The 285,363-nt window shown below is 41.3% G+C and overlaps 17 protein-coding genes and 3 long non-coding RNA genes across 34 annotated transcripts in view; 10 read left to right on the forward strand and 10 right to left on the reverse strand.

Moving 5' to 3' along the window:
* Window positions 1-2,031: 2,031 nt before the first annotated feature.
* Window positions 2,032-14,274, reverse strand: LOC115370403 (von Willebrand factor A domain-containing protein 5A-like). Its single transcript, XM_030067417.1, has 21 exons — window positions 14,228-14,274; window positions 13,921-13,968; window positions 13,595-13,797; window positions 13,235-13,457; window positions 11,870-12,036; window positions 11,650-11,764; window positions 11,264-11,439; window positions 11,071-11,159; window positions 10,843-10,987; window positions 10,499-10,578; window positions 10,287-10,401; window positions 10,012-10,170; window positions 9,654-9,757; window positions 8,414-8,622; window positions 8,242-8,295; window positions 7,250-7,303; window positions 6,057-6,086; window positions 5,172-5,246; window positions 4,526-4,695; window positions 2,549-2,672; window positions 2,032-2,421 (listed from the first exon to the last, which is right to left on the reverse strand). Exons 2-21 carry the CDS (start codon window positions 13,961-13,963, stop codon window positions 2,342-2,344), a joined length of 2,415 nt encoding a protein of 804 aa, XP_029923277.1. The 5' UTR covers window positions 13,964-13,968; window positions 14,228-14,274; the 3' UTR covers window positions 2,032-2,341.
* A 2,240-nt stretch (window positions 14,275-16,514) lies between these two features.
* On the reverse strand, window positions 16,515-34,478 carry LOC115370398 (von Willebrand factor A domain-containing protein 5A-like). The gene is made up of 20 exons (XM_030067404.1): window positions 34,315-34,478; window positions 33,557-33,585; window positions 33,274-33,321; window positions 32,948-33,150; window positions 32,595-32,817; window positions 31,216-31,382; window positions 30,996-31,110; window positions 30,610-30,785; window positions 30,418-30,506; window positions 30,190-30,334; window positions 29,846-29,925; window positions 29,635-29,749; window positions 29,360-29,518; window positions 28,988-29,091; window positions 25,317-25,525; window positions 25,158-25,208; window positions 24,785-24,838; window positions 20,614-20,792; window positions 17,049-17,172; window positions 16,515-16,922 (listed from the first exon to the last, which is right to left on the reverse strand). Exons 1-20 carry the CDS (start codon window positions 34,434-34,436, stop codon window positions 16,843-16,845), a joined length of 2,472 nt encoding a protein of 823 aa, XP_029923264.1. The 5' UTR covers window positions 34,437-34,478; the 3' UTR covers window positions 16,515-16,842.
* Window positions 34,479-44,876: 10,398 nt separating this feature from the next.
* On the forward strand, window positions 44,877-55,757 carry vwa7 (von Willebrand factor A domain containing 7). Its single transcript, XM_030066824.1, has 17 exons — window positions 44,877-44,929; window positions 46,252-46,531; window positions 46,759-46,992; window positions 47,560-47,656; window positions 48,057-48,191; window positions 48,764-48,959; window positions 49,060-49,229; window positions 50,235-50,347; window positions 50,540-50,656; window positions 50,856-51,062; window positions 51,286-51,418; window positions 51,939-52,091; window positions 52,633-52,725; window positions 52,874-53,157; window positions 53,712-53,848; window positions 54,264-54,423; window positions 54,552-55,757. The coding sequence occupies exons 2-17, from the start codon at window positions 46,289-46,291 to the stop codon at window positions 55,128-55,130; spliced, it is 3,051 nt and encodes a 1,016-aa protein (XP_029922684.1). The 5' UTR covers window positions 44,877-44,929; window positions 46,252-46,288; the 3' UTR covers window positions 55,131-55,757.
* Window positions 55,758-56,188: 431 nt separating this feature from the next.
* LOC115370524 (sodium- and chloride-dependent GABA transporter 2-like) lies at window positions 56,189-73,461 on the forward strand. The gene is made up of 14 exons (XM_030067549.1): window positions 56,189-56,336; window positions 56,431-56,565; window positions 61,036-61,176; window positions 61,802-61,889; window positions 69,407-69,539; window positions 69,630-69,764; window positions 69,845-69,948; window positions 70,132-70,256; window positions 71,071-71,183; window positions 71,275-71,412; window positions 72,111-72,213; window positions 72,320-72,420; window positions 72,645-72,815; window positions 73,357-73,461. Exons 1-14 carry the CDS (start codon window positions 56,189-56,191, stop codon window positions 73,459-73,461), a joined length of 1,740 nt encoding a protein of 579 aa, XP_029923409.1.
* Window positions 73,462-76,033: 2,572 nt separating this feature from the next.
* On the reverse strand, window positions 76,034-84,381 carry LOC115370035 (CLOCK-interacting pacemaker). Of its 3 annotated transcripts, XM_030066826.1 has the most exons (5): window positions 84,335-84,381; window positions 83,628-83,732; window positions 80,512-80,685; window positions 80,164-80,381; window positions 76,034-78,764 (listed from the first exon to the last, which is right to left on the reverse strand). In XM_030066826.1, the coding sequence occupies exons 3-5, from the start codon at window positions 80,681-80,683 to the stop codon at window positions 77,700-77,702; spliced, it is 1,455 nt and encodes a 484-aa protein (XP_029922686.1). In that variant the 5' UTR covers window positions 80,684-80,685; window positions 83,628-83,732; window positions 84,335-84,381; the 3' UTR covers window positions 76,034-77,699. The 3 variants fall into 3 exon arrangements, with proteins under 3 accessions (XP_029922686.1, XP_029922685.1, XP_029922687.1); XM_030066825.1 differs by lacking the exons at window positions 83,628-83,732; window positions 84,335-84,381 and adding an exon at window positions 83,146-83,454; XM_030066827.1 differs by lacking the exons at window positions 83,628-83,732; window positions 84,335-84,381 and adding an exon at window positions 82,187-82,202.
* Window positions 84,382-85,229: 848 nt separating this feature from the next.
* ccnp (cyclin P) lies at window positions 85,230-92,806 on the reverse strand. Of its 7 annotated transcripts, none has more exons than XM_030066748.1 (10): window positions 92,629-92,806; window positions 91,339-91,457; window positions 90,705-90,830; window positions 90,400-90,496; window positions 89,671-89,876; window positions 87,855-87,953; window positions 87,433-87,588; window positions 86,513-86,671; window positions 86,162-86,340; window positions 85,230-85,839 (listed from the first exon to the last, which is right to left on the reverse strand). In XM_030066748.1, exons 1-10 carry the CDS (start codon window positions 92,777-92,779, stop codon window positions 85,662-85,664), a joined length of 1,470 nt encoding a protein of 489 aa, XP_029922608.1. In that variant the 5' UTR covers window positions 92,780-92,806; the 3' UTR covers window positions 85,230-85,661. The 7 variants fall into 7 exon arrangements, with proteins under 7 accessions (XP_029922608.1, XP_029922609.1, XP_029922610.1 ...); XM_030066749.1 differs by having other exon boundaries at window positions 91,339-91,445; window positions 92,629-92,805; XM_030066750.1 differs by having other exon boundaries at window positions 89,671-89,843; window positions 92,629-92,804.
* A 940-nt stretch (window positions 92,807-93,746) lies between these two features.
* LOC115369986 (uncharacterized) lies at window positions 93,747-95,000 on the forward strand. Its single transcript, XR_003929212.1, has 3 exons — window positions 93,747-93,802; window positions 93,896-94,013; window positions 94,299-95,000. It is a non-coding gene; the product is annotated as an uncharacterized LOC115369986 (long non-coding RNA).
* Window positions 95,001-98,375: 3,375 nt separating this feature from the next.
* Window positions 98,376-111,595, reverse strand: akt2 (v-akt murine thymoma viral oncogene homolog 2). Its single transcript, XM_030066756.1, has 14 exons — window positions 111,123-111,595; window positions 108,053-108,229; window positions 107,730-107,861; window positions 105,963-106,074; window positions 103,760-103,913; window positions 102,386-102,517; window positions 102,194-102,259; window positions 102,018-102,086; window positions 101,667-101,789; window positions 101,366-101,494; window positions 100,073-100,287; window positions 99,397-99,484; window positions 98,696-98,798; window positions 98,376-98,561 (listed from the first exon to the last, which is right to left on the reverse strand). Exons 2-14 carry the CDS (start codon window positions 108,096-108,098, stop codon window positions 98,482-98,484), a joined length of 1,449 nt encoding a protein of 482 aa, XP_029922616.1. The 5' UTR covers window positions 108,099-108,229; window positions 111,123-111,595; the 3' UTR covers window positions 98,376-98,481.
* Window positions 111,596-112,030: 435 nt separating this feature from the next.
* On the reverse strand, window positions 112,031-119,282 carry dhx40 (DEAH (Asp-Glu-Ala-His) box polypeptide 40). The gene is made up of 17 exons (XM_030067853.1): window positions 118,827-119,282; window positions 118,439-118,584; window positions 118,224-118,343; window positions 117,007-117,243; window positions 116,700-116,766; window positions 116,486-116,617; window positions 116,248-116,347; window positions 116,024-116,110; window positions 115,417-115,599; window positions 115,011-115,091; window positions 114,755-114,912; window positions 114,247-114,361; window positions 113,933-114,041; window positions 113,530-113,624; window positions 113,319-113,388; window positions 112,734-112,962; window positions 112,031-112,498 (listed from the first exon to the last, which is right to left on the reverse strand). The coding sequence occupies exons 1-17, from the start codon at window positions 118,996-118,998 to the stop codon at window positions 112,377-112,379; spliced, it is 2,223 nt and encodes a 740-aa protein (XP_029923713.1). The 5' UTR covers window positions 118,999-119,282; the 3' UTR covers window positions 112,031-112,376.
* A 6,732-nt stretch (window positions 119,283-126,014) lies between these two features.
* LOC115369603 (uncharacterized) lies at window positions 126,015-128,993 on the forward strand. Its single transcript, XR_003929182.1, has 3 exons — window positions 126,015-126,092; window positions 128,526-128,708; window positions 128,816-128,993. It is a non-coding gene; the product is annotated as an uncharacterized LOC115369603 (long non-coding RNA).
* LOC115369600 (zona pellucida sperm-binding protein 4-like) lies at window positions 126,309-130,614 on the reverse strand. 3 transcript variants are annotated; one of them, XM_030066227.1, is made up of 10 exons: window positions 130,406-130,614; window positions 130,206-130,327; window positions 130,011-130,070; window positions 129,703-129,920; window positions 129,511-129,599; window positions 129,277-129,410; window positions 128,808-128,997; window positions 128,523-128,661; window positions 126,899-126,962; window positions 126,309-126,753 (listed from the first exon to the last, which is right to left on the reverse strand). In XM_030066227.1, the coding sequence occupies exons 4-10, from the start codon at window positions 129,814-129,816 to the stop codon at window positions 126,653-126,655; spliced, it is 831 nt and encodes a 276-aa protein (XP_029922087.1). In that variant the 5' UTR covers window positions 129,817-129,920; window positions 130,011-130,070; window positions 130,206-130,327; window positions 130,406-130,614; the 3' UTR covers window positions 126,309-126,652. The 3 variants fall into 3 exon arrangements, with proteins under 3 accessions (XP_029922087.1, XP_029922085.1, XP_029922086.1); XM_030066225.1 differs by having other exon boundaries at window positions 130,011-130,113; XM_030066226.1 differs by lacking the exon at window positions 130,206-130,327.
* A 976-nt stretch (window positions 130,615-131,590) lies between these two features.
* On the reverse strand, window positions 131,591-137,401 carry LOC115369602 (uncharacterized). Its single transcript, XM_030066228.1, has 11 exons — window positions 137,397-137,401; window positions 134,325-134,666; window positions 134,013-134,117; window positions 133,809-133,859; window positions 133,399-133,458; window positions 133,017-133,043; window positions 132,718-132,861; window positions 132,423-132,470; window positions 132,260-132,319; window positions 132,128-132,157; window positions 131,591-132,054 (listed from the first exon to the last, which is right to left on the reverse strand). Exons 2-11 carry the CDS (start codon window positions 134,602-134,604, stop codon window positions 131,996-131,998), a joined length of 864 nt encoding a protein of 287 aa, XP_029922088.1. The 5' UTR covers window positions 134,605-134,666; window positions 137,397-137,401; the 3' UTR covers window positions 131,591-131,995.
* An 8,404-nt stretch (window positions 137,402-145,805) lies between these two features.
* On the forward strand, window positions 145,806-155,981 carry LOC115370525 (P2X purinoceptor 5-like). Its single transcript, XM_030067551.1, has 12 exons — window positions 145,806-145,921; window positions 147,185-147,335; window positions 148,945-149,016; window positions 151,964-152,039; window positions 152,397-152,493; window positions 153,044-153,124; window positions 153,240-153,381; window positions 153,779-153,906; window positions 154,136-154,229; window positions 154,773-154,838; window positions 154,981-155,063; window positions 155,744-155,981. The coding sequence occupies exons 1-12, from the start codon at window positions 145,806-145,808 to the stop codon at window positions 155,790-155,792; spliced, it is 1,155 nt and encodes a 384-aa protein (XP_029923411.1). The 3' UTR covers window positions 155,793-155,981.
* Window positions 155,982-159,796: 3,815 nt separating this feature from the next.
* Window positions 159,797-161,302, forward strand: LOC115370396 (lymphocyte antigen 6D). The gene is made up of 3 exons (XM_030067402.1): window positions 159,797-159,880; window positions 160,842-160,946; window positions 161,082-161,302. The coding sequence occupies exons 1-3, from the start codon at window positions 159,829-159,831 to the stop codon at window positions 161,162-161,164; spliced, it is 240 nt and encodes a 79-aa protein (XP_029923262.1). The 5' UTR covers window positions 159,797-159,828; the 3' UTR covers window positions 161,165-161,302.
* Window positions 161,303-164,669: 3,367 nt separating this feature from the next.
* samsn1a (SAM domain, SH3 domain and nuclear localisation signals 1a) lies at window positions 164,670-186,097 on the forward strand. 2 transcript variants are annotated; one of them, XM_030067913.1, is made up of 16 exons: window positions 164,670-164,742; window positions 166,384-166,551; window positions 168,410-168,456; window positions 170,158-170,198; window positions 170,753-170,839; window positions 171,238-171,332; window positions 171,646-171,708; window positions 173,586-173,709; window positions 174,446-174,876; window positions 179,989-180,066; window positions 180,258-180,386; window positions 181,527-181,644; window positions 182,332-182,489; window positions 182,651-182,872; window positions 183,411-183,558; window positions 185,471-186,097. In XM_030067913.1, the coding sequence occupies exons 1-16, from the start codon at window positions 164,719-164,721 to the stop codon at window positions 185,626-185,628; spliced, it is 2,091 nt and encodes a 696-aa protein (XP_029923773.1). In that variant the 5' UTR covers window positions 164,670-164,718; the 3' UTR covers window positions 185,629-186,097. The 2 variants fall into 2 exon arrangements, with proteins under 2 accessions (XP_029923773.1, XP_029923775.1); XM_030067915.1 differs by having other exon boundaries at window positions 182,338-182,489.
* Window positions 186,098-187,608: 1,511 nt separating this feature from the next.
* Window positions 187,609-193,634, forward strand: hspa13 (heat shock protein 70 family, member 13). The gene is made up of 5 exons (XM_030067565.1): window positions 187,609-187,768; window positions 188,062-188,402; window positions 189,386-189,599; window positions 189,885-190,052; window positions 191,067-193,634. The coding sequence occupies exons 1-5, from the start codon at window positions 187,744-187,746 to the stop codon at window positions 191,648-191,650; spliced, it is 1,332 nt and encodes a 443-aa protein (XP_029923425.1). The 5' UTR covers window positions 187,609-187,743; the 3' UTR covers window positions 191,651-193,634.
* Window positions 193,635-194,094: 460 nt separating this feature from the next.
* On the reverse strand, window positions 194,095-265,952 carry gdpd5b (glycerophosphodiester phosphodiesterase domain containing 5b). Of its 2 annotated transcripts, XR_003929227.1 has the most exons (17): window positions 265,548-265,952; window positions 239,235-239,414; window positions 220,996-221,099; window positions 218,586-218,679; window positions 218,329-218,388; window positions 217,396-217,494; window positions 212,261-212,354; window positions 210,488-210,633; window positions 208,998-209,080; window positions 205,658-205,808; window positions 203,633-203,854; window positions 202,260-202,417; window positions 201,975-202,122; window positions 200,237-200,319; window positions 197,464-197,576; window positions 195,784-196,085; window positions 194,095-195,564 (listed from the first exon to the last, which is right to left on the reverse strand). XR_003929227.1 is itself a non-coding variant. In XM_030067112.1 (16 exons), the coding sequence occupies exons 2-16, from the start codon at window positions 239,349-239,351 to the stop codon at window positions 195,479-195,481; spliced, it is 1,758 nt and encodes a 585-aa protein (XP_029922972.1). In that variant the 5' UTR covers window positions 239,352-239,414; window positions 265,548-265,952; the 3' UTR covers window positions 194,095-195,478. The 2 variants fall into 2 exon arrangements, 1 of the variants encoding a protein (XP_029922972.1); XM_030067112.1 differs by lacking the exon at window positions 195,784-196,085.
* LOC115370203 (uncharacterized) lies at window positions 240,056-241,365 on the forward strand. The gene is made up of 3 exons (XR_003929228.1): window positions 240,056-240,087; window positions 240,443-240,630; window positions 241,011-241,365. It is a non-coding gene; the product is annotated as an uncharacterized LOC115370203 (long non-coding RNA).
* Window positions 265,953-274,728: 8,776 nt separating the features above from the next.
* serpinh1b (serpin peptidase inhibitor, clade H (heat shock protein 47), member 1b) lies at window positions 274,729-279,279 on the forward strand. 3 transcript variants are annotated; one of them, XM_030067751.1, is made up of 7 exons: window positions 274,729-274,825; window positions 276,372-276,523; window positions 276,766-276,958; window positions 277,194-277,464; window positions 277,594-277,692; window positions 277,883-278,115; window positions 278,383-279,279. In XM_030067751.1, exons 2-7 carry the CDS (start codon window positions 276,405-276,407, stop codon window positions 278,683-278,685), a joined length of 1,218 nt encoding a protein of 405 aa, XP_029923611.1. In that variant the 5' UTR covers window positions 274,729-274,825; window positions 276,372-276,404; the 3' UTR covers window positions 278,686-279,279. The 3 variants fall into 3 exon arrangements, with proteins under 3 accessions (XP_029923611.1, XP_029923610.1, XP_029923612.1); XM_030067750.1 differs by having other exon boundaries at window positions 274,788-274,824; window positions 276,383-276,523; XM_030067752.1 differs by lacking the exon at window positions 274,729-274,825 and adding an exon at window positions 275,561-275,579 and having other exon boundaries at window positions 276,383-276,523.
* Window positions 279,280-280,086: 807 nt separating this feature from the next.
* Window positions 280,087-285,363, reverse strand: part of gucy2f (guanylate cyclase 2F, retinal) — a 19,691-nt gene continuing 14,414 nt past the window's right edge. Inside the window, exons 17-19 of the mRNA XM_030066308.1 lie at window positions 283,745-283,839; window positions 283,315-283,400; window positions 280,087-282,420 (exon numbers count right to left, since the gene is read on the reverse strand). Of these exons, the coding sequence (XP_029922168.1) occupies window positions 282,336-282,420; window positions 283,315-283,400; window positions 283,745-283,839 (266 nt within the window). The 3' untranslated portion in view covers window positions 280,087-282,335. The remainder of the gene's footprint in view (window positions 282,421-283,314; window positions 283,401-283,744; window positions 283,840-285,363) is intronic.

Below are 285,363 nucleotides of genomic sequence, written 5' to 3' on the forward strand. Positions count from 1 at the left end.
AACAAACAAAGAAAAATAAAAATAAAAATAAAATAATGTCATCATACAATAGCTGTAATATGTTATTGCATATCAACATAACGTTTTGTGACCATGAAATCAGTATTACCAGACTAATTGTATTTTTATGTATTTCATCTAAATATTTACCACATGCACTTTTAAAACATATTAGACATGGTGAAAAATTGTAAGGATGGATTTTTTTTCCATTCAAAGATTTTATGAAATACTGTTAATTACATGATAATAACAGGGGTGAATAATCATGGAATTTCATTAGATAAAATTGTTATCTTATGACTACATTTACCATTCAATACCAAATCAACCATTTGTTGAAAATGTTTTTAAACAGTTAAATTATCACACCTATGAATTTATTTTAGTGTATTTATAATGGAACTAAAAACAAATGAGATCAAAAGGGATTTTTTTTATGGCAGGAGTACAAGTCAACCATTTGGTTGAGCATGTTTTTGGAAAATTATTTGACCATTACTAAACTTATTTATTATGAATAAAGATGTATGCTTCTGTTCAGTTAGATCTCTAAAACCATAATATTTTGAGAAAATATGCTTACCTGCAAAAATTTAGCTGAACAGTCCTCATCTCCGATGCAAATTTTCATTTGCTCACTCCCTAGGAGGCAGCAGACTTAAAAGGCCTGCTGCTTTCTGGCACTGTTCATCTAGTGGAGTTTTGCAGCATAGCATATTTCAACCGAGTGGTAGAGATGACTCAATCAGAGTGATTAAAGTTTAATACAGTTTTCATGCAGTGGATGAAAATGCGCTCTACCAAATGGTCGAGCAGGCAGTTAAAGGGTTAAAAATGACTGAGAAGTCGGCATAAGTATCAGCCCATGAAAAAATTATTTTTTTCCAGCAGATATTCTAATTACAACATGATTGAGCTAGCAAAGCAGTTTTGTGTTGCTATGTGTGGTATTTATTCAGTTTGGGGAAATCACGTTGTATAGATAACATGATAAGCCCAAGTTGGCCGGCTGACAAGGACTAGTTAACGTCAGATCTCATGTGTTTCCACTGAAACGGAGAGAATACCGGCAAAAAACTTTTATATTTTGAAAGCGAAATGCCCACAATGTGAATACATTTTTATTATACATGTTATTTTGTTGGCAATAGCTGTATAATCGCATTACTACATACATTATCACAATAATGCTTAATTCACACATTTGCTAAGTGTCCTGGACCAGCGACATGACGTGCCCCACATTTCAGCCAAAATGTGTTGCTTAAACTTTATGAAGACGTGAAGGCAGTGGCGGTTCTGCCTATGTTGCTGCCCTAAGCGAAATTACTGGCTTGCGCCCGGCCGGCTCGCCTGATGCCGGTCGGTGGCTTTTTTATTCAAACAAGATTTTGTCCATATAAAAAATAGCCTATTTTTCCAAAAAAGGGTCTTGAAAAAGAGGGGTCATCTTAAAAATCAGGGTCGTCTTTTATGCGGGTCAATATGGTAGTCTTTTTTTTTTTTTTTTTCCCAAGTAGATTGCGCCCTGGGCGGTTGCAAACATTGCCCATAGCAAAAACCGTCCCTGCACATCACAGTCTGTAACAAGCGCAGGTTGGTCATGGATCGAGCTAAGAACAACTCCCTTCTTTGAATATTTCTACAGATCTTTTACAAACTGCTGCGAAGCACACTTGTTGTTTTACATAATTTCCTTGATTTGAGGTGAACTGTGTTTAGATATCACTGTGGATGCCTCCCTTCTTTGACTATTTCCCTTGTGCTGTTTTTATATCCTGTTTTGTTTTGTGTTCTATCATGTGAAATTGTTGTTTATGTCAAACTAACTGTGCTGCCATCTTGACCAAGACTCCCTGGAAGAGGAGGTTGTGTATCACAGTGGGACCTTCCTGGCCAAATAAAGCAGAGATACGATTTTTAAAAAGTCATGTGGCACAACCACAGAACATGCAAACAGGAATGAAGACTAATTTACTCATCTGAATGCTTTTTTTCAAGCTTTATTTCTATTTTCACAATTAAAAACACTTTCAGGACTAACCAAATATGATTTAAGGCACAAGTACAGCTCTTTATGCTTTGTGTCATGACAAAGGCAATCAAATGGCAGTCCACTGACTGTAGTGCAAAGAGAATAATGAAGTCTTTTTTTTTTTTTCACAATACAGTGCAAAGCAGTTTGTCGCAGTGTAGATATGTGGCCACTTGTTGGATTCAATTGCTGCTGTGGAAAAATGCTCTGTTAATGAAGTAAATGTTGCAGGCTGGAATAGATGCACTTGTGTGTGCAAACCCCTTGTTAGCAGACTGAAGGAGAAGCCACAGGCGTAAAGTCTCACAGCCCCAGGGCATCTTTGTGCACCTTGACACCCAACAGTGCATTTCCAGCATCCACACACTCTGCCACACAGGGAGCTGAAAAAAAGACACAAACCATCACCAGAGGACACACACTGTATCTGTAAGAAGACTGAATGCTGGAAAACAACAGATTTTAATCAGCACTTAACAGCAGTAGCTCAGCATTAATTATCCTCACTACCTTTCTGAGCATGGAGCCATGACACAGCCTTCATAGCGAGAAGCTCCCACTCCTCCTGAGCCTCCATCTTGAAGCCATGGAGCCAGATCAGAGCCAGAATGGTGGCCCACACTTCCTGGGTCACCTAATTTCCTCAAATTCAGAAAAAGAGACAGAGAGGCGGACAGGTACAGGAACAGTTAAGAAATTTGGATGCATTCATTTACAGAACATGCATTTTCAGAGAAGCTTTGAATGAAGTTGATATCAGCAGCTACGTTTACATGGATCCTAATACTCCACTAATGATCAGAACAGTAGCCCAATCAGAATAACAATGCCTCATATAACTATTTCAATCAGAAGAGACTGGCCCACTAAAAAAAAATTCAGTCAGGTTGAGACGGCTGGTGGAAACCTATCAGTCGGGTTGAAGAAATATTGTTCATGTAACTGCACCTAGTGGGGTTGAATTGGAAGGCACAGGGGGAGCTCACTATCAGGACAACACAGAAATTTAGAGAGCTCAAACCAGGTAACAACAAAAGGCTGGCTGTAAATTGTATGGCGGAAAGAGACCCACAATGACAACTCTCACACTGCAAGGAGCAAGGTCCCAAGTGGCACTGTAGACTTTTTAGCCATAAACAGACCAAACCTGGCCACGTGTTCACTACCAGAAACTGTGGAATGAATGAGGAACTCCTCTTTTCTATTTCTGTTGGTGCCTTGTTTTGTCTATTTTGTTCTATATGTTGCACTTTTACATGAAGCACTTTGTTGAGTCTGTTTTTAGATACAGTTGTCCCTCGCTATAACACGGTTCACCTTTCGCGGCCTCGCAGTTTCATGGATTCCCCGTACCCAAGACCACAGCCATCACAAGAATGAATCATTACAGGCCGACTGTCCTGACGCCAGTAATCTTGAAATGCTTTGAGAGACTGGCAATGGCACACATCAAAAGCTGCACCCCCCCACCTATGACCAACTCCAGTTTGCCTACAGGGCCAAAAGATCCATGAACGATGCCATTGCACTTGCACTTCACACAGCTCTCACCCACCTGGAGAACCCAAACACCTACTTCAGGATGCTTTTTGTTGACTTCAGCTTGGAATTCAATTCCATCAGCCCATTTAAACCAGTCAACAAACTGCAAGGCCTGGGGATACACCCCTCTCCCTGTCTCTGGATCATGGACTTTTTGACACATAGACCCCAGCACGTTAGACTGGGTCATCACACCTCCTCCACTGTCACCCTCAGCACTGTTGTCCCCCAAGGCTGTGTCCTCAGTCCAATCCTATACTCTCTGTTTACCAGAGACTGCACCTCCACCCACAGCTCCAAGGAGGTCGAGTGGGTCACTAGATTTAAACTCAATGTTGTCCACATCTGATAACCTTACCTAGAGCCTAAATATCACAAGCCTGATCAAAAAAGCCCAGAAGCGTCTGTTATTCCTGAGGACACTGAAAAGAAAGAGACTCCCAAGGAGGTGCTCATCCAGTTCTACCACTGCACCATGGAAAGCATCCTCACTTATGGCTGAATAATCTGATATTCCATCTGTAGGGCTGCTGAAAGGAGAAGCCTGCAGAGGGAAGTTAAAACAGCCCACTGGATAGTCGGCTTCGCACTTGCACACCTGAGCGACATCACAACACAGCCGTCTCCACAAGCGGGCCTCCTGCACCCTCAGACACACATCACACCTTGCATACTACCTTCTTAGCAGACTGAGAACAATAAGAGAGGCAGAGGCAAATAAGAGGCAGACTGAAAGCAGTAAGAGCAAGAACAAAGAGAGTCCACAGTGCTTTTTTCAAGCGCTGTGGACATTCTCCTGAACTCTTATGATGTTTTAGGTTTTTTAATTGAAGCTATAGCAGTAGATTGTACCAAACTAAGATTCATTGTATTTCATTATACAATGACAATAATCTATTGATCTGTCTATCTATCTACTTTAATCATTTTTAATCAGGGACCCACCGATGGAGGCTTGGGCTTCTCCAGCTCCTCGCTGGTCTTTCCCAGCGCAGCAGCCAGAGCCGGCTCCAGCAGCCAGGAGCCAGAGGCCGTCTGGAGAGAGATCAGCTGCAGCAGGGGCTCTCTGGGTGGCTGCTGGGGCTCACAGGATAAAGTGTGTTCAGACTCATCGTCTGAGGAGAAAATCAAACAACAGTTACAGAAAGTAGCATCTATGTGTAATAACATTATTATGGTATGTCTCTGTAGTTTGAACTGTTTCCATTTCTACACATTTAGTACTGGTACATAAAGACATTGTGTATTACTTCAAAGGCCTTAGCATATTCACTTCACTATATAGAGGAAGTGTCTGACCATGGTCTAAATGGGATGAGATGAACACACCTTTCAAGGTCTGCTTGAGATAAAATTGAGATAACAAATAACTTTTAACTGCTTGCTTGGTAAATATACAAACTACATTTAACCGTTAGATGCATCTGAGATTGGAATACACACTTTTCCATGAGTGGGTAAAAAAATGACTCGTATTAGATTCAATGTATTTTTCAGTGATTTAAGTGGATTTTTTTCTTCCTTTTTGCTACTGTTTACTGTTTGCACTGTTTACATTGTAATTGTTACTAAGTCGTGTGTGTCTAATTACCCAAAGAGTAATCAGCTGAGTCAATGCACCTTCCAGAGGTTTTGCCTCCAATTCGGTTAAACAGAGAGCTGAAACCTGCAGGGAGATGAAAGATCACTAAGCAAGACAAGTAATTTCTGAGCTGATCATGTCTTATTTTAAGTGTAATGAGATATTTTGACTAGAAATAAGACATTTTTACTTGAAATAAGACAAATAATCTTGGTAAGATTTTGACTTTTTGCAGTGCAGGGGCTCAATGTGTCGTTTGTATGTCATTGGTATTTCTGTTGTTTTATTTGTTGTGGGAAAATGCTTATTTATTTGTTTATTTCAGTACTTTCATTTCAGTAGTTTATTTTCCTTTTCTTTTTGGAAATGGAGTTCCACTAATCAGGGCCCTGACTCTAACAGCTCACCCTGTAGTTGGCACAGCAGCATCTGTCGCCCCTTTTTCTGTTTTAGGCCATGGGCCATTTGGAGTAACTAACTTGTAGAGACATCTACAGCAAGTAAAAAGACTCCATTTAGTAGAGTATGAAGATGAAGATGAGGATGAAGGTACAGTGGCACAGACTTCTCCAAAATGACATGAACCCCCACATGAATGTTATAGTTGCTTGTTTCACATTGATAAAAACAATCTTCAGGCAGTAGAAATGGTGAATATATCACATCAAAAATATACAAAATAATATTTTAATTTAATGAAGGTAATAATACCAGTAAAGCTGAGTCTGGTTGTCTGAGTACTGTTAGATTAAGGGCTGATTCTTATCAGTATCTGTCCTCCACAGCTGAATGTGGGATATATGACAGCCTTCTCTTACGGCTGATTATATTTCTATAGCCAGCTGAAGTTTATGCAGTGTAATACAAAAACAAAATCGTGGAACAGATATCTACCTTTCTTCTTCTTCCTCTTGGCATTTCTATCTGAAATGAGTGAAAGAGGGATAAGGAAATGGCATCAGAATTTTTCATAATACAAAAATAGAGCCCTTAACCCTTTACCATCCCAGACCTTTCTTACACCAGTTTATTGAGGCGGCAGGGGATCCTCAGGGGAAAAAAAAGGTAAACAGTAGATGCCACTTAGAAGTGATATACTTTATCTGAAAGCTGGGAACGTGAAGATTGATCTGAGATGCAGCTCAGCACTCTGTGTCAAGTTATTCTAGTCATAAATCTGTAATAAACATTGAGTTGTTGTTAGGTGCCTATTTATTTTTTATGTATTCAAAGTGTATAAGGGGTAGAGCATTATGATGGGATAAGGTCATTCCCATCATCAATTATGTGTCCTCAGTTGTTGCAGCAATTTCTGTGTTCATACCATTTCTTTTACAGATGTGGTGCAAAATGTATCCATTTTTGACTACTCAAGAATGAACAGAAATGGTCAAAAAGTCCTCCAAACCATACCACATTGAGACACTAAGACCTTGAGGAACACCATAGCAAAATTCATGCTGTGATTTGTCATCAAAACCTTTTGACATTTGGAGATTTCTGTAAGAATTGGTGATTGGATGGCGAGCATTCTGTCCTGCAGTTTGCTCAAAATCTCCCCCTTATTGTCAATATACCTGAAAACCACATATCCTCTGAATGCCCCCGGTCTCCAGTTTGTGACTGTAAAGTTTCATGAAGCTGTGATTATCCTAGAGGTCACAATAGGTCATTTTTTACAGTAATATCAAGAGTCAAAAAAACATCTCACTACAATGAAATGTCTATGGGGGTTAACATCAGCACACATTAATAAAATTACGCTCACTGAATTGATCAATTTCATCATTTTTCACCATATTTTGGTGTATGAAATACAAATTTATTTTTTTGAAAAACCATCCATTTGATGAGGGGACTCATCGTCTATGCTCCCCTGTATCAATCTGTCTGTATCAACTTCATAATGTTTGTCCTCATTCTATGTATACTAATGTTCAGATTTGTTGGCAGCCTGATGAGTTCATACTACAACTATTATACAATTCATACCAATTGGAGAGTATTGCTTTTATTCAGTATGACTGTTCAGATATAGATGGAGATAGATGTGAGTATGTTCAAAACCCTTTCAACTTGTTACTTACCTGGCATCGGCATAGCACAGTTAGCAACAGAGCGTGGCGCCGGCATAGCACGGGCTTGACAACCAATCATTGAGATAAAAAGAAAGTGAGACATTACATGAAGACATTAGAAGGGATTTAATACAAAATACGCAAAACAACTTCGATGAACTAATAGATAATCCTCTGACATACTCTTTGTCCCTTTGCCACGTACTGGGTGTTGTTTTAGATGCCACAAAGAAGTAATGAACATCATCTGAAAGCTGGGAATGTGAAGCTTGATCTAAGATGCATCTCAGCACTCTGAGTCAAGTTATTCTCGTCATAAATCTGTAATAAACATTGAGTTGTTGTTTGGTGCCTATTTATTTTCTTTATGTATTTAAAATGTATAAGGGGTAGAACATTATGATAGGATAAGATAAGGTCATTCCCATCATCAATTATATGTCCTCAGTTGTTGTGGCAATTTTTGGGTTGATAACGTTTGTGTTACAGATTTGGTGCAAAATTTAACCATTTTTGACTACTCAAGAATGAACAGAAATGGTCAAAAAGTCCTCCAAACCATACCACATTGAGACACCAAGACCTTGAGGAACACCATAGAAAAGTTCATGCTGTGATTTGTTATCAAAACCTCTTGACATTTGGAGATTTCTGTAAGAATTGGTGATTGGATGGCGAGCATTCTGTTCTGCAGTTTGCTCAGAAACTCCCCTTTATTGTCAATATACCTGGAAAACCACATATCCTCTGAATGAAAATGATATTTTTTTTACAACCATCCATTTATCCCCTGAATCAATCTGTATCAACTTCATGTTTGTGTCCTAATTCGATGTATACTAATGTTCAGATTTGTTGGCAGCCTTGATGAGTTCATACTACAACTATTATACAATTCAAACAATATCTGAGGAGAGCATTGCTTTTGTTCAGTGTGACTGTTCAGATATAGATGAAGATACATGTGAGTATGTTCAAAACCCTTTCAACTTGTTACTTACCTGACATCGACATAGCAGAGCAAACCGACAGACTACAGGCTTGATAATACATCACTGAGATAAAAAGAAAGTGAGACATTACATGAAGCATTAGAAGGGAGTTAATATAAAATATACACAACAGCTTCTATGAACCAATACATAATCTTCTGACAAACTCTTTGCCACTTACTGGGTGTTGGGACATTTCTGCGCACCAGAGGCCCTTGGATAGCTTTCCCATCCCCTTTGTTGACGGCAATAAATGCAGTGAAGGCACTGCTCACTCCTGATTGGACACTGAGCTCAACCACCTTCTCCTTCACTCCTCCACTCGGCTCTCCGTCCTCCGTCTCCAGGGAGCGAATCAGAGTCCGAGCCCCCAGCCTGTGGATTGTCAATCTGCGCAAAGAAGAGACATGTAACCATCCCTTAATACGACATTTATTTGACCCAAGCAACCCAAAATAACCCAAAGGGCTCTAGTTTCATTCTGGCATGAACAGAGAAAAGACCATGACCACAATGAACATGACGTGCTAGAGCAGAAGCATGGCTTTGATTGTTTGGGCTAAATCTGATACTGACGGGACAGGAAACAGGTACATCACAGTGGAGAGTAGGGTGGTATGGACACAAACGTTATCACAAGATATACTTAATAATAATAGTGATGCTTAATTAATTGACAGTATTCTCCTTAGGAAAGAACCTACAGAAACCAAATGGCATTAATTATGGTTTATAATATACAATTCTTTATTATCAGATCGAATAGCTGACAAACATTTAACAGAACCAACATGGCTTTAGGCGTTATATATTCAGTGAGTTTTTTATCCAGTCCTGCTGGGGACTGCTCGCCGACATCATTTGCACCTAATGCTGGCCTGTGATCAGTCAGACTTCAGGTAGCCGAACCATTTCCAAATACATGAAGTGGTACGTCTTTTCTTTGGTGCAATTTCTTTAACTTGGGCGACAGTTTCCCCGGACTCGGTTTCGCTCCTGCAGCCGCTCATTTTTTGCTGAGTAATGTTTGGCTACTGCATACAGTTGGTCATCCTGACTTGTTGTGAGTCGAGGACGGCCCGGAAACATAAATCAGCCACTCACACCACATGTTGGTTTCTCTGCTGTACGATTGGCTGTTCATGTAGTAGGGGGAAACAGAACCGAAAATGAGCATATCGAAAATGGATCTCATAAGTATATAATCGATATCACGTTAAGATTTTATCCTGAAAGTTATCAAGATTATTTTATCGGCCAGCCCTAGCGGGAAGTGCACTAGAGCAGATGAGAGCAGCTGATTTTATTGGTCTTTGTTTCAGTCCACCCAAGAAAACATTGCCATTAACAATAATACAATGAAAATAGAGCCTATAATCTTATCCCACAAACCCTCTACCCAGTGCATTCAACTTGTTTACCCCGTGTCCTCTGTAGGTTTGAGACTGAAGTGGAGCTGGTTCTGAGAGGGATGATCTGCCAGCCTGTACTTCACGGTCACACAGCCGTCTGAGGCACCCGAACTCTGAGACAGAATCAGAGTCTTACTAATCATAACTAGCAATATAATGTCATACACAAATGATGAAAGTACCAGACATGACATGTTCAGTTTGATGGCATCAAAACACTGGAAGCGGATCTCAGAAATCCTTTTGGACTTACACGGTACAAACCACCTCTCTTCCTTTTTACTGTTGTTCACTTCACTTTAGACTCTATAGCGCCAAACCATTTGTGCAAAATAAGTATTCCTCTAGCAGATGGAAGTGCTCCTACCTCTCCAGTGAGCTGGGCATAAAGCAGTGACCTTTGACCCTGGAAAAGGGTTTTGATGGATGAAGAAAGGGGAGTGACAGACACTCCTTTCGGCAGATCCCACGTAACCGAGATGTCCACCACGGCTGGCTGCAGGGCAAATCTCAGAGACTGCATCACCTAGAAAGTAGAAAAGTTTGGGTTAGGGTCTTACTCTAACCTGACCATGTGTAACCAATTCATTCCTCCTAGAGTTACTGAATATACACACACTTTGACTTCTCTATTTGTCTTACTTTGGGCTGCATCCTGTCAGTTCCTGTGATGAACTGGGCGTGACCTCCTCCCTCCTTGGCTACCCCAGTGATGAGAGCAGAGCTGGCACCCTCTCCAATCCCAAAGGAGAAACACCTGACGTAAAACAGATTTGTTTTTAACACACACACAAGCATTAGAACATAATCAGAATATAATCTGTCTCACTGTATATGTATTTTTGTCAATCAACCTGTGAGAAGCTGCATTCTTCTTCACCAGATTTATAACTTCTTTGGTGTTCCCCACCTCTCCGTCAGTAAAGATAAAGAGCTGAGGAGGAAAAACAAAGACAAAAAAGTTCATACATCACCTTGAGTTACACAGCATCAACCCTGAAGGAAACATGCATGACTTCCTCAAAGGCTTCCACAAACTCTGAGAAGCATGTAAGTGTGTTTCCGTCACACAAGTGGATACACAGGAATAACAGCAAGGGTGTGGTAAGCACAAGTTTAAACAAACTGTTTAATATGTGTATGTGTGTGTGTGTGTGTGTGTGTGTGTGTGTGTGTGTGTGTGTGTGTATGAGTTTACTTGTCTGGGCTGACTGGGAATGCATGGCTGGCTGAAGATCTGTTTGAGGGGCTGCAGGATCTCTGTTCCTCCCATGTCGGCCGTCATTTGCTCAACCATCTTCAGAGCATCCTCCATGCTCTTTTGGCTGTACTCCACACTCTTTCTGTCATCAAAAACACACACACAACCATGCACAAGTGAACCAGAAACAGCAATATGCTTTAAAGACAGGCGAGAGTGACTTACGGGAAGATAGAGTCATATTCGGAACCAAAACTGTAGATGTTGAAATAGCAGCCCATTGGCAAGCTCTTCAGCAGGAGCAGCAGAGTGTCCTAGGAGGCAGAAAGAAAACACACTGAACATCGCTGAGAGAGAGAGAGGGAGAACAGGAATGATTCAACCAAGAAAAGAAAAGAAAAGAAAAGTGAGATTCTACCCTGGCGCTGCTGATGCGAGTCTGACCCTGATGGCTGCTGTCCATAGGACAATCCATACTTCCAGATCGATCCAAAAGGAACACAAACTCCCCACATGAAGTCATTTTAGACATCACAGCCTGGGGGAACTCGGGGTACAGGCTCAGCATCACTACTGGGTCACCCATCAGACTGCCTGCAAGGAAAGGGACTCACTACGTCAGTCAGTGATGTACCTGTTTCTAGAGCTTCTCCCTCAGCAGGCGTCCGACAGTAACCACAAATAAAGACTTTTACCTTCTACTGAAGTTTTTTTCTTTTAAATATCATTCAAAATATCAGTTTGAGGAGGAAGGCAAAGCCTCTTCTTCTTTGAAAAGTAAAGACTTTGCTAATCTCCACTCACCAGGCTTGGCAGAGGCCTGTCCTGCCTCCACCACAGCAGCGGGCTGGTGGGCATCTTTGTAATAAATCAGCAGCTCAACATCCCTGTCAAACTTGTGTCCTGCAGCCAGCTGGACCTGCAACACACAAAATATTCACTTCACTATGAACAATATTCGGAATGCCTTGTTCTTCAGTAATGTGGAGTGCATCACACGCAGACACAAGTGTCAGCACATTACCGAGGCCTGGGTTTGCTCTGTGTTGAGGTACTGGAGAGGGTCCAGGGAACAGTTGGACTCCACTTTACACACGGGGCGAGGAGAGGACACCCGGGCAGAGAAGGACAGACTGTAGGGCACAAGAGAAGCTGGCACAGAGGTCACCTGAGCGCTGCCACCTTCACTACCTGTGACAGACATCAGACAAGTGAAGAGTGTCTATATTAATGAGATATTACACACTAAAATCACTTTTTAGTAGATGAAAAATTGAGTTTGGCTGAATTGAAGTTGTGGATAATGCAGACAATGTGGTGATTATGATGTTTTATGCAACTGACTTTTTTTCTTGTCTTTGTGTGTGTAATCAAATTGTGAATTTTTATAGTGATATGTGAAAGTAAAATTCTGAAACTCTTTCACCTGTGAGTTAAAAAGGGTGTTTTTTGATGTTATATGGTTATATATATAGGTGATTTTCAAAACCTTCCACCAATGGGATTCCTTGGGACTTTTTTCCCTCACTCAGGACATACTAAGGATAGAAAATCAGTTGAGTTTGCTTCTCTTGCAATTTGACCTTGGTTGACCCCTAAAATTATTGGACTACTATGGCACTATTCCTCGGGGAGCAATACACGATTCATTGAGACAATGGCATCAAAACAAAAGTTCAGAACTTTCTCAGGGAGACTCCCTCATCCCAGGATTTCAACCCTACAGACTGGTGAAAAGTGAATGGAGGGAGCTTCCCCAGGCTGACAGAGTTCGCACAACAATACCTCGATTCCTGCAACATCAGTCCCTTCAGAGCAGGTGTTTTCAGCTGCTGTCACTGGGCTGTGTTCATGCCCCATCCCTGAGCATGCTGACGTGCTGACATGCTCAACCTCTTCAACAAGAACCAGCAGACTGGAGTTATTTTGTTTAAAGTGGTCAGCCACCACAGTAGCCCGTATGTGAGTCACTCTTGTTATTTATTTTATGAGGCTCTACTTAAAAAGGCATAACTGTGAAGTAACACTCGTACACTGTCTCTCATTAAGTCTTTCTCCGGGCTCTTACCTATCTGTGCTCCACTGATGCCAGCTTTTTAAGTTCCCTGTGAATGTGCCTAAGTTAGTTTCAACCAAACCAGAGTTGACCAAAACACTGTAACCAGCTGCTGTGGAACCGCTAACCCTGTGTGAACCATGTCTGGTTTAACCAACCCTGAGTTCAGAGTTAGGGTTAGAGTTTGTTATGCCTACTTTGTGCTACACCCCTCAGGACTCTACTAAGTGCCTTCTTGTTTTGGAATGAACCTCTTTGTATGGATGTGTGTGTGGTGTGCATGCAGCTGAGACTTGAAGGTTTAAGGTGAAAGGACTGGCTGGTCTTTCCTACCCTGAGGTTGGTAGCGAGGGTTGAGCACAGCAGGCAGACAGAATCTCAGTCCGTCATCAGCCTGCACAGCCAGCTCAGTGACGTACTCCAGCCTGATGGAGGCGCTCTCCTCTGGAGGCAGGCTGCCCACACTCAGAGAGAATATATCTGGGCTCTGCTCACTTTCCTCCAACAGGAAGGCCTGCTGACCGGAGCTCAATGCATCATCATACTCCTCACGAGCCTGGAGAAAAGACACATGATTGATCCATTTCCATTGTGGTAAGTAGTTGGACTGTGGCTTTTTCAAACATGGGTGTGAAACCTGTTTTTCAAACCACAGCATAAAGTCAGTGGAAAGAATGCAAAGTTCATGCTCACCTTTTGTTTTTCTTGCACCTCAGCCACAACCTGCGTCTGTCCTATCTTTGCACTGAAATGACAGACAGCAGCATCTGCAGGCATGGGGAAGACAAACACAGCCTCGAGCGGTTTGTCCTCCTTGTTCTCATAGTGCAGCGTGGAGACCACTGTCGCCACATGGTCCCTCACCTCCACCTCCACCTCGATGCCCTTCAGAGGAACTGACAGAGAAACAGGAGGAAAGAGAAACATGTCCAACACAAAGCCTTACTGAGCCACCTGCACCTGTCTTAATGTGGACAAAACTAGCCCTGAAGGATGAGAACCTCATGACAGTTGTGTACCTGGTTCCTTCTTGTCAGTGAGCAGACCACAGCAGTTCACCATCGTGTCTGTGCAACAGGTACAGAGGAAGTTAGAGATTTATCTGACTTAGTGATTTATTAATGAAATAAAACAAAACTTTGAACATTGCTCAGCAGTAAAGATAAAGTGACTTTCCATTGCTATATATGTATCCATCTATTTATCTATGGAAATAACAATAATAATAATTAAATAATTATAGTCAAAAAACCAAAGAGTAAAATACAGCACTTTTATTTGACTAGCACAGACACACTGTGCGTGGGTGAATCATACGGAAATTACCGTTTTTCTCAGGAATCGGAGGGAACTTCCTGCAGATGAATTAAAACCTTGAAGAAACATGAATTGTTCAACTTGTTTAACTCTTCAGCCGCATTTGATTTAAAAAAAAAAAAATGACTTTACACCGACAGACCGACTTGAAGAACAGATGATGATGTTTTTAACAGTAAAGCCAGCAGAGCTCACAAATAGAATAAGCCCACAGTGTTTGAAACATGAAGTCATTCTGAGTCAGTCTCTAATTTCTGTAATCGCCAGCAACATGAGAGCCTTAGGATGTCGTCATGTTTCTAATGTTTCTATCTTTATTTCTATTCTCTCTTTTTTGGCACAGACACATGTTAACTGGTTGCTGGAAAAGTGGCAAAATGCTGTTTGTCTTCCCTTAAGAGAAAACACGAGGCAATTCCTATCATAATGTTGCAATAACTAATGTCTGTGTTTGTCAACAGTAACTTCACAGTGACTTTTTTTCTTTCATTTTTACTGGATGGTAGCCCTGTCACTATTGTTTTCCAACGATATAGCCCGAACAACTACTATAGGATTACAGCCTTTTTTGTACAAAGGTAAAAATCCTAAAATCGAATCTGGATTTTTTAGTTTAATAAATTGGCCAATACGACATCTAGGATGATCCAGTTCATTTTCTAGCCTTTTCTCTCTATCGATCCTGCAGGTTATGAGTACGTGAATACACAATAATAATTAGAGGAAGAAAACATACGCAGAAGGAAAGTCTACCTGTACGCAGACCGCAGTGCGGCTTGTGTGTATCCAGCCTTGTTTCACTTTGCTTTGCTTCCTGTAAATGTTAAGTATGCGGAGCGGAGGCTGGCTGTGGGCGGAGCAGGGACGGCTCAGCGCCCACATGGGTACGCTCGGTTTGAGTCCGAGGAACACCGGCTGGGTGGAGCTTGCAATCCTCGACTGCTCGCTTATTAATAGATTATCCACGTATTTGTGCCGCTATACAGCAGGTGAAGGTCCATCATTTGCCTGTTCAACCACAAGGAGCTGATCCTGCTGTTGTTTTTTTTGGAGGAACAACCTGCGTGCGCACTGACAGGGTCATTTTCTTAACATTAACTGGAATTCATATCTAAGCAGAATAAATCATATCATCTTGGGAATAAATATATTGGGTGTGAGCCACATCTAAACCAGGAGTTTAGGGTTAGAAGTTTCTCAGCAAAGTTAAATATCAACCTGCTTATTAGACATAATCTCTGGGTGTCTGGAGAAGAGCTTATTGGCAGGGACTTCAATAACAGCCATATTTAAACTATGGCTGTTGTTTTTGCTATAGGCTTCAGACCTGAGGGGGAAAACAAAACAAAACAAACAAAAAAAACTTGGTATGGAGCCCTGACCCCTTTTCATTTTGAATGCCTTGGGTGACTAAAGAGGACAGAGTCTCTCAGACTGTGCTGAACATGGTACATACATTTTAACATGGTCCTGTTCCTGTAATTACCTCACAAATTATTTTACACAGGTGAGGAATGTTCACAGCTACTCCGCTAGGGGACGCTATACAGTTGCCCATAGATTCAAGGGAAACCACTGACAGGATACTTTGCTGAGTAAAGCTGGCACATTCAGAGCCATGTCAGCTCTCAAAGTGCCAGCATCACATTTTGTGTTAAACTGCTTTTTCAACGTTGAGAATGAAAGATGGCTTGTTAGTGAAAGGTGCAAGGCATGTTCTGCCTTTTGTGACTCTTTCTACATGTTTAGAGTCATTTTTCACAAGTCCCCTGCATTGCATTATGGCCATGTGATTTATATGCATGCAATTTTACTGACATTTCCTTATTTAAAAAAGTATATTCTGCATATCACACTACATTACAGTCTGTAACAAGCGCAGGTTGGTCATGGATCGAGCTAAGAACAACTCCCTTCTTTGAATATTTCTACAGATCTTGTACAAACCGCTGCGAAGCACACTTGTTGTTTTACATAATTTCCTTGATTTGAGGTGAACTGTGTTTAGATATCACTGGATGTCTCCCTTCTTTGACTATTTCCCTTGTGCTGTTTTTATATCCTGTTTTGTTTTGTGTTCTATCATGTGAAATTGTTGTTTATGTCAAACTAACTGTGCTGCCATCTTGACCAAGACTCCCTGGAAGAGGAGGTTGTGTATCACAGTGGGACCTTCCTGGCCAAATAAAGCAGAGATACGATTTTTAAAAAGTCATGTGGCACAACCACAGAACATGCAAACAGGAATGAAGACTAATTTACTCATCTGAATGCTTTTTTTCAAGCTTTATTTCTATTTTCACAATTAAAAACACTTTCAGGACTAACCAAATATAATTTAAGGCACAAGTACAGCTCTTTATGCTTTGCGTCATGACAAAGGCAATCAAATGGCAGTCCACTGACTGTAGTGCAAAGAGAATAATGAAGACTTCTTTTTTCACAATACAGTGCAAAGCAGTTTGTCACAGAGTAGATATGCGGCCACTTGTGGGATTCAATTGCTGCTGTGGAAAAGCTGAAATGCTCTGTTAATGAAGTAAATGTTGCAGCCTGGAATAGATGCACTTGTGTGTGCAAACCCCTTGTTAGCAGACTGAAGGAGAAGCCACAGGCGTAAAGTCTCACAGCCCCAGGGCATCTTTGTGCACCTTGACACCCAACAGTGCATTTCCAGCATCCACACACTCTGCCACACAGGGAGCTGAAAAAAGACACAAACCATCACCAGAGGACACATACTGAAACTGTAAGAAGACTGAATGCTGGAAAACAACAGATTTTAATCAGCACTTAACAGCAGCAGTTCAGCATTAATTATCCTCACTACCTTTCTGAGCATGGAGCCATGACACAGCCTTCATAGCAAGAAGCTCCCACTCATCCTGAGCCTCCATCTTGAAGCCATGGAGCCAGATCAGAGCCAGAATGGTGGCCCACACTTCCTGGGTCACCTAATTTCTCACAATTCAGAAAAAGAGACAGAGCGGCGGACAGGAACAAGAGGAGACACAGAGCAAAGAGAACAAGGAAGACAAAGCATGTTAAGGGAAAATGTTGCGGGCTGCTTTTGCTACATTTCACTCTCGCAAGGGTCCTGTGGGATTACTTGGATTATTTGTCTGATGTTTGAAGAGGTAGTGAGATTGCAGACTTCCAATTACAAGGTAAGCTTAAAAAAACATTTTCTGTCACTGCAGTGTTGAGTTAAGAAATGTGGATGCATTTATTTACAGAACATGCAGTTTCAGAGAAGCTTTGAATGAAGTTGATATCAGTAGCTGCGTTTACATGGATCCTAATATTCCACTAATGATCAGAACAGTAGCCCAATCAGAATAACAATGCCTCATATAACCATTTCAATCAGAAGAGACTGGCCCACTAAAGAAAATTTCAGTCAGCTTGAGACGGCTGGTGGAAACCTATCAGTCGGGTTGAAGAAATATTGTTCATGTAACCGCACCTGGTGGGGTTGAATTGGAAGGCACAGGGGGAGCTCACTATCAGGACAACACAGAAATTTAGAGAACTTTTATCCATAAATAGACCAAACCTGGCCACATGTTCACTACCAGAAACTGTGGAATAAATGAGGAACTCCTCTTTTCTATTTCTTTTGGTGCCTTGTTTTGTCTATTTTGTTCTATATGTTGCACTTTTACATGAAGCACTTTGTTGAGTCTGTTTTTAGATACAGTTGTCCCTCGCTATAATGCGGTTCACCTTTCACGGCTTCGCAGTTTCGTGGATTTTTTTTAGTGCAATTTTACATGCTTTTTTTTTTTTTTTTTTTACAGCGCATTGTGTTCTGCATCCTGATTGGCTAAGGGAGAGCTCGCGCATTGTGTTCTGCGTCCTGATTGGCTAAGGGAGAGCCTGCGCATTGTGTTCTGCATCCTGATTGGCTAAGGTACTGTAGACCGTCAATCAATCTCCTCCGTGCCGTGTCTCCTGTACAGTACAGAATGCGTTCATTCTATAAAACTGGACTTATTTTTCTTCGAAGGTTTGAACTTTGAGAATGTTTAAACAAGAGAGAAAAGTGAGAAAATGTTAATGCCTGTCTGAGAAAAGTGTATAAAGTGTGTAGTGAGGGGTTTTACAGCCTTAAAACATCTATAATAATTATAAAAAATAAAGCTGATTACTTCACGGATTTCGCCTATTGTGGGTTATTTTTAGAATGTAACTCCTGCGATAAACGAGGGACCACTGTATAGGTAGTTGATTTAATTTATTAATACTTTAGGCAACAGGACCTGATGGCATTCCAGGCTGTGCACTGAAAGCGTGTGCCTCCCAGCCGGCTGCGGTCCTCACGAGCATCTTTAACCTTTCACTCAAACAACACAGAGTCCCAACCTGTCTGAAAACCACCAGCATCATCCCCATACCCAAGACCACAGCCATCACAAGAACGAATCATTACAGGCCGACTGTCCTGATGCCAGTAATCTTGAAATGCTTTGAGAGACCGGCAATGGCACACATCAAAAGCTGCACCCCCCCACCTATGACCAACTCCAGTTTGCCTACAGGGCCAAAAGATCCATGAACGACGCCATTGCACTTGCACTTCACACAGCTCTCACCCACCTGGAGAACCCAACACCTACTTCAGGATCCTTTTTGTTGACTTCAGCTTGGCATTCAATTCCATCAGCCCATTTAAACCAGTCAACAAACTGCAAGGCCTGGGGATACACCCCTCTCCCTGTCTCTGGATCATGGACTTTTTGACACATAGGGCTCTAGTTTCGCAGACCTGGCGAGGCGGGGGGGGGTAGCGCAGATGCGCTTTGCCAACTGGGTGTGGCCAGGCGGATTTTCCAAGTTTGGCACGCCGTTCTCGGTGGCGCAAGTACTCCGCCGTCCCTCCTACTGGCGCAAGGGAGGAGAGAAGGCGTGGAGTGGGTTTGACACAGCCGATTCACATTTAACCAATCAAATGAGCCCCTGTCCTCGCCTTTAAAATGCGCTGCACGAAGACATAATGAAAGTTTACACAACTGACATGGAGGTCTATTGCCGCAGGCGGAGCGGAGACGGCGTGGAGACCGGCGTGGAGCGGAGACCGGCGAGCTGTGCGGACACGTCACCAAAACCTCACAGACAGGCTTCCGGAATGTCAGACACATGAACAATGCAATAAATACCGACAAAAAAACACTATTCAATGCTACGATCACAATCAGCACATACATATATCTCCATATCAACTGTCCCGTCACAGCTGATGTCAGATCAATGGAGACTGGCACCGTTTATGCTGATTGTGAGGTTTTGGTAATGTGCGCCAGGCAGCCAAACTGGCGAGCTTTTGGCGCACCTCGGCGAAGCCTTTTGGCACAAAACTGTCACTGCGCCAAGCTGAATCTGTCGGCACCTCCCCCCGCTGCGCCACCACTCCCATCTCGGCACACCTCGGTCTGCGGAACTTGCAAACTGTCCGCCTCTCCCGTTTCGCCGGTCGAAACTAGCTCTGCGCAGGGTTCGCTTCACTGCGCCACCCCGCGCTGCGCCGGGAAACTAGAGCCCATAGACCCCAGCACGTTAAACTGGGCCATCACACCTCCTCCACTGTCACCTCAGCACTGTTGTCCCCCAAGGCTGTGTCCTCAGTCCAATCCTTTACTCCCTGTTTACCAGAATCTGCATCTCCACCCACAGCTCCAACACTGTGGCTAAGTTTGTGGACGACACAACCATTGCTGGTCTAATGACCATCAGCAACGAAGCAGCATAAAGGGAGGAGGTTGAGACATGGTCTGCATGGTGCAAAGAAAAAGACATGAAGTTCAATGCTAACAAAACCATGAAAATAATTTTGGACTTCAGGAAAAAAACAAAAAGGGAAACCACATCCAGCTGTGCATCGATGGGGAGGAGGTCGAGAGGGTCACTAGCTTTAAACTCCAACGTGTCCACATTTGATGACCTGACCTGGAGCCTAAACACCACCAGCCTGATCAAAAATGCCCAGAAGTGTCTGTTTTTTTCCTGAGGACACTGAAAAGAAAGAGACTCCCAAGGAGGTGCTCATCCAGTTCTACCGCTGCACCATGGAAAGCATCCTCACTTATGGCTGAATAATCTGATATTCCATCTGTAGGGCTGCTGAAAGGAGAAGCCTGCAGAGGGAAGTTAAAACAGCCCACTGGATAGTCGGCTCATCACTTGCACACCTGAGCGACATCCACCACAGCTGTCTCCACAAACAGGCCTCCTGCATTTTATCCTGACTGATGTTTTTATGATGTTTTAGGTCTTTTTATTGCAGCTATAGCAGTAGATTGTACCAAACTAAGTTTCACTGTATTTCTTTATACAATGACAATAAACTATTGATCTGTCTATCCATCTACTTTAATCATTTTTAATCAGGGACCCACCGATGGAGGCTTGGGCTTCTCCAGCTCCTCGCTGGTCTTTCCCAGCACAGCAGCCAGAGCCGGCTCCAGCAGCCAGGAGCCAGAGGCCTTCTGGAGAGAGATCAGCTGCAGCAGGGGCTCTCTGGGTGGCTGCTGGGGCTCACAGGATAGGTCACAGGAAGTGTCATCACACTCATCGTCTGAGGAGAAAATCAAACAACAGTTACAGAGAGCAGCATCTATGTGTAATAACATTATTATGGTACGTCTCTGTAGTTTGAGCTGTTTCCATTTCTGCACATTTGGTACTGGTACATAAAGATATTGTATGTCACTTCAAAGGCCTTAGCATATTCACTTCACTGTTTAGAGGAAGTGTCTGACCACGGTCTAAACCGGATGAGATGAACACATGGATACCCTTCAAGGTCTGCTTGAGATAAAACAAAATAAATTAATAAATAACTTTTAATAATAACTGCCTTTTGGTAAATATACAAACTACATTTAACCCTTAAATGAATCTGAGATTGGAACACACTTTTCCATGGGTCAAAAAAAGAGGTTCAATGTATTTTTCAGGATTTTTGAGTTGATTATTTTCTTCCTTTTTGCTAAACTTTATTAAGTAAACATATTTGGTGTTCACAACAGTGATTTACAATTTAAAATATGGGTATTTCTGTGATACATCTTCATGTGTATTTAACTAGTAAATATAATGAGACTCTGTAAGAAGGATTATTACCACAAACAGTTAGAACAGCATAGAAATAATACACAGGGTATATGGAAAGTGCTTAATAGTATAATTAAAAAAGGTACAGGGAAATTAAATTATCCAAACTACATTATTAAAGATAATCAACCAATCATAACTGAAACAAAACAAACCGCACATGAATTTAACAATTATTTTGTCAAGGTTGGTTATAATTTAGCAAAAGAAATTGTGGACCCAGTGCTGAAAAATGATGTTGATGAAAATATTATTAACATAAATTCTAACACCATTTTTCTGAAGAGAATTACAGAGAAGGAACTAACTAATGTGGTAAACAATTTCAAGAATAAAAAATCCACCGACTGTAACGATATTGATATTAGTAAATTAGTAAATTAGTACATTAGTAAAAAATATTAGAGATCATATAGCTCGACCTCTGACCCACATCTGCAACCAGTCACTTCAAACAGGTATATTTCCAAACCAAATGAAAATAGCAAAAGTCATTCCAATACACAAAAATGGAGATAAACACCTCTTACCCAACTACAGACCAATTTCTCTTCTCCCTCAGTTTTCAAAAATCTTTGAAAAATTATTCATCCATAGATTTGATCATTTCATAGAAAAACAAAATTTATTAACTGAACATCAATATGGGTTCAGAACTAATCGATCAACCACACTGGCAGTAATGGATCTGGCAGAAAAAATAACAACAGTAATAGATAAGAAGGAATATACAGTAGGGCTATTTATAGATTTAAAAAAAGGCATTTGACACCACCGACCACAACCTACTCCTGAGAAAACTGGACAGATATGGGATCAGAGGGATAGCATACTCATGGATCAGAAGCTATCTCGACAATAGACAGCAATATGTACAATTAAATGATGAAAAGTCTGATTTACTGAGGGTTACATGTGGGGTTCCTCAAGGTTCTGTGCTGGGTTCAAAGTTATTTATTTTATAGATTAATGATATTTATAATGTGTCCAGGCTGTTACATTTTGTTTTGTTTGCTGATGACAAGAAGTCTAGATCTGGGGCACCTTCTGGATACAGTTGAGAAAGAACTTGCAACTTTGAAACGATGGTTTGATATAAATAAATTGTCATTAAATTTAAATAAAACCAAATACATAATATTTGGATATATCGAAAGAGAGAGTCTATGAAAATACATTTTTAGGAGTTATCATAGACCACAAACTAAGCTGGAAACCACATATAAATTATACTAAGTAAAATATCAAAATCTATTGCAATATTGAACAAAACAAAATACATTCTCAACAGAACTTCATTACATCTATTGTACCGCTCTCTCATAGACCCATACATTACTTACTGCGTGGAGGTCTGGGGACACACTTGCAAAACAGTCACAAATCCAATTTTTATATTACAAAAAAGAGCAATAAGAATAATAAACAGAGCTGCTTATCGGGAACATACAAACATACTATTCATAAATTCACAGGCCCTAAAATTCATTGACTTGGTTGACTTTAAAAGTGCACAAATCATGTATAAAGTGAATAATAAGATGCTTCCAGAAAGTATCCAGAAGATGTTCCAGATCAAGTGAACAAATATCAACTGAGAGGGATCTGCATGTTCAAAAAAACAAAGGCAAGGGCAAATGTAAAACAAAGATGTATAACAGTAAAAGGTGTAAATTTATGGAATAATTTAGAAATAGAAATGAAAGTATGTAATACACTAAATAGATTTAAAAAGCTATTTAAAAATATTATCAGTAAATATAAAACAAAATTATGAACACTAGTGTACTTATGGACTGCCTTGGGACCCTTTGTATAGATACACATATTTTGTTTTTGTGTCTTTCACTTACTTTATTTTATTATTTAAGTGAGCAGACGAAATATTAGTAATGTAAGAAGGATAGGCAAAATAAGCTAAGGCTTCTGCCTATACCTTTTCGGTCAGTGTTTATTTGTATATATTATATATTTGTTTTGGTTTTCCACTGAAATGAAATGAAATATTATTTATTGTTTCAATATTTGTGCATAAGTAATTGTCTATTCATGGGTGTATTTGATTTCTGCCGCTTGAAAATGACCGAAATAAAACATTCATTCAACTAGTGGAAAGCAGGTATATCTACCATCAAATCAAACTAGCAGCTCACCTGTTGTTGTTGTATTTATTGCTTTGTTTCTTATATATTTTTCACTGCTGGTTGCAAACCAAATTGGTCCTGGGGGATAATTAAGTTACCTTGAACCTTGAACCTTGAACCTACTCTGTGGGTTTCAAACTAATCATGTACTTAGGCTGCAGGTTAGTGGCCATGAAAAAATCTAAAACAAATAGTAGCCAAAGTATCAGCCTCTCTTTTCTTGCTCTACTTTGTCTACAAAACACCCACCTAAGTTTAATAATGTTAGCGAATTGTTGTGAATGATACTTTACAAATAAAATTATGACTATTGCTGTTACTAACTATTTAACTTAGCGACATGCTAGAAGCTAGAAAGGATGATTTGATGACTTAAAAAAAAAAAAAGATCAACCTGCGATAATACATGTGCAATATTATGCAAGTATTATCTATTTAATGTCATGTACTGAGTTTCATCAGTAAAAAAAAAAAAGATGTATATAATACTGATACGATATGATATAATATTATATAAAAATAATTGTGTAAAATAGTCTTGTTAAGTGGTTACACTACTGACATTTGAAGTGTGCACAACAATAAACAGGTATTATACTTTCATAACACAGATTCCGTAGGGGTAGTGCCACATGATCATATCATCTTCAGTGACATTTTATTTGTTTATTTCAATACTTTCATTTCAGTAGTTTATTTTCCTTTTCTTTTTGGAAATGGAGTTCCACTAATCAGGGCCCTGATGCTAACAGCTCACCCTGTAGTTGGCACAGGACCACCTGTCGCCACTTTTTCTGTTTTAGGCCATGGGCCATTTGGAGTAACTAACTTGTAACTTGTAACTTTTGACTACTCAAGAATGAACAGAAATGGTCAAAAAGCCCTCCAAACCATACCACATTGAGACACCAAGACCTTGAGGAACACCACAGGAAAATTTATGCTGTGATTTGTTATCAAAACCTCTTGACATTTGGAGATTTCTGTAAGAACTGGTGATTGGATGGCAGAAACTCCCCCTTATTTTCAATATACCTGGAAAACCAGATATCCTCTGAATGAAAATGATTTTTTTTTTTACAACCATCCATTTATCCCCTGTATCAGTCTGCATCAACTTCATCATGTTTGTGTCCTAATTCTCTGTATACTAATGTTCAGATTTGTTGGCAGCCTGACGAGTTCATACCACAACTATTATACAATTCATAACAACTGAGGAGAGTATTGCTTTTGTTCAGTGTGACTGTTCAGATATGGATGGAGATACATGTGAGTATGTTCAAAACCCTTTCAACTTGTTACTTACCTGACATCGACATAGCACGGAGATCAAGAGAGCATGGCGCCGACATGCAACAGTCTTGATTATACGTCATTGAGATAAAAAGAAAGTGAGACATGAGACATTAGAATGGGTTTAATACAAAATATATGAAACAACTCCAATGAACCAATACTGAATACTCTGACATACCATTTGACGCTTTGCCACTTATGTATCAACTTCATGATGTTTGTAATTTTCTCATTTTCTATGAACATAGAATAAGGCCAAACTACAACTGATATACAGTTCATACCAATATCTGAGGAGACATTGCTTTTGTTCAGTATTACTGTTCAGATATAGATGAAGATACATGTGAGTATGTTCAAAACCCTTTCAACTTGTTACTTACCTAACGATATAGCAGAGCAAGCCGACAGACTACAGGCTTGATAATACATCACTGAGATAAAAAGAAAGTGAGACATTACATGAAGCATTAGAAGGGAGTTAATATAAAATATACACAACAACTTCTACGAACCAATACATAATCCTCTGACATACTTACTGGGTGTTGGAACATTTCTGTGCACCAGAGGCCCTTGGATAGCTTTCCCATCCCCTTTGTTGACGGCAATAAATGCAGTGAAGGCACTGCTCACTCCTGATTGGACACTGAGCTCAACCACCTTCTCCTTCACTCCTCCACTCGGCTCTCCGTCCTCCGTCTCCAGGGAGCGAATCAGAGTCCGAGCCCCCAGCCTGTGGATTGTCAATCTGCCCAAAGAAGAGACATGTAATCTTCCCTTAATACTACATTTATCTGACCCAAACAACCCAAAATAACCCAAAGGGCTCTAGTTTCATTCTGGCATGAACAGAGAAAAGACCATGACCACAATGAAGATGATGTGCTAGAGCAGAAGCGTGGCCTTGATTGTTTGGGTTAAATCTGATACTGACGGGACAGGAAACAGGCACATCATAGCGGAGATTAGGGTGATATGGACACAAATGTTATCACAATATATACTTAATAATAATAGTGATGCTTAATTAATTTACAGTATTCCAAGAACCTACAGAAACCTACAGAAACCAAATGGCATTAATTATGGTTTATAATATACGATTCTTTATTATCAGATTGAATAGCTGACAAACATTCAACAGAACCAACATGCACACTAAAAACTGCTGGGTTAAAAAATAACCCAACTTTAACCCAACCCCTGGTTCAAAAAGGGTCCAACTACTTGCTGTGTTATTTTGACTCAAGAAACTGGGTTATGCATTTTGACCCATAATCTGGGTTAACCCTCCTGTTATGTTCACATTTTTGAACATCTTTTATGTTTGGAGTCAATTTGACCCCTGCAGTTTAAACTTCCACAAAATTATTATAACTAAAATTGTTATCAAAGTTTATGTGTCAAGTACTTTATGTTTCTTTATTGATTACCTAAATAGCCCTTTAAATAAAACATAACTCCGCCCCACCCCTACTTATACATCCAGTATTCCTATTAGGCGACAATGGAAAAATATGCAAATCACCATAAAATCTCACTGATTGATCTAAAATTGGAAAGAAATATTAATTTTTGGTCAATTTCATCTTTACCCGGTAGTGCCCATTACATTAGGAACACTCATTAAATATGAAGCAAAAAAAATGATGTTAATCATTTATTTAGAGACGTTAAACATTGGCTGGGGTCAAATTGACCCCAAACATAATAGGAGGGTTAAATAAATAACCCAATTTTTCTTTTGACATGACCCAGGATTGTAGTCAATATAACCCAACTTATAGGTCATATTCATTTAGCACTTCCACAGTTATATGATTTTACTGCACATTTCCACACAGTGTTACATACACTAACACACATAACACTATTCAATTCTGAACAGGTAATCACACGCAAGTGCAGTGTCAGTGGTGAATTCAATTTTATGTCCGCAGGTGGAGTCAAGCCCTGACTACAACCCAAGCCCGAAGACACACATCACTCACGGTTTTACACTGATAAATTATCAAGTTGTAAATTATTCAATAAATAGACATTAAATAGTATGTATAAAATGTGCAAATATGCAATGTGCAAATATTCTGTGCAAACCAATAATAAAGTGCAAATATTGCGACTAAAGTGCCAGTGCCATTATTAAAGTGCATAGTTAAGTTGTCTGTTTAAAGTGCATTTTCTACCAACCATGTTGTGCAATATTTACAAGCAAAGCTATCAGTCACTAGTAATGAAGTGCTCTTCGTTACACAAACTGTTCGTAAAGTATTCATTCAATCAATCAATAAGCAATCAATCAATCAAACCCAAGTCTCTGACCCAACAATGGGCTACTCTCAGAAAAAATAACCCATAAATATTACCCAACTCGAAAAACCCACAAATTGGGTCAAAATAAAATCTTTATAACCCAAGAAATGGTTATGGCTCTGGAAAAATAACCCAGAAATGTAACCTAACACAAGTAACGCAGGACTTGGGTTAAAGAAATAACCCAAGTGTTTTTAGAGTGTGGCTTTAGGCGTTATATATTCAGCAAGTTTTTTATCCAGTCCTGCTGGGGACTGGTCGCCGACATCGTTTGCACCTAATGCTGACCTGTAGGGGTGGGTAAAAATATCGATATGGCGATATATCGCGATACTTTGCCGCCCAATATGATATTGATTTTTCAACTCCAAATATCAATATTTTATTGGGATAATGATTCATGTTTAAGTGCTCTCAAGTCTCGCGCATTGGGCGTGAGACACGCATTTCAACACGTTCACACGCTCACATGCCAAACCTTGTATTTCTCACGCAGAGAAATTACCAGGATAACGCCCACCAAGTTGCGCTGCTATTTTTTTTTTTTTTTTTATAACAGTGGAACAGGTATAGAAAAAAAAAAACATTACAACAACTGCTCCGGCACCGTACGAGTCTAACAGGCAAAGAAACTTCCCAGCTACAGCAGCGCACTGACATAGATTGTGTAACAAAGCAAAGAGTTGCCACTCTGGTCTATTTTCACTGGCTAACAGCAGCACACTGGCTTAGCTTGTCTATTCAAAGAAGAAATATCACTTTGGCTCATTTTTCAATCTATGTTATCACAGGCATTCTACTGCTCATTCAATGGTAGTTGAATTGTTAGGTCTGTCAATGTAATTGTTAAATAAATAAATAAATAAAGTGTTACTTGTTACCTCAATTAATTTAAGGTAAGTTCTATTTCATTTAAAAACACACTCTTTTTTGGTAGTAAAATAAGAGTAAAAGGTAAAAAATAAGAATTTCAAAAAAATGAAAACGGAAAAAACAGAATTTGGAAAAAATAAAACAGATTTTATAGGGCCCTGCAGGTAGAGGAATCAAGTGAGTTCCGGGTAGAGTTCAGAAGGCCCTGCCACGCACCAGCTAATCAAATAAAGAGAATATTCCAATGATACATTGATTCACACGCTCGTCAATTGACAAATTGATGCTCTGATCAATATCATTTGATATACATATACAGAAACTCTATTTAAATCGCAATATCGTGATACGTATCGTATCGTGACCCAAGTATCGCGCTACGTATTGTATCGTGTTCTTGCCAATGCTCACCCCTACTGACCTGTGATCGGTCAGACTTCAGGTAGCCGAACCATTTCCAACTAACCGAAGTGGTATGTCTTTTCTTTGGTGAAATTTCTTTATCTTGGGCGACTCGGTCGCCCAAGATAACCGAGCCGATAACCGAGCGATAACCGAGCGAGACCGAGTCCGGTTTCCCCGGACTCGGTCTCGCTCCTGCAGCCGCTCATTTTTTGCTGAGTAATGTTTGGCTACTACATACGGTTGGCCATCCTGACTTGTTGTGAGTCGGGGACGGCCTGGAAACATAAATCAGCCACTCACAGCACATGTTGGTTTATCTGCTGTATGATTTGCTGTTCATGTAGTAGGGGGAAACAGATTTGAAAATGAGCATATCGAAAATGGATCTCATAAGTATATCATCGATATCACGTTAAGATTTTATCCTGAAAGTTATCAAGATTATTTTATTGGCCAGCCCTAGCGGGAAATACACTAGCGCGGATGAGAACAGTTGATTTTATTGGTCTTTGTTTCAGTCCACCCAAGAAAACATTGCCATTAACAATAACACAATGAAAATAGAGCCCATATAATCTTATCCCACAAACCCTCTACCCAGTGCATTCAACTTGTTTACCCCATGTCCTCTGTAGGCTTGAGACTGAAGTGGAGCTGGTTCAGAGAGGGATGATCTGCCAGCCTGTACTTCACGGTCACACAGCCGTCTGAGGCATCCGAACTCTGAGACAGAATCAGAGTCTTACTAATCATAACTAGCAATATAATGTCATACACAAATGATGAAAGTACCAGACATGACATGTTCAGTTTGATGGCATCAAAACACTGGAAGCGGATCTCAGAAATCCTTTTGGACTTCCACGGTACAAACCACCTCTCTTCCTTTTTACTGTTGTTCACTTCACTTTAGACTCGTTTGTGCAAAGATATGAATGCTGTAAAAATCAGACAAAATAAATATTCCTCTAGCAGATGGAGGTGCTCCTACCTCTCCAGTGAGCTGGGCATAAAGCAGTGACCTTTGACCCTCGAAAAGGGTTTTGATGGATGGAGAAAGGGGGGTGACAGACACTCCTTTAGGCAGATCCCACGTAACCGAGATGTCCACCACGGCTGGCTGCAGGGCAAATCTCAGAGACTGCATCACCTAGAAGGTAGAAAAGTTTGGGTTAGGGTCTTACTCTAACCTGACCATGTGTAACCAATTCATTCCTCCTAGAGTTACTGAATATACACACACTTTAACTTCTCTATTTGTCTTACTTTGGGCTGCATCCTGTCAGTTCCTGTGATGAACTGGGCGTGACCTCCTCCCTCCTTGGCCACCCCAGTGATGAGAGCAGAGCTGGCACCCTCTCCAATCCCAAAGGAAAAACACCTGACGTGAAGCAGATTTGTTAAAACACACACACAAGCATTAGAACATAATCAGAATATAATCTGTCTCACTGTATATGTGTTTGTGTCAATCAACCTGTGAGAAGCTGCATTCTTCTTCACCAGATTTATAACTTCTTTGGTGTTCTCCACCTCTCCATCAGTAAAGATAAAGAGCTGAGGAGAAAAAACAAAGACAACAAAGTTCATACATCACCTTGAGTGACACAGCATCAACCCTGAAGGAAACATGCATGACTTCCTCAAAGGCTTCCACAAACTCTGAGACGCATGTAAGTGTGTTTCCGTCACACAAGTGAATACACAGGAATGACAGCAAGGGTGTGGTAAGCACAAGTTTAAACAAACTGTGTAGTGTGTGTGTGTGTGTGTGTGTGTGTGTGTGTGTGTGTGTGTGTGTGTGTGTGTGTATGAGTTTACTTGTCTGGGCTGACTGGGAATGCATGGCTGGCTGAAGATCTGTTTGAGGGGCTGCAGGATCTCTGTTCCTCCCATGTCGGCCGTCATTTGCTCAACCATCTTCAGAGCATCCTCCATGCTCTTTTGGCTGTACTCCACACTCTTTCTGTCATCAAAAACACACACACAACCGTGCACAAGTGAACCAGAAACAGCAATATGCTTTAAAGACAGGCGAGAGTCACTCACGGGAAGATAGAGTCATATTCGGAACCAAAACTGTAGATGTTGAAATAGCAGCCCATTGGCAAGCTCTTCAGCAGGAGCAGCAGAGTGTCCTAGGAGGCAGAAAGAAAACACACTGAACATCGCTGTGAGAGAGGGAGGGAGAATAGGAATGATTCAACCAAGAAAGAAAAGAAAAGAAAAGTCAGATTCTACCCTGGCGCTGCTGATGCGAGTCTGACCCTGATGGCTGCTGTCCATAGGACAATCCATACTTCCAGATCGATCCAAAAGGAACACAAACTCCCCACATGAAGTCATTTTAGACATCACAGCCTGGGGGAACTCTGGGTACAGGCTCAGCATCACTACTGGGTCACCCATCAGACTGCCTGCAAGGAAAGGGACTCACTAAGTCAGTCGGTGGCGTACCTGTTTCTAGAGCTTCTCCCTCAGCGGGGGTCCGACAGTAACCACAAATAAAGACTTTTACCTTCTACTGAAGTATTTTTCTTTTAAATATCATTCAAAATATCAGTTTGAGGAAGAAGGCAAAGCCTCTTCTTCTTTGAAAAGTAAAGACTTTGCTAATCTCCACTCACCAGGCTTGGCAGAGGCCTGTCCTGCCTCCACCACAGCAGCGGGCTGGTGGGCATCTTTGTAATAAATCAGCAGCTCAACATCCCTGTCAAACTTGTGTCCTGCAGCCAGCTGGACCTGCAGCACACAAAATATTCACTTCACTATGAACAATATTCTGAATGCCTTGTTCTTCAGTAATGTGGAGTGCATCACACGCAGACACACGTGTCAGCACATTACCGAGGCCTGGGTTTGCTCTGTGTTGAGGTACTGGAGAGGGTCCAGGGAACAGTTGGACTCCACTTTACACACGGGTCGAGGAGAGGACACCCGGGCAGAGAAGGACAGACTGTAGGGCACAAGAGAAGCTGGCACAGAGGTCACCTGAGCGCTGCCACCTTCACTACCTGTGACAGACATCAGACAAGTGAAGAGTGTCTATATTAATGAGATATTACACACTAAAATCACTTTTTAGTGGATGAAAAATTGAGTTTGGCTGAATTGAAGTTGTGGATAATGCAGACAATGTGGTGATTATGATGTTTTATGCAATTGACTTTTTTTCTTGTCTTTGTGTGTGTAATCAAATTGTGAATTTTTATAGTGATATGTGAAAGTCAAATTCTGAAACTCTTTCACCTGTGTGTTAAAAAGGGTGTTTTTTGATGTTATATGGTTGTATATATATACAGGTGATTTTCAAAACCTTCCACCAATGGGATTCCTTGGGACTTTTTTTCCCTCACTCAGGACATACTAAAGATAGAAAATCAGTTGAGTTTGCTTCTCTTGCAATTTGACCTTGGTTGACCCCAACTTTGGCCTAAAATTACTGGACTACTATGGCACTATTCCTCGAGGAGCAATACACAATTCATTGAGACAATGGCATCAAAACAAAAGTTCAGAACTTTCTCAGGGAGACTCCCTCATCCCAGGATTTCAACCCTACAGACTGGTGAAAAGTGAATGGAGGGAGGTTCCCCAGGCTGACAGAGTTCGCACAACAATACCTCGATTCCTGCAACATCAGTCCCTTCAGAGCAGGTGTTTTCAGCTGCTGTCACTGGGCTGTGTTCATGCCTCATCCCTGAGCATGCTGACGTGCTGACATGCTCAACCTCCTCAACAAGAAACAGCAGGCTGGAGTTATTTTGTTTAAAGTGGTCAGCCACCACAGTAGCCCTATGTGAGTCACTCTTGTTATTTATTTTATGAGGCTCTACTTAAAAAGGCATAACTGTGAAGTAACACTCGTACACTGTCTCTCATTAAGTCTTTCTCCGGGCTCTTACCTATCTGTGCTCCACTGATGCCAGCTTTTTAAGTTCACTGTGAATGTGCCTAAGTTAGTTTCAACCAAATCAGAGTTGACCAAAACACTGTAACCAGCTGCTGTGGAACCGCTAACCCTGTGTGAACCATGTCTGGTTTAACCAACCCTGAGTTCAGAGTTAGGGTTAGAGTTTGTTATGCCTGCTTTCTGCTACACCCCTCAGGACTCTACTAAGTGCTTTCTTGTTTTGGAATGAACCTCTTTGTATGGATGTGTGTGTGGTGTGCATGCAGCTGAGACTTGAAGGTTTAGGGTGAAAGGACTGGCTGGTCTTTCCTACCCTGAGGTTGGTAGCGAGGGTTGAGCACAGCAGGCAGACAGAATCTCAGTCCGTCATCAGCCTGCACAGCCAGCTCAGTGACGTACTCCAGCCTGATGGAGGCGCTCTCCTCTGGAGGCAGGCTGCCCACACTCAGAGAGAATATATCTGGGCTCTGCTCACTTTCCTCCAACAGGAAGGCCTGCTGACCGGAGCTCAATGCATCATCATACTCCTCACGAGCCTGGAGAAAAGACACATGATTGATCCATTTCCATTGTGGTAAGGAGTTGGACTGTGGCTTTTTCAAGCATGGGTGTGAAACCTGTTTTTCAAACCAAAGTCAGTGGAAAGAATGCAAAGTTCATGCTCACCTTTTGTTTTTCTTGCACCTCAGCCACAACCTGTGTCTGTCCTATCTTTGCACTGAAATGACAGACAGCAGCATCTGCAGGCATGGGGAAGACAAACACAGCCTCGAGCGGTTTGTCCTCCTTGTTCTCATAGTGCAGCGTGGAGACCACTGTCGCCACATGGTCCCTCACCTCCACCTCCACCTCGATGCCCTTCAGAGGAACTGACAGAGAAACAGGAGGAAAGACAAACATGTCCAACACAAAGCCTTACTGAGCCAGCTGCACCTGTCATAATGTGGACAAAACTAGCCCTGAAGGATGAGAACCTCATGACAGTTGTGTACCTGGTTCCTTCTTGTCAGTGAGCAGACCACAGCAGTTCACCATCGTGTCTGTGCAACAGGTACAGAGGAAGTTAGAGATTTATCTTTATTAGTGAAATAAAAGAGATTCAGGGAAGTAAACTTTGAATGTTGCTCAGCAGTCAAGTAACTTTCCATCTCTATCTATCTATCTATCCATCAATCTATCTGTGGAAATATAGTCAAAAATCCAAAGAGTAAAATACAGCACTTTTATTTGACTAGCACAGACACACTGTGCGTGGGTGAATCATACGGAAATTACCGTTTTTCTCAGGAATCGGAGGGAACTTCCTGCAGATGAAGTAAAAACATGAAGAAACATGAAGTGTTCACCTTGTTTAACTCTTCAGCCGCATTTGATTGAAAAAAAAAAAGACTTTACAGCGACAGACCGACTTGAAGAACAGATGATGATGTTTTTAACAGTAAAGCCAGCAGAGCTCACAAACAGAATAAGCCCACAGTGTTTGAAACATGAAGTCATTCTGAGTCAGTCTCTAATTTCTGTAATCGCCAGCAACATGAGAGCCTTAGGATGTTGTCATGTTTTTAATGTTTCTATCTTTATTTCTATTCTCTCTTTTTTGGCACAGACACGTGTTAACTGGTTGCTGGAAAAGTGGCAAAATGCTGTTTGTCTTCCCTTAAGAGAAAACACGAGGCAATTCCTATCATAATGTTGCAATAACTAATGTCTGTTTGTCAACAGTAACTTCACAGTGACTTATTCTTAGCCTTTTTCTTTTTAATTTTTATTGGATGGTAGCCCTGTCACTACTGTATTCCAACGATGTAGCCCGAAAATCTATTGCAGGATAACAACCTTTTTTGTACAAAGGTAAAAATCCTAAAATCGAATCTGGATTTTTTAGTTTAATAAATTGGCCAATACGACATCTAGGATGGTCCAGTTCATTTTCTAGCCCTTTCTCTCTATCGATCCTTCAGGTTAAGAGTATCTACGCTAATACATAATAATAGTAATAACAGGAAGAAAACATACGCAGAAGGAAAGTCTACCTGTACGCAATGCGGCTTGTGTGTATCCAGCCTTGTTTCACTTTGCTTTGCTTCCTGTAAATGTTAAGTATGCGGAGCGGAGGCTGGCTGTGGGCGGAGCAGGGACGGCTCAACGCCCACATGGGTACGCTCGGTTTGAGTCCGAGGAACACCAGCTGGGTGGAGCTTGCAATCCTCTCCTGCTCGCTTATTCATAGATTATCCACATATTTGAGCCGCTATTGTATACAATTTTTAGATACAATTTTTAAAAAGTCATGTGGATGGAACAAAGTTCTTAGCCAAACTTCACACACACTGTATCTGTAAGAAGACTGAGCACTGGCAAACAACAGATTTTAATCAGCACTTAACAGCAGTAGATCAGCATTAATTATCGTCTCTACCTTTCTGAGCATGGAGCATGGTTCAATTAGAATGATCAGCTATTGTGTGTTGGCTTACTTCAGTTAAGAGATAATTATGGATATTTATGTTGAATATGTTAAGCTGCATGTATATTTATATATACACATATTTATTCATTCATTCTCTGTTTAGATAAACCAGCACTGATTGTTGTCAGCCTCGAATCTCCCATCAGAACACCTCAACCTAAGAACCAAGAATATAAATCACAGTTGGACTGGAGTCTTCTGGTGTCTCCTTGTGCCTCACTGCACAACCATAGTGTTTGTCAAAGTTCCTGGAGTCAGCCTACTCCTAATACAGCCTTAAAATCAAATATGCAGTGGTTAAATTACCACTGTTCACTCATCGCACCCCACTGTCAGAACCTTTTTTTCCCCCCAAGTATTATTTTTCAGCCCTTGTGTTCCTGCCACTCATCTTCAGCAAGAACAGTAGCCTACACAGCAGCTAGTACCTTGATTGGTCTCAAGCAAAGACACCAACCCAGTTTTAGAATCGATTTCAAGAATCGACTGATCGCTTTTTAGGTTCAGCAAGGTTCTCAGTGATAATGCAGACTTTTAAACCATGAACAGAACCGCAGATTGAAGACCAAACCACCAGAGCCCTCATATTTGTGGAATGACTGAGGCTAACTAGTGTAAATCATTATCATCTTCTAAATATTTTGATTTTCTTGTTTTCAAGCAGTGATATCTAAGTTTGTGTTACTCTTTGCATTCCTGTCTGTCCCTTCTATTTGTTGGTGCCTTGGTTTGTCTATTTTGCTCTATATGATGTACAATTCCCTGTATTTTTACATTAAGCATTTTGTGAAGTCTATTTAGATATGTAGTTGATTTAATTTATTAATACTTTAATCATTTTTAATCAGTGACCCACAGATGGAGGCTTGGGCTTCTCCAGCTCCTTGCTGGTCTTTCCCAGCACAGCAGCCAGAGCCGGCTCCAGCAGCCAGGAGCCAGAGGCTTTCTGGAGAGAGATCAGCTGCAGCAGGGGCTCTCTGGGTGGCTGCTGGGGCTCAGAGGGTGCAAGCTGCTTGAGCTGAGAGGGGTCCAAGCAGCGAGGGGGTGCAAGCTGCGGTGGGGAATAAGAATGAACTTCATAACAAGACAAAGCAAATCAAACAACAGTTAAAGACAGAAACATCTGTAATAATATTATTATGGTATGTCTTTGTAGTTTGAGATATTTCCATTTCTGCACATTTGGTTCTGATACACATAGACATTATATATTAAACCATTATTGTTGCCAGCAATTATGTGACACTGTTTCTCCAGGTCAAATGTTTCCCGCCTATAAAGGCTAAATTGGTTTAATTTTCATATTAGTTTTCATATTTATATTTCATATCTTTGCTATTGAGCTCTACTGTAAATATGTCTCTTTGTTTTTATTTATTTATTTTTATCTTTATATTTATAAGTCCGGCAACTGGTGGACTGCTCCAACATAATTTCATTGTTTTTGTCATGGTTTTGTGTTGTGTTTCATGTGGGATTCTGTCATGGTTTAGTGTTTCTTGTGTTTTGTTTGATTCTGTTTCATTTGTGCTTCTGTCATGGTTTTGTGTTTCTTGTGTTTTGGTTTGATTCTGTTTCCTGAGTTTCTTTTGCCTAGTTCCTTTCAGTGATTTCACCTGTGCCTTGTTTGCTCCTCCCTGTGCCACACCTGTCCTGTGTCTGTTAATCATCCCTGATTGTTCTGTTCCCTCCCAGTGTTTTACCTCAGCCTATCCTCTGTGTTCTCCTGTCTTGTGCTCCAGCCCCTTCCCCAGGTGTGTCCTGTTTGATCATTAGTTCTGTATTTAAGTCCTGTCTTGAGTTTTGTTCCTTGTTGGTTCATTGTTTAGTTTTGTGTCCTGTTGCGTTCTGCCTGGTTTCTTGCGTTCTTGTATATATTAAATTGTGTTTGCCATTGAGCAATTTTGCCTGCGGCTCCTGCTTTTGGGTCCTCCACCTTCCAGCCCTTTCGTGTCAGTTTTGTGCAATGACAATAAAGATTGTCTTATCTTATCTTAATTTGAGGAGAGTGGCAGCTACAGTATCTGACCAAAAAAATGGTATTTGAAACAGATAACCAACATACCAACCACAAGTCATGTGTGTCTGATTTCCAAAAGACAAACCTTCTGAATCCAAGCAAAGTGCAGTGGGTGTTGCCCTGCATCCTTATTTGTTTGCCAGTAACTACTGAAAATTTTCTGTACCCTTTTGTTGTAAAATTTTACCACCTTGTCACCCCCTGGTAGTGCATCAGGTCATTTTTCAATACAGTCCAGATTTTATTTTGAGTTATTAGATATTAGTTAGTTATAAGATATGAGAGAAATTAGAGTAATAATGCACAGCCATTTCACAAATGTCTATTTTGATACTCTCTATTCCCAATTAATACCAGATCAAGAGCAATTCAACCTGTAGCCAGTTGATGAAAACTTTCACATTTGCTCTTCTAAACTCATATGAAGAAAAACTTTTTTCCCTGGAAAAAACAGAACTGCATAAGTGATGAATTTTATGTATGTTATGTTTATGGAAGCATTATTAGGAGTATTATTTTGCAGGTTAGTACTTATAAGGAGTGCAATCCACCAAAGCAATGATTACTTCTCACCAAAGGCGTTGCCAAAACCAAGGAAAACATGGATCTGTGGATTATATCACTTTAAATTCAATCAAAGACACCATAGCCCAGAAGTGACCAATCTGAAGTTTAGATGTGTCTTAGAAAGTCACATCAAAGACCATGATTAAATATTCCAGATTAAGACCTAGTCCTGTTTTAATTTAATCCCTGCCTGGGAAACTGCCAATAATTTATATAATATGTGTGTACATGCATTTTTTTTTCCAACTAACCTGTGAGAAGCTGCATTCTTCCTAACAAGATTTAGAACTTCTTTGGTGTTCTCCACCTCTCCATCAGTAAAGATAAAGAGCTGCTGATAAAGAACATGCAGGACTTTCTCAAAGGCATCCACAAACTCTGAGAGGCATGTAAGTGTGTTTCCGTCACCCAAGTGGATACACTGGAATGACAGCAAGGGTGTGGTAAGCACATGGTTAAACAAACTGTAGTGTGTGTGTGTGTGTGTGTGTGTGTGTGTGTGTGTGTGTGTGTGTGTGTGTAAAACTGTAGATGTTGAAATAGCAGCCCATTGGCAAGCTCTTCAGCAGGAGTAGCAGAGTATCCTAGGAGGCAGAAAGAAAACACACTGAACATCGCTGAGAGAGAGGGAGAATAGGAATAATTCAACCAAGAAAAGAAAAAAGAAAAGAAAAGTGAGATTCTACCCTGGCGCTGCTGATGCAAGTCTGACCCTGATGGCTGCTGTCCATAGGACAATACATACTTCCAGATCGATCCAAAAGGAACACAAACTCCCCACATGAAGTCATTTTAGACATCACAGCCTGGGGGAACTCGGGGTACAGGCTCAGCATCACTACTGGGTCACCCATCAGACTGCCTGCAAGAACAGGGACTCACTAAGTCAGTCAGTGATGTACCTGTTTCTAGAGCTTCTCCCTCAGCGGGCGTCCGACAGTAACCACAAATAAAAACTTTTACCTTCTATTCAAGTACTTTTCTCTTAAATATCATTCAAAATATCAGTTTGGGGAAGAAGGCAAAGCCTCTTCTTCTTAGAAGAAGAGAAGCTGGCACAGAGGTCACCTGAGTGCTGCCACCTTCACTACCTGTGACAGACATCAGACAAGTGAAGAGTGTCTCTATTAATGAGATATTAGACTCTAAAATCACTTTTTAGTGGCTGAAAACCAGTGTTTGGCTGAGCTGAAGTTGCGAGTCATGCAGTCAACATATCATTATGAAGTTTTAGGAGGAAGAAAGAAAATAATTCATCCACTTAAAATAACCTGTCATGGCTCTGGCTATGACTCAAGTTTTTCTCTTGCGTTTCACTGTGTTCCCTTCCTCCCTTATGTTCTTCCCCACCTATTTGCCTCAGTGTGTCAGTCTGTGTGTGTGGCGTGTGCATGGCTCACTCTCTCCCAGCCTCCTGCCTCACCACCTCACCTGCCTTCAGTAGACTCATCAACTCTGCAGTATAATAACCACAGCACTCCCTCCACTCTTTGCCCGATTGTTCAGTCTGTTTCAGTGGTAGATATTCTCTTGACCACTCTCCTACCAGTACTTGAGTTATACTCTCAGTGAGATTTCTCCCAGTGTTTCTTTGTGCCTGTGGAACTTACTTTGTGTCTCCCTGTGCTCAGGATCCCTCAAGCCCTCCATGTCCCCTCACCTGCTCACACCACTCCTGCCTGCCTGCCTGCCTGCCTGTCTACCTGCATAGTCCTCTCTCTGGACAACCTTCCTCTCTGTTCTGCCAGTCTCCACCATTCATCATCCCATCAGACCTCAAGTCTTATTTCCCCTGCCACCATCATACCACAAACTGCAGTAAATCCTCCATCTTTACCTTTCAATCTGTCTGTGTCTGCATTTGGGTCCAGCCAAAAACCAAAGTGTAACATAACCCGCAACTGAAGTTGATTGACTTTTCATTTTGGGTTGAACTATTAAGCTCTTCACCATTGTGCTCACTGTCAAACTAATTGATGGCTTCATTGAGTTCACATAAACCATATCCGAAACTCCGTCAGAGATCTTGCTGGGAGTTTCTCTTGTGTGTAAGGTTTTCTTCTGTGCCTTTTTGCCAGTTACCTGCTGTGTGTCTGTTCAGACCCCATAGTGGCAGCCTCCTGTCATATCCAACTATCGCCTGTATATGTGTTATCCCCATTCATCTGTCCACACCCACCTGCCCTCCCAGCTGCAAAATTTTAGTGCCCCATGTGGCTTGGCACACTAAAATAGGGCCTTTTGTATGGATGTGTGTGTGGTGTGCATGAAGCTGAGACTTGAAGGTTTAGGGTGAAAGGACTGGCTGGTCTTTCCTACCCTGAGGTTGGTAGCGAGGGTTGAGCACAGCAGGCAGACAGAATCTCAGTCCGTCATCAGCCTGCACAGCCAGCTCAGTGACTTATTCCAGCCTGATGGAGGCGCTCTCCTCTGGAGGCAGGCTGCCCACACTCAGAGAGAATATATCTGGGCTCTGCTCACTTTCCTCCAACAGGAAGGCCTGCTGACCGGAGCTCAATGCATCATCATACTACTCACGAGCCTGGAGAAAAGACATGATTGATCCATTTCCATTGTGGTAAGGAGTTGCACTGTGGCTTTTTCAAACATGGGGGTGAAACCTGTTTTTCAAACCGCAGCATAAAGTCAGTGGAAAGAATGCAAAGTTCATGCTCACCTTTTGTTTTTCTTGCACCTCAGCCGCAACCTGTGTCTGTCCTATCTTTGCACTGAAATGACAGACAGCAGCATCTGCAGGCATGGGGAAGACAAACACAGCCTCGAGCGGTTTGTCCTCCTTGTTCTCATAGTGCAGCGTAGAGACCACTGTCGCCACATGGTCCCTCACCTCCACCTCCACCTCGATGCCCTTCAGAGGAACTGACAGAGAAACAGGAGGAAAGAGAAACATGTCCAACACAAAGGGCTCTAGTTTCCCGGCGCAGCGCGGGGTGGCGCAGTGAGGCGAACCCCGCGCAGAGCTAGTTTCGACCGGCGAAACGGCAGAGGCGGACAGTGTCCAAGTTTCGCAGGCGGAGGTTCGCCGAGATGGGAGTGGCGGCGCAGCGGGGGGAGGTGCCGACAGATTCAGCTTGGCGCAGTGACAGTTTCGTGCCAAAAGGCTTCGCCGAGGTGCGCCAAAAGCTCGCCATCTGAAACCACGTCTACTTTCAGCGCAAGGCGGAGCGGGGCTGGCGCAGTGGAAGTTTGGCTGACTGGCGCACATTACCAAAACCTCACAATCAGCACAAACGGTGCCAATCTCCTTTGATCTGACATCAGCTGTGATGGGACAGTTGATATGGAGATATATGTATGTGCTGATTGTGATCGTAGCATTGAATAGTGTTTTTTTTGTCGGTATTTATTGCATTGTTCATGCGTCTGACATTCCGGAAGCCTGCCTGTGAGGTTTTGGTGACGTGTCCGCACTGCTCGCCGGTCTCCGCTCCGCGCCTGTCTCCTGGGCTCCGCTCCGCCTGGCAATAGACCTCCTTGTCAGCTGTGTAAACTTTCATTGCGCCTTCACGCAGCGCATTTTAAAGGCAAGGCTCATTTGATTGGTTACATGTGAATCGGCTGTGTCAAACCCACTCCACGCCTTCTCTCCTCCCCTCCGCCGGTAGGAGGGACGGCGGAGTACTTGTGCCACCGAGAACGGCGTGCCAAACTTGGAAAATCCGCCTGGCCACACCCAGTTGGCGAAGCGCATCTGCGCTACGCCCCCGCCTCGCCTGGTCTGCGAAACTAGAGCCCAAAGCCTTACTGAGCCAGCTGCACCTGTCTTAATGTGGACAAAACTAGCCCTGAAGGATGAAACTCATAAACTTCATGACAGTTGTGTACGTGGTTCCTTCTTGTCAGTGAGCAGACCACAGCAGTTCACCATCCTGTCTGTGCAACAGGTACAGAGGAAGTTAGAGATTTATCTGACTTAGTGAAATAAAAGAGTAAACTTAAAACTATATATTGCTCAGCAGTAAAGATAAAGTGCCTTTCCATCTCTCTCTCTCTCTCTCTCTCTCTCTCTCTCTCTCTCTCTCTCTCTCTATCTATCTATTTGTCTTTCTGTCTATCTGTCTGTGGAAATATAATTACAGTCAAAAATCCAAAAATCCAAACATATACAAACATACAGCACCATAGTGCCGCTGTGACCTCTTTTCACTAGCACAAACACACTGTGCGTGGGTGTATCATAATAAAATTACCGTTTTTCCCAGCATTCAGAGGGAACTCCCTGCAGGTGAATTAAAAAAATGAACGAACATGAATTTTTCTCTCTTGTTTAACTCTTTATGACCATTTGATTACTTTACAGCAACAGACCGACTAAACAATCGACTTGAAGAACAAATGATAATGTTTTTTAACAGTAAAGTCAGCAGAGCTCACAAACACAATAAGCCCGCTGTGTTTGAAACATGAACCTCCTGGGGTGTTGTCCTTTTTTTTATTGTTGCAACCAGTGCCTGTGTTAGGCAATGGTAAGTTTACACTTATCTTTTTTTTTTTTTTTTTTTCTCCATTTTTCATTTTTATTGGGTGGCAGCCCTGTCACTGTTGTATTTCAACGATCTATCTTATCTTGTCTCTGAGCTATTATTACACGGTTACAGATTCGAGGTGAAATCCTATACTGCCATCTGCGTTCACCAGTTTAATAAACTGGCCAAAAGGACATCTAGGATTGGTCAGTTCATTTTCCAACTTTTCTCTCTATCGATCCTACAACCTAGGTGTACGCTAATAAATACTAATAAAAACAACAACAACAATAAAAACAACGCTAATAATAATAATAATAATAATAATAATAATAGATGAAATTTCTTCTTCTTCTTGTGTGTGTGTGTGTGTGTGTGTGTGTGTGTGTGTGTGTGTCCAACGCAGTTTCAGCTGCTTCCCCGTATTCATATATAGTAGGCTACATGTGGAGCGGCTGTCCGTGGGCGGTGCAGTGACAGCTCGCCGCTCGGTTTTCAGGCCGAGGTGCACCAGCCGGGTGGAGCTTGCACATGGAATTTGAGTCCCCAGATCTTTTAACCCCTCCACTGTTCGCTTTACAAATGCTTACCAACGTATTTGTGTATATTTGTAATACAGATTGCTGTATTACACGTCAATCCAGGACCATTTTGGGCTGGATAGTTGACCTGCTACAACGCTAAACTACACTAAACATATTAACGCGTTATGCGATATCCTGCCTGCATCTGATTGCTGACAATCATCTGGTTTTGTATGTGCATATTATTAAGTCAGGCTGTGTTCATGCATTTGGCCATGTTGTGGAGATTCCTTGCATCTACGTTTCTGCAAACCAACAAATGCGTTGAAATGTTAATGTTTCTGATCCAAAAACAGGCCTACGTCACATATCATCATGGATGTGGCGAAGCCTGTGTGCCACATGACTGTTAACATTTTCCAACACAGTCTGTACTTTATATTTTATAGTTTGTTTCATAGTTACCTCCAAATAAGTGGAGTTTCTGAATTTATGTCTAAACACAATAAATATTATAAGATAATATGACTATAATAATATGGTCATATGCATGCAATATTCAACTATAATGTAGACCTTAATGCAGTCATGTACATGAGCTAAGCCCTCTAAACAGCACATGATAGGCAAATGATAGATACACCACTGACTGTAACAGGGGTCAAACATGTGGAAGGATTGAGCCACTGCTATAAGCATCAGGTATGAATAGTGTTTGTTTACCTCAAACCACTGAGAAATGAAATGCTAAAGGATTTAAATTGCACAAATATAATTAGCCTCAGTAGTAACTTTAATCTAATACATGTGTAAGTATGTGTGTACCTACAGGTTAGTGTTGTATGCTGTTATCAGTATGGACACTATACGGCAAAGTGGGCTTTAGGATTCCTCCTCAGCAAGGTAGGTGCCTGCAGTGTTAACAGTGCACTGGCTTATGAGCTCAAATTAAATTCAGCACAAAGCCTCCCTTCCACAAACAGACTGAGTCTGACTCCAAATCAAGTCTTTATACAACACAAACCAGAATAATGAGTGACAATAATTAGTGAATGTTTACTTGACTCCAAGTTCTGTCATCTCATTATGAGTCACTTCTGAGGATTTCATACAAAACAAATTTTAAAAAATGATATGCAACCAGGCATATAATAAAGTAGGCCAAGAGATCTGCAGAGTAACACAAATCAACATGAAATAAGCCTCAGTGGAAACAGAGTGGGCTACCATTTTCAGTGACTTGTGTAAACAGGAAACATGTCGTGACCTAACCTGCAGGATGAGGTACGCAGGAGAAGCAGCACAGCTCTGCCAAAGACTTTGTCAGCCTAAATATGAATTTCCAGTGGCCAGCAGGACTCCCACTGAAGAAGCAGATGCATTGCAGCAGATCCAGGGTTAAATTGAACACTGTCAAATGATATACCCCCTCCGAACATACTTTGACTTTTCACATTTTTGTTTTTTCTCTCTCCCGCTCCCCCTCCATGAGTCACTTGGTCCTCTGGTCTAGTCACCCACAAATTCACGCTCACTTTCAGTCACCTGTACCAGCGCCTGACAGATTCCCTGTGGCTCGCTGAGGGTTTTGTTTCTCCTGCTGAGGAGCTGGAGGTGACACACATTGTAGACACAACTACTATGCAAAACAGCTTCTTTTGTCTCTGCCTCTGTGTCTGTCTCTTTTGCTCCTACACTGTGAAATAAAAACAAGATTTTGTCCTGACAACAGTATCATCTTTTAAGTCACAACTGTGGCTGACAAACATGCCAGGGTCAAAGCCCTGGGATAACAAAACCCCTTAAACCCATCTCCTCTGACAACCATCGAGCCAACAAACTGGAGTGCAGTGCTGAGCTTTGTGTTGTTTAGCAACTGACGTCCTTCTTCTTTACACTACCATTAGAAAGGGGGCAAACTAGGGGGAGAGGATAGGGTGGTAGTGTTTGCCATTGTGGAAAGCACCCAAAACGTTCTGGGTGTTGTTTTTTTTTTTTTTTTTTTTTTTTTTTTTTTTGGTCTTGTGAGAAAAGAGGGAAAGTGATGGATAAAGGGGCAGGGGGTTGGGGAGGGCCTAAGCTGAACACCATGGCTGGTAATATATGCGCTCCTATTGTGGCGGGTCAATGCACCATGCACTAATGGGGGGTAAGGAGGGGGCCTGTGGGGAAGCTATGACGGGATGTCTTCAGCCTCACGTATGGCCCCCTTGCTCGGACACACACCGAGGACCCCTCAGTGTCAAGCAGATACTTGTCCGAGCTCAGCAACGTGCTTCTTCCGTTAGTAACTTGTTTGTTTGTGTTTTCTTACTGAGGCGCAGGTCAGAGACACAAGGCCAAGGACAGACAGAAGACCCAATAATACTGTGATGCAGACAGGAATGGAGTGATACCAGCTACAGTCTGCCTTTTTTCTTACAGCTTGTGGTGAACGTGTGTGTGTGTTCATGCAAATGTAGCAAATGTATATGTGTGGATTTCCTCTGCAAACACCTGACTGAGACATCTCTGATATGTTCTGTGGTGTCTGAACACCACAAGTAAAGGGAAAGAGACAAAATAACAGGATGAACTGAGGTGAGAACAAGTTTTTTTTAATCATCATTAAAATGCTACTTTAACGCAGGGTAATGAGTAGACAGTGATTAAAACAATTCTTTTACACCATGCACTAAGTTTTGCAATGGGGACAGTTATTGTTTGATTTAATGTTAAGTGTTCACATGTGAAAGTTTGTTAATAGGCAAAGTATGCCTAAGACGTATGAGCAGTTGCTACAAGTGATGCACAGCACTCAAAGGTTTAAGTGCAATATTGTTCCTGCAAGTCATTCTTACAGAAAACTAAAAAAAAAAAAAAAAAAAGAATGTTACTACATTTATTAATCAATCTGCATGCATTTTGAGCGTCAGGGTTGGCACCACCACTGCAGAAGGAGGGAAGGGAGTGTTTGTGCAGTCTTCAGGACTTTGCCAATTAATTAAAACTGATTTACTGAATGAGGGATGACTCTCTTTGAGGCTGCAGGCTTTGTTTCAGCTTCTCCCTTGAAAAGGCAGAGACTATGAGAACAAAACCAAAGTATTGTATCTGCATAAAGATGACAAAGAACAATAGGAGCCTCTGTACAGACAAGGCTGAGAAAAATGCCAAAGGAGGAGGAGGGGTGGGGTGGAGGGGCGGGTGGAAGAGGAGGAAGTACACACTATTGATTGCAGCAAACTCATCAAATTAAAGCAAAACAAAACAAAACACTATACGGGACAACAGGGGTGAGGTCAATTCATTTTGGCCCACTGAGCGTGTGGGAAATGCATCCACCACAAAAATCATTGTGAATCAACTCAGTAAATCAGCTCATCTAAATTTGTTTTAATGTTTGAACTTTCAATGATTAGATATAACATTTCTAATAAACTGTGCATAAAACTGAAATATACCTTATTAGTATAACATCCAACCACACATCTCAGGTGATTCTCAGGTCTAGAAGTCATTCCTTCCGTTTCAGAAGAGAGACGAGCAGCCTTTCTTAATCTTAAATTAAATTCCGTGAGAACTCAGAGTTTTTCCTGTAAAAATAAAAATGACAGAAAATGTGTACTGTAGGCAAGCTCTTTTTGACTTACCGTTTTCCTACAACCCAGACAACTAGAAACTGAGATGTGTAAAGATTTGGTATATCATAATAGAGGGAAACATGAGTGAAAAAAAAAAAAAAATGTGTTGAAGTGTGGCCATGTGAGTCCAAGAAGTTGCTGAAAATGATGCAATGTTTCAAAGGGGCTCCTTAAACATTTAAGTTTAACATTAAATTGGATAGCAATAATAAAATTCTAAAAAAAAAAAACAAAAACAAAACAAAAAAAAACTTCAAAGACCTTTGCTTTGTCTGACAGGTTTAATGTTATCTGGCTACCCTATCACCAGGAAGTGATGTCATCGAGTGGAGTAAGAGTTTGGGACAGGAGTGGGATGTGGATGCACTGGTTCGCTGTTGCTTACCTACTCATGGCTGTGCCGTGCATGGGCTTCCTCCCCAACTTCTGGTCCCGAGTATTAACTCTGTCTTGGGGCTCACACACACATCAGCACATCACAGAGCAGGCCATTCTCAATGTCACCCTGGAGACTTTGATGGCCAGTAACAAACAGCAGCACAACCTCACACAGGAACAGGTGAGCCGGCGCTTGATGAATTTTCACATCTACAGATCGTGTAAATTTATGTAAAAAATCCTTGACTCATGTCACATTCTAAGGACAAATGAGTTGAACCATTACTAACATACTGATGTTGATGTGTTTTCAACAAAGAGTTTCCTTTTGTAATGCATAACCTAGCTGTGGTTTGAGCACAGAGCTGCTTGCCAGTTGCAGTAAAAATGAACCTGTGCTCCTCGCAGACCGGGCTGGGTCGTGGCTTCTGGCGAGCCGTGGGGGAAGTGGTCAAGTCCAATGCAGCCATGGACTTCTTGAGCTCTACCAGGTCTGACCCGGTCTACCACTTTGATTCAGAGCGTGTGGACAGCGCCATGGTGATGCTGAGGCAGTTCTGGGCCCAGACTCTGCTTTCAGTTCGAGCCAAAGAGTACCAAACTGCCCGCCAAAGCTTGGGCCAGCTGTTTCACTCTCTGCAGGTACACTGTAACTACGGCAAGTTTAGAAAGCTATGATTTATAATCTATGATACTTAATTGTGATGAAACACAGAACAAGGCAAGACATTAGTAAACTGAAATCATGAATGTGATCAGGATCATGAATTAGGAGAATCGTGAAAGAGCAAGACCCAAGGCTATCAGCGGCCAAAAAAAAAACAAAAAACAAAAAAAAAACAAAAAAAAAACTTTTCAGGTAAATTGCTAAGAAATGTCAAACTGGAGACAGGAGAGGTGAGGACTTCAGAGCAGTGTCTGAATTCCTCCAGGGGTGTGAGGAGTTTCCATGAGATCAAGACAATGAATTGAAAATGAATGTTGAAAATGAATTCTGACAACCAGCTGAACCCAATCTGGCCTTCTGTCATCAAAGATAATGCTAAAGCAAACAGGGAGAGTCAGTGAGGTTGACAGGAGCAGGGACTAACAACACATCAGCAATCAGCAGCTTTTGTATATTTTGACTGGTGTAAGGCTTTCCGATAAGAACATGATGAATCATTACACAACATAGGTCATTTTTTTGTCCCACATGTGCTGTGGCAGGACTTTTACAGCCACAGTAACTGGGTGGAGATGGGCCAGCATACCATCTACCTTCACCTGCTGCAGCCTGAAGAGCCAGCCCTCCCTGTGGCTAAAGGTCAGTCACACTCACACAGCTGCGATTTAACACTGCCAGTACCTCAAAAAAAGATTCAAGAATCATAAATGTGTTAAATGACTATTTCACATGCACCGATTTGCTTTAAATATCAAATATGTAACGCAAACTCACCACCAACCAAACCAACTTAAAGGTACAGATTTTAAATTTTACAAATAGATGCTTCTCCAAACTCCATGAATCACCTTATATAAGGTAGGCAAGACTTAAATAAGACAGGTTGGCTTTACTTAAATATTTAAGCATACCAGTTAATGCAAAGAAAACAGCCTCAGATTACCAGCTATCAAAACACAGTGCATGTACTGAAACAATAAATTTAATGAAAACATGAGGACATTTTCATATACTAACCCTTCTTCCTCTGTGGGCACAGATGACACTCCCACCTGTATGGAGTGTTTCAGCGCCACCTGTCGAGACAATCTCCTGCCGAGACTGGCCCACAGACAGCAGCACTCCCCGCTGCTCACCACCGGTTACTTCAGCACCGTGCCCTCCAAACCAGAGGGTGTGTCCCAGTAAAACCCTTATATGCAAATAAATAGAATTTTCTGTACGGAACAAAGATATGTTTATTGAAGCAAAATAGCAATTTTTTAATAAACAGGCACAAAAAAAAAAAAAAAAAACTAAACAGAGAAACCAGCAGAATAATCCCTACCACCCCCTCCAACAACCCTGGTATATGTTACAACATTAAGTCAATAGCCAAGAAGATGTGATGATGGAAGTAAGGCTAGAAGAGAGACCCATATTTTTTCATATGTTGCTGGTTTCCTCCTCACACTGCACAGGATCTTTTCAGGTGTACTATAGGATGTTAACACATTTAGCCATTGCCTCCATGAAGGAGGGAGTTCAGATTTCCAATTCTGTAGAATGCACTTTTTTGCAACTGTGCCCATGAGTAATATAGCAGCATTTAAAAAAAAAAAAAAAAAAATTATGGTTCACATTAAGTTCCTGTACATCTCCCAAAATTTGAGACCCAAAAAGAACATTTACATTTCAAACTGAAAATTGGATCTCTATCAGGCTTTGAGAAGGTCAACATAACGTTCTACACTATTTCCTTTTCAGGCAAATGTAGTCATGGGGGTATTCTGGACAGCAGCCGCCATAAGGGCGCCAAAGGGGGCATCAACAAGGACAGCACCTCGCCACTTTTCTCTCCTCACCATTACCTCCACGTGGAAGCTGCCAACCTGGCAACGGAGGCCACCCTGTCTGTCCTGAGAGACCTTCGAGACACCGTGGGCCACACAAGCTTCCTCAAGTGGGTCTCATCAGTTTTATACAGTTTGTGATGACCAGAGAACAAAAGGTGCAACATCATATGACTGCCAGCTGGTGAGTGCATACGTCTCCTTTGACAGGCTCTTCAGTGTGAAGCAGGCTCCCGCGCTGGTGTTTGTCATGGACACTACAGGTAGCATGTTTGAGGAGATCACTGCTGCTCGTCGCCGGGCCTTCTCCATCATCCAGAACCGTGCTGAGACCCCCGGGCAGCCTCGCACCTTCCTGCTCGTGCCCTTCCATGACCCAGGTGAGGCTGCGGCCATCTGTTACAGTTTCTGAAAACAAGAAATGATCAGGTCTTTGCTGCGGGGGCTTAACCCTCCTGTTACCTTCAAATTTACATAACATACAAGACATCTCACTACTACAGTTACGTCCTGTTAGTTTTTTGACAGTTAGAAATGGCATGTTATAGTTACTTAGTGTCATCCAAAAAAAACAAAAAATAATGTGTGTAAAACTTTGATATTTCTTATATGTTTTATACTGCTTAAAAAGCCAGGTTCAAACAAGCTGAACCCAAAGAAACACCGGTGTGCACAAAATGTCAACAGGACATTGAAAACATATCATCATGTTAATTTTATGTTTACTCACTTGTCCCCATTAAATTAGGAAAATTCATTAAATATGAAGAAAAAAATAGGATGATTAAATCACTTCTTAACACTCTTGCTTTTATGAAACAATCTGGTGTCTCTTACCTAATATTTCATGTCTCAGTTTAATATTTGTCGTTTTGCTTTTACAGTCCTTGTTTTGATTGTGGTGCTTTTTATTATAAATGTTGACTTCTGTTTTTGTAAAAATCTGTTGTCTCTTCCACTGAGCACTAGGTGTCATTGCAGCATTGCGTCAGTGCTTTAGCTCTCATGGTGCCCCGCAGCTTTATTTGCAGTCCAGTTTTAGACCAAGAATGAAATACTTTACAGCATATTTTAAAAATTCATAAACATCTATAAATATAATACATACAAATATGATAATATGTTATTTATTGTTTATTTGTCGTAATATGTTATTTATAGTTGTTGTTTGTTCTTGGGATTAAGCATTGTATGGTTAGACCTCTAAATTCCTAATGTTTTTATTAGATTAATACATTATGCCTTAGCAAATAAATAATGCTTCAAAGCTCCCATGCATTAAATCTAATGGCTGACAACATTTTAAGTGATCCACTGTAATTCTTGCTCAGAAGCCTGTCTGTATGTATGCTTGGCAAAGTGAACATTTCTAACCCATGCTGCAGACGTAGGACCAGTGTATGAGACAGATGACCCGGACCAGTTCATGTCCTACATGGAGGACCTGATGGCTCTGGGAGGAGGAGACGAGCCCGAGATGTGCCTCTCTGCCATCCAGGTGACTTCACTGAACCCAGTATATATACGTATATGTCCAGCTGTTTGACTATTACATCATGTAACACTGTTTTTGGGGCAGACAGGGCAAATTGCATCATTAACTTCTTCAGTGTTTGCATCAGTGTGTGAACATGTGAATTTATGCGTGCATGTGTAGGGTGTCCCTTGTTAACTTGCTGTGTGTTTTTAGCTGGCGCTCACGCACAGCCCACCGCTGTCAGAGATCTTTGTATTCACTGATGCTTCCCCCAAAGACGCCCACTTGTTCAGTGCAGTGAAGGCTCTCACACTGGAGAAACAATGCAAGGTGATTTTCAGTGTTGTTGAACTGGAGTAACCCCTTCAAAAGACCGTCTTGTCAAATATTTACTCAAGCGATTGTGAATAATCCATTCTTATTGCATGTTTGTTGATTTTTTTTTTTTTTTTTTTTTAAACTGTTGTGCATTACTGTGGACAGAAAATGTATGAACCATCAGCCCTGTCCTGGGTTTGTTTTCACACAGGTGACTTTTCTCCTAACTGAGGACCCCAGTCAGACAATGAAAAGTCGAGGGAAGAGGAGGAAAAGGCGCTCAGAGCCTCTGTCCCCTGACCGTTTTTCCCTGTACTCCTCCCTGTCCTCTGTGTCGGGGGGTCTGACAGTATTCACCACTAACTCTGACATCCACAGGGTCTCTACCATAGTGGAGGATAACACAGCTGCTAACAAGGTACTGCAGCAAGGTCCTTTGATGGAATTATCAACATTTGTATCACTAGTGTAGCTGCAATGACTTGGGCCATACGCAGAGGGAACAAATCAAGCAGCTGGGCTTGCCAGTGAGGCTATTATTGGGATGCTGCATTTGAGGTTGTTTACATGTCTCAAAAATTAAATTGCATGTGCATTTCAAGGACAGTGCAGATGAAAAAAAGTATTTCTTTCACACACAGGTGACCCTCCTCCATGTGGAGAGTGAGGATGATCTGATGTCATCTCATTCCTTCAGAGTTGACAGCTCGGTCAAGACCGTCACCCTCCACGTCACTGGCAACCTGATCGACTGCAGCCTCACTGATCCTTCAGGTACCTGAAGGGCCACATCCTGTAGCCCACCCACTTTGCACCTACCCACTGTTAGTTTTACAGAATTTTAAACATAATGTTCTGGTATGGAAAAAAGGTACATCAAAGTGATAATGAAAAGTGCATGCTTCTATATGCTGCAACCCAGGTTGTCCTAATTTTTTTTCTTCCTCTATTTTGTGAAAATCACAGCCAAATTAATTAGCCATATTAAACTGGTTGTTGAAATTCTGAATACACAAACTACTGACTTTCCACAATCTTACATTTCTCGCCCAATATTTTCCTTTAACTACACTAGATGGGCCCACAGCTACATTGATATGTGCCTCTAGCTTTGAAGGGACCTGGTACACACCTTATGGACTCACTATATGTGTGACAGTCCATAAAACGTCTTTATTATCATTTTACTCTCATTGTCTTGAGTCACCTTTGTCCAATATGTCTTTCAAAAGGATACTTTGTACACCTATTATGCTCAGTTAAGTCAAGTGTATCATCTGTCCCTCCTTCTCAGGCCGTAGCCAGTCTCTGCTGAGTGAGCACGGTCCTCTGGCAGAACTGGAGCACTTTAAAGGTCTGTACCGCATTAGCCTGCTCTCTCCGATACAGCCGGGCCAATGGGACCTCCAAGCCAGGACAGATGGCCACTTCACATTCAATATTATAGGTAAAAAAAAAAAAAAAAAAAAAGGTAGGATTATCTTAAATGAAAAAGAGGACAGCCCTATTTAAAGACCCTTTGTCCCCTAAAATAGCTGACCTTGACTATACAATAGTCAAGGTCAGCTATACTGTACAAGCTGCCACCAGCTGCCAGTCAACTATACTGTGCAAGTTTCTTACTAGAGAGGTGTTTTCACAGTCTGCTACTGAAGGTGGAGGTGTCTGTGCACACCCGTAAAATCTGAGATTCTGGGATTTTTGGACGGATGGATTATCAAATACAAAACAAGTTATGAGATGGTGTGCGGGAAGTTTGGGGGTGGATGGGGACCGTTTGCATATTCATAGATCTGTGCATACTTAATGAGTGCAAGGTGTAGAGTTATATCTAAGTAATTTTTTTCAATGTATAAATATGTAACATTGATGATAAGAGATGATTTTTAGGGTTTTAATCAATGGCAGAAGTAGGACTTGAAAGCAGCTCAGTGACATGAAGAAAGGTAATGAGGAGACGAAAACATTTATTTGCTCTGTGTCCACAGGTGACAGCAATGTGGACTTCCTGTATTACTTTGCCACTGTAGCCAATGAGACACACCCAGGTTTGGCCAGAGTGGATGGCAGTCCAATAGCAGGTGAGTGAAATAATGAATCAGATCACAGATACTATGCATTTCTGGTGACAGCCTTAGATTAAGAAATGGCATTGGTAGTGAAAAAGTGCCCTTGAATCTTTTCTTTTTCGACCAGTTTGTCCTTTACATTGTGTGTGTAATCTCCCAGGTATCCCTATCTTTCTGGTGCTGGCTGTTACGGGCCTAGCTCCCAATCAGGATGCCTCTTTCAGTCATGCGACACTGTTGGGAGCCAATGGGGAGAGCCTTCAGCAGGTGTGGCTCAACTCATCGTCTTCTTCATCTTCGTACTCTGGAGAGGAGCTGGTAGGTTGGGTGGAGTCCGTTCCCCGAGTTCCCTTCTGTATCCGCCTCTCAGGACGAGACAGCAGAGGAAACAAGCTGGAGAGGGTTTCCACGGAGATGATACAGCCCACTCACGTTCAGATACAGGTAACCAGGAGTGGAAAATGAAATGATATTAAACAGGGCACTAGAAACATTGCAGAGTACAACAGTGAAAGGGAAATATTTCACAAAAATGGTATTATGTCAGCTGCAGAAAATCGAAAGAAAGACTTTAACTTTCTGTCCTCCTCTCTCAGTTTATCAATGCTTTATTTATTTATCTAGTTTTTTTTATTGGTGAAAAACAATTCAAGAAGTGTTGTTAATTGGTGTAATCATAAGTGAAAAATACAGCGTACTGACAGCAATTTACCACTAATAAGGCCAAGCCACCATTAACTGGCTTCTGCCTTGAATTTTAGAATTCACATATCTCAGCTTCTGAAATGTCCCTACATGACCTCTCTTGAGCTCACTCTCTGTATAAATAACTGTTGGTGGGTTTTCTAAATCATGCAAGAAAGTGCCAGTAATTAATTTGATTTACAGCCTTGAACTGACAGCTTGTTGGCTTTCATACTGGCTCCCAAATCCGCCGGCCCTTCTGTGATAATCTTTCAATCTCTCTCGATCAGCCTGTTTGTGTCTCTGTGTTTTAGGTGCTGTCTGTCCCGCGCCTGGTTCCTGGTCACAGCGCCATGGTGCACTTTGATGTCCTGAACCACGGCCCGGCCCGACTCTTTAATCTGACGGCTGATGATGACTCCGGATATCTTCATCAGAGAGGACCTCACAGGTGAAGCTTTTAGTCAGGAGTTAAATTCAGCACGGAGCTATTTTGGGAACAGCAGATCACTCCCTCTTGCTGCTGTGTTCTTGCCTGTTATTATCCCGTGGTCACCATCTGTAATGTATATATCAGAGCAGCATGTTGCACAGCATTTGAGGACATTTGTCTTTGAATAAGATATTGATACATATAAATATAGCTATTTTTGCACTTTTCGTTCACCTACAAAATTATGATTATTTGTGGTGAGAAAATTAAATAAGCCATGTTGTGGAAATATTCAGTAGTAAAGTGCAGGCAACATTTTATGTTTCAGATGGGATATATATGGTCTTGAAAGGAAACCTTTCACATACACGATTCTGTCAATTTTGTGAAATGGTAATCTACAGAAGTTTAAACTTGTGTTTCTTTTCTCCAGCTTCCCTGTCGCAGAACGAGGGTCTCTGCGTGGTCAGGTGGACCTCCACACACCTGCCACGGCCGAGGCAGGACAGACTGTCACCCTGACACTCACCGTACGCGCTCTTGATTCCCCAGACTCAAATTATGCAGTGGCTTACCTGACAGTTTTCCCTCCGGTGAGCTCACATTTTGATCTCTAATGTGATACACCCTTTGGAACTTTGTTTTAGTGTTATTTACAAATGTTATAGTCATCACCTACAGTATTTTTCATCACTGACATCTCTTCCTATTTCTCCTGTAGGACCCTGACATTTCCCCTCCCTCATGCTCCACAACACAAGTACAGCGGCCCTGCCCTGCCCAGTGCACCAACTCCACATGGAGTGTATCACTGGCCGTGTCAGACAGGGGGCGCTCTGGCCTTGCTGCCCTGCAGCTGCATCAGGGTGGGGGCGTTCTCACTCTGTTCCACAGCCCCCCAACAACAGGGGACAGCCTGGAAGAGGCCCAGCTCCAGGCAGACCAAAACAGGACAGGCCACGGGAGCCATCACCGCCCCCACTCCCACCCCCACCACAGAGCCCGATTAAAGAAAGGAGACCCTCCTATGAACGTGTCTGAGTGGGTGGCAGGCTCATCTCAGCCCTTGTGGGGAAGGTACACGTCCAGCTGCTGTGCTCCTCAGGCAGAGCTGCTGGTGTGGGACGGGGCAGGGAACATGAGGCGCTGCCATCTAAGCTCCAGCCAGCAGAGGCAGAAAAAGGAGAGAAGCACAGAAACCAGTGGAGCTGGAACAATGACACACACAAGCTTTTTACCCCCTTGCATTGGGCTTATTATTGTCAGTATGACTACAAAGGTGTTTTGCTGGTCAAACTAATCTGTGTGTTGACTACTGGATTCCAGCACGCTCAGCGTCAGATGAGCTAAACAACGGACATATCATGGCTAATATTGTGCTCAAAGACATACCGTGTGCCAAGCATACAGCTGTTTTTTTAATCAAAATGATTATCTGGATAGTTATGGACTCCGAGGGAAACTTCACCCACCTGTTCCATGAGACAGGTGTATAGGACCTGCCTTTCAAAAAGACTCACGCACATTGTTGAACTTGCAATAATAAATTTGCTTTGCAATGTTTTGGCACTAGTCCTTGATCAGGGAAGTTATGGACACATCATGGACAAAATTTTAAGAGCAAATAATCATGCATTTAATGCACAAGAAATTGTCTTAATGATATTTTTTTACATCAATAGTTGCTGTAACAAATCATCATAATGTTAATAAATGTTTGGTTGCTGTACCAAGTATATATGCTGCATTTTGAAACAGTTTCATGCCAGGACAGTTTTGTATACCAGTAATTGGTATCAATTTGATATTGTGCTGTTACATCAAAATGAAGGACCTGCTGCACAGCGTACATTACCCACACACCCACACTCAGTCAGAACCTCTTCATAAGATCTTCCTCACATACAGACTACTGATTGCTCATGCGTTTGCCACTGTGATTCTTAAACCAAGTTCACTGAATAAAGGAATGAATAATTCTGCACGTGACACTGTGAATACTTTTCCTCCACTCTGCCTCCACAAGTAACCTGCTATCACACAAAGCAACCTCCTGCTAAGGTGCAGTCAGGTATTTGTACACCATTGATTTCAGTATACACCAGTTAATGTGTTATAATTTCAGAGAGCTCTAATCAAGATGGCATGCTCGTGTTGTTATACTGATATCACTCAGCCACTGACTGCTGTCCTGACTCAAGACCTCAATGTAAATTCTTCACTTTCAGTCAATAAGTACTTTCTCGGTTTAAAATTAAACCATGCTGTGTACACAGGGAGACATCAGCATGCAGACTGCAAAACGTGGACTCAAGTAAAGCAGAAGAGTGACACTGAATCCACACAGAGCGTTCAGGTATGTCAGAGGGGAAGAACAGAGAGGTGCGGGTCGAGGAGAGAGGACAGTGGGCCAGTAAAGCTGAGTATGTCCTGGCTGTTGCAGGGAATGTTGTGGGCCTGGGCAATGTTTGGAGATTTCCATACCTCTGCTACAAAAACGGAGGGGGTGAGTCTGTTGCTCATTGCTTGTCCCCCCAAAAAATTTAACCAATTTGGGCTCTTAACGATGCTGTGCATTCTTGTACATTTTGTAAATTCAGGTGCTTTCCTGCTGCCATACCTGGTGTTTGTGGTAACATGCGGTGTGCCCCTGTTCCTGCTGGAGACCTCTGTAGGTCAGTACACCCAGGAGGGGGGCATCACCTGCTGGAGGAAGCTTTGCCCACTGGCAGAAGGTATTTCAGGATTCATTGTAATACTTCTGCTTGGAAATTGTCATGGTGTAAAAAAAACAAAAAAGTGAGTTATAGGCAAGAAAGTGATTTATAAGCCACACAGTCTAAAAAATCCAAGATTCATGTAATAAGAAAACACAGTGTTGAGCCCCCACTTCAACAGAATGGGCTCTAGTTTCCCGGCACAGCGCGGGGTGGCGCAGTGAGGCGAACCCCGCGCAGAGCTAGTTTCGACCGGCGAAACGGGAGAGGCGGACAGTTTCCAAGTTTCGCAGACGGACTTGCGCCGAGATGGGAGTGGCGGCGCAGCGGGGGGAGGTGTCAACAGATTCAGCTTGGCGCAGTGACAGTTTCGTTCCAAAAGGCTTCGCCGAGGTGTGCCAAAAGCTCGCCATCTGAAACCACGTCTACTTTCCGCGCAAGGCGGAGCGGAGCTGGCACAGTGGAAGTTTGGCTGGCTGGCGCACATCACCAAAACCTCACAATCAGCATAAACGGTGCCAATCTCCTTTGATCTGACATCAGCTGTGACGGGACAGTTGATATGGAGATATATGTATGTGCTGATTGTGATCGTAGCATTGAATAGTGTTTTTTCGGTATTTATTGCATTGTTTATGTGCCTGACATTCCGGAAGCCTGCCTGTGAGGTTTTGGTGACGTGTCCGCACTGCTCGCCGGTCTCCGCTCCGCGCCTGTCTCCTGGGCTCCGCTCCGCCTGCGACAGTAGACCTCCTTGTCTGTTGTGTAAACTTTCATAACGCCTTCGTGCAGCGCATTTTAAAGGCAAGGACAGGGGCTCATTTGATTGGTTAGATGTGAATCGGCTGTGTCAAACCCACTCCATGCCATCTCTCCTCCCTTGCGCCGGTAGGAGGGACGGCGGAGTACTTTCGCCACCGAGCATGGCGTGCCAAACTTGGAAAATCCGCCTGGCCACACCCAGTTGGCGAAGCGCATCTGCGCTACGCCCCCGCCTCGCCAGGTCTGCGAAACTAGAGCCCAGTGTGTCTGGTGCCTGGTTCTAACAACAAGATCAATCATGGAAAACAAAGTCAGTCAGGAACAAACCCATCTTTTGTATTTTTTAAATTTATCCATCTGTTTTTTAACCAAAAAGTCTCTTCATTGCCCCTATATTGCAACACTTACGGTAACTCATACATTAGGTAAAACACGGAGAGGGGCCACAGAGAGAAAGATACAGCTGACAGCAGGTACTCACTGTCCGCACGGACTCCGCAGCTTCCCATGTGCTCCGGGTAGCCTCTCAGCCATCTGGCTCTGTCCCACAGCCCCCAGCAGTGGCAGTAAACTCTCACCCTGGCACCAGTTTGCAAAGAGGACTACAGTCAAATTGTATCTGGTTTGCACTCAAACAGTTCTAATGCACAACATAGTAAAACGTGGCATGGTGTGTTTTATTTTTCTCTCAATGGCCCCTCCGCAGCTCCGTAGAACATAAAACGAGAAGAAGAATATTTACATTTTTAATCCAATCAAAGAGGACGTCACACAATACATACAGTGTACTGTACATCAGCCAATAAAACTGTTTCATTGCTGTGTGTTGTGTGTGCTGTTGTGACCACAGATATACATATATATACTCATATCTGTGGTGATACCCCCTTTGCGATGGCCGCCGTGTAAGCACGTCGCTCAGCGTGCTAAAGCAGCACGATGACGTATCTAGCTCTCTTTCTATATGTATGGTTGTCACCAGCGCGCAGTGCTTTTGGCTAGCAGCGACGGTGGAGATTTCCCATGAAAAGACTTTATAACTTGATATTTGAGGGAAAAAAAAAACGTAATATTAACTGGGAAATCAACACCTGATATAACTATTCCCTGGTCAGTCATTGAGTCCACGCTTCTTACTGATGTAATAAAGTGCATTTATTTTCCAGGACACGTTGATGTAATGCCTTCATTAAACATCGTGAAAACTAAAACAAAAAGGAGATAAACAATTTCAGTGAACATTTTCATGACAGATAGCAAATGTTCCCATCTAAGAATATCAAGTCAAAGGCTTGAACTGTAAACACAAGCACTGTGAGCCTACTAAGCTAACTGTGAATAGCTAATAGCCAAATACAAGCTAGCTAGCTCATACACAATAATGAAATGCAAACAAACTATTGTTATGCAAATAAACATTAACATTTCAAACCACCGAGTGTTATTTTAGGAAGAAAAGGGTCAGTACAGAACAAGAGAAAGTAATTACCGTGTGCGCCCTTGACTAGTTGTAGAATAGTTCGTTCCTTTCTCCTGCTCTGCTTTCTCTTTCTCTCTCAAGTCTCCAGTTTCTCTTTCTCTCTCAAGTCTCTACAACATCCAGGTTAACAGGTTTCAAATAAACAGAAATAAAATAAAAATATGCTTATGACATCATTTACACCTGACCTCATGGATTTAATCCAAAGTAAGGGACAAAAATTGTGAGGACTTTTCAAATGGAACAGATTGATAGATAGATACATAGATAGATAGATTTACTTCAAACGGAATGGTACAAAAAGAACGACCGGGTTGTGTGGATGTAGTCAAGCTAGCAAGTTGTTGTGCTTTCCGAGTCTCCTTTTCTCGGCGGGTCGCAGCAGCATCTGGCTGAGAGAGGCTGACTGCGGCCTGCACAGCCTGCCGAGGGCTTTGATGAAGCACCAAACCTCCACAGCCCACATCTGCTCTCAAATCAACCTGAACACCTTTGGTAAGAGCCGGACATACACAGCGCTGGATGAGCAGCACAGGCTCCACATCAGTGCACATAACGAAAAGGTAAAAGCTAACAAGGAGATTTAAAACTCTCTCTCTCTCTCTCTCTCTCTGTCTCTCTCTGTCTCTCTCTCTCTCTCTCTCTCTCTCTCTCTCTCTCTCTCTCTCGTTATAAAGTCTTCCTATGTTGTGCTCAAATGTGATTGACACAATAGCTTTTTAGGCTTTTCAGACTTAGTTTTGCTTAGAATGGTGTGTGATCCAAGCGGGCAGTGTTTATAATGTATTGTTGTCGCTCTTATAGACTGCACTGGAGCTGTACGTCCTGTGGTGTTGTGATACAGGTGATTTCTTGTTGTGATCTCGCCTGTGCTGTAAATCCTGCAGAAATGCAGGTGAATGTATGTCTCAGAAAATTAATTGGCAGTAATTACGTGCGCGCTATAATCCGCTGATGTCAATAACTACATTTTGACAGGGTTAGGGTTAGGGTTAGGGCAACTTGATTGACTTTGCAGTTTTAATATTGAGTTCTACTTAGTATATTTTTGCATGCATGTACCATGCGATTTAAGCTCTGGCTGATCCTGCCTACCCAGCCATGGACCTCACTACGCGTTAATTCATGATATACATTGAAACAAGTCCAAAGCATTAAATTTAGACACCTCAATAGAGGGAATGAGCCAAACGTTTTTTTACTCTTTATACCGTAAGTGTTGCAATATAGGGGCATAGATGAGGTGCACGGAATAGAGGCACTGTGAATGAGCTGAACACACAACATGGCACACACAGATACATTTAAAGACATTTCCATATGCTCCTTAAAATCTTGATAAGGTGATATGGTCTCCAGTTTAAGTTTATTTCACAGTTTGTGCCAGGTCCACATGAGCATGCTGCTTTACCAAAATCGGTGCTGATAGATTGTTTAATGTTTCTCTTATCCAAGCTGTGGCCTGGCTGTTTGCACAGGGTAAGCATTGACTGAGAGAACGATTTTTACGCTGTCTATTTATCCACTGTAGTTTCCATAAGTCATAAGGTCATGATGTTCTTGTGTTCAAATGCCCAACTCTTTGGTACCTGCTAAACAGTCCCTATTACCTATTAAAGAACTGTTTGCAGCCAATCTTGAGAACATATTACAAGTGATCTGCACATGATAGTTAATGTGTTTCATACGTGTTTAAGTTGCCAGATGACAATGAAATGATCTACATGTGAGTGTCTAATTTCTACTCCAGCCGTGACAGAATCATCACCAGAAATGGCCTCTGTGAGACTAAAGGTGGATGAGACTGGAAATAAAATGCTTTTAATATTTAATCAGACACATGAATACATCATGTGCAGGTGAAATATTTGTTTGTATATATTTGCCACTGAACATGTTTTAGAGGCTTTACAGTCTGGGATCAGAAAGTTAAACTTGTCTTCTTTAGTTATACAAGTAGGAGTAGAAGTAAGTAAAGGTGGCATTGGAGACTTCATAAGGAAAATAGGTTCTTAAAGGTAGAGTGTGATGAGAATTGCATCTCTCAGTTTCTTAGTATAATTGATCAGATTGTCTGTTTATTTATATGTCAAACTTTTCCCGACTGACTGATTTTTAAGACACAATAATAATAATAAAAAAAAAAAAATTATTAATTAATTAATATAGACAATTTTCGCAGTGCAAGGAGTTATGATTTCATATGATTTCTCTTAAATATAAAGGTACCAAATCTCGCACTGCAGGTATAGGCTATGCCGGCCAGGTGATTCTCCTGTACGGCTGTTCGTGTTACATTCTTGTTCTGGCCTGGGCTCTGCTCTACCTGGGCTTCTCCTTCAGCCCTCAGCTGCCATGGGCCAGCTGCAGCAACTCCTGGAACACAGGTCAAATACACGGATCGTTTCAACTTCACCTTAATTCCTTACTTGCTTTCATCCACTGTAATCACTAACTCAGTTGCCTATTTATAATTACATTTGTTTTAATCTGTTTGTCTTTGTTTTGCTTAAATCTTAATGTAAAGGCCTTTACTTTATCACTAAGCACTTTGAACTTCAGTTGTTGCAGGAAAGGTTCTCATGAAGCTAATATTCATTGTGATCATCATCATTATTATTATTTTATTAAAGGACAATAGAATACTAGAATTACCTGCTTGTCATGCACTCTATGTAGGCAATGTCTTAAGATCTGGACAATGATATATTGAAAAAAAGTCAATATGAATCCCCATGTTTTGTAAGCAACCAAATATTTTCGAAGATTTTCTTCTTTTTGATGAATCAATAACTTTTCACACTTATCACTTTTCACAGTTCTTCCAGAACTTGATGCACTCATACACATTTGCTTTGTATGAAACCATGAAATAACAAAATAGGTTATCTCTTTTGGACTCTAGCTATTCCACCTTGCTTCAACATTACCAAATAGCCATAATCATAAAAATATTTTCAAATGATCATAGAAGCATCCTGTCTGAGTGGCTTCTTCTCTCTGCCCTATTAGATAGTTGTGTAGACATTTCTACACAGAACGGCACCTTCAGATTCGCCAACCAGACCAACACGACGACTGCTGCAACAGAGTTCTGGGAGTATGTCCTGATATATTAACAAACTATTAGCAGCCTCTTGCTCATTCACATTTTCTTAAGTGCAAAATGGTGTATTTTGATGATATTTCAAACTGCCTCTCATTGTATTGTACTTATTCTGTCCCCTGCGTGCGTCGCTCTACACGAAGTGACAGATAGCTAAACAGGTGTACTAGGCACTGAAAGGTTTAAAAGATGACTCAGACGTCGAAGTAAAGTTGAGGTCTGTTTACTTGTATATCTTCGTCAACAAGCTTCCTTACAATGCTTTTCCAGAAATTCTGTGAAACTGAAAATAAATACACAAGAAAATATTCTTACTATAAGTAAAAAGAGTGTATATACTTGCTTAATACTACACAATTAAACCATTTCTTGTACTACATGTTGCCAAAAAGGGATTCAAGCAATTATCTATACATTTTCCCAAACATGAAATAAAACGACAAAATATGCATCAATACTTATCTATAAAGATAAAACATGTAGCATAAACTTACAAACAAAGCTTCTCCACAGTCCAACACAGGTGGATGCAAAAGATCAAACAGAGAAAGTTCTGGAGCACCTTGCTGTGCAGAATTTCCATCAAAATGGCCGGTCTAAACTATGACCTTACCCATGTGACCACAAATAACCAATACAGAAAAAGCACAATTAACTGACAGTGATCTTCAAAACAACCACTAGGGGGTGCTAAAATGCCCTTTACCTACATGTAACAAAACACTCCCCGCCTGGTATTGAACACAATACCACTATCAATTTTTTAGGAAAGTCCCACAGACTGATGAAAATAAGGCAAAAAACTGTCCATGGTAGAGGCTTAGGGAGACATAAGTACCACTACTTCAGTTACTGGTCTGAGGAAGGTCTTAACAGTTCCCCCTTTGGTGACTTTGAGCTCAAGCTTTCTGACTTTCCCATCGCTGTCAGGATGAGCCTTGGTGACAAGAGCCATGGGCCACTGATTTCTTTTCACCTGAGCATCTCTGAGCAGCACCAAGTCTCCTTCTTTGACATTGGGTTGACTATCTTGCCACTTGCTTCGGCTTTGAAGACTAGAGAGATATTCTCTCCTCCATCTCTCCCAAAAGGCGTTTGCCAAGCGCTGGACTCGTTTCCACTGCTGGCGATACATATCTGCATTCTCAAAGGATCCAGGAGGGGGAAGAGGAGTGCAGACCTTCTGTGTCAGGATCATTGCTGGAGTCAGAAGAAACGGTGAGTCTGCATCAGTCGAGATGGGTGTGAGAGGTCTTGCATTTATTATTGCAGTAACCTCGGCCATAAGGGTTGAAAGTACTTCATGAGTAAGGTGCGAGGGGCTGATGTGAGAAAGCATAGAGTCAAGGATCCGCCTTGAAACCCCAATCATCCTTTCCCACACTCCCCCCATGTGGGAAGAGTGGGGTGGGTTAAACAGCCATGTACATCCTTCCTCACTGAGATACTTTGAGATGTTAGTTTCATCTTGTAGGAGGATTTGCAGCTCCTTGCAGGCTCCCTTAAAATTTGTGCCGCAGTCAGAACGGATGATTTTTACAGGGCCACGCACAGCAAAGAAGCGCCGTAGAGCATTGATAAAGCTCGATGTGTCCATTGATTCTAGGAGCTCAATATGCACAGCACGTACACTCAAGCATGTGAAGAGTACTGCCCACCTTTTACTGTTCACTGCACCTCCTCGGGTACGACGAGTGGAGATGTTCCAGGGGCCGAACACGTCCAGGCCTACGTTTGTAAAAGGGGGTTCAGTGCTGAGACGATCAGATGGAAGATCTGCCATCTTCTGTTCTGCTGTCCTACCGCGAAGTCTGTTGCATGTAACACACTTATGCAGAATGTTGGAAATGCATTTCTTTGCCCCAACGATCCAGATGCCATCTGTGCGGATAGCTCCCTCAGTGAAGATTCTCCCTTGATGTTTAACTCTCTCATGATAGTGATTTATGAGTAGAGTAGCAATATGACTGCGGCCAGGAATGATGAGAGGCTGTTTCTCTTCCATCTCAAATGGAGCATGTTGGAGCCGACCACCTATTCTCAGAAGTCCATTGCCATCAAGGATAGGGTTGAGCTTCTTCAGGGGGCTGTTCTTAGGAATTACTTTCCCTTTCTCCAGACAGGAGATCTCAGCTTGGTATGCTTCCTTTTGTACACATCTAATGATGATAGCCTTTGCTTGTGACAATGTATCAGTTGCGTGAGACTTTGAACATTGATGCCAACCATAGCAATCTTGTTTGTTGCTATCCTTCTCAGACCTGAAGGATTGAGCGATGTGGATGAGGGAGGCTATAGCTCTGACAAGGGGTTGCCATGTGGAAAACCTGTCAAATCGGTGTGAACCGATGCCTCTGTGAGAGTCTGTGTGGCTGTAGTGGTGTGGCATCGAACCTCCATGTCAGAATCTGGATCGATGAGGTCATAGGATGCTTCTTTAGTTGTGTCTGTCTCCACAGAATGTGACAAGAAATCTGGACCGGTAAGCCAGTTGGTGTCCGAGAGTCGAGCTGCAGGCACTGCCCTGGTAGCAACATCTGCAGGGTTCTGACTGGTGTGGACATAACACCACTGTTCAGGATGCGTGGATTTCCTTATTCGTTCCACCCTGTTGCTGACATACACATAAAACCTCCTGGTTTCGTTATAAATGTATCCCAGCACCACCTTGCTGTCTGTATAGAATTTCAGACTGTTGGGGTTGATGTCCAACTCACTCACAACAAGCTCGGCAATCTCCACTGCCAGGACAGCAGCACCCAACTCAAGCCTGGGAACAGTATGGACTGAAATGGGGGCCAACTTGGCTTTCCCCATGATGAAGCCAACATGGCATTTTCCTTCAACATCCATCACCTTTAAGTATGCCACAGCTGCAATAGCCTTTATGGAAGCATCTGAAAAGATGTGGATTTCTGTGTGCTGAGCGGTGGAGAGGGAGGCTGCGGTGTAGGCTCGAGGGGTCTCAAACTGCTCTAGATCTTGCAGTGAATCTCTCCAAGCAATCCATTCTGCCTCCTTATCAGCTGGGAGGGGAGCATCCCAATCACTGGTGTCACTGGTGAGCTGTCGTAGTAAGATCTTCCCTTGAATGGTAATAGGAGCCACAAGACCAAGTGGGTCGAATAGACTGTTAATGGTTGCAAGCACTCCTCTTCGAGTGAACGGTTTCTCACTGTTGGCGACACGGAATGTGAAAGTGTCGTTCACAAGGTTCCAACTTAACCCAAGACTGCGCTGTAAAGGAGGTGAGTCAATGTCTAGGTCAAGGTCTTTCAGGTCCTTTGCATGGTCTGTTGATGGGAACGCCTGCATGACGACTGGGCAGTTGGATGCTACTTTATGGAGTCTTAAGTTGGAGATGGCAAGCATACCTTGGGCTGCTTTCAGTAGAGTGATGGCTGCAGTCGCAGACGGCAGTGACTTGAGTCCATCATCAACATAGAAGTCCCTGTGTATGAACTGCTTCGCATCTCCACCAAACTCATCCTCTCCATGTAGAGCTGCTCGCCGTAGCCCATAGGTAGAAACCGCTGGAGAGGGGCGATTGCCAAACACATGGACTCTCATCCTGTATTCCACAACTTGCTTGGTGGTGTCGTTGTCTTTGAACCACAGGAATCTGAGGAAGTTCCTGTGGTCCTCCCTGACAACAAAACTGTGGAACATTTGCTCAATATCTGCTGTGATGGCCACCTGCTCACGCCTAAACCGCATTAGTACACCCAGCAAGCTGTTGTTCAAGTCTGGTCCGGTCAGCAGCACATCGTTCAGTGAGATGCCGAGGTGTGAAGCGCTGGAGTCAAAAACAACTCGGATTTGGCCAGGTTTGCGCGGGTGGTACACGCCAAAACTGGGGAGATACCAGCACTCTTCTCCATCCTGTAGAGGGGGAGCCAACTCAGCATGATCCTGGTCAAAGATTTTCTGCATGAAGGCCAGAAAATGGCTCTTCATCTCAGGCTTTCTTTCGAGCGTACGGCAGAGACTGGTGAAGCGGGTCAGAGCTTGTTCTCTGTTGTTGGGGAGGTGTGGCCTTGGTGTGCGAAAGGGAAGGGGAGCCACCCAACTGTTGGCATCATCTAAGAACATCTGCTTGTCCATCAGCTGAATGAACTGTTTGTCCTCAATAGACAGGGCGATCTTGTTGTCCTCCTCTGTTTTTTCGAAGATCCTTCTTCCCAGTGAACAATCACCAGCGTTCTGAACCAAGCTGTCAGAGGAATGAGAATACTGCAGGCTTTGAGAGCTGAAAGGCTTTGTAGCTGTCCTTACTGTGAGCTTCTCTTTCAAAACGAGGTGGTTGAGACATGGGCTGAAGTAGGAGTGACGGCCATTCTCCAAAACATTAGTCCGGTATGTGCTGACTCCTTTAGGCTTGTGAGCTGCACCCAGGCAGACTTCTCCAACTATAACCCAGCCAAGGTCAAGTCTTTGAGCATAAGGGGCATTGTTTGGCCCATTTCGCTGGTCTCTCACCTTGTGAACTCTTAAGACATCTCGGCCAAGGAGAAGGAGAATCTGTGCTTCAGGGTCGAGTTCAGGAATGAGGTGAGCAAGAGGCTTTAGGTGTGAGTGGTGTTTGGCAGCCTCAGGAGTAGGTATCTCCGATCTATCATCCGGCATATGGTTGCACTCTATGAGCGTGGGAAGAAGCACACTGAGATGGCCATCTAGGGGTTGAGCAATGAAGCCGGTTCCTCTTCTTCCTGACATCTCTGTGACTCCAGCACATGTGCGCAGAGTGTAGGGAGAATCTGCACCTTTGAGGTCAAACAGATCAAAAAACTCGGACCGAGCGAGAGACCTATTACTCTGGTCGTCAAGTACAGCATAGACTCTCATCGATCTGTCTGGTTGTCCTTTAGGATGAACCTTTATGAGGCAGATTTTAGAGCAGGAGCGGGAGCTATTGGCTTCACCGCACACTTCTGTGCACTTGGAGATTATGTCGGGAGAAGCCTCCTCCTTTTCCTCCCCGCCGTGCTCTAAGTTAGGGTCTTTGGCGGTCCATGGAGCTGGTCCTGGATGAAGAGCTGTAACATGTCTATCACTGTCACATTCTTTGCACTGAATAGTCATTTTGCAGTCTCTAGCCATATGATCAGTTGAGGAGCAGCATCTAAAACAAATCCCACTCTCCTTGAGAAATGCTTTGCGTTCCTCCAATGTCTTTGCCCGGAAGCCTCTGCATCGCTTGAGGGGATGGGGCTTTTTGTGAATTGGCCACTGCCTTTCAATGTCCAACTTACTGCTGACAGTCTCTCCTGACTTGGTGGCAGGTGTTGGTGTGATATCTGTTTTATGAGTTGTGATTTGGCCTTTAGAGTGTGTAGACCTTTTCCCTGGGTTGTCTGCCTTTACTGCTGCCATGCCAGATGAGCTGAGGGCGAAACTTGGATCATTACGAGTATAAGCCTCTCTGCAGACAAAATCAGTGAAGAATGAAAACGGCGGAAAATGGACTTGGTTTTGCAGCTTGTACAAGCTGCCCTGTGTCATCCATCTCTCTTGAAGCCCGTATGGCAGTTTTTCCACTATAGGGTTAACACCCCGAGATGTATCCAAGTAGGCAAGCCCAGGCAAATAACCCTCTCGTTTTGCAGACTCCAACTCCCTCAACAGATCACCAAGCTCTCTCAGTTTGAGGGGATCTTTGATGCTAATCTTGGGGAACCTCTCAAGTTTATCCAAAAGAGCCTTCTCAATTGTTTCAGGTGACCCATAACACTCCTCAAGACGCCTCCATGCCATTCTGAGCCCAGCAGCAGGGTCACTAACATGAAAAGCTCTGATTCTCCTAACCTGTTCTGATGAACTGAGGGCCTAACCACCTAGTTAGAAGGTCCAGCTCTTCATTGTAGGTGAGTTTCAGTCCATTTATGACATTCATGAAGGTCGATTTCCAACTCCAATAATTCTCTGGACAGTCATCAAACTTGATCATCCCTGAGGTCACAAGCTCACGACGAGCCATGTAAATAGCAAAGTCATTTATGCCTGCGTGGTCGGGAGCAGATGACTGTGGGGCGTGCATCCCAACAGAGGCTGCGTGGGGCTGAGGTCCCTTCATGGATGAGACATTGTGTGGATGAATCCCAGGATAATATTCAGCAGCTGGCTGATTTGTACTATGCGCTCTGAGGTAGCTAGCACTGTGCTTGATATAAGCTGGAGTGATAGTCTGTCCAACTTCGGCTGTGTGAATGGGATCTTGCTTGCTGTCTTGATGTGGCAGAACGTGAGGGACATCAGGTGGCTGACTAGGTACAGTGAGAGGCTCAAGATGGGGTAATGACAGCTGACTAGAGTCTAATTTAGAATGACGTTCAACATAATCACTCGTTCTTTTCTCTCTGGAGTCATGGGGGATTGCTGCGATGTCCAATGCCCTAGAGTCTGCTTTAGGTTCCAGTTCTACTGCAGCTGATTCCAGAACCTCCGCCTCAGCTAAGGCAGCTGCAACCTCTTTTTCTTGCTTCAATGTGGTCAGAGCAGCATCCATGCGTGCCTCCTCTACTCTTAGCTGAGCTTTTTCAACCATGAGCTCGGATTCTCTTTTAACAAAGGTGGAGCGAGCACGCACTGCCTCAGCTCTGGCACGTGCTTTAGCTGCTGCTAGGCTTGCTGCAGATTTGCTAGAGCGGCTAGAAGCAACAGATCTGGTCACGTATGACTTTACAGATGCATTTTGTAATTGAGCTCTCTGTTCATCTTCTGTGTTTGCCTTGTTATCCATCTTGTACGTGCCGTGGACCTCTTATTTAGTATGAAGGTGGCAATTAAGATGAAGCAGGGCAGTTAATGAAGAGAAGATATCTTTGTTTGCATGAATTGCTGTGTTGACCCCGTCGTGATGCTGTTTTTTCACTATTCTGTCCCCTGCGTGCGTCGCTCTACACGAAGTGACAGATAGCTAAACAGGTGTACTAGGCACTGAAAGGTTTAAAAGATGACTCAGACGTCAAAGTAAAGTTGAGGTCTGTTTACTTGTATATCTTCGTCAACAAGCTTCCTTACAATGCTTTTCCAGAAATTCTGTGAAACTGAAAATAAATACACAAGAAAATATTCTTACTATAAGTAAAAAGAGTGTATATACTTGCTTAATACTACACAATTAAACCATTTCTTGTACTACATGTTGCCAAAAAGGGATTCAAGCAATTATCTATACATTTTCCCAAACATGAAATAAAACGACAAAATATGCATCAATACTTATCTATAAAGATAAAACATGTAGCATAAACTTACAAACAAAGCTTCTCCACGGTCCAACACAGGTGGATGCAAAAGATCAAACAGAGAAAGTTCTGGAGCACCTTGCTGTGCAGAATTTCCATCAAAATGGCCGGTCTAAACTATGACCTTACCCATGTGACCACAAATAACCAATACAGAAAAAGCACAATTAACTGACAGTGATCTTCAAAACAACCACTAGGGGGTGCTAAAATGCCCTTTACCTACATGTAACAAAACAGTACTCATCTGGCCTCCTCATTTAGAAAGCGAGTGCTGGCTCTCTCGGGAGGCATCGAGGAGGTGGGCAGCATCAGGTGGGAGGTGATGCTCTGCCTCTTTGCTATGTGGGTCATCTGCTACTTTTGTATCTGGAAGGGGGTCAAGTCTACTGGCAAGGTATTTATATACTATGAGAGTGTTTTTTGGCAAATGTAGCCCATATTGATATTAAACATTTGTAAATATCATAATTTAATGTTCCCCCAGGTGGTTTATCTCACTGCCACCTTCCCCTATGTAATGCTCTTAATTCTTCTGATCCGTGGACTCACTCTGCCTGGAGCGCTAAGTGGAATTGTTTACTATCTTCTCCCTGAACCCTCACGTCTCGCAGACCCACAGGTAGCAGGTTCTTAACACACATTTGTAAGAGTGTAGACTTTATAGGTGACCAGCTTTACACCATTGTTCTGCTGGTCCAGGTGTGGATGGAGGCTGGTGCCCAGATCTTCTTCTCCTACAGTCTGGGTGTGGGCTCCTTAATTGTGCTTGGCAGCTACAATACCTACAACAACAACTGCTATAAGTAAGTCTTTGTCAGTATAAACCTGGGTTTTGTGGTTTCAGAAACTGGATCAATAAAGTAGTTTATCACAGTGTGTTATTAATTTATGACACATCTATCTGCCGTACTAAGTCATGGCTTTTCTCTGAGATGTGCCAGTGGACAGGATGTGAGTCATTGTGAATTCAAAATTGTGTTTTGCAGAGATTGTCTGTTGCTGTGTCTGCTGAACAGCGGGACCAGTGTGGTTGCTGGGTTTGCTGTCTTCTCAGTGCTGGGATTCATGTCTCATGAGCAGGGTGTTCCCATAGAAGACGTAGCAGAATCAGGTAATGCAAGCGACAGTGTACGTAAAGGTGTCTGGCAAGGTGCCATCTGTTTTGTACAAAGAAAACAGTGTGGTGAGCGGTGTTGCTAAGCATGACTGATGGTGTCATAACATCGGCTGACTTTTAAAGGACTGGAAAACATTAAATGTTGATCACAAAAAAAGGTGTATAAGGAACTTGATCAAACATTCCTTTCCCCAACCACAGTCTCTTTCGGTTGGTCGCTACCCAAAACTTGTGACCATAGGTGAGAGTTGGACACGTAAATGGAGAGTTTTGCCTTCAGGCTCAGCTCCCTCTTCACTGTGATGGTCCAGTGCAATGACCAAATGCGTGGGAAACAGTACCTCTCTCCCAGTGTGGAGATGACCTCAATCTTGGAGGTGCTGATCCTCATCTCGACTGCTTCACACTCAGCTGCAAACCACCCCAGTGCATGTTGGGGATCACAGCTAGATGACAGAACAGCACCTAATCATCTGCAAAGAGCAGAGACACAACCATGAGGCCAATGTACTGGCTATCCCAGACTGTGCCTTGAAATCATGTCCATTAAAACCATGAATAGAATTGGGGACAAAGCTTTGCATAGAAGAAATTCTGAGTGTTTGATAGTTGAAGTCTGGAAACTGCATCAAACTCGTTGTCCATTGTATCTGCCACATCCAATACAAACCCTTTTCACTACATCAAACTCTCCAGAAGCGCATTTTACCTTTGCTGTAACAAATGATTGTTGCTTCAATGGTTAAAGGACAATAGAAATAAAGGCAGAAATAGATGGAGGCTAAGCAGCTTCAATGTTGTGTTGCAGGTCCAGGCCTGGCATTCATTGTGTACCCTCAGGCCGTAGCCATGATGCCCCTGCCTCAGCTGTGGGCCATCTGTTTCTTTGTCATGATCATTCTCTTGGGTCTGGATACAGAAGTAAGATGCACATGCACATGAATTGTTTTTGGAAGACCACATATCACTAGGAAATGTAGGTAATTTTTCTTGTTGTTCATTGTCTGTATAGTTTGTTGCCTTGGAGGTGGTGATGACATCCATCTCAGATGCACTTCCCACAGTGCTGCGCAGGCCGGGACGACGAGAACTCTTCCTCTTCCTATTCTGCCTCACCCTTTTCTTTGTTGATTTAGTCATGATCACAGAGGTCAGTATTTATTAAACTTTTATGTAGTTTGGGGAGAGAGGAGAGGGGATTGCTGAGACAAAGGCCTAGTCCAGATCATGACAACTTCTTGAAACTCATTAGAATCAGCTAATACTTACATTTCTATGCGCTACTCCACACTGAGTCTACAGAAATAAATGATTTGTGATAGAAGCACAGGATTGGGATGATGTGTAACATTACAGGGCTATGCAGTGAATGAGACAATGGATGGAGTGAATATGATGCTCCAGCACTGGTAAAGACTCCTCATGAAAAGAACTTCTGTTAGACAAATGACACCTCAGACATAGATATTGACACATTTCAAACACCACACACCACGCCTGTGTGTGCACTAGGAATTTCATTCACCAGGAATTTTTTTTATAAAATACCACAGTAATGAGAGACCACTGATACAAAGGACGGAACTGGAGTTGTGTCCAAGCAGACTTTGCTTCTACAGCGGCACAAAGTCATTCCACCAATAACTGTCCCCTGGACTTTTGGCCTGCAGGCTGGTTCCCTCGCCCGTGTTAGTATTTCACATTCCACTTAATGAGGCTAGATCTGCAGTGAAACCAAACCCCATGGGAACACAACTTAAAAGGGAGAGCTAGGCTCAAGGTTACTAGCTTACATGCACAATAAAAGAAAATAAAAGCCCAATTATGCCTCCCTCCTCTTCTCCCCAGGGGGGAATGTATGTGTTCCAGTTACTGGACTACTATGCCTGTAATGGGGCCTGCATTCTCTTTCTCTGTGTGTTTGAATCACTGGCACTGGGCTGGATATTTGGTAGGTATTCAATGTTGAATGGCACAAAGTTATTCTCAAGCAAACGTGAAAAGTTACACATAAATGGCATCAACATGTTATATATAACCCCTCCTCTCCTAATAAGGGGCAGATCGGTTGTGTGGCATCATCGAGAGCATGGCAGGTGTGTGCCCAAACCCATTCTTTAAACTCTGCTGGCGCTATCTCACACCCCTGGTCTCACTGGTGAGTCATGATGAAGTCTTTAGATCACAATATGAACAGTAGCAAGAGAAATACCATAGTGGAAATGGAGGGCAGAAAACATTATAAGTTCTGTTGAAAAAATCTTTTGCATCTTTATGCTGAATAACCCCGTCAGGCAGATTTCATGCATCTCCAAAGATCCAAATGTTATTTGTGTTTCGGTCTCACTCACATGTCCACACTAATCTTTACTGTTTTCTTAGGTATCTTTCATAGGTTCCTTAGTTCAGTACAAGCCTCTGACATTCAATCGCTCGTATGTGTACCCAGCCTGGGTTAACTTATTGGGCTGGTTGCTTGCCCTCTCTTCCATTGTGGTTGCTCCAGGGTGGGCACTGATTAAGCTGGTTACTGGGCCTAGACCCCTCTCTCAGGTGGGACAACTATGTACTTTTTTGTATTTGATGGATCAAAGAAATTACAATTACATCTCTTAAACCTTGAAAACCTGCTAATTACTTTCTTCATGTCAACTGAGATTTTTATGAGCACAACACCATTTAAACATTAACAATACATGCTGCAGTGTAAGTAATCATTGTACTTGGATGTTATAATCCTTTTTTAAATTGCTGTAGTTTTTCTGCACCAGTCATGGACTGATGTTTGATGACTAACTAAACCCTAACCCAAATCTCCATGAAGCCTGTTCATGGTGAAAAGTACAACAGATATAATCATAAATATGACTTTTTGCACATTTGATTGCTTTCCACATACTTGGAATTCTGTGCTCCAAACCAAACAAAAATTTCCTTGAATGTATGATAATCTTGACCTATTTTGATCTCAAAAATTCAAATTGCCAAAATTTTGCCAAAATGTGAGGAGTTTGCATCTCTGCATAGAGTAGAGTTTAAGCCTTGCTGCTTCATATTTTGACATGTTTTGTGGTGAATGTTTGTCTCTATTCAGCGTATCCATCAGCTGTGTCAGCCTGAATCTTCGCTACCTAATCCAAAAGAGAAGGAGCTGCAGCACCTGCGAGGAGCAGAATTGGAGGGATTCATCACCAATTAACAGCAAAGGTTAAACATTTTTAAAAGTGCACTTACTAGTGACAATATCGTCAGCATTTTTTATAGCCTACTTTTTGTAAGTGTCTCTCTATTTCCACTTCTCCTTAAAAAAGTAAATAAATAAAAAATGAATGCATTAACACATGTGCATGCAAAAAAAATTCCATGATTAAATGTGAAACCAGGGGGAAGTAATTAGATTTTTCTCATTTTCTCACAAAATCATGAACTAGAGCCAATAGGAAGGAGCAAAGAATCTGCTGTGAAAATGATCCCGAGATATTTGACTTGTGTGATTCATGACATTTGGAGCAATTTACACTGCAGACTGATAAATCACATGCAGACGTGGAATGAGAACCATGTGGACTCACATGATCATTTGTATAACACAGCCAAAATGATGCAAGTCCGACAACTCTTGGCCTGGCACAATAGCAGGAGACCAAAATTTACAAAGGCAGAAGTTGCAAAAGGGGGGGCTTTATTTAATCTGAAAAAATAGTGAACAAAATGGAGTTTCTTTCCCTACTTCAATTGTTTGTTTGTTTGTTTGTTTTTTTTTCATTTGTTTGTTGTTGTGGTTTTTTGGTTGGTTTGTTTGTTTTTCGCTGGTAGTGTTAAATCCTAGGGATTGTTTGCCCATTCCATGTTAATTCAAGACATAAGTTGTATGATATAAAACTTAATACACAAGAAAGGCTTTGGGGTGGCACAGAGTTTTGGCAGGGTGCCCTGGGGGTTGGTGGGTAGATCAGACATTCTTAATGTAAATTGGTTTAATGTACTGAGATTGGCAGTGCAATAATATGAATTTACCCACAGCTCCTCACAGGAAGTCCCCTCAATGAAAAACGATACACTCCTCAGAGAACCTAGCGACAGAAAGCTCAAACAGCTCTGAATCCAAACCGGGACCAAGAGTTGCTCTTATACAAAATTAGAAATAGAATCACCAGGAGTTTCCCAAAGAGTGCTGTTGATTTATATAATTTACATTGTTACATATTGAACTAAACCTGTAAAACCCACTATGTGCACTGAAAAGCTGCCATTTTGTAAAATCAGATCTCTTACAAATCAGTCTTTTTTTGATTAATGATCTAATTTCTGTGCATAATCATGATACTCTGCCTTTCCTTGCCAATAAAACCTGTCATATATGACAATCTGATTGATAGTCTGGTTAATGTATCAGGAATTCATCAGTTCATCACTACACAAATCTAGATATATTTACACATCCACACCTTGTGTGAAACAGTTTTCATGTTGTCATTGTCTGGCTGTGCAGGGACGTCTTTAATTTGGTCCTGAAATCAGTAGAACAGAAAACACTACAAGAAAACCTGAAGCCACCTCCAGAGAGCGACACAGAGCGCGAGAACTGGCCCAGACGATGGTTTTAAGAAGATGCACAAAAGCTTTAATGAATGATGAATGGGCCTTCTTTCCTTCCTTCCTTTCATTTCCCCTCAAGTGTCCAAAAGAGGGCTGTATGAAGAAGCTGTCAGAGTCCTTGAGGAGGACATGGCCTATCCATTTCCATTGATGCAAACAGGACATGGCTTCATTAATTGTGAAGAGAAGATGAAAATGGAAATGGATAGTAACAGTCCAGTTACTTGGAAACACTTTGAATCAAATGTCGTGATCATTTTTGTAGCATTTAACCCCACCCACCACCCTACATTCTATTGTTCTTGACAAGTGCTCAGAACTGTCCCCAATGTCCAAAACACTGTATTGCACTCTCTCTCTCTCTCTCTCTCTCTCTCTCTCTCTCTCTCTCTCTCTCTCTCTCTCTCTCTCTCTCTCTCTCTCTCTCTTTTCAATCAATGGCCAGCAGTCAATGGCTTTGACTGGGCTTTCTCTGTAGGATTTGAATTAATTGATACATTCTATATACAATATATCAGTTTATGTGAGTTCTGTGTTCCATTCTGATATAATGTACTGGTTCATTTCAAAGCCTATGTAGCAGAGGTATTCAATTAAATTTTTAGGAGGCCCAGTTACTCAAAGTTCATCCCCAGTAAAGGTCCAAACCATCATACATGAGTCTTGCTGTGATTTGAAGGCCTATATGAATTTAGTATTGAGAGTCTATAGGTGTATAGGTGTGTGTACATAACTGTAAAATGTAATAAACTACAATTCAAAAATAAGTGTCTTTGCCAGCCATTCTCACTTTAGACACACTGTAAAAGCAAGAAAAATAAACACGCCTACTCATAAATAATCATATCAAAATGAGCTTCCCTTAAAAATAGAAATGAAAATAAAACACTGCTCATGTCAGTCCTCATGTGAACAAGACTAGGTCTTTATCCCAAGTATTTATCCTGATGTCCCAGTAGTGCATCACAACCTTGGTGATTCCCTTCAGTTTCCATGGTAGCAGCATGAGCGAATCAACATTGTGGACTGTCACTGTCAACCAGTTTCATGTGGAAAAACATACCTCTGCTACTCAACTTGAAAAAACTGCATGACATCCTGAAAAGGTCCGTTTTCATAAAGCAATTTTATTTAAATACATTAAATAAATGCAAAATTCATGCACTAACACCGTATAAACCATTTTATTGTTTATTTACTGTCATCCAACAGTAAAATACCCAGTAAAATGTGTGCATTGTTGGCAGTGCTATCACACATAAAGCGCAAAGGAAATTGAAAAAGAAATCACATACCACATACACGGTAACCACCACATCATACACTAATACAAACCTACATGCCCTTTTTTCGCTCAGAAGTACAGTGCTAACTGTGGTCCATCTAATGAATAATTAAAATGACCAGAACACCACTAATTTGTGGCTTGGTGCAAAATAAAATATCATGAAAGTCAATCTAGATAAAATAAAGCTGCGGCATATGAGGATATAGTAAAAAATTACTTGTACTGAACTGCTTCTGCTCAAAATGTGTGAAGTTACATTTGTGAAGCCCCCCAAAAAACAAACAAAAAACCCCCCAATAAATTTCAATTTGATATTTCCTCTCACACACATTAAAATGTGCCTTTGTTGTGAAAAAAGTTGACGAGTGAAAAGAGTTTTTAAGGCTTAGCTGAAAAGCATTTGGATAACAGTCTTGACAGAAATCCAGTGTAGTGCAGTCTGTTCTTATGAGGTCCTCCCTGCAACATGAAGCGCACCTTTTGGCCTCCACCATTTCCTTTTCCCTTCAGGTGCCATTCCTCCAGGGTCCTCAGTGTTCAGCAATGTCTCTGAGGCTGGCACTAAAACCAACCTTATTTAACATCCTTGTTTGGAAGGCTAATTCTTTTGATATGAAGCAAGGTAATGGAAACAAACAATTTGTCAACTTCCATTAAGTGATGGCTTTATTCATCTTTACCCTGAATGAAACTGATCTGAGCTGACAGCTGAAAGATAATTTGATGATAACAATGTATAATAGCTGTCAGTGTACAAGCCAAGTCCTTGAATCTCCTGGGGAAAGATGGTTTGATTTATCTAAATTCTATTACTGGCTCACAAGCATAGACTTTCTTTTTCTCAATGAAAGATTGCAATGGTGATATTAGAAAGGGCTTGAGGATTACATTGCACATAAATGTTTTTCACTGTGCACTCAAACAGGGAGCCACTTTGTTGCTGTAAGCAACAACTGGTCATTCATTTCAAACATGATGTGACAGTGGACAGCGAAACAGTGGACAACAAGCTCTCACTGACTACCCCACACAGAAAAGTTGAGAAAATTTAAATTTTATACAGGTGTGTAGTGACTGCCAATCAGAGGCAAGATATGTGCATCATATGTTCTTTTGCTGTAAAAGAGATTCTTACAGCAGAACATATGATGCACATATCACTGACTTCAGCTCCTCAAAGTCCAATTGTGACACCTAACGGTTTGGCCAGAGACAGCCAGAGGCAGCTGCTAAGTGTCTTGGTGACATTTGGTGACAAAGTAACTCCCTGTGTGAGCACATGGTCAGGGATCAGGATCACAATTAAGTACAATGGGCAAGCAGACATAGATTTTTTAATTAATGGACAGAAACACATACAATGGATACTAAAACTAGTTATCATTCTATCATTGTATTGACCTACAGGGAAATGTTGTGTCATCCCTATCAAACTGGGCCTTAACCATTAAAATCAAACACAACTGAAAATAACCTTAAACAATGAAATCTTAGGGTCTCTGGGTTCCCACTGGCCAGCCCTGAATACTCGTTTTTCCCCATCAAAGGCACTAGAGAACATCATCACCAGTGGAACTGTCAGGAGGCATTATGATTACTTTCTCTGAGGGTTTACCACTGGCCTTGCACTCCCTGCCTTGCTGTGCATGCGGCTGCTGTGGCGAAGGGCATCTCTGGCTTGAGTCTGGCATGGGGTTGGGAAGGGGAGATGGTGGCACGTCTGAGTTTTCAGAAACAGTTGGCCTGTTGCTTTCTGATACAGCACCACTCTCTGGATGACTTGTTGAATCGGGATGAAAAGGGAATTGCTCATTTTGCAGGATCTTGAGGCTGGGGTAGTTGCCAGACTCTCTCATGGCTTGGTGGAGATTTTTCCAGGCCGTGTTACCATCCAGGCTGCCGTTAGGGTTGCTGGCAGCCTGGCATAGTAGTTGGGTGTGCTGGCGCAGCTGGACAATGTCACGTTGTGTGGCATTGCTCTGGCGCAGCAGCTCCTGAGTACGCAAGGTAATGTCCAACAAACCTGACTGCCTAAGGATTTCTACCGTGTTGAGGAAACGGCAGTGGCGGGCACTGGAAGAGCTGTTTCTATGAGGCCCTCTGGTTGCTAGGAAGGAGGAGGTGTACACATTGGAGACAGACGGGGACTTCAGACTAGAAGAGATGATAGTGGGACTGGAAGAGGAATGGCTTTCACTGCTTGAATGGGAACATGGGCCTGGCAGCCCAGGAGTTAAAACTGCTGATTCAGGCTGCTTGCTGAGCTGTTGCTCAAGTCGACTGCTGGTGATCAGTGAGTTATCGCTCTTGTGTTCAGTACACACCCGCTTGCTCAGGTTCTGGGAGTCCTCGCTCGATGAAGTCTTATCTGGTGGCTTTTTGCTGGGGTGAGGGGCAATCCGGGGGTAGGAGTTGAGGATGGGCAAGTAAGTGCCATTTATTTTCCTTCCTGTGTTGGTCTTCCGAGTCTGGGTCTTGTGGATTTGAATGGTGGCAGGCAGGCCTGGGGCGATGCTGGGCTTCTGCAGCAGGATCACATGAGTGGCACCAGAGCTGCTGGTCTCCTCTTTGCTGTTTCCCCAGAGCAGCTGACCTCTTTTCTGGATTATGTCCGGCTGGTAAGAAAGAGAGGAGGATGGAAGAGGATGAGGAACAAAAACAAAGTAAATGGATGGACAGGAATGAAAAGAGAGAGAAAGAATTTGCCAAAGTCACTTGTACATGCATGCAAAGAGAGAACTTGAGCCTCATAACATTCAATAGCATGATTCATATTCATTCATCTTAACTAGGGCAGATGGAACAGCAAAACCCCTCGCTCTGTTACATATGAATGTAAAAATATGAGCACTACTACCAAAAGTTCTCAAAGATCAAAGTGGTGAAAGGTCAAATCCCACAAGGCATTCGAATGTATCCTACTCAAACCAGTCACCTTGACATGCCTCTGATATTTGCAACACACAGATTCAGTGAGTTATAACTTTGTTTCAACCTGACTCTCAGTTTGCAGCTCACAGACCTTATGTTTCAATTTTCTCTCCACTGCCTCACGGTACTGCCTTCCTGTAAAGACCATCTTTCATTTGGATTCAAATTCTGTTTCATTTTTGTCCATCTGCATTCTCCAACCCCGTCATTTTATTGGTGTCTTTATAAAGGAATGACATGGGCAGAGACTGTCTTGATAAATGTCTTCTCCAAATTGTTCTCATCAGTGTCATCTCTCATTCGCCTATTTACCTGAACTCTTAATCTTTTGTACTTGTTTTACATTGGCAATAGAGGATACTGCACTGTGTACAATCTAATTTTATTACAAAGTAATGATCAACATTCCAAGCAGATGGACGGATGTGTCTTCATTTATTCAGCTCTCGACCACCCTTGGCATCTTTGTGATTTAAGAATAAATGATGACATGAGACCATACGCTTAGAGTGTCAGTTATTTCTTTTTAAATGTGGGGTCTTTTGCACTATTTCCTGATCTCTGACCTTTTATGTCTACATGCAGTTTAACAGGAATATTATCAGTAGTGAAGTAGTGATCAGTCTAACCTTCCTGCCCTGCCTTATGCTTTGTTCACATGATGAAAGCCCTCAACATGAAGCAACAAGCACTTGCCTGATGTTGCTGTGTGAAGAGTTACAAAAAAAACAAAAACAAAAAACCGTTGAACTGATGTAAACCTTTTCCAGATTTTTCAGCTGTTGGTTTTAGTGCCTTGCTTCAGTGATGAGGACAAACGTCAACCAATCAACTTGTTCAACCTGACTTGTTCATCCTCAGAGGATCCAAAGTTATATTACCTCCCACTGAGAATGGAGAAAAAAAAAACTCATTCTTTCTGTGATCCAGTTTCCAGCTTCCCAACACTGTTAGAGTAATAGAGCAACTGCTGGTGCGTCAGATAATTCACACTGTTTCCTAAAACCTATTTTTTGAAACTCAACCATCTTAGCTAACATAGTTAAAAGCCCCATGCTGCAGGTAGCATTACTTTTATCTTACCTTTTTGAGCACCACATTCTTGATAATGTAGATGGGTGTGAGCTCACGACGCCCTGGCATCGGGACAGGATTCACTGGGAGGAGAGGGGGTTCCTTAGCCCTGCCTTGCCCTGGGCCCTGGCCTGGCTGTGCAGCTTCCCCGTGGTCAGCATTTCTGGGCTGGCTTTTGCTGCTGTGCCGGTCCTCTGCATCGGTTTGCTGCCAGTCTGAGCTGTTATCTGGAGAGAGGAACGGAAAACAGGACCAAGAAAGAGTGACTGATACAGAAAGGAATACTGAGCACTCTTCAGGTAGTTAATATGTTGTCCTTGGATTATTTCTATTTCCACTGCATTTACTTCAGCTCACCAGAGTAACCAGAATCTTTTTCTGAACTGCAGCGGGAGCCCCTTCCACTGGAGTCATCCGTGTCTTCAGCGCCACGTAGGGCCAGCAGAGTGGTGCTGTTGCTCTTATCTTTAGCATTCTTGCTGGATGTGCAAGGGCCACACTCACTCAGGCAAGGCTGTTCCTTAGGCATGCCTGAGAAGGTCCACACACCAGGATATAACATGTAACAACACTGTCTCTGAATGCCAGCGGGCACATAAGACATTTTGTTTAATTGGTTACTTCCAAAGTATTATTCTACCATTTTTTCCAGTCTCTATAATATTTAATTCTTCCAGTAGGACAACAATCAAAAAGTGTCTATCTGTAAATCACCGTGGACTCATAACTACTTGGAAAGTTATATACTGCTGCATATTTTGGTCCCTTAAGACTACAACCTGCTATATGGGATGAAACAATGTTTGATTCTCAGGTGTGAATCTGAAAAAATGTGCCAGATAAAGGTTTATTTAAAAAGGCACTGGTACAGATTGAGATTACACTGAGTGAATTGATCATTTTCCTTATGTAATCAAACATTTTTCATGACCAAGCCTAAATCCATAAATATCAAGCTCTCGATATCTTTATGTCAGTCTTATTGCATACAATTTTTTTTGTATTTCTTTGCAGATTCAGATATCTCTCTGCTTGCCACGGATGCAATAAATTCATACAAGTAATCACAGATGAGTTTTGAATCCAAAACTTGTGCAATAGAGCTTCCACAGTGACATGCAAGAGAGGGCTGAGACACATCAAGCAGTCTGTCTTTGTTCAAATCTGTATGCATATTACCATATTGCATATATTTCATGAGGCTCTACAGTGGGAAGTAAAATTAATTTTAAAGAATCTTCATCAAGCATCAAGGAATCTAAGTATTTCAATGATGGTTACAAAAATGAAGTAAAAGAAAAAAAGCAAAAAAACAAATAATTAAATAGCCAAGGACAATGAAACCCACTGAAGACTAACTAATACTGAAGTGAAATAAATGTGGAAAACTAGAAAAATAAAGACAAGTGAACGATCCAATACTGCGGTCAAAAGGAATTAAAGATAGAATAAAATGAATATGCCATAAGAATATCATGCAATTGGAGACCAATGACCAGGACAAATTGAGTCTGATACAGTTAGGAGCGAGACACCACACTGGCCTTTCTCTGTTGTATTGGTTTCTATGTACACAGGCAAACTGTAGCCTACAGGCAAGATGGTGGACAACACACCATCCTATAATAGGAGACACACCGAACAACAGTAAAGACTGGCTGCAAGGTAACATATGACCCCTGCACCTCTACAACAAGACCAACAAGGGCTATAAAAGCAAAAGGTAGCATAAACGGACCATTACGTGTTACTAAGACATAGGCCCTGGGCTTGTGCACATGTTTGTGCAAGTGCATGCTCGCTACACATTTACAGGGAGCCAAACAGGAGGTTTTAGCATAATAATCCTCCAAGTGCAGATAATGTTACTGATCAGGGTGTCTGTGTAAACCCTGCATATGGTATTAATTCATAACTTGTAGACCTGCATGAGAAACTGTTTTAGTCAGCCATACCTGGTAGCTAAAATGGCATCACCTGCTCCATGTGTACCTACATTAGTGTCAGCTTAAATAGGACTACAAACACTGACCTGTGAGAACCTGCTTGAATTGCCTGAAGGGGGAAATTTTGACAATTAAAAGAGTTTCAGTTATGGAGTAACGCAGTTCAGAAATCAATATGAGCAGATATTCAAAGTATGAGGCAGTGTTTGAATTTCAGTCTGTTTCAAAATGGGTGTGACTAAAGTGACAAATATAGGATACATGCCCTGCTTTTAAAAGTGCATCATATACTGTTTTTTTTATTATTATTTTTTTGTAATTTCTCCCCTACAGATACAATATTTCTTCTCCAAGGTCCTGCTTTTGAAACATATTGCAATTTTGTGAACAGGATGGCATGTCAAATAGTAACATCTGACTGACATGGCCTTGTGCTGCCTTCAAGTGCTCCTCACCAGCTGGTAAACTTCCCACTGTGGAAGTTGTACTCATGATTTGCTGAGCATTCAAATGATGTTGGGCCTTCCTGAGTTTTTGCATTCTTGGTGTCTTCTTGTGCTCTCTCTCTAAAAAATGTTTGATGTAATAAAGCACAACTGCAAAACACAGCAAAAGAATGGAGGACAGATAAATATTATAGTTTAAATTCATGGTTAAGGGGCTTGTTTCATTAGCTGGAAAAGTGGAAGAAGTGTGCATTTTAACTTATCATTAATTGTATACATGATGTCGAGCACATTGGCCGTGTAAACCTATATGAAGTACTATCTTACAATAAACTATATCTGTACTTGCTTATTTGGGATGTTTGTTTTCTCTTGGATAAACTGTGAGGGCCATTCTCCACCAGAACATGAGAATCAACCTCATATGCAACTGATACTCAGCTTTGGTTCAGCTCTAACAAAAGGAGCCATGTTATAAAAGTCGTTTTGCAATGAATACTAAATTTAAAAAATCAAAATGTACTCCACAGCGACAGGAAATGTTTATTAGACGTGATCGAAGATGTAATTTATTAGCCAAATGTTGTTATAAACCTTACTTTTAAAGTCAACTGCTTGCAGGACTTCCATGCTCTCCACCTCCAAGAAGTGTCCCATCTTGGCAGCATAAATCATCCTCTTTCATAGGAGTGAATCACAATTTCGGGGTCATTTAAGTGCGCTCACGTGCCTCCGGTATTTCCGACAGCACTTGAAGGCAGCCACACTCGCTCTCACCAGCGCTCCTCCCCTGCCCCCAGACTATTATGTAACCATACAACTTTTGAGTTGAGCCCTCCCTATGACATACACTTCCTTTCACACTGATCGTAAACAACGTATATAGGATACACACTAAACAAAGCTTCTGGCAAACATCGAGAACCTGCGTGGCTGTAGGAAATAAACTCTTAAAACATGGAAAAGTTACTGAAGAGCGGTGGAACAAATAAGCCCTCTTTAAAAGCTTGCAGTAATGTCACGGCCATTCAAACCCATGAGATGTGTATGTCAATCAGTTAAAAAAACAATGAAATGTTACCTTCACATGCAAAAAACAGCCAAGTAGCCTATTTCCGATGACAGGTCGCTTGCCCCCTCTCGCACAGTCCTCGGCCACCGAGCATCAAGGCTAGGCCTGGAGCGGCTGTAGGACCATATTCAAGATGTTATCTCTCAGAGTCACGACGAAAACACTTCATTCTCCTCTCTCCGCCATCCTGGCTTGCTATGGACGTAGGCTATGCTGTGGTCTACAGTAATAAACGAATTGAGTGAGCTTTACCAGTGTCAAGTCCTCTAGAATGATAAATAAAGCCGTTCCGGCGTACAATTTCAAAATAAGACGCACGCATAGGTAAATGGGTCAAGTTCTTGTGGTAGCGCAGCGTGTACAACTACAAACACACTACGCGAAGTTAGCAAAGTAAATGCTTTCCCCCAAATTCCCCCCATCTATAGTTTGACCACTTTACTATAAGTTAACATGCAAAATATATACTTTTTGCCTTTACTTTGAAGTTCCCGTGTGATTCAATCTGTTGCTAACTAGCTTGACGCCGCCCGAGATTTGACGACCCGACGTTTAAAAAGCCCCCCCAAAAATTAAACAGAAAAAGTAAATATGTCAGAGCCGATGTGTTTTGTCATTGGAGGCTGTGTGCAGGAACCTTGACCGACTGAAACCAAACATAACCCAACATGACATAACACATCGGGTTTACATTACTCAGTAGTAGGTTACCTTACCTGAACCCGCTGTCGCCTGTTGGACCACCTACCAGCCCGAACTCTTCCCTTTCATGAACTCGGCGCCAATTGGCTGACATTCCTATAACGGCAGCCAATCAGGACGGAGTGCACGTGTAGGGGCGGGACACCCGTACACTGTGGCCACAAGCAGAATACACGTATCACCGCCCAGCAGCTGTAAACAAAGCGTATTTTTTGGCGAGGGACTGCACGCTGACGAGCATGCGTCCCGGTCCGGACATGGTGAGACGCCCATCTGAATGTCAACATTGGGAGGCGTGGAAGCGGCATGTTTGGCTCGCCTTAACAGCTGAGCAACAGGGGCATGTCGGGTCAGATGAAATTCATGAGCCCCATGAGGAAACCGCTTCACTTCAGCGACAAAGAATGGGACGGATCAGTGGCACAGCAAACACAGGAAGAATCTCAGATTATGTGTGTGCAAGTTTTTAATTCCAACCCTTCACCGCCAACAGCAGCTGATTAAACGGGACAGCATAGTCATTCGTGCGTAGGGGTAATGAAAGAGGTCAGCTGGTGTAATGTTTGGCCAGATTTATTTATATTCACACACTCACACACAGTTCAGTGGTACAGCTGTAGATTAGACAACTGATAACATTTTGCAGTTTACAGCATACATACGGGGTCATTAATGTTAATTTTTATTGTAAATCTAATAATGATAACAGTGGATGTGGCATTTTCCTCTCACTATCCACTTTCGGCTGTTTGAAGTTGCACAGTGGCCGTCAGCTGGCTGCTCTAGCATGCTGCCTTCACTGTGGCAGCATGGTCGAGCTGTGAGCTAAGGTGAATGGCTTAGTGCAGACATGCAGCCAGGGGGTGGCGCTGCTCTCATGTAGAGAAATGTAATCAGAGGCTGTTGGACTGCAGTGATTAAAAAAACTGTTTAAAATATCCAGATCAAATTCTTTGTGCAAAATAATCAGATTTCAGCATTTCCATGTTTGCAGCAGACACTTTATTTTTACATTAAAACTTCTCAAATAACTCGACAGGCAGCCCATGTCCTTCCCTGAACTGACACAAGGACCAACATTCAGTACAATACAAATATTTTCTAAATCAGCTGCAAGATAAGAGCATAAAACAGTTGTGCCATGAGGCTGGCTGCACCACATGCATGCAATCCAAAATTCTGGCACCAGATCTCATGCCTCTTCCTCACCCATCACCATGACAACTTTTTTTAGGATCCATTGACTACTAAATTAGCATGCTTAAAGTTCTAATCATTGATGGAGTGAAATCCTCAATTGATTCTGGTCTATGTCTCCACCTTGAATCCCCCTGTGAGACGTTAGGTGTGTAAAGGAGGTACGCCCAGCAAACCTGGGGCATTCCTAAGACCAGGGTGGCTGCTGACGTGCATGGTCTCCGGGGAGGAGAATTTGATAAAAGTAGCACATGTTTCTCGGCTATGGGCCTTAGCTGCAGCACCTGCCAGGATGTGCATGATCTTCAGGAGAGCAGTCTCACTGGAAGACAAACCATAGCAGGAGTCAAACTGAGGAGGAATAGATACTGACCTCATCACTTGAATTCCCTCCCAAAAAGGAACATTAACACTTTAAACATTAACAGAGTCTTGATGATGTGTAGAGTCCTACTACTCCCATGGTTTGGATTTGCAGTTATTGAAACTACCCCCAGTAAAAGCTTATGCAGTCATAATACTGATAAAGCAATCTGGATAGAATGTGATCACCCATGCTCACAAGGCTTAGAATGCTGGATAAGGGGAATGGATCTTATGCTTCAAGTTCAATTCATAGAGTATTTTTAGGGCTATCTCCACACCTGCCCACATGGATGCTGGAGGCCAGACACCAGGCAGCCTCCCCTTCTGGTGTTGGGGGCTCCTGCAAAACTCTGCGGGCCAAGCAGAGGGCAGCTCCTGCCAGCTGCACAGGCAGGAAGACCACACACTGGCCCTCCAGGAGGGCGAGCTCCAGCAGATAGCGAGCCATCCACACCATCTGATGGCACACAAGATGAGTGCATGTGAAGACACTTAGGACTTTTTCCATCTACATGAGCCTCACTGACAGCTGTGCCAAGAATGCTCATGTTTAAAGCAGACTGATATGGCTCAGAAATAGGACTGAAAAAAAAAAAAAGAAAAGAAATCAGGGAACAATGTCAACCCACCTTAGCACTACAGCGTGCAATAGAAGCAGACAGCAAGAGGAAGTGCAGAGGGGGACAGTAGGACAAGTCAAATTTCAGCCCACAAAGGACTTTGCGCTCCATCCTCAGCAGCTGATGCCTGCTGTAGCTGTTGTCCATCAAGAAGCAGAGCCCAGACACCTAGAAGAGAGACACCGTCAGCAGTGTGGGGGTGGGTTGTGTTTGTGTTGGAGGGTGAGATTCAACCTCCTGCTTATCTTGGTGGAATTAAAAACAAAACAAAAAAAAAGAAAGAAATTGGCAAACTTCGATCACCCTCTGCAACATGCATTTTCCACCCCATTGCATTGTCACAGTGCCATGAATTAGTCACAGTCAGATACTTAGTGTTTTATACCTGCACACTTTCAAATTTAATGCACCGCATATGGTTCACTGAGCAGTGCCAGCTTTAACAAAAAAAAAAAAAAAAAAAAAAAAAAAAAAAGTAATTAGTTCTGTCAAAATTTCTTCAAGATCAATCTGATCAGCATGTCAGAATTTGACGTTAATGCCATATTCATCTTGTATTCATGTAGAACTGCTGCATCTTTGCAAACATGCCCTGCTTCACACTCACATGTAGGAGTTGCCTTATACCACCACAGTTATCCACTAAAGCTCCACTAGAGCAGCTAGTTGGGGAGTCTTGCTCAAGCCCAAAAAAGATAAGACAATGAGGAGTACCCTTTAATAACCTCTCCTGCAGCTGGTCCGGATATTCATACTAGATGCTTTTTAGGAAGAGGCTTGCCTTTTTTGGCTTTCAAGCTATCACTGACTGAAGAATCAAATGCACCACTAACATGTATGCTGGCAACTCCACTTGTCACTGGACAAGTGAGCTGATGATTATGTTGAATCAAACAGATAAAATATTCCAGCTGGGTCGGACTGATCACCTCAGGTAGGAGACACTCTTCCTTCTTGCCAGCAAGGAAGAGGCAAACCACGCCGAGGAGCTGCAGGTTGACTGTGGACACCTTGATCTGGCGGAGGGAGCGGTTGAGGAGGTGTATGGCCAGGTACAGGGTCTCATCCTGGAAATGCAGCAGCTCCTGGGGGGGGACACAGACAGCATTCAAGACTTAAACCCATACACGGGCTATGGGGTTGATTTCCATTCTCATAAGGTACCTGTTTTTTAATTGACAATATGCTCCCTGGCTAGCCAGCCAGACAAATACACCAAATGTTCTGCTACAAATGTGCTTACACTGAAAGAGTCAAAGCAAAGCACGAGGATTTACTTTAAAGACAACATCAAGGCTTACATACAAGCCTTTGTTTTAAATCAAAAAGCTCATGTCAAGGTAGAACTTACATGAACCTGAACAAGCCAATCCACCAGGACGGCACGGGTGGCATCTGTGAATGGCCGAGGCAGGTCAGCGTTGGGAAAAGAGCTGCGAAACTGATTTTTCTGCAGGGCGAACACAAAGTCACAGAAACCACTGAATAGACACATAATCACAGAATAAAAACAGGACAAAACACTGATATACGTTGTGATGATGATGAAATTTTGTCACATTCATGCCTTTGTTAGCCAGGAAAGCATTTAATTTCAAGGTAGGCTTAACACCATAAAGATTTTGAGACTAAGCTAACCAAAAAAAAAAAAAAAAAAAGTGAGGTACATGGTGTGTTTGGGTGTGTAAGGCAAAGAAATGGGTGGTGTGAAGAAAGTCAAAAGGTCCTCACTCCTCCAACTAGTGGGAACTGGTCAAATGTAACGACACACAAGCCATTTGTAAAAGTTGATGAAAGGACACTTGTCTGAGTGTGTGTAGTCTCAGAACTGGCACCTTTTAGGCGAAATAACAAGTTAACATTTTCATTAAGAAACACCAAGGCTGTGTTCGAAATCACTCCCTAATCACTATATAGTGCATTACATAGTGATTACACCATTTTGTGGGGGTGTCTGAATGTTTAGTGATTATTAATGTTCACTATATAGTCCACTGGATGTATCCCACAATCTACCATGAAATGTAGTGGACATCCGATGGTCACTAACCAGTCACTAACCAGGCAATATATCCCGTCATGCATTGCGGACAAGCAACGTAGTTAACGGCGCCGAACAACGAGCGAAGTAGTGTCTGAAGCGTTCCGCTATTGAGTTCACTATATAGTCCACTACACTGAATTCCCTATATAGTGGGAGTAGTGAATGAGTGAGTGAATTCGGACACAGCCCATCTGTCATCAGTGTAGGGGTATATTTGAGTAGTGGTCCAAGGGGAAGAATATGCAGCACAGGTAGATGTGGAGTCAAGGATCACTCAGAAAATGAGATCTCAGTAGGGAGTAGAAACAGAAAAATGGCTGGAGTCCTGACTTGTGAGGGAAAAACTGTTCCACTGTTGGAAATATTGCAAAAGGTGAGTGTTTTTACACAGCTGGAAAAAGCTTAGAGTCATGGAAATCAGAGAGGAAGGTTTACTAGTCCAACTGAGCAATGACTGGCTTCACTGAGGCCTTGAAGGATGCAAATAGTTTAACCCTCCTATTATGTTTGGGGTCAATTTGACCCCAGCCAATGTTTAACGTCTCTAAATAAATGATTAACATCATTTTTTTTTTGCTTCATATGTAATGAGTGTTCCTAATGTAATGGGCACTACTGGGTAAAGATGAAATTCACATGATGCTATGTTTTCAATATCCTGTACACACTTTGTAACGCATTGGTTATAAACAACAAAAATCTGTACTTAGAAATAATATAAAGCCATTAAAACACCAAAAATTAAAATTTCTTTCCAATTTTAGATCAATCAGTGAGATTTTATGGTGATTTGCATATTTTTCAATTGTCACGTAACACGAATACTGGATAAGTATAAGTGAGGGTGGAGTGGAGTTATGTTTTATTCAAAGGGCTATTTAGGTAATCAACAAAGAAACATAAAGTACTTGACAGATAAACTTTGATAACAATTTTGGTTATAATAATTGTGTGGAAGTTTAAACTGCAGGGGTCAAATTGACCACAAACATAAAAGATGTTCAAAAATGTGAACATAACAGGAGGGTTAATACATTTCACAGGAGGGCCAAGTCTTCTGATATTGACCATCACATTTTGTGGATGCTTGCACTATTAATCAGAAGAATTCCTGATGTCTCACCATCATGTCCAAGAAGATGTCCCAGGCATAGCTGCGGTCCCAGATGAGGCCCAGTTTCTCCATGGCTATCTCCACTTCATGCCGCAGCAGGCCGGGCACCAGCGCCTGGAGGCTGTGCAGGCCTGGAAACCCTTGGGGGTAAAGCAGCAGGGGCTCCTCCGGACACCCATCTGCTACACAGGATGGAAAAAGGAGGACAAGGAGAACTGCAAACACCAAACAAAGGCAGATTGGATTTCTTGCATTCACACAGCATCATGAACAATAAAATTATCTTGCTGTCATCTCCTAGCTTCTGAGCACTGACATCTGAGTAGATGTGTGACGCACTGTTTCTGACACAAATCCAAAACTAGATTTAAAACGAGTGAATGTTCTTAAAAGTGGCAACCCCCTGTCATCTGACGTTTAAATGCACCCCCAAATCACCATTAATTTTTCCCCCTTATAAAACAAAACTACTCAAAAGGGTATTCTCATCATAAGCTTCATTATGCACTTTACTGCACCTTACTGCTGTGACTGTCTTGCTGCTTGGTTGTTTTTAATTATTCATTTAGTAATTTATTGATTTATTTGGATCTGTTTTTAGTTATTCATTATTTATTATGTACACTGCTGGACCTGGGTAATGAATTTCATTTATTGTTACGACAATAATTTAAACCTTGATTTGTCCCATCACTGGTTAAACCGCATTCAAATAAAAACTGAATCAACTTTAAGAACCTGTGATATGAAGCATAGTCCCAGCCGTGTGTGTCCGACTGTCCTCATGAAACCCCATGATGATGTCATCACTGGTTGACACCAATAACCTCCTGTCCTGCAGAGAGAGAACATGTTTCTGTAAATGGTACTATATGGGTTTGCTAGATGAAGTTATATTTTTAAAATCAACACTTTGAGCTCTTTGAATTGGATGTTCATAATCTTGTGAGGAGTGTTAGCCAGAGCTCAGTGCCTTCATGCCCATACGATTACTTTTCATGTTATTTTGTGTGTGTGCATGTGCATGGGGAGAGTGTACATACCCATCTGCACTCAGGCTCCATCTTGGCAGGGGCCATCTTAGGCTCATCTCCCTCTGGCGGCTGCCAGCGATCTTTAGGCCCAGCGGCATTAGCCCATGTTCTTAGAGGGGCACGCCTCTCTTCCGCCTACAAGGGGAAAGAAAAGCAGGTCTCCCAGTAGAGACAATGATGACATCATGTAGACCAGGGGTTTTCAAACTTTCATTTTCTAATGCCCCAAATAGACTCGCAATAAGCCCTGGACACCCACTCCCTAAGTTGTTGTCCTCCAGGACACCAATGTTGCGTCAATTACATTTAAAAAAAAAAAAAAATCTATATTTCAACATCAGATCAGTGATGCTGGATCAACATCAGATTTGCGGCGTTTGGATGCCTTTGACAGGCATTTTAATGAAGTGAAATTGAACTATTCTTCATTTTCCCTGCAAGACCCTCCGGGACGTCTGGGTGTCCCCAGATCCAGCTTTGAAAACCGGCGGTCGCACACCTGATCTTGTACAGCCCTCTATCCTGAAAGGGCTGGCTCCATCTCTGCTCTTGCACACCTGATCCAATTACAGGCTGCACATTGACATGCACACTTTAGGTGCCTCCCATTACCCTTAAAATGCCTCCTACTTTCTGTCACTACCTCCTCCTTTCCTTTTGACGTCGCCATCTTGCAAGCTGTCCCAACGCTGTAGGAAACAAATGAAGCAGCTTCAGGCTCTCCTTTCTCCTCATCTCCATGTTTAAATCCTCTCCCATCACCCATAAAAAAAAACAAACAAACAAAAAAAAAAACAAATTCAAACATTACTCATCTTAAGCATTAATGGGTTGCTAAAAATTGCTAAAAATCAAAAAGCCCTAATGTACTAATAAAATGCATAAACTGCATGCAGTGTATTATGAAACAAAATTATAGTACAATGCTATAGCTTCATTTTGAATATTCCAGCCATTGTAGATCTCTGTAACTGGCCATGGGACTGACATGTGTGATGGGGGCGCTTCATCTGGAATGATGAATATATTAGGAAACACCCGTCCTGATTCTGTTCACTTCTGCTTCCTTCTCTCACTCCCTTCCCTCCAGGTACTTCCTGGTAGGAGGGGAAATGAGCAGTAGGAAAGAAACAGGATGCAGCACTTGTTCATGTAGATCTGTTTCAGCCAATCAGCATTATGGCCTTAACTGGACCAGGTGTGCTAGAGAAGAGTTGTATCATGACACTGCAGGACAGAAGGCTCTTGACGTCTCCTGACATTTTTCAAAGTGTGGTCTACCCATCATCCATTTTAACCACTGTAGTGACGAAAGGGAATTACTTCTTATAATAGCCTATAGTTTGAATGTCTGTCAGTGAAGGAATAGCCACAAATTTAAATTGGTGGGGAGTTTTTAGGAAACATGCTGGTTTTTAAGACCCAGAGGCCAGCTGGTTCCAATATTTAATCAGAGACTGATTTACACCATGGGTGCCAGGTAAATGAAGTTGAGTGAGCCAGGCTTTGCTCAGGTTCACCACAAAAAAGGCTTTTTGGGGAGGTACAATTAGTCAGTTTTTGCACCACAGAAGCTGGCAGCAACCCAGGTAATATAATGAACTAAAAGACTAAAGAAAATAGGCGTTTAAGTTGAAAGCAACTGGAAAAAAAGCTTTCTTCATTATAGAATGAAGAAGTCTGATTCATGAGAAAATCATCTTTCTAGTCCAAATTACTGTCATCCGTTTTTATTTTAGTAAAAAAAAAAAAAAAAAAAAAAAGTACAATTTAAAATTTTAAAAACAGCAGCAACTAAGGGGGACGTATATGACACCTCCCAGTTTAAACACCTGGGCACTTGAGGAGTTGGATCAGCTGAATTCAGAGGCAGCAGACCTGAAGACTGTGGGGTTTTGAGCATTTGACAAACCACACGGGCACAGGGCCTTACCTTCTCCTTCTTGTGTAAGTCCAGCAGAGGCTTGGAGTCGCAGAGACCGGTCCTGGCCATGTCGGAGCAGGAGACGGAATTCCCCTGCCAGCCACCTGCAGCTACTTATCCACGGGTCTGGGCGGAGAGCGCAGGTCGAGTGAGCCGCCATGCCGCCCGGGCAGCCGCTGATAAAGACAGCTGGGCCGCTGATTGGTGGGCGGACACCCGGTGTCAAGGTGGCCACAGTGAAAGTGATAATCCACTGACATTCATGTGACACTTTAAAATGTCTTTTGCATCTTACATCTTGATATCACATAAACAGTTGATATATATATATATATATATATATATATATATATATATATATATATATATATATATATATATGCAGTGCCTGTAAGTGATCAGATATTAACGTTTCATCCTCAAATCCTCCAGGTGGCACGATAAACCGACCATGCAGCACGATTTAATACGTCTTATTTATTGTTATTACTGTTAATTTCACCGAATAATCCATGCAGATTTGAGGAATAATAGCTGCCACTTTCTGATCGTATTGTCTGCTTGGTTTGCTGCGCACATTTCTTGCCCGTGAACACAGTTTGTTTCAGGGAGTTAGATTAATCTCCTAATGCAGAATATTCAAGTGGGAACTTAAAAGTTCTGTACTGATATCCTCCTTAGATTAGCTGTATTGCAGGATTAGTACAGTTGGCTACACCACCTAAATTACTCAAACTAATAATCTCTTTCTGACCAAGCTCTTTCAAAGCCAGCACAGGGACACACATGAAAATTAACACAACCCTCACAAAAAGGTACATTAAAATAATCCCCTGGGAATAGGAGTGCAATGATTGCACTGCCAGCTCGAGATTGCTGGGCGTAGCAATCACAGCCGATGAGGAGTGGTGATTGATTTGCTTTGATTTGGTGAGTAAGACCATCCATGGATAGGGCTGAAGAAGACAGGGCCATTTACAGGCTCATTAGGGTATGTGATCGGCTTTCATTGCATTTACATTGTAAAGATTTTGAGCAGTATTTTTTTGTATTTATTTTTTCTTTCATGTATTTTAAGGCTTTTAGGTGATATTGTTGTATGTGATTTCCTTAATAATTCTATACACCAATAGCCTATATGATCAGCCTGTAAACATCTGCTGAGAGGAAATATCTTTCACAGGTAAGAACGGCAAAATAAAATGCCTGATGAATTCTGGTCAGTGTCTCTCACACGTTTGCAAAAAGAGCTCTGATCTCTTCTGTTGTCTTGTAGAAAAGGATGTTTTACCTGTTGTGTCTCCAGCAGCAGAACTCCAGCTCCTGTCCCTCCCGACAGCCGAGGGCTTGAGTGACTGGCTGGTGGAGCAGAGCAAAAAACCTCTCAGGAAGAGGTGAGACATACAGACAGTCCACTGCTAAATCTGTCATGGACTCTAATCATGGAAAGTTCATGTTTCTAACGAGCAGGCAATAGAGCAAAAGTAAAGAAACACTCTCTGTTTGTAGACTGTGGAGGCTCTCATTGCAAGCCCACGAGAAAACTGAGGTCCAGCCTCTCCATCGTGCGAAGCTTATAATTCCCATCCATCTGTAGTGAATTATCACCAAATGGTAGTATGTGGTGGGTTATCTACTGAAGTGCATTTTGACTTATTTTGAATGTCTGTATTCTGCAGAAAGTGTCAGATCCTGCGGCCTGGTGGAGAGACATCAGCAGGGGCCCAGCTTCAGCCTCCTCGGCCCCCAGGAGGTGGTGATGGCGCTCCTGCCCAAACTGCTGCAGGGCCTCTGGCTCCATCCACCAAGCCTCTCTTTCATGCCATCACTCAGGCTTGGTCAGTTTTCACAGCGGCCATCTGCCATGAATGGCTTTAGTAAATACACTTTACCAATAACATTAATTAAGCAAACAGGAAAGGAAAGGTTCCACTACACTTACATGGACCTGAACCTTCAAGGTTAACACCTGTGTTTACCTGCTCATCATGTCAAATGGCTGCTGTGGTCTATTGTCAATTAAGGACTTCATGTCTTTGATTTTGTGCCATAATTGTCAATTTTTCCAAATCCTGGACATGTCATTTTAATTCCTTACCATATCCACCTGTGCATTTCATACCATCACAGGCTCTTGAAGTTCATGCAATAACAAACTGGAATATAACATTTAAAAAAAAAAAAAAAAAAATACACCCACAGCTTCATTCAGTAAAAACCTTTACTGGCACATTATAGTTGCAAACGTTATAAGCTACCATATTGTAGCAGGTATCACCCGTTACATTGTAAAATCTTGCAAAGAGGGGGCTGAAACTGTCTACCAGGACAATGCCCTCCCCTTTAAGATTGCTTTTCTCATTGCCCTCTGAACCCCGAACTAAAAGCAACAAGCAAAAAAATTTGTTACACCAGCATTAGGTGCGACATTCGTGACTGTTGATCACATTCAAATATACAGAGAAGCGAGGAAAAGCTAGTAAAGCTGCAAATCAAATTCTACAAAGCCGCAGACCTCCCCCTCTACTAGCGTTGCATTCACCATCAAGCATTTTTGGTATTTACATAATAGTGAGGAGGTGCTTATTGTGCCTGTGTATACCTACAGGAGAGGTTGGGGGTCATTACTTGCATGTTCAGCTGTAAAGCACTATTTAAAGCGTGGCCAGCAGCAAGGTTTAGTGTATGGCTTCACAACCAATATTACAAAAGTTCTGCAGCACCCCCTTATGGCCATGATAACAATGAAGGCAAATATACAGTAGAGTCCATCAGTAGAGTGGTTCTGATATCCGGTCCTGCCGTTTCCAAAGGTTGATGCTATAGGCTAGAATATGAAGGCTATGCCTGAGCCAGTGAGAAGAGGTGCTGAAGTTGTGAACTGCAGGTAAAAGCCATTCCCATCACATTACTGTCTGCAGGAACAGGGCCACAGGGCACCAACACCCAGTGGTGAGAGGACCGTCACACAACCTGTTGCTTTCTGTGTTCTGATCACCAGCTGACCTCTGGGCAGCTCACTCTCACTCTCACATGCACACAAACTTAAATAGAAAAAAAAGTGACTGTAAATGTGACATGAGGGGTGTTTTCCAGAGGATGCCAGATAAGCAGTTCAGACTTTTCAAAAGAGCGCTCTTGTATAATTGTGGTGTAATTTAGATCTAAATGAAATTGAAGGAAAATGCTTCGAGGTTTTCAACACAGCTCAGTTTCATTGCTCATTGTCAACGCTACAAAACAAAACATGAACTTAATCATTTAAACTACAGAGGTATTAAAATGCCCTGAACAATACTGGCATAGATGCAATAGCTGAAAAGTTAGTCAGCACAATGGCCTTTATGAAATAAATTAGTTAATGTCAAAAGCGAAATCTCTTAAATTCTACAAGAAATCAATCAGTCAATCAGTCAAATAAAAACTATTATTTTAGTCAAGCTTCGAGCAAATGAGAGAATAAGCAGGTATCTGCTTGCTCACAGAAACACATCAGAGGGACCCTGATTTGAGAGGGAAGTGAGATCAGGAAATAGAAACCGTTCAGTTTTAAAATATTTATCAGCACCTGGGGGTAAGTGTTCAGGTCATCCAAGCTGTGATGTCCACTTTTCTTTTTATCATTTTAATCTACTTTTTGCTTTGTTATATGGAATGCAGTGGGGTAAACAGGAATGATGGGGAAAGGAATAACTGCAAACTTAAGATAATCAAAGTCCACAGTTTGCACACCCACCTTTCCAACACCACATGGTAGCAGTGAATTAACAATTACTGACCAGAACTCACCTGCCAAGTCAGAACAAACTTTAAGAAAATTGACACTTGATTCTGCTAGTTACCATCTTATCTGACTCAGCAATCCTCTAATGGAAACCCCCGAATGAACAACTTAATCAAACAGAAAGCAAACATGTTTTCAAACTTTTTAATATATATAATTTTATATAATATATACTTAAAAAGACAATGCATCTTCCAAAATTTAAGGAATAGATGGAAAGGGAGAAAAATGAACAAACAAAAACAAAACAATGGAAAAAACAAACAAAAAAATGTATTGATGTTCCTTTATGAAGCTCAAAGAGCAACCAACTTCCAGCAATATGGAATATAACATGTTTGCATCGACGCAAGCACTTTTCAGTTTGGAGCAGTGGCTCTAAACCACGGTGCCAGGTTTTCATCCCCAACAAGCACTACGCCTGCTGACGCGTTCCTCCTCTGCGGTTTGAGGTGTGCCAATCAGTTGGTGCAGTGTTTGGTTGGAGTGTAAACCTGCAGGCTGCCAGTTCAGTGGCACGTCCACCGCCGGGTTACAGCACGCATTCTTGAGTAGACAATGATTCACTAGCAGCCCTGCTCTGTTCTCCAGACAAAGGACTGGGTGGATTGAAGTACTTGAAGTACAGCATTAGAGGAAACGCAAACCAAGGACCCTAAAGATCAAATGTGGAATCATTCAAAGTGTTCAACTTCCACAAAGTCAGTCAGATTTTTGCCTCATCACAAACATTTACCAATGATTCAACCATTTCTTTAAATATGGGAACATTCAAATGCTCAATTTCAAAATATAAAAACTCCTTACATTGATATATTACAAATAAAACGTGAACAAATGATTGACGACTAACTCTTCACAATATTCTGACATCAGCTAGGGAGTGAGAACTACTGGACCAGGGGTGGGACACGGCTGTGATTGGTCTCTCCGGAAAGGGGTGCCTGACTCGCCTAAGTGCTGTGGTCAAGCTTCTGTTCTCATGCTTCGCTCCCCACAAGACAGCTGCTCTTAGCAAAAATTTGAGTACTCCTTTCGGACTCTTCTTCCCTTTGAAAAAAGGCCACTGACTGCGCTGTGTTAGTGTCCTCTCGTCGTTACTTGGAGCAAAGTTCAGAGTTGAAAAACATGCATAAACAGACACAAATGGATGGTTGAGATTCAAAATCGTTGTTCATACATTCTCTTGCACTCCTCTAAGCACACAAGCATACATTCAGACATTCACATGAACGCGCGCGCATACACACATACACAGTGCAAACACAGAAATGGCAACCCTCCTTGAGGTTTACACCACTTTCTCCCCGCCTCCTCGATATCATTCGGACCCCTCTTCCCCATTTCCTCCCCACTTGTAGGAGCAGTCCCACACTTGATTTGTAACAGCAAGTTCCAGAAAGAGCACTTGTAAAAAATAAAAAATAAAATAAAAATAAAAAAAAATTGCAGAAATATGGCTTTATATTTAAAACCGTAACAATCAGTGAAAAAAAAATATTTTTTCCCCCCCAAATCTTTTCAGTTTTCCTAAATTTTGATTCTACCTTTTTAAAATTCTATCAAGTAGATTTGTACATATGCAGTCTATGCATGGGTTGGTTTGTGTATGTGTGTGTGTGTATGTGTGTGCATGTGTGTGTAGCATGGGTTCAGCTGGTGGCAAGGTGGTACTTTGCTGGCATAACCTGGTAAGGGTGAAGTGTCAAGGCTTTGATGTGGTGCCCAGTGTAGTGCAGCGGACATCCTGCAGGCGGGGCTAAACGCCAAACCTGTTGGTGTGACGACGAAGCTGCCAGTCTGTCCACACAAACCTGCTGAGGTCAGTCATCCACGACTCGATTTCATATCATGCTCTATGATCCATGTCTTGTCTTCACGCCGATCTGCTAGTGTGTGTTTGGTGTGTGTGTGTGTGTGTGTGTGTGTGTGTGTGTTAAAGACTCAATGAAAATGTGTCTTGTGCCAGTTTTTTTGTTTGTGTCTTTCCGATTCCCCAGCAGTGCGAGTGTGTATGTGTGCGTGGGATTGTGAATGTGTGTTAGCCTGCCTGTTTGTTCAAGAGTTTGAGTGAGCAGTCATTCCCGTATGCTGGCGGAGTAGGAGAACTGAGGGAAATGCGTACGCTGATCTGAGTCCTCTGCATCTAAACTGTCATCTGGAGTAAACACAGAAAGACAAAAAATAAAAACGGAGTTCAAAACAGACAGAAATGCTCATAGTGGTATCGCAACACTCTAATCGGACATTAAAAATTCAAGGTACGCGGGCTCACCAACACGGTGTACTTACACTTGTCTGGAGGCGTTACTGTGATGGTCTGTGCAGTGAACTCGTCATCGAAGTAGCGTGTGTCCGTCTCTGATGTAACTTGGGGCTTGAATGGTGGAATAAGCTGTGGGGGGCAAAATGAAACGTGAAATGAAGCCTGTGGTATGTAAGGAAAAACAGGCTGACAGAGGCTCCTTTGCTGCCGCCTTGGCCATTGTTTTTCAATAACAAACCGCCTTGGAGTGGATTATCCCACTACAAAAGGCTTGAATAGCGGTCTACATACCAATGTGATGGCAGTAAGAGCAAAGTTGATTTGTTTACATTTCAAGGTTGCCAAGAAGTTGCCTTGGACAGGCAGGCAGCTAGCTAGGAGAGGCACTCGCCTGCTGCTGTTGCCTGGATTATCTTGCTCCACTGTTCCCTGTCTGCAGTTTTGGAGCTCACTGAGCCAACTTCTTTCTGTGTGTGTAGCTGGCTTGCTAACACACAACAGCAAGATTTTACTTGGTGAAGTATATTAATTTGGAACAAACAGGTACGGTGATGAAGTCGCACCTTGGAGATGGCCGTGACACACAGCAGAATGCCTTCATTGACCAATAAGAATGAATCGAGTATTCAACATAGCCATGTCAGAACGTAACAATAGTGTGCTTAATTTCTCCCTCTCCATGTCTCTATCCCTTCATCCATCGGTCACTTTTCTCTACATCCCTCACCTTTTTTTCAATGACGTCCTGCCAGTTGATGGAGGTGAAGAACTTGTGAGTCATCACTTCTTTGGCATCGTCGGGCCCGCCTCCGAGCCTGAAAACAGAACAAAATCACTATCATCAACTAAGCTGACCTTCTATGTCACATACAAACAGATACAACTGCTTCCTCTACATAACTACACAAACACAGTCATTACAAATGTGCTACAGAGAGGAGTCTTGTTCTCTTGTGACCTATTGTTTGAGTATTTGTTCTGGATAAATGTATTTCCTTGTTATCCTGAGGGCAACAACCTTTAGATTGACATTCAACATGCAAAACCAACCAACACACATCCTGCTCACTGACATCAGGTCAAGATGGAATTTCATTTCACATGGACCATTCTGGAAACAATTTCGTCAAAAATGGTCACGATTTGTTGCTTATCCCAGACGAGCAAAGTTGTGATCACTCACAATTACAAATGCTTTCCCAAAAAGTTTTTATTATCTCAGAAACATGAGACTGTAGTGGTGTGTGAGATACAATGTTTTTTTTTTTTTTTTTAATTTATTTCCAAATCTACTCAGCTATTTTATTATTCCATTTGTCTCATCCATGTGTTTGTGCTCCACACACACAGACACACACACACACACACACACACACACACACACTAAATCACACATCACCCACCTCTGCTTAGGATCCTTCTTGAGCAGGCCAGCCAGAAGGGCCTTGGCTTCGGGGGCCAGGTTCTTGGGGAAGCGGATCTCCTCCATGAGGATGAGCTCAAAGAGACGCTCGTGGTCCTGGTTGTAGAAGGGCAGCCGGCCGCACATCATCTCATACATGACCACACCCAGACCCCACCAGTCCACCGCCCGCCCGTAGTCGTTGTCTTCTAGCACCTGACAGAGTTCAGCGACAAGTGAATCGACGGTACAAGCAGACACTCAAATTAACTTACAGACACAGCCTTTTTGAAGTACTAACACTAACAAAACTTTATCTACTGCCATCAAATATACAATATGTGATATTATTTTGTCCCCACACATTTATGTTTTCATATATATGCTATATAAATACAATATGTTAAAATGTTGAAATTTATTTATTTGGATAAATATATATATAATGGATAAATGTAAATATAAATATATATGAATACAATTTTTTATATATCTTGATTGGCTATACATTCACAATTTGCCAGTAGAGACAAAAAACAAAACAGTTTTTACTAAAGTGAAGGGAATGCTCTCTGCCGTCCCTCCACAAGAAAACATAATGTAACTTATTTGATCATTTTACAAGACCATTCCCAAGTCCCAAAGAGATCTAAACAGATCAAAGAGTTGATACAGGATGAGACTTGAAGCCAGACCGGGTATACAATGTAAGCTATGTTATATGCATCACATTTTTCACTAACCTTTAAATGGACATAAATGTTCTGCAGCAAATTTCTAAGCAAGATCTAAGCAAGAGATGCTCTCTTCCTTTAGCTGTGTAGTTTTTGAATAAACCTTACTAGAACAAATGTTTGACTCCTTATATCCTTGTTCATTTTTGTTCTACAAGTGAATCCACATTTACCTATAGTGAAAGAAAGCATCTTGAAGCAGAACACAAATATGTGGAAGGCTCCATTCAGAAACTCTCGCTATGTGGGTAATAACCTATTTTCAACTGATTGTTGATACTTTCTGCGAATAATTCACCTTCCAACCTAATTGCTCTGGCAATTACAGAGAATAATTGACAGCAGGAGCCAAAACATGCTGTTTGAAATCCCATTTCCTCATTTTCATTATGGCATTCACACAGTGCCCGCCTCAATAAAATCAGCTAAATAGCTCCAGAATGTTTTCACATCACACAAGTTGATAACTCAGACAAGCCAACACTAAAGTTTATGTCAATCTTATATTCATCCAGGCTTGTTACAAACACTGTAAAACCACATCCTCATGGTGTTGTTACCTCTGGTGCCAGGTACTCTGGGGTTCCACAGAACGTCTTCATGGTGGCACCGTCTGTGATGCCCTCTTTACACAAGCCAAAGTCTGTTATCTTTATGTGGCCGTCTTTGTCGAGCATAAGGTTCTCCAGCTGAGTGAGGGGGAAAAAGCAAGCATGTTACAGTCATAATCAATTCACTGCCCCCTGATAATAATGTACTACCGATGTAACGCCTTGCTATAGCCTTACATGGAATGACTGGGCATAATTAATCTTAACAGTGGATTAATACTATCACATTTGGAGTGAGAAGACACCTTACCTTTAAATCCCTGTAAACTACATTGCGTGAGTGTAGGTACTCCAGTGCTGACACGATCTCTGCGCCATAGAATCGTGCCCTGTCCTCTGTGAACACTCGGTCCCGGGACAAATGAAAGAACAGCTGTAAAGGGAACCGAGAAATAAACAGGGGAATGAGACAAACTTGAGGTATGTAATTTGAAAACGTTCTTGAACTGAATTTCTGTCTTCGAATGAATCCAATCTACTGCTACATACTGCTTTGATTAACAAAATATTTTTGACAGTTACAGGCCTAAACTGAACAGTTTCCCGAACATTTTTGTCTCACAATCGACATGACTGTTGGCCAAACACAAAACAAACTTACTTCTCCTCCATTTGCATACTCCATCACAAAGCACAGCCGGTCATGTGTTTGGAACGCATATTTTAGTGTCTGCAGAGGAAGCAACACAAAATTAGAGAACTCATTATATTATTGGAGTTACTTCTTAATTTTAGAGTGTACCAACTGAGGCAACTGTGTGGCCGTTTGTAATTCACCGTTAAGAAGGGATGCCTCGTATTCTGGAGGACTCTGCTCTCTGTTACTGTGTGTGCCACCTCATCCTGAATGGATACAGACACACACACGTACACACAATGAAATAATGAACATAAAGACCAACAGATAGCAATACTAGCCCAAAACAAAAGAAAGTATAGAGATGTCATTGTAGTGTGATGAGCACTAACTTTGGCAATGATGACTTCTTTGCGGAGGATTTTCATGGCATAGTACATCCCCGTGGCCTTCTCCCTCACCAGGATCACTTTACCGAATGTCCCCTTGCCTAGCAGCTTCAGGTAGTCAAAATCAATCATGGTCTGTTGGGATGAAGGCAGAGATAAATGCATATCAGTGACCTAAAGTACACATACTTGGCTTTTGTGGCACACAAGGATTTAATACCTGCATGTTGCAATTTGATGACAGAAAAGGTGATAATCTCTTAATTACACTATATTAAGAAATGCGAGAATAACAGTTGATGACATCAAGTCTTTAAATGGTAGGCTACTTGGTTTAATCCATGTGACTCTGGCAAACAGAGTACAGGGAAACTCTGACTGATCAGAATAGCACAGATCGCCAGGGTTTTCCCACCACGGCACTAAACTCAAGAGGTCAATTATTTATGGCCTCATCAGTTCCTCCCATTTTGATTTCAGAGTTTCTCGGCTTATACTGAGGTCACATATGGGCCAAATGGCTGTACGTTGGGCTCTGTGTATTAGTTCTGTAAAGACCTTGAAGCCTAAGAATATTTAAGGGCACAACTGGAACAGTCAGCAGATTGAATTCGAGCAGATTTCAAACAAAGCTACTTTCAAAATCAAGTAAAAATGGTTCTAAGATGGACTTGTAAGGTTGAGTGAATGTAGCTTTCTAGACAGAGTTATTAGGCTATATGTCTGATGCTGCTGCCATCACAGCGTCATGTGTCCCACCTGTTTACTACACCAACAAAAACCACAGAGGAAATTGGGCTATTCTGTTAGCAAAAACGTCCAGCTCTTTATGCAATGATTAGATAAAAGATGTCCAATTACTGTGTGACATATTATGGACTAAATCAAAGCACAGTGTTGGTGTAGGTGTTGTGTAAGTCTGCTAAGCACTGACAGAAGACATGGTGAAAGATGGAACATGTATATATAGTTGATATGTGATCAAATATCTTCTTGTTTCTATTTTGTTACCATCTGCTTGGCTAATTCTATATGACATGTCAACAAAACACATTCATTTAGGGAATGAAGGTCTCCAATTTATATGACCCCTGAGTCATGTGCATGTACTTAGTAATGGCAAGTGATTAGTCAATAAAAGATGCACACAATAAGCCAATCCAATCCCTGTAGCAATAGCTATGCATCTCTTCAAAGGAGAAGACATAGGACTGAAGAAAAAATCCACAATATTGCCATATACTGACTTAAAGGCTGCATCACAAACAAAACTTTGGGGCTTTAAGTTTGAAAAACTGGCTGAATAAACGTGAGTTTAACTGGACCATCACAGGAAAAACAATCCACCTGCCAAGCAGTGTTTGTGCAAATACTGACCACTTTGGAGCGGGACTTGGACATGGCCACCTCCATCTCCTCTGTGCCGCTGCTGTCACTTGGTGAGCCAAATTTGATTTCCATGGGCTCCTCATCCTGCTGCTGGCTCTTCAGGCCATTGGCTACCGCCTGGATTGCCCGCATCCATTCCTCCCTGAATCAGTAGAAAACATCTTATTTATCCATGTTTAGACATTTCTAAATCAACTGAACTGTATAAAAATCCTGACTGACAGAGGTTGGTGAATTTATAAGACTGTGGTAAACAACAAGAAACACATTTCTTTGACTTTGGTGTAATCAAAAGGGCAGTAGCTCTGTTGGATAATCTGTGCAGCATTCAAAGTTTAGTCTGTTGGGGTTTTACAGAGCTGATGACACAAAAACTCACCATGACAACAGTGAGGGTTAAGGGGGAATAATCAGGTCTAACATGGACTCTGATGCTTGAATCTGGCATTGAATTGAAGGTGGAGCGCATGGGTACCGCCCACTCTTACAAGCCTACAATGTGTTTCTCTGCTGGTAATGAAAAATGGCACTTTGAGGCCATCTATATTTTAGTCTCCAATATGATTTTCATCAGGTCCTTCTGTTATCACATCCTCTAATACCCAAGTTTTAGAACCGAGGATTCATACAAGTGTTTTGAGATTGAACATACTATTGTGAAACTCTCAATTCTATTTGATGTCAAGATCATCACAAACCAGACCAATAAACACAATTTTTCCACTGCCATGACAATAAATAATGAGTCATTCAACCTGACACAAGTGTCACAAATTTGATGCCAACAGCAACTTGGCAGAGCTAGCGGTAGTATGAAGGACCAACTACAACAAAGCAAAATAGCCAACTTGACTGGTAGCTGGAGAGACTCAAAACTCAGACACAGTTAAAACTCCTAGACGCACAATGTAATAGAAATGTGTTGAAAACTAAGCACAAAATGCCTAAGTACAAAATGGATGCGGCATCTTTTGTTACTGCATGCACACAATTTTTTGACTTACATTAGCTGTCAGTTCATATTGGTTTCAGATATGTTACATCCTAGAACTGACACTAAAAAACAATCGAGTGTGAAGGTCTGTTGTGTGAACTTTAATATGGCTGAGTTTGCAACAATCAGCAGTGAGCTTGTAGTGAAAAGGAGCAGGTCTGTTAAAAGGTGGAAAAATCCTGAGGAAATTGCCCTTTAGACTCAAAACAAAACAATAAAATGCCAAATACATGTGCAAAGGAGGTCACAACCACAGGCTGTTGCTTCCTACAGTGGCATCTGTATTTATGTTGTCACTCAGTAAAGCACAAACTTGCTTACTAATAGCACTTTATAATTTGACGTGACTTCAAATCGCTCTTAAAATTCAAAACACAACATAGCACTACCCCTGTCCTGAATAGCATACCAGAGCTTCAGCAGGAAATAACAGCAAATATTCAAAGGCTTGCATTTTTTGTGCACAGTTATGACTGTATGATGAGCAACTTCTTGTTGCTGTGAATCAAAACCTTGTTTATGTTTGTTTTGGCTACTTCTGCTTTCTCTTCATTCATAATCTACGTTGGCCATCTGTCTCTGCCAGAGTCACTATGCAGAGGTCCCTCTCTGAAATACACTGTGAGGTCGCTTGACCACACAGCTCTGTTCCTCTCTCTCTGTCCTCTTGTACTACTCACTAGATCACTTCCCTATCTCATTCACTGTGTAGATCACAGCTTTTTTATCCTATTGTGGCCTGTTTGCTCCAATCATTGGTGAAAATTCCGGATGTGTGCGGTGTTTTTTGGGTTTGAGTTTACCCACTGCTGACAAGGAATCTGACAGCACACAGAGCAGTAAGATGAGAACACAACACTGTAAAAAATGTAAGAGTGGGGGTTAAAATAGGTTACATAGCCTGACATTTCACCATTGTAAAAAACGAGTAAAAAAAATGAATATCTAAATCCCAAAATTGCAAACTAAAAACCTATCCAACAAACAAATATCTGAATAGTCGAATATCCAGGTCCAGTAGCACAAAGCACCATGTTCATCACACTTTGTGAGAACTGCCAAAATGCACTCGCGCATCTTTCAAAAATTCACAGGTGGCACAGAGATTAAAGTTAAAAACAACACTCCTTAAAGCATTTTCAGAGATGGAAATTAAGGAAGAAAACCCTAAAATGCGTGACCCGACAGTTCTCTCACCTCTCTTCATTGCTGTCCACGTGGAAGGTACGCTCGATGACTGAAGTCCACTGTAGGCAGCGGATAACAAACGTGTTGGGCCTGGGTCGCTCCGTCTTCATCAGTTGGCATTCTGCAGGGCGGAGAGACATCTGCTATGAGCAACAACCTAGAGACAATACCGTCACAACATAAAAGCTGTCAGGAGTGCTGTCAGCCAAATGTCCACATTGGATCAGGAAGTAGTGTGCACAACTCAAAAAGGTGTCAACAAATACTAAAGTGTCTCCAAGCGTCTTTCAGAATAAATACAGACTGGTGGTGATGGGCCGAATAGGTTTAGTGTATTTATTGGATTATTTTCAGATCTGCCCTGCTGCTAAATTCTGTGCACAAACAATAGTGCAACTGGTAAAACTGAACAGGTACTCCATGTAGCATTACCATGTCCTTGCATTGTATTGATAGCACAAAGAGGGATCTGTGAGTGGCTGTGGGCATGGCAGGATTTTCTTTAAGCATCTCCAGGATGGCGCAAAGTTCACATTACATGACTGTCAAAGCTGTCAGATTGATGTAGTGTTCAGACTACACAACTTGCTGTCTTGAATCAGTAATCTTTAAGTCATTGTGGTTTTCACTTGACTGAGTGGCAAGCGGGGGGAAAGATCTTTTGCCAGGATGAATCCAGATGAGTCTGTCCGGTCTCCACGCTACATTTTGTCATGAAAACACACGCAAGAAGTAACACGGGAAATGAGTAGGTGAGAGAATAGATTGCCATACACCGGCAACAAATGATCTGTTCAGCAGAGAGTTGGAGGTAAAAAAATATTTTTGCAATGAAAATGTAGGTAGCTGCCTGCTTGTATTGTGGTCCAGCAAGGACGACAAGGTTACAAATACAGAAAAGCTTGTGTGAAACTGTACTATTGTGCTCCCCCATACAAAGAGGGAGTGTGTGTCTGTGTGTGCCAGAGAGAGAAATGTTAAGACAGGGTTCAGGTAGCTCCTGCAGATGACAGCAGGGGAGCCCCGTGGCTGTAGTGCCCACTGGCTGTACCTCATCACTGACAGCTCCAGATATTTAACCAGCTAGATATCTGTGATATGTTGGCACCACATCAGCAAAACTCTCGGCTGGCGTCTTTGCACAATTCACACACAGGACTTGAGAACTGATTTGTGAGTGCTGAGCGAACGCGAGTTTGTCTCTGATTCGGGGCTGTTCTCTGAGTACTCAAACATCCGTCAGCAAGTGGAAAATCAGGACTAAGACTGTGTAGTGTGAGCTAGGTTCACACTACACTACTACTTCAAAGTTATAAAGTGGAAGTTAAGAGTTATACACCAAACGCTTATACTATTGCAGAACTATTTCCACAACTGCAACCTGCTTGCGGTAGTTCATGAGGAAGTAGTTCTGCAATGGGATAAACAAAGGGTTTAGGTGAACAGCTGCTTATTTCCACTTTGCTTTTACTTGTAATTTGTGGTAAAGGGATTTGGACTGCAATTTAATTTGTTTACACATGTCCATCCACATGTCAGAGACAAACTGGAAACAAGGTGTGTTTGCTCAGACCAGATAAATGAATGGTGTCATTTTATTGGCAGGATAAATAATATGCAAATGTTAACCATTAGATAAAAACACATTTGGGCAGGTCACCCAGTTGTAACCTACCATGTGTGTGAAACACTGGACACACTAGTCTATTCAATTGGAGTGCTGATCAGTTCTTTTTAATTCAATTTCTGGACATTCACATCAACTTCTAAACTGACCGGCAACAGAGAAGTTGTTGAGTGGCGGGAGGCTGTGATCGCTGGACACCTCAGGCTTCTCCTTGTAACCGATGAAGGAACCGTCACTCTTTAGGATGAAGTAACGAGGGCGCCATGTTTTAATGTATTCACCTGGAAAAATTGACAAGGGATGACAAGTGAGCCGACTAAGGGTTTACATTTGACCAGTTTCTGGTATGTTTTGATTTGAGCAATTTCCATATGCGTTGAATTTTAGCAAATCAAAACGACATATTCACTATCTCACATGGAAAGTATGGGAGCGGAATCAGATGATGGACAGCCAACACAACAAGCCTTACCTCTCTTATGGAGCCATCCCTCTCTCACAACACTGACTTCGTTCATGCTGGGGCAGAGGACTGTCTGGGTTTTGGGATGGGGGGGTGGGGGCCGTAGTGAAGCAGGGGTGATGTGTGCAACTATTCTTACTGGTCAAGTGTCAGACAAGTGGCTCAGATACAATGTTTAGGCAATACCTAGAGAAAGAAAAAAAAAACAGTTAATTCAAGATAGGCCATGAATGACATGCGATTTCATGCAACACAACCTATCCATATCTTTGTCTAGAATAGTTTTATCATATAATCTCATGAGGGACACAAACAGGGTTATAAAACTATATCAGAAAGGCTATAAACACAACTGTCAGCAAAGCATGTCTCTATGTATGACACTGGAAGTTAACCATTACAGCAACTGCAAGAATAATTAATTCTCACAATGCGTAAAACATAAACTTGGCAGCAGGATGATCATGAGGCCTGTACTGTTACTTTTTGCTGTTAAAAAAAAATAAAAGAAACTTCTAGGGACTTAAGAAGATACAAGCAAGCACAGCTGTACGACTGATACACAAAACCTGAGTTCCCCAGTTAACATACTGACACAGTAACACATGTAACACTTTTGCCTTTTTGGATGTACAGGGGAATTTGTAAATAAACAACTCCAAAGACATAAAGGAAGTAAGTGAGGTTAATGTGGAAGGTGAAACGGATTTCTTAAAACAAAGGAAACTTTGAGTGTATTGCTCTTGGCGCCAAGTTTTAACCGTCTTGATTCCATCCTCAGGTTAAGGCATACAATGGGATTTTCCATTTTTACTGTCTCTATGAATCCAGTTCTGCTCAAAACAAGTCTGGGCGCCAAGCCCAAGGCTGTGGGTCATGATCTGGGAACCCTGCTTGGCACCGTGTTTGATGAAAGTCCTAGCTTTGTGATGCACTCTGATGAAATGGAATATAACAGCACAAAAAGGGAAGCTGCTGTATGAAATCTATCTCCTCCTCTCCCCATTTCATCCCTGAATATCTGACAGTTACGGCATCAGGTCCAAAGGAGCAAGACAAGCACAATTACTACCATGACCTCAGGCAAGGTGCTAAAACTCCAGGTAGCGCCAGCCTCTCCTTCAACTCTTCCTCACATCTAATGCCTCTGTTATAATGACATTAATGTGGCACTGATACCCTGGTGGTGCCAGATTAAATCAATTACAGAGTGGGGTCACTGCCTCTGGTGGTTTGTATTGATCCAGTTTATCAGGAAAACGTCTACCCTGCGGAATCAAAAAAAGCTTCCTCCAGCTGACAGAGCTTTGTTGACCGGGGTCACCTCGAATAGGTAATACTAACATTTCAAAGTATTTCAATTAAAGTGATGGGTCGCAGTATTACATGGCAGTCACAGGAACATAGAGTCTATTTGAACTGCTTTGTTTACAAAGATAAAAATCGATAAGGCTTTCCCCTCTACTTCAAACCTGATTTGTGGTCAATATTCGGGCAGAATAATATATCATTATGATATTGTTATCTAGATATTAACACTTTGAGATATTAATATCTCAAAAGGCAACAATATGGACGATATCAAATTTAGGGTTAGGGGTAGCTTAAGACAATGATTGTTCTGTTATGACCAAAAAATATTTTGTGGAGTAACTGCATTTTCTACATCCTTGGCATTATTACATTGTTTTTTTAAAGAACGCTCAATTTTTATTTTTGTTGCACTTAAAATTAGGGATGCACAATAATACCAAAATTACATTAGTATTGCCCAATATTGGTATCACAAAATGAAATATGGGTATCGGCCTCAAATGAAGGGTTCTGCCAATACGACATGCTTTTAGATAAAATAGGTCAAATCTGCCCTGGTTGTGGATGTTGTCAGGATTTTCTCAAGCAGAGCATCATCCAAGCCTGTTTCAGTAGGATATATCTTAGAGTTTGTTTGAAAGAAAATGTTAGATAAAAATGGCATGTTTTACATAATCTAAGTTGGAGTAGTTTTCTTATTTTGCCCAGTTGAGTGTGTACATTTTGCAAAGCATTGCATTTTATGTCTGCATCTGCCAGTGGGCCTTCACAATAAGAGCAGGCATAATAATAATATGTTAGTTCCACTGCAGGAGAGACTTGATGTTCTCTGCAACTAGGTGGAAAAAAAAATATGCGCAAATATTGTGCAACCCTACTTAAAATATTACTGAAGCATTATGCTGAAGCAGACATTGCAGGGAAATGTTCAACTTTAATTTCTAAGATTTATTTTAATGCAGCCTAAGACACCAAATGGTTTGCTCTGATCAGTGAAATGCTTTGGGTAAACTACAGTTTCTACATCAATTTGGTAAAACTGCTTAAGTTTCACTGTTGCTGCACTTAAAATTTCACACAAATATGAACCCACAGTCATACTGTATATAGTATCACTATCGAGATATTTGGCATACATACATAATTATGAAATTTTGTCCATATCGTGCAGCCCTGGTCAACAATTAACTGATTAATTAACTGATTCGGTGGTGGCTGATGAGGTTAATAACTGAGAGCCACTATCACTGCACCCATGTCTCACAACTTCATGTTTTCAAGACAGCAAGTGTGACATGGGGTGAGGTGCTAGGCTTAAAATTCAACTTTGAGGAGTGAATAAAAGCAGATCAATGAGTATCAATAGCTCCCGGTGATAGCTAGCTGCATTACGAGTGACACATAATGTTTAACGAGCTTGATGGATGTTTGAAAAATCAGTAAGCTTACCCCACAAGTCCAGTCTGCCTATTGTTAAGGGCACCTGAGCTGATTCACTCTTCCTCAGTGAATGAACTGAGGCAGAGTCACCTAATGTTACTCGCTTTGCTCCAGACAGATCGTCAGCGGCGCTATCATATGTAAATAAGTACATCTCCAACATTACTCAATGGGGAGTTTGGCCAAGCGGCGCGTCAAGAGTCAGGACACTGACCATGACCGCATCACGTCCAGGCAGGGCAGCCCTCAAGCTAGCAGCCAGTCGAGCTAGCATGTTACTTAGCAACTTGCGCTCGTCTTTTCTCATTGTCCCGGCTTCTCTTACCTCGAGTCCTGGGACAAAACCTTTCCGCCTGGGGTTTCTCAAAGAGACGCGGGGTACGCTACAGAAATCCTCCGCCGGTTCTCCTGTGAAGCTTGTGTGTACTGAACTCTGTCAATGATCACACAGCTTAGCTAGCTGCTGGCTGAGCTTGTTGTCTTCCCACACAACGGCGGCGTGCTTCTCCTGTTGTCGCCGCGGCGCTGCTTCACTCAGCCGTCTGCAAGCCACAGAGCGAATAAAGTCCACTGAGCTCAAAGCTGACCACCGGGTGTGTTCCGCCGAGCTGACGCTACAAGCAAACCCGGAGTAGCTGGGGAAAAAACACGGAATGTAGCCTCTTTATCCCTTGGATGTGGTGAGTCGCCTGCTTAGCGTGTAGGCCCTCCGTCCGAGGCAGACAGAACAGCAGCCCCGCAGACGCACACAAACAGGAAGTGACGTACGAGGCCAGAGAGGGTCCACTGCACCTGAACAGCGTGGGTCCCAAAGCGACAACAGGGCATTGAAGTGCCTCTTACCAAGAATTATCTGAATGAGGAATCCCTAGACAACATGAAAGAGTGTATTCATACCATTTCAGATCAGTTTAAAATTAACTGTGAAAAAACTAATTTAACCTGTGAATTAGTGGGTGTCTTGAAACATATGAAAACTGGAAAATCTGGGATTGATGGCTTATCCTCAGAGGATTTTTTGAAGCCTATGAAACTATGAAACAAGGATTAATTAGTTTGATACCTCAACCAAAGATTCTCTATTAATAGAAAACTGCTGACCAATCTCTCCTCTAAATGTGGATTATAAATTGGAGATTATAGATGAAACCCACATTGGTGACAGAACATCAGCATTGTAACTACAGCGTACTGTGTTGAGGGATGCACCAACTAAGAGACAGTGACACAGACTGCTTAAAAAAAAAAAAATCATCTTTAATATGCAAATGAACAACAAAAATGCATGTTCCTTTTTGATCTAATAGTCCTCTAAAATTTGTAGATAATGAATAAGTAAAAATGTAAATAATGAGTAAGTAGTGAAATACATCTCGTATTACCAGGGACCCCTGAACCCATCACTGACAGTGTTAGAGGGAGGGATTAATAAAGAGACAAGCAATGTAACAATCTTAAAACAGATTTAATTACTGATGTAAACTCTCCCCAAAAAGCTCCTTTACGATCTGGCATACCAATCATGCCCTCTAAACAGAGGGCCGAGGTTTGGCACTCTGGTGGTTGAGGTGTTTTGCTCTCATGGTGCTTTGCTTTGCTGTCGTTGCTGCTTCCTTTGAAGGTACCGAGCACGAGCATCGCTGACGGAGGTTTCGTCGTTTCGCTTCTCCATCTTCTTGATGACCTCCTCGACAGACACCTCTGGCAAAAGAACAAACCTGTCAATGAGCTTGCCGGTGTAAAATAATGTGACATTGTTACACTGTAAAATGTTCAAGAGGTCACGCATGGACATCCAATTTTAATCAAACATCCCATTTGGTGGATGCTTTTATATAAAGACCTTTTTGCAGCAGACAGTTTATCCTCAATTCTAGCCTTTAAATTACACATGCCCACAATTCCCACAGCAGTATTTGATGAATAACTGTAAAACCTGTTGGTCTTTTTGCTGCCTCCCTGGTCTCCCATTTTGCCACCTCCTCCTCAGTCACTTCTTGCCTTGCGACGCTGCTCAGCTCGTACACGTCTACCTCGTGGAGTTTGGGCAGCAGGTCCTTCACCCATTCATAACGAATGGGACACACGGTCCTGATGTATACCCGCGAGGTCACCATCACATCATGGAAGATGACCCAGTCCAGCTCCGCCTCCTGCTCAAACAGCTTGGGAATGACAAGGCAAAACAACCAAAGACAAGAATCACACAACACGTATGAGGTCTTGGTTTCGGATTTCATATTTTTATGCAGTGGGCTGAGTTTTGTTAGCAGCGTTGATACAGTTGAGTAATCAATTAGTCACACAACAGAAAATTGTTCATTTTCAATTTTAATAATCAATTATTTGTCATTTAGCAAGTAAAAATCCAAAACATTCACTGAGGACATCAGTTTAGGCACTTTATACTTTAGAGTGTAAATAATTAGTCAAGAAGATTATTGATAAAATTAATAAAAAAAAAAATTAGCCCTATTTATTGGTTTATTTTTCAAATAAATTAATATAAAAAATCACTTACTGATGATGACGGATGAATGTGAACCATGGATCCATGACCATCCATTGTGCAAAATACCTTTCCAACAGATCTAAGCAGGATAGAGGAAATATAACTCAACAACTATTTACAACCAGCAAAAAGATGAAAATGCTAGGAGCTGCTGAAGGAATCCCCAATGTGAGGGAGTTAAATGTGGATAATTTCAAATTATAATGAACTCTGATGGTACCTTCTGGCAACATTAGTGAAGTATCCTGAGCAGAGGCATCGTCTGAAGAGCTCACTCTTGTCGCCATTAAAAGTTTCTGTGGGAAAATCTCTCTTCTGGAGGGCAACAGGGCACATCCAGGAAAATGCATAATCACAGCAATATCAATTGCAATATCAATATAGAGATAAACAGGATGTATGATTTAAAGTAAATGACATAATTCTGCTTTTTTCCCCCCCCAAGAGTTTCACCGTGCATGTGGTGTGGTGTAGTCTTGCAACATCCATGTCAGGTAAGCCAAAACAACAGTGAAGACAGAACTGCCCACTACAGATGTAACACTGAGAGCAACGCGAGGCACTAATTAGAGCACGGTCACATGACAGGCCTCAGAGACGTGAAAAAGAGGCGTGTGAGGTACCTGCTGGAGCCGCAGGAGGATCTCTCGCAGCTGAGTCTCCACACTGAAGGCTGACTTCAGCGCCCTCCAGTGGACCCAGTTGTCCTTACACCATGATGAGGGGTTCTCACTGCAGAACCAAAGAGAAATGCTCGCATTAAAAGATAGCCACAAGTTATTTTGAAAACACACTTAATTTCTAAGGTGTATTTCAAGAGCAGTGGTAATAGAGCAAAAGGTGGTATCAACCTATATGACAGTCTAGATGCAACTACTGCTTTTTGTATTTTGAATACGTCAAGAAAAAAAGAAAAAAAAAAAACAAGGCACTGTACCTCGTTTTACACCGCTGAAACACACTCAGAAGAGTGCCAAAGTCGTTGTTACTGCCTGCCATGGCAGCCAACTGCCTGTGCCTCTTATCTGCCTCCTTCTGCCTCTCAGGGTGGCCTGCATTTGAAATGATAGGGGTCAGTGTTTTGTCAAAGTGCAGCCCTCCACAATAATGCGCACCTTTGCGAATCCTCTATCTTCCTTTCACTTCTAACTGCATGAATACTTTCTTCTGCCCCACCTGTGACAGATCAGTAAAGAAATAAAGAAACTTCCTTATAATTCTCTATAGAATAATTCTATTCTCATGGCAAAAGTCTCACTGTTTTATCACTATAATTCCAATACAACATGTAAAGATGACATGGGAATGTTCTAATTTATTTTACCTTCTCAGTGTTTTTTTTATCCCCTCCTTTTTCTTGGCGATTTTGTTTAGACTTAAATGCACAAGCAAGCTACAGTGAACATATATTATATGTTTGTAGACCTTGATAAACAGAGACTGACCTGGCCGTATGAAGATGTTCTCTACAGACAGCATGGCAGCCACTGGGAGGAGCAGGTCCTCGCAGCCTAAGGCAGCAGCTTTGAGCAAGGCCCTTGTGAGGCCTGGGTGCAGGGGGAACTCCACCATCAGCTCCCCTAGCGGGGTCACTCTGCCTCTCCTAGAGCACACACACCACAGAAGACAGAGGAGGGCATGAGATTTGATTGTCTAGTTGCTACATTCATTGATCACTGATTCATGTGTACAGCTGTTTACCTGTCAATGGCATCACACTGATAGAGCTGTTTTAGTGCTTCCAGAATAAACCTCTCCTCTGGACGGTCCAGGTAAGGGAACCTTAAAAGAAATTCACTTATCACTTCATGGCCATTACTCCTGAAGGAGAAAACTTTAAAGGAATACTCCAACAACATTGTAAGGTATATTTTTTTCATTTTGACAGCTATTGATTCCCAAAGACTTCAAGTCTTTATGCTCAGCTAACACGAAATGCTACCCATAGAAACTGGACCACTGGACTTACAGGGGTGAAAACAGCATTGAACATCTGGTCTCTGTCCGGGTAAGCCGGAAAAATAGTATTTTGCCCAAAATGTTGGAGTATTCCTTTGAGAAAGTATCAGCCACTAGAACAGGCTGTATTGAGTGGATACCCAGGTACCTGATGACATCGTGCACTCCCAGGCACTTCAGTGTGAGTATTACTGCGGTGAGGCTTGTCCTCTGGATCTCTGGAACTGTGTATTCGGGCATGCACTTTTCCCAGAATTCTTTAGTGTAGATTCGAAAACATTTCCCGGCTGAGGTTCTTCCAGCGCGGCCAGCTCTCTGCTGGGCCTCACTCCTGATCCAAGCACAGCACAGATATTAGTAGATAGTAGATATTACAGTACAGATATTACAAAAACAATTAATGTCTCATTGATCCCTCCTGCAGTCTTTTCATGCAAATAGTTGTGTGTGTGATTTTGCTGCTCACTGGAGGTGAACAGATGCAGTTTCACTACGAAATAGCTGGAATAATGAAATAGTTGCTTTTGTTGCTGAGGTGAAAATTCTTGACGGTTTGAGTTCCTAAAATAAATCTCCACCCAGCCTTACTGTAACTTACTGTAAACCTCACCAAATCACATAGAAACTATCTTAGTGGACAGACTACACTAAAAGTAAGTGAGAATTTTTTTTTTTTTTTGGATTTTGGGGAACTGTTCATTTAAGGACACCCATTAGCAGGTCTGTAATGACAAACGACACATTTCAGCACTTACTTTGAAATAGGTACCACTTCCAAAATGTCCATGCCCACCCTCGAGTTGTGGTTCAACTGTTTCACAAACCCGCTGTCTACGATGTACCTGCACAGAAAACAGATCTGCATTTTTAGGCTAACTTTCACAACCAAAGTAATAATAGTGATGTTTCCATAACTGTTTGCAGTCTTGTCACATACGCAGTTCGAGTCAATAACCAACAACCAAAGGCCTCGACTTACTTTATGCCATTGATGGTGAGAGATGTTGCTGCAATGTTGGTGGCCACCACACACTTCCTAATTCCTGGAGGTGGTGCCTGAAATATCTGCCTCTGCTGATCTGTGAAGGCGGCACAGATGATTCCTGTTATCTCACAGCATTTATGGTTTCTATCACAGCATCACACAGCTAATTTCATTTCATCAACTTTACAGTGAATTACTGTGAAACCGACAGCTGTGGCACTTATCCACTTACCAGTGGGCATGGATCCATAAAGCGGCAAAATAAGAAGGCCCTCCACTGTTTGGTCCTCCACATCATAGCGGTAGTCTATCGACTCAGCCTTTTCATACAACATGTCACAGGCTCTCTCAATCTCTGACTGACCTGTCAAAGAGTCAATGAAATGAATTAAGAGATTTTGTAGACTTAACATATTATTTGAACACAGCACACTGAGAAGACGTACCAGTCAAAAACACGAGAATATCGCCAGCCTTTTCACTGGTGTGCACATCAAGAGCCACCTTTACGACCTATTCAGCAAAAACAAAAACATGTAATATTCAGTTATATACAGACAACTAAACTGCTTCATAAGTTGTGTGCGTTGTGTGTGTCTAACTGCTGATAAGTTGTATAGTTTCTTTGCTTGTACAAATCATTACCAACAGGATAAAGGAAAAATCAAAATAAATAAATTAATTAATTAAATAAATAAATTAAAAAAAAAAAAAAAAAAAAAAAAAAAAAAACAGTAAAAGCTAATCATTCACCTCTTTGACGTAGCTGGAGCTCTCTGTGTCTTTGGGTCCGACAGCAAAGCCAAACTTGCAGGTGACAGGAAAGGTCCTGCCAGGAATAGTGAAGACAGGACAGCTCCCGAGGAAGGCCGAAAGCTTGTCAGTCTCCAAGGTAGCAGACATCACCACCACCCTGAGCGGCCCAGATCGGCTCTTGGTGCTTTTGTCGGGGTTGGAGAAGGTTTTCTTCAGTAGACCGAGGAGAATATCCTGCAACAAATATCAAATGAGTGTGCTTTTAACAGTGGGCCTGTCTCCAGCCCTGTGGTCCATCCTCCTCATGCAGGGAAGCAAGCAAAAACACAAGTCTGCTATATGTGAGATTAAATTCTGAGATTATAGTTAGTGTTTTTACGGCATTTAGACCCTGTGTAAATTCCACATAGTTGCAATAAACACTATTTGCAAGGAACTAGCTGCAACTGCTCATGAATCTCACTTGATGGCTAATGGTATTTACAATTTTGGATCCTTGCATACTTCAGAAGGGGTGGACAAAATACCACGAGGACAAAAAGGACATTAATTTTCAAAGGCAAAGGTAGCTGAGTACCAATTAGCAGCACGTGAAAGACGTAGAAGAGGGCTGGCAATCAACGTTTTTGCAAGTAAGTTTGCAAGACAAATTAAGGCAACTTACAGAGCTACAAGGAAACCAGATTTGTCTCAATCAAATCACTGCAAAATTATGTGAAGGGAAAACTCCCAAAAATAATGGTGATATGAGCCAAACATAACAGAGTGTAGATCACCACCAACACTGACTGAAGGATACTTAAAGCTGGGGCTGGATGATAGGCAAATATCACAATATCTTTGATCAAATATGAACTGTTGTTGCTTTCATTGGATATTTACACAGAAAAGATTTATGCTAAACAATCATCAGTAATGTGGATATGTGGAAGAGACCACACTTATGCCATATGATGATATTACAATATCTGAAAACTCAGGCGATATCCAGTATCGATATCAATATAACATCAAAATTTTTCCCACCTCCACCACCACCAAAATTTTTAGAGCCGAATTAATCAGTGTTTATTGCCAGGCTATTGTATTGCATCGTATTATAAATACAAGATGCTTACATTATTGTGTCCACCTTGTGTAAGCATGCTCAGCTGCACTCGTTACAGATGCTGCTGTCAGGATATTATCATATTCTGACTTCACTACGGACTTACTGTGTTGAGGCTGCGTTCGTGGACTTCATCCAAAATCACGACACTGTACTGAGACAGGCCGGGGTCGGCCAGGATCTCTCTGAGCAAGCAGCCATCTGTCATGTACTTCACCACCGTGTCCTGCATCACACACAACCACATCCACACGCTCACAAGAGCTTCACATGAACCACATCAATATTTCCTGCCATGTTTTTGAGTCCTGTGTCTCCCACCTGTGATGTGCAGTCATCAAAGCGCACTTGATAGCCAACCTCTCTTCCCAGAGCGCACTGCATCTCCTGAGCTACCCTCTGGGCCACGGTGATAGCGGCCACGCGTCTAGGCTGGGTGATGCCAATTTTGCCATCTTTCCAAAAACCTGCCCAGGACGGAAGCCAAACACTCCAGATGAGGAATGCAGAAGTCAATTATATTCAGGGAGGGTGAACCTACCTAAATTAAGTTCACCCATATTTTTGTTTGTGGACAGTTTACTCATGTTTTTATGCTGACATAAACAACCTTACAAGTTCATTAGTATCATCAGTAAGAGCATCAAACTGATTATAAACTTTCTGACACCTTTTAATTTAACACTACATCTTTGACATCACAACCTACCTGCTTGGTGCAAGTACTGTGGCAGCTGTGTGGTTTTCCCACTGCCAGTCTCACCGGTGACGACCAGAAATGTGCTGCCCTTGACAGCCCGGATCAGCCTGGCTTTGTGCTGATAGATGGGCAGGTTTTCTGATTCATTATCTTTAGAGTCCCACCTGGAGGATTTGGACATATCTGACAGGTCTGAGCAGTTTCTCCGGGAGTTCAAAACGGAAAGAAGCAACACGAATCGATCGATTGGCGTTAACTAGAGTAACAAAAACTCATTGCATTAAACTCGACGTGAGCGCTTGAAAATAAATGTTCAGCTTCACAAAACTATCATTTTTTCTATTGTTTATTGGCTGCTCTTGTTTAGCGAACGACACAGTGCGCGTTGGACTTCCGCAAAACAATCCACTCTATGTTCCGATTGGCTGTCTTGTGAGCACGTGATGCCAAGCCCCTCCCACGTGGCAAAAAGCTGACCACGTTTCATTCAACATTGCCTTTTTTTGGCTGATTTGAACCAAAAAAAAAAAAAAAAAAAAAAAAAAAAAAAAAAAAAAAAACAATGAAGCTGTGCTGAAGATGTAATTTGGAGGCCCAGCCACTTGGCGGTGCTGTAGCCAACTCAGCTGGGCTAGGACTTTTACCAAAGAAGAAGAAGTTCTGTAGCATGCCTGGACAAGTCTAGTTTCACAGTTTAAGTGAGTTGGTCCACCATTTATGTTCACGTGTGTGCGTCCAGAGAAACGTGAGTTCATTATTATTATTACATCTCTGAGAAACATTAGCTAAATGTAGTTTTTGCTGGTTTGTGTTTACAGCTAGGTTGAAGGCCTTATATTGTAAATTTATATTATATATTTGTGACTGCTGGTGCATATCTTATGCATAGTATGCCTCTTTCATAAATGTTAGGCAGATGTCATTATTTCTTGTTATAAGACAGGTTGAGTAATTTCTGCTTGTATTGTTTATTTTCAGAACCACACATAAAACACACAATGTATGTTGACTGAGCTGCAATAAAGTGCAGTAAAAGGAATAACAGGCTTCTTGAAGTTTCATTTATATTTAGTCTTGGGGGAACCACGTGCATTCTAACCAATGCCCACTTCGCGATTATTATTTAGAGAAGCCAGCCTGTGATTATTGAGCCTCTGCAACAAATGGTCCTTCGAGCCGGATAGGATAATTACGAAGTGAAAATGGCTTATGTTCCCCCAAGCGAAGATGTGCGTCCGCGCAGACAAGTACGCCGACCAGGATGGATGGAGGATTATGAAGGATACACCCTACCACAAGCTGTAAGCCACACTGCAAGTGCCCCTGCTAGCACCAGAGAGGGATTCGCCGAGATGACACCCCTCACACATCGTCCATCACAGTACACGCAGCGCTCAGCGGAGTCCGCAGAGATGTCTCCCAGTGACATTGGAGCTGCAGCGCCTGCTTATGTGAGTATGCCACTGCCATATCAGGGCCCACATGCAGTGATGGATGTACTGCAGCATATACAAGAGGAAAACCGGAGATTGCAGCTGATGGTGAGGGACATGAGGCATCAGATGGACAGACGTGGTGCAGCACTTGCACCCCCTAGCCTACACTCTACATGGCTCCAGCCTCCACAAGAGAGTCACTCACATCCCGGAGTAGAGAACGTCAAGCCTCCACCGCCACCACCCTCCAGGCTTCATGCACCACCTGGACACCAGTACAATGTGCATCATCCACAGGCAAGAGGACAGGACACGCTTCCACCACTGCCACCACCACCGCCAGCCAGCATGCAGCTTCCACTGCATCAGCCAAGGGAGCTGTTTCACCTACCTGCAGCACTGGACAGAGACATGCCAGATGATGATTGGCCGCTGCCTCCCCCACCAGTAACCTTTCCCGAGGATATCCCAGAGCCCCCATGGGTACAACCTGCACCACCAGTACAGCCCTTAGGTCTGGTGGAGGAGCTCAGACAACGTCTGGAGCAGCTGGAAGCACAGCTGTCACCAGCTCCATCAATTCCATCAGGTGCTGTGCAATATGAAAATGTGCCGTGTTCAGCTGACCCCTTTCTTCCACAACCACGGTCAACTACCCCAGTGCTAAGCACGGAGAAGACATACAGGGGCCCTAAGCCATCGATCCCTAAGTTTACGCGGGATGACCCAAGGGAGTTTGCCAGACTGAGGCTTGCACTTGACAATATTCTTCCCGCTGACGCAACGGAGAGGTTCAAGTATCAAGTGCTTTGTGACCACCTCAAGTTTGAAGAGGCCCTCCTGATTGCTGACTCATACAGCAACTCACTGTACCCCTACTCTGATACCATGGCCTCGTTGATCAAACACTATGGTCAGCCCCACCAGCTGTCACTTCAGCGAATCGCAGAGCTGATGGAGGAGCCCAGCATCCGAGCAGGTGACACAGCAGGGTTCAGGAGGTTCGCTCTGAGAGTTCGAGCTCTGGTTGGAATGTTGGAGCAACTGGGTGAAGATGGGCGCATAGAGCTACAGTGTGGGTCCCACGTGGCCAGGCTAATGAAGAAGCTTCCTCAGGATCTCCGTGCCACTTTCCGCCGCCACCTCTACTCTAGGCGGGGGGAGGGAGTCCCGTCATTAATAGACTTCGCCGAGTGGCTGGAGTATGAGCTGGTAATCCAGGAGGGCGGAGACAGGGTTGACAAGATAGATGATGTGCAAAGGGGGAGAGGTGGGTCTAAGAAGGAGGGAGACAAGGACAAGAGAGCTGCAAAGAGGACCATGACTGTGCTGCATGGTGCCGCCCATGATGCAGCCCCTCAGGCACGCCCAGCCGAAGGTCAAGCCCCTCAAGAGACTCAGGATAAGCCTAAAGCTTATTGCCCCTACTGCAGCAATACACAGCACTTTCTGGATCAGTGCTTGAACTTCAAGCAACTAACCAAGGAGCAAAAGACCACATGGGTGAAGTCCAACAACCGCTGCTGGCGCTGTGGGCGGAACCACCAGGCTGCCCAGTGTAGGTTGAAAGTATTGTGCAAGATATGCAAGGGAAAGCACCTTGAGGCCTTACATGAGGTGAACCTCCGGGCTGTGGGGACCGCCGCAGGGCATGTCGCCGGCGCAGAGGTGAAGGCACCTACAGATGTGCTGTACCTGGATCGGAGAGCTGGCTGTAACGAGGTCCTCTTGAAGGTCAGTAAAGTGTTGCTTCAAAATGGTGACCACACCCTGGAGACATACGCCATATTAGACGATGGCTCAGAGAGGACAATCCTCCTCCAGGATGCTGCTCAGAGGCTGAAGCTTCAGGGAACACCAGAGAGCCTCACCCTAAGAACAGTCCGACAGGATGTAAGGACACTACATGGCTCATCAGTGACATTTAAAATCTCCCCGGCTGGTCAGCCAACAAAGACATTCACCATTAAGAGGGCCTTCACTGCAGGTGAGCTAGGCTTAGCTGATCACTCTTATCCAGTGAAGAGACTGCAGCGCCGATATAAGCACCTCAAGACGCTCCCTCTGCAGCCATTCACAAATGCCCATCCACTACTCCTGATAGGCTCAGACTGCCCTCACCTGGTGACACCTGTTGAACCTGTCCGACTCGGCCCACCTGGGGGCCCAGCTGCAGTGAAGACCAGACTTGGCTGGACACTGCAAGGCCCAGTTAAGTCTCTCAAACAGTACAGCCACCAACAGCAGTGCCTGTTCCTGGCCACTGCTTCGCCAGCAGCTGAACTTTTCAATCAAGTAGAGAAGCTTTGGCAACTGGACATTCTACCATACAGGAGCGAAAAGCTGGTGACAAGGTCAAGGAAAGATCAAGAGGCCATAAACCTCCTGGAGAAGAAGACAATAAGAGTGGAGGTAGAGGGTGTACGCAGATACGCCACCCCACTGTTGCGGGCGAGTAACATGCCTACACTCAGAGTGCAGCCCGAAGCAGTACTCCCCAGCTTGCGTGGCATAGAGAGGCGTCTCAGCAGAGACCCGGTGAAAGCAGAGGCTTACCAAGCTGAGATGATGAAGCTGGAGAAGGCAGGCTATACCACCAGAGTCAGCCAGGAGCAAGTGCAAATCAGTAGGGAGTCCTGGTTCATTCCCCACCACCTGGTGACACACAATGGGAAGAACAGAGTCGTTTTCAACTGTTCTTTCACCTATAGGGACCAGAACCTGAACGAGCTGCTTCTGCCCGGCCCAAACCTAGGTGCATCTCTCCTGGGTGTCCTGTTGCGGTTCAGGGAGCATTCCATTGCCGTCAGCAGTGATATAAAGGGAATGTTCCACCAGGTGAGACTGCTACCTGAAGACAGGCCTTTGTTGCGTTTTCTTTGGCGCAACCTACAAAGAGACTCCCGACCCAGTGCGTATGAGTGGCAGGTGCTTCCTTTCGGGACTACTTGTTCCCCATGCTGTGCTATATATGCTCTACAGAAGCACGTGCATGATCACAGTCACCAGGGAGATGAAGTTCGTGAGTCCATTGAGAGGCACTTCTATGTGGACAACTGGCTGCAGAGCTTCCCCTCTCCAAACCTGGCCAAAGATGTCATCAACAAGGTGAGGAAACTGTTGATGGAGGGAGGTTTCGAGCTGCGACAGTGGGCAAGCAGCATGCCAGACGTCATAAGCCACCTGCCCAAGAAGATCAGGTCGGAGAGCAATGAACAGTGGCTAAACCACACAGACATGGACCCACAGGAACCGGCCCTGGGGCTGCGCTGGTTATGCCACTCAGACACTCTGCGCTATAAGTCACGGCTGCCAGAACGCTCTCCTCCCACCATGAGGAACATTTACAGAGTATTGGCTAGTCAATACGACCCCATAGGGTTCCTCACACCATTCACTACGAGGGCCAAAGTGCTGGTTCAGCAGTTATGGGACAAGAAGCGGGAGTGGGACGACCCGCTGTTGCCTGATGACCTACTCACAGCATGGCAGACCTGGGAGGAGGAGTTACAACACATGGATGACATCAGACTGCCTCGTTGCTATGTGAGCCCAGCCATGGACAATGTAGCCAGTAAGCAGGAGGTGCATATCTTCTGCGATGCATCACACCATGCATATGGTAGTGTGGCATATCTGCGCATGGAAGATTCAGAGGGGCGTGTGGAGGTGGCCTTCCTGACAGCCAGGTCCAGAGTGGCTCCCAAGCGTCAGCTTTCCATGCCACGGTTAGAGTTGTGCGCTGCCCTCACTGGCGCTCAGCTTGCTAACCTGCTAGTCCGAGAGCTCACACTGGAGGTGTCCAGAGTGGTCATGTGGACAGATTCCACAACGGTCCTCGCCTGGATCCAGTCGGACTCCTGCCGCTTTAAGGTGTTTGTAGGAACTCGCATTGCGGAAATACAGGAGTTGACCGACAGCCAGGCCTGGTGCTACGTAGAGACAGCAGAGAACCCAGCGGATGACCTCACTCGGGGGAAGACCCTACAGGATCTCACGGGCAAGAATCGTTGGACCCATGGCCCCCCCTTCCTGCGGCTACCATCTGACCAATGGCCAGCACACCCAGCCACAGGAAGTGAAGACATCACTGAAGAGCTGCGAAGGCCCACAACCTGTTTGGTTGCCACGGTAGCCACCACTAACCACTCCCTACCTGATGCTCAGCAGTTTAGCAGCTTCAGTGAACTGGTAAAGGCAACCGCCAGATACCTTCATGGGGCGGCTGCTGATGCCGAGGAGACTCCCACAGCAGAGGAATTTAAGGAAGCGGAACTCAGCATCCTGCGGTCCGCTCAAAGAGACAGCTTCCCTGAAGAAGTTCAGTGCCTAGCAGCTGGGAAACCAGTCTCCTCATCCAGCCGTTTAATCACACTGGCTCCAGAATATGACACATCGCTTCAACTGATGCGTGTGGGTGGCCGACTGCGGCGCTGTCAGGATCTGGGGGATGATGCAATCCACCCTGTAGTCCTTGACCCAAGACATGCTGTGACCAAGTTGCTCATCCAACAGATGGATAATGACCTGAAACATCCAGGTGCGGAGCGACTCTTTGCAGAGCTGAGGAGAAAGGTTTGGATTCTTCGTGGCCGTGAAGCCATAAGAAGAGAACAGCGTTTATGCCCTGAGTGCCAAAGATGGAGAGCCCAACCAGTTAACCCCAAGATGGCAGATCTGCCTCCTGCTCGGCTCCGGCTGCATCAGCCAGCCTTCTTTTCTACAGGGATTGACTGTTTCGGTCCATTGCAAGTTAAGATTGGCCGTCGGAGTGAGAAACGCTGGGGCCTGCTCTTTAAATGCCTAACGACAAGAGCGGTCCATATTGAAGTGCTGTCCAGCCTCAATACAGACTCATTCCTGATGGCATTGAGGAGATTCATTTCTCGTCGTGGAAAACCAGCAGAGTTGCTCTCTGATCAGGGCACTAATTTCAGGGGTGGAGACAGGGAGCTACAAGAAGCCTTCAACGCCCTGCATCCTTCCCTACAAGCCCAGCTGGCAGAGCACCAGATAAAGTTCTGCTTCAACCCACCCAGCGCTCCCCACTTTGGAGGCTCCTGGGAAAGGGAAATACGGTCTATCAAAGCTGCCCTGACTGCCACCTTGGGCTCACAAGTCGTCAGTGAAGAGGTGCTGACCACTGTCCTGGTAGAGATTGAGGGCATTTTGAACTCCAAGCCGCTAGGCTATGTATCATCCGATGTGGCTGACCCGGACCCTGTCACCCCCAATCTGTTGCTGATGGGGCGGCCAGACCCCTCTTTACCTCAGGTAGTGTACCACGACTCAGAGCTGCTTGGCCGTCGCCACTGGAGGGCCTGTCAAGTGTTGTCCGACCGCTTTTGGACGCAGTTCCTGCGCCACTACCTGCCCACACTTCAAACCCGGTCTAAGTGGCAGTCAGACACCCCCCCTCTTCAGCTGGGTACGGTCGTAATGATTGTTGACCCCCAATTGCCCAGAGCTTCGTGGCCTGTTGGGAAAATCAACAAGGTATTTCCGGGAACCGATGGCCTGATCCGAACGGCGGAGATTGAGGTCAGGGACCGGACCTACATTCGCCCCGTAAGCCGTCTCATCAGACTTCCTGCTGTTCCGGACATGGACGAGCAGTGATAGACTCATTACTGCAAATTTGCTGGAGCAAATTTGGGGGCGGCTGTGCTGAAGATGTAATTTGGAGGCCCAGCCACTTGGCGGTGCTGTAGCCAACTCAGCTGGGCTAGGACTTTTACCAAAGAAGAAGAAGTTCTGTAGCATGCCTGGACAAGTCTAGTTTCACAGTTTAAGTGAGTTGGTCCACCATTTATGTTCACGTGTGTGCGTCCAGAGAAACGTGAGTTCATTATTATTATTACATCTCTGAGAAACATTAGCTAAATGTAGTTTTTGCTGGTTTGTGTTTACAGCTAGGTTGAAGGCCTTATATTGTAAATTTATATTATATATTTGTGACTGCTGGTGCATATCTTATGCATAGTATGCCTCTTTCATAAATGTTAGGCAGATGTCATTATTTCTTGTTATAAGACAGGTTGAGTAATTTCTGCTTGTATTGTTTATTTTCAGAACCACACATAAAACACACAATGTATGTTGACTGAGCTGCAATAAAGTGCAGTAAAAGGAATAACAGGCTTCTTGAAGTTTCATTTATATTTAGTCTTGGGGGAACCACGTGCATTCTAACCAATGCCCACTTCGCGATTATTATTTAGAGAAGCCAGCCTGTGATTATTGAGCCTCTGCAACAGAAGCAAAGTTATCTTAATGAAAACGAGATTCAGGTGTTATTGTTTAAAACCTGTTTTCCATTCCAAAGACAATGACAGTTCTTTGCTCAACTATTTCTTATGTTGGATCTGCCAGATAGGAAAATATGCATGGGTTTCCTTGTTATTTAGGCTGCACCAGATGAATGATGGGTCCACCAGAGACCACACTGGGAATATTCCTCTGCCTTGGCAATGGTCCAATTCCGTCCAATCTCCTCCTTCCTAAACAAAACGAGACAACATTTTTCAGTGGCAGTCATGCAGGCTTGTATCGAGCCTAGGCAGTATCATGTAGGCCTATAAGTAAATAGTTACAAGAGAAACAATGGTGGCTATAACTTGAAACGAAGAAAATATAGTCACTCACTGCTGTGACAGGATTGTAAGCAGTCTGGTGCCTTACAGATCTCTACATCACAGTGGAAGTACACCTGTAGGCAGTAGTCCAGTTGTGTAAAAAAAAAAAAAAAAAAAGTCAGGGGGGATGGTCAGTTTTTTTTTCACTTGTTAAAAAAAAAAAAAAAAAAATAGGGGTGGAGGCAGGGGTGTAATTTGAAATAAACATATTAGCCTACTGATGTACTGTCTAAATGATATATTATGCATTCCCTACACTATTTAACACTCCAGTAGCCTATGCAGAAATAGATCAAAACAACAGGTGAAAAAGCACATTTTCCTGCACAATAAAAACTGCATTATTTTTTTCCCAAAGCCGCATATATAACAAAAATGGACATGTATGTACAGGGGAGACTTGTGGCTACACCTCCAGTCAGTCCCCAGGCTGCCCTGCTGTGGCTACCATTGCTCCTAAGCACTTAGGGTCAAATGGAGAAGACAAATTTCAACCAAGTGTAACTTAATATTCATGAAGCTTTTGAATCTGTTGGGAATGCATTTATTACAATTTTCAACAACTACAATGTCCAGGGAGAAAATTCATGATCCAAACAAAACACTGTAAATAAGACTTGTGAATCCTCTCAAATCAAGTCAAGCCAATTTTATTTTAAGCGCAAAATCATAACAATTATCCTTCTCCTCCTCTTGATTGTACCATGTCTGTATCATGTCCTGCTGCTTCCTGGCCATGGTTTTCCTCTATGTGAAGAAAACAACATTATAGGGTTTGATAGAATGACCAGACATATCGGGGCTCATTCTGACTGAGATCCTGCGGGACTCTGGTCAGTTCTTGGGCTTTCAACAAAAGAATCGGGAGCTAACAGTATATAGATTAAATTCATCAATTCGATCAATAATTTCATCACTAATACCGGTAAAATATATGAGACAAGCTCTCATCTAACGTTAACTGTAAATATCTGTTCCACGTTTGCCACGCTCATAAATCCGACTCTAACATGACAAGTCCAGTGTTTTATCAAGCTAGTGAACAAGAATCTCAGCTAGTTTGGAGCCGACTAGCCGTGTTGTTACTGTGCATGCAACCTTTGGCGACTTTTGTAGGTTAATAAAAAGTAATGATTGAGATTCCTGAGTCTTAACTTACAGCTCACCTGCAGTTTTCGTCTTTTTAAAGTAGTCCCTAAGATCGCGTGGTCCAGCTGCTCGTTTGGCCATGCCGACGTTGCAGCACAGTTAATCCACAAGATGTCGCTCTGCGCTGCAGCTCGCGCCCATGCATGTATATTCGCGCCGCTCCCTCTGGCATCAGCCAGTTAAAAACAACAATCATGTTGCATCATTGCATGTTTGCGTCTTTAAGTCAACATGCGTACTACTCTCTGAGTAGTGAAAAGAGAGGATGGCAGTTTTACAGGGTGGATGATTTTGACCGTTTTTATTTCAGGGGGGATGCCATCCGCTCTCATCCCCCCTCAACTCGAGTACTGCCTGTGGGAGCAGATGGGTGTTATGAAAAATGAAAAATCGCCAATTCCATGTGGCATACTGGCATTGCTTTCAGGAGAAAATAGGCCTTACACTGAATACCATCTGATCTTCTCTCTTTCTTATAAACATACCAGGCTTTGAAACGCAGGAGGCTTCACAAATGAGAAGAGCTTGAAGACAAACCGCTTGTGAAGCGAGGGATACGTCAGCTCCTTGCTGGAGATGACTGGTGATAAAACTGCCCTCTGGCTGTCACCACTGAAAGGACACCTGGATTGGATGCAAAGACTATCCCTTACTCGGTTTTTCCAGTATAGGTAACCTTTTTTTTTTTTTTTTTTTTTTTTCTAAGACTGAATTTGTTTCTGTGATAATAACATAAAAGAATCTGTCAAAGTAATACCAAGTGGCGCTACCCTTTCAGGAGCAGGGTCCATCTTTGGGCATCATGAGGATCTTTGGATGGTGTGGCCCAGCAGTCCCTCAGCAGCAGCTCCAGGCCCTTGTTCTGAAGTTTGAGGACAAACACCTCCACATACACGGGCTGGCCCAGCTCAGTGACCACTGGAGGCTCACGGGAGGAGAAGAAGGACCGGTAAGAGGAATCTACAGAAAAAAAAAAAAAAAAAAAAAAATCTTGTCAATAAGAAAATATAAAGTTTTAACATCCTACACAGCTAAAAAAAGTGTCCAAGCTTTACAAATACAAAGACTGGGATTCAGTTCCATTTCTTGCACACTGACACAGAATTTCAGTCCCTTTGGGTTTTGAAGACATGGCGGCAGACATGAATAAAAACACACAAGAGAACATCAAATTGCATCTCTGCATACACTAATTATGAGAATATGAAATGATGGAAAGCAATAACTCTCAACACTTACCTTTGGCAAACCTCATTTCAGCCCTCAGTACGCCCTCACTCTCCAGTGCTGATGAATGCACCAAATGCACTTCCTCAGTCTTCACGACCAGTTGTGATATTCTGCCCAGCACAAAGCTACAAAACACCATAAGTCTAACAAAAAACACATATAGATATTTAACTTAATCAGTTGTCCAGCACCATAAATTAACTAATTAATTAGGAACTATTAGGAAAATGCCATAATTCTTACTGAAAAGGAGCGTCTCGAACTATAAAGCCTTTTTGGAATAGTTGTTTTGCCTCAACGGTGACCGAATAAGTAATAATGCCATCTGCTATCTGAAAGAGACAAATTGTCCATATCCAATCAGTGACAATAACACTATTAAAGTTTATGGATTTTATATCCTTATTATTTACTGTACAATTTATGCCCATTCACCACAAACTGTGCGCCGCAGTCAGTAAATGGAAAGCTGAAAGTGACCATCTCAGTTGAATTCATGTTTGGTTTACAGTTCTGGCTCTGGCCGGATGGGATTCGCACGGTGTCCATGTTCAGAGGTGGGACTGTGGCATTCTGGGAGATGATAATGTTGAATCCATGCTTGCTGCAGGGAAATTGCCTCGATGCTGGTGGATTATCATTCTTTATTACCTCTGTAGGAAAGACTCAGATTTACTGATGCATGGAGTTGTGATAATCATAAAATAATGTCATTTTTTAATCAATATACTTAGAATTGGTACCTTTAATTTCCCTTCTGCATATGAGAGGTACCAGCTGGACAATCTCAACTCTGCCTTTGTCTGCAATTGCCATGATGACAGTGATCAGACTTGTGATATATCTCTAGTAAATGAGACAGCATTTACAGATTTAGAATATGAACACTGCCGCTTTGCATCAAAGACAAAAAGAAAGACAGACTGCATTTGACTTACTTGTCTTCTCACAAAGCAGCTGTGAAAAGCAACTGTTAAGATGACAAAGGTCTCAGTTTCCTCAACAAAGTAATGGCACTGTTGTGCAATGGCCACGGCTTGGTGGTATCTGCCTTGTTCATCTGTGGGAGTTTGGATTTAAACAATAGCACGACTGGAGGTGTGTGGATGTTGTCATGATAATGTTGCTGATAACTTACCTTGAACATACACAGAGAAAGGAAGATCAGCAAATTGCATCCTTGACATGTAAAGTGACATGAACCCTTCATGACAGATCACTGCAGTGTGATTAATATCCTCCTGAGCTGGAGGAGCACTTGCATCATATTTCAAAAAGAGCATTGATAATAAAATGAATGTCACCATAAAGAAGTGTGCAGTGGGAGTCTTCATCTTTGGTTCCTGAAGGTCGCTAGAAAGGAAACGAAATGCACCAGCTGTTTCTGTTTTCATTTGATTAGCAAGACACGACTCTGAAGGCAGCATATAACATGATTTATATCTGACACTTAAAAGGTTTTGGGGTGGCACAGTGGTGTAGTGGTTAGCGCTGTCGCCTCACAGTCAGAAGGTCCTGGGTTTGATTCCCACCCAGGGTCCTTTGTGTGTGTTCTCCCTGTGTCTGTGTGGGTTTCCTCCTATAGTCCAAAGACTTGCAGGTTAGGTGAATTGGAGACACTAAATTGCCCCTAGGTGTGAATGCATGTATGCGATGGACTGGCAACCTGTCCAGGGTGTTTCCCTGCCTTCTGCCCAATGAGCACTGGGATAGGCTCCAGCAACCCTTGTGAGGATATGCATTTTGGACGATGGATGGACTTACAAGGTTTTGTTTTGTACACAAAAAAAAAAAAAAAAATGCTGTTTATTCCTTACTGACACCTCTTTATAGTGGCAAAAACGATGCACCATCATCATTTGAGCAGTTTATTTCCAAAGTCATTGATTGACAATGCGGAAAATGTGACATTTGCTCTGACCAAACCAATCACTTTGCATTGAAGAGGATATTCATTATCTCAAGATCCTTACTCAGACAACATAAGAATGAATATTCTATGGAAAATGTAATTGTACATATATGTTGTGTATGTTCTCTGTTTTTTTTTTTTTTTTTTTTTTAATTGAGCATTGAGCAAAAAGTAATTGTTTCATCTAAAATGAAAAGCTTCTTGTAATTAAACCCACCATTTCCTCCAGTAGGGGCCATAAATGAAATTAACTTTGCATAGACATTCCTTTGCACTGATCTGAGAGAAATTTTAAATTGGTGTTCAATGGTTATGTAACTTTTTTTTACTGACAAAAGCAGCACCCATATATTAACCATTTAAAATATTTTATTTGCATCATTCAATATTAAAAATGAACACTGGAGAGCATATTAGACAGAAGATCTGGTCGGTTCTGCAGAGAGGGCGTTGTGTGTGTCTAACCCTTGTTTGCATGTAATTCAGCAATCCAATCTGACGCTTATAAAAAACATGATCATTGATTTATCAAGTCCAAATACTCTTCCATCTCACAGGTGCATTCATACAGAAAATCTCTGTGGGATTGTATAACACTGCAGGGACGGTAATCACATTTTTGGATATGCATTTAAAAGCCTAAAATTGTGCAAGCGATGTGCAGTTATTTACAATACTGAGACACAATGAATCAATCACAACCTGATCTAAAAGCACTTTTCTCAACTGTAAAATAAACAATGAATAAATAGCTCTGTAGCTGGATCCATTTACTGAAAATGCCTCAGCAGCGGCTTCTTCTTTGGCCTTGGTTCTCTACAGTCTGTTGAGCTGGTCGGTGCTGTTGTTGTAAATCGGGTTTTTGTATTCGTGTTCTGAGTGGAAATAGCAGAGAGAGTTAGTGCAGTGCAGTGCACTAACATACACTCTGATGAAGTTAGCACTTACTTGTCTTGGCTTTCTTCCTCCAGAAACTCGCTGCAGCACAAAAGAGAAAACATGAGGAGGACACAGACTTTTGCAGTATTCACCGTCACACGAGGGCTATAGACATAAAGTAATTATTATTATCATTATTACCTCGGTGATGATTCTCCATTCGAGATGATGTAGCTTGCTGTGTCAGTTCAACTTGGTTAACTATAAAAGAAAAAATAAAAATAAATAAAATTAAAATGAAATAAAATAATCAGTGAAACTCAATACAAACAGAAAAGACATCATGTACAGAAGTTTATATTACCATAATAATGACGACTTAGACTTGCTTGCCGTAATCTGGTGAACAGCTCTAATAAAGGGAAAGAAATCTGAGTTACTCTTTATCCTGGCAGAAGAATTTTTAACAGAAAATCTGAGTATTACGATACGATACGATACGATACGATACGATACGATACAACTTTATTGTGTACTGAAATTGGTTGTACGACACAGTACCTGTATGCAGACATAATCACAGAAAGCAACAGAAAGCAACATAGAGCACAAAAAAGTGCCAAGTACATGCAGCACATTGAGTCATATAGGATAAAAACCTCTGTGAAATCCCTGTTTTTTCCTCTGACTCTCCATCCTGGCAGGAGATTGGCCTCTGTCTGGATCGGGCTGGATTCCACTCAGATCATGGTGATATCTGGTTTGGACATTCTGATGTAGGGCCGGGTCATGTTCATCATTTTCTATTGAAGAAGCAGAAATAATGAACCAACATCTTAATTTTCACCTCAGCAATTTATTATTATTATTATTATTATTATTATTATTGTTTTGAAACAGCATTCATTGTAAAATATTTTTTTTAAAAAGTGAAAAAATGGAAGCTCTGTGAACGCACCATAAATAAGTAGATTATTTTCAGCTCCTAAAGGAAGAAGAAGCACAATACATTGTAGATAGTGGTGTATGAAGAAACGCACTCTCATCAAGCAAAGGTAAAAACATTTTTCTGATTGCATGTGGTAAGCCGCAGTGAATCCACTGGTTAAACTAAGATACGTTTCGAAAGCCTTTCATAGCGATAGTATCATGCATATCATGTATCATGCTTTTTCTAATTTTTAGATGTGGCATGTATTTTTTTTCTTCCACAGAGGCCATCTGGGAGCTATACTGCAGCCACTGTGCAGCTTTGCATCATATATAGGTTACAGAGGTGTGTGTGTGTGTGTGTGTGTGTGTGTGTGTGTGTGTGTGTGTGTGTGACTGAGACAGATTACCTCTCTGCTGTTCACTTCCTGTGCCTCTGCTTGTTTCCTCAGGTGGAGGAAAGACAACTGCTGCAAGACACGACACAAAGCGACATGAAGGAAAAAGGAAATTGCCATTACACGCACCATGCATGGTGGATTTCCACTACATGAATGGTGGTAAACATGACTAGGCATGTGTCCATTATTCATTATTAGTGTGAAGTGATTTCTTCCTTTATACAGAGGCCAGTGTGATCATTGATTGTATTATTATTTCATTATGTCTCTGTAGACTATGGCCACAGCAGAGGGCACACATGATCTTTTGTATGCATTTTTCTTTGTTGGTGGGACCTTGAGTCTCGGCCTGATGTACCGTCCCTACAGACCAGATGTATCTGAAGTACTGGGGAAACAGATCAAACACCGTGTCTTACCTGTATGGCTGACATTGTTCACGTAGTCTGGTGTACTTTGATCCCAGCAACCTGAAAACACAATATGACGATTGTTTTACACATGTCATCTGTCCATCTGTCGATTCGTCCACTGATTCAGCCAACAGCCAGGCAGTACACTTCCACACTACAAAAAAAAAAACCTTCAGCTTAAAGGTGTGAGGTGGAGTAGGAGGAACTCACATGAACTTTTCACACAGCAGTAGCTGCAGACACCCAGGATCAAGATGAAGATTGCTAAAGCCGTAGCGGCGTAAATGACTAGCCACATCTCTTCACTCAGTCCACCTACAGAAAGTGAGAAGTCATGGTTTTATGTCAGTACATCTTACAGGAAACGTTAACTTGTGAGCCTGTTCAGTGAGAAAACATGATGGCCTTTGTGATTTTTGACAATCGAAAGGAAGATTATGCGGTTTCTTTGATATCTTGTCTGACAGTTGAGGTTGTTTCTCTGCACTTGATCAAGCATCATCTCACCAAACATGGTCTCACCTTTTTCAGTAACTTCCACTTGGAGACATCGGCCACCCTGCACACAGCGATAACACCCCAGGTCAGACTCCTGCAGCTCATCGATGCGGATGGAGTAGTCCCCTTGAGAGCTCTGGATGGGAAAGGCTTTCACCCGGCCATCCCTGGGGTCCAGGAATTGAATATTTCCTGTGGACGAGACGTTGACCAATCTGGACTTAGCATTGTGGAGCCACAACACCGAGCGTGGGCGTGAGGAGGAGCTCAAGGGCAAGTTTTCAAACATGCAGCCGAGGTGCATAGAGGAGCCAAAGGGGGCATTGAGTTTGGCCGTCTCACAGGAATCATCACAGTGATGGTCACCTAAAAAAGGAAGTGGACATACAAGCCGACACATAATGGAATAAACTCATGTTATTAAAGCCAATGATGGATGTCATCAATAGATGATGTGGTGAATGGACATAAATTGTACAGTAAATAAATACAAAATCCACAAACTTTAATGGTGTTTTTGTCACTGATTGAATATGGACAATTTGTCTCTTTCAGCATAGATGTCAATGAACTTATTTTGTTAAAAAAAGAAAAAATGACTCTTAAAGATGACCAACATGATGATGAATAATTCACCCTGACACTTCATTTGGACTGTCTAATGTTACTATTAAACTGAGTATCATCAAAAAAAAGGACAAGAGGAAAGTTGTGTCCGTGGAAAATCCAGATTCAAGCCGTCAAGTGGATAAAAGTTTTTTTAAAAACCTTAATTTCAACGGCTACGTGGTCAAAAATTTTGTGTTCTTACATGTATCGGCAAAAAGAGGCAGGCAGTTTTTGTCTTGTCTGTGGTTGCAAAATTCTTTCTCTTAACTGTATTCGCCAGACCACCATTGGTTTGGTCAGCTCTTTGTTCTTGAGTATCAACTTTGTTATAATCGAATTTCACAATCAAGTCAGTTTAAATAGGTCATATCAACCTGTCTCATGTAAATCCTTCACTTAGTATCAGTAGGCTATCAGCTGATTCAAGCATCCACTCCGTATCAGCTAAACTAAGTAGATACAAAGTGGATATTAACACTGTACAATTCAAATAAAGTGATATCAGATAGACTACGTGAAACAGGACAACAGTCATATAATAAACAACGCTGAAAAAAAAAAAAAACAATATTAACTGAGTGAATCCATTACTGATAGTCACACAAAAAATTCTACACAGATTAGAGAAGCTTAAAAAATTAGGCAGTGACTGAGTAGATTATGAAAAGGTATGTCTAAATGTAATATTCTTGTCCACTAAACTAAAGAGTAAAGAGTGTAGGAATGGTATATATTTCAACAACCTATAAACTTTATCAAGGCTGTTATATCGTTCATGTGACAATTCACCAGTAATAAAGTGATCGGATTGTGTTACTGTGTTGGACCATCGCATTGGGCTTATGATTAATGATCAGGGATTTGTAACAGAATACATTCTAAACACGTAACACTTCAGGAAAAATATCAAACAATACCTTTTATAAAGTAAGCAGAGTCTAATGAGTATCTCTATCTCTATCTTTCACATAAATGATATATATTCTAATTTTTAAAAGGACTTACCATTTGAAGACACACTTATTGCGCACAGGGTCAGGTAGAAAATACAGTATCTGTGAGCATTTACCGGCAGCATCTTGTACAGTGAGAAAAGCACTTTGGTTAACGTGTATGTGAACTTCTCTCAGCATCATGGGGCCAAACCACAAGACCCTCGACAGCCCATGATGCTTGTTTCCGGAAATGCGCTACTCTGCCCTCTCTTCAAACCAACAATAGCTTAAGGTTTTAAATTACACTCAAATTACTGCCCCCTTTAAGACCCCGATCCCCTTCCAAGATCACTTTAATTAAATCAGTGGTTTGTTCCTGTATGGCACTTTAAACCCCTAACAAAGTGCATGCAGAGATGTGCAGCAGCAACACACAGAGCAATGCTGGGCTGTGGGGCTGAAATGGCAGTCATCTTGAGCAGCCACAGTCATTTCCTGTTGAAATCTGGTGACATTCACAGTGAGAGGGACTTTACCAAGACACAGCCGAAGGTAAATTTGATCTAGTGACCAGCGAAAAACCTGCTCAGCCACATCCAAACACTCACAATTCAAAAAGAGCTGTGATCAAGCAATAAGAGCGCTCCTGGAACATGTGTGTAGCTCTCCTCCCTTTTCAAACATTTATTTGAACTGTGCTTCTTTATTATGAAGTGTGATGATTTCCATGTGTTTTGTAACACTGTTAAATATGTACGTAAAAGAAAAAAGAGCCAAAAACAAACAAACACAAAACAAACAAAAAATAGAGTAAGATATGAATGTGTCTGTGTGCATTAGACTTGAAAACACCTTAACACCTTATCATGTTGTGTGTATTCACAGTGAAAACTATGACTGGACTCGGAAAGTCCCACAGAACATGTTGGACAATGTCTCTGGGTCCTTACAATGTCGCACCTACCTTTTTAATTATCAAAAAGGTAGGTGTGAAAATCTGAATTTCCATGCTTGTCTGTCTGTCTGTCTGTTTGTTTGTTTGTTTGTTGTCAGCTTTCCAGCCTCACCAACCCAGTTGCCAGAATATAATGTTGCTATTTTATATTTCTGCAAACCAACAAATATGCTGAAATGTCAACAAACTTTATGAGATGCTCACACATAGAAACAATAGTGGAAAATACAGATTTTCTGTTTTACAATTTTTTTGTAAAACAGAGAAAAATGCAAGAGTGCAACTGAATATATGAAAAGATCAATGATGACATGAAGTGTGAAGAGAAGAAGTGAAAGGAGAGCCAAATAAAGAAAAAGTACATCACCAACAGTTTCCTGTTCTTTTTCCAATACAGATAGGACTAGGCCAAAGAGGAAGAAGAAGAGGAGGAGGATCTCTGGAAGACAGGTATCAGCTGTGTTAAACCTCAGAGGAGGATCGTTGAATTCTCTGTGATTCCTCGGTCACACCAATATAACAAATCATAATCATATCTGCTTTCTGCAGTGACTCCTCTTACTGAACAGGAACATGATAAAATACAAAGATATGTACCGGAGGCTTAATATTTCACAGATGATCCGTGCACTGCAGCACCACAGGCTTCTCAGTTGAGATGTCCAAAGAGGACACTGTCAATCAGTGACCCACTTGTGGCTTTGCACAGATGTTTTTGTCAGTTTTGAAAAAGTTAAGGTGATGTGACCTAGGGGTGGTGTAGCTTCACTGCAGCAGATACAGAATATATATGACAGTGTTGTACAATATGGAAAAAATGTCTTATGCTAAATTCCCAACATGATCCACGCAGGTTGACAAGGCCGAGCAAAAATCGTGAACCCAAAAGCACGACTACAGACAAAAATTCAGAATGATAGTCTTTAATGAAACAAAAGTAGCAACACAAAACTCACTCTCTAGGAGGATAATAACTAAACCAAAAATCACTCAGCAAGGAGGAATATCAATAAAAAGTAACAACCAAGAATCAATGCAAAAAGTATCAACTGAAATCACTCTGAAGCGAGGAGTAGCTAAACAAAAACAAAGTAACAAATGAGAAATACTACAACAAGGCAAAAAGCAAGAACAAACGGTGAAAATCTTGACGTGAATGGTGTGATTCTCCTGGCTAGACGGCACAAGACGAACTGGCACAAGACAAGGGAAAACACCGAATATATACATACACACACACACACGCACATAAGGTAATGGGGAACAGGTGGAAACAATTAGGGCGGGGAAGACAATCAGACCAGGGGAACACACAAGAGGAAGGGCAAGTAACCAGAAACGAGAGGGAAGTAACATAAAACAAAAAATAAAACAGGAAATCACGAGACAGGACATAACAACACTTAACATTTTTTTCTTTAGCATGACACAGGTGTAACATGTAGAGGGGAATCCACCCCAATGACAGCAGGTGCGGTATTGCTTATTTGATCTTGAAATGCCCAGAGGTGGAAGCGACTCCTCACATTTACTCACATTACTGTAACCGAGTAGCTTTTTTGTGTACTTGTACTTTATTCAGTTTTTTAAAGTCAGTAATTTTACTTTTACTTAAGTCCATCTTTTCTTGACTGTTGTATTTCACTACATTTTAAATCACATCCATTACAGCGCACAAATAAATGACATTGTGGTACCTTTCACAATAAAAGTCCGTTCAGCAAAGATGAGAAGAGGAATCTGGTCCGACTTCTTTAAATCACGGTGATGCGCCTTCTCAGACCACACACAACTTTTCGAGGCCTAGTATTTTTTCAGAGTCACATAGTCCCACTCAATTAGCCTACTGACATGCAATTATTAAGCTCCTCTTGTTGGCTGCTACTGTTGCCAAAACACTCAAAATAACAATAAACTCTGCTGGTCAAAGTATTAATATGCTTGCCAAGTGGTTCTCATATGTGGGTCCCTGTAGGGGGTATATGGGATTTATATAAGTTAATTTAAAAAAAAAAAAAAAAAAAAAAAAAAAAAAAATATATATATATATATATATATATATATATATATATATATATATATATATATATATATATATATATATATATATATCAGTCATGTATAATTCCGAAAATAATTATCCTATACTATAATAAGTTCAATAAAAAATGTAAATGTATGTTTGATTAACCACATTTTAGTTTTAGTTTCAGTTTTCCCTCCAGGTTTCCTGAAGGTGTCAGATGTGTGTGTTTGTGGTTTAAATCTACTGCCAAGGCCGTCGAGCGAGGACTTTTGCTCACTGTGACCGTCAAGCCAAGACATAAATCAAGAAAACTGAATCGCGGTTGAAACGAAGCAGTGATACAAGCCAACAAAATATTGTCAGTATCAGGTTGCTGTTTCAGACACTTATGTAGTTTTTTTTTTTTTTTTTTTTTTTTTTAATAATGAAAAAAATTACACTGATCAGTGGTTACTTGGCCGGAAAAAAAACATTTTAAATATACATAAGATAGACAGACCGTAATACCATACATGTTCTGTTCTGTCTCCTTTTTTCTGCCTTTTTCTCTTCCTTCCCTTAGATGTTGATGTGCGATTTCCTATGTTAGTGTGGTGCTCAGAGCCTGTCTGAGGCACATGGACATTATTAGAATTATTATTAAAGCGGAAAATAATAATCATTATAATAGCAAAGATGATAATGATAACAAAGAGGAAGCAATAATAATAATAATAATAATAATAATAATAAATGAAAGGGGAGATACCATTGAAATTAGATTCAAACAAATAAATGCAAAGTGCTCAGAGACATCAGTATTAATGTTTGTGCCTGTATGGGAGAAAAGAGAAAAAAACAAGCACAAGAAAGAAAAAGAAAGAGAGAAGTAAAAATAAATGATCCAATAAGTCAGCAAATAAATATGTAAATATGCCTGTGAGTGTGAGTAGGTGCACTGGTTCTTATCGTGGGGAGCTGTGGTCCTGTATGCGGCATTGGTCCAATGTTTTAATTTGAGTTAAAAATGAGTGCCAGCTTTCCTTGAAGACCGGTATACTGTTGTTTTTGTGAGCAGTTATTCTTTCTATTGAAATGTGTTCTGTGAGAGAGTTGAGCCAGTGAGAGTTTGAGTAGAGTGTTTAGATTTCCAATTTTGGAAGAATATTTTCTTGGCAATAGTTGGAAAGATGCTTAATGTTTTTTTTGTATTTGGGTGGGAGGGCTGTTTGTGTGGTGTCTCCTACCAGCCAGAGAGATGGGGGCACTGGGATTCTGCAGCCCAGGGCAGTGGGGAGTCTCTCAGTGATTTGTCAGATCCAAGTGGCATGCAGATAACTGTGCATTGTGAGCATTGTGAGTCTCATTTTAAACATGTTACCCTGCGTGATGTTGAATCTGTCGATGGTTTTGTATTGTACGAGTTGTAAATTGTTGTTAGTGCTTATAGAAAAGATGTTTTTATTGATTTGTACCCAGAAGTGGAAAAAAGTCTTAAAAAGTATTTAAAGTATCGAAGAACAGTATCGAAGAAAAGCCATGTGAATTATATTTCATATGAGTTTCTGAGACCTCCACATCATCAGTGTGATATTTTTTTTTTCTCCTGAAAAACCTGATGTGTATAATCTGATACATGTCTTCTACCCCTAGTGGATGATCCGTGCACTGCAGCACCACAGGCCTCTCAGCTGAGACGTCCAAAGAGGACGCTGTCAATCAGTGACCCACTTGTGGTTTTGCACGGATGTTTTTGTCAGTTTTGAAAAAGTTAAGGTGATGTGACCTAGGGGTGGTGTAGCTTCACTGCAGCAGATACAGAATATATATGACAGTGTTGTACAATATGGAAAAAATGTCTTATGTTTGAAATTACTTGCAGAAAAATGTAAAGGAAACTTAGTTTTGGGGGGCTAAAAATGTTGTGTTCTGTATATTTATATTTGTTAAAAAAAAACATGCTGTGCACAATAAATTGTAACAAATTCCATCTGTATCAAAAGTTTTGGAAATTTACTAATAACCTTTTATAACCTCTGTTATGTCTGGTGAGCCGAGTGACACACATCATGTTCTCTGCCTCACAAAACAAGCTTTCCCACCTGCAAAAGCTGCCACAAACTCTGTGTGCACTCATTATCTGTGCCAGATGCTGTGCAAAGAGCAAGAGACAATAACCATTCTGCTAGGTATAAAACTCCCCTGCTCACTAACCTGGAGGAGCTAGAGCCCACATTGTGTCAGCATGTACATGTGGACACTGCTCCTCTCCATGGAGACTTATTGAGCTTAAATAAATTACCACAAAAAACAGAGTCTCATCATTTATTGAATTTCCACGACAAAGGTTTCACCTTAAATGGGACGTTTCAAGTGAGTTTCTCTGCCTCTGGATGTTCAGGAAAATCCCGCACAGGCCAGCTCTGGGAGTCTGATAGTGTTTCAGAGATGTGTGACTGATAGACTGAGGCGGGGGAAACCACCGCTGATGTCTTCTTGACCAAGAATCATAAAATAATGAGAGAAAAATATCGTTAAGACAGCCTAAATCTGCTGAAACAACGGATTATTCATCATGGTTTTCCAGATATAGAAAGTTTTAGTTTGCAACAAATCTCAAAAGGAAAATTTCTGACCTGTGTGTGTGTGTGTGTGTGTGTGTGTGTGTGTGTGTGTGTGTGTGTGTGTGTGTGTGTGTGGGTGTGTGTGTGTGTGTGTGTGTGTGTGTGTGTGTGTGTGTGTGTGTGTGTGTGTGTGTGTGTATGTGTGTCAGGCCTCTGGCCTGTAACCGCAGCAGGAACCTGGAGTGTTACTCAGATGTGACTTTGCTGATTCCTCATTCAGTCTCTGTTATTCTCAAGGAACAGAAAACACACTTGTCAGCAGCTCAGATTGATAAAATACCACATTGGTTGAAATGTCTGATATCAGTGTGAAGCACTGCACAGTTCTCTTCTCTCTACACCAGAGACACAGAGACCAGATTTACAGGAGACCCCTGCTCCTAACGCAGACCTGGAACTGTTTGTGGGTGGCTCAGCCTCTCGCAACCCAGACACAAGTAAAAACCAAGTGGGCTGTGCACTAGTGACCTCACATGACATATTGCAAGCAGGACCCTTACCCTCAAATTTCTGTGGTGCTTAAATCATGTACCACACCATAAGCATGTGTGAAGCCAGAGTAAATGGTGACTGTTCTTCCTGTTGCAATTTGCAGGCCTCTGTCAGTGCCACCAGGGCAGAGTAAGTTGAGGGTAAGGGTCCTGAGTGCAATATGTCATGTGAGGTCACTAATTACCATCCCACTAGTGCAGGAGCAGTGGAAAGAGAGAATGGCACCATAAAAAATAAATTGATCAAATGTTTTGTGGAAACTGAGCTGAATTGGAACAAATCCCTCCCATTGGTGTTAATGCACTTGAGAACCAGACCATGACCGAAATGTGGCCTGAACCCCATTGAGATTCTGTTAAGAAAATCAGAGAAGAAGCTCAACCTGCTGACTGGTATTTTGTGTACTTCTTGACTCTGCCCTGAAACAAAACTTTGAGGGTTTACACTTACCAGGGGGTTCAGCTTGGTTGCAGTATGTTGATGACTTGATGATTTGTTTTGCACATAAGCAGGAGCTCTCCTGAAACACTTGGCAGAAAATGCTCACAAGGTTAGCTTATCAAAATTGCAATAGACCTCCACCACAGTGACCTATTTGGGACACGTGATCACGGCAGAGGGCACATCTCTCTCTTCCAAAAGAACAGAAGCCAATCAAAAGGTTATTTAACCACAAATAAAAACCAAAACAAAACAAACAAAAAAACCAAAACCAAAACAAAAACAAATGATGAGTTCTCTAGGAATGATATCATGCAGCAGACAGTGGATCCCCTCATAGGCAGAGGCTCCACTGGCTGCAAGTTTTGACAGTACATATGAAAAATTACATGGACGTTTGTTAAAAACGGTGCTACAGCAGGTGCCCACTTTGGTCCTGCCTAACTCAGATAAACCATTCGCCCAAATGGTTTATCTGAAAAACACAGCTATATAACATCTGTCTTGCTACAGGAACATGGTGGTCGTCACAGACCAGTGGCATTTTTCTCCACTAAACTTAATTCCATCGCTGCTCGCCTGCCAAAATGCATCAGGCCTGTAACCGCAGCAGGGACCTGGAGTGTTACTCTGATGTGAATTTACTGATTCCTCATTCAGTTTCTGTTATTCTCAAGGAACAGAAAACACACTTGTCAGCAGCTCAGATTGATAAAATACCACATTGGTTGAAATGTCTGATATCAGTGTGAAGCACTGTGCAGTTCTCTTCTCTCCACACCAGAGACACAGAGACCAGATTTACAGGAGACCCCTGCTCCTAACACAGACCTGGAACTGTTTGTGGGTGGCTCAGCCTCTCGCAACCCAGACACAAGTAAAAACCAAGTGGGCTGTGCACTCGTGACCTCACATGACATATTGCAATCAGGACCCTTACCCTCAAATTTCTCTGCCCTGGTGGCACTGACAGAGGACTGCAAACTGGCAACAGGAAGAACAGTCACCACTTACTCTGGCTTCACACATGCTTATTTTGTGGTACATGATTTAGCACATTGTAGAAACACAGAAATCTCTTGACCGCTTTCAGGAAAACCAACTGCCCATCGTACACTGGTGTCGGGGTTGCTGGAAGCAATCCAACTCTGTCTAACAGTGACAATGTGCAAATGTGATGCTTACACTCTGTTTCTCTGGGCAATGCACAAGCAGATGGAGCTGCAAAGGCTGCTGCAAAACAGGTGAACAAGTTCAGATAACACCTTAGTAACTTTCATTTGTTTTGATGTAACCACACTGCAAAGCAGAGTGACATCTGAGGAGAAACCGGTTTGGAGGAAGGCAGGATGTGATTACTAAAATGAGGTTTGGTATGGCCCAGACAAAAAACAGGTCTACCCAAATATCTTTTCCAACATTATGCATAGTGGACACATGGAAAGGACTCTGTGTTAAAAGAGATGATGATAGCACAAATAACAAAGTGCTGGTTTACAAATCAGCAACAATAATGGGGCTGGGTTTTGAAATGAAACACCTCTGTGCCTACCATCCCACTAGTGCAGGAGCAGTGGAAAGAGAGAATGGCACCATAAAAAATAAACTGATAAAATGCTTTGAGGAAACTGAGCTGAATTGGAACAAATCCCTCCCATTGGTGTTAATGCATGTGAGAACCAGACCATGACCGAAATGTGGCCTGAACCCCTTTGAGATTCTGTTCGGGAGACCTCCAAACACGGGCAGATGGCCATGTGGAAGACCACTCCCTTCCTCAGAACAATGTGAGGATGAAATGTTGTGTTATTGTGCAAACCTTATCTCTGTGCAATCCATAAGCAGGTGAAATCAACCTTGCCGCAGCCAGCTCATGGACCACAACATCCTCTGCAACCCCGAGACTGGGTCAGCGTGAAAGACTTCAGGAGGAAACACCAGAAGCAGAAGAGGTGGAAGGGACCATTCCAGGTGTTGACCACAGAGACAGCGGTCAGGGTCACAGAGGGGGCCACCTGGATACATGCCAGCCACTGCAGGAAGGTGCAGACATAGTATAACAACTTCTCCTCTGCGGTCCACCAGCATTAACTAAGACAGTCCAGAGTGACCACTCACTGTGAGTAGCACAGGAGGGATGGAAAACCTCTAGGGTCCGCTTGTCTCCTGGCTTCACTCAGCTCACAATGAAGTTAGGGAACCTGCTGTCTTCATCACAGTGCAAACCTCCAGATCTGCGATGACTGTGGCATCCCTTCAGAAGACTGGGCTGCAGCCCCCTTTGGGGAACCTGCATTCTGCTCTCCCTTGAGCTTCTTTTGGTGGTCCCATTCATGTGGTGGCTCCTCCCTGAGCCTTGCAACAATGTCACAGCCTCATAATGTGAAACCACTGCTGACGGAGACTGATAGCAACACCCAGAGACTCCAGCGCACCACACCCTGCAGAGCATGAGGTGGAGGTAAACATGTCCAGCTGTTATGTGTGTACCCATATGCCACACTCTGCTGCTGGAGCCCCACTGCAAGCACATAACCTCATCAGAAATCATGTATTGATAGTACTCTGACATGAAATACAACAGTTGGTGCTGACATTAGAAGACTGATCTGAAACATACTATTCTATTCTATTCTATTCTATTTCTCAATTTCAGTGATGAAGGAAATATTGTTGGTATTTTTGATGATGCCTCTATCATGCCATGTTTTAATTTCTATTATCTGTAGATGTATATCCTGCTCTCCTATCAAGGGATTGGAGTCTCTGCAAAAACAGCTGATCCCCACCTTCACCTGATGATGATGATGATGATGATGATGATGATGATTAAAGTGTCTTCACAGGGTTCTTCATCTGGCGATTGTGATGGTCATTGTGTCAGTGTGTGCATCCAGGACACGGCATCTCTCCATGGAGACTTACTGAGCTTAAATAAATGACCACAAATGACAACTGAGTCTCATCATTTGTTGAATTTCCACGAGATCAAATACGATACAAAACTAAACTCACATATGATAAATGTTATTTAATTTCTTTTTTAATGCATTTTCCAGAGGGCTCTATAAACAGTAAAAGTTTCAAAGAATTATAAGTGTCTGGCAATTGTTTGATGGTTCAGGCTTTGCGGGGGATAAAGACCTTTCATGCTGAATCGCGTTTAGAGTAAATTCAGAGGTCGTTTATTTGAAATGTAGATGCTGAAGGGGAAAACCCGTGTTGTTTAGTTCACCAACGTCTGCCAGGATGAGGGCGGAAGTGCGCTCCCATTACGTCTGCCCTGACAGCGGTGGTTCACACACTGCACATTGTTGTTTAAAAACGGACCAGTGTGTGTTTTCACTTTGGGTGAACTATAAGAGTGTGTAGCCGCGGCCGCAGACTTCCACTACTATGCACCGACATTCAGCTAAGAGCCTGACTGACTGACTGACTGCAAGAATGGCAGGGAGCTGCTTATTCAGCTATAGGACAATAAAATACGTTGTCACCAACGACAAGAAAGTTGGCATTTTATATAGAGTTTTACAATTATCTATCATCGGTTACGTAATTGGGTAAGTGGCAACCGGCGTGATTTTAACACAGTCTTTTAAAGTTAATTCCACATCAGATGCTCGAAGAACTGCATAACAGTGGTGTATCTCTAGCAAATAATCACTGGAATTTTCCCACTGGAACTTAAAGTGCGTTTGTGTTTTTGGCTTTACTTTAAGTTTTTGGTGCTGTAATCCCACTGTAATTTACAATACCTGCAGTCTTCCTGTATGATATACAGTTTGCTTGTGTTATTTTGCACAGCCTCGTAGTCGGTAATACTACAATAAGGCAGCCTGCACAAAATCTTGAGGAGTTAATAAGTGAGGAACAAATCAGGAATGAACTGCTAAATAGTAAACTCTGAACCAAGTATTATATGTTGCAAGAACAGACCATAAATGCCATGGGAATCAACCAATATCTAATCATTGGTAGCCTACCAATATCTAATCTGGATATCTGTTATTCTGCATAATAATGACACTTAATTGCTACTTAATAATACTTATTAATTGTTGCTACTTCCTAATTTATTTCCTAATTAACTCTGACTAATTCCTCAAATGACACTTAACCAATAATTCGTTGACATAATTCAAATAAATCATAGCTTCATTATTACCTTTAGGCTTAGCCATTATATTTATCATGACTGATAAATAAGTACTTAGTTATTACTATATAATGCATCATTACTTCATGATATTTTACCAGTACTTACATTTGTGTCCTGTTAATGTTGATGTTGACATCCTAATAAGCTGGTTCACTGACATCTAACAGTCTGTTCTGCAAACTATTATGCAGAAACTACTTGTTTACTCTGTGTAAACCAGCATTTTATCACAGAATTGTTCCTCAGTGGTGCCAATTTCTAAGGATTTTTAGTTACCTGTACTATTTGGCATGATGCGATAAAGTTCCTAGGCTTCGTTCTGAGTGGAGAAAAGAGGAAGTGGATGTTGGTTTGTGGTCTGAGGTAAAGTGACCACCAACAGCTATTATAAACTTTTATCTCCTCACAACTAATGAGTTTAACACTGAAGACCGCACAGCAGTTTATTGGTATTGCCCTAAATTGTGCCACACTGATAAGCTATTTAGAAAATTGCCCAGAGAAACCCAACAAAAGACCTGCAGCTGACTAATGTACATTTAGACAATTAACCAAGAGAATCATAAATATGTGAATATATGCATATATTATTTTTTCGGCACGTGCTTTTTTATGGCAGTCAGGGTCCACAGATTGATATTTTGCATGTTGCTCTCACACACAGGTGGGTATTTTTGACTAAGAAGGCCTACCAGGAGACGGAGGAGGCTGTCCAGAGCTCTGTTATAACAAAAGTGAAGGGGGTCGCCACCGCAAACACCACTGATTCCGGCATGGGTTTTTGGGGTCCGGAGGACTACGCCATCCCACCACAGGTGAAAATGTACACCGCAATGTCAAATGAAGCATTAATACACCATCACACTATTAATGCATAGAGGTAACATTTTCATGTACCGGTGGCAGGTGGCCTCATGATCTGAACAGCCAGTTTAAGTTCTTAACCACCAGAACTGGTCTAGAATAACAAATATAATGAAAGTAAAAGCATTTTCCTGGGTTCTTCCTGTCAGCTTCAGGTTCTGAATGAAACGGATGTAAATGGTCTCCTGTAATGAGTCAGTTTAGTCTAACAAGGCAATGTGGAAAACTACCTGTGCATGAACGTGGTTTTTCACATTACCAATGAAGTATATGTACTTCATTTGATTTTGTAGCATGATGGCTACTAGTTTTTGTTAAAATTTGGGCACCACCTTCAAATAGAGGAAAATTATGATAAATCAAACTAATCAGTTACATCTGAAAGTTATGAATTATCCATATAGGGAGATGAAACTGATCAGTTAATTCAGCTTATCTAAATTAAATCAACTTATCTAAGGCCAGTCAGAGAAAAACAATTTGAAAGGGGTAGCAAAAATTGCATATCAACTCAACAGGAAGCAGAAATTTCGAACCTGAGGTTTCAGCAGCTCTGAGCGAAACCTCAATGGTGGGTGGATTAGGCATATGGAGTTACCTCAGTTTCCAGAAGGCCATGGGCACAGGGTAGTAGGCTCCAGAAAGTGATGATTTTGGTTGTTGGGTCTTGAGTGAGTTGAATGCCAAGAGCTGTCCTACCCTCACTTTCCCAGCAACTAAACTCTGTAAAATAGCCTGGAAAGTAATTTAGTAGGCCGGACGATTAGACGCAAATACAGTGTTATTTAAATGAAGGTGGCAAAACATACAAAAGTTGCTGCAGCGATTATGAACACACAGTAAGTGTAAAGCTTAAAGATGTGCAAAGTTGAGATAAAAAGCAAAGAGAGACTAGATGTGGAAATAAAACAAAGCTAAGAATCACAAAAGAACGGATAACTTCAGTTCTGTAACTCTCTAATTCTTGCACTTCTGTTTGGCAATTTTTCAAATCTCTTTTGCTGCAGTTTGTCTGAGAAATCAGTCAGACTTTTCATCACCCAGCAGAAGCAGGCATGGATTTTGATGCAAAGAAAATGCTTTGCACCCAAACTGCAGTCTGCCACTAGTGCATGTTATTGTCTTTGCTGTCAAAGAAGCGAAAGTGAAATTAATCTGGGCTTGATTTAACTGAAGTTGTGCTGGCACATGTAACATGCTGCTATCACTATGGTCAGTGATAGTACTCGACACTAACTGAGACAAATGACATTAATAGCCTCCTCCATCATTAAGATAAGAAACAATATTGTTTATAAATATAACAATAACAATAATAATAATAAACAAAAGCTAAACAACAGGGAAAATCCACAACGACAAGGAAACTACACAAAATAATAGCTTTACCATAAGAGCCTGGATGGTGCAAAATCCTGACACCTTTATTAGGAGAGGTGAAAGGTCAGTTTTGCAGAAGTTTTGTGAGAAACCCACCTTTTGTCTCTGTGTTTGTGTGGTTGTTTATTTATTGTTTATTTATGCTCTCACCGCAGTTCAGCGTGTTTCCTCTCTGTGTAGGGTGGCAGCGTTCTTTTCATTGTAAGTAGTTACATCGAGTCGCCAAACCAGACGCTTCGTTCCTGTCCGGAGGTAAGAGTATTTTCTAAGTGTTGATTTGATTTGAGAGACCAAGCAAAAAACAACTTAAGCAATGAACTGGCCACTTCATATGACCGCGACAGCTCTCATTTGACAGGGAATTGAAATTTAATTTGTGAGCAATATTTCTATCAAGTGTTTTAGTGCTTTTCATGTCTTTTAACATCTTGCTAAACTGTCTTTTACTCTTGTATCTTGAAACTACAGGGCAGAGTCCAAGACAAATTTACCCTTTGGGACAGCAAAGTATATTATATTCTATTTGATTAAATGTATATTACAGAGTAGACATAGCAGGAAAATGGAGCCATCAGTAAATACAACAAAAAAAGGAAATTACTTAGACTTTTTTTGACTGTAAGCAGTGAGTCCTCTGCCCCGTGCTCGAGCTCAGTTAATATGGTGCAAGTGTCCATACACACATACTGGGAGCTGCAGAGAAGAAAATGCTCAGATTCAGGCTTCATATGTCCAAAGAAGTTGTTGAGGCGAAACACATTATTTATCCATGTTACATCCACAGACCTTATTTACTGCCTTGTAATTTGGGACACCAAGTTTATTAAGTAAAAAAGGCAGCAGGAACAAGCTGTGTTGTTGAACATGGTGACCTTTAGGCTAAACTGTCTTGTCTCCATCTTTCCCTGCTTAAAACTTCAGTCTAAACATGCTCTGTGTACTTTTCATTATTTGCTCATGTACATTTTTTTTTTTACTTATTATTTAAATATGTCTAAACAGGTTTGGTAATGAATGTCAAGAAGCTCAGACCAAGAGAGAGAATTTTCCTCACCTTTATGAAAATAATAATAATAAAAAAAAACATAGCTATATATACATATAAACTGTATTTTGTCACATCAGCCAGGCCCCCAAACAAGGGGCTTAAAGCACTGCTCCTTGCCACCAGTGGCTTTTACTTCCCTGATCAAATCAAGTTAGAGGTTCCATAGTGAAAGTGAGACTGCTGAGCGGCTTGCTGGAGCCTCTTGTATGAAGTGGTGTGTGTTCATTGTAGTTCCCTTTTTGCACAGTAGGTGGTATCTGGAGTAGAGGGCGCATACTAAAGGCCGATTTATGGTTCTGCAGACACTGGCCGCCGCGTGTACGCAGTTGCTACGCAGATGGTGTGTGCCTCTCATGCTTTTGCGTCCTGACGGTCTAGTACGCTATGCAATTCCCCGGCGATATATTATTATCGGCGGGGAATATTGTTACCTACACCGACAAGCCTTTTAAATTTTTTTACTTGTGGCATTGTAAATAAACAGTCATGTTTTTACAAAACGTACTTGTTTTATTTTCTCAAACAAATAGTGCAAAACAAGGTGCACAATAATTGAAATGCGCATGTTAACTACAAATGGTGCAAAAGAATTGAAATGCGCAAATCAATACAAACAAAAGGTACAAAAGTAGTGAGGTGAACACTATTGGAATGTGATACTACAGCAGGCTGTGAAGCCCGAGAGGCAAAATGCCGTCCGTGATGTAGTTCGGCAGACCAATCATTGCTCTTGTGTTCTGTGTAGGGTCTGCGTAGGGTCCGTGTAGTTACAATTTTTCGGAGGTGCGCAATGGACGCATTTGCTATGCAAACCCTCTGTAAGCTACGCGTATGCAGAACCATAAATCGGCCTTAATAGGGGGAGTAGTTATCACAGAGCAGGCATGGTGTTTACCAGGGAACAGTTTTTGACTATCACGTGTAGCGTGCCATTAAATTGTTTGCATGTAAGTTATGTTTGAGTATGTAAGTATGTGTGAACTTGTGATTGTGATGATTTATTTGATTGTGCCAAGGCTTGGCACAATCAAATAAATGCACTCAGGTATGGCTATACTTAGGTTTGGAACCTTGAATTATTTTACTGACATGTTAGTCAAATCACGTCAATTAGGCACCTACCTGTAAGCAGCCCCTCAGAGGTCAATTCAAATCACTTCAAAGGTAAATCTCAAACAAATGGCTCATTTTGGGCTTAATTTTCCTGACAAAAGTTACTCATAACAACAGATCTCAGGCTTTCAAAGACGTTTTAATCCATTGTTCATCTTATTGTGTGTAAGTGTGAGTGTGAGAGAATCTTCTGCTCATCATTTCCCTCAGCTTCATATTTCCACTGGGACCCTGGAATGTAAACTGTGCACCTCTCGTTCTGCTGCCTGACAGTTTACTTTTAACAGCCAGCAGACTAACAAGCCTGTAAAAGTCCTGCACGGCCATAAAGTACCGCTCTTGTATACATTTTAGTTCTAAGCACTGCTGTGGCCATGCCCGCACTTGGCTGCCGGTGGCCTGTGCTGTCATGTTTCGTCTCCCAGTCAGCCCCAGACAAGTGACATTAAAACAATTTTTGGTAGTTTTTCAATTGTTCTGACAGGGATACAGATACCTGTCCTGCTGCATTTGGTCTTTGTCATTTAATTTTTAGTGAAGTCAGTGTTTCTGCATGCCAGGTTTTCCAGGCAAGAACACATTTCAGGGCCTCCTCAGCATCAGGGCTTTGACAGGTTACAGATACTTTCTATGTGGTGCCTTTCTTTGTTTTTGGACTATGATCCTTATGATTGTTTATGGCAGTTTTTAGCTGCTGTGAGTTTTAAAAATGTGCCAGTATTGTCAGTTAGCTAAGAAGACTGCAGCCATTCTCCAGTCATCATTGTTTTCACAGGTCATCATGGTCAGTGGTCTTTTAGCAGGGCCTGATGGATGGGGAAATTGTGCCTATTGCATGCATTCAAAATTCCCATCCTCTGTTGTGGAGGGGGAAAAATACATTGATGCAGCCTAAACACAAACACAGCTGAGTGTCACAGTTTTTTGGAGCCTGTGAACCCTTGTCCAAGTTTCAGCCACACAGAGAGTCGCTGTGGTTAAATGGCAGATATCACATCTGGTTTAAACACAGCCACCTTGTATGATGTTTGTTCCCAGAGCCCCCAGGTGCTGGATGGCCACTGCAGTGGTGATGAGGACTGTCAGAAGGGAGTCAAGGTGGTTGCTGGCCACGGTAGGAGAGAAGCTTCACCGATCTCATTGAATAGTCATACTAATAATTTGTATTTGTAAAAGTTTCAATTTTGACTTCAGCATTGCTATATTAAATGGCTTGGTTCCCTTATGTAAGATGATTTGGTCTAAATTTATCTGCCTGCATTCACTTTAAAATTAGTTAAAACAACTCATATGGACAATACAAAACAGTGCAGCCAGGCACACAGCACAATAAAAGATCAAGGATATGCTCAGTCACCTTAGCTCTGGACTTTTGGCTCTTTGCAGTGTCATTACACAATTAAAATGTACTGTCATTCAGTGGAAATGAGCAAGATGATTTTATGCTGTTTTATTCTGTTATTGTCCAAAGGAGTTAAGAGTGGCCGATGTTTGAGAGAGGATCAAAACTCCAAGGGTACCTGTGAAATACATGGCTGGTGTCCCGTCGAAAATCACTCTGCATCAGCGTAAGGAGCAAGGCAAACCTGTGCAGACATGGATGCATTCATCGCATTTTTCACATTTTCAGATTTTACTTTAGGACTGTGCAGTCCACCGTGGGTTGTGAAACTTTTCTGACCCGTTGGTCTTGTGAAACGGCTTCACAACCTAATTGGATGGACTTAAAAATACAAGGTGGGCCAGCTAAAAAATGTGTCTGTCCCTCTAGTGCTTATTTACAATCATCATTTGTAACTTTACACAAGTACTGTATATGTATACGCCAAATCATGTCGCTCTCTTCATGTGAAATTGCTCACTGTCTGAGATTTTACAACAGGAAAAAACAATCAAATGGAAGCATCCTTAGTTTTCTAGCATAAATAAGACTCACATAACAAACTGAGGAAAACTCCTTAATGCTCCAGGATGTCAAAAGGCACAAAGACATGAGGCATGACATGAAGTAACTATACTTGCCTCCTGCCAGTACTGTCATAAAAAGCATGACTTGTTAGTTTCCCAATTTCAGCACATAATTTCTCCACAAGATAATGGGATCTGATTGTTTTACAGAAAGACTCTGTTGTCAGATGCTGAAAACTTCACCATCCTCATCAAGAATTTCATCCACTTCCCCAAATTTAGTTTTTCAAAGTAAGTCATCTGCTCCTCTGTTAACCTGGCTACTCCCTCAGCAGTTTTATAACCAGAACACTCAGTGGAAGCCGTTTACAGACACACTGTGTGCTGTGCTTTTCTAATCTCTCAGGTCCAACATCGATAACACAACCGATGCGTCCTATTTGAAGAAATGCCATTACCATGAGGTCCGCGACCCTTACTGCCCCAAATTCCTCCTGGGGGACATTACCAGAAGAGCTCAACACAACTTTACGGACATGGCCTCACTTGTTAGTATTCAAAAGCTTTATCTTAATATAGCCCAAAATTTGTTGTATCTCTGTTGCAACCAGCACACACTGAGGAGAAGACACAGAAAGACACAATTTCTAGTATTTTGGTATAAATTTTTGGCAAAAGTGACATCAAAACTGCCTCATTACAGAGTGAGCAGTCAGTAAATTGACTGAGGCTGACCTAACTCTACATGAAATTTTAGTGAGAAATGACATGGAAAAATTTGTTTGAAAATAAGAGACCAGGAAAATGAATCAAATAATATATCAAAAGAAGATTTTGGACCTATGGTTAAAACAACATGAAATTTAAATTATGACCAGGAGGAACACTGGGACAGAGACATTTTTATGAATTAAGTGAACGTCACCCGCTGGTTGTGTTTTCCAGGGCGGCTCCATCGGTATTCTCATAGTGTGGGACTGTGACCTTGACAAAGGCATTAACAGCTGCCTTCCACAATACCACTTCAAGCGCCTGGACCTCAATTTATCAAACACAAAAGGATATAACTTCAGGTAACTACTCTTTAGACAGTGATGTCCTATCTTTTGTGCATAAAAACTCTGGTTCTATCATACATTGTAAAATTCTTCCACTGTTACGTGACTGTCTTTATTTGAACACATTGATTTAGACCAGATGACAAAGAATAATATACTCCAGAAGAAATTCACTGGTTTAATAAACTGCTTTTCCTTCTGATACCTCCATATGTGTCACAGTATCTCGATATTTTCTCCACAGATACACTCGCTATTACAAAGACGCAAATGGGAAGGACTACCGGACCTTGTATAAATTCTTCGGTGTGCGGTTTGAAGTGATGGTGTACGGACGGGTATGGAAAATGTTTTTTTTACCTCCTGTGGGTCAAAGGTCTAAGGAAAAAAAGGCATTATAACAACATGATAATCACCTTTAGGGTCTTTTTTTAATATTAGATATTCCTGATCCATTGTGTATGAGATAAAGGAATTGTATCTTTGCAGGATTAGATGATGAGTAAGCAGCGTACAGATTCACAATGGAGCATCAGAAGCTTCTCTGAGAGGAGCTGTAATTGGGCAAGGATCCAATTGCTAGTTTGGAGCTGTTCAAAAAACTTCTCACTCTTCTCTAGTGTAATCTATTACACTGTAGAATCCCATGTCTATGAATAGGATATTTTTTATTTTGTCCCAGTCTATTGCTGCATAGTTAAAACACTCCTTCAAAGAGGAACCCCAACCAATTGGTAACCTTATAATATTTCCTCTAGCCTCACTCTGTAGATTGATGTACCGATAGAGAGATGGATAGGTAGAGATGTGTGTGTGTTTTGTGTGTTTGTTTTTCATTCATTCATTTAGACCAAATCATTTGTTTCTGTCATACTTCATAGGCTGGCAAGTTCAGTATTATCCCAACAGTCATCAATATAGGCTCAGGACTGGCTTTGATGAGTGGTGTAAGTAACATTTATTTTAAAATACTTAACCTAGTCCAGACACATGAAGACGAGGCCTCAGATAGGACCAGTGTGATTTGTAACGTCTTGCAGGTGCTAATTTTCCACAACTTACATCACTGAATGAAATGACATTTAACAGGGAGTTTTCATCTGCGACTTGGTCCTTCTCTTCCTGAGCAAGAATCGCAACGCTTATCGGGAGAGGAAATATGAAGCATTCCGGTGAGAGAACTAAACAACGCACAACTAACACACAGCGATGGAGCATGACGAGAAAGATCCAAGAGAAGGAATGGTTCAGCTCGCATTCTGCACTGGAATCTTGACTATCCAACTTACCCAGACTGCGACAGCATGTTTGATACCATTTTCACCTCTGTACGTCCAGTGGTTCGGCTCATATGGGTAGCATTTTGTGTTAGCTTAGCATAAAGACCTGAAGTCTATGGGAGTCATTAACCTCGCTCCATCAAAGTGAAAAAATAAATCTTACAGCAACTCTTATTTACATAATATATCATGAGTATTTGAAATGTTCCTGTTCCACCATCTAACTTCTCCTGAAACAAGTCTCGTTTTTATAAAAAGGAGCTGCTGTACGGTTTATTTTTTCACTTTAAATGAGCTAAGCTAATGACTCCTATAGACTTCAAGTCTTTATGCTAAGCTAACATGAAAGGCTACATTGGAACCGAACCACTGGATGCACAGAGGTGACAATGTCTGCATGAGTTAGAAAAAGGGTATTTTTCCCCAAAAAAACAATGGCATATTTCTTTAAATTCAGTGTTAACATCATTTGATTATTGGAATATTGGTGTTGTGATTTGATACGATCAGGCTTCGGTTCCATCCTCAGCCCTCAAGTTTCTCATGTTGCCATGTAAATTTCCTTTTGGCAGTGATGAAGACAGAAAGGAGGGGCAAAACCTGGCTGTCCTGACATCGTAGCTGTAACTGCTACGGCCACAACTTTGCAGGGTGTAAATTGAGCAGCTTTTACCTCAGCATGGAGGATCAGAGATGAGAAGTGACGGGGTATTTTCAGTCGTCATAATTGTTACCTCTGTCAAACAATCCACAGCTTGAAACAAGAAAACAAAAACAAACAAAAAAACAACAACATAAAATGTTGTACTGTAGCGGTGTCTTTTTTGTATATAGATGAGAGCGTCTTACTTTGGACTTTATGAATCTGAAATGTGGCATTCATGCAGGCAGGTGGGCTGGTTGTTCACATTTACAAATTCTGTCACAGGCCATAGGAAGCCATATGTATGTAGTGTTATTGTGCTTCAGTGCTTTTCACCATGATGACAGAGGGCAGTGTAACCAGCCTCCACACAACCACAACATAACAAGCATTTCACATGGAAGACAAATTCACTCACTTTGCTTTATACACACCAAAGAAACTACTTTATACTGTGACCTGAATAAATGTGCAAATAAAACTTTTGATAAGAAACATAAACGATGTGTGATTTTCTGAGCACAGTAGTGCACAAGAGCAGAGCCACATGGTGACATTTGGTCAAAATATAAGAAACTGCCACTCCACATGTTCTGCTGCTATTAAGAGCCATTGGGCCCAGTGGAGCCCTGCGCCTCCAAAATTCACAGAGAAAAATATGATGAGGAAATTAACGAGAAGAAACATTGAAAAATAACAAGAGAACCACATTTATAATTAGTGAAATTACATGTAAATGTCAGAGGTTAAGGTTGTCAGAGTAAATTAACATTTCACCCAAAAGCACTGGAAAAAAAATCACATCACCGTGAATGACTACACACTACACTGTGCAGTTTCAGGTTCCAGCCACTAGATGTCACCAAAGCTACAGCTCAGCTCTCTACAGTATACAGCTCTCTATTGGGTGGGCAGGTGAAAGGTGTCATTTGTCACACAAGACAGACATCAAGGTTAAACTGTCTAAACTGAGGAGAGAAAAAAATCCTTAAGAATAATATCAGGATAACACACAGATATATGATTTAGCTGCAGGGCAGGACTCAGAAATAACTTTTTAACTTCATCAGATTTACCTTTTTGTAGTACTTTTTAGTTACACTTCTTCCTGCATGGTTCTATATGCAGGATACAGGTGCATCTAAAAAAAAAAAAAAAAAAAAAAAAAAAGAGAATATAATGGAAAAGTTCTTTTTTCTGTAATTTCATCAAAAACTGAAACTTTGATATATTTTCTAGAGTCATCACACATGAAAAAAAATCATTATTAAAATGTTAGAATATTAAGTAAAAAGAATAATAAAAAAGAAAAGAATTAATATTACAGAAATGTTGACCTTCTGAAAAATATGTTAATTTATGTACTCCATACTTGGTCAGGGCTCCTCTTGCATGAATCCCTGCGTCAATGCGACGTGGCATGGAGGTGATCAGCCTGTGACTCTGCTCAGGTGTTACTGAAGCCCTGGCTGCTCTGATGGCGGCCTACAGTACAATACAACTGTTCTGCCATAAAGTTTACTCTTATGATGCCTATAATGCTGAGGTTTTCTTTCTGTCACAGTAACAGAGGTGTTCATTCAGGTCTATGTTTGGCATTGAGCTCATAGTTAGTGCTGCTGTTGTACTGGACTGCATTTTATTGAGAGATGTTTCCACTATTCTGTCCCCCTAAAGTATATAAATAGGGAGGACAAAAAAATTAGAAACACTTCTCAATATAATGTAGTCCAATACAAGACCTCTGCAAACTACTATGTCTATAATAAAGATAGAATTAAATTTACACATTCTTCACAATGTCAACAAAAACTGAACATCTTAAACGGTAAAAATTATGGCAGAGCTGTTGCATTGAACTGCATTAGACTGTACAGGTGGACCTAACAACTGAGTGTAGATAGATAGGTAGACAGACAGATAGATAGATAGAAATGTATATTTATTTATTTCCACCCCTCAGCTATTGCAATTCCTGTACTACTTTTTTTAATTGTGAAAAGGAAAAACAAACCTAACTAGGTTAATAAACACAATAAAGTATTGTGCAATGTTTTGTTCATTTCTGGGAAGGATGCTGTCTCACCGGTTAGACCAGGCCTCTGTCCTTTTCCGTATCAGATCTATGGTATGCACTGTTGTCACCCAATCCTACACACTCTGAAATGTACACTTAGAGTTCCTCAATTCACATGAACTTTTGACATTTTGGTTTTTGGATTTTTTTTTTTTTTTTTTTTTTTTTTTTGGTCATCACCAGACAGCACAATTTAAGACGATAATTCATTATGTTATAACTGCATTTCATGAACATGCACACGTTTTACCTTGTTCAATTTCAATTTTATTTATTTATATAGCCCAGAATCACAAATTACAAATTTGTCGCAAAGGGCTTTACAGGAAATACAACATCCTCTGTCCTTGGACCCTCACATCGGATGAGGAACAACTCGCTAAAAAACCCCTTTAACAGGGAGAAAAATAGGAAGAAACCTCAGGGGAGCAACAGAGGAGGGATCCCTCCCCAGGACGGACAGACGTGCAATGGATGTTGTAAGCACAGAAATTGAGGCCAGTTCAAAATTGAGGCCAAACAGTTCATGGCCTCAATTCCAAATGTTATGTCTGGAGGAAAACAGGCACCACTCATCACCTGCCCAGCACCATCCCAACAGTGAAGTATAGTGGTTGCAGCATCATGCTGTGGGGGAGTTTTTCAGCAACAGGGACTGGGACACTGGTCAGGGTTGAGGGAAAGCTGAATGGAGCAAAGCGCAGAGCTATCCTCAATGAAAACCTGCTCCACAGCACTCAGGACCTCAGACTGGGCTGAAGGTTCACCTTCCAACATGACAGTGACCTTAAGCACACAGCCAAGACAACACAGGAGTGACTTAGGAACAACTCTGTGAATGTCCTAGAGTGGCCCAGCCAGAGCCCTGACTTGAACCCTATCCAGCATCTCTGGAGAGACCTGAAAATGGCTGTCCACCGACGGGCCCCATCCAACCTGACCGAGCTTGAGAGGATTTGCAAAGAAGAATGGCAGAGTAAACGTCTGAATACTTAACGTCAGTGTGATATTTCAGTTTCTTCTTTTGAATAAATTGTAGTAAATGTTTTCACTTTGTTATTATGGGGTACTGAGTGTAGATTAATGAGAGACAAAATGAATTTAAGCAATTGTAGCACCAGGCTGCAACATAACAAAAGTGAAAAAATGAAGTGGGTGTGAATACTTTCTGAATGCACCGTATACTCTAATGTTCCCACAATGTCCTGCACTGCTCCTTTTGTCTCTGACATTCTGCTTTCATTTTGCAGTGTGTCGCTTTGTTTTGTCAAACTCTTGAGTTGTCAGAACGTCTCACAATATATCTCTGAAACAAACTGTTACACACACTGTTACTTTACATGAATGAGACTTGATTTGATTTGATTTGATTTTTGTTACAAACATATAGAAATGTGGACTGCTGAGTTGGTCGAGTAGGTGCTCTCTGCCTGGGCCGGTGCAGAATTCAGATGAGCCGAGTCACTTTTTCAGAGCGCAGTGTTGCACAATGTGGATTTAGAGTGTGTCTTCATATTGTCCAAGTGCACAATCAGGAATGAGAGGGCGTTCAGATGGCAGAGAGTGTTGTTGAAAGCAAAGGTGCAAGCAGCAGCTGTGTAGTGGTCAGTGTGGATGGTTTATCTTCTGGGCCTGTGGTATTTTGACCGCACAGCCTGATGTTTTGCATGGCGCCATTGTGTGATTGTGCATCATTTTGTTCATTCTGGGGTCATGGCACAGGCAATAGTAACATTATATTCTGTTTACTGATGAAAATCAATCAAATCTTTGCCTGACTTTTCCTTTTGCTTTGGAACAATAGAATTAACCCGAATGCCGAGTCTTTACTGTAAGACGACACACGAGGAACTGTACCGACCGGTTCCAGCTCGGTATGCAGCGTGCCAGTATAAAAGTGGAAGAGCACGGCACTTATCCGCATACCATCTGACAACATGAAAATCCTGCTTCTCACGCTGCTGCTGGTGCTGCTGTGTAGCACTCAAGGTGAGGGAACTCTCATAACATGTTTGAGTTTGGGATTTTTACTCTGGCAGTATTGGTAAAATGTATAAAGATCAGAAAAATAAATATTTTCTTAGAAATACATCTTTTTTTAATCTTATTCATTACAAATGCAGAAGGACATGGTTGCGTCTACAAAAAGAGGCAGCCTGCTAGAGAAATGTAATGCATCAACCTGAGAGGAAAAAAAATCTGCCTTTCTTTCTGAAGTAATGACATAATTATCTCAGAATTCAGGGATTCTTTTTTTAATTAATGAGAAAATTTCATCTCAGAATTCAGGGGTTTTGTCTCAGAAAATTCAGCAGATTTATTCATTTAGTATGTCACTAATTTAATTTTGCTAATTTTCATGTGAAATGTGGAATTTCTTTTTTTATTATTTTTACTTTAAATTGTATTATAACTTTTAGTTTACCTGGTACATCTCACTGAGATGAGTAATCATGTTACCAAGAGAGAGCAGCAGCACAAACAGATGAAAGCTACAGACAAACAACATAAAAGATGCATTAAACTTTCAAGGTTCACGGTAAATAACAAAGACCGTTTCTATCCAGTAGTTTATCTCCATGCCCTCTGCCAGCAAGTTAGATTTGACAGGTCGGTTTGTAATGAGATCTGTGTAGTGGGTGTATATGAAAGCCTTTTTTTTGTGTACCAGTGTACCAATTCATAGCATAAAAGAACAATACGCAAGGGCTTTACATGCAGTTATGAACGTCAGAGCAGCATGGTGGATAGAATCAGCATACGTGAAACACTGAGAGACAATCAGTTTGAGGTTTAAAAAAGAAGATTATACATTAAGATGCTCAGGTGATACCACTTCATCGATTTCCAGCAAAATATCAATGCCGCCCTCATTCCTTTAATGTTTTGTTTTTACTGAGGGCGAGAATGTGACTAACAACCTGTCTGACTGATGCCGTATCCTCCTCAGTGCACACACTCCAGTGCTACACCTGTAGCAGCGAACAAGACGACATCTGCAAGACAGAAACCAACTGTCCATCATCATCCAGGTTCTGCAAGACCGTTGTCTCAGGTACAACCTCCACTGTATCTGCTCATTAGCTGCGTAGGAAGACAGTGCACTTATTCATTTCTCCTCATTTAGATTGGTTCTAGCCCCAGAAGAATGCTTCAATCATTACTGGCCTTTTTTTTTTTCCCCCAACAGCTGACAGCATTTCTCGAACCTGTGAGGTCAACTGTGCGGCCAGCGAAAATGTCCTGTGCTGCAATGAGGACCTGTGCGAGTGAGAGGCGCTGCTCGACATTCCCTCTTTTCCTGCTAAATCAACGCACTATCCAGAAATAAATCACTGAAGTCTGCATGAATTTATTGTGGAAGCATGATCGCATGGGTGGGTGGAGGCTACAATAAAACTTGAACATGAATTTCCTGTGTCTGACTCTTCAATCAATGACCCAATACTGTGGTTTAGTCAAAGCATCTTAAGTTGAAGTGGATATTTCTCTGATTTAGCACGAGAGGCAGGTCAAATGCACACTCGCTCACACTTAATCCCCTCCTGATGTTTGTGAGTGGGTCACTGCAGCAGTCGGCAGTGATATGTGTGTCGCTGGACTGCCACAGTTGTGACACAAAGTTTGTGTCATTGTGGGAGTCGGCTCATTAGATTTTGCTTAAAGATCTTTGAGCTCATCCCACTAATTTGTTTCGGTGTCCCGTGGTGGGATGGGGAAAACCTTCCCAGCAGGCTTTGCACTGAAAGCCGCACAGTTTCTAGTCACATGATCCCTTTTTCACCGCAGCCATTTTGATATGACACAGTGTTACTATAATGGGTTTAATTAAAGTCGCATTCCATTTCCAAATGGGACAAAACCTAAGTAGTGTCATTATTAAAACCTGTGTTTTACCGTGCTATTTCATTACAAAATGGCTGCTGTGGAAAAGCTCTATTCGCTGTCATCATTTCTGGAAAAAACAAACAGACCTTGACCCCAAAACGTACTTGGGTAGGATGTATTTTTTCCTTGTAAAAGCACATGAATGTTGTGTTTAACTCAAACTGTCTGTTGCTCTTTTAAAAAAAGTATATTTTTTCACTGTGGGCTGCAGTTTTAACACTATCGAGTTTTGGTGCAAACTGTCCTCTGTGCATAAAAAAGCTATATCTGCCTTACCTAATAGCAATACACCACATCCTGTATGTACCTCTCACTGAATTTACATACAGCGACATCATTATGCCTACAGCATGAGTATCTAACATTTTAGCTGGCTATTTGAGTTACCCCCCCCCCCAAAAAAAAAAAAAAAAAAAAAAAAAAAACCCTCAAACGTCTCTGTTTCTAAATGGAACAAAACGCTTCATAAAAAAAAATGTGATGAAATGTTTCCTTCAATTTTTGATTTACAAAATTATGGTTCCAAGTTAACAAATAACCCATGAGTGATGTGGCATTCTTGCAGACCTAATGTTACCATATGCATCTCAACTGGTAGGATTAAGTCACTCCACCCAGTATGCAGAAAAATAGTGTTACAGCATGTCACACACTGTGCCCAGGTATGTAGGAACTACCTGCACCCTGGAGGTAGTTCTCATTCAGAGGGGTGAAGCTAAAAATAAGAGATTAAGAAGGTAAGAATATTAGGCACTAACATATTACACATGACCCACTGGCTCCAACCACTGCAGTTCAGGATATTTAGTGGTCATCTTAGACCATCTGCATGCAAAATTGACAAAGTAAATGAAAGAAAAATGAAGAAGTGTTTTTGGTCAAAAGTGGAAAACGTCAGACAGGCAGGAATATGGAAAACCTGCTCTTACCAGGAAACAGATAAATCCCATTCAAAGCTGTTATTGATTTCAGAAACTCTCTCTTGATCAGATTACACAGAGCACACTGGCTAGGGATTTTTTTTTTTTACATTTTTATTATTTATTGTCACATGGCATTTACATGCATATGATATTTCTATAATCATCACCAAGCTCGTTTACAGAAGCCTCAGATATTTTCATGAGAAACCACACGTTTCCTGTGAGGCAAACGTCAAAATGCACCGAGATGCATCAGACTGCAGAGATTTGGGGGTTGGGGGTGGATTTAAGTATATATTAGTGCACTGAATAAAGAAGAAATGTGCAGGATGGAATCAAAATGCTCTTCCATACCCCAAAGCAGTCGTCTAATGCAACATAGCATATTGTCAATCATAGAAGAACATAAACAGCTTGAAAATATAGGTCATTAATTTTAATCTCTCAGGCTGCTTTTTCTCCACTTCAGAGAAGACCAGACGTTGGAGTTGGATGATTGGTGGATTATTGATAATAACCAGCGAGAGCATTATATGCAACCTTCACACTTACATGTGTGAATAATAATACAAAACACAAATTCTCCATATTCTCTCATACATCTCTCTCTCTCACTCACTCTCTCTCTCTCTCTCTCTCTCTCTCTCTCTCTCTCTCTCTCTCTCTCTCTCTCTCTCTCAGATACACACACAAACAGGCATTCTTACATTGCAACAATATTTCACTTTTAGCCAAAAGACGCTTTTACACTTTTATCAGAGTATAACTCTAAGTGATATTCGTCTGGGACAAAAATTAATCTTAAACAACACTTGCTTGCTTTTACCCACCATGCTTATTTTTTTTTGTTTTTAAATGCTTATTTTCCATCATCACGGAATTATTTTGCTTTCTGATGAAACCAGTGGTTACATAAAGCCACATTTAGAGCACAAGGAAAAAATAACACACTCATCTATGCTGCCTCACACAGGAAAGAGTTGTGGTTAAGAAGGCGACGGTGTTAAGTATGCATCCTGCTGTGATGAGTGGTGTGTGTGTGTGTGTGTGTGTGTGTGTGTGTATCTGGGGCTTAAATAATATCTGGTAGGGGCCTTCATGAGACAGTAGTGCAGCTGACGCCACATGTCCTCTCTCTGTTGTGCATTACATAAGCACTTTGTTGTTCCCACACTTTTTGTTATTTATTTATTTATTTATTTATTTGTTTATTTTTACACCACTCTGATGACTGGACAGGTTGGCGGCAGTGGTCTAATTTTCCTCGTAAACCAACAGACTATCAAACTACTCGTCTGGCCCTGGTAATACCATCCTAATTCCAATAGTGCATTTATGAAACATCACCTGTTATTTATAGGCCTGTACCTGGAGCTCAGTGGGCTTTGACTCAATCCCAGTAGAAGCAGTTGCTTGCTAAATTGAAATGGTGCTTTAAAAAACGGTATTTGTGGTTGACCTTTTGGGAGAGCCTGTGTGCCCAATACTCATTTAGGTTATAGCTTAAAGTTTGAGTCAGTTAACATCTGACAGGGGAAAAAGTGTCTCCCTTACCCTAACGCTCAGACCAATAGAGTAAGCTGAAGCCTGCACATTGCACCCAAATACCCCTGTTCTCTGCCTGCACCTTCCATGATCTACCTGCAGAAGGTGGAGAGGGCTGGCTGGTTGAACTGGGCAGCTGCCAGGCGTGACTCCATCCAACTGCATGAATCTAAAAGCTGAGCTGCTGCTGAAAAAGATTGTGTCTTTCCCAGCAAACCCTCTTCCTCGCAAAAAGATAAAGGTTAAAAGCAACGACTGAATCTGCTGCTCCACCAATGGTGGGCTTGTTGTCATGAGTCCGCTTTAGCTAGTAGAGTAATGGTGGTCCATCTATTGGATTAGGGGAGGGATTTCACTGTGGCATTAATCTGGGAAGACAGCAGGCGACCCAGGCAGGGCTCACACAGAGCTGTTGTCTCTGGCTGTCACTCGGACGCACCACCACAAAGAGAGACCGGCCAGCCAGCCATCATGAACCTCTTCTGCTTTTCACTGGTAAGGGAACAACTTATGCCTACTCATGCCTGCTGCACCTACTGTATTGTTATTTTCAATTGTTAGTGTTGTTTTTGTTGTTTTTTTTATTGTGAGAGGAGCTCAAGAAAAACTTGCTGACTGACTGAAATGAGAGGTTGTCCACATACACAAAAGGCTTAAAGCAATACACAGGAATGCATATTAAGCATATATAAACCATGTAAACCATAACATCCTCTGGCACCAAAGTGCAGGGAAACGGGAACACAAATAGGAGCTGCAGTCTGTTTAAATAGGGTAGACATCCATGCAGAGGACAGAGGTGTGACTACTGCTGTGAACGGGTCTTACTTTACATTAAATGTAAAAAGTACTGGGGATGTTGTGATGTTGAGCATTGCAGCCCCTTTTGCACAATGCACATTTCAGTCATCACAAAGCTTGAAAACCCTTCTGCAACTCACCTGCTTCTCTGTATTTACATCACCACTTTGAGTGGTATAGATTTAATACAAGAAATCAATAAGAGATGATGGCTTTTATAAGGATTCACCAAATCAGTGTTGTTAATAAGAGGAATATAGTACCCTTGCATGCGCTAATGTTGTAGTTTGTATTTAGTTGGTGGGTTCAATCGCACACAAGTGATGCCTCATGGCACAGGCAGATTTGAAAGTGAAATACTTCATAGAAAGTAAACATTCCTGTACAAGTGTTTGTGTGTCTGGGAAGTAAATCCAAATGCATGCACAACACACACATATGGTCCTTCAGATGTTGCTGCAGCTGTCATGTCCGCACGTGCACCAGGACATGTGCACGCACAAAAAATGTCTCCTTGGACAGATGTCGGAGAAGTTGACCAATACTCAGGATTATTGACTGATGTGCTCCTTCAGTGACACGATTACACATTCTGATTGACTTCCCTGTCGTTGTTATTCCACGTCACGTGTACGGAGATCCTCTGATCGCTCAGATACATTCGGACACAATATGAATATTGCAACCTCAAACAGAAAAAAACAATAAAGACTGCAATCCAGAACTCCTACTGTGAAACAGCCTGCTTTTTGCCAATGCCTCACTCCTCTGGCAATACTAAAATCCCTGCCTCTAGCTCCTATACATTGAAAAGATGCCATCTGTAAGATAAGATGAGATTGATGAAAATAAAAATGGTTGTGTGAAAGGCTTTCCTAGAAGGAATCCAAATGAGCTGAATAACAGTCTAATCCAGACTGATGTCTGCTCTGAGGAATTCCAATCCGTCCCTACAAATGAATTTAAGAGATTTTGAGCAGCATTGGAATGAACGTATACATGCAGAATACATTTCAAGAGTTGTTTCAAGAGGCCCTTGAAACAACTTCTAAAACACAAAATATTTTATCCTGAAAAGTTGGGGCCTTTTTGGTGGCGTGAGATTTTCAAACACCAACACACACTCAAACACATGCCGCCCAAATCAGGCATGCAGCACATATAGCATGATCCATAAATCCTTTGGGATAACAGACACTTTTGAACACTGTACCTCATTTGCTGTCTTGAAGATAAACAGATCAACAGAATACATAAAATCCATTCATAAATCACCCATGCTGTCCTCTAACAGCTGTGTGTCTCTGTGTGTGTGTGCTCTACGTGTGACATCAGGAGGGCTCTATGGACAGTCTGTATGAGGCCGTGCAGAGCTCCAGTGATGGCACGGCGTACCCCGTCCCAAGCCGCTCCTGCAGCCGCTCCTGCAGCCGCTCCTGCAGCCCGGCTGTCCTGCTGGATGACAACACTAAGTGGCAAGGCTCTGGCAGATCCGTCTCTATGGTGCGAGGAGCACACACATGCACAAAACCTACACAGGCACATACAAAACACTGATTCTTGAGATTTTGGATAAATCATGTCCCACTAAGAAAAATGCTATTTCTGCTGGAAATTTACAACATTTTAATGAATAAAAAGAATCAAGGGCATAATCAGGGGGTCCTTTGCACATTTGTAAGGTTCTTTTATAGGTTTATTTTTAATTTGTATTAATTTAATGATTATACGTTGGCCCATGGCCTACAAAACCAGTTGTCCTCGGATAGGAGATAATCATTTCAACTTGATTAAAACAACAAAAAGTAATAATTTAATTGAATAAAATCTTTATCACATGAAAGAGTACATCATAATATGTATTAAAAACTACAAACAATGGGTTTTGAACAATATTTACTATTATTTTGTGGTTGCTCAAAATGTGTCCCAGATATTCGTCACCACCGTCAAATATATATTTAAAAAATAATAATAAAAAAACTACAAGGTCAATTACATTCCTGAGGATCCCTTTTCAAACCTTCAGCTCTACTGCATGCTTCAAGACCACTCAGGCTCCTGGAAGTTTTCTATTTTCTCTTAAATCTCTTCATATTTTTGGACACTGCTACTGTCACAACCATAAATTGTCAACACCGTCACTTCTGTATAAAAAATATTAAATTACATTATGGAATAAATGTATACTTTTTAAGAAGAGGTCTGATGCAGGTAGCAACAGGGCGAAAACAAGCTGGCTAATGTGGACAACTCATGCTTATCATGTGAAAGAGCAGGTTTTTGTCACCACCGTCAGACGTCACCACCGTCAGGTTTTCTGTCTGACGGTGATGACTGAAGTCTGAAAAATGCTTATAACAGTGCTCAGGATTGTTATTTTTTGTACCAAATAGTTAAATAAAGTTGTTAAGCAAGAAGCCATTGACTTGAGTGGTATAAATTTTGGAAATGTATGTTTTAATGAGGCGACTGTCACCACCGTCAGATTAGTGTCACCACCGTCAGAGGCAGTTATATTTGTTTTAAATGAATATACGTACAATATGTTTCTTTGCTGCTGTTGAGTTATTAAAGTAATAGTCTCTTTAATACAAAAATATGTTTTTCAAATAAATAAAAAAAAAAAAAAAACATTACGGTGACGGTGCTGACAAAAACAAAGTAGCCTAATAACTGGAAAAACCTATTTTATGAAAAAAAATGCAAAATGAGGAGGTTGCACTGGTACATTGCTGAACAGCCAAGACCTTGGCCTATAATGATATACCTTCAGATTTTGTAATTTAACGCACTTTTTTTTTTTTTTTTTTTTTTCAAAATTAAAACCTGTTTTATCCAAATTCCCAAGAATCAGTGAAAAATGACATATGCACGGACAGGCTGGCACACGTGCATGTCATAAGGAGTGTGAATGGCGGGGCCACCTGAACAAACATAGCCAGATTGTGTGGGACCAGTTTTTAGTGGAATTGGGCCTTGTGGGCTCTGGCTGACCAGCTTGAGCCCATAAAACAAAGCTGATTATGAAATCATGATAAGGAATAGAGCCAGATGACAGATGCTGTTGGAGCCAGACCACTCAGAGCATAAGGCTAAGTCAGAACATGAATCTGTCAATTTATATTAACACATGTAGATTTAAATTGAATGCCAGTGATATTATAGTGCTGAATCCCTCTTTGAATCTGCAAACATAGCCGTCATTCAATGCAAGATGTACCGTTGTGTCTGTAATCGCATGAATTATGATTTGACAGAAAAGTCCTTTTGCACAGATTAGTGTTCATTTAAAAAATAACAACAACAACAAAAAAAAAAAGCAACTAAAAAAAGCTGAAAATATTTTTTTTGCACGCAGGAGATGTCTCAGATGCAGGGGACCAATTCCAAAAAGAAGAAGAGAAGGTGAGGTCAAGTGAAAAACACAGCATGCTTTGTTTCTATGTTCTCACCCCATACAAATCCATGCAGTTGCTCAGCTGCTTAGTGAACCAAACCTGCATTTGTAGTTCTTCTGTGTTTCTTCTGTGTGTCTTCTGCTCACCTGTTCTGATGCCAGCCCTCTGCCCAGTGCATGCTGGGATAGGCACCCGCTCCCCATGACCCTGGTTAGGGATAAGTGGGTGTGGGAAATGGATGGCTGGGTGTTCTGATGTTAGCCATAATCGCCTCTGACATCCCTTGTTGTGTGTACACCGCCTACATTTTGTTTTTCTGTCATTGTTGGGTGTGAATGGAACTAAGGACTAAAAACAGCTCGTGTGTCGCTCTGTGCAAGTGAAAGGGCTTCCCACACAGTCACAATGTGGCTGGAAAGGCACCCTCGTTATTTTCACTGCTCAAGGGTTAATGCTATAAATCCTTCCTGCTGCAGACCAGCCTGCTCTTTGCTGTCGCTCCTCTCCTTATATCCACTTAAGTCACCAGCACATCTGTCTGCTCAGTACAATGTTGTTTTGTCACAGGAAGGATTGAGAACTCATCATGCACACACAAAAAAACATATATTATTTGGTGGGCATGTAATTTTGTTTGGTGGATGTCGAACACTTTTTGAGAGGCGGAGCGCCCTGTGGGCTGTCGGGCCAGCAGTAGGCAGCTTGTTGCTCCGGGCCAGTTGGACTAATCCGATTCGAGCCCCACCTCCTTACAGGTCCCAGCTGACTCAACACCTTTGCTCTGTGCCCTCACTGCACACCGAGAGCTTAAAGACGAAGACACTGTGGCCCTCCCACCCATGCACTTCAAGACTACATGGGCTTAAAATATATATAGTTAATACGTTTGCACAGTTTGCCTTCTGGAGAAAGACTGTAATAATTATTTTTCAGTGCACAGGCAGAACAGACAGCTAGCAGACTGTGGAGAGTTATTCACTGAATTTGTTGATTTCAAATATCAACAATCTTTCTACAGAATCGCTGACTCCGCCTTAAATGTCTGCATAGCCTGTCCATTTGATTGGATGCTGTGTTGAACACAGTGCAAACATCGATAGCTCCATTCTGTGATTGTGTTTGCTGACTGTCCATAGTATTTTGCTGAGGTACTTACACAGGAATAACACATAAAGTATTGCAGGGAGCTGCAGAGTAATGAGCAAGATCACACCAGATCACACGCAAGGCATGGGCGATATCCAAAATGTAATAGTGTGGGACGGTATTGCCTCCTCTTCCCCCAAACCAACATTTAAAAAAAAAAAAAAATCTTCTAAAACCTTTAAATGAAATAGTTTAGGTACATGAACTGCAAATTATGTGTAATCAAAATGACCTATGCACACAAAATTCCCAATACTGTACCTGTTCATCCATTACAGTAATCTGCCACTAGCTGAAGTGCTTTGTTAAGGCAAAGAAGCCATTAAATTCATATTTCCAACAGATTAATTCCATCAAAATAACACGGCTCAACATAAACAAGGCGTAGTCGCTCTGCTTCAGCCCGGCTGTGCTCCCACCTCTTGTGATACTGTAGTAAATATCACATACGGCTGCAAATACTGCAGTATTCAAAATATCAGATATCGGCCCCTTATGATTTGTAGATACCTTGATTAAGTGCTTAAAATCATAGTGCTGTTTTTTTTTTTTCTACTTTCAGAACACATATATCCAAATCTGCATCAGATAACGAAGCCCTGGGTAAGTAAATGTCTTCCTGTGTTCAGACTCTTGTGTCGGTGCTCAGGCTTTCAACAATGTTGTGTGTCGTGTGTATTTGGCATGTACAGTACAGTGTTAATGGTAAGTAGCTGCGAAGTCTACCTCAGTGTAAGGTCACAAGTTTGCAGTTGTGTTCCTTCCTGCTGCAGTGTAATTGACAAAGATGCTGGAATCATGATCTGCCCCACGTCTGCCCTTCACTGTGATCCCTCTGCTGGGACACACACATGTAACCCAAACACACCAGTTGTTGAGCTTTACTCTGAAATCATGATCTGATTCATGTTAACCTTAAATGCTCCCCCACAGTGCTGCAGTGAAATAATTTACCTTTTCGGAAGCTGCTTAAAAAAACACAGTTGGGAGGCTTGCCGGCTTAAATGTAGCTTTGCCAGCTCCCCAAATCTACTAGGCTGCCTGTGCTTGTGATGTGTGTGACCACTCCACTCAATTTTGTTTTGCGACCATGGTATCCATTTACCCTGAATTTCCAAATAAAACCCTCAACGTTTCTGATTTCTCTCCCTCCGCAGCGGATAACCCCAGCTGTAATACTGCAGTGTGGCAGCCTGCCAAGAGCCGAGAAGATTTAGCCCACATCGCAAACAATCAGAATGAAGGTAAATAGGAAATAAATAGGTTAAGCTGATCTACGTGCGTGTGTTCAATTGGACTCTACAGGCACAGGCCACTATGTGTTTAGACCAAAGCCATCTGTGTTTGGCAACTTTATCACGCCAGTAAAACAGCAACATATCACGGCATGCACCCCAAGCTATGACCACCCCAAACTTGATCATACCTTCTTGCACTGAAGTGTAAAAATGTATTGTTTAAACTGATTTTAGAGGCAGTAAAACAACGAGTGACTTCAGGGTTGTTGATAACGGAGCTGCCATAAAGACACATAGAAACATAAACCAAACAGCTCCTGATGAGATATTGGTGTTAGTCTGGTTCACCGATGCATCACCACCTTGATGAAATCTATTAAATATGTTTTGTGTTGTTCTTCCAGAGATGGTGAAGACTAAGCAGAGATCAGAAACCAAAGGAGGGAAAGGAAACTGTCCGTCTGGCACGAAGAAAAAGGAGAAAATGCAGCCGAGTCAGGTTAGACTTTAAAGATGGCCTTCTGTCCTACCAGCCTGTTTAGCACTTGTAACTCAACAGGCCTCAGCTGTATTGTCTGCTTTAAAGCCCCAGCAAAGACCTGCAGTGGATGAAATGTGTTGGCTTTTTAATGATTTAGCCACTACAATAGAAGCTTTTTAATATTTCCTTCCTCGTTGTCACGTTTCCTCATATTTGGAGTGACTGGACTGCCTTCTTATTGGAAGCAGGGGTTTTCCATGCTTGCGCATCCAAGCTGTGAATGTGAGTGAATTAAGAGCCAAGTGACTCAGCATCTAATTTTATTTTGCAGGTTGCAAACTATGACGGATGGAAGCCAAATGCGGAGTGGCCTAACAGCAACCAGAAAGACCGGGTGAGTGGCATAACATGGACTTGAGTATATTTGAGAGCCTGCTTTCTGTGTGGTATGTGTGTCACTACCGCCCTCTGTCACTCTCAAAACATTTCTGTTCTGTCAATACCAAGAAATGACCCAACCAGGAAAATCAATGAACCAAAACATCAAGATGATTCTGATAAGATTCAGATCGCCGGATTGCCCGTATGTGCCAATATGTCGTTTCAGCGGCAATAAAACGAACTCGTTAGTGGAGCAAAATCAGAAATCAGAATCAGAAATCAGAATCAGAGACACTTTCTTGATCCCTGAGGGGAAACTGGGTGAAAGTGTGAGCAAGTGGCGACTAGTGGTCACTAAAAACTTCACAGCAGAACACTGACTGACTGTCAAACTTCCAGTAAAAGTTCTTCAATATAATGAATTAATACTGGAATGGTTGGATTTGTAAGCACAACCACCAAAACAAATCACAAGTATGTAGATCACAAACAACAAGCCACCTTGAGGCCAGCTGGTGGCAGGCATGGCTGACTGGTTGCCTAGAGCAATGTGCATTGATTTGAGTGGCAGACGAGAGGCGGTGCAAGTTCAGAAAAGAACCAATCAATAACTGAGCGCATACGGCTAAATGAGCTCCTTGTGAGACATCCTAACCTTGATGGTGTTGCATTCAAGTTTGTCCCAACCGCTTTGCTCACATGCGTTGTCTGGACGTTCCTGCGCTGTGAAAAGATATTAGCTTTTTACCAAACAATAATAGATTTGGATGTAACACCTTTGTAATCTCTAAAATATTTAATTACATTTTACATTTTTTTTCTCAGTTACTGTAAAGGATTACAATTACATTCATTGTGTTATTTAAGTACATGTAATTAGTTCATGGCCTGAATGTTTTACAGGACAAACTTGTCAGAGATCCAAAACTGTGAGCTCGTTTACAAGCGTGGACTCGTGGTCACCTGGCGGTGCTGGGCCAATTGGGGCCCGCTGAGCAGTTTCAGCAGTATTACAGTGATACTGCTACCCTCCTTTGGCTTAAATGGCACAATCATTTAACACAAATGCTGATTGGGTTTTAATGGAGTGCAGATGGTGCAGAGAGGGGGACCACTCTCTCTGTAATCTCCCAGCCACATGGTAGATAGAGATGTTAAAACAACAGATGGAAGGGTGGTGTGTGTGTGTGTGTGTGTGTGTGTGTGTGTGAGAGAGAGAGAGAGAGTATAGGCATGTATGTTTTGAGACCATATGCATCAACTCATCTTTTTTTTTTTTTTTTTTTTACCTCTTTTAATAAGTATGTTTACGCATTTGTGTGCATGTGTGTGTATGTGGGTTTCGAGGCCTAGTGCCAGGTCGCCCAGTGCCCACTCTCGCTAATACCCAGCATAGTGAGTAACCAAACAACGTGGAGCTTGCCAGAAGTGGATCAAGCTTTTAGCCCCACACAGTATCCCTGTCCTGCCAGCTAGCAGCCTGGCACAGGAGCTGTCCCGCGGGAAAGACTGCTGTAACTGAACTGTGTAACCCTGGACACAAACTGGACTGACCCTGCTCACCCTGGGGCCATCGTATCACCACAGAACGAGAATCAGCTGAGAGAAAAAGGAGATAACACTACATATATGTATATCTATATGTATATCTGTCTTTATCTGTAGGTATATCTATATGTAACACTTTCTTTCTAATATGATTCTGTAACAGGATCAAAACTTTATCCATTACCATAAAAAGTGATATTCAGAAAAGTTCAAGTGAGTTTTAGTTTACTGTCAGCGATTGTTTTCACAGAGGGGGTGTCAGAGTCTATAGATGGTGAATTTATCATGCTGGAATTAAATTATTGATCCGGGTTTGCATCTGCTCCCTGTGGATCTTTCCAGAATGTCCATGGTAATGGAGTGGCAACAGAGCCCAAACCGTCTATGAAGAGAGACCACAAGCCTGGAAAGAAACCAGCCGGAAAGAGCGGGAAGGAGGGGAGCAAGAAAACCCACAACTCCACAGGTAAATAAACTTGACCTCTGACCACCAGCACCACTAGCACCTGTAAGGCTAATCGAGCTTTTTGCTAGTTGCCATTTTCAAACTTAATATCAGATACAGGTAAGCCATTAGATTTTGTTAATATAGCAGTAGACATGGACATTGTGGACATTATCCTTTCTGGTAAGTTGAGGGAACTCAGGATTGTGGATGCTGGATCTATAATGTTATGTGGGCCGTGTGGCTAATGTTCATGCCAACTTTAATGCTGACTTTGGTAATGTTTGGTAATGTTAATAAAAAGTGTGTTTGAATAAGAGAGTGTCTTTGGAAGCAGTGTGACCTTAAACACCATTTCAGATGTTATTTACTAAACTCATACTCTCAGCCGATGCATTTTTGATAACATGACAGATGTATGGACATTTTTCTTCTTTATATGTTGAGGAAACAGAGGATTGAGGGAACATTTGGCTCTTTCAATCTAAAAAAAATATATGTAATGAAGGAACGTTTTTTCCAGTTTGAATCAGCTATCAGGACAATTAGCTGTTGTCAAATTGTACCTTGGTGAAAGAGTTAACAAGGCAACCAATGTTGCCATAGCCGACATTTCTCCAGTCATTTTTGAAAGTGAATGGACTTCTGTTGCCTTCTGTTGCGGCATGATTGCTTGAGGTTGAAGTTCACTGAGGTTCATGAAATGCCACCTCACTTGTCATCTGACGCTGTGTTGTGGTTTTGTCTTCTCTGTCAGCACACTGCCCAACAGGCCCGATGAGCCCAACCATGGCAGCCCCCTATTTGGACGTACCGTACAGGCCGGGCAGGAGGCCCTGCACGGGCAAGGCCTCCACCCTCCCTGCTCAAGAGAACACCACCCCTGGCCAGGGCATGGACTTGACCACCCTCCCCGGCGGAGCCACGCCCACCCACATCCACCACCAACGCTGGAGCAATCCGGCTGACTGTAGTCCTGCCTGGGGAACCATACAGCACACCTGCCGCAGGCCGCTCACAGAGTACCGCGTCTACTCCCACGACTTCAGCACGTCCTGCGGGAAGGACTGGGAGGCACGACAGCAGCATGCACCAACCCTCAATGACAGCTTGAAACAGGACTCTAAACCCCAGGTTCCCCCCAGGGTCCCACGTTCCATCACGGATGTTGATCTGACAGAACCAAATGTAAGTTACTGTGGATGGAAATTTTTTTTTTTTTTTCATTCACACTCACATTCACTCTTGGAAACTGCCCAGTTAGTCTGCAGGTTCCTAATACAAACCACTGTTATGCCTTTTCCACCGAGAAAATTCTGGATCGGTTCAAGATTCTTGGAACTGAGGTGCAAACTAAGGAACTGACCCATATTTTGACCAGTTTTTGGAGAATCTGTTGCATCATAGATGGAGGGTGTGCTCAGCACATGACCACGGTGTCGCTGTGATCCCACTGCCTGCTGTCAGCTGCAGCACAGAGTCCGACCCCTCATACCTGTTAGAAGAATTAGCCTAATCTGAGCCTGATAGGGTTCAGATTGAGAATCATAAACTCTAAACCATTTATTTTTCCCCATTTTTCCTTGTAGAATAATACATGCCCACTTGATTCAGAGGGCATTTTTGAGCCAGTCTACATTTAATCAAAATGCAACAGTTTAAAATTTGGTGCACAAACCAGAACGGAACCGGTTCTTTGTTGGTGGAAGAGGGGTATGTGCAGCTCAACCAACAAGGGTCTTAAGGACATGGACAGGTCGCTGTTGAGGGTGCAAGAGCATTATCCTCCTGACCCTGATTTTCCCTGTCAATCCAGGGATTCAAACCGGTGAACTTTCACTCACCTCTTGCCTTTAGGCTACTGCTGCCCCAGAGGCTGTTATATTGTCCTTGTATTTCAGGTGCCTTTAGGATACTGACACCTGTCATTTCCAATGCCAAACAGATGTTCTAGCCCATGATATTTAAATCAATTTGACTTAAACTTCGAACTTATGAAGGCCCCATTCAGTTGCTGTCTAGTATTTAAACTTTACTGTTTAATCAAAGCTAAAACCATGATGCTTGTGCAGATTGACCTCAAAGGCCAGAGCCTTTGCGTGCACTTTGAGATCATTTCATGCATAAAACTGCAGCTGATACCCAGGGAGCACGTGCAGTGTGTGCCCTTTGTGCCACAAAGCAGTTGTGTAAGCTTCAGATTGTGGAAGATGAGAAGGATGATCCAGTGCACTGATTGTAGCATTCCTAAAGATGTATGGTGTCATTGGTTTTTAAAGAGGAAATGCCATTGCATCTGACACCAAGCCTCTTTAAAACATGCCCCGAGATGGTTTGGTGGCTAAAACCCCCGTATCACTGCTGAATCTTCCCTGCTCATCTCTGCTGCTCCATCTCTGCTCATTTAACTGCCAGCTTTCACTTCACTCCGCTCATCTTGTTCACATTGTTTCTTCACCTTTTGGCACCATTCCTTAGATTTCGCTTTTTTTTTTTTTTTTAGTTTTATTTATTTATTTATTTTTTTTAATGAGAGGCAATATGTGGCTGTCACATGCCATTTTGAACGCTCTATCTAATACATCTGCTTTGGCAGCATTTCAGGCTATATGTATGCTATATTTAGACACCCTCACTTCCTTTTAAACCGTGTCATCTGTTTTCACTCCTTTGAAATATTTTTTTGCAGAAACTCTGCTGTAAGCACATCTAGTTCATACTGTTGGTCTGATCATCACAAAATTGACAAGACCTTCCCCTAACAAGTGATTAATTCATTTTGAAAACACTTTATAATCATTTTGGGAAAGATAAAAATCATTATCTGAAGTTCATTATTCGATATCTGAAAAATACATGCATTTGGATTCACTCTACAACATGTTATCCATTCATGAATCACGGCTTTAAGTAATCCTTAACTCTTTAAAAGCTGCCGTCCTTTAACTTACTTTACTTTACACTATCAGTCATCTTGTGAGACTATATAAAGTGTCATTTTTCACGTGGTGGATATTTCATTTAGGATCCGACCTCTTCAGATGAACAACTGCCTCTCCAGGGAGTCAGTCGGGTCTAGAGTAATAGATTAGAAGCCTTAATCTGGATTGACAGGAGTTTAGGGCTGATTGCAAGCAGTGGGATTAGGCAATGTTTTGTCCGGAGAGTTCCCTTTTCTACAACTGGCCGACTCAAACCCCCCACAATGTAATCACAGTGGCAAATCCCCACATGGTAACATCAGAGCAATGACTGCACGCATGCGGGACCGTAACCTGTCAAGAGTTAAACCGATCAACAGTCTCGCATGCTCGGGCTATTTCACTCACCTTTTGTTTCTTTCTTCAACATATAATCAAACTATTTATGGGCAATAATTTGCATTAAGTGATGATTCAAGTGATGATGTGTGCCAACTGCCAACACAGAAACATCTATAAACCATCATGTGTTCCACAGTAAATGGGATAACACTTCATAATAACCATCATTAATAAATGGTAAATTGATAGTGACTTAAACTTTAGTTAACAGTCGTTTCAACAATGAAATGATCATTAATGATGTTTACTTTTTACACGGTAAACCATTTGTTAACAGATATTTTGTAACACTTTGTTAACGGGTAATAACTTGTTTAAAAAATATCTATAACCATTATTAAGATAGCTGTGATTAAGTTGCAACTACTGCTTATGATAATTAGTGAATGAATATCGCCACAATTTTGGGGTTCAAGCCAACACAGACCCTTAGAAGGTGAAAAACTTGAACAGCTCAATTAAAAACTTTACAAAGGTGATCCAAATAATGTTTACAGAGAGTTTACAAACCAGTTAACAAAGTATTATAAAATATCTGGTCCCTCTCTCTGTGTAATGTTTCAATATCAATATGTAATTAGTAAATATGAGCACTACACTGTTTGTTGACTGTAAAGTAACTATTAACTAGAGTTTAATTAACTATCATTTTACCATTTATTAATGACAGTTGTTATGAAGTGTTATTGTCAATGCTTGGCATTGCTAAGACAAAGATGAGATCTCTGCACAGATCCCAAGCATCAGAATGAAACACATTCACTGAAAACTTCCACCCTGACGACCATGAGACAAACCGGAAGATGTTTCAACACTACAAAGTTGCCAATTTCAGCTGTTCCTGTTGGCCTGCCATCTCAGCAACACTTCCCCAAACGTGTAAACCCCACATTAAGAAACGGGAGGCGAGGGAGGCAGGAGCAGCTCTTACAGCATCACTTACGATAAGCGATTGTTCATAAATGCACATTTTTGAGGAATATTGATGTTGACCTTTAACTCTGACTTTGACTCAAAGACTTTAACATTGTGTCTCCTGTTTGGTTTTGTTTTTTAGCTGTGCAAATCATAAATAACACACTATCAGCCAGATTTCTATGTAGGAACAACACACTGAATAATTTCATCGGAGTGCCAAGATGAACAGATCATATGGTGCAAGTGCCATTTTCATTTGGTTGAATTAGGCCACACCACAGCACAAAACCCAGCATGTCAACCACAATGACAAAACATAAGCCCGCTTTTACTAAGACAACAAACATGCTACGAAGGCAAGTGTCACACTTATAGAAGCCAAGCTGTTCCTGGAAGTGACTGTTTATGTTTTATAGAGCAGGAGACAAAACGCACAGTTAAGCACATTATATTTTTCCCTTTGAAACCGATACTGTGATAATAGACAGAATGTCGATTGCCTCACATCCTGTGTTTTAAGGAAGTGGGCCAGCCAGGCAAGCAGTCTGCCTCGATGTTAGTTAACACTTTACTGTTAGCAGAGGTGAAGAGAGGACAGAAAGCAGACAGGTCTGAGATACAGGAGTCAAACCTCAAACAGCAGAGAAAATGTTACAGAGGGCAGCCTCAAACGTCTCAGACAAAAAGAGCAGCAAACCAAAGGTAGGTGAAAATCCTAACAAAATCTGAAAATATTATGGACTGAGGGAAAGAAACATGATAGGACCGAGAGGAGCTGAATTCCACCTTTGGCATAATTTAAAAATATATATATTGTGTTTAAGAAAAAGAAAAAGTTTTCATTTAAGAGTGCTTTATGCATGCAATATTTGTTATATTTCTTATCGTGTGTAATTCGAGGTAACTCAATTAAACATCCAGTCATAAATACTCTCATTTTAAAAAGGTTTAAGGATAAACTGTATGAAATATAACATTGAATAATTACGTGAATAAAAGGTAATGGTTTGCCTGCCAATTTATATATATTATATATATTTTTTTCATAATGGAAAAATAACAATTACAGTACAACAATGATGACAGAGTTACAAACAGTTCAGTACCTACATGAGTAAATAAGGGAATCTGGAGGAAACAAAATACTTTTTACACTGGAAACTTTCAGTTCTGTTGTTATATCTGTGGACAATGGAGCTGATGTTGGCACGTCAAAGCTGACAAAGCATCTCTATCACTCTCTCTCTCTCTCTCTCTCTCTCTCTCTCTAGGAGTGCAAACCTTTATACTTAACAGGGATTTTCAGGGATTATTCATTTATATAATTATTTTGATTTTCTGCAGTGGAGGTGGGGTGGGGTGTTGGGAGAGATTAGGACTACTTTTAGTTTTATGAAAAATTGAAAAACGTGATTTTAAGCACAGAGCGAGAGGAAAGCAGTGACACAGAAATGATCACACGGACGTAGTAAGGTCACATCAGTCATGTCCACCTTTTCCTGAAGTGATGGACCGTGTGCACCAGCAGGGAGGCAAATACAGTGCCGCCCTGCCGCGGCTGAACTAGTACACTATTCAAAACATGACCACAAATTAACCACATATTTTCATATCATTACAAAGTCAGAGTGAGCTCTCATAGCTTTCATAAATGTCTCACAACAGAATGGAGAGTATATTCTTATACCCAAATATGAGAAACTCTTGGGCTTGCCTTGAAACAGACACACCAAGTCAATCCAAATGAAAGCTCTCATGTGATGTTTGTTTCACCTGTGAAAGCCACTGCAGGGATTTTCATCTCATTTGCTTTACCCTTTATTTAACCGGGAAAGTCCCGCTGAGTGAAGAGGAGATGTAGCAAACAGGGTAAAGAGGGATTTTTAGGATTTGAGACAACTGACACACAGATTGTGCAATTTTCAGCTCTTGGGATGTTCTCCTACACATTTACGTAATGTTACAAATGTTAACACCATGCAACTAAAGTCACACCAATGCCACACTAACTGTTGATAGAGATATGCTCAGTATTTCTCTTATATTTTCCTCCCTGCAGCGCTCCACGAGCTTTGGGAGGTTCGAAGGTCTCAGACACTCATCATCAGTGAAACCAGAGGAAAATGGAACAACTACGGTTCGTAGTTTCATATCAGCCATACAGTTTTTTTTTGTTTTTTTTTTTGTGGTGGGGCACATACAGAAAAATATGCACTAATGGTGCTGACTCACAATATGTGTTTTTTAAGACTTTTGTGTGTAAAATACTTTTGCAATACATTTTTCTGTACGTTGTGGATCTAAAAGAGTCAAACTGTTTGTGAACAGGTTACAGAAGAATGTGAGAGTTCAGACCCAAACAAATCAGCTGGAATTGGGAAGAAGATGAAGGCCATTTCACTGACCATGCGCAGAAAGATGGGCAAAAAACATGCCAAGTCATTCTCTGAGGAGATGGTGAGTCATGGACCCACACACACACACACTCACAGTCTGTCTCCACATACTAATCCATCACTATATGGTATTAAACGACCATAACAGTGATTCTGCATGTTTTGCACAATATCTACAAAATGTATGTATTTCACCTTTCTGCTAATCGATTCCCAGCTCAAGCAGTCGTGTTTTAGAGCTCTGGTATTTTTCCAGCCATTGGTTTCCATTCATTTCACTTCAAACTTTCTCCACACCAGTATGCCATCACCGTAATAAAGACGTCGACATTACTTTTTCTAAAAGCATCAGCACTGTTGTGTTTTGATGACATGAAATCAGGTGCAGTAAAAGTCCCGAGGGAAATTTTTGCTTTACACAGCCAATTATCAGATCTGTGGTTTACGAATGGTGACGACTTTGCTAACCACAGAAGCAGAACATTATAAGGTTGGTGTTTGAACTAAAAATTCATATTTAAAAGGAGATTTGATAATGTGTTGTGAACTCTTCAGTAGTCCTGCATGATTTTCAAAATGGTTTGCTTCAAAATCACTGGTTGCGTCCTTTAAGGCCAACTCACTACACTCAGCCTCAGTTACTGCAAGGCTGCGCTGTTTTTCTCCAGAGGGCTATCAGTTTCATCTCTCATGGGTCCACATCCTCAAAAGTGACGCCTCTGCCTGGCAGTGACAGTCGTGCCATTGAACTGCTTGCTTTCGTCATAACATTAACAAACGCACTTTCTCTCAACACTCACTGATGTAATATTCCAATTGTCCACCTCATTCTGAGATTCATTCATAGCAAGGTTTCCATTTTCAATTTCCTGGCCGCATTGTAACATAAATGAACTTTCTTCATATTGAGTTTGAACTTTGACAACCTCAGTCTCTGCTTAAAAACTCAACTTAGGTTGCTCTCTGTCCTCAGCCTCCAATTAGATCTACATGATGAGCCCACAGCCTACATCTGTGATCCAAACATACAGAATTAGGACATGATTAACATAAACTTTCAATTAAAAGTATACATCTAATTATATCTAAGCCCAAGCAAGCTATTGTGCCATCTTGATGCCTGTTGATGTATTTGACAGACAGCAGAGCAGGTGTTTCTGATATTTTCTACACATGTTATATGTGTGTTTCTCCCTCCCAGGGTGATGAGACAGACAGAGACCCAGACGCAGAGACGGAGCATGTCCCTGCGCCAGAGAAGAGCACCGCAAAGACCAGCAACTCCTTAGAGAGCCTCTACAGTGGCCAGAGCTCTTCCAGTAAGTGTCTGGAACGTTGCCTGCTGTAATCGCTGCAGACAAATAGTGCTTGCAAATACTTTCCTGGTTTGATCTTACAGTAGGTGGCCAGATGAGTGGGGTTTGCCCCAGAGGATAACAATGAGCATATATGAAAGTTCATTTTAGAGGATTTGTCTGTAAATCACAATTTGAATTGTTTTGAATTTCTTTGATCTGGTACATTCCACTTATGATGTGTGCTCCAGGTGGGTTAAAACATATGCATGCACCCACATACGCACACACACACACCAAAAACACCTGTGAACCTATGCCATGTGATCATCCTGGGACATCCCCTGCTTTGATTTGTTTTTGTAACCTCCAATTAGTACGACACCCCAAAACTTATCTAAGCTGTTAATCGTGTTGATGGCAATCTTACAATGAAACACACGCCTACATCCTGATCATGATCTTTACACTCGACTGCATGTTGTTGGTTTTATGGAGGTAAAGGAGAGATTTCAGTGAAATATCATACGCCTGCATACTGTTTCCTTCAAAAGCCCACGTTCCACCCACTCCCTCTGCCTCCTCTCACCCTCCTCACGCCCACTTCTTCATCAATTTTTCTAACTGATGCGTTTGGCAGAGGAGGGCTGGAAGTGAGGGTGTCCTCCCTGCTTAACTATGTAATCATACCGTGTTGTGCTGTGTTTGTTGGTTCAGGTGGTGTGACCAGCGAGTCAAACGGTTCCGGTCAAAGAGACAGTCTGAGGCTGGAGGAGGACGGCTCCTACCAAGGACAGTTTTGTGGCAGAGCCCGCGTCCACACAGATTTCGTCCCCAGCCCGTATGACACCGATTCCCTTAAACTCAAGGTAGACACAATGCTGTATGAATATGTTACTACACTGCATAGTAACACCAGCCCCATCTCAACTGAGGACTGAAAAATAACATTTAAGCATTCCACATAAGACCTGATATGAGACTTGGCAAGCAAAAACCCCAAAATCAACATCCCCCTCTCATGTTCTAGGTTGGTGACATCATCAACATCATCAGCAAGCCTCCCATGGGCATCTGGACAGGCATGCTAAACAACAAAGTGGGTAACTTCAAGTTTATCTACGTGGATGTCCTGGTGGAGAAGGAGAAGGAGGAGGAGGAGGAGGAGGCTCCCAAGATCAGACAACAGAAGCTGTGCAAGAGGCCGCGGCCCAAAACGTTACTGGAGTTACTGGAGCGGCTGCACCTCGAGGTGAAGACACAAAGCACTCACCTGCCCAGCTCAGAAGGGGGCAATCTGATCACCTCCACGCTATAAAAAAATTATCTGCATAGTTGGAAAGTAGAAGGAGAGGGAAGGAAGAGAAAGCTCTGGTGGGATTTGATCTCTGGGCCAGATGGGGCTTCTGCGTGGCTCCAGAGGCCAGCTTACATGGTTTGTTTGAGGCTAATTTAGTGAGAAATAATTTTGGATTTGCCCTGTTGGATAGTGGAACAGGTATGAGACAGCTGAGACAATGATAGGAAAGCCCTATAAGTCTCATCAGCAAAAACAAATACACTGCAAATGCAAAAAAATGCTACACTATCATTAATGATGTCGAGATGCTTCAGTAATATAGCTTCAAACATATATGTGTATAAAACTAAAATACTTGACACTTTATACAGGCTCTGATTTAGCCATCACATACACTTTAAAGCTATATTGATAGCCAGTGCAGAGAATTAAGATTGCTTTGGGTTATTATTTGTGTCGATGCTGATGAGGCCAACGCTGTACTCTGCAGGAGTACGCCTCGGCTTTGCTCCTGAATGGCTACCAGACGGTGGAGGACCTGATGCACCTGCAGGAGAAACACCTGATCGAGCTGAACGTCAAGGACCCCGAACACAGACACAGGCTTCTCGCTGCTGCCAGCTGCCACTACACAGAAGGTCAGGAACACAACCATCACTATTGTTTGTTTCAGTCTTAGTCACCTAAAATGTGAATTAATGTGTTCAGTAAGGGATCATTTATGCAATAAAAAAAATGAAACCCTGAAGACAAAAAAACAAACAAACAAACAAAACAAAAAAAAACAATGGTGATGTGAAGGGTTTCGATCTTATTTTGTGATAAAGATATGGGTTAAGAGTGAACACAGTGGACCAATCATGTAGTGGTGGGTAAAACCACCTAAACTCAGCTTACCCTACTTCTCATTTGGCCCCTTTAGACTGGATATGTATTCATTATAATGTGTCTGTTTCCATGACCCACTACTGAGCTTATGGTAATCATTATCTTTGTTAATACATTACTGCTGGGGATCAGAATCAGAATCAGGAAATACTCTATAATCAATGAGAAATTGCGTGTTGGCACATGAACACCTAATGTAAAATTACATAAAGCAGAAGAGAGAGACGCAGCAAATATACAGCATACAGGTTTGCCATCTACCTTCCAAAGAAAAAAAAATTGACTGCAGTGCTAGGTCTAATAAATACATCATAATTTATCATTAATCATTAATTTGTAATTGTATCAATGAAACCTTCTACCTCCTAGGAACATTTTATCATTGAAATTGGATTAGTTGCAGAGTTGCAGTTGTTCAAATTCTCAAGAGAAAAATATATATAAGCATAAGTGAAATTATAAGAAATAGAAAAAGAAAATAAGAACTATAAGCATATGTGCATTGGAAATTTGTATTAAAAAGTATGTGCATTATGTAAAAGATGTGCATTAATCCTAATTTGTTAAAAAAGATAAATGTTTCTGCATTATGCAAAAATATGTGAGTTAATCCTACAATAATATTACGACAACATATAAAGACATAAGAAGTGAGGATGAGGAAGCCTTTAAATGTATTCCTGAACTAAAAATGTAAAATAACATGCATACCAACGCATTTGTAGCTCAAAGAATAGAAATGCATCCTGCATGATGTGAGAGGCTTATCTGTGATTTCCTGTTACTCAGATAGAAACTGCTTAAAGGGGCAGAAGGTGTTCCTCTAATCTGAAGTCTTGAACCAGAAGGCTGATTATCACCGAGCCCGCTATGAATGAAAACAAAACTAGTTTCCAGTAAAGACAGAGAAGCAGCACACTGAAGAATGTTGTGTTCATCGTTCAAAGCGGCGTATGTTAATCTGTGGATGCTGCAGGATGCTATGTGTAAGGGCAATTAAAGGTCGTAGTAAATTTTATGTTTGGGTGACCGTGTGAGCAAACAGATGGCAGCGGCTGCGGTGTGACCTTGCCAAGCTTGTTGACCCACACTGGGCTCCAGTAATTTAATCAAGCTCAACTCCATTAGGTTAGGAGTTTTGCAACCCAATTACACTGCAACAGCAAAGGGCTTGTAGCTCCTGTCAACAAGGTACAACAAAATTAACAGATTATTATAGCCAAACAGCAAAATCTCAGCTACAGGTATTGTTGGGGTATTATCAAAAACAATAATGTTCTCTGCTCCTGTTAGCTGAGTTACACCTGCAGAGAAAATTCTAGTAATCAGGTCACTGAGCCTCACACAGTCAGCCAAGCACTCTCTGTCCCAGTCCTACAGGCTGTATTACTAGTAAAGACAAAAACAACCCTGAAATGCTGACCATGTGACACATACAGCTACTGTTATTATAGCAGTTATTACAGCCAAACTGACATGTGGTGTTTGCATTCACTGGAAGTCAATAAAAACATCAGCCAAATACCTAATTATACATTTAATAATTTCCCATGCCTGACTGAATTGTTTTGCACTGATTTTAGATTGATTAATGTTGGTATAAACCAATATCGGCTTGTAATCTTATACATTTGATAACAGTATCATTATTTTTATGTTCAGGTGATGATGTGAGGGAGGGCGAGGAGCACAAGTCATCTCACAGTCCGCAGGAAGAGGACAGCGACTGTCCAAGGGACTCGGGTTGTTTCATCCCCTCTGAATGTTCAGACAACAGCAAGGAGGATGTGGAGCAGCTCACAGAAACTGTTCATACTTAATGTGCTCATATTTATTTGTCACATGGACACCTTGACATTTTGAATCTCAGTTGCTTATTTTTCCTCCTCAAACTGTTTCTGCGGTTGTCTTTTCATTTTCCTAAAACGCAGTGTTAAATGCTGTCTTTCCAGCCACGGTAAAATTAAAACAAACCAACAGGGGAACAAACGAAAAAAACATTCAAAATGTCAACGTGTCCATTTATCATATCATCATCTGTTGCAAATAATCATCTTGTAAATTCTGACAGTCATGTTTTTTTTTTTTTTATTGTGTTTTGTTGACCAAGTGACATTTCATTGATTAAATGTTACTTGTATTTATTGTCCTCAAAATGATTGTTTTCTGCATATAAAGCCTTTATTTATCATATCTATGTCATTTTGATCTCATTTCAACAGCCGATGTCATGAAGTTGTAATTCTTTCTATGAATAAAGTGATATTGGGTGACTGGTTGAAACATAAATGAAGCATAATGTTTCTGAAATGCAGACTTTAGGTTTGAATTTCAAAACGAGGTTGTCGCTAAGCAGACAAATATCGCTGCAAAGTTCAGCTAAATGGCTATTTTCAGCGGGGTCCATTGACCGCTGACCTCCAGACATCTGAATGAAAATGGGTTCTGTGGTCACCTATGGGTCTTCTCTTTGCAGATATGCCCACCTCATGCTAATCCCATGCAGTTTGGGGCAGAAAACATGCAGGATTTTGTTTTTGTGCAGACTGGGGCCTGAACAGTCTTGGAGCTGCATAACTTGGGTTTGACTGGAAAGCTGAGACTCGTGGATTCCATGAGCCACATTTGATTCATGTGTGATGATGTTCGCCCCCACAGTAGCCATTTCATTGTAGTCAGACCATTTCTTGAACTGTGATGTCACTGTTTAAAATTACCTGTAATGACCTCTGGGATAATCATAGCCTCATGAAACTTCACAACCACAAACTAGAGAGCGGGGGTGTTCAGAGGATGTCTGGTTTCACAGGTACATTGAATTTCTGAGCAATTTCCAGACAAAAATGCTCACCATCCAATTGCCAAAAAATGCAATTCTTACAAAAATCTCCAAATGTCAAAAGTTGTCGACACCAAATCGCATAATGATTTTTTCTATGATGAATGTGTTATTTTGGAGGAATTTTGGACCATTTTCCTCCATTTTCAAGTGGTAAAAAATGGTTAAAATTTGCACCAAATCCATGTAACAGATGGTATCCATATAAAAATTGCTGCCACAAGTTGACACATAATAAAACATGGGAATGGCCATCATATGCGCCTCTCATGTTATGATCCACTTATACACTCCAAATGAATAAATAAATAAATAAATAAATAAATAGGCCCCTAGCAAAACCTCAGTGTTTATTAGAGATTTATGACTAGAGTAGAGAGTTAATAAATTAAGTTCATTTTAGGCTGAATCTAATTTGTCAACTAAAATGCTCATTAATGTGTAAGTGCTTCAGCAAGGGATCATTGACAAAGGATCTTTTTCTGTTATTTCAGTTTGCTTGAACACAGACTTTTACTCGGTGTGTATAATTTTTTTTTTAAAAATGTATTATTTTCTGAATGAACGTGCCATGAATATGTCCATGAGCACTAATCATCCATGAGCATAATTCAGCCTTTAGCATCGCGTGTACCTAAGTCCCTGCAACCCCCCCCCCCCCCCCCCCCCCCCCTTTTACAGTTAAAGCCACACATGATGCTTTGATTGTCAGTCGGAAAATTAGTACCACCGTTACAGTCGTTCGAGCGGCTGATCATGTCTGTCCAGCTGATAAAAACACTCACTGAACTGAACTACGTAGCCCCTTTTGCTTTGCTTTTTAGCCTTACGTCAGTTTGGCGCTAGTATTCTTGGGAACTGTAGTATAACATGACGTCTCTTGCGGCTGTGCATGGCGGTTACCTCTAATGGAAACTTCATTTCCCAGCCTCCCCTCAACACAACCATGTGTTGACGTGTACTTGGTCGATAGCCTGAACATTTCCAAACGCACAGGCTGTCAATCCGAAGCATCACTTATTCCGCACAGTTATCGGCTTTTAGTGCCTGTTTATGTGACATTTGACTGTTTGGTGTTTTGTAACAGTGTCTAACTATGGCCGGAGAAATTTCTATGATTGGTAAGTCAGAGGACAATTCATTTTTTGTAACAGTTACGTTAACCCGGCGAGTTAATGCTGAGTTTTGCTAGCTGACTTTAGCTAACGTAGTTCGGTCTGGCTTGGTTGTCCTGTAACGTTAACCTGTCCGAGCTCCGGTTTGGAGATAGATAGCTTACCTCCTAGGTGTTCGCTCACTTTTGCCTTTTTGGGGTTTATTGTTTATGTTAACCAACGTTGTGTGTCGTGTAGACACAGCACAGCTATCGTTAGTGGTGACTAAACATATGTTGTCTGACGCCACGGTGCGACAGGGTCGGTGATCCTGGCTCTGTTCCTGGCCGGGTACCTGGGCCAGCAGTACCTGCCTCCACCCAAACCCAAGGTCATCGGTCTGGATCTGGGCACCACCTTCTGCTCCGTCGGCGTCTTCCAGCCGGGCACCGGGGAGGTGGAGGTGATAGGAGACGAGGAGGGCAGGAAGAGCATCCCAAGCGTGGTCTCCTTCACCGACACCGAGGTGCTGTCCGGACACCAGGCTCAGGACCTGGCCGACACCAACCCCCAAAATACGGTGTACGATGCCAAGAGGTTCATCGGCAAGATATTTGAACGGGACGTCCTGGAGCAGGAGAGCTCCCGCTATCCGTTTAAGGTGCGTCACGTCGGGGTTGATCAGTCTGATCCACAGCAGCATCAGAGTCAGAAATATTTTATTGATCCCTGAGGGGGAAATTGGATCAGTTCAGGTGAAGTTGCACAAATTCTCCAGAGAAGAATTAAATTGTATGAAAATCGGTGTGCCTTAGAAATTTGTAATTAAAAAGTATGTGCATTATGTCTAAATATATGCATCAATCCTACAAGATCTAACAATAAATACATATATAAGAAATTGAGCAAATTAAAAAAGTAAACTGATATACCCCATATATACACTGGGATATTGCACTGTTGAATTGTTAAGTCCTACATGTATAAATTATTGTACAGTTACATGGTTAAATATATAGTTAAATAGTGCACATTAATGCAGTCTGTTCACTCAGACCATCAGGGTCTGTGGTTATTTTGTGGATGTTTGTCTCCTTGACTTGCCACTTTTTCAGGAGACCAGCAGGAGTCTGTTTTCTACATCCAAAAGTAATTTTGTTTGGGGAGCTAGGATGAGAAATTAATCTCCGGCCTTGTGCTTTTGATTTCATATTGGTGACAGCTTTACTTACACCTGGTTACTGGCAGAGACCTCACAGTGCAATACATATCATGATATAGGTGTCACTCTATGATTTGTATCAGGCTGTAGTGTAAATGTATAAAACCTGGCTACACTAATTAAATGCACAACATATTATGTGATACATAGGATGACAAAGTGATGCAAAACAGAAAAAAAAAATGAAAAATGAAGTGCATGAGTGATACATATTGATACAATGGGCAAGAGAATTGATATAATATTGCGAAAATGAATATTGCGATGGTCATCTGTGTTGGTATTTTTGTACAGATATACTTTCCCGGTGCTGAACTTTGTTATCAGTGCTGACTTTCTAACTTGTCAGGCTGTTCAGTCTCACTCAGTGCTCCATCTCAACTTCGTCTTCCTTCCCATGGTCCCTTATCTCCCCCTCCCAGGTGATCAACAACAATGGCAGTGCCGAGTTTGAAATCTCCACCAACCACAGCTTCACGGTGAGCCCAGAGTTCATCGGCTCCAGGCTGCTGCTGAATATGAAGAAGATGGCCGAGCGGCAGCTGGGCGTGCCCATCCAGAAAGCTGTCATCTCCGTGCCCGCGGAGTTTGATGAGAGACAGAGGAACTACACCATCAGGGCTGCCAATCTCGCCGGTCAGTATGTTAATTAGGCTCATGGGGAAGTTGTAGTGTTTCAGTTGGCTAAGCTGCATTTCATGTATCCGGGGTGTTCAAAATCAGCATGGGAGCCTATTGATGCATCATGTGGCCCTCCTTCACCTGTTAATATTCATGCAGACTGTTAAGTACAGGAGTGTGTTCTGTTTTATCGTAGTATTGAATCAGATGTTGAGAATCATGGAGTTTCCCCAGTATTGGTACCAACTGACGTCCTCAGTAATTTGCCTAACTCATGTGAGCATCGATACTGTCTGCCAGGCCTGGAGATCCTGCGTGTGATCAATGAGCCCACAGCTGCTGCCATGGCGTACGGCCTTCACAAGGTGGATGTGTTCAATGTGCTGGTGGTCGACCTGGGCGGAGGGACTCTGGATGTGTCCCTGCTCAACAAACAGGGAGGCATGTTCCTCACCAGGGCCATGGCAGGTAGGCGACTGACAACATAAAGGAACACTCCAACATTTTGGGCAAAAGCACCTTGTAATGACTTACTCAGACTGAGACAAGATGTTCAAAACAGTTTCTGTTTTGTCTCTGTACGTCCAGTGGTTCAGGTCCTATGGATAGCATTTTTTGATAGCTTAGCATAAAGACCTGAAGTCCATGGAGTCATTAGCCTAGCTCCGTCAAAGTGAAAAAATAAACTTCACATCATCTCCAAAGCTGTCTTATTTACACAGGGTATCATGTATTTGAAATAAAATTTAAAAAGTTAGATGGTGGAACTGTAACTGCTGAACACATTTATCCATCTATCGCAGTGATCCATGCACCACTGAAGATGTAGGAAGATCCAGCAAAATGTAACTTTTTTTTTTTTTTTTAAATACATATGACACACTGTAAATAAGACAGCTTTGGAGATGCTGTAAGGTTTTTGTTTTTTTTTTTTAACAAGAAATGCCACCCACTGGAACCAACCTACTGGATCTACAGAGGTGAAAATGTATTGATCATCTTGTCTCAGTCTGGTTAGTCATTGAAAGGGGTGAAAGGGTATTTCACCCGAACTGTTGGTGTATTCCTGTATGTAATAAGACGCAGAATCTGGTAACACATTAAGAGTACTAAGTATTAGAAATGCCTTCTGAAGAATGAGCCACGCATACTGTTGCACAACCCATGTTCCGGTTGTCTCAAGGCTCACAAATCCTTTTAATCTGCACTCTCTCCATCCTGATTGAAGTGGATTTAACAGTTGAAATTAATACGGGGGTCATAGCTCTCACCCGGATTCACCAGTGATTCATTCAGATGATTCACAGAAAAAAACAGGCATGCCTAATATGTGTTCAGACAATAATCTGGTTAAATTTTAATATCTATAATCTGAGACTTCACAGAGCAGCTTTTGCCTAAATTTGAAGTGTGTGCATCATTCAGTGTAGTGTTTAGTGAAGAGAATAGTTCACCAGTCTTAACGGGTGGTGTTTGCTCTAGGAAACAACAAGCTGGGAGGTCAGGACTTCAGCCAGCGGCTGCTGCAGTACGCTGTGGAGCGAGTCCGACAGGAGTTTGGCGTCCCGCCCACTCTCAAAGAAGACATCCACCGTCTTCGGCAGAGTGTGGAGGCGGCCAAGCTCAACCTCACCCTGCACCCCAGCGTCAGCATCCGTGTGCCCCTGCACCTTCACACTGCTGACAGCTCTGCTCCGCCCTCAGGGTCCAGCGTGCCCAAGCCTGTTGTCTTCCAAGCTGTGATCACCCGAGAGCTGTTTGAGGAGCTCAATGAGGACCTTTTCCAGAAGATCCTGGCTCCCGTGAAGACAGTTTTGGCTGAAGGCCTCTTGGAGAAAGAGGATGTGGATGAGATCGTTCTGGTCGGTGGCTCCACTAGAATCCCACGGATCAGGAGGCTGATCAGTGAGTACTTCGGGAAGCAGCCCAACACTTCTGTAGACCCGGACCTGGCTGTGGTGACAGGCGTGGCCATTCAGGCTGGCATCATGGGCGGCTCCTGGCCCCTACAAGTCAGCGCTATAGAAATCCCCAACAGGCACCTGCGCAAGACGAACTTCAACTGATCTCCCTCCTTTTCTAGTCTCTGCTGCAAGGAAAAGGCAGCAGAGATTCAACAGATGCCACAGAAACTTGCCACAAATCTCAATGTGTTTTAACTGTTTCAGGCTTCTCTATTTCACATAATTTGATATCTGCTGATGTTAATAAGAAATGTGAGATGGAAAGTTTTAAAGCATTTTAGACACACAACAAATCCCTGGGGACATGAGTGATACAATTTTTCTAATGGTCATATTAGCCAAATCTCATGTTTCCTGGTTTGAGAAAGCTAATGGTAACTGGAAAATACTATTTCTGTTACTTCAGTTTCCATTAGAAAACCCACTAACCTTTATTTCAAGAAGTGACTTTGATCAAGTTACTGATTTCACGTCTCCAGCAGTGAAGTGTTGTGAGATTTACATTTCATTGTGTACATATTTTCAGCAGAAATAATGATCTCAAGGTACTAATGAAACATGAAGAGGGGAAGCCTCTTAGAGGCTAAAATGCCGTCTCTGCCATGTGTGTACCATTCCATTCAGCTTCAGAGATGATCGCTGCTTGTGGTTGATACTGTAGGATTTACACCAGTGTTCAAATCAGGGAACAACCACCTCGTTTTTGTAAAGGACTGTGACTAGCCTGTACATCCTTAGATATTTATTTATTTATTCCCATGGGCTGTGTGTGTATGTTTGCCTGTGTTTGTGTACTGCATGCCTTTATTGTATTTTTACCATCGTTCCATCAATGTTGGACACACAATGTGCTTGTGCCTTTTCCAAGCGCTGCTATATTGTGAATGAAGAGCAGAAGGGTTAGAAGCCCGCGCTTCAAGGAGGATGTAGCGCTTTGCCGTAATGCTTTGCTCGGTGTCTCAGTCGTTACTCAGCACTAAGATGATTAGTGCTAAATGGCAGGTTTGCACACTTAATAGTGAAAAAAAACAAAACTGCAATATTGACTACTGCAAATGTGGTTTAAATAGCCTCATGAATTTCTTGTGGTGAGGTGCAGAATCCCTGGGTAACAAGTGAAGATGGTACATGTCGGAGAAAGCCTTAAGTTATATTCGCACAGTACTGTAAATCTTAATTATTAGCACCCACTTTGAATGGAGAAATAAGGGACATTCTCAGTGTTGCACTTTGAGGACTTCCACTTGTGGGCCAACCTAACTTTTTTTGTGCAATAAATAACACATGGTTTACTTTGATGGCAAAAATCAAACACGGTTACACTGGCTAAGACTTACGTGTTTGTACTACACATCAGAGTACTCAACTGCTTCTGGTCGTGCCATAAAGGGACCAAAGGATTAGCATACTGGTGCCTAGTGTGTGTTACTGTCATGTCTGAGGTATCTGGTGGGCCTGAATCATGTTTTGTGGCTGTAAGACAGTGCCTAGAATTTGACAACGACTTGTTTTATAATGATGTAAACTGTTTCCTGTTCTCTCAATTTTGCCAGTAAGTAGACAGTATACATACCATTATACATTCCAGATTGGAAGCTGGATTTGAGTTTTCCTCCAAAATGATGCATATTCACTTCAGAAAAGGTAGAAACTACCTGAACACCATTATTCAGTACTTCTGACATATTGATGGCAAAGTGTGTATGAGTGTCTTTTTTTTTCCCAGACAGAGGACTCAAGATATCGTCATTCCTTTAAAAACAAATGGCAGAACTTTATTTTTTGCCATCAGTCATTTTGTGATTTTTTTTTTTTCCAAATTGTATATCTCATTTTGTAACACAACTCTTCATGTAATAAGGCCTTCAGTTAAAATGAAGCAAATGTTAAGCTATGCTCTATGCTTTGGATACTGTAGGCTATTGATCACTTATTAGTCTCTATAATAATAGGGACAAGAGCACTATGAGACTAGGATCTATTTTTATATTGCAAGTTGTGATCAAGTGTGTCTAGCCACTTGAAAATGAAGTCAAACTGCTTATGACCTGCTTTTCAGTCTATTAAAATTCCATCCCTGAGCTTCTTCTGTGTCTTTTTTTATTACGGGGATTTTACAAAACGAAAAAAAAAGTCAATCTAGCTTTGATACATTCTCAGGAATAAGTAGTAGATCCATATCCATATAGAAAGAAATTTACCATCCACTTGTAACACAATAATCATCAAGGCTAAAAGAGACTTTGTTTTGAAATGAGGAAACACCTGTGACCCCTACAGGTTGTGAGCTGCTTAGGAAATATCAGCAGGTGGCGTTGCTTTCACAGTGGATTCTGTAGACTAAATGTTAATGTCAGAGTCTAGAGTCTAGTTTTAAGTCTGTGAAGTTCCCTTGTCAACACGTAGACACGGAGACATTTTTCATGCAGGTCATGCTGACAACATGACTTCTAAGGCTGCAGTAGAATAAAAAGAAGCACAGATGTTTTCAGGTTAAAGAGTTTAGAGAAAAACAGAAAAATCAACATAACATAATATTAAGAAACTCTGGTATGAGAACAATCTTTAATGTTTATTTCTGAGGCACAGTAATACCCAAATAAAGTAGGTGAACACAAAATGCGATTCACTTCTTGACCCTGTGCAGCCAAATGTGATTCTTGTAGTGTCCCTTCAACAGCTTATAGCTTTATTTTCACATTTAAAGCACCCCACTTCAGTTCCCCAAAAGCATTCATATTTACATTGTCAACCAACACATCAATACCAGAGGTTAAGTTGCAGTTCAGAATGTATATGAAGTGAAATGACTGGAGGTCATGACTAATGCTATCATCATCATCATCATCATCATCATCATTATTATTGTTATTCTACATCATGGTCACATTGTTCAAATGCAATCCTTTAGTTGGCTGGAGCATCTCGCACATCGGCTCACCTTTTATGTACGATAACACACTCAACGTAGCACTGCACACGGGGTCACACATCTACCCAGCCACAACACACACAATACACTGTACATGTCTAAAAAAAAAAAAAAAAGGAAAAAAAATCCAAACACATTCACATGACCCATAAAAAGAAAGCACTAGCCTCCGTCCCCAAGCCGTTTTCATGAGGTCGTCTCGTTGCACAGCTCACACGACTGATATGATCATTACTGTTAACATGCACTGATGAGACCGAGGAGGGAGGGGGTGTGGGGCAATTCAACCTCTACTAAAATATTATCTTACATATATCTTGTGAATGTTTCACCTGGAGGAGAAGGCAGGACCTCTGTAAACAGCTTGCTCATTTTTTTTTTCTTTTTAAATATAAATATTAAAGTCTGTAATATTAAGAACATCACAGCACACTGGAGTGCCGACAGAAGGCAGGAGCATACCAGCTACAAGTGTTTTGTCTCATGCTGTCGCCACGCCTCGTAAATAATCTTGTTAAACGTCTTTCATCCCGTAAAAGCAGAGGTTGAACAACAATACTTAAAACAAAAACGACTGCTTTGGGAAATCGGCTTAAAAGAAATAAATCTGGAAAAGATTTTATTCATATATATATAGGTGCAGGCAATAGTAACAGGTGCCTCTCAAACATCAAGCTGTGAGAGTGGAAACCGCAGATTTGGCGAATCATTTCCATTACTAATAAAAAGTGCTTGTCGTCCCTCATGATATATCATGCAGGACTATATGATATATATATACTTATATCTAACAAGCAAAAACCTATTTACAGAATGTACACAAAGCAACTGGGCGGGGAACCGAGTTTTCTACAGCAGTCTGTCAGGCGATCAATAGCACAGAGGAGGGCAGACTTCACACAATGTGGATGCACGCACTAAAACAGGAATAATGTGAACACGGGGTGAGCCAGCCACTATCATAGTGTCACAGTAGATACACACAGGGTGAATCGGGGTCACTGTCTGATGCCTTGATTGGCGTAGTAGTCATAGCCGTTCTCCATGTACAGCTCCTCAGCACTGCCCACACCATTGCTCACCTCTGGAGGGCGCCACAGGATTAGAGAGAGAAAAAAACAAAAAAACAAAAGGGTATAATTGTATGCATACATCGTTTACTTGTAACAAAACATCAAACCACATCAGCTCACAAGGATAAAAAGAATAAATGAATACATGAGTGAATAAATGAATAAATATAAGAGTGACTGAATGAAAAATTAACCCAAACACTCAGCAACCACGTGGCTGTAGGACTTACCTTCTACCCCCCCAGCACTAGAGGCTGCCTAGACAGAACGGGGTGTCTATAAGCTCCCCTACACATGATGTGGACTCCAGTGTGGGGGGTGAGAGAGTGGTGAGGTGAGGAGAGAGAGAGGGGGGTGGACTGATGGATGGATGTATGAAAGGGGGAGGGGCACAGTGGGCAAATATCAGGGGGGATGGATGGATAATGGAAGAAGTCACCGCCGGCGGAGAGTGGAGAGATGGGAGGATGGACAGGAGGTGGTGAGCATCACACACGAGGGGTGGATGAGGCGGGCGGCTACTGGGGCTGACCTTCACAGGGAGAAGAGGAGGGAGGAGGAAAAGGAGGAGCGACAATGTTCACAAACACTCGGACAGATGCATGCTGGGACAGAGTCACATGCGGGCTGGCAGGGCCGAATGACTGTCAGACTGGGCCCCAGACCACCAGGGACCCCCGAACGCTCACTGCCTGACTGATTCATGCTTACTGTATCTATAAATCTTAAATGCAGAGTTAACTAATTAAATAATATAGCGGCCCAGATGGATCTTGTTTGTGATGTTACAGGGCCCAGACAGTTAGCTTTATATTCTCTTCAATCTCTTTAAAACTGAAAATTTTATCAATATGTGAGGTTCATCTATGCAAGCTGTTTCTAATTTGTCTAATCACAGACATGGTTATCTCAGGTTAAGGCTGTTATAAGACAGGTTATAAGACAGACATCAACAGATGTCTTATGAACATTATCAAAGTATCAGAAGGCGTCTGTAGCACAAGCTGCCATCGCCATTGGAAACCAGCTGGACATTTCTAGACTGAGGAAGCATGGCTGCCAGCTACTACAATATGTTTTGTCAGGCAGAGGAGGAGGGAAATTTAAAACTGTTTTTACAGCAGAGGAGGAGGTAGAGGAGAAAAGGTGCTGCTGCAATTTCCCCCAGGAGTTTTTTTTTTTTTAAACTCATCCATGATGAGTCACAGATGAGGCTGTCCTCACCTGTTCAGTCTCTCTTCAGACCCACCCAATATTTTACAGCCAAAAAGTATTTTTACCACTAAAAATTTTCTTCCCTTCAAAAAAAACCAAAACAAAACAAAAAACAAAACAAAAAAAAACAAACAAACAAACAAAAAAAAACAAAGCGAATGGAGAGGGGTGTCAGTCACACTTATGTTCAGCACCAAGCAGTAAGCATTATTTCATTTATACTAGAGTGGGACTATGTGCATAAATGTGTACAGAAAATATAGCAGCCGGTTAGGAGGGGTTTTAAGATTTTAGCCAAAAAGAGTTACTAAAGGTTATTTTTAGTTATTCTCTTTTCCATGTATTCTAGGAAGAGGGAGCAGAGAGAAACAGTCTTCTCATTTGTATTTCTTTTAGGGGATGTTGAGTTGAGTTTTTGACAAAATGCACAAAACCTGACCAGTTTTGTTTATGTACATATTGATCATTTCATTCAGTGTGAGCAAAGTGGAGAGGGGGGCCCGCATGAGGTTTTGTGGTCTACGGTCCCATAGTTCTGTGATCCGGCCCTGCTAGCTTGGTGTCCTGCACTCTAAAAGGTGTGGGTAACAGACCCAGACATTTTTGAGTGCAGGAGGCCCAACAAACACAGCACCAACGCAATCAATACGTCAGAAACATAAAGACAGGCACTGAAAATAGAAATGGCATCTTACCAGAGAAGATAAGTTTCTCCTTCATGATGTTGACGTCACGGCTCGACCTCCTGACTGCGGCGCTCAGCATGATCTGCTCAGGGTTGTAGCTGCGCATGCCGCTCGTCCTGAACCTGCAGGGTCATATGTGTCAGGTCAGAGGTCAGCGTGGGACGGTGGACACACCAGACGCACTGCTGCCTCTGCTCTCACTGGAGTGTTAAAAGGTTTTACTTAGAATAGTGTACCTAATCAACAATAAAAAAAAAGATTGAGAGAGTAAAATACAATGCTAAATACTTCCTTGGTTTCCTTGCTAGTTATTTTGTTATGGGAATAAATTGGGAATTATTACTGGAATAAACTGGGGGTGTAAACTGATCACACTGACCAGACTGCTTAGGCTGAAACAAACTCTTGTTTGCTGAGAGATTATATGCTGGTTTGAAAGAGAGCGCCACTGAACTTTTAGTCTGAGTTGTAGAGTGAAAGCCACAAAATTATAATTCATTGTCTTGTGATTATTCCAAGCAAACTATCCTGCAACAAGATCTTTTATTATTGCACAAGTGTGTATTTTACAGCATTGACATCTGAGATAAACGTAAAATATCCCACATGCTAACGGAATCTATTTTAAATAATACACTTGCAACTATTGAAAAAGAAATCTTGTCCTTTATACAATGATCTCAGAAGTGTACTTTGAAGTAAAACATCATCTACCTCTGTTGATTTCTTTTACGCGGATGACAGATGAGAGGTTTGAGTTGTGTTTCAGGAAAGGAATTTTTTGTGGCAAGGTGTTACAGAGGACATGGAGCTTCTAATACATCTCCAAGAGCACGTATGACAATTTTGTTTTCATCCTTTCAGTGCCATATTGTATAGATTCTCATGTCCATGTAGGCAGTGCAAATTGACAGATTGATTGCATGACATAAAAATAACAATCAAACCAAAACTCTAACAGTTTACAGTTTGTCATGTTTTATATTTTTTTTCCCATTGGAATGAACTTATGAATGAATCATCAGTAAAATACCAGGAGTAAGTCAGTCTACATTTTGTCCCATGTTGTGAAATGCAGAAGTGGAATATGAAGACACAGTGAATCAACTTTTATACGTAAGAGGCACAGAGGGATCACTTCTTAACTTCCTGAAATGTGTTCGTTTTTGTATCTCAGACAAGGCAGAGGTACTCATCTCCTGCAAGTGAAAGCAATGCTCTTGCTTTAATAAAAACAGCTTTTATTTCCATTCATTTAACTGAGGCACATTAGTCATAACGTACCACGACTAATGCACAGAGTCACTTTAAAAGCAAAAATGCAAACAAGCAAGATTTGAGTCCAAACTGGCATCAATAAAGGCTGCTCTTGGAGCACTTCCCTAATGAATGCATTACCACAGTTTACTTGAGACTTTGAGTCATTTACCTAATAAGATGGATAATAAATTTCAAATTTCAATGGTGATTAAGCATAGATGCGGAGAGTTTGTGCAGTGTGGGTGGAAAGCATTCATTTCAGCTGACGGGGATAGCTGACATAAGCTAGTCCCTCTAGAGGGAGAAGGGAGAAGTGGCAGCAGTCTAGAACAACGATTCAGGTGAGACAGAACGAGATGAGAGAGTGAAGACATAAAGAGAAAGACAGATTGACAAAGGAAACAGAATGATTCCAGTGTGAACATAGAAAGATCAACCAAAAAAGATAAGAACACAAAGAGAAAGAATGAGGAAAACATCCAGAGTGAAACAGAGAGCAAAGAGTGCAACAGAGAGAAAAGAACGACAGTGACTAAAAAAGAGAGGAGAGAGGGTGAAAGGAGAGAAGACTGCGGGTCAGAAGAGGCGACCCAGTTACCTGATCATGTGATAGCTGAGAGAAGATGCCAGAATGCAGCAGAGGAGAAGAGCATGCACATCAGGCAGAGGAGAGAGGACAAAGGAGAGAGGGAAGGAGAGAAAAGGACAAAAAGAAGGCGGGAGACAAGAGAGGTCAGTCGAGAAGCCAGCAGAAGCTACTGAAGAACTTGGCTAAGCAGAGCAAACCCACACCGGCCCTTGAAAGGCTTCCTGCCTTCCAGATGGCAGGGACATCTGTCTCTGGAGTGGTCATACAGCTCAAAAAAACAAAACAAACCCCCCAAAAAAAAAGAACAAAAACACAACAACAACCTCCAACTAAAGCATAGAAACAACGGAGGAGCGTGGAGTGGTTTGCACACTTTAGCTAAGAGCTAATGTGCTAATATAAATTACACCACTTCCTCTGTTTCCATTGGGTATATGATAGAGCTGTTTGAATTCAGCATAAACACACTTGGGGAATAGACAGCAAAAACACATCAGAACAGCTTAAACAAACAATGCTTCTGAAATGTATGACTGTTTTTGCAGCTTTCTCCTGGAGAGTCATTAACAACGGTAATTAAAAAGAATAAAACCTGAAGCGATGCCATCATTATCTATGCAGCGTTATTTTAACTGTGCGTGTGTAAAGGTAGAGGGATGCGTACTGAAGTATGAGAGTCTGTGTTGGGAAATGTCAAAGGGAAAAATGTGCTGTATGTGAAGGTTGCAGGCAGGGAGGTATGGCAGTAGTGCCTAGAAATTAGTTATATGTGTTCATATGGTTTTGTGTGTGAAAGAGAGAAACGGAGAAAAGGAGAAGAGTGCTTACTTTCCTCTCCATGCACACACATGTAGGGGAACAGTTGTATAGCGATGTATACTCACTCACTATACTGACCTGTCTACTGTTACATTGCTGAGTAACCGTACTTACTTCTGGAAAATGAATATTCCTATGACTACAGCAAAGGAGATGAGATCTGCAGACACCCACATCAGGCAGTATTCATCTGGTCTCTGAAACAAACACACACACACACAGTCACAGAAAGTCTCCAGTGTTCCTCCAACTTTCTGGTGAGAGGAAGCAACCTGGGTGCATTGTAGGGACACACCACTGGGTGGAGCTATATGTCAAGACAATTCAAATCAATAAATGCACCATGTCCTTTCAGTGAGCTGTGTCTTAGAAACTGTTTCACAACATGTAAAATTTGAAAATGAATTCACAACTGGGTAACGCATTTAGAATAATTTTGAATTAAACAACTGAGACTAGAAATAGGTAATAAAAATTTTCACTGGAATCTATTCAGCTTCTTGCATTATTAAACTGATTCCTTTTAATCCGAGGTCTTATGAAGTTTATTTAAAAGGAGGAGTTTGCCCAAAATACAACACCAACAACAAAATATTTTCCCACTTACTTCTGGTACAATCTACCCATCCAGATTCTAATTGGTGAGTGATTTGGTGAGTTTTTTCTCTTTCCTGTCTCCTGGCACCTATCCACCCCCTACAAGTACAAATTCAGGGTGCATAGAAATAGCTCCGAACAAAAATCTTGGTCCCTGTGGGCTGTGGATTATGTCAGGTATCTATGTCACTGTTTTCGGAAAGAGCTGTTGAGTTTTTCCACATACAATTTAGTTTTCCAGTTTAAGCTCCACAAAACAATACCCCTCCGATCACATTTTATTTTGGGTGAAGGGAGATGGGAAGATCCTGGCAGGCTGGAAACCTCACCAAATCACACAGAAACTGTCTGAATGGATAGTTTGCACTAGGGTTAGATTTTTTTGTACAGTTCTATATACCTAAACATTGCAAGCTGCAGATATAGCGATGCTAGGCATAGATGCACCCGTGAATTTAACAGGCAGGACGACAGATGTCATGGCAGACTGAACTCTCCCTGAACCACGGCAGGGTGTCAGGATCACAGCCACATGTTGTCAGGCAGAGAGCCTGTATGGCAGCACAGAGAGGGATGCTGGCCTGACACATGGCAGGGAAATGATACCAGCGTGGCAGAGTGTGCACGCTAAGCATGTGGAGACATTTTAAAAGATATTTACATTTGAAAGCCATGTGTCATGCACCACAGGAAAAAAGGGGACGTTTTGTCATGTGTGGGGGCCACAGATGAATGCAGACAATAACAGGAATGCTTGCTGTGTCCATGACAGATCTCTATTAAAATCCAATGTAGTTATGAATAGGAAATGGAGCTGAGGGGGAGGAAACAGATTAAAGAGGTACAAACCTTGACAAGGAATGTCAAGTGTCAAGCTATCAAAAGCATATATAATAGAATCTAATATAAAGATATCTAATATAAAGTAATGTCAGACTGGGCGCTTTAATGGATGCAACATGATGGCAATCCAACCTGTAGTCAGTTCATGAAAGACTGAACATTTGCTGTTTTAAACACTGGCTGTCAGGCACAGTAGGCCTTTTCCAGGAAAAATCCTCTGGTTTCCAAGAAGTGATCAGCAAAAGTGGTTTGTTCAGAATAAACATGAGATTAACTGGGCAGTCAGCACTCCACACTCAAACTCCATCAACTGAAAATTCAAGGAGAAAGCCTCAGTTTCAGTGTTTGACAAGTGATCCCTAGGGGAGTGCAGTGCAAATACAAGAGGAGGAAGATGGGTCGTTATCCTCACCATGAGCCAGATGGGGTAAGGCACCTTCTTGAGGATTTGTGGGGCCTCAGAGGAGACTGAAGACACCCCGCTGCACCAGAGCACTGAGTACAGCCAGGGCTCGTTGACGGTGTAGAGGGTAAGGCTGATATTGCTCTGTGAAAATTCTCTGCCAACAAATTCAAAACATTCAAGGTTAGCAAAGCCCACCAGTCTGTCAGCTTGTGTGTGTGTGTGTGTGTGTGTGTGTGTGTGTGTGTGTGTGTGTGTGTGTGTGTGTGTGTGCGTGTGTGTGTACATTCCAACCTGATGTCCTGTGTGCTGGCCTGGTTGTATCTGAGCAGCAGCCTGCTGATGCCATGCTGATGGAGACTATGAGGACTTTGTTTCTTCACTGAGGTCTGGATGAGACCAGGAGCCACCTGTCTCACTTCAGCTCTGTCCTCATCTGGAGTCCACATCACCTACACACAAAAAAACCCCACAACAAACTCACTGTTGTACTGTGACTCATCATGTGATGACGCCACACGTGGTAAATGACAACATCTAGATGCACAAAAATCACATTAGGTTGAAGCTGTTTCAAAACCGGGTAAGGAAGTGGTCAGGCCATCAGTAAGATCTGAGTTTTCATCTGAACACACTCTAGGCACAGTACTCATAGAGGATTTCCCCACTATGTAAAATTTCCAGACTTCTCAATGAATAAAATGTTGAATTTCCAAGACCTTTATAAGCATAAGATGATGTTTTATTCCTTGATGAAAATTTAACCACGCTTCAGATTCAAGATGTATTATTAAAGTTTATTATTCTGTTTTACTGTGCAGAGAAAACTGAAATAACATGACGGAAAATAAAAGATTGGTGAATAATTAACCAATTTTTTGAAGCTGAAAAAATTCCCCAAAAAAAAGTAATACAAACACATTTATATGAAAACAGATATAGGAGATATATATGCAAGCAGCATTATTTAAACACAGGACCAGCTGACAGCACTACAAGAGTCGGCTGTGTTCCTGGGGGGAGGGGCGGAAGTACTGAAAGAGCTTCTGAGGTAGAGACGGGAGTGCAGAGTAGGGGTAAAATGCCGTGAAGGGAGAGGGAAGTGTGTGTGTGGACCTGCTGTCCCTTCTGTTGTCATGGGGAGTGTGAGAGCGATGGACAACAAGATGTATGAGCTAGAGGTTCTGACGGGGAGTTGGAGGGAGTTTTGGGAGTGCGGTGCGGGGTGCTTTGCTAAGATGTGGCTGCATGACGGTTTTCTGGCTATGTGGGCTGACAGAGACTATTGGGGGAATGGTCAGCCTGTGATGAAGGACACTGTCTGGGCTTCTGGCCATCATGGGCAATCCCTCTCATCCACTGCACAACACTATGCAGAGGCACAGACTGTACAACTCTGCCCTGGACTGATATTTATTGTGGTATTGTAACTGCTGCAGCACCATAATTTCCCCTTATGGAGATCAAAAGGGTACTCTATCTCTCTATAACAGTCAGTCTGAGACTAAGTGTGGACATACAGTGATGTCAGAAAATCCAATCTTTAGAATTAGATCACAAAAATCTCAAAGAGACAGTTATAACCAATCTCCCTGTATTCAGATCTTTTTCAAATGTGGCATTATACCCCTGTAACAGTTCTGTGTGCATGATCCTCAACCACTGACCAGGCTCTGAGGCACCCCAGAGTGCCGAACGGCCTGCAGGGTGTCATTGATCCAGCTGTGGTAGCAGGGGTGCTCCGGCAGTGGTCTCCTCAGCCTGAATACCACTGTGCTGTTATGGAGGGAGGCAAGTTTAAGAAGCTGCTCCAGGCTGCACACACTCTGGTTGGCAACCATGTCCTTCTCCCGCTGGGACAGAGTGTGCACCGTCCAGAAGGGGTCATCCTGCAGGACAGGGACAGCAGAGCATTAGGAGGGAGAGGAGGATGTGTTCAACAGGGGAGTAACATTCAGTTCTGTTCAGTTCAGTTCTGTACAAAAACTACAAAATGTACTGTGTGCATTCATGGTTCTGTAATGCAGTTTGAATAAAAGCAGCCATCAAATTGCATGATATGTAGACCCTATAAACAAAGCCTAGCGGAAATAACAGGAAATGTTTTTCTTCAGTTCTTTTCACATCCTTTCTTTGATTCATCGCTCATTCTCTTTTATCAAAGCACACTGAACAAAAAGATCTGACATTCCTCACTTAGACCTTGCTTAATGCATTTCACTTGTGATTGGAAAAAGGCTTTTTGTCCTTTTAGATTGTGGTGGATCTTCAGAGCTACACATGGAAGTGGTCTGACTGGCCTTATGATTGGACTGCAATCCAGCCACGACGGGAATAGAGCAATGTAACGAGATCCAAGGTCAGAGCAAGAAAAAGTAATGGAGACAGGTTTAAATACAAAGCCAAACCAACTGTGGACAGAAATCTGATCTCGTGAAATCCAATCCTTAAAATGAGGGAAAAAAGACAACTTTAAAATGCCAAATTTAACTGTAGCCAAAGATCAAAGAGAACGTGGCTTGAGTCATGGAAGAAAGGTCCAGGGACAGTGTCTGTCATTCAACACTGAGGAACGTTATGAATGAGATAGTAGCAGATAGTGAGGAGATACTTTCAAAAAGGAATAATCAGAGTGCAGTGGATAAGACAGAGTGCAGTGGATTAGATTAGTTTAAATATGGAGTAGAGAGAAGATGAAGAGAGTAGAGTTAAAGTACTTAGTGAGAATAAAAAGGTGAAGTAGAGTGGGACACAGCAACATAGAACAATGAATTAAAGCATCTGGAATCTCTGTTTTTCCACTATTAGACTGTCTTTATTATATCAGTGCAGCAAGCAGTGCTGCAGCCTGTTCTAACAAAAGCCAGTGACCCAATATGTTCACATTTTTCATTTTAGACATTTTATTGATGGGCTTGTGTACAAAGACTTATGATAAATACATAATTCTACAATGAGAGATGACATCAGGCCTTCAACTCAACTTCAATCAAATTTGACCCACTGAAATAAACCAAATTAAAAAAGTCTGGTTTGGCATCCAATTTAATCAACATGATAGCTGTTCATCTGAAAAGTGGGAGATCAATAACTGTAAATAAATAAATATATAAATAAAAACATTTTAAAAAGTCAACATATCAAAATCATTGCATCTATCAGTAAATTTGTAGAGATATTCTTCCTCCAGTGCCAAATATGAGATAAATACAGTTCTAAGTCTGCATTTAATTATGAATCCAACAATGCACTGGGTCATTTCTTCATTGTATGAGTGTATATGGTGTAGCAGCATACGGACCACGCAAAGAATAATTCAGCACCAGATCTGGTTGCAAATCATTCTCATAATTTACTTTGCCTTGCTTGGAGTACCAGATGGGGATTACAGCATTCAAGTATTTTCAGTAAGTTGTCAGTCAGTGAGGTATTGTTTGATTGCACTTTCCTGTGATTATATTAACTTCCTGATTATACAATCTGGTGCTTAAAGCAGGTTGAAAGAAACAATTATTTTAAAGCACCATTTGACAATGATCCATCTTGCATGCAGGAAGTATCTTTGTACATTGAATGGATCTTAATATTTCAATGACATCAAAAACAACAACAATACATGTCATGGTCTGTACACTTGACTCAAATCAAAACAATCCCTGCCAAACATATAAAAATACAATATCCAGCCCCACCTTGAGGAACCACTGTCCTGCATTGAGTTGGCGGAGATCTGTCCAGTTGAAGAGTGAGGCGTCGTCCATATGTCTCTCTGGGAAAACCTTCCCTATGTCCGTGGTCCTCTGCAGGCTGTGGTCATGCATGAGGAAAGGCACACCGTCCATGCTGGGAACAAGGAGGGGGTATGCAGTGTTAAAGACATGATGTCAAACCAGAGGAAGACAGGACAGAAAGGGAGAAACACAGAGATGAATAAGTGGATGAACAGAATGAACTGGTGAACAAGAGTGGACTAAACACAATAGATGATGTACTGTAGGGTCTGGCTTCAGGGTCCATATTTGGCCTTAGTCACTACGTGCCTGTCTACACTAGTTTAAGAGCCAATCAATTTTATTTCACAAAATGAAAAGTGCAGTGATCCACAATGCTTTCATTCACCATTAAAATAAACAAAAAAATGCAATGAAAGCTTAAAACACAATAAAATAAAGGGCAACTGCAGTACCAACTAGAGATTGATTCTGGTCTCCAAAACTCTAGTTCCAAGACAGCAATAATGTGTTAATCAGCCTAATAACAGCAAGACAATAAAATATTTAGCTGCTTTGCTGAAAAGGATAAAGAGATGAGACATTTTCTGGAATTACAGTCTGGCCAAGATTTGTTCTCAGTGCTCCATCTAATCAGCTAGGCTTGCTTACATGCTGCAGTAAACACAGTGCTGGATATTTGTTATAATTCAAAATAAAGGGGTCATTTTTTGGTAATGTGGACCCACATACCAACGCTCCACTAAGACTCAACCTGTGGTCCACTTTTGGACCGTGACCCACCAGCTGAGAAACACTGTCCTAGTAAATAATTTTGTGTAAGGTATGAATGCTGTCATTATTGGTACATTCATTATTTTTGTCATACATTAATGATGCTGCGCTCTGTCCAACTTGGAACTTGGTTTAAAAACATGCTGTGGCTTGTCACGAAACAAATGGTCTTTCAAACTGTAACGACAAGTTGGAAATTTGGGTTTCATTCTCAACTCTATTATTATTATTATTATTATTATTATTATCTAAGCACATAATGCTCCATACACTTTTGGTGTGCCCCTGAAGAATTTCCTGACACCGAGAGCATATTGCTATCACAGGTCAAAAATTTACAAAATGTTAAATCTAAATTCTGAGCTTAAGTGAACTCAGAAGTGTTGATATTTGGATCTAGGGTTGAGTGGCAGTGACCATTCATTTGTGCTCCTGTTAACCAGTGATCATCACATCTACAGAAGGGGTTTATTCTTTATTTACCAAACCTTATGATGTTCACATCATTTCTAACATTCACCATTATTAGTTTGATTTCATTATAATGAAGCACAAAGGAGTATTTCAAATAAAACTTGAAAAGAATCACGCAAGATAACTCCATCTCATTTCGTGTATATCAAAGCCATTACTTTCCAACATGAATCTGTGGAAATGCTTTTTGATGTACCTAATGCTCAGCAGGGGAGTGAAAGCTCTTGAAATCACACCAAATAAGAGCAGAAACGACAAGAGCTGGTTGGAGGGTAAACTGTTGAAACCATGTCAAACAAGAGCAGAAGAGGAGAGCAGAGCTGAAGAGACAAGAGGACAGTTAGAGAGCTAGAGCTGAAATATCAGGTTTTCTGGAAATGCTGCTCTGAGACATATGAATACCAAATTACTTCTCCTTTTTTGAGTTTACCTCATCTTGTTTTCCATGAAAAAATAAACAAAACAAAATGAAAATTCTGCCTGTTTTTTCAGCATTTGTTATTCAAATTTTATTTGTGGTTGATAATGAATGACTACTTTGTGAACGTGTGTACATGCTTATGATAAATACATATAATAAGCTCAATTTCAAAATGCAATATATCCATGTTGTGGAAAACCAGTACATAAAGTTCAACACTGAACATTTCTAATGTGTGTGTGTGTGTGTGTGTGTGTGTGTGTGTGTGTGTGTGTGCGTGCTGCAGCAGTGGAGGTGGACTGTTAGCTTGGTTGTCATCAAGTCTAATTACTCAGCCCAGTCAGGAACCCACCTGTCAACAGCCCTCACCAATCATGCATTCATTACACACACACACACACACACACACACACAAATATACTTGTACATACAAAAAAATAAGGTCCACACCCTTATTAGGAGGTTAGAGGCAGGAAAGAATCACATAAACACATCCAAACACACTACACTACACACACAAAAATGGACACTTATCTACTTCACCTAAACCTGAGCTGCCACCAACACACACACTCCAATAACTAAGCAATATTCTCCTCCCCAGATACTCACTCATCCTCCACACACCCTGTAAGTGGACACACACACACACACACACACACACACACACACTAAACTCATCATGTCATCTCCCATTATGTTGCTGTTGTCAGGCTCCATCTACTTACCTACATGCAGTGACAGTGTCGTGCTGCTCTAGCCTGCCCAGTGAGTCATTGGACCTGTTATGTTACCTTTCTGTTAAACCCCCAAAGTTGATGACTGCACCTACTTAGGGCGTGTCTGTTTTTACATGGAATCCTATTCAAAGCAGGCGTTTGAAACCCACAGAACGGTCCTCTAAAAAAGTTGCATAAATGTTGCCACTGATGGTTTTTTTTCTGTGGAAGCAAGTTCAGCTTTTCAGAAAAATAATTTGCGATAACAACCACTGTTTTGTCAGCCAACCAATCATGATGAGAAGAAAAGGCTGCTATGGGATGGTAGTGGCTTTCCCTAAAAACAGCAACCACAAACATGCAGAGGAGGAGCAACAGTAAAGAGCTGGCTGTGTGTCGGCTGCTGGCTGCTCACAGACTCTGTCTGGACGGCTTTTTTAAAAAAAAAAAAAAAAAAAAAAAGGCTCGTTGTCTGCTCTACATTATGGCCAAATGTGGCTAAAAATGGTACACTAACCAGCTGGAAGGTGGATGCAGAACATTGCTGGTACAATCACAATATGAAGTTTTTCTGCCTTTTTTTTAGTAAGCCCCCACCCCACCCCCCAGAAAAAAACACTCTTGGTCTCATTTTTTGAGTTTGTGTGCAGGTCAGGTTCAGGATGTCTAGCATAATATTAGCTCTGCTAATCATTTGATGAGGGAGATCCTAGTATAAAAATGATTTGAGGACACTCAACACAGGTTTGATGATTCAGAAATGGACACACAGCAGCACTTAGTCCAGTCTAGCGAGACAATAGATGACCCCAATTTTTTTTTTTTTTTAGCTCTGTCAGTCTAATGCTTCCACACAGGCGCTGCTGTATTGATGTGTGTGTGTGTTTGTGAGTATATGTGTGGGTTAGGGTACCTGATGGCCACGTCAGCCTCCAACCCGGTGACGTTCATCTGTAGAGCTCGTTGGAAGGACAACAGTGTGTTCTCCGGGGCAAGCTGGAAACACACAAACATGCACACGCACGCACGCACGCACACACGCACGCACACACGCACACACATAGTCAGAACAGTACTTGACTGATTGTCACTCAATTATGGATATCTTGTAAGTGACCTTACTGTTAGACACTTATTACTATTGATGAAAAAAGCCTGATCAGATAATATGTGAATGGTAACACCATGACAGAATAAGACCTTCTTCCTCATGAGAAGGGTTATATAGACATGTACTGTATCAAAAAACAAACATCTGTCTGGCACATATCACAGAAATGTGTGTAGATCTCACTTGTCCTGCTCAGCCTCCTAACTCTCTGAACAAGAAGTCGTGTTATAAAATGAACAGGGCTGGGCTGGGTTGCTGTTTAACTCTTTAAGTCAAGGTTATGATCCAATAGCAAACCAAGCCAAACAACCCTCAGTACAAAAAAATTCCCATAGAGCCTCGTGGCCGATAATGATCAATGATGGCGGAGGGGATGCCATGGGATAAGAAGAATGCAGCTGAAGTTTGCAGTCAATACTGTCAATGAGCGCTTCTGGGAAACTGAGTCAAGTCATGTGGTTCATCCCTACAGTATCAGTGTCTCACAGCTAATTTTAGATTCCATTGTGCTGATGATCACTTTACTCCAGTAAACAAGAGCTGGTCTTGTTTGTGGATGTGAGAGTGAGTGTCTGTTATCAATAACTTGGAACTCACCATTAGTTCTAATGTGCCAAACACATAAATCCTTCCCCAAGGTAACATACTGAAATCACAATATTAAACTAAGCTCATGAATCAAATGTCCAAAGCTGCAATGTGCTAGGGTATGCATGAATCATATTTATAGTGTGGCCACTTATAGAAAAGGCTCTAAGAGGCTCTTAAAAGCACTGCAGTGAAGTCTAACATATAATCTGTGAGAGATGTAATAAAACTGAAAACAAACAAACAGAAACAAGTTAATATCCAGTTGATTCTCCTACATAGCGGGCTGACAAGTGAATAATGGTCTCTTCTTTCTCTATGCCAAACGTGACCACAGAAAACCAAGTAGAGTGTATTCTGATTCCCTGTCATATATCAGGCAGGGAGCACCTCCAGCACACCTACCCCTTTCTGTGCTATTTTCAGTTCCACAACCACAAGGTCATTAATAGACTAGAATAGCCTTTGGTGGTGCAGAAGAAGAATAACGACTGAAAAGAGGAAAAATCTATAGGATGTGACACAGTTTTTCCTGAGCCTTGTCCAAATCAGAATGAGCTCTATGTTTCTTATAGGGCCACTAACAGGCCATTAAAACTGTATAGTGTAGGCTCTTGATAGTGTAAAATCATATGTAATGTGTGGCAAGTCGTTTGTTTCAAGCCCCCACAATCTGATTGGATGGTGGCAGTGAGCTGACTCACCATGGGTGCTCCCTGGTGGCCGATGACATCAGGGCGTTGTTTGAGGCTGGCGGGATCCATGATGCAGGGGGAGGTGATGGACAGAGGAACCATGTAGAGGCCCAGCAACACACTCAGATATAGCAGCAGAACGACCACCTGGAATCCTGAGAGGAGAAACACATACATCTTGAATTTCCTGAAGTTATTACTGTGATTGAGGAAATTCAGACTATCCATAATTTAAGCACAACGATCTAATGTCAGAATGTGTATTTGCAAATGGCAGCCAGGTTTTACAGCAAATGAGCACTGATCAGATTATATCTATAGTCGTGTGAATAGATGGATGGCTTTTTCACATATGTGTTCAGTAATTAATGTGGTACAATGTGGTACAATTTCAGTAAATATGCAGCGTACTAAATAATACACACACACACACACACACACACACACACACACACACACACACACACATACAGAGAGAGGTAAAGGTGCTACGGATCTTCTATTGCACCAGTGATAAATGAGCTCTCTGCCATACTGTCAGTGTTTTTTTCTGGACACATTATTTGATTTGTGCCAAGAAAAATAATTTTGTGCTTTCAGTTTGCAAAGAGATGTCTGGCAGAATCAGTTTTTCTGAAAGTGGGTGATGTGTTATACTGTAGCTATGGTGTTATAACCAATGACACTGACCTCAGGGGCCAATGAAATACACTTTCCTCTGCAACATTTTAGGGCAAGTGAGTGATGAAGTATGCACACACACACACACACACACACACACACACACACACAGGTGGCAGAGTCTTGGTTTCAAGGTTAATTCCAGGACGAAGTTAAATACGTCAGCCAACTCTTGTTACAGACAGGAAACTGAAAGCCTTCATCGAGACACACATAAACACTATTCACCAGCCTACATATGCAAAACACACACACACACACACACACACACACAAACAATCACATTCTATTTGGTATTCAGATTCAGATATGTTATGATGCAGTGAGAGACACCTGACCAAGACCTTTCCACCTCCTCTAAAGTCTCCTCTAAAGAAAACCTCCAAAGGCAGCTGAATAGAAAAACATCTTTTTATGGTATTTAAAAATCCATCAAAATTGGAATTGCCTTGTACAATGAGGGAACATGGTCATTTGCCAAAAAAAAAAAAAAAAGAAGAAGAAGAAGAGGGAGAGAGAAAGTGGGCACTTGTGTAATTCAATGGGAGTGAAGCTGTCCAACATGAATGTAAACTGTGAACTGAAATAAAAGCATTGCTACTGAAAAAAACTCCTGCACCAGCAAGATTTCTTTGACAGTGATTTCAGGTACCATATACTCTTGTCCCCATTTGCTGTTGCTGCTCCATACTGTGCTCTGCCTCTGTACCCATTTTATTTTTGTTTTAGCATGCTATATAAATAAAGCTGACATGAGTAATATGTTATACTATGCAAATCCTTTCTCATTAGACATTACAGGCACTGGTGGCAGCTCAAGGCCAAGCACACAATTCAACAGCAACTAATCCCCAGATAGTGTCTTGTGTTTGGAGAAAAAACAATCCGAGTTGTCCTGGCCGGAAAACATCACATGAGCCGCAGGAATGTTCGTTATCTCCAACACCCTGGGTGGAGGTCCTGGCCTCTGTCTACATGCTGTTAATCATTTACCAGCCTTCCCGTCTCTCTCTGTTTGTGTGTGTGTGTGTGTGTGAGGTAAGCTTTTCTCCTCTTCTGTGGTCATTGCAGAGGTAAAGTGCTCATACAGGTAGGACTTACTTGTTTTCTCTGAGCGGGCGACTTGCCCAGCCACGATCCATGACAGTGCTGTGACCGCAGCGAGAGCCCCTATGTGGAGGAATGGACCTGTGGCCTGGATGGAGGAGAGAGACAGAGAAGGAGAAGGGCACAGAGAGAAGATAGAGAAACAGAGGGGAAAAAAAAGCAGTCACAGAAAAAAGAAAGAGAATAGGGCATTAAAAAGGAAAACAAGAAGGGAAAGAGAGATAAAGATGAAGAGAACCGAAAGGATTAGAATTACTGCGGTCATCTTAATGCAAATACATTAAAAATCTATGCCGAGATAATAGTCTTTCTGCCACTACCACCAATCAGTTCCAGTAAAGCTGCGTGTCCACTTAAATTATATTTTCCTTGTGGTGCAATTATCCCATAGGGATTCACAGTAATTACAAGCCTCTCATGCCTCTTCCGAAGTTGTTTTGCTCTTAAATGAATTCCTCCTTGGTTTATAGGTGTTTTGATGTGTAGTGCTGCTGGATATGTAGTTTGCTTTATTGTGTGCCACTCCATATATGTATTGATGGGTGCAGACATTGGAAGCTACGTATCAAATCTGGAAAGTACATTACAAATTCTAATGAATTTCTGACATGCTCTTAGGGATACTAACACAAAATACAATAAAAAAATAAAATCAAATAAAATAAAAATAGTGCTTGTGTTTCAAGTTTTTGGGACAGCTGAAGGCCCTTAAAGATGATGCAGTCGGTGGAGTAGGGATGAACTGAGGACAGACACTGGTAGAGGATATCGGGCTGATACCACTCTAAAGCAGACAAGTGAGAATTTCCACAGCACCAAAATCTGATACTGAGAGCCATGAGTGCCACATAATAAATCAATGCAGCATGAGTTGATTTGTTTTTGTCTTTTTCCAAACACTGAAGAGCTACACTATATTACCAAAAGTATTCGCTCACCCATTCAAATGATCAGAATCAGGTGTCCTAATCACTTGGCCTGGCCACAGGTGTATAAAATCAAGCACTCAGGCATGCAGACTGTGAAACAAGACATTTGTGAAAGAATGGGCCGCTCTCAGGAGCTCAGTGAATTCCAGCGTGGAACTGTCATAGGATGCCACCTGTGCAACAAATCCAGTCGTGAAATTTCCTCGCTCCTAAATATTCCACAGTCAACTGTCAGCTCTATTATAACAAAATGGAAGCGTTTGGGAACAACAGCAACTCAGCCACGAAGTGGTAGGCCACGTAAAGTGACGGAGAGGGGTCAGCGGATGCTGAAGCGCATAGTGCAAAGAGGTCGCCGACTTTCTGCACAGTCAATTGCTACAGAGCTACAAACTTCATGTGACCTTCAGATTAGCCCAAGTACAGTACGCAGAGAGCTTCATGGAATGGGTTTCCATGGCCGAGCAGCTGCAGCCAAGCCACACATCACCAAGTGCAATGCAAAGCGTCGGATGCAATGGTGTAAAGCACGCCGCCACTGGCCTCTAGAGCAGTGGAGACGCGTTCTCTGGAGTGATGAATCACGCTTTTCCATCTGGCAATCTGATGGACGAGTCTGGGTTTGGAGGTTGCCAGGAGAACGGTACATTTCAGACTGCATTGTGCCGACTGTGAAATTTGGTGGAGGAGGAATTATGGTGTGGGGTTGTTTTTCAGGAGCTGGGCTTGGCCCCTTAGTTCCAGTGAAAGGAACTTTGAATGCTTCAGGATACCAAAACATTTTGGACAATTCCATGCTCCCAACCTTGTGGGAACAGTTTGGAGCGGGCCCCTTCCTCTTCCAACATGACTGTGCACCAGTGCACAAAGCAAGGTCCATAAAGACATGGATGACAGAGTCTGGTGTGGATGAACTTGACTGGCCTGCACAGAGTCCTGACCTGAACCCAATAGAACACCTTTGGGATGAATTAGAGCGGAGACTGAGAGCCAGGCCTTCTCGACCAACATCAGTGTGTGACCTCACCAATGCGCTTTTGGAAGAATGGTCAAAAATTCCTATAAACACTCTCCTCAACCTTGTGGACAGTCTTCCCAGATAGTGCGGCGGCATAGCTAAACTATCGTTCATTTTGTGATAAAAGCACCAAATTTGGTAGATGTGTTGGTGGATATATTTCAAACAAATCTGGATATTGGGCCATCACAAAAGCGCCCCCTAGTGGCCATAGCAGGCATTTGATTTGTTAAAATGAATAAAAATATAAAAATGATTCATTAAAATATTTAAAAAATGTAAATACACATTAAATTAAGAAAAAATACAGTTATACACACTCAGTTTCTCAAACACTTTCTGCCCCCCCCCCACCACAACCACCACTGCAAGCCAGCTAGCCAACGAGCTGGCTAGCATATATTCAGGACCGAAAATTGAAAAAAGCCCCTTAGGAAACAACATGGAAGGCATTTTTGAGGAAAAACACTTTATCTGTTGTTTCTGTATGATTATTTAATGCTGAATCCATTTCTGCTGTATGCCAAGCTGTAAAAGTTACAATTTAGTCATAATTATTGATTAATTAGCATAATTATTGATTAGTCGCCCAAAGTCAGAAATGGCTATCAGTTTCCTATTTGTCAATATTCTATATATGATTGTTTGGTATCATTGTAAAGGGGACCTTCTCAGCTTTCATTTAAGCCCATGGGTGTCTCTTTCTGACAAACACAGAGATCACATGACCTCCTTAAACCATAAATTACACACATTTTCCCACATTTTTCGCCTAAACTATATAGTTTCTTTTATCCCTGTGGGATCAAGGGATATCAAGGACCCAAAAGACAACATCCACAATACCTAATGGACTTTGAGGATTCAGGAAATGTATGATATACCCACACTATTTCTTTGTGAGAGGCTATTGTGAGCCTTAAAATAGCAGTAATCGACTCAGGCCCATTCACCTCCATTCATTCTCCAGCATTACGTGAAAACGACCTCACCAATTGTTTACCGTAGATATAATGATATTATTACTAATACAAATGTAATAATAATCAAAGGCCAGGTAGACATTTTTCATCAATTTAATTAATTAGTAAAAATTAACTGAACGTGGCCACTAATTATTACAAATATGGATGATAATCATTGGATCAAAACAGTAGTGCATTACAATTTTTTTGTGATCACATTTTTTCTTCTTCAGTGCATTACATATTCATGCAAAGGTCACTTGACTTTCGGCACTGACAAGATGTAGTGCATGGGTTTGGCATCCAGTTGTGCAGCCACAGGTCACTAGCTCCTCACAGGCATCTGGAACTGCAGGCAGTGACATGAGTTCAGGAACAAGCGCATTGTCCTCCATCTTCCATCCCATATTTTCAGGGGGTGGGAGCACCGGGTACTGCAAGTGGGCCTGCCGCCAGACCAAAGTCTGGAAGTGAACACGCTGGATGTGAAAGTTCAGAGCATCTCTGGTGGGTGGCAGTCTCTCTGTGGTCATGCTCTTGACAAACATGCCCAAACTGACTTCACTGATGTTGTTTGTGTTGACTGCACCATATAATTTGCAGAAGAACACTTCTGCATCCATGATGGTGGAGTCATTCACCTCCGGACCTTCACCAAGCCTGTTGAGTAGATCACTGGGCTGCCTAAACACATTCCAGCAGGTCTTGTCAGTGCTGAAAGTCAAGTGACCTTTGCATGAATATGTAATGCACTGAAGAAGAAAAAATGTGATCACAAAAAAATTGTAATGCACTACTGTTTTGATCCAATCATTATCATCCATATTTGTAATAATTAGTGGCCACGTTCAGTTAATTTTTACTAATTAATTAAATTGATGAAAAATGTCTACCTGGCCTTTGATTATTATTACATTTGTATTAGTAATAATATCATTATATCTACGGTAAACAATTGGTGAGGTCATTTTTATGTAATGCTGGAGAATGAATGGAGGTGAATGGGCCTGAGTCAGTTACTGCTATTTTAAGGCTCACAATAGCCTCTCACAAAGAAATAGTATGGGTATATCATACATTTCCTGAATCCTCAAAGTCCATTAGGTATTGTGGATGTTGTCTTTTGGGTCCTTGATATCCCTTGATCCCACAGGGATAAAAGAAACTATATAGTTTAGGCGAAAAATGTGGGAAAATGTGTGTAATTTATGGTTTAAGGAGGTCATGTGACCTTTGTGTTTGTCAGAAAGAGACACCCATGGGCTTAAATGAAAGCTGAGAAGGTCCCCTTTACAATGATACCAAACAATCATATATAGAATATTGACAAATAGGAAACTGATAGCCATTTCTGACTTTGGGCGACTAATCAATAATTATGCTAATTAATCAATAATTATGACTAAATTGTAACTTTTACAGCTTGGCATACAGCAGAAATGGATTCAGCATTAAATAATCATACAGAAACAACAGATAAAGTGTTTTTCCTCAAAAATGCCTTCCATGTTGTTTCCTAAGGGGCTTTTTTCAATTTTCGGGCCTGAATATATGCTAGCCAGCTCGTTGGCTAGCTGGCTTGCAGTGGTGGTTGTGGTGGGGGGGGGGCAGAAAGTGTTTGAGAAACTGAGTGTGTATAACTGTATTTTTTCTTAATTTAATGTGTATTTACATTTTTTAAATATTTTAATGAATCATTTTTATATTTTTATTCATTTTAACAAATCAAATGCCTGCTATGGCCACTAGGGGGCGCTTTTGTGATGGCCCAATATCCAGATTTGTTTGAAATATATCCACCAACACATCTACCAAATTTGGTGCTTTTATCACAAAATGAACGATTGTTGTGATATATTGAGCTAAGCCGCCCCACTAAGAAGAGTTGAAGCTGTAATAGCTGCAAAAGGTGGACCGACATCATATTGAACTCTATGGGTTAGGAATGGGATGGCACTTCAGTTCATAGTATGAGTAAAGGCAGGTGAGCGAATACTTTTGGTAATATAGTGTATGTGTCTAATGGGAGGACATTGATTACAGCTCAATGATTTCATCCAGTGCCCTCAAACCCATGGTCTTAGGCTCAACTGTTATGGAAAAGGCATTGACCGGCTCCACTTTAGGTATCATAACACTCAGTGTAGTTCTCAGACTTGGCATTGATAACAAAAAGAAAAATGTCACCAAGGCTTCCCTGTGTTGCAGCTCACTGACCTGCAGTGATATGGGGACAACATCCCACTCCTCCCACCATGTTTGATTGACAGATATCACCCCGACGATGGTGGTGAGCAGAGCAGCAGTCACTCCAATCTGTGGAGAGAGATAAAGAGAGAAAATGAAAGAGGCTGTCACCACAGATAGAGCCCCAGATAGAAGGTTCAGTTCACCCACCCCCTTGTAATCCCCATCACCCACCACACCTGTCAACATTATGCTGTGAAACAAAGGGAGACTCTCTTGGTCACAAATTGCCTACCCCCCACCACCACCACCACCACCACCACCACTATATATAATCCTATACCACAAATGTATAATGGAAATTAAAAAAAAAAAAAAAAAGTATAAGGACAGTAATTTTAAGTCTTACACTGATACGGTATGTAACTTGCAGTGAAATTCGATAACATAAGCATGAGCATATTAAAAAAAAAGCTGAAAATACTTTCTTTACATTTACGCCACAAAACATTGCCTACTTTTACACACACGTAATACCATTTCTAGAAAGAGAGCGTGTGTGAATCAGTGAGTTGTCTCACATATCTGCTAACAGAAAAAAGTGAAATAAAAATACCCAACATCTCAAATATAAAATCTGTTGCATCCGTTTTCAGTGTGGACCAGCCAGTTCGCGCTGATCCTTTTTAAAAGATGACCTTTGGCGTGGGCTGCCTAATGTTTAAAGTAGATTAGATGGTCTGTCAGACTTATCTGGCAGCATAAATTCCACACAAAACACCCACTGGATTGTGTTAGTGTGTCAGAAAATCTGAGATTACAGGGAAAAATGATAAAATATGAGGAAAGTGGGAGAAAGGGTTAAAAAAATAGAGACTCCTGGTAAAAACAGGAGTGTTGACAGGTATGCCACCTACACATACACACACAAATATCAACTCAGACTCAAACTTGGCACATTACCTTATGGAGCCAGTGCAAATTCAATTGTTGCCCAACCGCTATGTGGCACAGTGCTAAAACCTGAAAAACACAAGACAGAGACACACAGTCACGATTTTCAAAAACAAGTCTGCTTGACAGATCTCAACTTGTGTCACCGTGGGAACACTTATGTCTGGCAGCAAACAGACTTGTCAAAAGTTGCGTTAACACAACCAAGGTAATGTCTCTGGCATACCTGTAGAGACTCCTCAGTGAATATTTGATGAAGGACTCACCATTAAAAATGCAATATAGGTGAAGCCAGCAGCGGTGGTGGCCAGGATGGGAACTGTGCCATCGCTCCACTCTCCAGAGCGATTGTAGAGGAACCTGCAGGAACAGGAGAGTTAATAACATTTCTCTGCATTTGCATCATCTTAAAAACCCAAATCTGAATATAGTTTATAGCAGCATAATATCACTTGCTATGATAAAAACTATGAATTTGCATCATGACGATTTGTGTCAACCGAAAAAGAAAGGGTAAATGTGTTTCCATAAATAGACAGTGGGAAGATAAAGGGGTAGCAAAAACCCTGTCAGTGACTCCTAACCTGCTGTCTGAGGCTCAAAAGCCTTTAATTCTCAGTGAGACACACATTAAAATAATTCCCTCAACTATAATGCTTTATTGCTGCAATAAAGGTACAGACAGAGAAACACAGAGACCACTGCTAAGCTATGGACAGAATCGGTACCACAGACATTATGTAATTGTTAACGGATGGGTGGCACATTATTGACAACTGGTTTCTGAAAAGGACAGTCCTGCCTTGTGGCAGAGCCTTCAGGAAGTGAAAGGAACAACAAAGAAATACTGCCTGTACAGTAGTATTCCACCTTCCTTTGATTCTGGCTACACACAGAGATTAATGCATGCAAACACCAGTGCAAACACCTGCGCGCACACACATACACATAACCCTGATATGTGAAGCAGAGAAGTGTGACACCGGGTGTTTCAAGATGGCCTAGTGGGCTGACAGCTGCAGAGCAAGTGTGTGTGTGTGTGTGTGTGTGTGTGTGTGCGTGTGTGTGTGTGTGAAACATGACAGCTAGGGCCTATAGCACACCACACTGCTAATTAAATTCAAAGCCTTATCAGTGATTCCAGTGGCACAAAGGCACCACAGGGTCATTTAGATCATCATTCATGAATCACTGGAATACAAAAGAACAGGGAAATGGTCAGCGATGCATTCAAGAACACAAAAAAAGCAGAATGAAAAGCTGTGAATTTGTAAATTTCCTATTAGAAGTGAATGGAAATTTAATATATAAAAAAAGGACACCCTGTTAAAATAAATAAATAAAGACCAGAAAGATCACATCCCTGATTTGGCTCTTTAGAGACCATGAGAAGAAGGAGACATGAACATAAATATATTACAACAGTTTAAAGTAAACTGGTGGATAAATAGAAATGGAAAATTAATAAAGAAGGGACAGACAAAGCAGAGCAAGAAATGCAGCAGCATGTTAATGAGCAACAACTTGAAAATGCAGAGTGCTGCCAGTGAAAGGAAAGGAAAGGGAGAGGAGGTGAAGGAGGAGTCGTGGGAGAGAAAGTGCAAAGACAGTGACCTTGAAGGATAAAGCAAACTGTTATGACATACTGTACAATACAAACCCATGTTCTGTCATAGCTCCTACACACCAGGCCCTTATAAGTGAAGAACTGTATTCTGAAAACCTATCCTCTAACTGTAAAAATCATTAGCAACACTCCCCAGCATCGAGCTGCACCCCCTTGTATCTTGTCCATGCCTCAGTGATCTCAAGGTTTCAAAATCTGTCTTCATCTGAGGTCGAGTTGTTAAGCCCACAGGGGACTGCACTATTTCATGCAGATTGACAGAGGGTCTTAATATTTTGTAAACTTGTATGTTGTCACAGGGTAGTGGAGGAGTTTGGGGAAGAGAAACACAGAGGGAAGACATGACAATGGATACAAAGCCCCAAGATAGCTGTTGTGGTCTCTTTAAGAAAAAAAAAAGAAGAAAGAAACAGTTTAGGGAGTGCAGTGGTCAAGTGAAAGTGATACAGGGCTGAGAGATATCTGGGCAATATTGACCAAGGCATTGTCGTTACGCAACAGCTTAATCTGTGCAGGGCTGGATGGTCTCTGCTCAGATTAAAGCAGAGGGCAGATTAAACTGATGATTTCGGAAATCAACAAGCAAGCAAGCAGAGAGCAATGTTATGACTACACAATATTTATTTGCAGCCGAAACAATATGGCAAGGTCAGATGGAGATAAAGGATGGATAAAACATTGCATTAAAAAAGGGACATACCACAGCTCCGTTAATATAATTGTGGATATTAGTGTTTTTGATGTGCTGATCTTTTCCTTCAAAGAGGTTCATGAAAGAATGGAATGGAAATGAAGTGCATAAATACAGCAATGGACAGAGTGACAAAAACACCTGGCAAATCAAGCAAAATTTAAAAACCAGGCTGGTATTTTAGAGAAATATCAAAATATGGTGAGATTAAACACCGTACAGTATATAATATATATTTGGCTACAGTCCAGTTTTATCAGGGATGTGATTTTTCCATGAGTGCGTATTTTTTCTGGGCGATATGTTTTAGGCTATTGTACAGTTTTCCTCAACCTCACTCATGTGGGTAAGTACTCACCAGTTGAACTCATTGTAGTCGTTATGCGCCTCCCACCAGAAGTAGAACCAGACCAGCAGCAGACAGAAGGTAAAGAGGAGGATGAGGGACCACAGTAGCTCCCACTGGACACAAACAGACAAATAAAAACAAGAAAGGGCTTATTTAAATCTGCCAAATTAAATTATCATGTACAAAAGAAACATTACAGAGGTTACACATGGTTGAAGGTCATCTGAGGACACTAAAAAGCACAGCCTCTGTGTTGCTGTATGACTATTACAGCAGAAACCAAATTTGAAGGCTGTTAGTGAATACTGTGACCAAAACAAAAAGGAAACAGCAACGAGATACTGGATCAAGTATCTCAAGTATCACAAGCATCATTATGTTATTATTGTTATAATAATAATAATAATTATTAATAATAATTATTATAATTATTATCATTTTATTATTAAAGGTCTGGCACAGTCGTGGGCACACAGCAATGACAACTCAAAAAGTACTGCATGTCAATAGGATGATTTTTTGGTATTTTGTAGGCTAGACAAGCACACTCAACTTTCAAGTTTGTCCAAAGATGGAAAATCTTACAACACGAGTTGTATTAGTGTGCCAGGGGCTAATTTTCCATGACATTATTCTACACTGAACAGACAGACTATCAACCTGGCTGTTGAGACTATTCCCTTGTATACTTGACTCATTAGCAGCTAATGACTTTCAATAACTTCATATCCAAGCAGACTAATTGCCGTCCTGCTCTGTCCTGAACTTCCATACCATAGCAATTATAAAAACACACACCGAGATAAAGAACAGACACACACCACACTCTTGAGCCATGCCCAGGAGGATAATGTAGGTGCACGATGCCATACACACAACCTGTCCTCTCACACACATACTCTCCCTAGTTTCTCTGAGTACTTTAAGTACATCTAAACTTTTCCAGTGACTCATATGACAACCTTTTGACCTTTTCACAAAGCACAGACAATTGGTCTTCATTTAAAACAGAGCTTGGAGCTCAGCGCAGCCCAGAAAAAAAAATGGAGTAGCAGCAAATGTTAGCTGATTTTAATTGCTGTGATAACCCTTAGGCTTCAGTCCAGGTGACACACACATACACACACAGACACATACACACACACTTCCACATAGCAGGCTGACTAAAGGCTCCATCAGTACAGACTAAAGTTACACTTGTTATTTCAGGGCAAATTTAATGAATGATGTGATCACACCGGGATACATGAAGTGAGAATCTGGATACACAGGAGTCAGCAGAGCGGGAGAAAGTAAGGCAGACACTGATTTTAATAAAGACAGCCACAAAGGACACAAACAACAATTTTAAAAGCCAAAAGCAGACATACAATGTGATCTCAGAAAATCCAATCTTACAAACTGATTCTGAAGGGGGTGGGGAAATCACATAAAAATGGCATGGGTAACTGTAGTCGTTATTGTACAGTCACATCTGTTCTGATTGTGTCTAGAATGTACCTAGGCTGGGTAGGACAATTTGTTTTGGACAAACGCACACACATACACACACACGCATGTGAACGAAAGTACTGGGACACACCTCTTAATCATTGAATTCAGGTGTTTCATTCAGTCCCATTGCCACAGGTGTATAAAATCAAGCACTTAGTCATGCAGTCTGCCTTTACAAATTTCGTGAAAGAATGGGTTGTTCTAAAGAGCTCAATTAATTCCAGAGTGGTACTGTCAAAGTAATGTAACAGGATGCCACCATTGCAACAAGTCAGTTGGTGAAGTTTCTTCCCTCTTTCCCTCCTAGATATTCCACCATCAGCTGTAAGTGGTATTATTGCAAAGTGGAAGAGTCTAGGAACCACAGCAACTCAGCTATTAAGTGGCAGACCACATAAAGTTACAGAGCGGGTTCGCTGAGGCCCACAGTGCATAAAAGTGGCCAACGCTCTGCTGACTCAATAACTGCAGAGCTCCAAACCTCCTCTGGTATTAATATCAGCACAAAAACTGTGTGCCGGAACCTTCATGGCATGGGTTTCCATGGCTGAGCAGCCGCATACAAGCCGTACATCACCAAGCACAACACCAAGCGCCAGATGGAGTGGTGAAAAACACACCGCTACTGGACTCTGGAGCAGTGGAAACGTGTTCTATGGAGTGACAAATCATGCTTCTCTATTTGTGGTCTGATGGACAAATCTGGGTTTGGCGAATGCCAGGAGAAGTTTACCTGCCTGACTGCATTGTGCCAACTGTAAAGTTTGGTGGAGGAGGGATAATGCTATGGGCTTAATTAATGCTGTTATACACATATAACAGCATGAATTTTACCCTGTATATCTAAAATAATAATGTTGAAGAGACCACACTGCATACTGTACATGCAAACAAATGGTTACACCTCCATGCGGTTATAAATGTACACACATGAGGCTTGTGGTCAAATCCAATTACCCCTCTGGGATCAATAAAGTATTTCTGATCCTGATTCTGAAAAACACAGTTCAAAAGCTCATACAATGATAATGATATAGCTTTCATATTTCAAAATTCCCTATACTGAACCTATAAGCTTTCTTTAGTGTATCCACTTCCTGAATGGGCTGGGTCATCCATGATAAATTAACTCAGTTCATGCATGATAATGGAATGCACACACTCATGAACACACATGAAATGATGCCCACAGATTGCAGAGGGATGGTTTTAATGAAATTAAAGAGCAGTTTAGTAAAGATGGAAAATCTATAGGTAATGACTGGGCTCAAAACATCTGCTAGGAGATTCACCAGTTTTACTCATCAGACCTGCCATCAGAAATAAGGAAGGGTGTGGGCAGAGAGGAATAATGACAGCATAAATATGGAATGGTTATTACAGTGAACTGTTGTACAAATAATGAAAAAGCAAAACAAAAAAAAAAAAAACAACAACAACAGGAGAATGGGATCCAATAGTGTTTCATATTTGGACATGTGCTGAGAAAAAATTTGAGTATAAGAACTTCTTTATTATGTAAGTCATCTAACATCAAATAATATGGACACAATCCAGTTTATTCTGGCATCAACATCATGGTCCTTACAACAAGGAAATAAGTATTATTGTTTTTCCTTAAAAGGAACTACTACATGACATTTCCCATGTTTTTTTTTTGTTTGTTTTGTTTTGTTTTGTTTTAAATACCAACTTAACCAACCAAACACTATCGATTACTACATTATTTAACTGCAAATCTTAACAGATGTCTTGGGCAAAAAAGTCAACACACTGCACAAAAAATAAATCAATCCCAGTGACAAAAGGTTACCACGGTCTCCCTAGGAAACAGTGTGTGTGTGTATTATATGTGTGTGTATGTGTGCGTTTGTGTGACAGACAGCTATGCTCATTGATCAGATGACACCAACCCTGGTTCCCATGGTCCTTAATGACTACCTGAAAACACCTGGGAGATCCAACCTTGTGTTCCTGTGAGGGGACATTGTTTGCCCCCCTGCCCCCCTCAGACACTGATGGATGAGACCTGAGACGCCCATGGGAGAACAGAGTTGGTGCAGTCAATAAGTTACCAGTACTGAGCCCTCTTAAACCACTTCACCTACATTAACATGTTTTCCCCTCTATGGTGTTGTAACCTCACAATGTTTAATTTTCATAACAAAAATAAAATAAAATGTATATGACAAAAAGAGGTTTTTGTAAAATTTTGGTCGTACTTCTGGGTTTTAGGCTCACAGAATCGTAAACACTCAAATAATCATAATGCCTTGTTCTATACACATGTGCTCTACCAGATAGTACAAAATGCAAAAACACGTCAAATGACGTGGTAAATGCCAAAAAAATCTGACTCTGTGGATTCCATTCTTTTTACATGGACCTTCATGCTGGCTTTTGTTAAAGGCTCCAATTATTCTCACAAATAGCTATTCTGTTCTCTCTGGGATAGATCTACTGAGTAAGATCTGCCTTGCTGCCTGATACCTTTTATTGCAGTTTCTCTTGTCATTTGGATGCCATTTTAAAATCTGATGCTTAAAATATGATTTCATTAAATTACATTTCTGTATTCTTGATAATAGATATATATCCTCTAGGCTGACATGTGTTTCATTCTGTCTATGGGACTTGTCTGCTCTCTCTCCATCTCTTTAAACCACTTAAATGCACAGTGTGGCTGAACTGCATTCAGGCAGCAAAAATTCTAACTGCAATGTGAACCTGACAGATGGCAATGTGAGAAACGCGTTTTGTGCATCCAAACCTGTAACTTGATGTGTAATGACTGAATGACAAGTGCGCTGAAAAGAACAATGTGATTTTTCGCCTGTTCTGAACCGCCTGAAAGGGGAAAACTCACTTGGGAAAGCAAATAAAGCATACAGTAGGTCAGCTCGTTGTTCTTCAGGCGGAAGCTGACATTCATTTTCTTGATAGGAACAGAAACTTGTATAGTTAAAGTGCAAGTTTTCAGTTAAATATATAGGCTACAGGGTGTCCACAAAGTCTCTACAATCTAAAAAATCTATTAGAAAAGCAATTGATGAGATATGTTAATCAGATTTGTTCTATGTACTCAGTAGTTATGGTGGTTGCCATGGCAGCGCGCATAGACGCAGCGGCTACAGCTCTCCACTCTCGGTGCCGTATTATATGTTTTTGTACGTGTGAACGGTTGTGTTTTTAGCTTAAAACACCACCTTATGTTGGGCAATGTACGCGTACAGTCGTCAGCACCTTTTGAGCTTGGGATTGTGCTGCGAGGTACCTTTTTCGCCGGACTTTCATCGCTACCAGGATATTCCGGAGGACGCCGTTAGAACACCGGGGTCTCCGTGGATAGTTCTTCCCAGTGACAAGTCCAGGAGGAAACGTAAACAAGCAAAGGAAACAACAGTTATCAGGACCTTTTGAGCTTGGGATTGTGCTGCGGGATGCCAATTTCACCGGACTTTCATCGCTGCCAGGACATTCTGGAGGACGTCGAGGCTGCAGGGCCGGTGCGTTGACACGGCTGAAAGGCCTCCCAGCATTTTCCAGCGCCAGGTCCATGGCGAACACGGGATGACGAACTGTGCTTGTACATCCAACAAGTGTTTCCGTGACTGTTGCATTTTTTCTGATATCAGAGACATGGCTGCAGCCATCTATTACTGGACTTGGCTATTCAACTAGCAGAATGCACGATGCTTTCTATTCTCCCCTGCACTGAAAGGACTGAGCCCTAATTTCGTTGCATTATTATACATATGATTGTGCAATGACAATAAAATCTATCTATCTATCTATCTATCTAGTTATCAAAGTTTTTAATCACATTGGACATCAACGACCTGAAGCAAAAGATCACTGATGCCATTGCCACCACTGATGAGGCTATGCTACAGCGAACATGGCAAGAAATTGAGTACCGTCTTAATGTGCTTCGTGCAACTAATGGTGCCCATATAGAGGTTCATTAAATGAGGCATTTTGTAATAATTTCCACAGATTTGGCTATTCATTTGTTATTGTAATAAATTTGTTAAATTGTACATCTAAATTTTGATGGCAAACATTACTACAAAAAATACAGCAAAAATATAAAATATAAAATTTAGAGTCAGGTTTAAGTGCCTTGTTTGGACTGAGGTTCTCCACTTGCTCTGTTCCTTGTCTTATTCAGCAGCAGAGTCAGCCTGGCCTGACTTAGTGTGCCCTGATGATCACATTACCATTCTGCACAGTTGGCATTTTATGTGGGTACAACACACTACAGCATGGACAACGTAGCACTAAAAACCTTCTGTCTGCTGCCTAACAACAGTCAATTTAAGAATATTTAATACTGGTCAGACAAGGAGGACACAGCTTTATTATTCAGATAGTTTTGCACTGTTTACTATTAGAGACTCCACAAAAACACTTCCCCTTGGAGGATTCAGTTATTGAATGAGATTTAATTAGATTCAAATTATGTGGTGAGCTGTAAGTACAGCCATGCAAAGTAATGTATTGCAGAGCAAGGAAAGCACCTTTCTCTTGCAGTGGGAAGATTAAGTATCTTACTTTAAAAGTGAATAGTTCTGCTTGCAAAACAAGAAAAATGCCTTAGAATGCAATCAGTGAAAGCCTCACTGACCAACAAATTTCACTGCTAAAAAAAGAAGGATCAAACAGATCAAGGGAAGATTCATTGCATCAGTACAATTTAAAGCAGAAGCCTTGGGAAAAGTAAGCTACACTGACTTTCAAATACTCAGGTATTATTGTCTAAACAATTTCTCATTGTAATTTGCGGTAATGATATTCAAGACAACATAAGGGGGGTGATGTGAAACTAATGGTGCTAATGTGAAACCTTGAATGAGTTGAATACTTGGGCAGCCATTGATATATCTGGGCGGTGTGGAAACCACGGAACTAATTCCTCATCAGGGGCTGACGCTGCTCTGGCTTTAGTCATGTTTGTTGTTGTGGTGAGAGGACACTCTAGGCTGCATGGGAGGGTATGCAAAAGTGTCAACATGTCACCATGCTGCTACATTGTTGATTTCATGATATGACACTTTTTGTGTACAAAATTATACTGATATTATAATGAACAATAGGATATGGCACAGCCCTAGTCTAAACTAAGCTAAATTACCACCATGTAGTACACAAACCTGAGTAAAATACAATTTTGCATATAGAAAGCAATGAAATAATGGAAATACCAGTTTTAAGTCTTTCCTCTGCGATGCTGCAATGGTGTCTTTTTTTTTCTTAGTATAGATCAAGCCACCTTATCGCAGAGGGTGAATGCTAATCACTACCACCATGATTCTGAATGATCCACGTGTGTGTGTTTCTATGTGTATGTGTATGTGTATGTGTGTGTGCATCTTTAATCGAGTCAGCACTAGTGTTGCAAAGGGGTGGAAAGTTTCTGGTAAATTTCCCGGAAATTTTCCGAAAATTCCCGTGGGAATTCCCGTGGGAATTTTCATTCTGGAATATTGGAAATTTTCAGAAGATTTTTGCTGTCACTTTTTTCCCAATTTTTCCGAAAATTCCCGGGAAAATTCGGCTCGGGAATTTTGGGAATTTTCTTTTTTTTTTTCTTGTCATCAATTTGAATGAGGTTTTTAAAAAGTTTCCATGGAAATTTAAGCTTGGGAATTTTGGAAATTTTCGTTTTTGTTTGTACATATAAAACTTAAATATAAACAGTCAACTTTGCATTTTGGTAGAAACAAATATGTTGCATGATTCAATGCAAATTCAACTGTGCACCATGATTCACATATGCAAATAATTTCGAGCACATTTGATCATCATCAATCAGTAGCCTATACTCCACAAGGCTACAGCACTTCAACTGAGACAGACGATCATCACATCAGCATCATGATTCAATTTCCTGCATTTCTATGCATTTTAATGAGTAGTTTGAACCACTTCATATGCACACCTTAACAATAGTACTGCACACAGTCCTATGCCTGAATTAATAGCCTACACCTCTTACTAACGCTGTATAACTGCTGGTTGTTGCATTAATATCCTACAACAGAACAGACATAGGATTATTATCAAGAGAAAATTCGTCCTGATGGATCAGGTTAATTTCATTTGAACAACAGATTTCCCGAGCATTTATATAGGCTACACAAACTTCAGTCCACATGATGAATGAATCAATAATCAACTGATAATAATAATCAACCGGATCCTGCAGACCTGACCGTGTGGCCACGCACACCATGCGGTGCTGGCCGGCACCAAGCAGGCACCGCTTCCCCAAATTTCACAATGTTTCCATCCAGGGGAGCTCATGTCACCACCAGGGGAGCTGTGCTCCCCTTTGCTCCCCCTTATTTCACACACTGGTTATGCCAATATTCACGACAGTTTGACTCAGCTAGGGAAAATTCCCGAAAATTCCCTGGAAATTCATTATAATGTAACATGTTTGCATGCATATCTGCTTATAACAAACCAAAATGTTTATTATGTATACATGTATACGACCGGGTGAATGCAGTGAATATAATTTCCCGAAAATTCCCCAAAAATTCCCGTTTATTCCCGTTAATTCCCGTTAATTTACAAAAATTCCCATGGAAATTTTCCAACTTTGAAAATTTCGGGAATTTTGCAACACTAGTCAGCACTACTGTGCGGCCTCTCTTTTCCCTCCATGAACACAAACCTTGTGCTTCAATAGATCAAACAGGGATCTAGACTACGTCTTACTGTTGTATCACAGTATAATTATTAATCAGGCTTAGCATGTAGGATGAAAGCATTGCATATGCATAGACAGACAAGCATGCTGCCTCAGTTACTCACTCACGCACGCACACACGCACTCACACAAACAATATGCACACAGGCAGCAGAATTTATCAGAACTACTGTGATTTGGAAATTCAAACTAACCATCCTGATGATATACATGCCTTATTTCCATCCCCACACACTGAAAGAACAGAATAGATAGGAAAGGAATTGCGTTTTCTAGTTAGAGGCAATGTCTTCAACATCACGCATGGACGCATGTGAATTCCACTTGAAAAACATAACTGTAGATATCTCTACCCCAGTGTACCCATGTAGAAATATGGACATACGTTAAAATGTTATAAGACGTATGTGGGTGTGTAGCTGTGAATGCATGTAAGAGGATTAATGAAGGAGATGAAAAAATAATACAGCTTTTGACAAGTTGTATGTGAAGTCCTGCTGTCCTTGTACCATGTATGTTTCTATGTACCGAATTCTCAGTACATTCCTACATATCACCGTAAGACAATTCCCTGAATACTTTTTGTACTTGGCAATTGATTCTAGCATACAGTTCTAGGGTTGCACACACCTGTAGTATTATTTTACTCTTTGGCACCTAACCTTACAGCACACATATAGAAAGTTTATCGGATGAATTTTTATTCTATGTACATTATACTTACTGCTGATAAAACTGTGTTGTAATTAGATTATGGCCAACAGTTTTATTGACGTTCCAAGATAGATGCGAAATGCCAAAAACACTCAAAATTACTCACACATACATGCACAATTGTGTACACTTCATACACCCTTTGCAATTCAATGACACATTCAATTAGGTATGGTAGCTTGACTCAGTTTGCTGCCATCTCGCATGCCAGCAATGCAGAGTGAAAACACGGTATGGGATGGCCCAGATTCAAACTGCACAGACACACTCAAACACATTGAAATGTGTGAATACACTTGAAAATAAATGCATAATAAATGGAGTGAAACCATGTCGTGCTCATATTAACCAAAATAAAGCCAATAAACACCTTGCTAAAAGTGGTAATGAGCATACAAATCTGCTCGAGCTGCTGTTCTTTTGCTATGACATCCCCTCCCTACACACTCTCACACACACACACACAGACACAGACACACACAGACACACACACACACACACACACACACACACACACACACACACACACAGACAGACAGACACACACACAGACACACACAGTCCCTTGTAACATTCCTGAACATATCCAGATAAGTCTCTGGCATTTCACACCGGGCCTGCTGCGCCACTTTGAAAATCGGCCATCCCTCCGGGACTACTCACACACTGTACAGAACTGTGCTCAAAGGTAGGATGTTTTCCTGAGAGTATAGAAACAATACCAACACCTTCCTAATATTGAGTTAAATCTCCTTTTTGCACAACCCATGTCTCTAAGTGTCTTAAGGCATAAAAATCCCTCTGTAACCAGTCTTCATGTACAGCACACCTGTTCATTACTGAAGTGTACTTATCAGCAGAAATTAATGAGGGATCATAGTTTTCACCTGGATTCACATGGTTGATCCATTGCTTATAGGCCCAATATTCCATACACTCCATGTATGTATGTATTATGCTGAACAAAACACTGTTTTTCTGATGCCCTTTTCCTAGTATTCCAAGGTGTAAATGATTATATCTTCTAAAATGCAACTGTTTTGTGTCAAAAATATTCTTAGGATAGACAGTAACTTCAACAATATTTAACAGGAACTATATTATACTCCAACAAACCAGTGCCAGCAGCCGGTGACACTGGCTGACTGGGGTCCCATCTCCCCTTTAAATCACCCTTAATCTCATTAAAGGGTGACATTCCACAAGGCACCACCTCACAGCAGAGCACTAAGGTATCATGTCTGTTTGAATATCTGTGGTTGTTGTCCATCCCACTTGTAAAATCAACTGGATGGTCCTAAAACTAAACAAATGTAAAGATAGTTGCTTTATGTACACGGTTTGCATTTATTAGGTGCTGGAGACTGGCACTTTTGTAACAGCCGGCTCTATGTGTGCATTGGTGCATTCACTCATGTGTTCATGTGTACCACTTCTTGCAACGCAGAGTGCTTTAGGGGAATTACAGTCTGCACTCTGCACTGTTTAGTCGGCAGCCAGATCCCTGTATACAGGAAATACAGCATGAGCTCCTACACCAGGCAGCATTTAGGAGAACTCAAACAATCCACTTGAGGTATCCAGAAATAACCAGAAAGAAGAATGGTGAACTCTATTTGCTAGATCTAGGTCTAGATCTAGGAAGGGCATTACTTATTCCATTTATCTTGTGCTGAATAGCAAATAAATTAAATGAATCCTGACCTTGAGAATAAAAAAAAGCTTCTCTAGGTTGCCATGTGCTGACGTTTAATAAAGTTAAAACATTTATTCGAGACGGCCATGGTTTAATTATCTGGGACATGAGTGTGTAGACCTTGGGTGTCCACCCACATCTCTCTAGGGGAGGTGAAAAGGTCAGCACAACACATAATTACTGGATAAAAACTGAATGACCTGAGGAAACAGTACGGTAGAACAATCTATTGAATTCGTAGTGATATGGCCAAACAGCACAACAGAACAAAATCTCTATGATCACAAAGGCTGCAACTGAATTATTAATTATTATTGTACTGAATGACAGTGAAGCACTTTGTAATATATACAGGTGGAGTGAGGATGAGCAGTGTTTCGTATGCACACCTCCCACAGGTCCTGTAACTGTAGTCTCTAAACAAAGCACTGTAGTGGTTAATAAATCAAGCAATCAAGCAATCAATCATTATAAGTTAAGCAACTGATAATATGATTAAGAACAAAGGGAAAAAAACATAGATTTCTGCTTTCCTCCATTTTTAATCAGTCCCTAATCATTATCATATAATTTACTAGTTTCATTCAATTTATTTGGAAACATACTATAACAGACTATAGAAGAGTAAAGATTGCAGAGGCCCTAGAAAATTCACAGCAGTGTGTGGTCAGACAGTTGAGCCTTGTAAACATAGACCAGCCCCTCTAAAAATACACCCACTGTATTTAACTAAACCTTGCACAACAACTCTGAACACACAAATCAAGTAGCACAGGTGCTGAATAATAAACACTGCGGCCAGCAGCAGATCAACAAACAAATACGACTGAACAATAAACATACAGTACACGGTAGGTTTTTGACTCAAAATGCATAATGATGGTTAATCGGTGGTTTCTTGTCATTTCTTGCCTTTAGATAAACAACTTCAAACTATTTCACTGCATAAATGGGTACTCGGACTAATCAGGAGACAAAGGGGTAAGGGAAGTCACAAATGTGTGTTAAACATGGAGAAGCTTTCCACTTGAGCAATACAGATCATTATCTTACAAGTTCTTATTGATGTTTTTAGCATTACAGAGTTATTAACTGATGTCGACACACCCGGCATGCAGAGTTGACGCTGAAATGGCTGACACATCATGATGAGCAAGCCAAACTGAAAAATTAATACATAGATTGGGTTAAACCGGGATCTGAAAATGCAGTGTTAATGTAAATCTATAAGCAGTCTGCAGACATATTTATAAAATCAATTTATTTATAATGTCATTCTAATCAATTTCCTTTAAAAATGATTCAATCTTTTATTCTACAAGCACACAGATGGGTAGAAGAGGTTTCATCCATATGACCCTTTGCAGATCTATTAAGGACAAGGTGTGGTTTATGCAAAGCTATTTGGCAAGAACAAGAATGAGAGGCAGACTTCATAACAGGTCAGCAAGGAAATATTCTCTTCAAAATGGTGTTCAGCAACTTTACATAAACAAGAGACCCTTACGTGCATCTCAGAGTGGCTGACAGACAGAGAGATTACTGCTGACAGAGCCTCTCCTCTTCACCTTAGACAAATAAAGGAACAGTGGAAGATGAAGGCGAGTGAGAGCAGGGTGTTGGGGAGGAAGAGATTGAGGAAAATTGTGGTCTTAAAATAAGCCTATGGATGGATGTGAGAGTCCAAACCTGTTCAGCAAAAGTAAGCTAAGAGGAAACTAAACCTGAAGATGTGTATTGAAAAATACATCTTTAAATTTGAAGAGCAAAATGTTGTTGTTAATTTCAGCAAATTGCACATATTGCACATATAGTAACCATTTGCCATCATTCAGCATTATCAGAAAATTCTAAGCAGGCCATTTCCTACATAAAAGAAATTGTTAACCATCACACCGAGTCAGCTACCAGGAAAAGCTTGAAATATTCAAGCTTTTGACCTTTCATTCTGAGAGCTAGAGCATGAAAGAGGAGACAGGGATGTATGCAAACTCACACCAAAATAGAAAGAAAAGAAAAAAGGAAAAGAAAATTAGCTGATAAATGGTAATGTCCTGTAGAAATGAACTGAAGAGAAATAAAAGACAAGCTAGAAAGCTGCAAAAGAGATAGAAAAATAAACATTTTACCACCAACTTTTCATATTTGATCCAAATAAAGCTCACTCAAACTGAATTTGAATCAAATGAGTGTTCACTGTATTTGCTTATGTATGCCAGATTTTTTTATACATAAGCAAGTGAAATGAACAATGTGGATTTGGCAATGTAGAGTCACCCTGTCATTTCCCTGACCAGGGTGACTGCTAGTGCTATTGTTCAGGTCACTGTCAAATGAAGACCACAAAAGCCCTGGCAAATGAAGGCAGCCTTGCTTGCTTCTATTTTTGAAGCCTTTGTGTGACTGAAAGGTAAAGACTGGCTAAATGGAAATACTTTCAATTATTACTGAGAGGCCAGATCAGTTTGCACTGAGTGACGTGGGCGTTCTCCCTACAAAGCACCTCTCATGCAGACAGCAGCAAGTTCACCAAAACCAAGTCAGTGGTGCCAGACGGCTCATTACAGGGTATGAGGATGAAAAAGGAGCGAAACACAATTGGTGGGTTACAAAGAAGTCTACAGGAGTTTTAAAATCAGACTCTGAGTTCTTATAACTGTCCTTGATTGGTGACAAAAACTGTACTGTGGTCATTACAGGTGTTGTCTCATATGATGTGGCCCTGCTAGGAGGTACATTCAGTGGAAAGTACAGCTCTAGATCCAATGCCGGATACAGACTGTCTCTATTCATCTTGCAACAGTTAAGGAGCTAAAGAAATGTAAGGAACATAAAAGGTTGTCTCAGATGTCTTAGGAATGCAGCATTCACTTATTCATTTACAACGTCTACTGATTCCATATCAGGGTTTCAGGGGGTGGAAGCTATTCCAGCATGCACTGGGCAGAGACCAGAGACATAACCTGGACAGGTCACCAGTCCATCACGGAGGTAACAATTGCAGCACACTAGGCTTTCGGTAAAATCACTTAATTAAAAGGGATTGTGTAATAACAAAGAAAGGAAGGATTCCAGTAGTATGGCCCATCACTACTGAAGATAAAATGATATCTCACTGGTCTCCAAAGTGACATTTCTGCTGCTTGGTGTTCATGTAAATTAACCACATTGAAATTATGTGATCAGGAGCCAGCAGGTAGGGTGTATGTGACATTTCATTGCTTCAAACCAGATAATAAATCTCATGTGTAATATCAAAGTAACTGACTGAACAGAAAAATAAAATCATGCAGAAGATTCCACATCTTTGTTTTCTTTTTGGAGCACTGATATCTGTTTAAAAAGTGATTAAGAACAAGGGTGAATCTGCAATAGCTGCAACCACGTACACATGTGCATCCGCTTGTGCTTGCATTCACACACACAACCTCACAAACAGTTGACCTCCATGGCAAATTTCAGACTCATAAAAGGCAGAAAGTGCCTGAGGTAGGTAGAAATGATGCCTCGCACAAGGCTCTATGACAAAAAGTTCATGAATTATGAAAGGGGACAGGACTAAAGTATAGACTAACCTTCATCAATGAAAAGGGAACTCTGCTGATTCCAGTGATGCCTGCCACAAGAGTCTTTACGCAAACCAGTTCATGAGTTACGAAAGGAACGTGCCAAAATGGTGTGTGTGTATATGTTTGTGTCTTTTTACAAAATTTGGCCATGTTACGTGAATCCATTTAGAAGTTATAGAGACAGAGTGCAATGTGTCATACTCTGAAACCATGCTGAATTCATCTCTATCCACTGACTCTGCATTGCGTGAAGGTGTCTACTTGGCTTCCAATGGTTATCACATCCAAAGTACCCATCAGTTTGCTTCACACTGACATCCGTCAGAAACCAAGCAGGCACCTTAACGCAATACAAAGTCTAGGGAGAAGGCTGAATTGTTTTCGCCCACAAGGTTGGCGAGACTTAACTGCTCTCTGTCTTCATGTGCCTTTTTGTTATAGGCATATAGGGGATTATTGTGGACCCATAGACCAACCACCCAACTGACTGACTGACAGAAAGAAATATAGAGCTTCTGGTCGCAGCTAAAAAGTAGCCTCTCACCAATACATTTTATGCTGTTTCAAAAGTTAAATTTTAATATATTTTTTTAATAAACTTGCCTAAGTGTACTTATGTTGCCCTCAGATCACACATGGGAATGAAGTTTATTAAAAAAAAAAAAATCAAACACAAAAAATCTGTATTTATTAAAGATAAAGAAATAGCAGACAAGACAGGTCTCTTTCATCCACTCTCAAGAAAGAAAGACAGAAAGAAAGACAGAAAGAAAGAAAGAAAGAAAGAAAGAAAGAAAGAAAGAAAGACAGAAAGAAAGATTTCCAGTACAGTATAGGTGGAGCATATTTATTACTGTACAAAGCAGGATTTTGGCTAACCATTCACTTTCAGTTCACTCCATTCATGGTGAAAAGTACTACAATTCAAACTTTACAAATGTTGCAAAAAAAAAACTTCCCAAAATGAAATTAACTGAACTCCAGTGTTGGGGAACAGTGGGTGGCTGACTATGTGCTTCTTACACTGGGGTCAAGACAAGAGCTGTCCACCATGGCCAGAACAAAGGATGAACACTGAACAGAGAATGCTGACTCGGCACTATCCTATCAGCTGGCCTGAAAGACAACCACGTGCAACAGGAAACTGAGCTACATGGTTTCCAATTCCCTGCAAACAGGAGAGGGGGAAAAAAATCAATATGTCTTTATTTAGTCCCGCGGAGCTTTTTAAAATGGGCCCAGAACTATCACGCGTGCCTTTCCCTGCCTGTTTATTTGAGTTTACACACATAATGTGGGCTTAATGTGGGCCACTTGCTTGTTTGATGCAGCTGATGTGTCTGTGTTGCTGCCATGTGTCTATCACGAGTGCATGTATGCTTGTCTGTGCCTGCAGTATGTACGGTCTTAAATGCATTAAATCAAAGTGAGTGTGTGCGTATTCATGCAAGCGCACACACACCCATGAGTATAGATGTACGAGTTTGTTACGGCAACACAACCTGTGTGTCCTTGTTAAAGGCAGAACAGATGAGATAGAGTGAAAGGTCAGAACAAATACAGAACAAATACGTCACCTCATCCTGTGGAGAATGTGATGCTTGCTCTGACATGCTGCACATACAGAGAGCCTATTATTAGAAAACAGACACTGGGATATACTTTGGTTAGGGTTACACGTGACTGGTTAGGGTTTTGATGAGTACCTTGTAACACACAAGATAAGAAAAAGGGGCTTTGTTGGTTGTGCATCTCTGTCTCAAGGATAAGGCATCTTTTCAAAATGAAACATCAATATGTTCATTCAAATCGTTACAAATGTTAACTATGACAAATGCACCACCTTAACCTTAACTTGTAAAACATGTAGTGGATAATCCGTGATGAGGTGTGTGTTAAATGGTTATAATTCACGACATGGAGGCACAGAACCTCCTGATGCAAAAGAATGTGGTTGTCTTCACAACATGCATTTAAGTCTTTAACACACTGTTCAGAGTGGATTATTCTGCTGATACCAATGGCAACTTACCAGCTATAGAAAATAGGGAATGATATGATGGGAAAATACAAAACTTTCTGCACTTTCCTGCGCTATTTTTGAATGGAACATTGTTCAGCATGAGCCGCAATAGTGTAGACAAAGGATTTGATAAAACGGATGAAATCCTTCACATATCTACATAAAAGTGGCTTGGCCAACTCAGTGCTGGTGTTAATGTTACACCAATGTTACCTGCTGGAAAATACTCCCATTGGTCTTGAAGCAATCTGTATTTTAAAAATAGGACTTGAGGTGACAGCTAATTGCTAATGTAGGTTAGTTCACTTCACATTTAATTACGAATATGGCCATAAAGTTTTGAGTAAGATTCAACACAAAATTTGATGTAACTAATAAAAAAATCTATTGTCTGCAGCACTTGGGAGCTGACAGCAGTGACAGACACCAGCTTACAAGGGAGTATAGTGATGTAACTATAGCAACAGTGTATGCATTCATAACAGTGATTAAAACCGAGCCATTTGCGCACATTGCATGGTTTGAACACAGACTCTCCAGTCACTCAGTCAGAAACAAGATTTCATCCATGCTATCACGTGAAGTGATATACAGGTTAAAAATCCTGAAGAAACCTTCTTTTTTTTTTTTCTTTAAATGGATGGACAATACTTTATGTAAAGTAAGTCTAATGACTGAGCTGTCATGCCACTGGCCTCAAATCAACACTGAGATGCAGCATTTTCTCTACACTAAATCATTGTCGGACCTGTGCTATTACATAAAACCCAATTAGATAAATGAAGCTTTTGATGAGTAGGATTCAGTAGAAAATTTGATTAAACTAATAAAAAATCTAATATCTGGGGCACTTGGGAGCTGACAGCACTGACAGACAACGGGAAACAACGGAGTACTGTAATAATGCCCATTTCACCTCTATGCAAAGAGCTCAAGGTTATTGGATAAGGGGTAAGTCAGTGAGGATATTTTCGCTGAGAGATAATTGTTCTTTATAAATCAATGTTGAGGGACAGACATCAGTGAAGGGTATCTGCTGTATGAACAGAGTTTGAAGGAGCACTGCTATGCATGCCAGACACAAATTGGGGGAAAAAAATGCAATGGCTATGCTTATTTGATTAGTAGCAAATTTGCACTTTCAACACAGCCATCTTGTTTTTCTGTAGCTTGAAGAGAACCACAGTCACAGTGGTGAAGGAGCTACAGCAATGACTTTAGTTTTAAGCTTGCACTGAAGACTACACATCCTATTTTGTCAAAAACTGAGAGTGGTAGGTCATGAGTACATGCTGATGTAACTACAAAACAGGCCATCAAACCAGGGATGTGATAATGAACACATACAATAAAGAATTCTGGAGTTGTTATCATGGGAAAGTGACCTTGACTGAATAATTACACAGAGAATAAGACATGATGTTTTTCTGCATTTGGAGGTCACATTCTCTGCTAGTGTGTTGGGAGCAAGCATGCATACAAGCACACACTGACACCCACACCCACACACACAGTGTGTGTGTGGGGGTACTTTTTAATTATCATATAAAGTAAAAAGTGACAGCCAAGGCAGTCACCAGGGTAGACCCTACTGCCTTACCAAACAGTGCTGATAAGTAATGCAGGTAACTGAAGGTTATACTAGTTTGCAAAATAATGATTTCAATATTCACTTCAATAGCTTCAAAAACACAACACCATACCAAGTTGTTACAGTTCCTCAGAAATTACCTACAACCATTTCAACATGCATAACCAGCATGAAATACATATAATTCAGATGGGAACATTCTTTGGTGTACTGAAAGATTACTGACTTCACACATGTACAGTGATATGTGTAGTTTAGTGTCCATCAGTCTGTCTGTAACTATATGTGAACTCCTGTTGCCTCACATGTCTGTCAATATGTATAATATATCACTGCTGACACACAGCACAGGGATAATATATGGTTGCACATCTGTCACAAAGCCTTAAAGTGACGGTGATTGCTCTGGTTCACCAACAAAAGGGTTTTCCACCCTTTCTCACCTTGGTGGTGTCATCATGGGAACGTTGGTAGCGTTTCCAGCGGCAACCGTAGATCCCAGTGATACATGACAAACAAAGCTGACGCTCATAGACCTGCAGGGGTTGGTGCTTCACCATGCTCCTTCAGTCAGTCCTGGTCCTGCTTCCAGAGCTCTAACATCCCACTGCCAGCAAAGGGTCCTGAAAGGGAATCAAAACTATAGCGTTAATGTCAACAAACCATTCAGGGAGGCCTAGAGATCCGTACAAGCCACATGGAAGATACAGTTACTGTAGCTAAGTGGCACAACTCTTTATGCTTATCATTATGAATTATATTTAGTATCACTATTTCACAGATTATTGTGAACGGAATGATGTACCATGTCTGGCAGCATGATAGAAAACACACACTGGCTTGAAAGCACCTGTCTTTGATACTGAGCCCAGCCTCAAATTAAAAAGTCGTTTCCCCAGTTTTTGTTTCCAATTACAACTGAGTCCCTAACAGGCCAGGACTGGACATAGGGAGAACTGGGAGAATACCCTAAGTGCCGGCATGTTACTGGCCTGGTGGCCTGCCTGTCTTCTTCTTCTTCTTCTTTTTTTCTTTTCTTTTTTAGACAGGTCGCTGGCCAGGCCAATCAGCTGTCAGGCCGGTCCGGTCCGGCTCATAGACATAGAAAGAGGCTAGATTGGCCCCTCCCCCTTTTTCCACGGCAGAGTTGGCGGCCATCTTGAAGCGGTCGACTGCCCAAATGCACAGAGTGGGACCACAGCATTGTAGATGGAAAATGCCTCAACATTGTGCAGCCTACGATTGTAGAAACCGACGTACTGGACAATCCAGACAACAGGGAATTACCTTTCACAGGTAAGACACATGTTTAGTTTAATTTGGTCATTATAACTTACCCATAGACATCTATAACGTTACTATTAGCCCTGAAGTGACTGGAGTCTCCTCCGTAGGCTGATTGTGTTGTGTTCGCTCGCTTGCCAACAATCTAACTAATTAAGGCTGAATCAAGTCTGTTTTAAAAGATAATCAGTAGAACTAGGCACTCAAATGAGCTACGTGTCTGACTTTACGTGTGCTACAAGCGTAGGAAAACAGGCAATAATTAGCTATTGGTTTGGGTTGGTTTGTGTGGTGCTAGCCAACAGGTTATGGTTAACTGTTAGCTAGCTAATTTTCTTGCTAACGTTACTTTTCCCACTCCCTGAAGGTTTCCCAAAGAGCAGAACCTTAGGAAGAAATGGGAGGTCGCCCTCAAAAGAAAAGATTTTAGAGCCACGGATGAGTCTGTGCTCTGTTGCTAACACTTCAAGCCAGAGGATTTCGACAGGACTGTCGGGCTTCGATCTGATGTCATACCATCCGTTTTCAACTTCCCAGCTCATCTCCAAACAGCAGGTGTGTCATTTAGGCTTTTTGTATTCTGTATATCAAATATGCTTATGACTATAATGTAAACACAAGGGCCTATTTGGCTTCATTCACATTGGCAATTTCAACCTGCCTTAGCCTGTTGTGAGTATCTGTACTTGATATATGTCCTAATCAGCTGTAAGCATCATGGCCTTGATCAATTGAAATCCTATCTCACTTGCTTTCTGACTCTCATTTTAGACATGTACACACCCACACTGCACACATGCACACTGCCTTCATGGAAACATGCTAGAATATGTGTCCCTGCCACAAACATTCTCATACTCATGGTGCTGGCAGTTGGATGCATAGATGAGATTAAGAATGACGGCCAGCCATAACCTATTCATCCCTTCTGCTAGGACCACACCTTTGCACTGCCCAGCTGTCCAGTTGCTCTAAAGAAGAGACTGATTCAGGCTACGGACAATGTGATCACACTGGAGCGGGAGAAGAGTAATGCAAGGAAGCGTGAACTGAGGGCAAAGAGTCATATGAAGGATGTCCTCCAAGAGCTGAGGGAGAAAAACTTGATTAATGAAGAACTGTATGTTTGTTTGTTTTGTACAAAAATGTTCATAAAGGCTGAAGTGTTTCGACCATAGTTGTCAGTGTCTGTTTTGTGCTGTAATTAAAATGACATGTATGTAGGCATATACTGCAGGTTTTTCCCAGCATGTATTTGACACAGGGGGTCTACCTAAGAGTCTTCACCCACCACCTAAGCCAAATTAACATCTTAAGGCTTTTAAGGGCATTTTAATTACTTTTAAGGACCAGGGACCACCTGAGCCCCCCAAAAAGCTAGGGAAAACCCTGTACTCAGTGTGCATTTTAAACAAATTCCCTCAAGCCGTTCCCACAGCATAGACTGTTTAATGTATATTTTGGGTCTAATGTTAATGCTTGACTTTCTGCTGAGCCATCATTTGACTAATAATGTGCGTGTGATCCTTGGTGGTCTGGCAGAGTGTTCATAGGTACAATAACTACAGGAGAACCTCAGACGAAGAACCATTTTTTCACATGTTACATAATCATCAATATTACACTATTTAGATTATCACATTAATGTGTATATATTTACCTTGATAATTTGATTATATCAAAGAAAATGATCAAATGAGGCCCTCTGACAAAGAACTATACATGCATGTTTTCACATTTTAGATAATCAGCAATATTTTCACATTTTAGATAATCATCAACATTACACTATTTAGACTAGTATGCCTATCGTGCATATATTTACCTTGAAAATTGATAGTGTCCTTATTCTACTGACAAAATATATTTCTTACATAGGCCTAATCTTAATATATGGCCATGAGAAATCGAAATTGATAACAAATGGACTGACAGGCATCTTAAATTTCGCCATGTCTAATGATAAAGTATGCTTTCTGATGGGCATCTGAGGGGAAAAAACACGCTTCTAGCGAGAATTCAGCCCGGGTCTATAGATAATAAGTCTTGTGTGATAACAACTACACCACTACAACTTCAAAATATTCAAGGGGAATAGCTATTTATTTCCGAAAGCTTGTACTGGTAATGCACAGTGAATCGCGGGAGGTAGACCGCTTCAAGATGGCGCCGCCGTCGGACGTCAGTCTACTGGGATTCCACCGGAAGGCGTCCAGTCTACCTCTGTATGTCTGTGGTCCAGCTGGCCTCACCAGTCTGAGCTTTTATTTTTTTAAGTCAGAGAGACAGGCCAGGCCAATCACAGGCCAGCTCTGAAGAGCTCAAGATGTGATTGGTTTGTTTTGATTAACACCTGCCCCAACAGCCTGAGTCCGCAGCAACAGGAAGGGAACAGGCAGCCTGTTGAGGAGGGGGTGTCACGACTCGGTAATAAGGTGGTGTTCTGCAAAAATCTTCATTCAGAGCAATTTAAAGTACAAAAGCAATTCATGCTGTGTTGAATATATAGATGTGATTGTCAAAGTGGCTGAGGAACACACAAGCAAAGCATTACTAATTATGTGGTCTAGTGAACCTAATCAAGTGTCGCTCCTATGTCTAGCTTTGACTGAGCACCTTAGGCAGTCATAATTTAGTGTCATCTTTAAAAAAACATTGCATTCAAACATTTTTAGACATATTTTCATATGATCTGAGTTAACTTATTGTATTCATAATGCTCATCTTGCAGGATGATCAAGCAGTGCAACCTAGACATAATATTTCCCAGGAATGTCTTTCCACTCCTCTTCCCAGTGCTCCCAGGCCAGCTGGGAGATGAAGTGCCACCAGCATGTCCTCGATCTGCCCCAGACACGACCGACTGGCAGGTGGCTAGAAGGCACCTGGTCGGAGCCAGTCTAATGTTGTGGTACTGACCATGGTAGAAAGTGCAAGCTTAGACTTTGTTGGGCGTGAGTAATGACAGTTAAATAACTCCCAGCAAGGTGCTGTTGATTCAGCACTGAGCCACTGTAATCAGCAATAATAACAATAATGACATTACAGCCCTGCTGACTGTTATGATAATTGTACCTCAATCTCAAAGGACATGAGGGAGCCTATTGTGCTGGAACTGCAGCTGCAAGACACTCAACTTGGTCTGGAGTTGAAAGGGCGCCTTGATGTTATCAGAGCGTAAATAACTGCATAAACTACAAGAGTGTAGAGCGCAGATCTCCACCAGGCGTATCTCCCCATCTCCAGTGGGCAAACTTAAAACAGGTTTTTCAAAGGTTTTGAATAGCTGCAACCACAGGAGGTCCTTGATCAAACAGTCATAATTGCGCAGAAAAAATGTTAATCTGATAGGCCCAGCAGCATGCAAGATTAGCTGCAGACAGATACACAAACAATACACACACAGACAGACGCGATATCCTCTCCAGAATAACACCTTCTGGAGATTATAGTGAGATTAACCCCAGGTGAGGGTCAAAGTTTACCCAAACATTCAAACAATCATGACTAAGAGTGCAACTTATAGTACAAAGTAGTCAAAGATGCATTGCTAGTGTATATAAAAAAAACACAGAGGTGTATGTCGTGTGCGCACACACACTTGTAGGTTCCATGGAGATCCACTGTTTTCAGTGGACATGGCCTTCTTCCTGTCTCTCAGCTTATGAAGTACAGCTAGCATGCAGCTAAGGAAGTGCTCTGCTGTTTCAGAGCCATTTTGCATGTTAATTACACTCTTCATCCGCAATCAGGGTGTCTCAGGCTCTGGGCAGCTGCTCATTAACATCTGTTGCAAGGCCACGTATCCTGTTATTAGTGAAACAGCTCAGAGAGGGCAGGACAGACCCCAGGGTATCTTGAAATTAGCCCACCCCAGCAGGACCACAGGCGTTCTTGACAATGAATTGGGTGGGTTTTTAAATACATTAAAACCTAGTGGAGTACACTCAGTACAGTGCAGATCTCTGACGGGTGTATCTCTCCTCTTCTAGACTACAGGCTACCCTATGTGCTGAGCAAATCTCGGGAGAGACTGTACTGTCATACTGTACTGTCATTTCAACAGAAACAACTTGTCAAAAAGAAGTTTTATGGTACAATCCGAAAGCCATTCCCAAAATGAACAATCCGCTGCTGCAATTTTCATGTGAGATAATAAAACTGTTACAGAAACGTCTGACCTTTAGTGGAACGTCTTTACCATTATGTCCATTATGGAGCAACCCTTTACCGCAGGGGGAAAAACTCTTAAAAATAATCTGTGGCAGCAGTGCAATATAAAAAGTGTGGGGCAAGTGTTTAAAAATGGAAATGTGGTTCCTTTCAAGTGAACTGAAAACACAGTTTGGTCTAAAAGACTCGGAATTTTTATCCTATCCCTTATCTGCAAATACAATCTACCATGAAATCAATGCTTTCTAAAGGCATAGACATAGGAAGTAAGACAGATTTAGAAGACAAACTAACGAGAATTGCTGCCAGGAGGGGTGCAGTCTCAGCAATATATAAGACCATGTCTTCTGCAGCCCCTGACAGCAACTTTCAAACTAAGCTACAGTGGGAAGGTGAGATGGGTATACCTATAACAAATACACAGTGGGACGCTACCCTTAAAAATAGCACTAAAATATCCAAATGCGTCAGATATAAAATTATGCAAGTAAAAATAATATACAGAGTATATATTACACCGTGCACATTAAATAAAATAGACCATAACTTATCTAAATTGTGCTGGCATGGTTGTAGAGCAGAGGGTACATTGCACCTGCTGTGGTACTGCCCTCTTGTAAAACAGTTTTGGTCAGATGTTACAAAAATTTATCGTGTCTTCTTAAAATAGAGGTTAAACCATGTCCATAATTTAATTAATTATTAATTTATTAGATCTTGTCTTGAGAAAGCTTAAACAGATTTTTTGAATTTTCTGCAGTAATATTTTGTACCAACCCCCTACCCCCTTTATTATTTCTGGTCTTGCCTTTGGTCTTGTCTTCCTGTATTTGATTATTTTGTTTTGTGTGTATTGTACTATTGTGGTCTATGTATTTGTTGTTATGATCATAAAATGTTAATAAAAAAAAAAATGTCAAAAAGAACACAAAATAGCAAAATTCAAAATTAATATGATATGATATGATATGATGATATGATACAATGTATTCTCGTATTTGTGTCCTTCCACACTTGTGAACACTTAAAATTGTTGATTTATTATTATGTCATACTTAATATTTAGGTGAGCCGTAACACTGCTGCTATTGTTTAGGAATTAATTTGTATTGCTTATTATAGATGATGAAATAATTCGTTATTTTTTTCCTTTATATTAAAAGTACAACACAACAATGAGACAGTGGATTATAAGACTGATAAATTAACTGAAAAATTAAACTGTTGACTGACTTTTAAATGGTAGATGAGAGAGAAACCAAGAATGACTCAACACAGAAGTTTTTATATTTTCTTCCCATGGTCTACAACAGTCCACTAAATATTTGTGAACATAAACGTCATTCCCTTAAAGTCGGAACAGACTCAAATTTGTGATGTCACCAACTTTTGGACAGCTGAAGTCCATAAGAATAACAAGGCAAATTCTTAAAATGTTACTCCCATTTAAGGCCACAAAACAGCTACCATTCAGTGAGGAATAGCGCTGTGCTTTACCCACTGAGTGATACAGGAGCACAGCACTCTCTGACACCTTATCTTACTAACATGCAGTCTACTGCTGTAGAGCCTAACATCAAGCTGGCAAGCAGCACACATGACTTAGTTGCTACATGGCAGACTGATGGATTTAGACAAGCATCAGGCACTGCTTTACTGCCAGCATAACATTTTTGCTCAACTGATTTTTTCCCTGAATAAATCATGTTTGTGGGGTGGATACAAGTCACAGCTATGTAAGCACAGGGCTTTGGTCCTGAGAAAAACACGCCTCTGAAGAGCTAATCTGAGACAATTTGGAGGGGAAAAAAAGGCACAACTACTTTTTCACAGTGACTGACAGAACAAAGCCCCACTGCAGAAACCCAAGCTATTGTTTAGCAAAATTGTAGACTAATAGTTAATAGTTAATACACAAATTAGGTATCCAGGAAGAGAAAATTTTTAAATATTAAGATCCAGTGTGAACTAGATATGTTGCATAATTCAGTAGTTCCCAGCTTTTTGCCTACTCCACAGCCAACCATCCTAACTGGTATGCAAAGATAAAAAAAAAAAAAAAAAAGTATGCTCATGCAATTTTTTTCCTGGGCAACTAAAAACTGGACTATCACACTGGTACTGATAAATGTGCAGTACCTTAAAACATGGGAACATGTTTATGTTATGTTAATATGCTTATGTTGTACAGCTATATTTGGAAATAACAACAGTTCAAGTGAAAAAAAAAAAAAGTGCAAACTTGTGTCCATGGTGTGTGTTTGCAGTAACTTGCATAATAATTACTGAGCAAAGGTCAGGTGACATAAAGTGTGATTAACAATTCCTAACTTGATAGGTAAGACTAAATATGGATATGTGTTTGGGCATGCAAACCTTCAATGAGGAGAGAAAAACAATGAAAACGTATTCGCACATTCATCAAGGCAAGGTTACAACCTCTTTCTGTACTGTCAAGTTACCACTTGTTGACAAATTACAGTGTTCAAACCTGTATCCACCACAGTATCTCCTTGTTGTTACAGCAAAGTGTCTTGTGTGGTTTATGTTTCAACCCGTTCATGTCTCAAAAGCTATTCCATTCATGCCTGTGTAACAGATACTTACAAGTTCAAAGTCAAAAACATCCCACATATCAGTGCTACCCTACCTGAGTTGAATATCAAACAGGCCTTTAATACCAACTATTTGATCTGGAATATTATGATATCAAATATCATAACAGATTTGTTAACTTGATGTGCCAGGCTCATCAATTTCGCAAATCAGTTGTTGATAGCGGCTCTCACACTCACTTGAATATCAGACTCAAGGCCTTTCCTATGGCTTTCATCTTGTGCAGAGGAATTCAAGGACACACTATTGGCATATTCTAAGATAACATATGGCACTGTTTGTAAATTACACATCATACAACTTCATTTGTACTCATGAGCCTGTCAAGTCAATTCTAGTGAAATCATTTTCAAAATGCTGCTAGCCTATATCAAACCATCAGATATCCAGATTAAGATGTGAAATGTTGATTCTAGGACAGAGAGAGCTGAGAATACTGATTAAATAAGGTTCTAGGCCTATATAAAAAAGAAGAAGAAAAAGAAAAGAAAAGAAAAAAGAACAGTACTTTTAAGACAACACATTCATTTTTAAAAACTTGTGGGATTTTTAGGAAGGATTTTTTAAGGCCCATGGACACAAGGTAACTGTCCCTAACCCTCCACCACTCACAAAAACAGAGGGACAGCACAGCAATTAATTCCTTCCTCAGCAGGATGTCCTAAGCAAATCTCATCACGTAAACATGACACATTGGAGATAATTAAAACTTGGATAAACAGCAATGACTTGGCAAATTAAATAAAAACCGACAGTCATGTTTCCATTTTAATCTTGTCAAACCAACAAACAGTAGACGGAGTGAGGAGAAGGCAATAGAGCATAACAGAGTAACACTGGTGAAGAGAAATGCATTTACTCACAGTGGGAGAAGAGTTGCTGTATGCTATGATGATAAGTAAAATAAACAAGGACAGTCTTGAACTATGTTGTCCCATGGCTCTGAGGTTCCACCGTCATGTTTGGCCAACATGAATGTGACACCTCTGACCACGATAAGGAGTCACAACAACCAGCCGACAAAAGCTGATGGACTTTGCACAAAATAAGAGGATCACCTCTCGAACACTGATTTGCACATGCTATTGCATAATCAATATCTGCTCCGCCTCAAGTCTAGTTAAGCATCCCTCTTTCCCCTGCCACTGGCCCTTCATCTTCATTGCCCCCTCAAGACAGAAGTGGATTTAATGAAAGGAATAAATAACCGATCAAAGCCTTCCCCTGGATTTACAGTCTATCTTTTTTAGTAGGAGGAGCAGGTGGTCAGAAATTTTGTTCACAGTGAAAATAGCAAAGGGCCTGCTGAACTTGAGTGAACCAACAAAGAAGATGTCATGCTTTACACATGTATGCCATCTCCTTTTCTGCTGCCTCATTTCCTGAAATCAAAGAGACAGGGAGGAAAAACAGTCTGCAGGGGAGGAAATGCTTCAGCAGTTTCCCCAGTGCTTAAGAGTGTCTTCTTCGAACCAGTGAACTGAGGGAGAAGCCAACCAGTGGACGCCTGTGGTGACTGATGGCCACCAAACAGACGAAATACAAAAAAAAAAAAGAAAGAAAAAAGAAGAAAAACAACACTTAAAACAGCAATTTTTCAGGAACAAAAGCTAAATTAGACATGAACAGTCTGGACACACTGAAAGTAGGCTAATTTACGAGACCCTGGTCAGCAAGGACAGAAATTTGGGCATGCACGCACTTTTATGAAATACAACATGTCAATATCTACCCAAAAGTCCTTATTAGAGTAAGGAATCTAGTTATCCCCCGCTGAAAAAGATTTTTTCTTGATCCTGATTTCATGAGTGAATGATCTGGGTCTCTTACTAAGAAGTGCCATAGATACTAGATCAGCAAAGCACCATGGAGATCTGGCCTGGCCCTCCAGCATCAAAGATGCCTGTGAGGGAATTGAGTTAGTGACACATGGGTGATAGAGCCCATTATAACGTGCAGTGGGACAGTCATTACATCAGTGCTGGTAAAGCTGGCTCAGTCCTGACAGCTCACTGAAGTGCTCTCAGAGTTAAGACACTGGGCCTCATTTAAAATAAACTTGTTTTGATTAAATAATGTGCTCAGTCCACTTTCATATTCGTGGTGCTATATTGTCAGATATATTGTTTTTGCAACATACTTCAAGTAACAACCTTTTGTTTTGTTTTGGGCAATTAAATGACTGTGGAGTGTTGTGATGTTTTTTGTCCTTGTATTATCTGTCGATATAATTTCTGTAGATGCTGCTCTTTTCTTTTCCTGTGCAGCCATTGCGCCTATTGCTTCTAGTGCTTATTTCCCAGTTGTTCTCCTACTTATTCCAAATAAACGAAAGTTGCTGCTTCTGATAAGGACAAAGGCTATGCCTAAAACTGGGTGTTTGAACAGAAAGTGAAAAGCTTTTATGTATTGACTATAGGTTCAATCCAGATGGGTGAGAGTAGACCATATGTTATTCACTATGTAAATATGCAGATTATATAGGTAAAGACACAGACATGCATGCACACATGCTTATACACACATGTACTTTCACACCTATACAGTGTAAGACACACACACACACACACACACACACACACACACACACACACACACACACACACACACAAAACGCTGACAAAGCTCTTCACCCTGCCTGTTTTAATTCCTCTCACCATGAGCCAAAGCCTGGTGAGTTCCTGGAAAACCTGAAATCTGGAGACATGCTCCAACTGGCCAGATTTAGACTGCAAAGGGGTGTGTGTGTACACACTTTATGTACAAAATATTATGAACACCTGCTCGTTACACTAGACAAGGGTGAACAGAGGTGAAAACCATGGCTTATTGATTCCATTTATTAAATTTACATCATTCCAGAGGGAAAGGTGTATACAAGAAAAAAAACGTTTTAAAATGTGTGTTTAAGATTTAAGATAACTAAATATTTCTGTGCGAAACTGGGGTCAAACTAAACATTAGGATGTCTTTATACAGTGTCGACTCAGTGAAAAGGCCAAAAGTCTGGACTGCTGAATATGCAGAGATCTTCCCACACTTGAAAGCACACTATGCTCCTCCTCACAGAAGAGAAAAAAAATGCCTACTTGAATATTTATATCATCTACAAGTGATAGTGATAGTGAATGTTTTATTTCGGTCATTTTCAAGTTGCAAAAATCAAATACACATATGAATAGACAATATCTTGTGCACATGTTTTTAAACAGTAAATAATATTTCATTTCCTTTCAGTGGAAAACCAAAACAAATACATATATATACATATATACAAACAGACACAATAGACACTGACCAAAAAGGTATAGGCTGAAACCTTAGCTTATTTTGCCTATCCTTCTTACATTACTAAGCTTTCGTCAGTTCACTTAAATAGTAAAATAAATCTACAATATATGCTACAGGGATTTCATGAGTCTTGGTCCCTTGAAGCCTGTTACAATTTTCATTATATAATATCAAATATATGTTGGTGTCAATGAAAATATTACTTTTAGCTGATAACCGATTTATTTTTGTCCAGTAGTTGCAATTAGTGAGTTGTGGTCAGGTATTTATGTAGGGATGGGCGATATGTTATCGTTTGCGATATATCGTCAAAAAATTCCCCCACGGTAAGAATATGTCATCTCGCGATAATAACGATAAACTCCTGTTGATGACGTAATTACGTGCGCAACGCACTCGCCGCTGGCAGCCGGCAGCTCACACGTGTAGCACAATAACAAGCATGGCGGAAGGCGGGGCTGATAGCGAAGAGCTCGTTGCTAAACGAGGCTCCAGAGGGGTGTACTATGAAGCAGGTTTAGTGGGTTAACGAGGTATGTTGAGTCTAAAGCCAGGCTTTCCTGTATCACGAAGGTGGCTCTCTTTTAACCCGGCTAGATCACCATGGTAACTTATGCTTAACTCATAACCTGTTCCCGACCAGGTTATGAGCTAAGTTTAACCCCGCCCGGATATAAAAGCGGCGCTATCTCACCATTTAACTCTTTCGGAGATGGCGTCACCGTTCACTGATGATCCGGTGGAGCTGGGAGCCAGGACTGTCCGTGGCTCATTACGGAGACAAAGAGTATTTAGGGATCGTGCGGGTCCCTGACGATATTCTCCATGAGCGGTACAGATTTTCATCTGAGGGAATACGCTACATTTGCTCACTTGTTGAGCCAAGTGTCAGGAATGCCACGGATAGAAGTTGTGCGCAATAGGACAAACGGTGTGCGTGGCGCTAATAGTATATCTGCACAATGCAGGTAGCCTTCACGTTTGTTATAAATATTCCGTTGTATCACAGACTTTGTTATAGTAGCCTACTTTTTTAAAGGAAACACCTTATGTAGGCTAATAACGGTGACTGTCACGGCATCCGAAGGTGATGATTGGACGGGAGCAGCCCGTGGTGATTCAAACGCACTCCAAACGCCACTTATTCCTATTTAGAAAAAAAGATTTAACAATTAAGGAACAAACATCAACAGAAATGGCTCCATAATTCTATTCAAATGTAACGAACAACTATCTGAAACTACTCACAAGTAGCTCTAAGCAGCGTAAATAGAGGTCAAAATTGTCATGGTAACCAACCGACACTGCTAGGCTCACCCACACACACCTTCAGTCACCTGACTTAACCTCAGGCTTTACCTACAATTCCTTGATAGCACTCCCATAAAGCTACTGAAGTTACATATTTCTAAACTAAAATTCATAATACTGAATGAATATATAGAATATAATGAGTCAGTGTTGACTTACACATTCACTAGGTCAGCAATTTTCTGCCAGCACTCCTCTCTCGCCTTATGTGCGGCCACAGTGTTGCTCTTAGCGTTAATTTTATTTTTAAAATTTTCAGAGCTTTCCATGGGGACAAACTGCTCCTCTTGCGTGAAATATGCAGCCCGTGAATGGTCCATTTTTCGCGGAAGTAGAATCATATGACGCCAAAACGCCCCCTTTTCTGTGAACGCGCACAGAGCACAAAGCTGACAGCTGGACTTAACAAACCTTGATGGTAACCACCGTCGTGATACCACTTAACTTTGACTGGAGCTTTAGGTTTTGTTGAGCCTGATAGTGAACACAAAGCCTGGGTATGTTGAGCCTCCTTCGTAGTACAGCCCTCAGCTCGATTATCTGGAACTGGTTTGGCTACAGTAAGTCTGACGTGGAGCAACATCTGTCATATGCAAAGTTTGCAAAAAAGCGGTGATTACAAAGGAGTGTATTTGACTACAGTAAGTATTATTTTTGAGCAGTATTTGTGGGGTTCTCAAGACTGAATGCGGTGATAGATTTGTAGTCAAAAAGATGGAGTTGAATTGTTTTATATTTTTTATCGTCACTTTTATCGTTATCGCAATAAATGCCAGAAATTATCGTGATAAAATTTTTAGTCCATATCGCCCCTCACTAGTGTCAGCTACATGTCTTAAAGTGAAGGTAAAAGACACATTGATACACAGGAATATGAGTGTCAACTTCATGATAGACAAAAGACTGCAGAAGGCAATCATGAAGCAAGTACTATACATGACAACTGACCGATATGAAATTTGGGCTTGTGACCACCTTGTCAGTTACCACATCCACACCCAAAAGACATGAGGTACTAAAAAAACACCAGTTTCATTTGTTTCTATCAAGCTGCATGATGAAAATAAATTTCCCTTAAACTGCCAATGAGCACCGCACTTAACCCCCCCCCAATGCACCAGTGGAGCTGCTCACTGGCCAACACTGAGAAACCAGACTTAGCTTTATTTGGCAGCTCCCAGCTGTGAATATGTTTTCGTACGAATGTGATGCACAGCATTGCTGTAAAATGGTATGCATGCTCAGCAAAATATTTCACCAGCTAAATAAAGGTATAAACAAACACCAGTGCTGAAGCAAGGTGAAATGGAAGTGGAGTAGGCAGAGAATTTGAAGACAATGCTGTGATTACTGTCATTTGGAAATCATGAGAATCATGAGAATGCAAATTTGAATTTAGTGATGGTTCCTCACTTTCATGTAATTTCTAAAAGGAATGACTGAGCTGTAATTCAGATGAACATCACACTTTTGGTAGCCTGAAGGTAATGTGTGTAATCTGCAAATGTAGTGTTGTGCCTTCTGTGTGTTAATGCTAGGCTAATACTGGCATCTGCACACCTAAACAACAAAAGTGTATATTTCCAATCACATCCATAATGACCATTCAGTGTAATTCGAGAAAGAAAAACTGCTGTGTTTTTCTGAGCAACAAAAACATACTTCACAAACACGCAGTGTATGTCAACCCAGGCACACTCCAGCCTGCAGCGTTGTGTACAAAGCCCCATGGCGCTTGTTCAACCTGACTAAGTCCCTGCAACACAAAACACTCAAGTTGCCAAGTCAGCTACACCAGTCGGTGACAGCAATCACACTTGTACAAGAAACAGAGGAGATTCGATACACGGATGAAACAGGAGCTTCCCTAAGCTGTTAAGACCTTACAGTCACTGGTTAAGAGAAGTGACCAAGCAGGAAAAAATGATTATGCCTCAAAGATTTTCATCCAGGACCATCCAAGGTGATGATACATCTACATACGCTCATTAGCAGGTTACTTCTGGGTATTTAAAGATGATGGGAGGCATGCTGATGAAGGTCAAAGGACCACATGTGGGTTAAAACCAAGTTATTAAGCGGACAGCACATCATTAAATGCATCCCACCAACAAAAATTTGGTACTGATGTTGGATAGGTTGAAGGCATAAAAATGATTCTCAATGGCTTTGCATGAATTTTGGTGATTAGTCTACTGGTCACAATTCAAATACCTGGAAGAGATCTGACTAAACTGGTCCTCATTTGCATTAGGTTGTACTCACCATGGACTTTTTGAATTAAACTGTAATTTGTTTATTTGGATTCTATTAGCTGAAAAATGATTAAACTAGCATATACAAATGACTTAAAAAAATTCACTGCTAATAGGGGGGTGTGATATATATTGTCTATTGTTGTTTTAATGATGTGCAAAATGACAAACTCAAATATAGAACTCATTTTGCACAAAATCAAAAAAAAAAAAACATGCCCTCAGAGTCTGCACATATTCACTGCATACAATCAAACCAGGTGGGACAGACTACTACACATGCACACTGACAACACATGCAGTGCTCACGCATCACAACAAGCTGAGCTAGCATAACTGCCTGCACGGCTGAAGTTAAAAATGAGTGAACAAATAGCACCAGGAGACAAAACGCAAACACCACAAGCCTCGGAAAAGACACAACTAACTTGTTTCATCATCTGTGAATTAACCACAGCACAGAATATGAAGAATATGAAAAGCTTGAGGAGCCAGCAGTCAACCACGACCAACCAACTAAGGTACCGGCAAAACAAAATCACACTCAGCAAAGCTTGGACATCCTGCCTGGCCTGAAATATTTCAGTCATACAGCTCTGTCTGATTCTTGTCGCCAAACTCTGGAGCATAAACTGCAGAGGGTTTCATATTCCACCTTGACATCGGATTGGGCAATATAATTAGCTGCATTTAATACACTATTATTTAATAGTATAATAGTATAGGCTACTTTTTTTTTTTTTTTTTAAACAGATTTTTGAGGGATGCAAAATTTTGTCACATATCGTTGTCGGCAAAATCCCAAATATTGAGAAATTGTTTTTGTCAATATTGCACACCCCCTCTCTTATGTATAATGGACTTCTGTGTAAGCCCCCTTTTCCCCCCTCAGATGTTGTAGGAAACTGCAGCACCACTAAATGTCTGCATCCTAACTTCAAGCCCTAAATACAAAAAAGGTACAATGATAATCAAAGGCAATCATGCCTTATGCAGTGGGACAGATTTGATGATTGATGGGCAGACATTTGCTAGATGAGAAACAGTTGGAGGTAGTGCATACAGAGCTTAAGATGCACAGTCAGCACATTTGAGAATGACCAAATCAATTGCAGTGGCCTAAATCACAACATTGGAAGAAAAAGCTTCAGCGTAAATTCAAGCATGACAAGGCTGGTAAATGATAAATATAAAAGTTTCCGGTTGCCATATGGAATACATCTTGATTCTTAATCAATCAACAGAATGAAGGGAGTTTTTACGTAAGCATGCATGACCTGAGGCACAACGACACATTACTCATACATTCTTGCTCATCAGGACAAATTCTGGCAGCAGAGTCTCTCAACAAGGATAGAGGCATACTGCATAACACCCTCCATAAGGTGTTACGTGTCAACATCCTGTACATAGTATTGGACTTGGTATGATTCACATTTATTGATTATTGATTCTGAAATTGGCAGCAACCATTATGTGAAGTGACAAGACACAATACCAATATATCCATTCTCAACTGGTATTCCACATGCTATAAATTAGTCAATCTAAAGAAAAAGGCACCAACTTGAATAACCATGCAACAGATATTCAATACTACATTAGAGATGACAGGACAGGTTGACAGTGTGAGTAACAGCACATTATTTAAGAGTGAGTAGTCCTCTGTTTACTACATTGGCCTCAGGAAGACACCAGTCACGACAGCAGCTTACAGTATCAGAGTCATATATTAAACTAAGGCTTCGAAAGGCAAGCTCCCGTGCAGTGTCAGGGAAAATAAGAAAGTCTTACAGTCAGCCCCTTTGAGACAAACAGTGCCAGCTGAAAGCCAGCTAAAAAAGGAAACAGAGTGAAAAGTGTTAAACTCAAGGCAACTAAATCTTCCAACTACAGGACATTCATCAAAGCCAAGGGTTCATTTTTTGGGTGAAAAATGAACTCTTTTTTAACATTGCAGTCTTGTAGCAGCTTTGTTATGAATATATTGAGAATCAGTTGACCACAAAATCAGCAATTACCTTTGAGAGCCAAAACCAAGAATGAAGACTGCTAATACCACACACTTTGTAACTGCGACGGATCAAAACTCCACTCATGCTATACTCTATACTAGCATCTCCCTCTCCCCCAGTTTGTCATTTTTTCCCTTTACTATACAGTAACTACTGCATGGCCTGGTGAAAAGATTGGACTGCTAGGAAAGACAATCAACAATTAGCTTACAAGTGAAACTGATAACATAATGCTGTTTAGGAGTTTGCAGTATTTCATTCAGATATAATAAAGCGCATAAGAATTGTATCTACCATTTGCAACATATGTTACAGAATGGGGAAAAAATAATAAGCACTTCCAGAAAATCTGAAGCTGTGCACAAACTGACAGCTCATCAAATTGTAAAATATGGGTCTGATACAAGCTAAGAAAAAAAATAAAGAAAAAAAATGAATCCCTTCTAACCAGAGTCCATTATTTTCAAATCAAACAAGAAGGGGGAGTGCCATGTAGTTTTGTTCATTCTGTGTTACTGGAAATATAAATATATATATATATATATATATATATGTGTATTTATTTATTTATTTATTTTTTAATGACCAGGAGGAGGAGACGGGTATCCACCCACTCATTTCAGTGATGATGGTACTCTGCTAGGAGAGGTGAAAGTGGGTCAAGAGAGTATGTGACGATATCTCTCTCTCATTTTTCATCTGGAGATGAAAATAATCTCCAAAAAGTGGGGTAGGGCACTGCCTCCTGAAGAAAGCCTTGGCTTCTTTCCTGAGCGAGGTTGATTTGATACTGAAAGGTGCTGGTTGGGCACAGATGGAGTGGTTTTACTTTGCAGGGCTAGTGCCAGAGAAAGCAATCTGGACACATAGTGAACAATAAAAGCCAAATTAGGAACCTTGGGTGACTGGATTGAATTTTGGTGACTACAGATTTAGACATAAGAAAAGTCCGTGTTTTTAATTCAGAAAAAGAATGACTGTCTGTATTCAGAGAAATTTTAACAAGGTACAAAAAGGACAGAGATCTGCGTGGACCTGTTTTTTTTTTTTTTTCATAACTGTAACCTGGTGCTATCTTAAGCATTTTTGAGACAATTACAATTAAAATGACTCATTTAATGCATCTCATAGCACTGTCAGTGTTAAGCAACCAATTGAAGCAGGAGAAGATAAAACAGTGTAAACAATATCGAGAGATTCAAACATACATCTACAAAGTGCTGGCTTGAGTGCGAATCAGCAAATTATTTTTTAAGACATGCATATCAGTTTAGTATCCTTTTAACAGCCATTTCATCATTTATTACAAAAGAAACATTTCCCTCAGTTACCATCATTCCAGTTGTAGTCAGTGTTTAATTTGTCACAATATGTGGTGATTAAGCAGCTGATGGTGCGTAGGTTTTAATGATCACAGTTTCATCTGCTTGATGTATGTTTGTATCACGCCTTCACATCAACCTTAGAGCAGCCTGTGATTTCAGATGCCTGGAGAGATACTGAGTGGATGCCAGCAGTATTGGAGCTTCACCCGCAGAGAAGAGCGCCTGGCTATGAAGACGCCAGAGGGGTGGACATTTAAGAGAAGGCTTGAGCTATAGTTCAGTTGCCATGATGCCCACACAGCCTTTCCAACTGTCTCGAGTCCACAATTTACAGTCAAGTACATTAACAATTAAACCTTTCAACAGTAATACATAAATAAATAAATAAATAAATACAGTATAATGCTTAGTAACAGTACTGTACCTAATTGAATTTGAAGAAAAAAAAAAAGACATCATGAGCATTATCTGTTTTTAGCCTGAACTTTCAAGCATAGTCACTTCTACCACAGTGACATCTTGACTTATAGCCTTCCTTAATTGAAAAGCCACTATGAAATGGCTACCTGGAAGCCTGCCTAGACTCTAGCACTGTACACAGGCTACAAATCTGCAACATTTCGTACACAGGTCAGGCAGAAACACATTATAAAACCAAAAGCCACCATTTCAGTACAATCATCATGGGGAAAACTTAGTTTTAATTCTCCTTTTCTTAGCTATACTCAATTCAACACCTTGACAGAACTGGATGGTTACACATTTTGTAATCTTCTGTTTCTGCGGTGATACTGTAGGGCACAAAAGGTTTTTGATATTTATTTATTCAAAACAGAAAGAGGGGGAGAAAGAGGATAGGTAGATGTGCACTGTGTCAAATCATGCGTAGTGGGTCTTGCACTCCTGGCTGGAAGCCTAGTCAAAGCAGGGAAATGTACTGAGTGTGCAAAATATTGGGACAGCCCTCCAAATATCGACCCTCACCTTCCTTTTTTAAATTCCATGTCTCAAATGTCTCAAGGCTTTCTTTAACCTGTTACAGTTTGTTACACATATTCTCAAATTCCTTGGTAGTCGAAGAAGGGATCACAATCACTACAGAAAACACCAGCAACATTAGGCTAGTCTGTTGTATGCAGTTGCTGTAATGAACAGATGGTCATGACTAACAGTGCTTTAAAGTGACATTTATGTCATTGTTGGCATTACATCGCAGTGACATTGCAAAAAAAAACAAAAAAAAAAAAAAAACAGGAAAATATCTGATATAAGCATTTGGACAAGGGTCACATGGGGGCTGTGACAGATAAGATCTACATGTTAATATGACACAAATCACATTTGAAAAAAGAAAAAAAAATACAATTTTTTGCTGTTTATACTGTCAAAAGTAGGTATTGGATAAGTATTGGATATTTATAAAATTTGGTTTGAAATGAAGAGTCTGTTCCCTCTATGTACTTTTGGTTGCTTAAAGGATGGGATAAGCAACTCTTGACAGTGAAACATTTTATCAAATCAAGGCTGATGAAAGAGGTGCTGAGAAGCCTAAGAGGGGAATGAAAAGGTGTGCTAGTTGTGCTCTGGTAAACACAGCTCATAGTAAGACAGTACAGCACAAGGACCAAAACGCAACAGTTATGTCATTCTATGACAGATAAAAATAAAGTGATAACAAAAACCATGGCATTCCATCACTGCTGCTGAGGAGAGAACATGCAGCCAGAAATGTTTGATAAGGTAAACTCTTCCTGCAACCAGCAAGGAGGTATGTTCCTCTAAGCTACTTCTGAAGCAAAATATTATGCCTGTCTGGCCAAGAGCATCATCCACTAGAGGGCACTGACCTCAAACACAGATTGCAATCTGAGTTTTCGGAGATGTGGTTTGATTGACATTTCAAAATCAGATGTGAATGTGATTTAGGCCTTGTTCAGACTGCAGGCAAATCAGATTTGTTTCTCAAATCAGATCTTCAATACAGACTGCCAGCACTTATGTGAAAGTGATCAGATCGGATTTGTGTGGTCCATACTTCACCAACCTATCTGCACTTTGGTTGCTATGGTAACAACGTAGGCATATGTTTCTACATGCAGGAGAAGCAGTTTAACAACATGGAGGCATGAAGATCCATCATCTCACCCTCGAAACAATCGTGCTGTCAAGTCGCAGTACAGAACATCTCTGCCGGATTAGACAAATTCAGCGACAGAGGAGGCTGATATGAATCAATGTATCCATGGTAACAGCAGCTGCAATCATGCACTTCCATCCCTTAGAACTGACGTTGTCGTCGTACGTCGTGTTACGAGTGACGTGACACCAGTGGCGAATAATAAAATAAAATGTGAAGTTTGATAAATACGACTCCTTAGTTTGTTCAATTTTCTATTAATATAGATGAGTCAATGAGTACAAATCTGAAAAATATTGAGCAACTTATTAATATTGTCCCCATCCTCCAAAATGTTTGTGCACCCCAAAAATCCCCCCTTGCCAAAGCCAGAATCCTAGGGGAAACACTGACATTGATTCCCCTGCTTAGTCTATTTCATGGAATGAACAACTGTTCCTAATATTGTATACTCAGGGTGATCTAGGCAGAAGTCTCTTTGCCTGGCTGGTTTCTCTGAGCTATGCAACAGTAGGTGGATCCAAGCCTTATAAGAAGTAGTTCTTTTGTGATTTTTGTAGACCAGCATTACAGCCTCATCCATTTCATCTGGATATGATGTTCCCTCTTGCTGGTTTTTAAAGTCTCAGTAATGGGGAAGACTTAAGCCTCCACACCAAATTGACCTGGCTTGGCAGAGTCCTGCATTAAGAGCCTATTCTGGTTACTCAAGCATAAAATTGTCTATTCAACAAAATGTATCAAATGGTCCATGAATTTGGGAATGAAAAAGAAAATGAAGGCAGACTTACTATTTTAGGAAATTAGCCTAGTTCATTGTCGACTCTAGGTAAACCTAATGGTCCATTTTATAAATCTACAAAACAAAAATCAATTAATAATAGTCTGAAAGTATTTAAAGGGAACAGTCCATAATAAACCACTCATCCAAGCTCACCAGTATTTTCTCTATATTTTTAGTAAAGGTGTTACCGAGCTTCCATTTCATTTTGACATCACACACCATGTAAACCTACAGTATTTATCTACCAAATCCAGCAGATATCACTACTGACACAGCCACTACCCCCGTGATCAGCTTCTTTCCATGGGAAGAAAATGTCAAAATCCCTGGAAAAATATTTCAGTTAAAGTTAGATCAACCTTTAATAAATCTAATAACCTTCTGCAAATACTGTGTAAAGGAAAATGTTGCACTTTAATAATGGGATTCTCAGTTGCAGGAGTGCTGAATCCAAAAATGCCCAATGAGCAAATATTTTTTGCTCACTTTCTCATTTTTGCTCCTGTACGTGCATGTGTGTTTGTCCATGGCTGATCTCGGAAAGTACTGGGCCTATCAGAGTAACATTTTTTGTACACACTCATGCCTGTGCCATGAAGAACCTCTTGTGGTTGATGCAAGTCAAAACCTTACAAAATGATTATTTTGGGTACGTCTGCTCTCCCTCCATTCATTGCCTACCTCACTCCCATCTTTCTCTGTATACAACAGTTCCTCACTGAAATTCACTGTCTTACTTCTGGGTCGCTACTTCACTTTCTTATTTGATATATGGTCAAGCTTGCTCATTTGTTTGGCCTATTGTGGCCACGTCTGCTCCAATCGTGGGTGAAAAAAATCCAACACGTACACTGTGTTTTCAGCAACTGCCTATTTTGCTATTTTAATTTGTGTTTTTTTTTTTTTTTTTAAACCGGTTTCTGTCAAAAGCCATATGACTTCAGGCAAAGAGCCAGAAATGGCTGAGGAGCTACTTTACTGTATTATGAGTCATACAGTAATTTAATTTGCAATTTGAAAAGTGTTTGACAATACAATTAGCTGCTGAGTCTCTCCTGAGTTGTTGTATATAGCATATAGGGTAGCCAAGAGCCAGGTAGGCTATAGTAAAAGGGGAGATATGCATGGCAGAGATCTGCACTCTTGCAGTGCACTCTTCTAGGTCAGACATACATCGAAAAAAATGTATAATTGCTTATGCAATGTGTCAAAATGTGGTAAGCGGTGTTTGATGTGTGCCTTAGTAAAAATGAAATGTGAGTATTTTGTTCTTTTTAAGTAAAAAATTACACAGCGCATTTATTGGACTGCCGCAATGTAATGACTCTCCCTTCTTCTCTCTTATGATCCACACTGACTGATAGAAAAGCTCTGCAAATAATATTTCACACCGCAGTGACCAGTTCCAGATTGTGCACCTTGATTTTCCTTTGATTCAACCTGTGGGGTGTTGCCTAAATCCTCTCTGTTCCTTTGCTCCCCACTGTCTCCTGTAAGGCTCCAAGAAATGAAAAACAATGGGTGGAGAGGTAGTGTCTGAATCCCTCCTGGCCTGTCTGCCTGCCTTGTGGGGTTGAGAGAAAGTAATTCTGGGGTTGGTTCCTAATCATAGGTGCTGCTGATACTGTGGCCTGGAAAGCAAACAGCTGACAAAGGCATCCGTGGCATGCAGAGACACGGTGGGAGCCATTGTTGTACTGTGTAGGCGACTGGACCTCACTGGTGACTTAGTTCACTCTGCAGTCCGATTGTTTTTCATGGCCGAGAGGAAAAGCAAAAGGCAGAACAAGTAGTAGGTTGTATCAAGTTGCCATCTGTATATCTGGATGAGGGCTCTTCACCACCATCTGTGTGTGTTGACATCACACAAGTTGTGTCCTTTACTGCAAGTGCCTGGTGGGCAGGAGGCAGGGCCAGACAAGCAGGTGCTGTCACACTGAACTTGGCTTCTCCAGCACTAAAAGTCAAAGCTTTCTACTTATATGCTTTCTCTCTTCCTCTTGCATAGACATGATCAAGGACATAAAAAGTAGAGCAGCTGAAATCTTTCATTAGAAATGAATGTGAGTTATATGTCTTAATTAAGCTGAAACTGTGAAATAACCTGAAAAAGCACCTTTTACCTCCAGCAAAGAGGATTAGACAATAACCTCAAATGTTTCTCACCCAAAGTGGAATAAGGACACACCTACATTAAAGACTGTAGAAAGGATTATTCTCACTTTACGGGATCTACAAAAGGGAATATCTGGAGTCCATGGCTGTGGAGCCCACATGCTGGGAACAGAACCAAGAGTAGAACAAAAACAAGCAGACTTGTTATCGAGTCAAGGAGGTATTGTTGCTTTTTCAGAGGGGAACCACAGCGGTGACATAATAACTGTGTGCACCTCCCATTTTGCCTGGGCACTCGGCTTTGAAAAGAGGTCAGGTTCCAAACCGACAAAGACAACACGCCAATGCCTCTCATGTTCCTGCAAGGATTAATTAATGACAGCCAGCAATGGAAATTTCTCTGATGAGATAGGTTTGAAAGGACCTTTACTGCCATTTCTCCTCAGGGCCCATTTCTTTACCTCCCACTCCTGTCATACACGATCATTCTGCAGATCAAACAGCCCTTCTCCCTATCAGCTGCATGCAATATTAGCAAGGAGATCACTGTTATAATCGTTCTTCACTGTGATTAAGAGTTTCAGTCAAATACCTAAAACATGAGTGTGAACACGAATGACATAATAGCACTGTATGACTCACAAAAAGGAGTCATATACCAGAAAAACACAAACGTGTCTCCCATTGGTAGATTCAGTACCTGAAGTCCATTTTCTGATTAGATAAGATGCTTGAAATCATCTCGGATTTTCAGCATGCAACGACCCCCCCCCCCCCCCCCTCCCCCATTATGTGTTCTTTAATCGATCCAGAGGTGTGACCCAAAAGAACGTGACTTGTGTTACTCATCACAAGCAGATTTGCAGGGGTCGACCATCTCGAACAAGGGAGGACACAGAAAATGGGTCCAGAGGGAGGAGGGGAGGGAGGAAGGGACAAGTTGACCTCATTGTTTCAGGGCAGTGGTACCAGGTCAAGTGTTTCTTTGCTTCTCATGCACCTTTACGATCTTATTGGGTAAGAGAGTGCTGATCTTACAGATTTGTGCATGTGTGTTTACTTTGGCACATAATGACAACAAACATCTGGGGTGTTATCTGGTGTATGAGTGTTCCTTCATCACTTTGTTTACCCCTTTAGGAGCAGTTATATAAGGCTTGATATTCTTAGCTAAAATGATATGGTGAGGTGCATGGCAGTGCAATACACACCACCTTGGACACAAAATCAATAGTAGTTTCAAATGGCCAACGTGTTCAGCAACAGTATGTGCATTGTAACTCTGTCTTATCAGCAGCATAACTAAACTCTGACCAGTGGGATGACTTGGTTGATTGCACCAATCCCCTGTTTAACTGTGCATGCTAGTATGGGTCAGGCATGGATAAAGCATAAAGCAGAAATAGTTTAAGAGCTCCTACACAGAATCCACATTCTGGATGTCAAGTATCCACACTGCATCTGCTTGTGTGTGTGTGTGTGTGTGTGTGTGTGTGTGTGTGTGTGTGTGTGTGTCTGTGTGTGTGTGTATGTGTGTGTATGTGTGTGTGTGTGTGTGTGTGTGTGTGTGTGTGTGTGGTGTGTGGTGTGGTGTGAAATAGAGGAAACTATTTAGAGGACAAGTGTGTGGACACAGGTGCACTCCTCTGGACTCCTCCCTGTTCTATTCTATCATATCTCATACATATCTTTAACTGTCCAAATGTGAGATTTCTAAACTAAGGGCTATGGTTTAACTGCTTTACAACTAAAAACAAGCTATTCCAAAATAATACTTTAAAATTCCTAAATGTCAAACTTTGCCCATGTCCCCCTGTAACTCAACAAATTTACAAAAAAATGTTGGAATGTGTGCATTTGCCATTTCTCTACAATCTGAGAATGTCCACCTCCATAAAATTTTCAAAAAAAAAAAAAAAAAAAAAAAAAAAAAAAGCCCCTCCGCTGAAATCTGAGTGGTCTGAAAGTGAAAGCAACATTTATGCTCCCATGTGCTATTCAATATGACTCCCAATGCCATGACCTGAAAGCATTCTCACAGTGCCAGCTGCCCTCAAGAGACCTGGTAACCATGCAGTATACAAGCCAAAAAATAGTTTTATAAAAACTTTGAGTGCAGTATCCAACACAATCTGGTCCAAAAACTTTTAATCCATCTTCAGATGTTGTAGCCAAGTGATAACACTTGCATAGTCCCTTTAAAAAAAAGCACCATTTTACATAGTAAGGGGTGTACAGAATTGCCTCTGACATAAAGGTGCACTAGAGCAGTGATCAAACAGCTGCTTTGATGCTCTGAGGGGGCAGTCAGTGAATATGGGTTCACATTTCTTCTGTGTCTCTCCTGAAGTGTGAAGGGAGCACCAAAAAGACTTCATAGTTAGAGAGACTGACACCAAAATGCCTTCTCAATGGCCAAAGTGTCCTTGAGCAAGACTGTTCTTGCTCAAGGCAAGATGCACAGGCTTGCATCCATTATAAGTCTCTGTGGATTAAGTGTCAAATACCTTAAATGTAATGATCTTATAAGGCAATACAGCCCCATGTTGTACCCTGTCCATGGTCAATTTCTGTTTTGACACATTCTTGAAATCTTAACTTACCATGGAAATTTACAATGTGCTACTTTAACCCACAACCCTCCACCAAAAGAAAATCTAGTGGCATAATGAATTATGCAAATCCAAGGCATGAACGCTGCACATGAGTAAACACAAATGCATGTAGCCTGCATGTGGGGGGAGTCTGCATGCCCAGCTTCACTTGCTTTGGGCAAGAACTACAAGTAGCTTTACGCACATTTATTTTAATTTGACATGAGATGCAGTTATATCTAGCATATAGACGGGGTAATCAAGTATATGAATTAACCCATTTTCCTCCATAAGAGAACCCTGACATATGCTACATCATGGGCGTGTCCATTGTCTCGCTAGATTCATTTCCAGGGGTGTTTCGGAGAACACGTGAGATCTGAGAAGCACGGGGCAATTACTGAGCCTATAAAGCCTGTGATGGGTAAAAAGAAATGGTCGGCTGATAGAAATAAATGGGGGCAGAACTGAGGGCAACACGGGCAAGGTCTAAGGACTCAGCTTCTGTCACTGAAAAAATGCCAAAAGAGCCAACAATAGTCATATAACACGTTAGTACGAAACAATGTGCATTTTAACTGTGCAGTCATTAAAATAACATGATGGATATGTTACAGTGGTGCCACAAGACATAAAATTAATAAAATGTTTGATAGCGTGCTACTGAATATACCACAGGCACGCAGCACGAGCGTGTACAATACAGCTAACGGTTATTTTTGTTTATTTTTTGTGGGGAGAAAGTTACGAAAGTCGACATAAATTCCTAAAAGTCTAACACGAAACTCGCAAATTTTATCATGAATATTAAATAGCCAACATGATGTTGATACATCAGCAAAAGCAAAGCGCTCACCTGTCTGACGGCTACGACCACGTTTGTTTCTGTCAAAGTTGACGCTAGCTTCCGTTCCCCGGTGAAGTTGAGGGATTTTCGTTTCCTCCTCTGAACCGCTGACCCCGACGAAAAAAGAAAAGTCCCCCACTGGCAAATGACGGTCCGTGTCAAAGGTAGGAAGGTGGGTGGTCGGCAAGTGTTGACTGATAGCCTGAGTTAACCCCGAAAACAAACGACAAGAGGTGGTCCTGTGCTGTGCTCCGCGGCGGGTCGGTTGAGGACGGGACCGGTATGGAGTAACGGCGACTCTGCTCTAACAGTCCTGTGTCATATGTTGTGTAAGTAGCGTCACTCCGGGGTTTGTGCCCTCCCGGTGCTGCTTGCTTTGTCTCTGTGAGCAGCGGTGAGCACAGGGCAGAGTAATTCAATGGACTGACTGGTGGGAGGAGTTGAGTTTTTATCTCCTGCCCTCTTGTACAGTGAGAGAGCGTCACCAAGCTACGGGACGCTCCTGCCGCGTTCATGTCCTGTCGGAGCAAAATCAACCACGCGTTGACGCCTCGTTGCTATGGCGCTTTGTAACCACGGCTGCATCATCCCGACCCCTTTATAATCATAAATTTAACGATCATACTGTGATTTATTCATTTGACTATAACTGATAATATATAATATGTTGTTTTTTTTTTTTTTTGTTTGTTTGTTTGTTTTTAATCACCCTGGGCTGTCTCAATCAGTAGACGCCCTGCTATGCAAGACATCGGAGCCGACAGAGAATCCGTCAGTTGTTCTAAATTTTGAAAAATCCTATATGACATGAAAGCGGCATCATCCACATGAGTATATTACATTACACTGTGATCGAACTACATTATACTCCACATCACGGTGATTCATAGGCTTAATAGAAGCCGATGATACTAATATTACTATACTATTTTTTCTTCTGTTTTAGTAATAAACAGCAGAAACTGAGCAGACTTACCCCGAACTTGCATGTCTGATGTTGGTATACCCTCTCTCTCTCTCTCTCTCTCTCTCTCTCTCTCTCTCTCTCTCTCTCTCTCTCTCTCTCTCTCTCTCTCTCTCTCTCACACACACACACACACACACACACACACACACACACACGATTCTCCACAGCTACCTCAGAGAGTGAGACCCTTCGGGGCAGCTTTATTTCAATCAGACCAATGTTTTTGAGCCTTTTGAAAAAAACAGCTTAACAGTACAGTGGAAATGGCTGTTTTCACTGCTTCGACTCAGTGGTTTTAATCGTGTCAAAACATTCACTTTAACTTAAATCAATGTATATGCTTTAATCTCCTCCTTTGGTGACTGGTGTTGTCCACAGCAGCTAGTAATGGGAAACAGAGCAACTTCTAATACAGCGAACCAAAAATGTCTAGAATTCAGATACATTTCTGAATTAATCCATCGGACACACTTTCAAGAAATCAGCCAGAGCTGTCACATGCCCTGCACACTGGACCAGTTTCCAGTTCGACTTTGTGGCCTGATATAGTATTGACAGATAGCAGAGGACTCATCAAACACAAATGATTTATTGGCTTTTGAAACAAGAGTGCAGTCTGAAGACATAATCACAAGACAGCTGGTGCAAAGTTAGCCCTGTCTGCTAGACAAACAACCAACTGTCCATACGATTAACCCATTTTATAGCATTCATCTGTCCTGTGATAATCACATGCGATTGATTGAGCCACAGGATCCACTTATTATGGAAAATATGTACCTGTCTTGCATTAAATATGAATGCTGTGCTGTATGAAACAACTGAATGAAACAAGCAAAGTGTGGGTGTTTTTTTTTTTTTTTTTGTTTGTTTGTTTGTTTGTTTGTTTTATTTTATCTTTATGTAAGGTAGTCCTAATATTGGTCACAGTAAATGCCTTTAGCAGCTCGTGAATGGAAATGGAAATTGGAATGGAAATTCAACAGTGTGTTTCCCAATGAGTTTTAAAGTGGTTACTGTGCAGTCCAAGTTTTCAGTGTTTTTTTTTTCTCTATTTTAAATTCATTTAAAAATGAATGATTCAATAATTTAACTCTTAAAACTTAGGCTATTGGAAGATACTGAGTAGTGAATATACAGTAGGCTATACATGCAGAGGACATCCTGTTGACCTTATGTCATGAGTTATGCCTTAAGTCACTATGTACATTGCCAGTATGTCTCAGCACCAATCTTGCACTGACAAATTCCTCGATATTACTCTATTTGTGAATACAGAGATGGAAATTTTGGGTGTGATATTATTCATAGACAGTGAGAGCTTGCTAGGCGGTCTCAGGTGTGTGAAATCTCACACCATCAAATGCAGAATTGTGGAAAAAGCACAGATTCACTCTAGCATTTAGTGATGTGTGTTTTCAGGGTTTTATTCTCCGACATTTTTCAAATGAATTCTATTCACATAGGCTAGTTAGCCTTGACTGAGCACGTTCTCATCTGAAGCAGAGGGGGAATTGTGGCAACAGGGATAATTGTTCAGATTTATCACCAAGGAAACAGTCGATGCTATGATGTTGCCAATGAATTTGTTTCATTCTGAAGCCAATTAATAATTTGACAGTGTGTGTGTGTGTGTGTGTGTGTGCGTGTGCGTGTGCGTGTGCGTGTGTGTGTGTGTGTGTGTGTGTGTGTGTGAGAGAGAGAGAGAGAGAGAGAGAGAGAGAGAATGAGAGAGAGACAGAGAGATATCCTGAATCAAACTTCATTCTGTACAGAGCAGAGAGACACAGGAGGAGTGCTGCAGGTTATGGGTAGACTAAAACTTTGGAGACACATTTAAAATTGCTTGCAGCAGAGTGTATGCAGTAAAGATTGGTCCTAAAAATAACTGAGCATTATATTTGCTCTGAAAAATATTCAAAAGATACTCTCCTCATCCGCCTACTCTTTTGCTCATTTGCACTTGAATTCTTGGTTGGAAACAGTGAACCACATAGGGGAGTAAGGCCATTTGAATAGCTAAAATCCAATGGGTACTAAAAACTATGCATGCTATCTTAAACAAACAGGAGGTAGATTCACCTGGGTACCCACCCCACCTACATTTAACCTCGCAGTAGGCCAGTAAAATAGATGTTTAGGTTTTAATGCTCCACCCAGTCACCCACCCAGCCACCTACGCGCACACCTTTGCATCATCACCATGTGCATCTCTGGGAGGGCAAAGAAAGTGAAGCGATTGTCTCAGGATGATTTCCTGTGGCATTTGATGTGGTTGACCCGCGTCTTCCTGCCCCCCTTACTTCCTCAGGTTGGTATTAGTCAGCAGCTCCAGCTGGTGAACTTTGTTTTGAACTCCGCCCCTTCAAAAATGTCAAGCAGCATCCACAGACAGGAAGTATAGAGATGGTGGCAGGGGTCTCCTCTGTAGGTGGTGTGGCCCATGGGTGGGTGGGCATGTGAGCAAAGCATTGTGTAATACACCAGTTTGTGCTTGATGCTGAGTGAAAGGGCACAGATTAAGGAAACAGAGATAAAGAAGATCTGAACTTAGATTGTGTTTGCATTTTCCTAAACTAATCTGCATTGCTCCTTGTACCTCCAGGAACAAAGTCTTTCATGTAAAGGGGTTTCTGGGATGGTTTGATCTGGTTAGTTAGAGGCCAGGGGCAGATCGACCAGGGTGGCATGGGGTCGCAGTTGCCACCCTAAAAATAGGCCTTCATACCCCAGTTAGGGAACTCTACCAAAAAATAAAGAAATCAATTTAAAAAATGTTGTTGCTGGTCCGAAATTTACAAGACTTAAAGTCCACTGTCAAAGTGCAAGTGAATGCAGCATGAGATGACACCGTGCTAGGTACCACTCCTCTCCCCTCCAATGTGATAACAGCAGTTTCACCAGTGATAGAAAAATAACCATTGATACAACCAGAATCAGGTTACATTTACATTTTAACTCTGAAGAGATTAGAATAATCAGTACTGTGTAAGGCTCGTCGGTCTGTATGCAAAGGGTTTGTATCCATCTATCTGCCACAGTGTAAAATTTGCATGCCACCCTTTAACTCCCATATTAATATTTCTCTAGATTCACCCTGATTGAAACAGAGTTGAAATACTATAATGTGATGCTTTATTGACCCCTGTAGAGAATCAAAATGAAAATCATTCATTTGGTTTTATTTAATATTTCTGATAACCTGCAGCTACAAAAGACTAGAGACTGGATCTGTAGAGTTTGAGCTTTTATGTCCAAATGAATTTTATTTTACTGCAGTGCAAGCACGACACAACAAATGCATCACTAATCCATCACATGGCTCAGCATTAGGTCACCATGCCTTCAAAGATGTATGTCTATCTGTCACTGGTGCAGCCGAGAGTCTCTTCAAAAATGTCACTGAGGCTGTCTTTGCTCTCTTGATTCGAGCTTTGTGATGTTTGTGTGTGACTGTGCACATAAATAAAGTCTGACCTGTCCAAGATCATAGGAAGTAAAACTTAAGATTCTGTTTGAGTGCGAGTTTTCCCCTTTTAAGATGTTCTATGGCAGTGGAAAGACTTCAGCTTTAGGGAATATAGTGTATTTGGTTGTTTGGCACTCCATCTAGTGGTTATATGTCCTCAGTACAATATGGCTACCAGGCTGAGGAGAGCTGTGGCAAATACTGAAAATCACTGTTTCTGATGGCTAATGTTAGATCTTATGAAGAGTTTCATGATTCATGTATAATATCTTTCCCAGAAATCATAGAAAGATCTGTGGTTTTGTTTGGTTTATAAGTAGAATGGTTTTGTATTACTTTTTCCCATTTGTAGATTAGTTGTGCATTGTTTGTAACTCGTGTGATAGACATTCATTATGTCCAGTATTTTGAAAACATTGAGTTTCATCAGTGGGACTTAATGGTACTGCCTGCGTACATAGAGGTAAGAAAGAGTGCTTGCAAAAAGAGCGAGTATTATGGGAAAGAGAGTATTATCTTAAATATCAAGTTGCCTTAATGTGACCTCAATTAAGACTTAAATTGTTGTGAAGAAACTTCAGTGAACTGATAGAAAAGTTTGAACCTTTTCCCACAAGGGGACATTTTAATTTAGCGTTTAGACAGAATAACATCACAATCATGTTACTATTCTCATTGAACTATGTCGTTAAAAAGGTGACACCAAAATGGACTTTTGGCATCCTGTAAAAGCAGACATTTTCCTTAACTGTCTGATTTTTTTCAGTCATGATTTCTTGAGATCAAAAGGTAGGGAGCTGTGGGAAACTGTTCAATTGTATCAGGTTGATGAGTTTGATAAGCTTGCTTTGTTCATTTTGAAATTATTTTTTTTTCTTTTTAATACAGCTTTCAATTAGTGACACAAAAGATGAAGCAATTATCAGATTATTTTATCTTAATCTTATTTTCTCTCTTGAGGAAAATGAACTGAGCATGAATGAAAGTGATCTGCATATGGGAATCTTGGATCTACACATGTGTTAAAAAAAAAAATACAACTCTCATTTTATATCACAACACTCTTTAATGGACTTGCTCACCCTTAGCACAATTAATGTCTTCCAAATTCATAACCTTCCTTTTAGTTCACTGTCACTTTAATCTCCATCACCCCATAATGAAGAAGTGATTTTAATTTCTGAGATCAACCTCAGATGATCACCTAGTTTCCCCCTTTCAGTCTATCTCACAGAAAGAGTAGATGTTCCTAACTTTCCTCTCTTTTTCAAAATGCATTGGAAGCAATGCATTCCAATAGATAGCTGTTTTATCATTCAGTACCCAGTAAGTCTGATTTAGATTTACAGCGAGATTGCATAAATACAATCAACTTAATCTCTGCATTCATAGATGCAAAACTTCAGAAAGTTACATCATTTCGCAGAGTGGAAACATTTCTTGGGTCTTACATCATGGGCTTCCAGGCAGCATGCGCTCTGCTTGACGCGGTGGAACTGCTGTGTTGAACATCTCAGTCAATGAAACAATGTATGGAGTTGTGGCTTTGGCAGCACAGGCAGATGAAAGACAAACTCAGAAACATAATTATTAAAACAAAAAAGTTAAGTTAAGATTCCTTAAGGTGGAATATTTTGTACTTTGATGCATTTTAGGACACTTTTTTCTTTTTCTCATCTTGGATACAATTTGTTATAGGAGAGAACTGAAAACTATTCATTGTGCACTGGGTCAAAGTTCACCATTAAACCATTTTGCAACCCATCTGGAAAATAGATCAGAGGCCTGAGCTGCACGAAGATAAGCAGGAAAAGCGCTGTTTAGAAAAATCCTAAACAGTGGCAGTAGACTGTCGAAAATCCTGATATCCTGCTTGTTTGGAGAACAAACACAGATGGTAAAAAGGAGAGCAACTCTGTTTACATCTCCAACCATATGCATTAGACAACTTGAAAGCAAAGGTCACATCTTGTTTTATCAACCCTGTACATGCTGAGCAGCTCTATTATTCACAACATGATCAACAGCATAGAATCGTAACAACTTCTCATATAAAATAAGAATTACCTTAAGTTCTTCTGTCAATATTTCTAAGATACTAATGCTTCAGTATGTGAAACTGTTAGCATTCTGTCAATCACAGACATAAATTAGATACTATTCTTTATAATCCAAATGTACAGAATAAAAATGACCTGAAAATGACCGCATAACACCAGAAAACGGAGAACTTAGTGGTACATCCTCTTTTAGCAACACTAAGCTAAGCAACTGAGAGCATAGCTGCAAGAGACCCAAGACGCTGGTGTTGAGGTTTCTGTAATCACATCCAGATGTTGAATCTTGGGCTCCTGTCCTCAAATTGCAGTCGCTCTATTTCGCTCCACCTTCTGTCAGTCTGACATTTCTACTTTTAGACCAGATTCTGGTGTAGAACAAATCTGATGGAGACATGACTGGCTCTCAAATTTCCCTCTGAAATACCAATCTGAAAATCTGTTTTAGCCAATGTGATGCAACAGTCAGCTGATGTAATCCTCAGCATTTTGTCTCACTCTTACATAAAACCTTACTATACTCTGTCTTAAAGGTGACAATTTTATTTGAGCTATTTGGCAGTGGATCACCAATGGAGGAGGTTGGAGGTTTCTTGCCATGATTTTCGGGATGATATAGACAGGATATGGACAATGGAACGGCAAATGTGCAATCCCCAACCCCCTTTCCTGTGGGACCCCTCCTGTCCCATGTCCCCTATACTTCCTGAGAGAAAACAAAGACTCTGTGTATGAATATGTTATAGTAAAAATGAGACATACAGTGCATCATTGTAATGAGAGTGGACCCTATCCTGAAATATTACTACATGTGAACACAAAATTACATGTCAGACTCATATCTGGCATGTTATGGTGTCTATATACATTTTAGTAAATGATCCCCTGCAACCAACAAGTATGACCTCTGTTTCCTTTTCTATTCCTTGACCTTTTTTCTCCTTCTTCTGCTGTCTGGATGTTTTATACCTTTGTGGCACACAACGCGGATAATAAAAGGCCATTTGTATGCAGATTACGTCTATATGGGTGATGTGACCAGGCTTGCTTGACCCAGAAGCCCTCACTCTGCACGTGTTGAGGAATTTCTCTGTTTACCTTAGCAGCTGAAGCCAATTCAGAATGACAAACACCCCCTGAAGGGAGGGAACGGCTAGATGTCTGGGTTGAGCCTCATCAAGCAGAGGTAAGCTCAGAGCTCCTGGCATTTTATGGTCAAAAAGACATCTAAATGTATGTCTGAAGTCACCTACATCTAGTTTAATGGAAACTTTGATAAAAGTGGAATTCACTTTGCTACAGCCTGGTGTTTGCAGTTTGGCAATAGGGAGGGTTTTGGGATTTTTTTTTTTTACTCAAGGCTTCTCTTAAAGTTATCTGAATGCCTCCGCCTGCAAGGCAACAAATGGCAAGTCATTCATTAGCTGGCATGTTGGGGCAATTTATGACAGGGCTGCAAAAACAGGAGGAGTCTGAGAATAAGGCACTGTGGGCTCTCTGTACAGTCTATTCACAGTGCAAAGTGTTCATTAGACAAACAAGTTAGAATCCACCTAAATATAGTGACTGAGTATTTTGTGAATTATAGTGATTTATCCTTTATGTGCCTTGCACTGTCCCTTTGCACTCTGTGTTTTTCCCTTGTTATTTGAGTAGAAAATAGATAAATGATGTAAATAGAGAATAGAAGAATAAAGCAGTATGTGTCATAAAATGTTTTTGTTAATAATGTGAGGGGGTGATGTCCAATTGTGTTCTCAATGATAGAACTAAATTAAAACATTCTGTAGAAAAAAAGTGCTGCTACAGGTTTTAGAATCAAATCTTAACAATACTGACGTATGAACAGGAATGAACAGCTGTGTACAGGAAAGACTGAAGAAGTTAATGCAAATTGAATTAAATCTGTTCGGTCTGTTCTTGCAGAGATTAGTGAGCGAGGGAGGTCCTGTTCAAGACAGGACATGATTCACGGCAGCTTTACGACACTGGTCCTACCAACCCCCCCATCCCTCAAGCACCCTGCAATCAGCAGCTCAGGCGGAAAGACGTGGCACTCCAGAGGAGGGGTGAGGGTGGGACTGAGACCCTGTAACTTTCCCCATGCACTGCTCATATTCCAAAGTTATAAAGTTTTACAGATCTGCACAGCTACAAATTTAAAAAAAAAATGTGTTTTGACACTAATCAGGATAAGACTTTGGCTTTTTTTCTATTTGGCTAGCAGTGTGCTTATTCACTGATGTCTGGCCTGTTCATAGTGCCTTGCTACAAAAGATTGCTATCACAGTTAAGGACACTCAAATGAAGAATGGTGAAAAGTGTTGTGAATTTTACACCCATTTTCATGCATAAGAATCATTTAATTCATTTTAACACATCTTTCCTATTCATCATTTAGACATGATGAAACTACAGTTTGAGATTGAGTCAGGGAAAATTATTTGGACCCAGAGACTGGGCAACTGAAGCTGCAGTGCAGCAGTCAGCACTGATCAAGAATCAGGTCTTCATCTCAACTCTTGCTGTAATCATTGGTGGGAACTTTACAGCACTGAGCCCAGATCAGCGTCCGGGAGTTAACGTCACCCAACCCCCGTCATTCCAGGCCCTTGGTCAAGTGGGACGTCCTGGCTGCTGGCTTCCTGAGAAAAGACAGAGAACCTCATTTAAATATCCCCTTCCCACTTCCAGAAGTTTCTCTCCCAGGATATATAGAGCGGCAGAGTGTAACAGTGACGCTACTCTACAGGACACACAACTCAGAGGAGAAACCCTGCAAATCTGTGCCAGGTAAGGATTGGGAGATAAATGGAGATAAGGCTTTGTCTCACGAAGGAATGCAGAGGGTGAAAGGGGGGCTTTGTTTTGTGGTTTAAAGTAACAGTGCAACATTTTCAACATTTTGCAATCTAGGTCACTTCTCAGGCTGTTTGAAATGCATATTTAAAATAATATTGCAATGTATCTTAAGGGACAAAAAGGGAAAAAAAAGAAAGAAAGTAGAAAACCTAGTAGAACTTTGCAGAGCTTTAAGTTTTTATGCAGCTTTTTCAAGCATGATGATGATGAACTTTTGCGCTTGTTGCATGTCGCTCCTTTTTGCATGTGCAATGATATTCACAGGAATATGGAAACCACTATATATCTACTCATTGTGGATTTATTGATGAACTCTATGATCATTACTTTGGGAGTGGTGCATGGGAGGTTCGAATCTGTCCTGTGGAATTTGTGTGCTGCCTACTGTGGCACAACTGATTGGATGGATGTTTTTTCCTTGGTCGCTCACAGCCAATGAAAAAAGTTTACGTGTCTGCTTGTAGATGCATGATAAATACTCAGTGTAACAAGTAATAGTCATAACTTTATAGAATTTTAATGGAAAACGTGGACAAGGATGGAAAATGGAGAAAATGTGTGCGATCAGTACAGCTTATGTCTCAGAGCCTGAACAATGTTTTAATGCCTGCTCTGCGGCAATTACCACATGCATCTCTTGTCTTTCAGAATGAAAATCACAGACATCAGTATGAAAACTTTCCAAGGTATCCAAACATGATGAAAAAGTCAGTGCTGCAATATCACAAATATACTGATTTAGGCAGAGATGCAGACAACAAGCTTGTTCACGGATGCCGGTGCAGCTGGTTAAATATAGCCTAAGGCCATGCATCTGGTCCTTTGTTTCAACAAGGGTAGACACACACCCTTCTATAGGAAAAAATATGCCTTGGAGCAGTTTATAAGTACAGAAAATTATCCTTAAAATGAGAAGAATGTACTGCAACTGCAAGCCTACAATGAAAGAGAATGTGAAAGAGAATGTGACAACCGAAGTTTGTCCTTAGAAAAAGTTAATTCTCTTAGTTTAATCGATGTCTCACAAAATGCAGACATGTGAGAGTTTGTAATACACATGAAATACCGAGCAGAGTGGCATCATATTTCACCCACAAGTCATCACAGAGCCTCGCTCAGAGTGGATGGTGGCTCCTGCAGTACAGCTTGCTCTCAGCTGCTGACGTGGCGAGGAACATGGCTGCTCCAAACTGGAAGCATTTCTCAGCTTCACTGTGGGCTCAGCCAACCACATCCTGTTGCTGCCCCTTTCAGAAAAAACAATCACTATTAACGCTGTGGCTTTTGCAACTTTTTTTTCTAAACATGGACAATGAATTAAAATAATGTGGCTCACAAGAGCTATCAGTTCCAAAACTGCACTCTGAGATGTGCTTCTCTACTTACACTTTTTACCAATACATATACTGTTTGATTTTTTTTCTTCCCACAAAACCAACATTGGATCAGTAAAATTAACATCATTTGATGGCATTCTTCTTTTTTACAGGCTGCTTTTGGAGACAGACAGGATGTGGGTGACTAACATCGCAGCTCTGTGTCTGCTGGCCCTGCTGGCCTCTGCAGAGGAGAAGAAGCTGAGCAACCATGCCACCACGCTGGCTGAGAACAGCGCCAACTTGGCTTTCAGGTATGATATGTTATAACAATACTGATTGTGTGATAATGTGTGATGAGGAAGGTAGACTGTAACATTGTACTATAGATGCCACATATTTGTCTCGCTGAATTATTTTTTTTTCTTGCTTGTATAAATTTTCTTAATTCATAAGAACAGTAAAGGATAAGGTCTATAGCAAATGAACAGGTCAAATTACTCTTCCATTTTAGTATGCTTAGAAAATAATTCATTTTCTTTTGATTTTGGGTTAGCCTCTACCACAACATGGCAAAGGAGAAGGACACAGAGAACATCATCATCTCCCCCGTGGTGGTTGCCTCCTCTCTGGGTATGGTGGCCCTTGGTGGCAAGGCCTCCACTGCCTCTCAGGTCAAAACTGTCCTCAGTGCTGACAACCTGCAAGATGATCATCTGCATGCAGGCCTGTCAGAGCTGCTGACTGAGGTATGCAACCTGCAAGTAAATATATTGCATGAGAATTGTTTTCCAAAATGCTATATATAGACTGTAAAGGCAAGATGTCAATGAGTTAACTTACCTACCATCTTTCAGAAAGGGTTTTTTTCATTTTGACATACGAGTTACTGCAATAGCTCAATAGGCCCAACCTCAAGCAGGACCCTCTTTACCCCCGTTACTTTTTAAACATTCCACATTGTCACATGTTTCAAACTTCCAGGTGAGCGATGCCAAAAAACGGAACACTACCTGGAAAATCAGCAACCGCCTCTATGGCCCCAGCTCCGTCTCTTTCGTTGATGACTTTGTCAAGAACAGCAAGAAGCACTACAACTACGACCACTCAAAAATTAACTTCAGGGACAAGAGGAGTGCGGTGAACTCCATCAACGAATGGGCAGCCAAGTCAACAGATGGCAAACTGCCTGAGGTCACCAAGGATGTGCAGAACGCAGATGGTGCCATGATTGTCAACGCCATGTTCTTCAAGCGTAAGTAGAGAATAAATGTTAATTCTCTGATTAAACACCCCATAGGGAAGCTGGTTAAAGTCTGATCTTCTGTTCACCACTGGTTGTAGTGAACAGATGTATAACTGAGTCTTCCATCTTTGTCCATAGCTCACTGGGACGAGAAATTCCACGAGAAAATGGTGGACAACCGTGGTTTCCTGGTTACCCGCTCATTCACTGTTGGAGTTGCCATGATGCATCGCACAGGTGGGTTTTACCATCATTATTACTGATCTTGATTTCTTTTATTTTTTTACTCAGAAAAAGGGCTAACCCTATTTCCTCTTGTCATACTTTTACATGGTCTGTATATCATAGTTTCACCTTGTGTAATAAACATTTCCAAACAATTAATATAAGACAACATCATTATGATTCTTCTGACTGAAACTGGCAGGTCTGTACGACTTCCATGAGGACACAGAGAACCGTATCTTTGTGCTGAACATGCCCTTGGGCCAGAAGCAGGCCTCTATGATCCTTATCATGCCCTACCACCTGGAGCCCCTGGCCCGCTTGGAGAAACTCCTGACCAAGAAACAGGTTGACACCTGGCTCAGCAAAATGGAGAAAAAGGCTGTGGCCATCTCCCTCCCCAAGATCAGCATGGAAGTGAGCCACAACCTCCAGGTAATTAGTGATAATTTAATCTTGGCCTATACAGGAAAGAAATGGAAAACATGCATTTTGGTGCTGGCAACACAGTTTGAATTGAGGGTGTGGTTCTTGAAACATTGCTAATATCAAAGACTGTGAGTAACACTGACGTTCTTGCATTCTGCCACATATCAAAAGCAGAAAGTTCCTAGAAAATCATGGAATACAGTCCAAGCTAAACTCAAACAAAGTTGTTGGTGTTGAGTAATTCTCCATCATTTCTGCTTGTAATCTCTCTAGAAACATCTGGCTGACCTTGGCCTGACTGAGGCTGTGGACAAAGCCAAGGCTGACCTGTCCAAGATCTCTGGAAAGAAGGACCTCTACCTCTCCAATGTCCTCCACGCCTCTGCCCTAGAGCTGGACACTGAGGGGAACCCCTACGATTCCAGCATCTTTGGCACCGACCAGCTGAGGAACCCCAAGCTTTTCTATGTAGATCACCCCTTCATTTTCCTGGTTAAAGACAACAAGACCAACTCCATCCTCTACATTGGCAGAGTGGTTCGGCCCAAAGGAGAGAAGATGCGCGATGAGCTATAATATTGGCACTGGTGCTGTGGGTTGTGATGGGTAGTTTTGTTACAAGTGAGATCATGGCAGGAAAAGATGCATATGTTTTGGTATGACTGTTACCTCAAGAGCACATTCCAATAGGCAATCTGTGGACTGAATATCTGAGCTTACTGGTTTTAAAAATGTTAAATCCTCCCAGGGAACAATTGTGTATTGGTTTTACCGAATGCTGTTTGATCTATTTAAAACCCCTTTGGATCCAGTAATATTCCCAATAACACATAAAGACACCATTACGTGCCTTATATTAAATTTCCAGAAGCAAACTGCAGTTGGCAGGGCAGACAGCATGCTTATATTAAGTATGATCTTTGTTTTTTTCTCTTTACATCCTGGTGTTGGCCAGTGTTGGCCAGTATTGGTCAGACTGTGATCCATGTGCGTTCTCTTGCATTATCTTTAACGTTTAAAGAAACAAAGATCTTTGCACAAGCTTGTTTTCTGGTTCTATAGTTTCACTCTCTTCCTCAGGCGCTCAGTTTTTTTTTTGCTTCCCATCTGCACTGAATTGTTCCTCTGCATTAGCTGACCTGGCAGTGGAAAGGTAACAAATGGTGCCTGCAATATGCTCACCTGCCAAACACACTGTGTCATTATTTTGCTGCAGGTATTTCCCACAAAAAAAAACTCTGCTGGAATGGTGCTGTTATGCAATTATGTTCAGCTTTTTCAATAATAAAAAAAAAGAAATGGATTGTGTTGGACTTTTTTCTCTGTCTCTGAATAATTCAAACTTTGTGGACATAATTTCCTAGATGCAACAGTGGAATGTGTCTTGCTAGGCTCACTATAGAGTTGAAATCTCAGAGGGAAAGGATAACAATCTTTCCAGTTGGCTGGACGTCAAACAGTCCTCCCAGGTCTGGAATGCAGGGATTTGACAATAGCAGCCCTGTGTCTTCCCCAGGCAAAAACATCAATCTGCAACAGGGATATATCCAGAAAAATCCATGACCAAATTCCCCATCCTCCCCTGCTCTGTTAAATTGATAAGGTCAAGGTTGTCATGGTGACAGTGGCAACTCATGTGCTCTGGATAAACAAGTAAAGTTGGAGAAACTAATACAGCTCTGACACATTCAATTTTAATTTAGCAAAAAAAAAAAAAAAAAAAAAAAAAAAAAAAAAAATCTAAAACTTTCATTGAAATTTTAACCTAGCTTATTTGTTATATAGAACTTTTATTTTTATAAACTGGACTCGCTATATCAAAAAGGCATCACAATAAATCTGAAATGGAATGAAACAATGTTGAAAATCACTCTCTCTCTCTCTCTCTCCAGTTCCCTGGAAATGAACATAATAGCACCACCCTCAGGTTGCAAGGAGTAAATGCTGCAGTATGAGGAAGGTCAAAGGGCAAGGATGTTACAAATAAAGTATTTATTTATTTCACAATACCTTATTTACAATTTGTATTACATTGCACCTCAGTAATAACATACAAGACAATATGAACTTGGAAAATGTATAACATTATGTACACTCCGACTGACTTTGCTGTTAATTATTTTGTACACCAAGTATGAGTTTAACTGCTACTAATATAACAAGAGATATGAGGAGATTTTTTTTAAATGCTTTGAAAAATAATCATTACCTGATGGTCATAATTCAGTATTCTTAAATGTTGAGAAATTACTTCATAAAAGGACTTAAGTTACCTGTAATGTCTTTAAAAATGCCATAATTTGCTTTTCCTTTCTTTTTGAAATAGAAAAACCGTCTCTGTTTTTTAAGTAGTCCATCACCCTAAAGCAGTCTTTCACTAACAGAATCCATCTAGTGCTACTGAAGTAACATCATTTCAACAAGAGATGGCGCTCTTGAGACGCTTGAGGCACATCATGCTCCAGTGAAACTGTAACTACACTGGTAATGTACTGAACTGTAGCTTAATCATTAACTTTGTCTTGGTACAGTGTGGGCTTCAAGCTTTTAATAAATTTAGACCCCTGATGTAGGGGAGACCCAGGTCAGCTGTAACGCCGCCAGCTCGACCAGGTAGGAATCAGCTGTGATCGTGTAATCAATATTTCAGGCTATATCCTCACTTCATGTAACCTGAGGATTTTGTAGGAACATAGAACTGTTTTTGAGATTAGAAAATATAATCTCTGCTTAAAAGATTTTCATCAACAGAATTTGTATTGTAGATATTGTAGAAATTGCTGTGCAATTCCTGCTAGGGTTGGAGAGTTTTTACACTCAACATAGTCAACCCAAATATTCAAATATGCTCATGTTTCTCATTTCTAAACACTGTAAGTTTAGAAATGAGAAACAGGAAAATAAAACCTTTCATTTCATTTTTTTTTTTTTTTTTGAAAAACTGAGCTATTCAAAGATTCTTCAGTGAAGTATAAATTTTAAAATAGGAGCATCATTTCAACAAATGTTCTGTTTTTTACATCCATCCCACTCTTTCCAGTAGCAGGGTTGGTTTTACAACTTTTGTGAATAGGTTACGTGTTAGGTTAATGTGATTGTACATTAGACATATAAAGTAGTACTAAGACAAGCAGGGGTATCAAAGTTGGACAGATCTAGCACAAGCAACTACTGTGTTACTGATGTGGAAACCAAAAAATGTTACATCTATCGCCAGGCTCCCTAGACACAGCAACGGAGTGAATCCATTTGTACTTGGAATACTTTGAGAAGTGACATGTTTCACTGAAGCACATTAAAAATCCCGAGAAAAATGTGTAAAACACTGATTAATCCTCAGTGTTTACCTTCTCAGATCAAGAGCTGCCCCCCTTTCCATCAGTGTAAACATCTGGAAAATGTGAAGGAGTTACATCATTGCTCAAACAAACATTTACAGCGGCGTGGGAAGTGACGCATCATGTTTTGAATGACCCCTTCTTATAATTCTGACACTGACTGCCCCCTCTTCCCCCACAAATGCTCTCTCACAATTTTTATGGTAAAAGTAATATGCTGTATTTCTTTTTTTTTTTTTTTTTTGATAGTTAAATATATTAGTAGCCTTTACCCAGTTTGGAAGGCTAAACTTACAGAATAATAACAGTATAATATTCAGCCGTACCCAGTTAACAGACCTTCTCCACACAGCCATATTTTGTCCAGAGGGGAATCCTTGTGTGCTTTTATAACAGACTAAAAAAAAACACATTTATGCCAGAAAAAATAATAACATTCAACTTTGAAGTTAAAAACTATGACAGGCTTGTGGATCATTTGATCTTCCAATGGGTGAGCCTGTGATTGCCCTAAAATAGGTGACCACTCAGTGGCCAGTGAGTGCGGAGAGGAGTCCATGAGTCCGTTCTTCATTAAGGAGCAGCGCGCCGTCTCTGTGGTACCGTCGGTAGGTGTGTAGGCAAGTAATAATATGACAACTCTCATTACATTAGCACTGTCTTGTTCTGCTGTGCTGGCTGGCAGCAGATTAGCCAGACAATGGGCAATCCTATTAAAGGAGTCTGCATTAAGCCAGTGTGAGGAGGCCGGGCTGCGCTCTCTGTCCTCTGCCTGCCTCTTCCACTCGTCCCACTTCCTTCTCTCTGTCTCTTTGTGTGGATGAGTCCTCATGATTCTCCCTCTTGTCCTCCAGTTTTGTCTATTTAACGTCTATAGCTCTTCTCCTCTCAGGCCTTGTGTTTGTCCACCTGCCTGTGGGCCTTGCGGAAAATGCTCTTTATTTCCTCTGTTATCATATCCTGCCATGGGTCCCTAGAAAAGCCAGAGATCACAGTTAAGACCCTCTATTGCTGTATTTTACTCAGACATTTCTTTTACTATCATTTTTTTTTAAAGCACCAAAGCAGACAAGAACAGGCAAACAAAAGATATAAAAAATTAATAAAAGCATACTGTAAAGCTGGAAAAACAACAAATGCTGAAGCGAATACAGTAAACAAATAGCAGTTTTAATTATGGAAGAGTGCCAGGCCAGCTACGAGGAAAGTGAATGAACTAAATTAGGAGGGCTTTTCCCAATCTTCTTAGAAAGATGCAGAAGGTGATAAGATCAAGAGATTAATGGGACTAGTAGATCAAGAGGCAATCAATGACACTCACAAATCAATGAGAGGTGACTGTGTGTGTGTGTGTGTGTGTGTGTGTGTGAGTGAGTGTGTGTGTGTGTGTGTGCGAGTGTGTACTTGCAGGCTCAAAGGTTCACATCGAGAACAAAAGCCACAAAACCACAAGCCACATGAACCTGACAACCACAGCTACGTTTCCACCACAACACCAGCTGCCATGCAAGTCTCTACCTCCTAGGTTTGGACTAAAGAGGTCAAGCCTTTTTCTCGGCTTTCTTTCTCCTGTACGCTGCTATATCCTCGGGCTTCAGTCCATGATTGTCTTCCCTAGAGTAACATTTATATCGTTATAGTTTACAGGAGTCGAAAGTGCATTAATGACAGGCACTGGTCACATTATGACTTATCGAAATGCAATTGTCCTTCTACAACCACTACTGCAATTCTGCTTAAATGTAATCGAAAAATAAGGTAGACTGCTGGAAAACAAGATTTATACAGGATAAGGATTTATATACATGTGGTTCAATTTGTGTTATTCAACCAGCAACAAGGAGTAATAATAGATTTAGGATCTTACCCTGGTTTGATCTCAGGAGGTTTTGGCAAAGGCTTTGTGAAACCTGTTTTCCCAACCAACCAATATGTCTCTTCAATGCCTTTACCCTGAAAATAAATAAATAAATAAATAAAGCCCTTGTTTATTCATGTGTAATTATTGTATACTCCATGTTCATTTATACATTTATGCAACATCTGGGACTGAGGTGTACTGTTGAATGACTATGATTGTAATGTAACTTTCAGAAGGGAATGAGATAAAAGAGAGGAGCTAATGTGGATCATAAGATTTGGATAGTTGGAAACTGGACATTTCTGGGAGGAACTGTGCACAGTAGAGGTACAATGCTATGAGGAAAGTGGATAAGAAGAAAAGGAGAAGGTCTTGAGATTCTGTCTCGGTTAATAACATTGAGGTAAGACAACTGTGGACAATGCTGCAGCATCACCTTCAGCTCTGTCTTTCCTCTGACATCTATTTTGTAGCCCTCATTGAGAGAATGGAGGATCTTCACAGTGCTCATGTTCACGTGGATTCTATAAGCTGGAGGAAAAACAGAAGAGAAGACATTAGAAAAGAACAGAACAGGTAATAAAATAGAAAACAATGTGAGATACGACAGTGATCAGCATAAATGAATAAACCCCCTTTGAAAATTATGGCTTTTATCCACTTCTCAGTGAATCGCTGTATTTTGACAGAATTGAGTTTTATCAAACATTCATTTCATTAACATAAAAGTCTGGTCATCTAACATCATTAGGATAAAAAAATAATACATTTTATTCAAATGAGGTGTTGACATTGAATGAACAAGTTGACGAGTTACTGCTATATCTATCTTTCTCTATTCTTGGAACATTAACTTTTTCAGATCCTGGATACTGGGTGGAGAGTGATGCTCCACTTGACTTTCCAAGAACTCCCCACAAGTCATCGATCAGGTTGAGGTCTGGTGACGTGCTTAGCCACTCAACCACCTGTTTTTCCTCAGAAATGAACGAGTGGCCTTAGATGTATGTTTTGAGTTGTCATCATGCTGACAGAGTGCCTTGCGACCTCGGGCACAGAGTGATGGTAGCATCTTTTCTCTCAGTATTTCACAGTGAATCTGTGAATTCATGATACCATCAATGAAATGCCACGCCCTGACACCTGCAGCACTCATGCAGCTCCACAGAGGAACACTGCAACCAACATGCTTTACTGTGGGTACCATACGTTTTTTATTGTACTCCTCACCCTTGTGACGCCATAAGTTTGAGATCCATCAATGCCAATCCATCAATAGTCTTGGCCAACATGGGCCCTGACAAATGCTAGACGGGCTTTTTTTTGCATGGGCTTCAGCAGTGGCTCCCTTCATCGACGCGGCTCACGCATGCCACTCTTCTGCAGTGTACATTGTATTGTGTGGCGGGAAACATTCACCCCAATTTGACTTTCTAATGCTTTAGCTAACTGTGGTGAACTTGCATGGCAATTTTCTTCAGCTCTTCCAATCACAAAACGCTCATGTCGCCGTGTTAACTTCCATGGCCTGGATACCTCAGCAAGATCCCTACAAGTCCATCCTTTTTGAATTTTTGGATCGCTTTGGCTACTCTATCATACTCTATTGCAATGCTTCACAAATTTTCTTGCAAACTTGACCTTTTTTGTGTGAAGAAATTATTTTCCTTCTCAAGTCTTGTGACATTTCTCCTCCATTTGGTGCCGTTTTTGTTAGCACTGAATGGGAGTGGATACCCCCCTTAATTGTCAGTTATCTGGTGGCCCCCTGTGTGTTGACTGATTAGACTCATCTCTTGGAGAATTCCTGTTAATTAGAGTTTTATCAAGTTCTACTCCTAAGACATTCACTGAGGTGTACCCATTTTGTTAGAAAAGTTCCAATTTAATTTTTGATACTGACTCATCTAATTTAAAACCAATAAACCAGATTTGCATGGATAATTTATTGCATAGAATCTCATAGAAAGTTTTAATTCTAAAGGGAAGATAGCTGTTTTCCTGATGAATCTGTTGGGGTGTACTCGTTTATGCAGAGCGCTGCATGTGAGATAC

Source organism: Myripristis murdjan, chromosome 13 (assembly GCF_902150065.1).
Source record: "Myripristis murdjan chromosome 13, fMyrMur1.1, whole genome shotgun sequence".
In the NCBI taxonomy this organism is placed as follows: domain Eukaryota; kingdom Metazoa; phylum Chordata; class Actinopteri; order Holocentriformes; family Holocentridae; genus Myripristis; species Myripristis murdjan.

What these genes read in the sequence shown, in the direction of transcription:
- LOC115370398 (XM_030067404.1), bottom strand. Translation starts at nt 34,436, where the DNA reads ATGTGGGCGTTGAGCCGTCCCTGCTCCGCCCACAGCCAGCCTCCGCTC. An exon ending in AGGTGCAAGAAAAACAAAAG is followed by an intron (nt 32,818 to 32,947) that starts GTGAGCATGAAC and finishes TCTTTTCTCCAG; the next exon opens with GCTCGTGAGGAGTATGATGA. An exon ending in AGAAGCCCAAGCCTCCATCG is followed by an intron (nt 17,173 to 20,613) that starts GTGGGTCCCTGA and finishes GTGAGAAATTAG; the next exon opens with GTGACCCAGGAAGTGTGGGC.
- akt2 (XM_030066756.1), bottom strand. Translation starts at nt 108,098, where the DNA reads ATGAACGAAGTCAGTGTTGTGAGAGAGGGATGGCTCCATAAGAGAG. An exon ending in TAGTTTACAGGGATTTAAAG is followed by an intron (nt 101,495 to 101,666) that starts GTAAGGTGTCTT and finishes CCCCTCACTCAG; the next exon opens with CTGGAGAACCTTATGCTCGA. An exon ending in AAGAAGGATCCTAAGCAGAG is followed by an intron (nt 99,485 to 100,072) that starts GTGGGTGATGTG and finishes TTCTGTTTTCAG; the next exon opens with GCTCGGAGGCGGGCCCGACG.
- ccnp (XM_030066748.1), bottom strand. Translation starts at nt 92,779, where the DNA reads ATGGCGGCTCACTCGACCTGCGCTCTCCGCCCAGACCCGTGGATAAGT. An exon ending in ACTTACACAAGAAGGAGAAG is followed by an intron (nt 91,458 to 92,628) that starts GTAAGGCCCTGT and finishes TTTTTTTTATGG; the next exon opens with GTGATGGGAGAGGATTTAAA. An exon ending in TTGCACGCTGTAGTGCTAAG is followed by an intron (nt 86,341 to 86,512) that starts GTGGGTTGACAT and finishes GTGTGCCATCAG; the next exon opens with ATGGTGTGGATGGCTCGCTA.
- samsn1a (XM_030067913.1), top strand. Translation starts at nt 164,719, where the DNA reads ATGAACCTCTTCTGCTTTTCACTG. An exon ending in ACAGCAACCAGAAAGACCGG is followed by an intron (nt 171,709 to 173,585) that starts GTGAGTGGCATA and finishes GGATCTTTCCAG; the next exon opens with AATGTCCATGGTAATGGAGT. An exon ending in TTGATCTGACAGAACCAAAT is followed by an intron (nt 174,877 to 179,988) that starts GTAAGTTACTGT and finishes TCCTCCCTGCAG; the next exon opens with CGCTCCACGAGCTTTGGGAG.
- LOC115370403 (XM_030067417.1), bottom strand. Translation starts at nt 13,963, where the DNA reads ATGGTGAACTGCTGTGGTCTGCTCACTGACAAGAAGGAACCAG. An exon ending in CACTGACAAGAAGGAACCAG is followed by an intron (nt 13,798 to 13,920) that starts GTACACAACTGT and finishes TTTCTCTGTCAG; the next exon opens with TTCCTCTGAAGGGCATCGAG. An exon ending in CTGACAGGATGCAGCCCAAA is followed by an intron (nt 10,171 to 10,286) that starts GTAAGACAAATA and finishes TCTACTTTCTAG; the next exon opens with GTGATGCAGTCTCTGAGATT.
- LOC115369602 (XM_030066228.1), bottom strand. Translation starts at nt 134,604, where the DNA reads ATGCACCTCGGCTGCATGTTTGAAAACTTGCCCTTGAGCTCCTCCTCA. An exon ending in GAACAATGTCAGCCATACAG is followed by an intron (nt 133,459 to 133,808) that starts GTAAGACACGGT and finishes CGTGTCTTGCAG; the next exon opens with CAGTTGTCTTTCCTCCACCT. An exon ending in AATGGAGAATCATCACCGAG is followed by an intron (nt 132,158 to 132,259) that starts GTAATAATGATA and finishes TTTGTGCTGCAG; the next exon opens with CGAGTTTCTGGAGGAAGAAA.
- hspa13 (XM_030067565.1), top strand. Translation starts at nt 187,744, where the DNA reads ATGGCCGGAGAAATTTCTATGATTG. An exon ending in GCTCCCGCTATCCGTTTAAG is followed by an intron (nt 188,403 to 189,385) that starts GTGCGTCACGTC and finishes TCCCCCTCCCAG; the next exon opens with GTGATCAACAACAATGGCAG. An exon ending in CCTCACCAGGGCCATGGCAG is followed by an intron (nt 190,053 to 191,066) that starts GTAGGCGACTGA and finishes TGTTTGCTCTAG; the next exon opens with GAAACAACAAGCTGGGAGGT.
- LOC115370396 (XM_030067402.1), top strand. Translation starts at nt 159,829, where the DNA reads ATGAAAATCCTGCTTCTCACGCTGCTGCTGGTGCTGCTGTGTAGCACT. An exon ending in GCTGCTGTGTAGCACTCAAG is followed by an intron (nt 159,881 to 160,841) that starts GTGAGGGAACTC and finishes TATCCTCCTCAG; the next exon opens with TGCACACACTCCAGTGCTAC. An exon ending in CTGCAAGACCGTTGTCTCAG is followed by an intron (nt 160,947 to 161,081) that starts GTACAACCTCCA and finishes TTCCCCCAACAG; the next exon opens with CTGACAGCATTTCTCGAACC.
- vwa7 (XM_030066824.1), top strand. Translation starts at nt 46,289, where the DNA reads ATGTCATCGAGTGGAGTAAGAGTTTGGGACAGGAGTGGGATGTGGATG. An exon ending in AGCTGTTTCACTCTCTGCAG is followed by an intron (nt 46,993 to 47,559) that starts GTACACTGTAAC and finishes GTGCTGTGGCAG; the next exon opens with GACTTTTACAGCCACAGTAA. An exon ending in CAGCCTCACTGATCCTTCAG is followed by an intron (nt 51,419 to 51,938) that starts GTACCTGAAGGG and finishes CCTCCTTCTCAG; the next exon opens with GCCGTAGCCAGTCTCTGCTG.
- LOC115370524 (XM_030067549.1), top strand. Translation starts at nt 56,189, where the DNA reads ATGTCAGAGGGGAAGAACAGAGAGGTGCGGGTCGAGGAGAGAGGACAG. An exon ending in GCTTTGCCCACTGGCAGAAG is followed by an intron (nt 56,566 to 61,035) that starts GTATTTCAGGAT and finishes CTCGCACTGCAG; the next exon opens with GTATAGGCTATGCCGGCCAG. An exon ending in ATTTAGTCATGATCACAGAG is followed by an intron (nt 71,413 to 72,110) that starts GTCAGTATTTAT and finishes TCTTCTCCCCAG; the next exon opens with GGGGGAATGTATGTGTTCCA.
- gdpd5b (XM_030067112.1), bottom strand. Translation starts at nt 239,351, where the DNA reads ATGGTGAAGCACCAACCCCTGCAGGTCTATGAGCGTCAGCTTTGTTTG. An exon ending in ATTTGCACTGGCTCCATAAG is followed by an intron (nt 217,495 to 218,328) that starts GTAATGTGCCAA and finishes CTCTCTCCACAG; the next exon opens with ATTGGAGTGACTGCTGCTCT. An exon ending in CTTACCCCATCTGGCTCATG is followed by an intron (nt 200,320 to 201,974) that starts GTGAGGATAACG and finishes TGTTTGTTTCAG; the next exon opens with AGACCAGATGAATACTGCCT.
- serpinh1b (XM_030067751.1), top strand. Translation starts at nt 276,405, where the DNA reads ATGTGGGTGACTAACATCGCAGCTCTGTGTCTGCTGGCCCTGCTGGCC. An exon ending in AGCGCCAACTTGGCTTTCAG is followed by an intron (nt 276,524 to 276,765) that starts GTATGATATGTT and finishes ATTTTGGGTTAG; the next exon opens with CCTCTACCACAACATGGCAA. An exon ending in AAGTGAGCCACAACCTCCAG is followed by an intron (nt 278,116 to 278,382) that starts GTAATTAGTGAT and finishes TAATCTCTCTAG; the next exon opens with AAACATCTGGCTGACCTTGG.
- LOC115370525 (XM_030067551.1), top strand. Translation starts at nt 145,806, where the DNA reads ATGGCAGGGAGCTGCTTATTCAGCTATAGGACAATAAAATACGTTGTC. An exon ending in AAGTGATGGTGTACGGACGG is followed by an intron (nt 154,230 to 154,772) that starts GTATGGAAAATG and finishes CATACTTCATAG; the next exon opens with GCTGGCAAGTTCAGTATTAT. An exon ending in AGGAAATATGAAGCATTCCG is followed by an intron (nt 155,064 to 155,743) that starts GTGAGAGAACTA and finishes TCCTTTTGGCAG; the next exon opens with TGATGAAGACAGAAAGGAGG.
- LOC115369600 (XM_030066225.1), bottom strand. Translation starts at nt 130,601, where the DNA reads ATGAAGACTCCCACTGCACACTTCTTTATGGTGACATTCATTTTATTA. An exon ending in TTTCTCTGTGTATGTTCAAG is followed by an intron (nt 130,328 to 130,405) that starts GTAAGTTATCAG and finishes AAACTCCCACAG; the next exon opens with ATGAACAAGGCAGATACCAC. An exon ending in GTTCGAGACGCTCCTTTTCA is followed by an intron (nt 129,411 to 129,510) that starts GTAAGAATTATG and finishes GTTTTTTGTTAG; the next exon opens with ACTTATGGTGTTTTGTAGCT.
- dhx40 (XM_030067853.1), bottom strand. Translation starts at nt 118,998, where the DNA reads ATGTCCAAATCCTCCAGGTGGGACTCTAAAGATAATGAATCAGAAAAC. An exon ending in TTATGGATCCATGCCCACTG is followed by an intron (nt 116,348 to 116,485) that starts GTAAGTGGATAA and finishes CCGCCTTCACAG; the next exon opens with ATCAGCAGAGGCAGATATTT. An exon ending in GAAGTGGTACCTATTTCAAA is followed by an intron (nt 115,600 to 116,023) that starts GTAAGTGCTGAA and finishes TGCTTGGATCAG; the next exon opens with GAGTGAGGCCCAGCAGAGAG.
- LOC115370035 (XM_030066825.1), bottom strand. Translation starts at nt 83,221, where the DNA reads ATGATTTATGCTGCCAAGATGGGACACTTCTTGGAGGTGGAGAGCATG. An exon ending in GCAAGCAGTTGACTTTAAAA is followed by an intron (nt 80,686 to 83,145) that starts GTAAGGTTTATA and finishes GGACCTTCTCAG; the next exon opens with GCATGCCTAAGGAACAGCCT. An exon ending in AAAAGATTCTGGTTACTCTG is followed by an intron (nt 80,382 to 80,511) that starts GTGAGCTGAAGT and finishes TCCTCTCTCCAG; the next exon opens with ATAACAGCTCAGACTGGCAG.